Below are 221,822 nucleotides of genomic sequence, written 5' to 3'. Positions count from 1 at the left end.
AAAAAGGAATTATGGAGTCTGGCAGCCAGTGCGTGGTGCCATAAAGTGATCATTGGATAAAAGTTAAAATGTTGGATGAAATCCCATTGCAGGGGTGAAATATGGCCAATTTCTTTCCACACCAGCCTTTTATAAAGTACCAGTTCTAAAAAGCTTCAGACTGCCTGGGTTGTAACAGCTTCACAACAGTATTTATTCATTTGTGTTTACTGTCACATCCTAATAAATATCACAGTCAATAAAATCTTTATGCCAGTTGCCTGTATCCTTTGGTTAACCTTCTTCAAAATTTACCTATTCATCATGACTGTCATCATCAAGCCACAAAGAGCTTGATGATGACAGAAATTATTATTTTGCTAGTGTTGCTTTCTTGGTTTTTTTTTCCTTTGCATTTGAACACAGACATACCTTTGCAAATTTTATGTGTTAATACTTTAATACTTGCTTAGTGGTCTTACAACACTTGCTGTAAAGTTTAGGCAGCCTAATATGACTGTGACAGGATAAAAAGAAATCCCCAAGCATTGGTCACCTCTGTTTAGCAGAGCTTTAATCTAAAATTCCAGTGGCCATCTCCACTGCTGCTTTATACCAGGAAGAAAAGCATGGCTTCTACCTTTTTAAAATTATTCTTTCTAAAAAGACACCCAACATCTGAGCAGCAAGGTCCTCTGGCAAGCTCCGTGAGCCACAGATTTATTTCCTGGCTTTGACTATTTCCCCTCATTCCAGCAATCCCCAGTCTTGCAGAGACTGCCCCGAGGGCATGAGATGTCTCCACATCCCCCACAGAACAGCCAACTTCAAAAAAATCAATAAAAGTGAGTGGAGGTAAAAGAGTTTGTCATTGTCAGTGTGCTCTATCCAAGCCAATGTGCTTCTCTACACACATAAAGCCATAAAACTTACAAGGGATTTTTTTTTTTTCCTCTACAAAGCCAAGGAAAGACAAGGAAATTCTGTCCTCAAAATTCAGCAGTTCAGTGTTACAAGTAGAACCAGAATCATTCAATATAAAAAAAAAAAAACCAACCAAAACCCACAAAAAACCAAAACAAAACAAAACAAAAAAAAAAAAAAAAAAAAAAAAACAAAACAAAACAAACAAAAAAAACCCCAAACAAATGAACAAAAAAAAAATTAAAACAGATAAGAAAAAAAAAATCTTCTCTCTCCACTTTCACTTAGTCCAAACTGCACCAGGGGAGGTTTAGGTGGGACTAGAGGAGGAATTTCTTCACACAAGTGAAGAAATTGATTGATGACTGGTGAAATTAATTGGAAATAGATTGGTGATTGGCGAAATAGATTGGAAATAGATTGGTGATTGGTCATTGGAAGGGACTGCCCAGGGAGGTGATGGAGTCAGTGTCCCTGGAGGGGTTTATGGAATGACTTGGCACTGGCTGACAGGCTGGGCTCAGAGCTCTTTTCCAACCTAATTGATTCTGTGGTTCTGTGTGATTCCACAAAATAAAACTCACTAAAGATCTGCACAAATCAAAGGAAAAGCATCCAAGATCTGTCTTGAGCATTTAGAGGTTTTTTTACAGTGTTAGACCAAATATTTTGTCTCTGCTTTAGCAGTGCCAGCAGTGATTCATCCCTACAAAATACTGTTGAATAATTAAAAGTAGATGATATCTCTGCTCTCTCTTAATAACATTTTTTTCCCTATTCCTAATTTTTTTCCTTTGAAACAAACGTCTACCACTCAGTTAATTAACATTCATTTTTCTAGGATCTCCTCAGCACAGGAATACACTAACTCTTCAGGTGAAAGTAATTTATAGACTACATTATCCAAAGTTATTTGCCATTCCTTTGTCCTTGGCAGAGCAGTGTTGCAATGACAACCAACATCTTAGAGCAGAACACATTAACAAGATTGTTAATTTCCTGATTCTGCTAAAGAAAAAAACAAAAAAAAAAAAAAAAAAAAAAACACCAAAAAAACCCACAACCAAAAACAAAACCAAAAACAACTCACCACTCCATTACATAAAAATGAATGGCAACTATTACCAATTTTATTATTTTTTTATTTTTCCACAAAGAACAGAGGAAGAAATCCTCAGTTCAGCAAGCTGTTAATTACTCCAAAGGATAAATCCCAGATTCATTAAACTTCTTATTCTCTGCATTGTAGGGCTTTTTACAATAATGCTGCTGTGAAAATAAAAAAAAAAAAAAAAAACAAAACTCTATTCTGAGGGAGACTGAGAAGGCACCTCAGCCATTCATCATTATTATCAGGGAGCTCCTTGGCCATGCAACCACAGAGAAAAAACATTTACAGGGGAAAAAGGTTGGGTCCCTCCCATAAAATTCAACATTTTGCTCGTCAGCTGACACAATCTTTTACTCATTTCTGGGGATCAGCACACCCTGTCCAAGCTGTCCAAGCTGATTATCCCACTGCTTTTAGGGCTGCTGAGTGCAATGAGCTGCAGGTGGGACTTCACCACAGCCAGGGGGATTTTCTCCCTGAGCCCTGGACCTCTCTGTGCAGCACAGCCACCCCCACTGCCTTGGTGGAAATTAACATTGTGTTCCAGATAAAGGAGGAGCAGAGAGAGAAAGGCAGTTTTCTCAAGTGGTTTTTTTCAAGTTTTCCCAAATTGAGTGTCATGCTTCACTTTCAGTACTTCTTAAAAGCACTTACAGTTAAAATGTGAGGAAAAAGATGGTGCAAAACTATGACTTTTGGTCACATTGAAGTGATGTTGATGTTTAAGCTATTTTATTTTTTTTTTTTTTTTACAAGGCAGGCTTTTCTGGAAAATTTGGGATATCTGGAGAGCTGGAGACGTGACTGCTGCACCAAGTTTCTAATTAATTTCAATTTTAGAAGACTTTCCTGGAATCACTTTGTGCTAAGTTTTATGAAATCATGAAGCATTTTGGATTTGCATGCCTGTCTGCATGCTCAAAAAGCAGAAAAAGCAGTTAACCTGGGCTATAAATGATCACATATTTTCCTTTTATATCTGATAAGAAGTAATAGGATTTATTCCACCAGTGGTAAGAATTGCATCTTCATGGTCATCTTATTAAGAAGAATTATATATTTTCAAGGAGTTTACTTCCTCCTATTTTAGGAGGCTTTCAATGTGTACAAGGAGTTTAGTGGATTTTAGGGTGTGTTGAGAGTAAAACTGGCTGTGGGTAAAGTCTGGGTATTGTACATACAATCTTAGTATTAGTACTGTAATAGTGAATTTACTATTTTCACAGTATCTTCCAGTATTTCATTCTTAAACCTGTGTCTGGTGTAATCTGCCAAACACAGATTTATAATGTATTTTGCTTTATTTTTTTCTCTTAAAAAAAAAAAAAAATCAAATCTATGTATTCTCTGGAACATTTGAACTGATAGTATAGGTAAGTATTTACTAATTTTCTGCAAGGGCTGAAGTTAACAAAAAAGAATGTTATTTTTAATTTTAGGCTTTAAATTTTTAAGTAATTGCGTCCCTAGGCACCAAATAAGGAAACGGGATACAGGACAACAGAGTTGCTTTCTTCCAAAATTTATCTGGCACCTAATGGGGCCTGGCAGCTTGGTCCTGTCACATTTGTTGGACTGACCCAAGAGTAGCATCAGCCTCATGACACCTGGAAAACAAGTTTTCCACAACTCCACACCGAGGGAAAAACCCCAGATTTTTGTGAAGTTCGTGGACAGGCACAAAGCCCAGCAGCAGACAGAGAGAGGAGCTCATGGTGAGGGAGTTTAGCCAGATGCAAATCCAATATTGCAACACAAGCAGAGCAAAGAAGAAAAGGAACACATCCTGTCCTGCTGACTTCCTCAGCACAGATTCCACCAGCAGCCTTCCATCTACCTCCAGCAACTTTCAGGGGCTCTGATCCAGCACCTAAGATGACCTGAATCCACTGATTTTTAGGAAAAGTTTGCCACTGAATTCAGTAGGGTTCAAGATTTCCTTGATGTTGCATTGGCCATCGTGGTCCTGCTGATTTAAAAGGGGTCCACTTCCATAGGTTCTTGGCAAGATCAAATATTCTGCACGTTTGCTGAACAGGCTTGGAAGCCCAGTTTGCAAAACTGCTAATTAGAAATGCTAACCATTCTAAGAAACAGAATTTGCAGCAATTAAACTCTGCTCCTTTGTGCCAGCTGACAAATTTATTACTGCGTTATTTCTCTCTGATTCTTCACTTGATATTCAGCTGTTTTGTGTCAAATATTTGGGTGGCTAGTTTTAATTTCAGCATCTCAAAACACAAGTCAGGCAGAAATGCCTCATACCAGTCCTGAGGCAGGCAGAGCAGCCTTTCCAACACTTCAGGTGAGGTTACAGGGTGTGAAAATTAAAGTTATGCTGTACCTACACCACAGTTTTTAGCTGCCACAGCACTAGAGCAGGACAGAGATTTCAAGCAAAGAATATTTAGCTTATCATTCATGGATACCAATCCACAATTTAACCTGGGCTACATATGATCACATATTTTCCTTTTATATCTGATGAGGAGTAATAGGATTATTCCACCAGTGGTAAGAATTGCACCTTTAGTGGTCATCTTATTAAGAAGAATTACGTATTTTCAAGGAGTTTACTTGCTCCTGTTTTGGGAGGCTTTCAATGTGTACAGGGAGCTTAGGGTGTGTTGAGAGTGAAACTGGCTGTGAGTAAAATCTGGGCAGCTGCTCTCTGCCCCAAAATTCACCCAGTCTCTCAGGAAGCCACAGGCTCAAGGGACAATATTCCAAGGCTCTGGGAATTAATGTTTTGTTACAGCTTCGTGCACCATCAGAGCAGCAGATGGAAAAGAGGTTTCCACGAGATGCATCACCCTGGCAAGCTCAGAGTGACCCCAGCACAAGGCTGTGGGAGCAGATCTCTGGCTCAGCTGGCCACCCTTCTCCTGCTGAAGTTTTAATCAAGAAAAGCTGGCATGCAGCTCCAGCATATCCAGGTTTGGGTGGGAATTACACCGCAGCTCCAGAACAGCATCAGCATCCACGGGCAGCGTGGTTTTTTGAGCCACAGCTTAGGTAAAAGGCAGAGATGACTTTCAGCTTTTCAGTGCCCCTTTTCTAGGAAGGCTTTTCTTCCAGAATTCAATTCTGCAGAAACAGAAGGGCAGCCAGGTGTGTGAGGGAAAAGAAAGCACCAGGTACTCACAGCCCATTTTGATTATTCCTTGCCCTTATAGGCAGCTTCTCTAAACTCATGGCAGTAAAATCAAAAGATTATTTGTTCAGCCTTTTTTTGACAAAAATCTTGCTGGCTAAACATAGCCAAGCTGCTTGAGAATTCCCTGTGGACAAGGGCTGCCTTCCAAGGGCTGCTGCTCCCACCAGCTGAGTTCCAAGCACTCACACAGAGCTTTTAGTGCTTCAGTCCCACAACATGTGTTTAATTATTTACCAAAACCGAGTACAATGCATTTGTGAGACTTTTATGACCATCCCAAACATATTCAGAAGCACTGAGTTTGTATCCTTAGCTGGTTATTCACACTAACATTGCACAAACACTGACAGTTCATTTGGTTTTCTATAACTTTGAAGACACCCCACATGCCCCCAGTCTTGTTTTCTTGAGATTATAGGGCCAAACAAAGGGTTCTAGTTCTGTCATGAGCACAAATATAACTGTTCACTGTACAAAATTAAAACCTATCTTCTTCTGCATTTTCTCCCATTTTCTTCAAGGATAAAAGCTTCAGGAACCTTTAAAACACAATAATCAGATTATATATTCAAATGTACTTCAGGTTATCCATGCCTGTGATTTGTGTATCTGGTCTTCAACTCTCAGTTTTAAAATTGCATTTCAGATGTTACACTGTTATCAGTAACTGTGATTTCTGCCTTTTAAAGCTACTGTGCTTACTTTCACGTTATTTTGTCACACCTGGCATGAAAACTTCACAAGAAGATTTCAAAGCTTAGCGTGCCTAAAAAAGAACCATTTTCCACTCCCACAAACATATTCCTGTTCTCTCCCACATATCTTAGTAGACTGTGTGAAAGTAATTTTCTTTGATATGAGGAAGTTGTAAAAGAACAAAAATACAAATCCTGTGTACAAATCCCTTCCTCTCACAAACACCAACATCTGAAAACCAACATGTGCAAAGCAAAATGAAGAAGCAGGCTTCACCCTGGATATATTTTCCTTTCTTTCCTTCAAACCCAGAATGACAATTCCTGTGCTCTACTTCCCTGTGCACTTTTGGATGGCACTTCCAAAGCAAACAGAGATTTCCCTGATAACTTGGTTTTTTTTTAAATTTCTCCACACTGCTTTGTAAATTAAGTACTTTAAAAACTTGCAAAAATGTACCCATGAAACCTCTGCAATGCCTGATTTTTCATGTGAACGGTGCATCATCCAAACTCATTCCCACAGGGGTATTCAGCTGGAGGAAAACTAATTAATCGTGAAACGCATCACTCTTCAAAATAACTCAGGATTTTGAAAGAGCTGACTGCTATGTAGCTTTTTTCTACCACTTCTAGCTCACAGATATGTTATCAGCTCAATGGTCAGAAGTGGTTAAAAATGGTCAAAAGCGGTTAAAAATGTGACCATGGAAGGACAGGACTGATAGAGCTGAGCACTTCCATTTCTCCTCATTCTATTTTGTGCTTGCATTAAAAAATAAATAAATCAAATAAGAACCCACACATATGGCAAAAGGAGCACAAGTTCCTTTTATACAGTACAATCTTGTTGTATTTCATTAAATGCTGTAAAATTTTGTGTTCCTTTTCCATCCTCACAGAGTTCTCATCCTTTCAGCAGAGCCACAACCACCTGGGCATGTACAGCTGCCTCCCAGAGTATTCCTGAGGTCCTTCCTTGCACACACAGAGCCCAAACTCCTTCTTAGTCATTAATGCTGAAATGTTTCTTTCAGCTAAAAGGATCAGGCTCCATTAAGAAAACTGCATGGCCAGAAAGTGTGCTATAAAAAGGCCAAAGGCAAATGCAGCACTCTCTGTCCTAGAGAGTAAATGCATCTCTGACAGCACTTTCTGCAGAGGTGGGTTATTCTCCTTCCTGCCAAGAAACAGAATAATGAAAGGAAAAAAAAATAAATTAAAAGTTTAAAAAATAAAGCCCTCCCACCACTGGGTGTTTTGCACATCCCACACCCAAAATATGACACCAGAACTGTGCAGGTCACACCACCCCAACAGAACAGGCCACGCTAGACAGTCCAAGAGAAAATTAAAACTGGTCCTCTCTGCTTTGTCTCACAGTGCTTTTTTATTTTTTCCTGTCCATAATTCACCCCCAAAGCCTCACAGCCTGTGATACCCTCCTGTTTTCCCAGCAGCAAGCAAGGGGATGTCTCATGCCACGTGCATGCCATACAAAGGGCTGCATGTCAGCTCCAAGATAGAAAAATAAAAGAAATTTAATGTAGTTATTTAATTTAACTTCATTAAAATTCATAAGATTAAGTTAAATTAATTTCATTTAGTGAAGTTATTTGGCTCTTTTTAAATTATTATTCTTTTAACTGAGGCCACAGAAGATGCATTCCAGCAAACAGAGAGACTTCCCGGGGCGTGGAGTTCACCTGAACATGCATGACAGCAGAACATCCAGAGAATTATGTTTTTGAACACACAGGACATGATGAATGGTGAGAGGAGTTATGGCAGTCTTAGCAGAAAAACTCACTTTGCCAGGTCACTTAACAAAACAAACCAAAAGAAACCACACAAAACAGTGAGTGGATACTGCTGTGGGACAAAGACCTTTTCCTAATAGTAGGTTTTTAACTTTCATGTTATTTTTAATTTGTAATTTAGACAGAAACTTTTACATGCCACAGTCTGTCTTGAGGACTACAGCAGGTGCAGCACACTTATAAATTTCCTACCCACTGCAAAGAATTGCAAAAGCTACTCATCATCAAGGTAGCAATGGCTTTCTCTGAGATGGCTATTTAATTTTAAAAAATGTTCAGAAGATACATGAACAGGATGTTATACCTTCTTATGAGAAGACTATGCCATAAAGCAAGCTATAATCCTCATCTGTGTCACTCTGTTCATTCCCTTTCTTTAAAAATGAGAGAAAAATCCTAGCTATGAAGCAAAAAAAGGTTTGTAGTTTTATTTTTAAGCATGCCAAGCAGGCACAGCTTTATCTTCCCTGATTTTGACAGACCAGCATCTGGTAAAGGAACTTAAAACCAACCAAAAGTGTTGTCAGCAGTAAAATACTGAAGACTAGCTGGCACTGGGGCTGGTGAATGACTTGTGGACTCACAACCCCTGTTCCAATGTGCTGTAAAATGATCTCAGAGGCAGCTGGAAAAGCCCCTGCTGCCATTCCTATCAGCACCTCCCCTGCTCTTCATTTAACAGTCAAAAAACCTGTGAAAGAATTAAGAATTTCAGGTTTAAAATCTTCTTTGGAAGCATGCAGATCAAATCACTTCTTCCTTGAAACAAGAAAGAGATAAGTAATTTATACTGTGACTCCTGGCTTTTTTTTTGCTTTTTTTTTTTTTAATAATTTTGTTTGAGTTTGCAGTGCCTTCTCCTCAGTAGAATTCATTGTGTTTAATCTTTTCCTTTCAGATATGCACACTTTTTGTTCTCTCCTCTCCCCTCAACTCCTGCATCTCAGCCTTAAGCTTTGTTTCCCTGTGCTAAAACTCTCTTTTTCTGGGTAACTTCTCTTTCCCCTCTTCACCCAGCTGCCCTCTCCTCCCCTACAAGATACACAAAGAAGGCCTGACATCAGTAGCATCTAAAAATTAGGGAGGTCAATGGACAAAATTAATGAGAAAACAGAGATTTGCAAATGTTTGTAAAGCTAAGTCTCTCTCCCACCCTCTGGGAAAAGAGCAGGACACTGGATTTTCACTGTATGCTTTTTTTTTTTTTTAAATTATTCTGTAGAAATCTCTTTCACATAAGTCTCCAGCTAGGAGGAAACATTTCCTAGGGGAAAGAAATTAAACCTCTTTATTCATTCTTGCTGAGTTAATGCCTCGCAGAGGTGCTGGGGGGGAATGAGCTGGGCTCAGAGGCGGCCTGACCTTATCACACAAGGGGAGCTGCCTCTGCAAACACAGAAAGCAAATATTCTGGCAGATATTTGTATGTTGAAAAGTTAAGTTACACACGCAAGCCCTGCCTTCCTGTTTCAAAAGCTGCCTGGGAAAGTCAGGAGATTTTAAACAGCACTGAAAGACTCTGTTCCTCTTCACAGCGATGAGAAATGGTAATTCTCCCAAGGAAAACAAGAGTTTAGGCAAGATTGAAATTACTCAGGCTTAGGGCTGACACACAAGGCTGCCAATACGGATTTTTGCCCATTAAAAAGATCCACAGATGACAGGGAAATGTGTTGGTGCTTTCAGTCTCACTTTTCACATAAAGACCCAGCTTTATCACCCTGAGAGCATTTCTCTCTGCTTTTAGGAATATTAGAGATTTGACTTCTCTGTTTCTGAAGCAGAAGACCTCATCAGACTAAAAAAACCTCTATTTTGACTGTAATATTTTAAAGTAAGAGATGAAACAAGGAAGAGATGAAATATTTAGAACACTGGGTGTGGGTTTGTTAAATCTAACTGGCTTCTAATAAAAAATAAAGGGCACAGAGAGCTCTGTGGAAGACTCTGCTCTGTTCTTGCCAGCAGAGCCTGACCAAACTCTCACTCCAATTTATGTATATTTCAATGAACCCTCAAGTGAGAAGAAAAACCAGAAGAGGAGATTGAAAAGAAATACCACATCTACACCCCAAAGGTTTAGACAAAACATTTCCAGGCAGAGAACTTGAGGAGACACAAAATGCACGGGTTTATTTCTCTTTTAAGCACAGTGTCTCTGTGTAAGGAAAATCCTAATCTATTTTTGGTAGCATGTACTAAAAATCTGCTGCTATCTCCTTCCCAGCTGCTTCCCCCACCCTCCACCCCTACCCCCAGAGAAGGCTGAATGTTTTTTTTTAAATACTCTGAAAATGTGGGGGTTTTTTCATTTTTTTTTTTTTCAATACTCTGAAGACATCCTGTAAATCAGCTTCAAGTATTTTAATGTCTGGCTTAAATATAAATATTTGTGTGTGTACACACACAGAGTTTTTGGTGACATCCTAGAGTACTGGGAGGAAACTGGGCTACTGATTCTTCCCAAACACAAGAAACATGAGCTTTTAAAAGGTGATCAGTTTAAAAAACCAAAAAAAATCTAAAAAATTAAAAAAAAAAAATCAAAGTTTTTGCTTAAAAATGCAGAAAAAACCCCCAAATTAACAGAGTAGATTCCAGCTCAGATCACTAAGTTATGTGTAGCACTAAGTCCCAAGACCCTGCTTTAGGCTTTTCATGACTTTTTATTACTACTATTGTTATTTTTATTTAATAATAAGACACTGAGAAACTCAGCCACTGTTGCAAATGTCAGGGAATGGCTGCTTGCTAAATACTGTAATTTGTGCCTGTAACAAAAATGAACAAACCAACAGCACAGTAGCTGGTTTTTGGCACAGCTTTATTTTGGCTGCTCCTCCTGGATGGAGCCCAGAGTTTAAGGACCTGCCAGGAGCCCTTAAAAAGTGAACCAAGCTATAAAATGTAACACACTGGGGAAGGAAAAAATTATTCTGGCTGGGAAAATGCTGTTGGCAAGAGCACAACATCCTCATGTACACTTTTAAACACCCCCATATTGTTGCACGACACTTTGGAAATCTTTAATGTGGTGCAAAAATGTCTTTCAGGAATAATAGGATTAAACTCCCAGCCAGAGATCCACAACCAGGTGCAATCAGCCACCATCCCATACCTGCTCCTGGTTATCCCAAAGCCCAGGAATTTGTGGATTTTATTCTTGTTCCTGCAAATAACTTGCAGAAATTCAAGAGCGTCCTTACCTCCCTTTTGGTAATCTGCAAAATACTTCAATAATTTTGTGCTGAGTGACTCATAAATCATAAATCCAGAGGAAAGTAGGAGCCAAAAGGCTTCTGGTCACACCTGCTTGGGCAGGAAACTGAGGGCAGAGGATTCTGCCCTCGTGCCCCCTGCTCTGGAGTTATCACCACGACAGTGGCACAAGACAAGGGGCACACAAAGGCTGAAATCCAGGGCTTGGTTCATTGCCTAAAAAGTAATCTTTTTATTGGTCTGTGTCCAAAACGCAGTGAGGAAATTCTGCCCTTGAAAAGGTGCTAGATAATAAACCACTATTTCCACTTGCTGTTTGCAGTGGGGTAATGAATTTAATAGAACCAGCCCACTGCAGGTGGCTGGAGTTTTACACACGGAATAGTGAATTCTCTGCGGATCCAGGACCACATCAAATGGAGCAGACATTGTGTTTACCTTCCCACTGCTCCATCTGGAAAGGTGCACAGACCCATAAGTGGAGTTTATCAGAAGCAGACATCTGCAGAGGACAATTATTTCCCCCAGTGGTTAATGGAACAGATTCTGCTGTTTCTGACAGGATGAGGCACTAGAATGCACTGCAAAAAAGGTTTGGTCAACAGCTTTGAAATGTCCCAGTGGGTGAGGGCCATGTTCACCTGAAAAAGGTCATTGTCAGCATGAAAAATGCAGTGCAAAGGGCCTTTTGTCCCAGAACTTGTGCAGCCAACACGAATTATAACATGAATGACAGGAGTTAGAACCCAGAGGTGCTGGTGGCTCCTGCTGCTGGGAAGCCCTGGGGGTGTGGGTGGGGGAACACCAAGGATGAGAGAGAAGAAGGAGATGAGGGGAAGCAGAAGAGAAAGGTAACAAACCATGGCAGAGGGAAAATGAAGACAGGGAAATGGTAATCAACCAGCACTAACTCATCAATGGCACAGCACGAAACAAAAAACAAACAAACAAACAAAAAAAACCAGAAAAAAAACCCAAACCCCAACAAAACCGAAGCAACCAATAAACAAAAATCAAAGCTTTTCCTGGAAGGGGGAATACATTTGTGCAACTGCAAAAACTGAAGACTGGCAAGTTTTGAAAGCCAAGAAATGCTATTCTGTCCTTTTTAAATGACCTCTTCCAACTCCTTTCTGAAGTGAAGCTTTGATCACAATAATTTCATGCAGAAGGCTGAGCCAACCTTGCAGCAGAATGAACTGTGTAACTTCCTCAGCACAGGGAAGTGAAATGCAAAGCTAAGGAAAGACAAATCACTCTTGCCTTTGGCTATCATTCATTCCCTACCATTAAGGAAAACCCAGTGATTGATGATCACTGCTGAAAGGGGTAATAATCTACCAACAGAAGGAAGACAGCATATCTGGTACTGCCTCAGAAGGTGTCCTGAAGGGTTTGACCATCACAGATAAACAAATTTTCACTTTACTGAACTTCTGGGTAGCATGCAAGGCTACTGCAACCTTTCTAGCCCAGTGGACCCACACTAAAATAGGAAACCATCACTTTCAGGCAATTGTGTTCATTCCACAAATAATAAAACCGAGGTGGAAGGAAGTACTGCCTGGCTTTCTCCCACTTGCAGAGGCAGGAATAGGCTGGCAAATTTCCCTTTTTAGCTTCTAGGCTGAATTTCCTCTCTCCAGAGGCCATGCTGCCGCGGCAGCAATATTCAGTACAAATGAAGCGTAGAAGCTGGTTGGTTTACAGAATAGCAGGGTTCTGTAGGACAATTTCCCACCACTCTTTCAAAGCACCACGTAGCCTGAGATGTGCTCTGAGCAACACAACCGAAAGCGAGCACATTAAGGTCAGCTGTGGAACAAATGTCACACAAACCCAGAGCGCCTCCGGACAGAGCCTTGTTTTCCACCTGAACTTGCACTGAGCACAGTTCATCTTCCCACTCCAGTCTGTCCATCCCTGCTCCCTCAGATTCCTTTCTGGGGATTGGTTTTGCCTGAAAACTGCCAGATTTTGGTTCTGAGAAGGTCTGTGCGACCACACTGACACACAGATTCATTCAGGCATTAGAAAATACCAGAAACCACCCAAAGCTCTTGTCTACAAGGAAGGTGCAGTTTAAGAACTGAGAGAGGAACAGAAAAGGAAAAACACCTCTGTGAAGAAGGAGATTTGCAAAGACTCATTTTCAGTCCTGTTAAATTCATTTGCCACTGAGAGAGGAAGGTAGAGAGGTTGAGAATATTTATATTTACCACAAGTTAGTGGAGAAACACTAAGCTTCTGCTGATTCCCACAAAACATTTATGCAGCCACAAAAAAAATTACCAAAGTGAGCCACAATTTAACCTTTCCTTAAGGAAGACAGCAGTTTGTTCACTGGATCTCTTCCTGTACTAATTTACAGTTTTCTGAAAGACTGTTTCCATTCAGGATTTTGTCTCCTGCTTTAAATCCCCAAGTTTTCTCTGGTGTCAGACTCTGCTGGCTGCTCCAGCATGATGCAGAGAAACTAAAAAACATGAAAAGGGAGGAATTTCAGCTTTTGCTTAATAGACCAACTGGATCACACAACACACAAAACTGCTTTTTTTAAATGAGGTAGGACACGCAGGTCTGTTTGCATTGCAGTTTGTGGCTGCTGTGTCTGTAAATCCAGTGTATCTGTAACTCTGGGCCTACACTGGTCCTTCCACAGATGCAAGGGAGCTGCTAAAAGGGGTTGTGGTTTTTTTTGGGTTTTTTGTGGGTTTTTTTTTTTGTTTTTTTTTTGTTTTTGGGGGGTTTTTTTGGTTTTTTTTTTTTTTTTTTTGTTTTTGTTTTTTTTTTTTTTTGTTTTTTTTTTTTTTGTTGTTGTTTTTTTTGGGTTTTTTTTTGCTTTGGTTTTTTCTTGTTTTGGTTTTTTTTTTTTTTTTTTTGTTTTTGTTTTTTTTTTTTTTTGTTTTTTTTTTTTTTGTTGTTGTTTTTTTTGGGTTTTTTTTTGCTTTGGTTGGTTTTTGGTTTTTTTTTTTTTTTTTCTGAAATTCTTACATATGGCTCCACTGCAAACTGCCCAGGTGAGATGAAAGAGCCCAATTTACCAATGCCCAGAGAACCCTTGAACTCTCCTTGGCAACACTGATTGCACTCTGGTAAAGGTGGAGCTCTAGAAGTTGTCTGGGATTCACTATTTGAACAAAAGCCAAAGGATAATTCAAGTTTTCTTTAGCATTATGCCTGCAACTGAGAAATGTGTTAAATCCTAGCACCACTATTAAGATTTTATTCATAAGGATTCCCTTAAAAAATTAATTTAGTCACAAGCAGCACCAAGACAGAATTGGTTTTAATATTGGTTTAATACTTGTTAATTGGTTTAACACTTGTTAAGTTCAGAAAGGAAGGAAAACAGATTTTTTAAAAAGTTGTCTTCACATATTTACAGATTACTATGCATATTCCACAGAATATGCACAGGATAGAGAATATTCACATTACAACTGATCACCTACAGACACCATGAGTCTGTAAACTCCCTCAGTGAACAAACTTAAAGTATCCCCACCCTTTTGAAGTACAAATATTGAACACAGGCTGCTGGAAGGTCAACAGCACAGCCTTCAAACCTGTATTTCTAAGCACTGTTGTGCTTCCATTGTTGTTCTATGTTGTTTAAACACCTTGAATATCACAGGGATTTATCAGCAGTTCAGATACAGATAAATAATTCCTCTTTTTTTTCAGGTTAAATGAGACCCCACCATTTTTACTATCAAAACCTTCAAGGTAGGACACATACATTTACTATGTCCTCATTACTGCAACAATTTTTCAAATACCCAGAGGGCAAAGAGCAAACCACCCCCTGCAAAAGTGCACAAAAGTTAGCTCTGGAAATCCTCCTGGATTTTGTGAAGGCAGAGTCTCAAAGTGCCCCCGTGGTCTGGGTGGGTGACAGTGCACGTGGAGACCTCCAGCCTCAATTAGGGCTGAAGTTCCATTTTGGCTTTCCAGAGCCTGTCAGCACTTGGACACCACGTGCAGACTTGCAGCATCGCTCCTCTGGAAGGCCACAGCTACGAAGTGATGGTGTCACTGCACCCAAAATTTATTTCCTGCTGATTTCTTAATTGTTGCGTTAATATACGAGGTATTTTCCAAATAGGAATAATAAGTAAACTCCTCAGCCTAGGGCATTTGTAATCCAGGAAGGAAGAAGCAACAGGGTGTAAATTAGAGGGAAATGTGACAGCTTATTTAGGCAAATGGTGCTCACATCTAGATAATTCCCCTTTTACAGTGTTAGAGTAATTAACGATGAGATAGGGCTGGAGCTCAACTAAAATGGACTGCCAGCTGTAATGATACATATCTAATGCTGGAAACTACTGGATGAGGGGTCAAGGACAGCTCTTCCAAGTGGAATCACAGCAAGGCTGAGGCTGGAAGGGGCCTCCAGAAGTCACCTTGTCCACCTGCACTGCACCAGCGAGAACGTTCAGGTGACAACACCGTGAACAGCTTCCCACACAGGGCAGCACAAATGGAAACACAGAGATGGTTACAAGAGACTCAGTCAATAAAGTGAGACAGGTCTGAGATGATTCAGGTGGATACAACACACTGCAGAAGAGAGGTGCCAAGCGGGCAAAGTTGTGTGGGACTTTGAAGAGGATTTTAATCCGGTTCCATGGAGGAATCCAGAGAGAAAGTGACAGATCAGTGTCAAGGACTGCTGTGTCCAGTGGGAAAAGCAAGGTTAGAGCAATCTACAGTTAACTGCCTGTAGGGCAGCGTTCAAATTCACTGCTGGTTATCCATTACCTCACTTAACAGAAACAGGTTTCAGCTTCAGTGGTGGCACTCACAGCAAAGGAAAACAAAGATTTGTTTTGCCACCACATTCCCAGGGTGACCCTCAGCTCTGTGGACAGGATTCAGCAGTTTAATTGGTGAAACATGAAGCTAATCTGGAATAGGGGCTTCAGAGAGAAGCAAAAGGAATGATGGAGATGGCCCCAGTGGAGACTGGCAGCAAACGCATGGTGCCACAACCTGATCACTGGAAAAAAGGGAAAATGTTGGATGAAATCCCATTGCAGGGGTGAAATACGGTACAACTCTTTTTCTGTACTAGCTTTTTACAAGTTACCAAATGCTTCAGGGTGACTGGGTTGTAACAGCTTCACAGCAGTATTTATTTATTCATTTGTGCTTACTGATCCTAATAAATACCACAGTCAATGAAAGCTTTATGCCAGCCGTGGGGCAGGACCCCCAATCCACCTTCCCCTACCCAAGGTTTCGTTGCTGGGCATGACAACATATTCTGTGTAAAACCCTTTGGCCAGCACAGGTCAGCCCCCAAAAACCTCCAACCTACTCCCTGTGGGGGCAGGAGACAGGGGAGGCACAGAGAGCAAAAACCTTGACAATACAGTCCAGCTAAAACCCAAAACCTCAGCAATTTATGGACTTCTACTCAAGGGAATTAGCTCCACCCCAGCCAGACCCAGCACCAACTGATGTGTTTGCAGCAGCCTCTCCCAGGACAAAGCCTGGACAGTCAAACCTCAAACTCCTTCCAACAGTCAGGACACAAATCCATAGCTTGAAAAGGGAGGGAATTCCAGGTTGTGCCTACAGACCTCATGATCAGATCCAAAACACGATGAAGATCATGGATCTGAAACTTTACCAAAACCTTCCATGGCACTGGAAGTCCCCTGAGAAGAAAAATGCCCCCCCTGAATGCTCTTTTCAAAACGGGCTGATTTAAAGCGTATTGCCTGAAGTTAAAAGTGCTCAATCCAGAGAATTTTATGTGAAAATGCGAGCCCAGAAGTTTCCACAGGTTGCTGCAGCAGTCACCTGCATGGTGTACCCTGTGTTTGGGTTATTTCTGCTCAGGACTTCCTGGGGTTATTTAGCTAAAAGTAGGTCTGTACTCTAGTATAAACCTACTTTTAGCTAAATAACCCCAGGCTTCTGGGTATCTATTCAACTACCTAAATTAGCATGAGAAGATGGTTCCTGTCAGTAACCAGAGCCAGTCTCAGTCTGGCACCAGTAAATATACTCCTGCAAGCAGCTGGGATGCAGAAAAGATTTCTGTATAACTCCAAAATTCTGCTTAAATTAATAACAAGTTTATTCCCCCCCCCCCCTTTTTTTTTTTTTAATAAATGACTAAAGGAAAAGTTCTTCCTAGGGTTGTTCCTAAGCAGAGAAATTCATAGTGGAATTCAGATGAGCACCAAAGGACAACAGCAAAGGTCACAAAATGCACTGGTTTGGCTTCTAAAGGCTGTGACATTTCCTGTCCCATGTTACGCCACTAAATCACCTCCTCATTCCATTTTTTTGTGGGATTTTCAAAGCCTAAATATCAGGTATTAAATATGAAAACTGTATTTTTCATCTTTCTAGCCAGAAGCTCACCATGACTAATATCAGCAGAATATAATAAATGAGATACTGGAAGTTCTCCTGTAATTTGCCTTTGCATTACTGAAACTTTGGGGATATAAATTGTGCTCAAGAATCACATTGATTCTTATTTCTTATTGTTTACAGTTTTCTTTTAAGGCATATAATGAATTATTCTTTGCCATTAATAAAAGTTTTATAGGATGGGAGAGGAAAATAACTCTTTAGTGATAAAATTTTTCAACAGCAGGAAAAAAAAACTTTCAAAAAGACAATTTCCTCAACTTATTATTCACGTTTTTACAGTGCCTTAGAAACACAGAAACCAATTAGTTTTAATCTCCATTTAATTTTACGGAATGCCTCCAGAAGAGCTCTTAACACAAAGCTAAGACTCCAGTAAGGACAGTGCAAAGATGATGAGAACTCTGCTAATATTATCCTCACAGAGATAGCAGAATTGCAGTTCTTATGTGTTTCTGATAAAAAGTATTGGGGCATAATGTTCAAAACTCTCTAGAAATTGCTCTTTGAATTTACATTGGCAGTGGCTGCACGGGAGCAAACTTCCTCACACAGACACTGAGGTGCAGACAGCAGAATTCAGTCCAAAAAGGGGCAGAAGTACAAGGAAAAGTCACTTGCAATAATGGAAAGCAAAAGGAAAATATAAAACCTCATTATGAATAATCACTAAGACTAAAATACTGTTAAATGTTAATACTTTTAAACCACAGGTACTCGAATTTAGAAATGTCTCTCTCCTCCCTTTAAATACCTGTTTGAATGAAAATTATCTTTCTGAAGACTGGCTGGAGTTATACTGATTATTTATCTGTTAAAGCCTGTAAATCTGGAAATCTCTGGTGTTTTTTGCTGGCTTTGACCTGTAAGTGACCTGAGAAAGGAAATTCTCTGTGAATTAGTAACAGCTCTGCACCTCCCCTGCCCAAAACCCTCCAGAATGAGGTGAAAGCAGCTTAAAGATATTTCAGAAACTGTTAGGAAATGGCATTTTAAAACTGTTTATGTAATACATTTAATAAGAGAAAACTGATGGAAGTAATCTTTAAAATTTAATTCCTTACAGTGATAGCTTCAGTGCTGGAGACCAAATACTAATTCACAAAAAAAAACCAGAAGAGCATTTCAAATGAGACAAAAGACTAACACATGGTAACATCAGGGACAGACTTGTTCATACCTTCAATTTAATACTGAATTTAAAGACAGGTGATCTGTAGGCTCTTTTGCTATCACTTCTTTCAAGTATGCCTCATTTTCTTCATACTGGCTACAAGCTTTTTGCCCACCATCTGTTTTATAAATAACCCCCTCATCTTTCCTGTGTATTTTCAGATACCAGGGTGTCAAGCCCTGGGTCTCACCAGCAGGAATGAGTGTGATATTGCTAATCTCTGGTATAAGCAAATCAAACTGAGTGACAGCTCCAAGAGGAAGCTGGTTGTCAGGAAAGCAGCGTGCTAATAATCACCATTTCTCAGAACAGAGCACAACAAATGCACTGCTGTTAGATGGGAATTCCTTACAACACCCATGTATCAGAGAAAAATGAGGATGGGAAGGTGCAGCTTTCAGTTCAAGAGCCAGGGAGGGTCCAAAGATGGGGAATTTATGAGGTGATATTCACCAAACCAACTGGGCCGCAGCTGCCCCGTATTAGTCAAATTTCATCAGTGTCACTGCCACGTTCCCTTTAACCCTGGTGCCGATCCTTGTTCCCTCCTTTCCCCTGGTGACTCACAGATTTGGGTGCTGAATTATCCCCCAAACCGGTCCCACTACAAGCAGTTTTCCTCTGAGGCATCATCAAGGAAATGTCACTGTGATCACCACGCTGGTGCCCGAGCAGGGGGGCAAACACAGAAGGAAAATTCTGACTGAGATCCTTGTCCTGAGCTGCCCAGAGTGTCCAGGCTGACACTGAATAGAGAAAAACACAAAAGCAGAGTGAAGATGCTGGCAAATCTACTGGGGTTCTGCCAGCTGCATTTTAGCAGGGGAAGGCTATCGAGGAAAGAAAAATGGAGGTAAATACTGGCAAATTGGGAAAAAAAACCAGGAAACTGCAAGGGGTTAAGGCAGAAAAAAGTTGAAGACAAGGAAGTGTGGAAGGATGGTAAAATGCCAAAGTATGGACACACTCCAGGTCAGAAACAGACACGTCTGAGGCAGATCTAACAGTGGTTTTATTACAACAAAGTGTTGTGGGAATGAAAAAGGCCTCCTAAAACTGTCTGGAATGAATGAGTATCACATAAAATCCAGAGTTCTTCAAGGGTGAAAGCAAGTACCAAGACACCAGCATTTTTAGCACACAAGAATCCCCATTTTGAGGGTTTACCCAGAAGAGCTTGGCCAAGTTGGGTAAGGCTTCAGGAACAAACAACTTCTTCCCTTCTCCCCCACCTCCTCTTCCCTCAAAACCATGGAAAAAACCACAGCAATTTTGACTGCCATCAGGAAAGAGAGAATTTTATATCAAATTGCCCTCGGCTACCCTGGGCCACTCAGCCGAATTAAGTCAAAGGGACTGCTGGCAGGCTTAAAATAGGCATGTGTTTAAGAGCTTTCCTGGCTTTGTTGCTGCAGTGAGGAGGGAAAAAAAAAAAAAAAAAAGAAAAAAAAAAGAAAAAAAAAGGCAAAAAAAAAAAGCTGCAGATGCATAAATTTGAAATTGAAAATATCATCAATATCTCCAAGACACAAAGTATAATTAGAATTAGTAATTAATTCTGGTCCACATTGCCTTGCATGAAGCTTAAATGAGAGCAAAGTGAGAGAGATACCAGATACTCTTCTTCCCTCCCTGTTGCTTTGTATTGCTCGGAAAACAGGTTCAGGAATCACCAGAAAGAAAGATGTGAGATTCTTTGCTGTGTGGAGGGGTGTACCAGAGCAAGGACACTAAAAAATAGCTGTAGCACACCAAGGGGGCTGGCACAGTGAGGATGGCACAGAAGAAGTGCAAGAATTCCTTAGTAATTGCTCATATCATCACTTTGGTGGTTTTCAGCAATTTGATTTTGTGACAAGCCTTCCTGCACTGTGTCACAAATAATTTCCCTCCCTTTCAGACTGTGGGTCTAAGCAGCAGCATTTCTTCCATAAGAAAGCAGGACGCCCTCCTGGCAGCAGAAGTCTGCTGTGATCACATTTGTGAAGCTCTCAGCTACTTTTCATTGGTCTATAATCTGTTTTATTTTAAGGGAAGGATGCCCACAATGGCTCTTCTGGGCCTGATCCAACTAGCTGGAGTCATCTTTAGGGTAATATTTTCATCTGGTTAATGGTGGTCTGAGGGTGAATCCATTCAGAACATCATTCAGAAACAGCCCCCCCTAAAATTTTTATCAAGAGACCCTGCAGGCATGCAAAGAACACGCTAGGTAGATGTGTTTTCAAATGTAGGTGAAGTTTCTGCTACTACAGAAACTCCACACATCTCTTTGCCTCTGCTGCAAAGAACAATATAAACAAACTCAAAGAGAAAGTGGCTCTGCCAACTCCAGTGCCACAACAACCACAGCTACCCTGACGTGTTTTGACAGGCATTATTTGCAAAACCATATATTTTGATAGATCAAAACAGCTCCCAGCCTAATTACAGCCACTTTAAGTGGAAGATATTACTCACCCTTTCAGAGCTGAAGCCCGTGAGCCACCAGGCAGCAGCTCAGACATGCCTGAAGCCCTGCCATGGATGGAGCCTGTCCATAGGGGCAAGTGGAGACCTCACAGAAGCTGTGGGCTTGATGCAGAACTTATTTGTGAAATCCTGCGCAGCCTGTGGTGAGCAAGAGATCAGAAAAGGTGTGAGAAAAAATCCCTTCCGACTGGGAGATCTGTCAGCCAGCTGATCTGTGTGTTCCCAGGCGAGTCTGATGCCTCTGAACCCCAAGCACAAGCACCCCAGCCCTGGAAGTTTCAGACACCGCACACCCCAAGATGCCACCACAATAACAATTACTGCAGAAGGACAGGCTGCACATCAGCCGCACAAACAGCAATTAATCAGCAATTAATTAAAGATCAATGACACGTAAAACCCCCAAGGAAGGCGCGTGCAATTAGCAAATGTATCTAAAGCAAGCCACAAGCCCACAGTTTTTTTTTTGTCTGACACCACTCTGCACCTCATCCCACTCCCTTTACAAGCCGAGGGGGCTGTGGGAGGGTTACCTACGGAGCTCCACTTGGCAAAGCTCATTTCCAAACACCCTGCAGTGGTCCAAAGCCCACGGACATGAGTCACCGAGAGTTTTCCTGTCCATTCCAGTGGACCTTGGATGGCCTGTAAACACCCTTGCCAAAACAAGTAATCTCTAATAGGTGAACGTGCTCTGCCTTCGCTGGTTTGATGACTCGGGGGTGGCTGGGTTGCCCTGGACAGTCCAAAGTTGAGACATCACTTGGTAAACATCCTGCATGCACCACCAGCAGCCCCAGGGGGTTAAATTTAAGTTTAAACTATTGCTTTGCATTGGAAGTTGAACTCCTCTGATATGGAACAGGTACATTACTGAGTAGTTTCATGACCCCTTATATCTGCAAAGAGCCCTGTGATACCCGGCAATTAAAAGGGAAAAGAATTTAAAAATAAAAAGGGCAAAAGGATTTATAATTCCTAGGCTGAATCCCAGAAATGGCTACAGTTTGTCACAGCCTCCGGAACAGACAGAAACTGTATTTTTTCTTTCCTCCCCGGCTCCGAAGTCCCGAGGGTAATTCTGCCAGAAGGAGCCTCCAGCCAGATCGCTCCACGCCGGGCATTACCACTCTTCACACGGTTTTGCTCCGTTTTCTTTAATTGAAAGAGTTAAACCCAAGCCCCAGCTGAACTACTGGAGGACGACGATGACAATAATATTAGGAAGAAGAAGAACAAGAGGAAAGAAGCAGCAATTCGCTCCCGCACAGAAAACGCAAGAACCAGAGGTTTTCACTCCCGTGTTACACTCACCTCCTCCTCAGGACCCTCAGCTGTCCTTCCAAAAACAGGGATGAACGGGAGACAGACAGGAGCAGCAGCCTCGGGCTCGGCTGTGCCACAGGACCTCTCTCCATCAACCCCTCCTTCTTCTCCTTCTCCTCCTCCTCTTCCTCCTCCTCCTCCTCCCCTGTTGGCACCCGCGGAGCAGCAGCGACACAAAGGAGCGCCCGGGTAGCGACAGCTCCCTGCCAGCCCGATTCCCTGCGAGGAATCAAGGAATTCCCTCCTTTTCCTGCCACACGGGAGTTAAAAAAGCCTCACAGGAGCCCGCGGTCCGGGAAGGGGAGAAGCTTTCCCGGAGCTGAGGTCAGGGAAAGCTCCAGAGCTGCTGAGACCCGGCTGAAGCTGCTTCAACAATGACAGCCCCAAGTTGCAAAGATAAACCGCCCCCCCCAGGCTAATATTTTTCCCTTGCCTAACCACAGTTCTGCATTTCACTGCCTCTGTCACGCTTGCTTTGTTGGGAAATAAAAGGACTATTGCAGCATTTCTGTTTCTGTTTCACAGAATTGCTGCGTTCCCTGAATACAGCTGCCCCTTAGAGCAGCAAGATGCACTAAAATCTTGCTAGAAGGCAAATCACAGGGGCAGGGAGGAGCTGCCCTTGGTTTGCTTTCCTGCTAGTGAAGCAAAAAAAAAAAGCCCACCTATATTTGCACCTGCATGTTCACCCCCAGCAACACAGCTGCTCCTCCAGGTGGGGATGGAACAGCACACAGGTGATACCTGTGGGTATTAAAATAAAAAGGGAGAGCCTGGCATGACCTTAGCAGGAGGCAGATAAGGTAAAATAGGTAGAAATTTAGGTTTTTTTTCAAAGCAGTGGGGACATCAGTGAAGTGGCTTGGATCCCAGCCTTGCAAACAGATCTGCAGCTTCAGCTCCTGGCACCTTGGAGATCCTGTGGCAATGGAGAAGAAGCTTGAATTGGTGTCTGGTGTATAAATCAAATCTGTGTGTATCAATCTGGTTTGGTGGTTTGGTTCACCGTGCTTTTCTCCACTGGATGGAGAGACAGGTGCCAACTTTCTAGGAGCAGATCTCTAGGGAATGCCATACTTAAGAAAAAAATCCAACTGAAATCAAAACAACAACAAAACAAAACACACCCAAAAAAACCCACAAAAAACAAACAAACAAACAAACAAACAAAAAAAAAAAACAAAAAAACAAACCCAAAAAACCCCCAAACAAACAAAACAAAAAACCCCCAAACCAAACCAAACAAAACCAAAAAACAAACACCCCCCCCCCAAAAAACCAAAAACTAAAAGAAAAACCACACAACCAGAAAAAGCCCCCAGAAAACCCAAAACCAACCAAACAAATAAAACCAGCCCCAAAACCCTCAAGAAAAAAACCCAGCTGTATCATCTTGTTTTCAGTCCCTGTGTTAAATATTCCTGGGAAGGACTCAGAAAGGGGAGAAAGGAAGGGAAAGGATTGGATTGACTCAGGATTATGTGGTCTGAGCCTCATTTCTTTATGTGGCAGGCTGAAACTACCTGGGCTGTAGCAAGACCCTGAATTTTGCACACCCCGACCTCATGTCTAGGTGCATCCCAGCAATCCACATGGCACTCATCACTCTTCCCCCCAGGAGAAGGGAGTGGATGCAGTTTTGTCTCATTTCAGTGAGATTTGTGTATGACTGGGAGGGATTTAGATTTTATCCTTGTAATCAACCATATGTGCCCCAGAAGGCAGCACTGAGGGAAAACGAGGAAGGTCTGGAGTGCCCTCAGTCCCTGCAGCTCATTCCATGGACAAGACAGACAGCTGGGAATATTTGTCTCCTGCAGGAACTCATTTTACCCTTTGGATAGCCTGGTCATATGTCATTTATCTCTGGAAGATCCAGACCAAGAACCAGAATTTGATCTGAAATGCTACAAGAGGTGAGGATAGAGGACAGAGAATAAATTTTGTTGTTCTTAACATGATTTTTTTTGCCAAAGCAGCTCAGGCTATTATTCAGATGGAGTTCCCTGACTGGAAACTGCTCTGTTCTCACAGCTCCAGTCATGATTTTCCAAAACTCAGTTTGGGTCTACAGGCAAAGCAGTTTAACAAGAATGGGATGGAGCCTTCTTGCCAGCAGGGCATGATGAAAGAGAAGAGAGATGTTATTGGTAGACTATAAAGCAAAACTGCCTGCAAAGTGATATTGCCACTGAAATTAAAAAGAAAAGATAAAAAAAGAAAAAAAATAGAAAAAAAAAAAATAAATAAAAAAGAAAAAAGAAAAAAGGAAAAAAAAACTTGCAAACACTTGCACATTGGGTTTAGTTTACATCCATGTGCAGTTAATCCAGATGGCCATGTGATTACAGCTGAATATGAGATTATGTACCACAGGCCACTTTGGAGAGGAAGACACTGTGCCTGGAGTGCTGTGCCTAAAAGAAATGAGACATTTTCTTCCATGTCTTGTGCACAATTTAAGGACACAAAGAAAGAGTCAGAGAAGCAGAACATAGAAGAAAGTAAGCCCAGTGGGTATCTGTTTTTTATAGTTAGTGGAAGAAGATGGGACATTGTCTATGTGCTTTTTCATGGGCCAGAAATAGGAAATAAATCCATCTTGTATTCATTCTCCTTTTACTTCAGAGATAGTGCATTACAAGGTTTTGCACTCCTGCCAATACTCACTGCCAAAAGAGTAAATTGCCAGTTTTCACAAAGTTGCACATTGCTCCATAAATACATATTCAGCGGGACAAATACCTTCTCCTTTTAATATCTGTGTTATTCTTAAACACATTTGATTAGAGAGATGCACGTGCTGGGAGACAGCTCCATTTCTTACATTCAAGAAAGGAGAAAAACCCCTCCAATTTACATAGGATCCATCCTTTCTTGCTTTTGGAAAATGAAGGTGCCACCAATACTCCATATTATCACATTCCCACCTCCTATCCCTGTGCCCAAGCTGATGAAAAGAGGGTTTCCACTCTCTTAAAAGTGCAGAACAGTGAAGCCACTGGAAGGTTTTTTGGCAGCACAGCCCTAATGGAAAAGCTCAAGCTCACTCATAAAAGCTATGCAATGGACAAAACCTATTATGGAAATCCTGTTATCATCCACTTTACAAAATAAATGGGGGACAAGTATCTGGCAGGGGCTACAGAGGAAACTCTCCACAGTCTGACAGAAAAAGGAACAAGGGATTCATCAGCTCTAAAATGATTAAGAAGTTTGGTTTTAGCTTCCTCTTTTTTTTTTTTTCCTTCCCAAAACAGACCTTTACTAAAATAAAACAAAGGCAAAAACCTCTCTGAGAGCTCTGCCAGTCTCTGTTAGTTATGTATTTTGGGAAATGGAGTGAGTCCACATGACCTCTGTCGTCCCCATCTTTGAGATAATGCTGTTACATTTTAGAAGAGCACTTGAGCTATGGTTGACAAGTGCTCTGTGTAGTTTTGTGATAAGAAAACCTCAGTAAGGAAAAAACCTGGGCCCTCTGAAACCATCTCAAATCACAGAAGAAAGGCAAGTGGCACTTGCTGATACAGAGATAATTCATATCTTTTATTTAACAGTAACCCGTGGAACGTTCAGAACTTTGACTGTAGCATCATGAACTGCAGAAAGTATAGTTTTTTTTCTCTAGAGCCCTGTTCTTCTGCTAATGGTGATGAAAAACTCTGTGGATCCATGATCCGGCTGAACTTACCTCAAGTTCTCTGCCATAAAAATGGCACAGGTCTCCCTCCTGGGAAACCCTGGATAGTCTCAGACCCCAGCCTGAATGGATTGAAGTTGCTAAGCTGGAGGAAAGTTTTAATTTCTTACTCCCTCCTCCCCAGAAATTTTTCATCTTGGGGAATGCATCAAAACTGGATTGCAAATTATTTGTCAAATGCTAAAGACACACAGGATGAGGCCATGAAGGAACAGCCCATTTTCACCACAGCAGATCAGCTGACTTCTTGTTAAAAACCATACTCCAAAACTCAGAGTCTTTCTTGAATCCTGCTGTATTTCAGTTTGCTGCTCCAGCCAGGCATTGCATCTGGATTCTTCCCTCTCTGAAGACCCATCTGTCAAGGGAACCTGCTTAAACTCCTAGTGAGAAGAAAAGACTGAGTATCACCACGATAAGAAGAATGAAAATGCAGCAGGTAGGGATTAGTTTATTTGTTAAAGAATCTATTAAGTACATCAAAAATACCAGCAACTTTCTGCAGTCTGTTACAGATTATTTAACCTAAAATGGTTGTCTTTCCCTGAATCTGTCATTCTCTTCTTCCTGAAAATAATGTTTAACTTGGGCATTCTGTCTCCTTCACTGGCCTGCATTGCCTATGTAACTAATGTAACTGCATCAATCCTTGAAAAAACGGCATTCTTGCCACTTGATAAATGGATTTGCAGCTGTATGGCAGACAGAACTGAAAGGTGAAAAACAAACTATTCACTGTGAGGTGTTAGCAATAACTGTATCAAATTGTGACGATCATTTCACAGATACAATTCCAGTGAGTGTGTGGTCTTTAATCAAGTGTCCTTTTAACTCAACAGTAAATGCCCTATTTTCTATTTGAATTGTCATTTAGATTAGGCTCCTAGACTTCTTCTAGGAATTCTCCTACTCACCTACAGTCTAATATATGTCTACACGTGCTAATCATCTTTTAAACACTGATCCTGGCTGGATGCCACCCACAAAAGTCACCCTATCAGTCTCTTCACCAGCTGGGCAGAGGAGGGAAAATGCAATAAAAACCTCGTGGCTGAGATGAGAACACAGAGATCAGCCACTGGTCACTGATCAGGAAGAAGAGACTTAGGAAAATTCGTTTATTACCAACCAAATCACAGTAGGATAAAGACAAAGGAAACTAAATCTTTAAAACTCCTTTATCCCACCTTTCCCTTCTTCTTCCAAGGCTTAACTTCACTCTCCATCTTCTCTCTTCCTCCTTCCCCTCAGTGGTGCAAGGAGATGGAGAATGGGGCTTGTGTTAATTTTATTAAACATTCTCTCCTTCTTCTTCCTCATCACTGATGGTCTGGGATGTGGCCAGAGGATCCCTCCTGGAGCTGGCTGTCTCAGCTGGACACAGGGGAACCTTCCAGCATCTTCTCAGAGAAACCCCCCCCACCACCCAAACCTGGCCATGCCGACCCCATACAAACAGAGTTTACTTTATCTGCTGTTGTGGAGCAGCAGCTTTTATTCTGTCAGGGAAAACACCAGCCCACGAGAGCAGCAAAGGAACAGCACAGAAAAAGTGGTGCAGCTGGGCTGGGTGATTAATACAAAACAGAACACAAGGCACTCAATTTTTCAGACTCATATGTCCTAAGAAATTTAAAGCCAGATAAGGAATATGTTTTTTTTTCCACAAAGTTCTTTTCACCTTTGTGATCTGCTGCATTTTCTTCACTGGTTTCCCTCACTTTGCATCTCCAGCTTCCTAAGTTGGTCTTCAAATTTCTGAATGTCGACTCGATGCTTCATTAGGAACTTCCCATTTAAGTGAAAAACAGGTATGTCGTGTTTGTATTTATCATACCACGCTGAGTTTTCTGGAAGGGTAATATCCACCTCCTGCAGAATAAACTGCGGCAGAGAAGAAATATGTCAGTTCCTGCTGGACACTGAAAAACAATACCTGCTTGTCTTCTGATCAGTGCTTTCCTCAGAAATGCAAGGCTGTTTTCCTGAAGCTTGTGGCTTTATTCTTTGTGTTGTAGATAAGGGCCTGTTTTTTTGAGTACACAATATATGTAGCCACAACCCTTGGCTGCCTCTCCACAAGGGAATCTCTCCCTAGCCCAGAATATTCTTGTTCCACTGTGCAGAACCACTCTCCTGTGGGCAGCAACCTCAACAAACACACAGCTGGGAACAAAACGGGCAGCAGAGTGCAACAGTTCTTAAGGCTTGTATTGAAAGTTTCATCCTTCAACAGAGAGATCAAAACCTGGCTGAAAAATGGCACAAATTGCAGTCACACAGTTCAAATATTCAAAGCCCCACTTAGTCACATCCTTCCCAAATTACATCCTGGCTCATAAAAGTTACAAACTCCTTCAGACAAGGCAACAGTATTTGCAAAAGGAGTATTTTCAGGAACTCCTGTTACATGGTTTGTATTGGTTTAGTTTGCCAATCCTTATTTGAGTAGCATTATCACAAAACGCTTTTGGATAATGAGTTTTATGTAAATCAGTGCTGAAATTGTCTTGAAGAGGTCATCCATGAAAGAGTAACAGATGCAAATAAATCCAAGTAATTTTCTTTTTACAAAGGAAGAATCCTGATTAACTGTTCTTCTCATATAGAAAACATATACAGAATTTCCATACATTACCCTTCTCTTGTATGGCTCAAGAACTTCTTTTGCTTCATCACACAGAGGGCATGGTTTCTAAATGAAAACATTCAGAGTACCTTAAAGCAGGCAGTAAAACACAAATGTTGTTTGTACAGTGAAATAACACACAGAACATTATATTAATTCCTGTAAATTCAGGTTCCCTTCCCTGCACCAAGCACCCTGTCTTAGGGCTTTCTAAAACTTTACTTATCAGTGCAGTATGGATGAAAAAAAACCAAAAAACCCAACACACTATCCAGCCACTGAATGAAATTATTTTACATTGGCTACTGCATTTCTCATGGGGCAAATTCAACAGTTTTCTAAAAGCAGATCCAAGGGAATGATCTGAAAGCACTGTCATCACCAAATGCAGGTACCATTCCTGCTAAAAGAGGAATGAGAAAGCCACACAAGTAATTTCCAGCCTGTCTCTGATCAAGACACATGGCTCAGTTCAAATGGGAAAAGAAGGTAAAGTTAAGACTGCGTGGCTTTGCCTGGAAGAAATTAAGCAGGATCCTCCAAACTGCAGAGCTGGAAGAGAAGAATAACTCTACTCTTCTTAGAGTTACTCTAAGAGTAACCTCCAGTGAGGAGAACTGGCAAACAGCTTCAGAGTTTTGACCTGTGATGAGGTCAAAAAACCCCTCACATTTTAGAAAACTTCCTCATCTGAGTTCTGCTGACCACCCAGGCTGTAACTGAAGAATTAACTCATATGAAAGCATGCTGCTCCAATGTTTGCAACACCAGAATTTGGCCCATAATTCACATGGCAAATTGTATGGAGATGAACCTGACCACTCTGTCCCTCTGCCCCAAAACACCTCCCACAGCTGGAAAAGACCTTCTTCTCTTTCTCTCACTGAAAAATCTTCCTAGAGCTTGGTTAAATGTGAAGTTAATCTGAAACAGCTACTTTTTTGTTTCCTGTAATGTGAAATTTCCAGTAGTGTGAATTACTTCATATTAAACACTCTACTTTTATTTAGATCTAACCTAAACTGCCTTTCCCACATGGACAAGTCCTTGTGCTCTGAAAACGTAAGCAGGACACTGAAGTGCTGTGTTCTTCTACAGAAGTCCTGGCTGCTTTTGGAGGGACTGGTTTAACAGATACTGGTGACTGAAAGGAACTGACCCAGAACATCAGCTCTGTAGCACATCACTTTTGTAACACACCAGGCTCTTTCCAGTTAAAACAGGACACATTTCATTCCTCTAGGCCTGTGGAGAGCTTCCAAACATACCAGGTACATAAATGCATTTGTTAAAGATGGCTAACTTATAGGAGAAAATACTTTTACTCTCATGGCAAGCTTAAGCACTAGGTGGTACTGGCTTAAAATCAAAAGTGAATTATTTTAACAAACAGTGAAATCCTTTTTAAAAGTACATTTATACAAGCAATTGGTGCACAAATGCTCAGGTGGTCAGAAAAAGGGAAACAAGGGAAACCCATTTGGTAGTTTCTATCATTTTACCTAGAAGTCATAACTCCCTTCTGTTTCTCCTTTTCTCCTTATTAAAAATAAGAAGGAGGCAAACAAGGGGTCAATCAACATAAACAGTGTAGATTAGATTTTTTGTATAGTCTGTGCTTTTCTTTGCAATTGCCAGTGAACTTTTAAAGCTAACAGTAAACATTTACTGTTAAAAAACACCTTCAACAAAAGGCCATTTCAGAGAACTGCTGGAAATCTGCCACTAGAAGATTTGATTTCACACAGTGCCTTCCTAAATCCTAACACTAGTTAGGAACTTTAAGACACAAAGAGCAATTTTTTTGGCAATTATTAACCCAAAGGTAAGAGCATTATTGCCTACCTCACCCCATTTGAATTATGAATGAACTGAGGCTGAGCTGGGCACAGAGAGAGAAAGCTGTTTGCTCTTTAAAATACAGTTCTGATTATTAAATGGATGCTGACCTATTATTTTTAACCTATTCATTTGTCACACATTTTAAACATTCCTGTATGTTCACAGATGGAAAGAAAAAACACTGTGCAGGAGGAGGAAATTATTTTAATCGTATCTAAAACCACCACACTGATGTCAGCACTCTTAGTGCTTTGCATTTGTAGTTATTCTTCTCTTAAAAGCTGCAACAACCACATACATTCAGAAAAAAAAACACCCTGTGCCATCCTTTATAAAACTGCAGAACTATGCAGGTAATAACTGAAAACAATTCATGGTTTGTGACAGTCCACAAATGACTCTTCCTGCTCATCTCATCTGTTTTCTAAATATGCCTAGGAATACTACACCCATTTTATCTGCTGCCAGTAAAGCAAAAAGAGGGTAAAACAAAATCTACTTTTCCCTCACGTGCTCCCAACATTAACTGGATAAATTTTACAGTCTCACAGGTGGTGCTGAAATTTAACACGAGCACTTTGAAGAGCCTGCTTTTGACTGCTGATGCTTGTGGTTGGCAGACTGTGTGCAACATTTCATCTCTGTTCTCCATTTTCCGGGTGAAACACTGGCAGCTGGGCCAAACCTTCAACTAGTAAATGAACCAGAGAGTCACAGAGGCAAAACTGTCCTGAAATATTTGCTGATTGCTAATTCTTACTCGCCACAACGACAGCAGCACTGTGCAGAAAGCCCAGTGTGCAGAAACCCACTAAGTGAAATGCCCAACACTACTTTGAAGGGGGGGAAAAGAAGGCAAGGACAAGCCATTTAATCTGTAACTCCTGTGTTTCAGAGCTGACAAACACACAGTCTCACCCAGCTTTACTGCGTGAACAGCTCTTACCTTGGTGAATAAAGTCAACACTGGTTTATTCGTGCTGGCTGAGCAGAGCTGTCTCCCCAGTGGGCAGGGTGAATGCCTGGCTCGTGGCAGGGCTCTGCTCAGAAAACAGAGCACCATCATCCTGTTCCAGGCAGGAAAAAAAAAAATAAAACTCTTGAGTTGTTCTGCGCCAAGTTATAGCTCATGAAATTTAATGTCAGGATAAACGCGACGCTTCTGTGGCGGCTCTAAATCACACACAGCCAAAACATTCATCCCAGGGTTTTTGTGCCCGTGGTATCAACACATTCATCAGGGAGGTGCTTTACTATGTGGCAGGCCAGAAACATTGTGCAGCTCAGAAACCAGCAGTTCCATTAAAAAAAAAAGAGGAAAGAACAACAAAACACCTACATTTTCCTGTCGAAATGCCTCTTTTAAATTCCCTAACACAAATGCTGACATAAATGTGTTATGCTGCTCCAGCTCCACAGATGCCAGCTGGAATTACATATTTAAAAATGCAAAGTGCTGTGCTTTGAACCTCTGTAATCTTGCTACAGCATTTGACATAGTCTACTTACCCAAATTATTCCATCAAAAAAACTAATCTGTACCTAATCAGAATATTAATACAATGCGTTCTGCAGTGAGTAAAAAGCTGTAGCCAAGATGATTTAACTTGGCAATATTAAAAGCATTCACACTGCCCTAAGTCCTTCCAGCAACAGCAAATTAATTGATGGGTTTGTGATCCCTTTGAGAGAGAGTTTGAATAAGTTAAGTGCTATTGAAGGGTGCCAAGTTGGAGTCGGGAAGTCACCTGTTAATAATGTCATTAATAGCAGCACTGCTTCCTCTAAACTTTTGTCTTAATGTGACCTTCACAAGGCATTTTAGGACATCAGGGACGAAAAAGGAAGGCAAAGGGAGTCTGCATTGTCATTACCAGCAGACATGACACCTGATATCAGAATTTACACTGAGAAAACCAAACTGAATCCCTTTCACCCAAAGCCAAACTGCTTCTGCTCAGCTTCAGGCCTGACTAACCTGCAGCTGTGTTATCTAAAGCTAAACACACAAGGTGATGTCACAATTTCCAGCAGCTAAAGAGTGAGCAGGATCTCACTGCAAGTGCTAGGCACAGTTTAGGATGTTTAGTCAAAAAGAACCCAGTGCCCTTCTGCTTCACTGGATCTCTCAGTACTGATATCACAAAGCTTTTTCCTAAGAGGACAGTTTGTCCAGAATAACCACTAAGGAAGAGCACTGCAGTGGACTCTAAAGCTGTATTTCCAAGCCACAACCACAAGAAAAATCAAATGGGTGACAGGGCACTGCTCCACCAATCTTCCTGCACAGCCAGAAGACAGCAGCTATTAGTAAGAGTCAGCTGCAAGGGGCAGAGCAATAAAATTCCTGCCACTGAGCAGTGACTGGCACAGCACACAATGCCAAAGGTCACACTCCTTGGCAGCCACTGCATTTGTTTCATTTACCAAGGTGGAAATAGAACTGCCTGGGATTTTGCATGTTAAATGTAAAGGACAAGCTTGGAACCTTTTGGTAAAATGCAGATTTGGATGGCAGGAAGAGCCTCAGTCAGATGCAAAAAATTTTTAAACCCAGAACAAATAAAAGTCTAGAATGGATATAGTTTTGGCATGAAGTGTTTACAGCATGTTGGCCTGTTCACGTGCAACATAAACAATGGGGGTAAAAAAAAGGGTCTCCTTTCTGACAAGTTTTTTAAGAACGCTTTTGTTGCCAGCCTAGCAAGCCTTCCAAATGAGGAAGATGCTCTCAAATTGTTTTGTTTTAGCAGAATGAATGAAGCCCAGATTTTCATAGATCCCATTCTGCCTTTCACACATATATGTGCATAAAACAGCTCCAGTTCAGTCCTATACAGCCCTTTTTTGATCCCTCCATGCTCTGCTGTCCTGAGGACAACTCCTACCAAAACATCAACTGACAGGGAATTAACAAAACAATATCAGTACCTAAGCTTTGAGACCTACCAAAAAAAAAAAAAAAAAAAAAAAAAAAAAAAAAAAAAAAAAAAAAAAAAAAAAAAAAAAAAAGAAAAAAATTCGCCAGTAGTGCCTTAACTTCCTCACTAATTTTAGCTGATTACAAGAAATTCCACCTTCAGAATTCAGAAATACTACCTTCAAGAAATTCAGAATACAGCAGCAAATCTTCCCTGACCAGTACTGCCACTGAAGAAAGAATCTGCTGTTTCCAGGGCTAACTGGAGACTGGCTGGCTGTTTTTCTAGATAACCTAAAGAAACAAAGTCCTGTCTATCTACTCACCTAAGCAAAATAATACCAAAGACACTAAAATGCACAAAACTTTCCATACCATTATTCTGGATCTCTCTCTAGACTACCCCCAATTATAAAGATTTGCTTGACGGAAAAAAATGAACACATAAACGCAAAGAAGGATGCTTGCAAACTTGAGAATTTACCTTCCCCTACACCACAATGCTACAGATTTAACAAATTATTCTTTTGAGTCTGAGCTTGGCCCATGCTCTAATTTGCAGAGCCAAGTTGGACTCAATTCCTGTTAATAGAATTCCATCACTCAATAAATCCTCATCTGCAGGAAAAGTAAGTTGTGACACTAAAACCATCCATTATTTAGATGAGGTGAGTATCTGTATAAACTTAATCTGAGCATCAATCAAGGCAAGACAAGCATGGATTTTTTTTTCCTTGAAGTATTTACCTTTTAAGTAACAGCTGAAAGAGAATGGGGGCAGAAAGTAGGTGCAAATAACAGAAAGTATGTTGATGGCATGTAAAACACCTATCTCCTGTTGTCCCTCATTCAAAACCAGCGACGGCCATCAAGGAAACTAAATTTTCTGGCAGTCTGCATTTGATTACCTACCAAGGAAATGCTGAACAGGAAAACAGGTGACACAGACCAGGGAGCCCACGTGAGTGGGGACAGCAAACCCTGCAGCTCTGGAGATCCTCACGCAGCTTTTACCCCACCAGACATTCAGAGGAGACCTGCAAAATACAAGAAAATCTTTTTGCACATGCTCATAACTCTAGAAGTCTTTCAGGGAGAATCAGGCTCTTGCAGCAGCTCCAAATTCAAAGATACCATCAGCAATACCAGCTGTGTCTGTGGGGTGATGTTATGCATCAATCAGTGCAAGCTTCCATGCATCTTCTCCTCTAACCTGGGGAAAATGCCAAAAAGACACTTCATTCCATCCCAGAAAAGATGGAAGTGTCACATTTGTCAACACGTTTTGCTCAGTAATCCCTCCAGGAGCTTGCATCCTAGAATCTGGTCCAGGGCCACACTCCAAATTCCAGATAATTCAAATTACACCCAACAGGTTGCTGTAGTGGCCTTTTCTGAATGCTGTACAGAACTTGCACAAAACAACACACTGCTACCATAATCTAAAGTTTGTAACGGAGCTTAAAAGATAATAGCAATAACAGCACAATAGAGAATAATATATATGCCACATATATTATAGAACACAACACACAGTATTTCATATGTAACCATATATCTCACAAAATTATATTAATATCTTAGATGCTACACATTCTATAATGTTATAATATTAACAAATATAGCAATTATATTAAAATATTAACATATTGCTAACATTAATCCATATTACTCTTTATATGGGTCATATTAAGGTCATATTAATATGTCACTAATATGCAATTAATATTGCTTTGGTGTAGTGTATCAATAATTGTATTAATAATAGTGTATGTTATACAAAATATGTACATAATAATACTGTATATTAATTATATACATAATTATATTGTATATTATGTGATACTTTACATATACACACATATATATACATATCTACGTATTTGTAAATGCATACATATATATACACATATATATTAAAATATAAAAATGTTTATATGTAGGAATGATATGCATTATATATATAACATAAAAAGTTTTAAATATATACACATACTGATATATATACCTACAGATATACATATAAATACATAAAATAGACAACATGAAATATATATTTACATATATGATACGTATTTGTGTGCCTATATGTATAAAAAATAAGTATGAAATATATAATATTAAAATAAATATTAAAAATAGAAAATAAATTTAAAGTAAATATTGCATATACATATACACACATATACATTTTAACATATATATGAATATATATAATATATAAAAATACATAGACATATATAAAATATATATTTATATATATTTTTATAAAAAAGATAAATTATATATAGGTATTATATATTTTTAATCTATTTTATGTATTAAAATGTATAATTTTAAAAAATATATTTTATATGTAAAAATATATAAATATATTTATATGTGTGTATATATGTATATATATAAAAACTCATAAACATATATATATACACATATATAGACATACATATATTCATATATATATATAAACCACATAAATAAATAAATAAATAAATAAATAAAATCGAAATGTTTATATGTAGGAACGACAAGCATCATAGATACAACACAATAACAGTTTTAAACACTTCTGTTTGGAAACTTCTGAGCGACACCCCCCAAGCCCCGCCGGCGAGCCCAGCAGGGTACAGTGTATCCAGAGGCCTCCTCACTCTGCCCCGCAAGGAGCCAGCCCGCCGGGGGATGCCGATGCTGGAAAATTTGTAACGGGACCCTCGGCGGGGACGAGGAGCGGAGCCGCATCCCGGGGGAGCGGAGCCGCATCCCGGGGGAGCGCATCCCGGGGGAGCGCATCCCGGGGGAGCGCATCCCGGGGGGTGCTGCATCCCGAAAAGCCGAATCCCGCGGGAGCAGCATCCCGAGGAAGCGAACCCCGATGAGAAAAGCCCCGAGGGGCAGCAGCAGCCCGCAGCCGGGTCCGGGCGGTCCCGCACCCACCTGCGGGAGCTCCGCCGGAACCGCGCCGGGAGCGCCGGCTGTGACGTGACTCCGCCACGGGAAGGAAGCGACACCGGCTCGGGAAGCGCTCCCGAGGGAAAAGGGGACGGCCGAGGTCCGCAAGAGAAAGTGAAATTGTAGTAGTAATAATAACAGCAATGGTAATGCAATAGTAATGCAAAATAGAAATAATAGTGTAATAGTAATGATGGAAATAGGAAGGGTAACAGTAATAATGGTATCAGGGAGTTTTGTTAGTAAGTTGGAGACTTGGCGTGGAAATTGGCGTGTTAGTCCCTGAGGTACTGCTGTGAGTGCGGGGTTTGGGTAAAAGGAGTAGGGTGAAAGGTAGGGAGAAGAAGAAGGAAATTAAAGAGGGAGGGAGGGAGAAGGAAGGAAGGAAGGAAGGAAGGAAGGAAGGAAGGAAGGAAGGAATTCAGTCCACATGATGACCAGGATCCTGGGGGCTTTGAGGGTCTTCTACAGCCTCATCCCCCATTACAATTCAACCTTTGGCCATCACTTCACACCGACTTCCGTGCTGATGCTGCCTTTTATTTGTTGTGTGCTAGAACAAGGATTTTGTCCCAGAAAAGTGCTGCCTTGCCTCCACATGGCCCCCTTTCCAGTCACATCTTGTTTTTCCTCAGCGTGTTGGCGACAAGAAGCCTTGGCTGGGTCCACAACCATAGGGCTCCCCATGGCCAGCACCAGCACTGCTCCAGGTCTGCCCCCAGGGCACAATCCTGGCTGGCAGCTTCCCCACTTCCCTCACTTCACTCTGCTATGTACCAAAAAGTGGGCAGCAGCCTCTAAATCTTCTCCTCCATCCTCCTGAAACATGGAACTTGGGCACCCACTCAGGTGGATGTACTGCATAATGGAAAAAATCTGAATTAGTGGAGAGTATCACTGGAGTACAAAGGTTCACAACAACGAAAGCACAGAGGGAAAAAGTTGGGCCTGTTTAGCCCAGAGGTGACTCAGGTGGGATCTTATTAGTGCATAAAAATGTCTCCAAGGCAGGTGCTAAGAGGATGCTCTTGATGCTCCATTTGACTAGGTGTTTCTGACATCAGGTGTGTTCATTTTCCTCTCCCCAGAAAAGTTTCAAGTAAAAAACATCAAGTGTCCACTGCTGGGCAAATGAAAGCTGCAGGCTCATGTTTGCATACTGTAAATACATACTGTATTTCTGCCAGGATTTTGGTTTTGCCATAGTAGCTGTCCCTAGGCCGAGAGTGGGAGACAAATCTTTAGGGTAGAGGCTCAAGTCAGCTCCATCTGTGCTTTGAGAAGCACAACAGCACCCAGGGGAAAGGCTCTCCAGGAGTGTAATCCTACCCTGCTGATGTGACACGTGTAATTAACCAGCACTGAAATTAACATGAGGCAGAGTCAGCTCGGGATCTTAGTGACTCCTTTTCAGACACTAACTTAATCCCTGCTGCTGAACAGAGATGTAATGCTGGCAGCTGACACTGCCTGCTCTTTCTTCTTTTCCCAGCATCAGAAAATCCGGTGTAAGGCTTTGGTGTTTGGCACTGGTACAGAACAGACCTGACAAGCGTCACACAAGGGAAATGCTGAACTGGCTCTCACCTGGATTTTACTTTCTCAGAAAGGGTGGGAGGACACCCAGAGAGAGGGCAGAGGCCGGTTGGAAAGCAGATAAATAAAGAGATCAGCATGCTCTTGGCATCTCAGGTCTCAGATTAATTTTATCCCTCTTGCTCCCAAAGCAAGTCTGTCTTTCTCTGGACATGTGTCTAAAATTCCCAGAGGAACCTGGAGGAGAGAGCTCCCAAAACTGGTCAGTTTATTTAAACTGGTTTCACCCTCAGATCAGGTTGTTTTTAATACAAGTATTAAAAAAAAAAAAAAAATGGAAAAAGAAGACAAAAAAATGTTAAAAAAAGGTTTTCTTATGCTACAAACATCTGCTTTGCAATTAACCAGTTTTGTTTTGGCAGGTTTTTGATACACTACTGTAGATATCTCAGCACAAAACTAGCTTTGGTTTTAATCCAGTATTTATGAGCTGAATCTTCTTAATCTTCACAGTGACAGATGCAGAAAGAATTATTACTTAGAGCATGTCTCACTATCACTGTGCTTAGGAATGAGATGGATTTCTGTAAAGTTTGGTATTTAAAAACGTGTTCTGACATCTGAAAGAAGTGCAACACTATTTTTCATTATGGCACAAAGGACATCTTTAGATTTCAAGGGCAGTTAGGACTCAACGGTTACATTTCCTGCACAGGTACCATGCTATGATGCACAAGTCTTCCTTTTTTTTTTTTCTTTATAAATTTATCTCTTAATAAAGTGTGGACATGGTTTCACAGCCCAAACTAAAAAGAAGTCATGCTCTGATGGACCACATGCAATTTGGTTCTCCTCCAGATTTCTATTTTATTTCTCTATATTATTTTGAGATAGAATCACAGATTCAGAGGGTGGTCTGGGTTGGAACGGACTTTAAATCCCATCCAGTGCCAGCCCAGCCATGGCAGGGTCACCTCCCACTGTCCCAGGCTGCTCCAGCCCCAGTGTCCAACCTGGCCTTGGGCACTGCCAGGGATCCAGGGGCAGCCCCAGCTGCTCTGGGCACCCTGTGCCAGGGCCTGCCCACCCTGCCAGGGAACAATTCTTTCTAATAACTGGGTTAAATCTACCCTTTTTCATCTTAAAGCCATTCCACATCTCAAATCCTGGGTCAGTTTTGAGCACGTCACTCCAAGGAGGACATTGAGAGGCTGGAGCGTGGCCAGGGAAGGGAACGGAGCTGGGAAGGGGCTGCAGCCCCAGGAGAGGCTGAGGGAGCTGGGAAGGGCTGAGCCTGGAGAAAAGGAGGCTCAGGGGGCCCTTGTGGCTCTGCACAGCTCCTGCCAGGAGGGGACAGCCGGGGGGTCGGGCTGTGCTCCCAGGAACAGGGACAGGAGGAGAGGGAACGGCCTCAGGCTGGGCCAGGGGAAGTTTAGGATATTAAGTTTAAAAAACTCTTCATTGAAAGGATTATCAAGCATTGGAACAGGATTCCTTCCCTCGGGGGAAGGAATCATTTTGTGAAAAGTGAAAATCTTAATGCTCAAGTGACTGGAGTATGGAAAAGGTGACAAATTGAAAAAATAATCACCAAACATTCAGTAACTGTAATAAGCAGCAGAGGAATGCCAGAAAAATGTATTAGAAAACTTGATTCTAATATGACAAAATTTTTTTTTTGCTGTACAAAGAACAGCTTCTAGAGATCTTAGCCTGAGGAAAAGCACCTTGAGGAATATGCTTTAAAAAAACCCCAAAATGCGTTCCTAAAATGATGAATGCCAGTGGAGGAACATTTTCATTTGTGTAAATGACCTGCAGAAGGGAGGGGACTGCCTGCCCATGAACTTTTCACTGTCTGCCAACCCAAGGATCACCTCAACACTGAACATGGTGACACGTTAATTTGCACGTTGTGTAACAGCAATTTGAGCAGCATTTTGAATCTATTTTTGTATCTCGTGTTTTCTATGGGACCATTGCCATGGTGGCACATGGTATCCAAAAATTAATTTACTGAGCACCAAGAGAGCACTGGGTTCCAGGCTAAGGCAGAGCCTATTGGAAATCAATGCTATTCTTTCACTTCCCAAAAAGGAGCTTTTTGGTCAGGTCCTTCTTTTGCATGCAGCACATGTGGTATGTTTGCTCTGAGTGCCAAAACCGAGTTGTGTTTAGCAGTTTTTTTAATAGTGAAATTTGCTTTCCATAAATTCCAGCTCAGCAGAGAGTATTTGTGGGAGATAGAAGTTTTTATGGGATCTAGGATAAACACTTATTTTCAAACAAATTAAGGCTGCTCTGGTAGGAGACGTCAGCAAATGCCCTACTCCCCTCATCTCTGAGATTATATAGTTGAAAAACAACAGGACATTGAAATAATGTGTATAATTTTGGGCCATGTAAATTATGTGAGGGTTGCAGCACTCCCTTTGCTAACTAAAATTCTCCCATCATATGTTCACTATCTCTTTGATTGCCCCTAAGTGGCACGTGAAAAAACAGCATTTGTTTGGCATTACAAAGTGAGCAGCAGAAATTTCATTTTGCTCCTATATATTCATGCCTTCTTCCTAGAAATATCTTCCTGTGGCTTGCCTCTCAAGGTAAGAGCCTCTGCTTGTAACATCCTGCAAGCCTCAACACTTGAAAAAAACATTTACTCTTTGAAAGAAAATGAGGGAAAAGACTGAGTGTTACGCTTTGCTATGGTCTTCAAATGAAGAACTTTTTCAGGCTAACGATGTGCTGTGCAATGGTGTTAAGTAATGAAGTACTAACTAACATAAAAAGTGGGGTTTTTTTATTTTCTCTCACATAATATGGGTTTTTCAAGGAAATGGATCTTATTCTAATACCTTACACTCGTAACACTTCTTTCAAATTAATGCAAAATATAGTTACTATCATGCAAAAGTTGATTTTTGCTGTTATTCCTAATTGATTACTTTACAGTGACACACGAGTCATATCCTGCCCCTTTGCTAAAAAGTTAAAAAGAACTGTTAAGAGTGTTAAAACTCTCTATTTTGAAGTCCACCTGAATAAAAAAAAAAGGTGTGTCTTTAAATTTGAAATTACAATTGTTTTAAACTTAGCTATCTGATTAAAGTTGCACATTTTTTTCTATTAACATGCACAAAATTTCTATTAATACGATTTTTTTTGGGGGGGGGATATTTTATTTTTTTTCTTTCTGCTGTTTCCCCATTTGCTACCCAGTAAATAATTGACTGACTACCAGCATAATCTATGCCATAACCCATTCCCTTTAATGTCATGAACATTTTTTTGGTGTTTTGTGTTTTGCTAATTATAACAGCAGCAGTTTTGTGCTTTGTGTTGATTTAAAATCAATTATAAAATAGTTTCAAAGTTGAAACTGAGAGGTGCATTTGACTCTGATACAAAAACATGCTCATAGAGGTTCAGCTGCAGAGGATTTTCCAGGCCTAGGGATGTGATGAGAGATTTGTATGATTTTTTTTTTTTTTTTTTGGCCAGTGAGATGAAGTCGAACAAAGGCAAATGGGGGCAGCTTCAAAATTCATACAGAGCCTGTCTCTTGACGAGGACTTTTTCCAAAGCATGGGAATGACTTCTTGGTGGATTTGCTGTTCTTTTCTTAAACAAGAACCTGAACTCATGAAAAAGTATCTTCATTTGCTGCCAGGCCTCTACCTGGGTTGTTTTTCTGCCCAGAGCGTGATATAGCACAACATGATGTTACTATGATTTTTTTTTCCACAGATGAGCTCTGATTTTCTGTGTGAAATCTTTTGTTACAAAAAAAAAAAATGTGTTGAGCTATAGATTATCCTTGCCTAAACATGTCAAGAACTTCATTTGAGAGCAGTAAAAATCAATTGTGGAGTGTTGTGTGGATCTCTCAGTGGGGCTGATCTCAAACCCTGTTCAGAGCTAAGCTTCTAATAACCTTTTTTTTTTGTTTTTATTGCAGAGAGATAAATGATGGGCTAACTCCTGCCTGGGGTGTTGCTGTAATTATGATCCCACAGCAGAAAAGCTGTAAGAGACATTGATATAAAGTGTCTCATCATATTATATCAACTGGTTTGAGATCTACATAAAATAAACAGCCAGAAAGGATGTTAACTTTATTGCAGCAGCATGTCCAATTAAAGCAATCCTGTTGTAACTTGCGCACAGGTGCTATAAAATATGACCTCTTCATTTTATTCCTAATCAAAGAAGCTATATCATCCCCTCTGTTCCTTCTGTCTGATTTCATTTCAGGGTATTTCACTCAGTACTTCACTGAAGATTCAACACTTTCCTGGAGAGGTTACACTGGAGTTCCCACAATTTAAATAAACAGCATGCAGGCATTTTCTTCTTTCTACCCAAAAGTCAATTTTTAATCCAGAAGTAACATTTAACAATACTGTGTAGCCTTCAGTAGGCATATAGCAGAAAGAATTTATTGTTCTGTAATGACTCCTTCATTTCCTGATCAGCTCTCTGTTTGTGCAGGTGTGTGGAATACTGGGTCTAATACAGATAAAAGGAGAGAAGATTCCACAATGTCCACCTCTATTTTTCTCAGCACTTTCTCTGCCAGTGAATGAATCCTGAAACACAGGTTCACCTACTGGTGTCAGCTGAAAATTCTATATTCTAGACATCTCTACTGTCCAAATGAAAATGTAGCCAGTTAAGTACCTTTTTTCCTTCTTCTTTTCTTTGTTCCCTCTTGTTTTATTTTAGTTTCCAGTTCTGCAGGAGACATCATCTGCCTCCCTCTAGGTTCTCCATTGCCATCTTGTTTTATTCTGTCACTGTGGAATATCACCACAGTGTGTCTTGTCAGGCTGACAACTGGGCAAACCCTTAAACTCATCCCCCTCTTTCACTGGTTTCTTTGGTCTACCCAGATCTTGTCATACGGCATCTCTAAACCATTTTCTATGGGTTTTTATCACTTATTTATTTATAAATGAATTTATTGACTATATACTTCTGCACTTAAGATTCTTGTCTGCAATGCTTCAGCTCTTTAGAAAGACTTTCTGCTACTTTGTGTTGGAGACAGCTATTTTCAGTATTTCAGAAATTAATGGGACACAAAACAGGCAGTTGATACCTGTAGCGTTTACTATATATAGTCACCTGATTTTATGTGCTTTTCTTCTACTTTCACTGTTGTTTCATATTCTAGAAAAGAAAAAGGGCCCTGCTGTCTGGCAGCCTGTAGCTTCAAGAGAAGTTCTTGTTCATGAAGCATTATCTGGAATGTGACTGCATGCTGCCCAGGCATCAAAATAATAGATACTCAACAAAACTGATTTTTGGCAACACCTGCAGAGGCTTTTTTGCAGCTACATTTCAACGTTTTGTGTCAGTGTTGTGTGATGCACGTATTTATTTCTTTGGTGAGATAAAGAGACTGAGACAGTTGTTCTGAACAAGGTAAAAAGATACCTAAGTAGAAAAAAATATTCACTGAACTCTGGGCTAGTACTGCCATGCAAAGGACAAGGTAACTTTTATCTGAGAAGTACAAGCAGACAGTTTTAGAAGAAAATGCAGAACTCATACTTTGGCTTCACTGGGGCTGCGTAGAGAGGAATTTGGTGAGTCAGCCAACATGGAAAAAGGAGCTCCATCGTGGCTTCCTTGTAAAAAAATTATTTTCTTTTCCTAATTCTTGTGATTTATTAGTTATCTCAGTCATGCTGCAAAACTTATTCCTTAGGGTGCAATCTTGGGCAAAAGGTGAAGAACTACAATCCTGTTTTTTACTGTCTTCCTTTTATCTAGCAGAAAACTAGTATTTTGAGAAAACAGTGTTAAGAGTTCATGCTGGTTTACACATTTTTAATTCAGAGCTGGGTGCTAAGAAAAGTGCATAAGCACTTTGTTAATTAAATATTACTGTAAACAAGATAACAGATAAGGCAACAAATCTGGATTGATGCTGATGATTATGAAATGCAGTATTAGCAGCAGTTTATTTAACTGGAGAACAAAATTGAACTGACATGACTGAGATACAGCATTTAGGGTCTCTTTTTACAAGTTTTTCCTTTTATTTTCAGGGAAGTCCCGTATGGATGCTGTGATGTCCCTTTGGTTTGAGCTAAGTGGAATCTTGTCAGGAGGCAAAACTGAGGCTCAAAAACTGTGTGTAATTATCTGTTCGAGGACTTGGGGTATGCCAGAACAGAACAATAATTAGGATTTGAAGTTTATATATACATAGATATATGTATATGTATATATAATTAGACTCAGGCCTGATTCTTTCAAAATGAGCCCAGGATTCTTCAGCCAGACAGTATAAATCCATCAAGTAATCACACCTGGCAGTTGTAATATGTAATTTTAATTGGCAGATCTTCAGTCTAATGAGCTTCCAAATGTTCCTTGCATTTGCTTTTCATATAACCATGTGAAGTTTTAAGCACCTTAAATCATAGGTGTAATCACAACCATGGTGAGCTAGCATGGGTACAGAATGACATCAGGCTTGCAGAAATTTTCTTCAGCTGAAATTAACATTGTCTGAAAAACTGGTCAAATAAATAACTGGAAAAACATTTTTCTCATGGTCTTTGTATGTCTGATTACTTTCAGCGGCTGAAATGGTGTGCCCATGGAATCTATAATGGGTTGTTATTGCTACATTCATTATTTCTAGTAGTACTGTTCTAACATTTGCCTAATAGTTTTGGAGGGGTGGGGAAATTTTGCAGAATTTTATTGAATTATACTAGAAATACTGTCTGCTACTGAATACAGACAAAATCTTTCTTAGTGATATTTCTGGTTAATTGTGCAGACAGGTGGAAGTTCATAAAGAAGGTAATTATATAGTTAAATAGGAGTAAGTGCAAGATTAAAGTAATTTTATCTGTTTGTGCTTCAATTCTTATTCTAGTGTTTGCCACCCCTCAAGTTTTGAATCCCAAATACCACATAGATGGCTCTGGTGTATTTTAGCCCAGCTAATCCCAATCTCTTGCACTCAATGACTTTTTCCTAGCAGCTGTTTTGGAAGTAAATATGGCAGTGTTCCACCCATAGTAGTTACGTGAAATGTAATTTTTTAAATTTAAAAATAAAAAAAAAAATGCCATGAGGAGGTGCTGAGGCCTGGTTTCCATTCCCGGTTTACAATCTCAGTAAAAGGTATGGGAGGTAGGTTCCAGTTCTTAGCTGAGAAGTGTGCACACCACAAATTAATAAATCAAAAAAACTTAGGTGAACTGCAGTGAGCTGAGGTAGGACAATCTTCTATCTGTTGTATTTTTACAGCAGGTTATGGAAAAGTAATTACATTCCCCTCAGCAAGGTAGCTATGAAAAAGCAGGAGAAACTGCTATTCTTCAAAATTATCACTGCAAGGCATTACAAAATCAGTATAAAGATGAGGAAGCACTTAATCACTTTGGGGTTACTACAAGAAGCAATTGCAAAGCACCACAATTTCCCTAACAAGGTACTTGTTGCAGCTTTGGTTTTAAAGCAATAGAATAATTAATTTCTGTTGACCAAGAAGAGTCATTATCTGTCACAGTCATTTCAACACAGATTTACTCAGTCAGTGCAGACCCGTTTTTCTTTAAGCAATGCTGTGAAATGTAATACTTGACCTCATCTTTGTCCCAGGTATACAGAAGGACAAGGCTGCCAAGAAAGCAATTGCAGCCCAGGAATTAGGCAGATTTTAAATTAGCAATTCTGTGTGTAAAACACCAGAACAGGTGGAGCTTCCAGATCTTGGGGGGATCAACTTCAAAATGTTAGGAGCCTGTCTAAATACAGCACACACTAATTAAACCACAGACTAAAGCATCTGATCCGAATTTTGCGTGGCGTTAAGAGCAGAAAGGAAGAGTTGTTTGGAGCTTGTCTGGCTCTGCCTCTGCGTTTTACTCCCTTCTGTCGTTCTGCTCATGCCGAATTTCACTCCTCATTTTAATCACTTCACTGATTGCAGTCAAGCAGCCGCACTACACCCCCTAATTACCCAAGGGGAGGCGTCGGGATGCAAAATCACTCCTCAGCTCTTACGAGGTTATCACCGCAACTTTTCCTGCTGCCCCAAATCCACCGGGCAAGTAAAATGCAGGAAATGTTCGTTATTTAGGAAAATAGCGGCACCCTGTGGCTCCTGCTCGACTTTCCTTTGGAATATTTAAAATCTCTCCAACTTCCTCTGGTGCATGCTGGTTGTTATTATAACACAAGCTAGAAGTTATTCTAGCCCATGAAAGGCAGCAGATTTCTTTTAGAGACCTTGATACTCTGCGTATGAGAGAGAGTGCACTGGGGGCAAGAACATGATTCTATCTTCAAAATGCTATTAGAACTAAATTTTGTGTGTATTTATTTTCATTATTCGCAGAATGCCACGAAGCCATCTCTGAGGTATTTACAGGCAATTTATAAACCCTACAGTACGGAATAAAATCAGTCAAACTGGCCTGGACCTCAAGTAGCGCCTTGGATAGGGCTTCGTGAACCTGATCCCCTGATGTTTAGAAACCTAATATGTATTATTATTATTAATTTCTCAAACAAGCTGCTAATTTCCGCAGGCCCTGCGTTCTGCTGGTGCAAAGGACTCTCAAAAATGAGGCAGTGAACTGACCACCTTCCATATTCACACCTCCTGTGACACCTTTGAGTGTCACTGTCCCTCACAGCATCTCCAAAAAATCCTACCACACCTGTCAAAAAAGGTGAGGCAGTGACACAAAGTAAGCCACAAAGTAAGTTTGCACTCTTATTTCTCTATGGTTTAATTTATTCTTTGTTAACCTAATATCACTGCCATTTGTTACACAGCCTATGTGATGGTACTTTTTTAATAATAAACCTCTGCAGAGGTTAGAGCTCTACTTGAAAAGAAGTGAAAATGTTGACATGTTTCTATTTTTTGCTGGCCACCAAATTTTCAGCACTCAGCAGGGCTCAGCAGAAGTCCCAGGTGATGGGTTTTGCTCCAGCAGCACAGACATGTGCCTCAGCTATGCAATAAAAGCAATCATCAGTGTTTCTAGAAGAGCAAACTACAACCAAAACACACAGAGAAGTATAAAGGATTTCTACCGCGTTTTGGGTGGAATTTCAGTTGCGTAAAGGTCGAAACAGGGCTTTACTAAGGTGACACTGCCCAGAACCAGACCAGCCTGTGAATCTCCTCTATCTGCAGGCTGTTATGTAACTTACACGTGCTTATTTCATGTGCCCCATCCCGATTTTGCACCTGTGTGTCAGGGTTATTCTCACACACTGAAGCAGCAGCCCCTGCTAGCTGGCATTTTTTCTCAGATACACTGAAATGAGAATCATAGTTCCAGAACAGCAACTGCCCCTCTGCCTGGGGCTGGGGTGGAGGCAACACTACTAAGGCAAGAAATCCAAAAGCAACCTGACAACAAATGTAAGAAAACAAGGAGGAAAAATGCAGAGAGAGTGGCTGGTGGGTGTACAACTGTGTAAGGGAGAAGAAAGTTCTTTTGTTTGTCTTTTTTGACTCTGATTTTCTTTTTTGAATCTGAAGTAATCAGATTATCTCCTCTATGCAGAAAAATGAGAGAAAACACTGAAGATACCTGACTTGCTTTAAAATTACTGTACTGGATCTGCACCAAGTGAGATACAACACTGCAGAGCTCAGTGGGTAATTTGCCCTAATGACAAGTTAATTGGCATGTTTAAACACTAACAGATGCTCATTTTGTTACCAGTATTTACTCACGGTTCATATTTTCAATAATCAATGATGCCAATAATACCTTTCAGGTTTGAGCTGTGGGATATTCCATCAGAGGTTTAGGAAGCAACTCCACGGCAGGAAATTTACTGAGGAGATCCTGAAAAATAGATTTCATTCTCCTGAATTTTCCAGTGGGGTTGTGAAAGAAAGGCATGATCTTTAAATGAACATCAGGTTCCCTAAGTTCATTTGCAACCATTTATCCATTTAAGGTTCTAATGCAGAACAGAAATAATGATTTTGACACATTAGAAGAAAGCACACTGAAATCTCGAAACTCAAATCTGTATGACATTTCAGTAACTGTGCTCTTTCCTGTCTGTAGATAATGTTGGATGGATCATTAGCAGTTCAAAACTCTCTATATTTAGGCCCTCTGAATGTACACCAAAAGTATGAAAAGGGTGTAGAAAATGATTTTTAGGTCAAATCTGCTTGCATTTAATGTAAATTGTAAAAAGGTAATAATGAAACATCAAAAATAATTCCAAATATTCAAAATACAGTACACAGTATGTGTATGTGTGTATATGTGTGTGTGTATATATATATATATATATATATATAGGTTTTTCTCAAAATTAAAAGTTACAATTCACGCTAAAATAGATTTTACCATTAGCAAGCACGTAAAGTTTCCTGTGCAACATATAAGGGGTAAGTGGTAGACAGGGTGGCTAGGTTATTGCAGAAATTGCTGGAAACTTAAATGAAGATTCTTAAACTGTCTAATACATAAAGCTTCTTTTGGGGGGGGGGGGGGGGGGGGAAGAAAAAAGAAAGAAAAAATTAATTAGAAACTGGTTTTTTTATGTAGAGGTATTTGTATTAATCTCATAAACCTAATAGCTGCTTTGCAACATCAAGTATTTAATAACAGAAAAACCTAACTTTAAATTCACTCTGATTTGTATGTTCTCTCTGAAGATTTCCTGATTAGTAAGACTGAAGAAGTGTTGCTTCACTCTTCCTTCATAATCTGGGGGTTTTTTTGAACATGTTATTCCATGGAAAAAATACTGAGGTATGTGAAGTACCACAACTTCACCAGTGTGGTTGTAAAAATATATACTGCTATTAGGAGTTAGCAGTATATATATGCATTATAACTGGAAGAAGCCTAATTCTAATCTGTGGAAAGCAGCTCACATTCAAGCCAGGACATTCAATTTAAGGAAAGCTAATAATGAGAGACTGAGCTTTCATCAGAAACTCAGGTCAGGTAAAGCACAGAAACTTTTTAGGTAAAATCACTTTTTATTTTTAGAAACTAAAAAAAAAATCCCTTTTTTTCTCCTCCTTTTCTGAAGGAGGAGAAACAAACTCCTTAAATTCTGTTAGCTTGGAAAATTCTTGTCCTAATTTGAAAAATGACTCCTCAGGAATTCTATTCAGTTGAAGTCTACATTTAATAAACAAATAAATAAATAAATGTAAATAGCTGTTTAACATAATGCAACGTTATCTACAGATATCTCTGCTTCACTATAACAGTGGTTATTATACTTAAGTTATTAAAAAAATTACTATCTAATAATATCTAATTAATGTATTTAACAATAGTAATATTCTGTTCATAGACTTTTGCAGAGAACAAAGACTAAAGCTGTAGAAGAATACTTTTGCTGGAGACAAAAAAACACTAAGAAAGGTCTTTAAAAACAAGAATTCTTCCTCTTAAGTATGTTTTTTTTTTCACCTAGACTTCTCCATGAGACAGGAATGTCTGCTTTAGAGTGTATTTTGGAAGCCATACTCCTGCTCTCATCCAGAGTCCTCTGAACTTGCACTGCAAACACAGAGGAGAGCAGTTTCACCCTAAAATCTGGCTGCCAGTGCAGCACCTGGAGCTAAAAATCAACACAGCGGATTACAGGTTGATGTTATTTCCTCTCCTAGATTTGTTTACTGCAGCGTTGGGGAAGAACGGGTATTTTCTACATAACAACCTTGACTCCTTTCACCTGGAGAAACTACCCAAAAGTCTCCCTTGCCTCTAAATGATTTCCATGAATTTTGGTTGCTGTATGTACTTTGATGCATTATAGTACCTGGAGTGGCTGCAATCGTTCCTGAAACAACATGAACAAACAAAAAAGTACCATGCAAGTGTTCCCATACTGTTTTATCTTTTCTGGTTGTGGATCTGTAAGACACCACATCAGCTTCTGCATTCTTCAGATGCTTCAGTGTTAAAAATGATTTGTAATTTCTGCTTTACTATGTGGGAAAAAGCAAAGGTGATAGCCTAGTTTCCAGAGTGATGTGAATGTAATACATAACTGAAAAAAAATACAGCGTGCAATAAATAAACAAACAAACCCCTATGGGTAATAAATAAAGTTATAAATGAATATTGACCTGTTGAGTCCAGACACACACTCTGTGCCTGATTTATTGCCCCCAAGAGCAGAGTGATTTTGTTATCAACAATGCATAGCTGTAAATAGAATTGCCTTATTGATCTTTCTCCCCTTAGGTACCAATATGAACAGCAGCAGAGGACAGCTGTGCTAAGCACAGGCACATCTGGAATGCCTCGAGTTCCAGCAGCATCTCCTCATTTCCTCTGCAATCCTATTTCCATGAGCTCTGAGATAAAGCAAAGCTGTGACAACCAATAACCTGTGGCACCTAATTGAACTTCAGGCTACTGAATTACAGTGGAAAGAACGCGGCAGTATTTCCTACTTCTGCTTTTTTTAGCCTGGCAGGCATTTCTAGTCTTGCAGACTTTCAGCTCTGCCAGAAAACGTAGCTGCTAATACACACCAGTTGTGTTAAATTGGAAGAACATCCCCTTAAGTCTTTAAGCTGAATTCAAAATGCAAAAGAAGTAATCCCAAAGCCCAATTATCTTCTGAAAAAGTAAATAAGAAAGCACTAAGTCCTTGAGGGGGGTTGATTAAATCCTCCACCCTTTTAAATGCAAGGATGTTATATTTGAACTGTGAGCTAAACACATGAGGTATCTCTGATGATTCCCAGTGCACCTGGCAGGGCAGCATTTGGTGCCAGGCAGGTGTAATAGGGAATGGAGTGGTTTTTCTGTGGAAGGCTGGAACACCTTTACATTTCTTTCAACTTGTTATAACTTCTAAGCTCTGTAACTGCTCATGCATTTTGGCCACCATGAGTTCGCTGTCTTCAGGTACCTCTTCAGGGAAGGTAACTGGTGAGGTCCACTTCTGTATTTTTAAGTCTATCAGTTTAATTCCTGCTTTTGTGGCTTATTTATTTTTCAGATGTTTGAAATGGTGCAATTCAGGCTGAGAAAGAACCAGGTAGGATGTGATACATGCAAGCTGTCACAGATGGTCAGAAGGCAGAGACAGTTTTGGCCAGCATGCAGCAACACTGCCCAGGAGGCACAGGAGGGTTTTCCACAATAATTGAGGTGGTAGAGTTTGGCTTTAAGTCTTACCATGAGCCCTGTGCTTTGTAACTTGGTAAGAGTTTGATCTTTGGAAAAACTCTGTGTTTCTCTTTAGTCTGTACAAAACTGCCCATTGTATGGGAACAGCAAAATTCCACAAATATGGACTTTGGTTAGAAAATCAGACTGCAGTCTGCTCCCTGAACTGTGTCAGTTTAGCAAAATGACACTGCTAGGCAGTAAGTGCAAGAACATTTCTCACAATTGCGAAGTTATCCTGTATTTTCCGCCAGCTGTGGAACTGAAGCTAGCGAAAAGCTGCTTGGTTCTGCAATGGTCAATTCTGACTGTAATATTATACACCTAGTTTTTTAGGTTAAGAACTGACAATACTTTCGTACTACTTTCACACATTAGAACTAAGTTTAGATTGGTTTAAAAAGAATGCTTTAGAATCATGTTTTTAGCTGATTGGATGTTTTATGAATAACAACACCCTATACGGAGGTGTTTGTCATGAAGGAAGGAATAAAGAAAGAAGAAGAAAAGAAGAAGGAAGAAGGAAAAAGAAAAGGCTGTAGTTCCTGCTTCTGCTGCTCAGGACATCGGACTCTTTGCCAGGGAACAACTGCTGCTAGTGCTGCTGCTGTTCCTGCACAGAATCTGCGACTCCATGCCAGGGACTCTATGCCAGACAGCAGCTGCAGCTTTTGCTCCATGCCAGACAGTTTTTTTAGCACACATTTTCACGCTTAGAACTCTTTGCCTTCGAAACTGATGTATTCATGCAACAAACAACTTTACAGCAACCCACAACTGCTCTTGCTTTTTAGAAGACCCCAGACCAAAAGACAACATTGACAGAAAGTAACAAAGACATAGCGCTACACAGACATCTCATGCCTGTCTACAGGAGCTGAGAGCACTTTTAGTGTCGTTGCTAATACTTGAAAATTCATAGGAAAAAAGCATATCCCATTCCCTTTCAGATGTCCCTGCTGAGGCATCTATGGCTGCCTTGCCAAGTCCAGCTTGTCAGGGATAGAGCAAGGCCTTAAGGTGATCCTACATGGACACTTACCCAGCTCTACAGAGGGGCTCATGCTACAGGTCACAGCAACCCCATCTTGCAGCAAACGAAGCAGCGCTGGACACGCCACTGCAGCCCCTCAGCAGCACCCTCGGGGCTGCCTGGCCACCCCACGGCTCCACAATGGGCCGGCCACAGGGCACTGCCACAGCACTGCCCCAAACCCGGCTGCTGCCTCTGGCTCCCTCGCAACACAAAGCTGCAGGGAGCCCCACGACAACTCACCAGGCAGGAGGTGTGGACACAGAACTTGTGCCTCAGGCCTGTGCAGCCACTAATATCCACATCCACCTCTGCCCCCAACATATCACACACACCGGGGGCACACAGAAAATAACAGAGCCAAGCGCCACAGCTATGAGCTCCCGTGCAGGGCTGGGCAAGTGTCCATGCAGGATCACCCCAAGACCTTGCTCTGTCCCTGCCAAGCTGGCTCAAGGGCACAGCAAGACAGCCATAGATGCCACAACAGGTGCCCACAGCCCAACCTGACCCCCACTGGACCCATACACGTGGCTCATGGACCCAAGCCTGGCACCCAGAAAGCCGACAGTGCCTGGGGACAGCACTCCCACACTTCATGGACATGGGGACAACTCTGTATGGGAGCTTTATGGGGCCAGGTTTTGCTTGTGTGAGGAACTAGAGAGCTCGTTCCTTTCAGATGCTGCTCCTGGAACTTTCAACCACATGCTCCACAGGTCCACAACACCTGTCGGCCAGGCCCCAAAACCCCAACACACAGGCACATCCGCAATATCCAACAGGCAGGAGCAGCCTCACTACCTCCCCTGGGCACCTCAGGATCAGCACAGCAGCACTTCCCAGGTCAAGCAAAGTAGGCACTGGCTGAGAGCACCAAGTGCCACAAGCAAGACGTGCCTCAGCTGGGTCCTTGTGCTCACACCTCCCTCCCCAAGCCAGCGGGCAAACACACAGGCAAACACAGAGCCTCTGTACAGCCCTAAATTCCTCCTGTGCCATCTCAGCCCTCTCTCTCCATCTGCTCCCTTCTTCCCTGGCACAGGCACGTGCCAGCATTGCCCCGGCCATGCCTCTGACCTCCCAGTGCCCGGCCTTGGCCGCTCTCCTGGCATGGGGCTGTGCTCAACAAACAGGACACAGCCTTCAGCTTCAGCTGCCCCACCAACACCCACTGCCAGGCACTCCTGCTCCTCCGACTGTCCCATTTCCACCTCCTCCATGGAGCACAGGACAACAGCCTCAGCACAGCAGCCACCAGGGCCAGCGCTGGCACTGCCCTTGTGCCTGATGCCAGACTACTTGGAAGGAAAACATCCAAGCTCTTGGAGAGGCGGATCCCCATGATGAGCACTGCCCAAACCAATGCCTCATTCTGCTGCTAACACGGCCCAGAGAACATGCAAGAATGCAGAGCCTGTCTCTGGCTACAGCTCCCATGGAACCAGCCATCACAATCTGCTGGGCACACCATGGTTTGCAAAGAGCTCTCATTGCCCACTATCTCCAGATACATGAGGCAGGTCCTCTTCTGCTCTGGGCAGGCCTGCAGCCACTGCTCAGGCTGCTGCTCCAGACACAACAACCTGCAGGCACACAGAGAGAAAAACAAGTGCCATGTCTTTGGCACTCTGCCCCTGCCATGGCCAAGAGCACACACAGAGTGGTCAGGAACCGCTGCTTGTCCATAGGAGCTTGTATCACTTTCAGTGTCATTGCTAAAATTTGACGGGCTGTGTAAAAAACTCGATATTCCATTCCCTTCTACACCTACACTCCCACTACGGTTGCACCAAATCTTTACTCCCCTTCATTCTCCCTTATCTACACACAGGTCACAGCAACCACATCTTGCAGCAAACGAAGCAGCGCTGGACACACCACTGCAGCCCCTCAGCAGCACCCTCGGGGCTGCCTGGCCACCCCACGGCTCCACAATGGGCCGGCCACGGGGCACTGCCACAGCACTGCCCCAAACCCGCCTGCTGCCTCTGGCTCCCTCGCAACACAAAGCTGCAGGGAGCCCCACGACAACTCACCAGGCAGGAGGTGTGGACACAGAACTTGTGCCTCAGGCCTGTGCAGCCACTAATATCCACATCCACCTCTGCCCCCAACATATCACACACACCGGGGGCACACAGAAAACAACAGAGCCAAGCGCCACAGCTATGAGCTCCCGTGCAGGGCTGGGCAAGTGTCCATGCAGGATCACCCCAAGACCATGCTCTGCCCCTTCTCGCTCTCTCTACAGCACGCTGGTATCTTGAAGCGCTGTCAACCGAGGCGCTTCTGGTGGTTGCTCATGCTCTGGTGGTTTCTGTGGTGGAGAAAACCTTTTTCTCAAAGCACTTCATTAAAATCCTTTCTAAAATGCTGAAAACAAAAAGGAAAACAACAAACACAACCCATAAAATGCTCTTGACAACGCAAGTGACCCATTCCATCAGCCCCTAGTTCTTGAAGATGTTACGCAACCAGTCCTCGGTCTCTTCCTTTACGTCTCACATCACGTCCTGCATCCGCCAAATGCAGGCGTAGATACTTTGCCTCTTGGTAGAGAAGTCGAAACAACACATCCCCTTCAAGTCTTCACACCCGTGGCCATGCACTAGCAAGAAAAAATTGATGGCTGCTTGGATTTATAATGTTGCCTTCCTGGTACTTTCCTCATCTTCAAGGAGGTCACTGAGCACAGCTGACATTAAATTAGCCGGCTTCGCACCCAACACTCTCGGCGGCCCAATCTCTCCTAGAGCTTTTGTCACTGATTCCTAAGGTAAAAACATGGATAGCTCAGCCCTTCTTGGTTGAGACCAACGAATAATTTCAGAATCACAATTTTCATCAAATTCTCTCAGGTTTCATTTTTGGATGGCTGATTTGTTTTGTTTCTTCCAATCTGGAATTTCAGTTAGGTTGGTGCAAACACGGACAGCAGGCCTGTTGTGTCTGGGCCTCCATGAAAGTGACACGAGATTCCTGCACATGCCTGGTCACCACAAATGACAAAACTCCCCTTATCCACCTTCTCTGCTTGGTCTGACGAGGCCAAGTGGGCTATCAGTCCACACCGTTTGGCAGAAATCCACTGCTTCTCTATCCAGAAATATTATGGTTTTTTTCCCACTGCCTCCACAAGATAAGGCAGTTTCGGAGGGAGAGAGTGTGGCACCTGTTTTTTGTACCAGACTAAGGTGGGTGGGCTTTTCAACAAAGTCTGCACGCCTTCAAGGTATTCAGATAATGAAAGGGGAATCACCACCAGGCAGGTGGATGGAGGGTTGCCCACAGCAGCCATTGACAAATACAGATGGTCTTGTTCTACCACATTGACCAGGGTGTCCCACATATTCTTCCAGGCCTCCGAGGACTCGACTACAAGCATTACGACCCACTGGTGTCTTGGCCACATCTCATGGGATGGGAAGAGAAACAAAATGTTAACAGAAAAACCATCTAAAATTCACCGGAAGAACTACTTGGGAACTCAGTGTTGGGATTATCAGGGGACACTGGTTTCCTGGTTCCTTTGCCTTGCCAACTCCAAAAGGAAAGCTACTGTACCAGCCCTCGTTTGATCTGGAGGCTGGGATAATGCCTTAGGTGCTGTCTTCTCCCTCAATGGAATAGAAGGCTTCACCCATCCTTGCAAGAGCCATTTCAACCCAGACAACTTGGATACACAAGCATACCACGCTCCCAGGTCACCAAGTCACACGGTCCTAAGACCTTCCAGGTTTCCGGGTCCCTCACCAGAACTGGCGGACGCTCCCTTAACTCTAGCTACTTCTTGCTCTTTTTGAAGGGCCTTCATCTTTCAGACCACAAGTGACCAACACTTTTAAGGAAAAAGCGGCTGTCAAAAGACCCTTGAAATACACCCTTTTTTCCCCCAAATTCCCTCTGGGCCCTACAGAACTCCTTTTTATTTTGGTAGCACAAGAGCCCCCAGCTGGGCTGCGTTCCCCTACAATTTAACTAACTGGTGCAGCCAGACGAAGGGACTCCTCTTCCGGGTTCTGGTCCCCAGGCCGCTCACATCCAGTTCCCATTGTGCCGGAACCGCAAGGACAGGTGTGGGGACTGGAAGTCGGAAGAGGATAGGCAGAGCCACAAGGGAATGGGAAGGAGACATGAGTGGGATTACAACAGGAAGAGGAGACACAAAACACTGACATCATTACGGGATGGGCTGAAGGAGGAGCCTGCACAAAGGTGAGGGACCTGATGGATTGGAGGGGTCTGGGGACAGGAAAGGCTTGCATGAGTGGGAAGGAGTAGGGAGAAAGAGATTTTGGGAAGCAGAAGCACAAACGCTTGGGGCCATGCCATGTGACCACTGCCATCTTGTGGCCTTCGGGAGCCATCTTGGGCATTGGGGAATAAACCACTTAGGGGAACAGTTTGGGGACTATCAATTGGGAAACAGGGAGCAGACTGCAGCATCAGGCAATGGTCCCTGACAGCTTGGGCACCCTACTGCCAGGGCAAGAGTGCCCAGGAGGCAGAAGAGAGCCAGGGAGTCGGCAGCTGCCCTGTGCCTCTTTGCACTCTGCTCCCCACAGGTCCCCCAGCGTAGGGGATCAGGATCCAGGATGGTGGGATGGGGAAAGAGGGACATGGGGATTAACCAGGGACAACTGTGCTGGCTGTTTCTCCATTTTCCATTGAACTTTCACTGCTAACCAAATTAACATGAACAACACAACAAATTCTGCCCATGTGGAGTCTCCACAAGTCATCAAACCACTTAATTCTCTACTAACAGCAGCCCAAAAGGGGATGGTCTGCACATCCTGAGCAAACGCATCAGAAAATGGAGGAACAGCCAAGGAATAAATCACTTCAACAAATGCCTTCAAAAGTTCTTCCCACCTCCTAGTAGGGAACCCACAACTTGGACATAAACCTCCCTCTGTTGTACTCACAGTCACGCACCCATCCCGTCAGCACAGCAGCAATTCACCCTCCCCTGCAGTAAAATGCAAACACAAAAGAAAATGGCCCAGGGACCAGTCTGTGGTGTCGGGGTGCAAGGCGCAGCTAACTACATAGCCTGGTGTTTCATGGCTCCTATCCCTGGGAGCAGTGTACCTGGACCCCCTCCAAAACATTCACCGCCCTCGGTCCCTGGAACTAAAAGCCACAGGAGAGGTTCTCTGTCCCCAAGTGATGCTGCTGGGCGCCCCGACAGTAGCCGCTTTGCCCCTAGGAGCACCACCAACCAAAAAGTGCTCTGATCACACAGGGAACACAGATGTTCTGAAAGGCTCAACTCCCAATAAATCCAGGGAACAGCCTCTCCCTTCAGGTCCCCAGGGGCCGCATGTTGGCCGCCAGCTGATGTGGTGCTGGAATCTGCCCACCAGCTCACGGCAACGTACCAAGAGTGGCCACTCTCTGACCAAGACTGCTCTGAGCAGCAGAAGAGCACAGCTTGCTCTCTACAGCATGCTGCTATCTTGAAGTGCCGAGGACAGAGGCAATGACCAGAGATGGATTTTAGTTGGAGTTTCAAGGAGATTTATTCTCAGGAAGGGTCAGGGATGGAAAACAAAGAACATGAGCGTGCAGGGGTTTATATACAGAACAGTCTCAGGGGTGGGTACAACTCTTTAAGCAGTAGGCAGAAGATGGAGCAGCAACGCAAGGCAGGGTTTACAGTACTTAAGCCAATGGGGAGTCACAGGCAAGGGAAACAGTTTAAACATACCACCACCACACACAAGCCCAGAGGTGCATCTTCAATATCCAACAGGCAGGAGCAGCCTCACTACCTCCCCTGGGCACCTCAGGATCAGCACAGCAGCACTTCCCAGGTCAAGCAAAGTAGGCACTGGCTGAGAGCACCAAGTGCCACAAGCAAGACGTGCCTCAGCTGGGTCCTTGTGCTCACACCTCCCTCCCCAAGCCAGCGGGCAAACACACAGGCAAACACAGAGCCTCTGTACAGCCCTAAATTCCTCCTGTGCCATCTCAGCCCTCTCTCTCCATCTGCTCCCTTCTTCCCTGGCACAGGCACGTGCCAGCATTGCCCCGGCCATGCCTCTGACCTCCCAGTGCCCGGCCTTGGCCGCTCTCCTGGCATGGGGCTGTGCTCAACAAACAGGACACAGCCTTCAGCTTCAGCTGCCCCACCAACACCCACTGCCAGGCACTCCTGCTCCTCCGACTGTCCCATTTCCACCTCCTCCATGGAGCACAGGACAACAGCCTCAGCACAGCAGCCACCAGGGCCAGCGCTGGCACTGCCCTTGTGCCTGATGCCAGACTACTTGGAAGGAAAACATCCAAGCTCTTGGAGAGGCGGATCCCCATGATGAGCACTGCCCAAACCAATGCCTCATTCTGCTGCTAACACGGCCCAGAGAACATGCAAGAATGCAGAGCCTGTCTCTGGCTACAGCTCCCATGGAACCAGCCATCACAATCTGCTGGGCACACCATGGTTTGCAAAGAGCTCTCATTGCCCACTATCTCCAGATACATGAGGCAGGTCCTCTTCTGCTCTGGGCAGGCCTGCAGCCACTGCTCAGGCTGCTGCTCCAGACACAACAACCTGCAGGCACACAGAGAGAAAAACAAGTGCCATGTCTTTGGCACTCTGCCCCTGCCATGGCCAAGAGCACACACAGAGTGGTCAGGAACCGCTGCTTGTCCATAGGAGCTTGTATCACTTTCAGTGTCATTGCTAAAATTTGACGGGCTGTGTAAAAAACTCGATATTCCATTCCCTTCTACACCTACACTCCCACTACGGTTGCACCAAATCTTTACTCCCCTTCATTCTCCCTTATCTACACACAGGTCACAGCAACCAGGTGACAGACAGGGCGATCAAGGAGAGAGAGAGAACCAGGGCAGAACCATTACAACAGAGGGGTACAAGGAACAAACCAAATTGGCATACAACATAACAAAACACAATACAACATCACCCCAAGATCCTGATCTGTCCCTGCCAAGCGGGCTCAAGGGCACAGCAAGACAGCCATAGAGGTCCCAGCTGGTCCCCACAGCCCAGCCTGACTCCATACAGGAGTCTGTGTCCTCACTTGACCCACTTTACACCTGACACACAGAGAAACACCCACAAACCCCTTACATCTTCCCCAAATGTAGCAGCAGCCAACAGACCAGCAACTTGCCAGCCACCTCCAAACCCATAAAGGCCCGCAAAGCCATCTCTGACATTCAATGACCTCTAAGAACTGCCACATAGATACCCAAACCAGGAATATAAATCCCCAAGCCAACTCCGAAGCAGCAAAAATCTGCTCAGCGCTTTGCTCCAGGCTCGTCTCACGCACTGCTGTGATGCTGAACCCAAAATGGGCCTGTTGAGCACAAAGAAAACAGTACACTCAAATACAGAATAGCTGCCAGCTACAGTGGGGCTGTGGACACAGAAAATGGAGGTGGAGGACCTCAAAGCAAAGGGAGGATCCTTCAAATGCGGGGTGAGGCACACCAGCAACTCTGACTGCCACACAAACCACATTTAATTTAATGAAATCCTTAAAGGCTGATGCGCAAACCAAAGTTATAAAAGGCGGAACAGCCACTTTCTAGACAAGCCTCTGGTGTGGTCAATCACGCCTCCAGCACTGTCCCTTTTGCTTTGCAGAATTTTTGTTAGCTCTCAGTAAAACCTTTATAACTTATTCTCACTTGGCATCTGAGTCATTTGGAACAGTAATGCCATACAAGAGTCAGTTACCTCAGGATAGAAATCCATCAGAAATGGAGCCTGGGGGTGCAGCAGTCATCAGCTGATCTACAAATGTGTACTCAGTGGTCAGATCTCCATCTCATGGCCATTGGGACTCACGATCCCCAGTAACACCTGGCCTCAGAAAATCTCCCCAAACCTTGCAAGAAATCTTAGGGACCCAGAGCCCCTTTACCCCCAGAAAGGACCTACAACCTGTTTCAGAACACCTTCCTCAACATCCCTGTGTCCCTGCAATCCCCTCAAATGCAGGACTTCAGTGCCAACTGAACCCCACAGCCATTCCAAACCCATGCAGTCCCTCTGGCCACTTGGTGTCCCCACATCTCCATGCCACAGCTGCCATGATCTCCCTTGACACCGCACCAGCTTACTCTGCCTCAGATAAACTCCTGAGAACTGCCGCAGGCTCTGCCCGTTGACGCACACCCTGGCACCAGAAAGGAGCACCCAGCACCTCATCCCCAGCACCAGCCATGGATAGTCCAGCTCCTGTCAGGCACCCCCTGCACCCTGTGAGCTCCCGCCACGGTGACCGACTCCCAGTGCCGGAGTCCCCCTTATGCAGGCCCGCCTGGAGCCGCTCAAGTGCCATCTCCGATCCCTGCCTGTGCCTCCTCAGCTGGCAGCGCCGCTGCTTCCCCTCCTGCGCCCCCATGCCGTACGAGCAGTGCCCACCCAGCCTGAAGGGGACGGGGACCGTGAGCGGCAGCAGCGCCCAGGTACCCACACGGAGAACACTCACAGCCCTGCGGCAGCACCCGCGGGCGCGGGCACTCGGTACCCCCACAGCCCGGGCTGCGGCAGGCCCGGTACTCAGGGACCCCACATCGCCCGGGCACACCACCCTCAGCACCCCCACGCCTCATGGGCATGGGGGAAAAGCTGTATGGGGCGGCATGGTCGGGTTTAACAACGTGAAGGACTACGGATATAGCTTTTTTGGGAAGGTGCTGGAATGTTCCTCCCTGCCTCACAGAGCCAATGGCGCTAGCTCCCGGACGGGCCCGCTGCTGGCCAAAACAGAGCTAAGCAGCGACCTTATTAACGCCTCTGCAGCACTATGCTCGAATATGGAAAAAAAAAATAAATTAAGAAGCAATGCTTCTCGCAGAGTAAAAATCTTCAATACACTTGAATATATTTAAGTGCAAAAGTCACCGTGCCCTTCCTCTCCGTAGCAGCTCTGGAGAGGAGCACATGACGTTTCCTTTTCTGTAAAAACGCGCCTCCTGACGGGGCTGAGGATCAACCCCTCACTGCGGGACCTAAGCATTCAGTCGTTTGAAAAGACGATCTCTCTCCTCGGTCATCTGCTGGCTAGGTCCCTATCTTTCACTAGGCCGAATAAAACGACCTCTGAGGTCCCTATGTAGCTCGTACTTGGGCCGCAAGTGAGTGAAGGGCGGCGAGTCTGCTGCTGAGGGAACGCAGCGCCCGCTCGGAACTGCGCCCCGAGCGAGACTGGCGCTGGGAACGCCGGTAAGTGGTTAAAAATGCCTGTGGGTCTGCCCGGGGGCGGTCCGGGGCAGGCGAGGAGGGGCTGATCCCCGCCGGCCCCGCCGCTCACACCGCCCCTCGCTCAACTCCCGGCGGCGGTGGCGGCGGCTCCAGGCGGCGGCTCCCGTCGGCCGGTCGGACGGGGAGGGCGCCCGCGGGACAGGTAGGCACTGACCGGACCCCTCCCGTCCCCGTCCCGTCCCCGTCCCGTCCCGCAGGTGCCGGGTGCGGCAGCCTCGGGGACGAAGCGGGGGTGAGGCGGCATCGCTCCCGGAGCGGGGTTTGCCCTCGGCCGAAGCATCCTCCGGGGAGCGGGTGGGATGCGGGGCTGCCCGCGGCGCCTCCGCCTTTGCAGAGCATCCAGGCGTGTTTGTCCCCGCGTTCGTGAGGGGGGACCGGGATGGTGGGACGGGATGCGGGAGCGCTCCTGCGGTCCCGAGCCTGGATGAGTCTGTTTAGGGTCTCCTCAGAGACTTTTATTTATTTAATTTTTCTCCCTCAAAGTGCCTGTTTTTAAAGGTTATCCTTCATTTTCGTGGAAGGCTTTTGGCAGTTCTGAGCAGAGACTGGAGCAAGTGTATGCACTGGAATAGAGGGATGCTTGTGTATAGATGTAAATTAGCGTGACCCGCACGTGAAAGTGCACATCTGTTTAATACCTTGATTTCGTTCCAGCATATGTTCCTCAGCAGAAGCTGCCTAGAGAAATTCTCAGTTGTGTGGTATCCTGCACAGATTTTCTTTTGGCGACAGTAGCAGTAGCGTAAACGTTTCCTATTTTGTCTCTCAGCCAAGGAGTAGGTGCAGTCTGGAAATGTAGGCACAAATCAATTAGGAAAAATACGCAGCTGCTTTTCCTCGAATGAGCTGGGAATGGACAGCTTTTGGTAATCTTATTAATTACTTAAACGTTGCTGCCAGTCCTTGAGTACTGAAATGTAGTCGAAGTGAACATGCATTTCCTAGAATCGCGTACAGCTCTGAAGTTTTTCCAAAGTACCAGCTTCTCACTATAGAGTGAGTTTAAAACCTCACTTGGAATGTGTCATTGGTATAGAAGATGCTTCATAGCTTGTTTTATCAAGTTGGTAACTGAGCTTTGGCAGCAGCGTTTTAGAAAGCTGATTAACATAATGGTTCTATATAGGAAAAATGTTTTTATCCAACATCTTGGAAGAACAAAGGAAAAAAAACTTAAAAAGACAAGTCTGGAGAGTAGCATTTGTTTCCCAGCAGATAAGCTGCAGACCTTTGCTGAAAAGTCTTAGATTCTTTGATTGAGCAGCATGTCTGATGTGAGACTGAAACTGAAAGCTGGCTTCAGTTGCCTTGTCAACATCCCTAAATGGTATTTGTGCTCAACAGTACAATACTTGGAGGAAAGCATATGTAACTAGGTATGTGTGTTCTTCTTGAAGTGGAAGGAGTGGGGGTGCAACTATCTGAGCTGGAGACAGAATTTAGCCAAATACCTATTTAGGCCAAAAATTATTGCTTGTTAGTTACTGGCCCTGCAAATGAAATAGTATTGGCACGTCTAGTTTGATTTCCCATCTCAAATCAGAAAAACCAGCTCCTCTGGGCAGGTGTGCTCCAGATTTTTAATGAGCTGGACAAACTCTAATTTAGGACCAAGTTTTTACTTGTTTGCATGTGTAACTCCTGTTCCTGTGCAGCATCAATATATGGCACCTTATGTAACAAACTTTATTTAAATTTTCTTATACAGCCAACCATGTGGCCTTGTCATACAATCGAATTTAAACGTGTGTTGCTGCCACAGTGGGTGAATCAGTGGTGTCATATTAGTATTGACAGTATACTGTGGTGGTGCCATGGCTTTGTGCTTGGTTCCTTAGTGTGTGGTTTAAAGTCTGGAGTGTTACAAGTCTCTGACAGAGCAGTTCACAGGACAGGCTATTAAATTTGTGTTCTTGCTCACTGATTTTTTTGCCTTATCGGGCAAAAAAAAAAAAAATTCTAAACTGCAGGCAGCTCAGTGACCTGTGTGAAGTCAGCTGGCTGTGTCTACTTAATTTCCCTGGAAATAGAGTTCCCCTTTTCTGGTGTATCAGGTGGCAAAACAGTCCAGAGGTGGCACAGCTTTCCATGCCTCACAGCTGGCCATGCCAGGTTTCAGTCCCCACAGATGGAAACTCTACTACCTTTGCATTAGGGGAAGATGCTTTTGCCCTTTGTATATAAATTTCACCATTTAGATGTCTACTTAAAACTTGGAAATTTTGAATACAACTGGTAGGGTGGGCGGGGGCACCTGGAGGACCTGTCCAGGGGTTACAGTGTTAAATTAACTGTTCTGAGGTGAGCAGAAGGGTATGACCCAGTGAACAGTCCTTTGCATAACCATGTTTTCCACAATCAGCTGTTCAGCTGTATGGGTACACCCACCCCCCCTAAGGAAGCAAGTGCAGTTAACAAAAGCAATTAATTCATCTATGCAAAGAACACAGGAACTGTGCATTACCATACTTAAGTTTGATTAACATCTAGCAGAGTTTGGAGTGGGCTTTTGACTGCAGCTGGTAAGGATCCCTTGAATTTATATTCAGATTATTTGGCAGGAGTTTTGCATGGTTTCTGTATGTTGCTTTTTCTTATCTAGGCATTTTCATTTCTTTTTAGGGAAAGCAAGTGGCTTTTGAGGAAGGTAAAAATCAGATTCTCTGTGTATGTGCCACAGTTTTAGTCTAATGAAAGATGTGTTGGTTTAAAAAACCCAGAGTAGATAATACTGGAAGATGGATGTGATCCTATTTTTTTAAAAATTTATTTTAATGAAACACAGTGTAGATGAGTAGTGTTTCTTTAGGTAGGGACAGGAATGGTGTAGTGAAAAAGTGACAAAGTTCTTACAGCCTTACTCTTGTTAAGTGGTGTCTTCCTTGATGAATGATGCCAGTAGAGTCAGATTTCAGTATGTAGCAGTTATGTTACTGACTCACTGCCAGGAATTTGGTCCTTGATTTTTAATACTAACAGATTAGTTTGTCAGTAATTAGTACTGACTTCATATGCTCCATTCAGCATAGCATAAACGTAGATACAAGTGCAGTATTTTTTCATCTGTGAGAAAAATCTGTCTTGATATTCCAAATGTTGGTTTTTTTTTTTTACTTGTGAAAAGAGTATGTATCATCTAAAGCCATCTGTCGTAAAACTAGGAGAAATATTCTGGGGTGGGATTTGCTTTACTGGAATAGCTTTATTGATTGTGTCAGCATTCATGTTAATTAACCTATTCAAACTGTCTGGTCTATAATTGATGTTTTGCCTGTGTAAGGATTTGTGGTTCATGCCGTTGGATGTACACATTAAGTTTATATTAAAATGTGGACAGCCGTCTCTTCCAGTTTTATCAGTGTTTTGTATCTGATTGTCAGAGAAATTAGCCTATAGTCAGCAGTGAGATACTGATTCTGAGCTCTATTGATGTGCAAGACAATGAAAACATATAGCAGAAAACATAATTTTAGTTTTGACATTGACTTGCTGTGTGACTTCAGGAAAGAAATTAAATTATTTTTCTGTTGCTGTTAAAGGACACCCTTCTCAGCCTACCAGATCTTTTTCGTTCAACACATAGAGGTGCAAGTGTGTGCAAAATCATTTTTTCACAGAAGTGCAAAGACTTCATATTAGTGTGTCATTTTAGACTTAGGATCACTGGCACAAAGAGCTGCAGCTTGTATGGCTCTAGTGTCCACCACTGAAGCCACAGGAGATGTACAACAGCACAAGAACAATAGCAAAAAATTATCCTGCCTTTTATAATCTATACCCCAAGACAAAAGGCAAGATGAAGAGACAATGAAATAATGAAGACAGGTGTCAAGCTAAAGTCATGTTATTTTTCACCAAAAGTCAGCGGAAATTCAGTCAGCGGAAATTCATACATTTAAAGGAATTAACACTAGCTCTTTTTTTAGATGAGAGTCTTCAAATAGGAGACAGGTGAAGAACTATTTCTCTGTAATACCAGTATATTGCCAATGGTGGCTGGAACCAAGGCCTCACCAAACAAAGGGCCAACATCTTCTAAAGTACTGGGAATGCTGGGCATGGGAAGAGACCATGAAAGGCAAGGGGCATCTCAGAGAAGTCATGACCTTAGGATGATGCAGAGGGTGAATATGTCAGGCTGGACAAGAGGACACCAGCAGGGGTTTGTGGTCTGGGTAGAATTGTCCAGACAAGAGTCAGGGTGGCCCTGGCCCATTGTGGTGGTGTTTCTCTGGGGCAGTGCTCATCTGGAAGGGTCTGCTCAAAGCAGCAGTGGAGGATGTAGAGAAGGAGGAAGGCTGGCTCAGGCTGCTTAATAAAGAAAAATGATCCAGAGGATGGTAATATGTGTTCAGGGCACCTGACACGTTTATGAGCAGTACCAGGGTGGAACACGAAACCAGGGCTCAGGAGAAGTTATATTACTTTGATGGACTGCAGAGGAAAGAAGAATGGACAGAAGATGGTACATGAGCTGGTAGTTTGCTGTTCCATGCACATGCTTCTTTTCAGGAAGGAGCCGCTGCTTCCCAAAGTTTTCTGCACATCACAGCCATTATGTCATGAATTCTTCCCACACAGTGCCTGTTTTTTCAGGGGTAGGTCCTGTAAGTCCTCTTCAGAGGGAGTAGTGCTGTATTTCAAGAGTAGTGCAAGACAAAAGTTTCCAGTACAAAATTATTCAAGAGACAGTATGGGCAGGAGGATGTTTTTCTTAATATGGTTTGGTCTCAGCCCTGTGTGACTACTTTTCATTAACGAAAACAGAGACATCCGTACAGGGTTTCAATGAGTTCAGCATGTTTAAAGCAACTTTTGAAGTTTCTCCTATACAGAAGTCTTCTCTATCTATTTTTCAGAATATTTTTTTGGCAGGGGAAGGGGTTGGGTGTTCTTGGTGAATTAAAAAGATTTACAGTGCAAGTAGTAAAATAACGTTGTCACCTGGCAAGTTACTTGTCTTTGTTCTCTGGAAATGTTTTGATTTTATCTTGCAGACAAATATTCAAGGTGGAGATATCTTGGACTTGTGGGGAGTTCTTTTCCCCATCCCCCACTTTTATTTGGAGCACAATTCTCTGCTGTCATAGGGCTTAGGAAAAGTGATTCAAAGTGATGTAAATAAATGATGGCTATGTTACATTACTTGCCCTGCTCTTCATGTGGCCCATAGAGAAACTTCATAATCGGTTGATTTGGATGAGAGCTTTTGAATCCTGACTTTTAAAGTTTCAGCGTTGCTGGGCCGATGAACTAAAGAGCAGCAAAAGAGTTTCGATCGCAGGGCTCTGCCAAAAGGAGCCCCCAAAGTGAGTGTTTTGTGTGAAAGCATGCCTTGCAGTTTGAGCCTAGAGTGACAATGATTGTAACACAATGCTGCTCATGTGACAGTGAGACAAAGAGGCCATTATGCACGGCTGACTGGCATCAGATCCTCCAAAAGCCAATAGTCAGACCAAGCTTGATCACCCTGAGAATGTGAACACACTGGAAGCACTTGCGTGTTAAAAATATATATATATATATATATAAAGACATGTGTGTTTGTGTGTGTGCACGCCAAGGCCTGGTTAAGTTTTAAGTACAAAATGACATAATTGGTTTATTTGTTTTTTTGGAAGCTGCTGTCAGTAATCAGCAAAAAATATGTAACATAGCATTGAGAGCAGACATAGTGGGAATAAGATGGAGTATGCCAACAGGCCAAGTGGATCTTCCACTTCCTTTGCTTCTTTGCTCCATTGCTTCCTTCTGTGTGCTTTTGAGCATGTGTAGCTGAGTTTTCGTTTCCTCTGAAGTGTTTACAAAATCTTGGACCACATTGGTCTGTCAATACACACATCTCACGATCACTGGAACTTAAGCACAAATAATGGCTATGTGTGTTTGTGGGAAGCATCTGTTTGGTGTCTTATAAACCCTCTTCAAAGGGTTCAAGTGCACTTGATACATGAAGAAATGACCCTGATGAGTTGTGAGCTGTGGCAGTCTTGGTCCCAAAGGCAGCAGGGCTGGAAATCTACTGAGTAAATAGGATACAGCAGCTGGAGTGGAAAGCTCTTCAATTAGAAAGGTATTTGTTTAAAAACAACTGGTTTGCCTTTGTAACCTTGAGGGCTGGATTGATTTCTCCAGCGCATGGGAGGTGGCATCTGATGATGGCCAGAGTTACTGGTGATCACACCCTGCAAAGAGGTTTGGCCTTATTCCCTGACTACTGTTATATGTCACTTTTCCTTTTTACTGTTTTCCTACCAAAAGAAAAATTTCACAATCTGCACAGGCTGCCTGAATCCATCACTCTGTCACCACCAAAAATCAGAGGCTGTCTCTTTCATATCCTCTTCTTGCCTGTGAAAACCCCGCTTAACTCTCTGGTCTCCTTCCCTCCCAACTTCCTCCTGCTTAGGCAGTGAAAGCATGAAAGCAGAATGACGATTTGGGCTCCTTTTTCCAGAGCTGTGTGTGGGCTCTTCCGGATCTGGGGGAGCCCCCTTGGGACGGAGCACTGGACAGGATATTTACCAGCAGCTCCCCCGTTTAACTCGTGGCTCTGCTCGCTCCGTAATGGAGCTTTCCTGCCTTTTTAATCCGCGCCACATGCGGGTGACCCGAGCAAACCCTGTGGGAAGACAGAAGCCCTGTTGTGTGTTTGTAGAGCAGTTGCTCGGAAGCTGATGTACAGCTGTGGCTGGGCTTGTTTGGAAGTGAAGAGTAACTTGATCTTTTAATCTTTTCTTTTTTTTTTTTTTCCTTCGTCTTCTTTTTCTTTTTTTCCCCCTTCCCCAGACTGATATTGCAGATAACAACTGTTTCTGAAGGGTACCTGCCAGTGAGATTGAAATGTGTATTTTAAATTGAGGGGTACGGTTCATGAAGATTTTATCAGCCTGCAAAGAATGTAATTTCTGTATGGTTTTTTTTTCAATAAATTAATTTTAGCTAGTTTAATTTCTTTTAAAATAAAAGGCATAAGTGTACAGAGGCTGAGAGTTCAGTTTTCTTACTTGCATTGAGTAAACCAGGAGTGACTCAAGTGAGATCAGAGTAACTGAGGTGAAGTTCATGATGCCAGACCCACTATTTGTGCCTTTTAGCATCTGGGAAGACACACACATCTGTGTCATCCAAATATACCGAAGCTGCCTCCACCAAAGCCAGAACAACTGGCCTCTTTTAATAGATAATTAAATTTTCTTTTAGAAAAAAGCGGAACTGCCAGCACTGTGATGGACTCTGCTGAGAGTGCATACGGTGCTCTTTGTGCTTTGGGGTTGGTTTGGATTAAAGGCACTACACATTACAGATTCTGCTATGCAGGTATGCACAGGCCTCCATCACTTTAAAAAAGAAGATGGTCCTAAAAAAAAAATTGCTACTTCCAGGGAACTTGTTTAAACTCTGAACCCACAAAAGACTGAGTTTTTAATTATTGAATAAGAAGATAGGGTGAGTAGTTGTTGAAAGAGTAAAACAAAAACACAAGAGAGAAGCTTCCTTGTTTAAAGTATCTCCACTGCTTGTCAGTAGATTTTTCCATCTCCATAACCCATTTCAGAGACCTGTGAGACTTAATCTCATCTCTGGAACAATATTGTTCTTTTGCAACTTTAATGCACTTTTTAGAAATGCTCCATTCTTTCTTGCTGAACACTAGTTCATGCCAATTTGCATTATGTATGAATAATGACAGCCAGGATATGCATTCATGGTAAGTGAACCTCAAAGGAGGCAGTGGTTTGGGGTTCTGGTCTGCACCACTGATATGCAGGAGATTTTTTTTTTGTGCTTTTGCAGATTGCCAAACTTTCTGTGCGTATTTTGACAGTGTATCAACTTCAGAAAAGAGATTTTTGCTTGGCTCATTTGCTGAAGTAGTGCAGTAGGGATGCAGGGAGGAAATGCCCTTTCTCATCTAGCAATGAGACAAGTTGTGCAGAAAGCCTGAATTTGCTGCTGCTGCCTCTTGGTCTGCACAAGGGGGTTTTTTTGAATTAAGTAGAAATCCATTGCAGTCACTCCAAAAACGTCTTGTGCCACTGAGTAATGTTTCTGGAGTCTGCCTTCTAGATACACACTTTAAACTTTTATCTTCTTTTCCTGTGGGAGTCTCTCAATAGACTTTTGAAAATTACCCTGCTTTCTGTTGTACCCTGCCTATTTTCAGGGAAATAGCAAAGCTTTAGTACACTGATGTTTTCTCTTAGGCGTATGTGTGTGTTTTTTCTTCATTGCTGTTTCCAACAAGAACACCAGTGGGAAAAACAAGCAAATAACCAGACTGACAAGAGGGCATTATTGGCCTCTTCAGAGGTGATCCAAATCTGTAAAAAAAAAATTCTCTCAGTCGTGACATTGGGTGTGGTGGTTCCTTTGTAAATGTCTGTATTTTGTGATTTGCTACACCCAGTTGGTACCATAAGCACGATGCTCGTGTCATTGCCATCATGGCAGGATATCAAATTGGAGGCATGGATCCTGGGCGTGGGTTGAAAATGGAGACTAGCAGACCTAAATTCTGTTTTCAGCCCGGCTGTTGACTTGTTTTGTGAAACAAGATTAAACACTTAGACAGACTGGAGCCAAATACTTTCCATGTACAGTGTGGTTATTAAGAGTAGCCTCGAGAATGAAAGGCCTTGCAGTGTTAGAAGAAGCGTTGTGGATCTTGTAGGGAATTATGTCAATTAAAATTCTGTATGTGAGATTATTACATGATGTGTATCTAAAATAAATGTGCTTAAGTGATGCAATCGTTTGCTGTATTCACTAGGTTGAGGGAAAACAGATATTTGCTAAAGAAAAGAGATCTCAAAGTAGAGTGCCATGTGGAAACTTTCTGTACCCTCATGTAGCAGCCTTGAACTCCTGACAGCACAACAAAAACCTTCAAACAGTGACAAAGAGCATCTGCCCTGGCTTGTCTCACCCATTGGGGCAGACTCCTTCCAAAAAACAGTCACTTGCTCTCCTGGAGGGGGAAAATCTGAGTGTCCCAATCTGCCCTCCAGAGAGAAGAAAGATTTATACATGGATTAGTTCAGTGGGCAGCTGACAGATTGGGTCAGGCCGAGTGCCCATCGCTTGCCCAGCCCATGGTGGACAGCTTTGCTGCAGCTTCCAGCACAGAAGCATCCTTCTGCCTTTCAGGAGTGGATGCAATGGGTATTGGTGTAGTTTTTGTTGCTCTTCCACACCTACTTTTACCTTTCTTTGCACTCTCTGGAGCAGCAGAGAAAATTGCTAAGGGAGGTCAAATAATCCCTTGCTCCCTTACTGGATGAAGTGGGTGAAAAGTAGTTTTCAGCAATACTGCAGCTGGCCTGTCTATCTTACTACTTACAATAGCAACATACATTTCTGTGCTCTTGGTGGAAAGCCTGTGTGAAATTGGAAAAAAGAAGTTAGCTGAGGGAGAAAGGACATTTTGCTATGTCAGGACAGTAGATGATAAGAGTTTGGGTTCTAGAGCCAAAAGAAAATCAGCTGGCCATAAAACCAGTTATTGGCCAGCTCAAGATAGCTGGGATTTTTACCAGGTGTCATGATATGTGGATTTCAGAGAAAGGCAGTTCCTGAGCTCAGGTTTCATCCTGCTTCCATGCAGATCTGAGGAGAGTGTCCATTCTGTTTTTGCTCTTCCTTGGACCTCCCTCACTGATTGTCCAGTCCCTCTGCAAATGCTGTGCTGTTTGTCACTGTCCCCTCAGCCCTGTGCTCATCTGCTGGCAAAATAAGGCAGCAGATGCACCACTGAATGTGAAATTTCATGTGGTGCAATTTCCAAATTCTGGGCTGTTCTCATCCATTAATGAGAGATGACACATTCATACATTCAGGTAACCACTGCTGTTCCTTCTGAAAATAGGGACTGCTTTTAATTTATCTTTAAGAAAGGAAAAGAAAAAAAGAAAAAAGGAGGCACAATTTGCAATCCTTACTTTAACTTTTAATGAATGACTGAACCAAGGCCAACGTTCCTGTAGTTTTAACTGAGAGGCAGCAGAAGCTGTAACAGAGATGCTGCTAGTGCCAGTTGGGCTATAAGTTATAAGTCTACTTTACAAAGTTTGCCTGTTTTCTGGCACAGTCCCTGACACATACACTCCAGTCAATCAAAGTAAAGTGCCTAATAACAGATGTGGCAATTAAGCTGAAGAATTCTGTCTCTCGTTTAATTTTTATTACAGAGAATAACAGAGTACCTCATTAAACCCAGCATCAATTTCCCAAGGGAACCTTAAAACTTGGCTTTGATTCATTTTTTTTTTTTTTTTTTAGTTTGGCATACAAATGTCTGCAAAAATTAGATCTCTGAATAGGGTGCCTTGTTATGAAAGGTGCTTTGTCAGACAATGATATGAACATTTTTTGTATGACAAATATGTACTTGTGCTACTTCTGTCCTTTTGCACACTGCAGAGGTACAGCCTTAAGAAGTCAGCATGTGTCCTGAAGGATAATATTTTGTGGGATTTAGGGCCTTGTGTTCAAGTTAGTAAAAAACATAGTCTTGATTCTTCTGGGTTCAAATTACACTGCCCTCAACTGAAATCAGCAGCAGGCACTTAAAAAGATTTCAGATAATCTGTAACACAGGTAAATTAACATATTAAAGTAAGAGAAATTTTCTTGATGAACAGTATTAATTGCAACCTAAAAAAGTTGTCTTCTGATTGTTGGAGCTTCTAAGGCATTTGCCATCATTAGTTTCTTCTACTGATGTATTGGGCACTCTTTTTAAAAAGGCCTCTGATTCATCATTAGACAAAGGTAATTAAAGAATTTAATGAATTGAGGTGCTCTAAAATATATGTTTAGAGAAGACTGAACGGATATAAATCAGAACAGGAAGCTTTGATATGAAATTACTCTGTTAGTATAAAAGGCATAAGATTACAAAGTTGTTTACTTGATCATTCTTAGAAAGAATCTGCTTTTTTACTGCCTGCCACAGGTGTCGGTAGCAGTTTTATTTTTTGGAGGTTTTATTTATTCACTGAAGCACAGCATCTTGTCCTACAGCTGCAGCTGATACTCTAGGGGTATATTGAAGCAACTTGTGGCTGTGTACATTCACCTGCATGTTTATATATCCTCAGCGTGCAGAAAACTTGCAGACACCACTGGCACCTGGCAAAGCTGAATTTCTCCCCAGGAATTATTTTTTCTTCTGCTGGCAGATAGGGAGTACTAGGGTACTTAGTACTAGTACTAAGTACTAGAATTACACAACTGCAAACATGGTTTTAAATTTGTATTAATGTTTACAGAGGATGTAATGTGTTTAAGCCAGTTTACCATGAAAACCACATATTTTGCGTGCTGCTCACTCTATAGGCCTCTTGAGGTTGTGTTGTAATCCCTGTGAAAGTTCTTCAGGCAGAAGTTCTTCAAGACTTAAAGACAGAATTTATCCCTTTAATTGTGGGTTTGTTAAAAAAAATAGAGTTAACCAGTCACTTTTGGTTTTGAATTACGTTCTTCCATTTTCCCCTTTGAGTTCAGGAGTACTACATCCATTCCAACCTCTGCAAATCACCAAAATAAAAGATGGAACCGAGTGAATGAACTGTCAAAGGAAATACTTTTGCATTCCCCATTCTTCTGCTAAAATGTTTTGAATTTTCTTTGTAGGGTGGTGGTGGCGTGTGAGGCTTTGTGCAATGAATCACAGATGCTTTGATTGCTGGAGGTGGAAAAACTGATCGGTAATGCATTGAAATGTTTCAGAAGCTGTTAACAGAAAATGGCATCAGGATTAATTAATTTTGGTTATTTAAACAGATCATTTGAAACGTGAAGTTTTTAAGCTGCGATAAAGATTTACAGAAGTGTAATGCTTGGTGTAAATCATGAAAACAGGAGCTAGCTGGAAAGACAACTTCATTTTCTGCTGGGTGTTACATGCAAAATGGCATTTCATGAGATGATTTACAAGGACAAAGGTACTGAAGCAGAGTTGCCAGCAAATTTTTTCACAAACTATACCATCTTGTTAGCAGCCAGAAGCTGTAAACAAATGCCGGAGTTCATATGTCTGATATTCGTAATGAAAGGGTCCAGTGAAAGGCTGTGACAAGTGCAGGGAGCTGCAGACTGAAGAATTTTGCCAGTGATAACAGAGGCTGTGTCTAGGAAAGGGAAGAATCTAATGTATGGTGAAAATGTATGTGGAAAAAGAGAACATGCATGTGATGGGGGAGGGAAGGAAACAGAGGCTCTCTTTGAAGAGGGCTAAAAAGCAGAAGACTTTTAAAGGAAGGTGGGCACATTTGAAATTGATCCTAAATTGCATAGGAAGCTGAAGTAATTATCTGAGTCCTTTGACTGTGCTCTTTTATATCCTGGCAATAAACTGGAAGTGACACGGTGTCTGGGAGGGTGGTAATAGGAAAAGAGGGGTCACAGAAACTTTGTTCAAGAGAGGGTAAAACCATGAATGATAATTTCCACAGTGGTGGAACCAGGGCATTGGTCTATTTAGGCAACCACAGGATTGTCCTAGGCAACTTGTCAGCAGCCACAAAGTTTTCACGGTTGCATCCATGAGTGCAATTCCTTTTTTTTTTATTTGCATTAGGGAAAAAAAAAAAAAAAAGTCAGAAATCTATATTCTGTATGGCTCAGGGATTATGACAAAAGTTTGATACAGATATCTTTGTCCTGTAACTCCTGTAATAAAGCTTTCATACATGCTAGTAATACCTAATTTCAGAAATAATTCTCCTTAAACACATGCATTTAGCTGTTTTTACTTAATCCTATAGTCTTCTAGCCCTGTACTATTAAAATAGACTTGGGGTTAAAATAAAGAGATGTTTCAGTAAGGAATACATTATTTGAAAAAAGATATTTTAAAATATATTAATTAAAAAAAGAAAGGGTGGGGAAACGGAGGGGGATATGATTTTTGTCTCAAGCCTATACTGTATAGACTACTAAATTATGTTATCTGCCTTTTCTGCTAAGAACTAACAACTCCCAACATCCACCCTGGGAAAGATGCCTAGGGCTGAGAGGGGCCATCTGTGTATGGATCTGACATAGTTTTTTATGTTTCACCTGAAATGTCTTGTGTCAAACAAGCAAATCAGGATTTATGTTCAAAGTGCTGTTTCATCTTCTCAATGTGAGTTTTTCAGAAACTTCGGTTTGGATTCTACACAGTTTTAACAGTCTTTATTTGGTAAATTTTCTTTTGGGTGGAAAAAAAAGGCAGCATATTTAGTCAGAAGATTTTTGTTAACAGCTCATCCTGCTGGGTCCCCGTGGAAATATTCTTTAAACATACAATACCGTGGGCTATAGGTAACATTAATGGTTCAACACCTATACTTGTTATCTGCCTGAAAAAAAAGAAATGCTTTCAAGTGAAAGGCCCCTAATTTATCAGACAATGACAGCTACAGTGAAGTGACCCCATGGTTGTGATGTTTGGCAGCCTTCCTCTGAGGAATAATAATGAGTCCATCTGCAGAGTATCTGGCATGCTGGCATTTGTCTTTACCATGCCTCCTTGCCTTGTGTAGACTTGACTTGGGCTGAGCTGTCTTTTCCTGCCCTTTTAATGCTAATTTGAGGGAGAAGAGGACTGATAAGTGGATATATGGTCCCTGCCAGCTTAGCAGCTTCAGAAACTCACTGAATGGCAGTGAGTAAAGTCAGTGGGCCAAAGACAATCCTGCTTTTCAAGAGGACAATTCCTAGAGGAAACTCTCATGATCTTTTGCAGTAAGAACGGGTCTTGTAAGAGATACAGCTGCAGGGAAGGACAGAGTCCTTGAGGACCTTGTTGCAATATTCCCATGCTTTTGGGTCTGTGCTGCGGCATGATCCATGCTATCCAGACACCCATTGCATCTGGAAACGTGTGGCATTACTAGTGCAAATCCACGTATTTGCTGGGTGATAAAGTTTCCTGTTTCCTCTCATGTTTGCAATTACCTTATTTCATTCTGTGCTTGTAATTACAATACAAAAGGTTGTTTGATGCTTACAAAACCATGTGCAGTGTGACAGCTCCCAACCTCTCCAGGTTTCCACCAGAAAATATTTAAGTAGGAAAAAAAAAAAAGTTTAACTCCAAAAATTACTCCAGTTTACAGTTTTAATATAGTTTGAAGGCTGCTCTCTGTTATTTAAGATCAGTTCATGTATTATTGCATATATATATTTAGTAGGAATGGTAGAGAGATACATTCTGTTAAATTATAGCATTATCATGAAATAAAGGACAGTGATGCTGTAGCTTTCAAAACTGGTAACTCCATCACTTAGGGACAAATAAAGCCTGGTCTCCTCCAGACTTGTACATTATCACTGGATTCTCTGGAACTCCACAATTCAGGACTTCTTTCCCTCTCTTGCTTCCAGTGTAAGTGACTAATAAATTTACAAGTTATTGGGCATGAGGCCAGAACACACAGACAAACACTGGTATTACATAAACCTCATTTTCTTAGAAGCCTCTGATAATTAAAGAGAGACTGAAAAATAAAAATGATCTCATCTAATAACCAAAAAAAAATGGTCATTGATTACTGATTTATTTTTCTTAGCAACGTAACTTGAAAAAGTAGCAGCATATCTGTCTCCGTCAAGGAGCCTTGTTCCAGTTCACTCAGCCTTTGATTTGGTTATTCTTCAGACACCAGTCTAAATGAGTTGTTTTTCCCACATCCATGCTTAGCCCATCTTCAACACCTTTGGGCTCTCCAAATGTGTCATTCTGTTTCACAGTGAGGTTTGAAAGTAAAGCAGCCCCGGTGAAGAGGGTCAGATCTGATTAAGCTGCATCAAGAGGGGCTCTTACCATCTCTGATGATGGAGGGTGTGAAAGTTTAGGGCCCTTCAGTTTAGGGCACTATTGGGTTATCCTTTAGCACACTCTCATGCTGGCTGTACAGATCCCACACATTTTCTGTCAGGCGGTCTCAGCCCTGCCAGCTTGGTCTGTCCTGAGCTCCTCGTGACAGTGACAATCAATGCTGCCTTTGGAGTGATATGTTTGGAGAATTTGGGAAAAGACCAGTCAGTTTCCATTTGCTGTGGCTGTACATCTTCAGCCAGCCTAGGGTCTGTGTGATAATGCTCCTAATTCAGGTAATTTTGTATTTGCTTTATGAGTGAGATTTCATGTGACAAGGTGTCAAACTGATTTACTGATTTCCAAAGGGAAAACGCCTTCTGCTCTTCATCCATTAATTCTCTAATGTAATCGATAAAAGCAATCAGTTGTGGATTTATTTTTTTTTTCATGGAAGCTAACATGGGATTAATCATCATTGACAAGATTAGGTCAGATTCAAATTTTGCTCTGCCTGACATCAGTTGTGAGAGAGATTTGTTTTTATAACAAATTGTGTCCCTGGTAGAGGAGCTGAGCTTCAGGAGTGAAGAGTGTTATGAAAAACACTCTGTAGGAAGTGAAAGACCAAACAAGTCTTCACCCAAAAATGGTTAGAAAAACTCTTTTATCTCACGTGGAGCTGTAATTTCCAGTTGCAGGCTCCAAGTCTGTGTGGGGTGCTCTGGAGAGAGTGAGAGCAAGGACACCTGCAAGGGGCTCTGCATAGATTACTGTGTGGCTTACAATTCAGTCTGAAATTTGAAGAAAACTATGACAGAGAGAGAGAAGATTATTTTTGAATTAGCACTTGCTCTACATGCAGATTGATGCCATGCCAGTGCAAGTATGGGTTTGCAGATCAGAAAACAATTTGATGTCCCTGTGCCCTATCACTGCAGAAAGGCAGGACGGGGTGCTGTAAAACCTTTGAGATGCCACGACAAAGTACAAAAGGTTCTCACTGCTCTGGAGTTTGTCTTCTAACTAAATGGCCTGTTGCTGCTGCATTTTTCATGTTTCAATGGTAAAAATGCTTTTGCAACAGTAATGGGAAAGCTGCATCAGCATTTCCCTTGGTCTTGGGTCCATTATGTCATGTTAGCAACTGTGTCGTTCTATTCTCTGTTGCTCATGCACTTCTAATCCTGGTTAATTCTCTGGCAGCACTTGATTTTGCTGACCAAAAAATGTTTGTTTGCAGCCTTGAGCAACCTTCACTTCTTTTACAGTGTCCATCATAACTTCCCTGCCCTCCTCAGCTCCACCTGTATTTATTTACCTTTTATTACAAGAAATCCAAGGGAAAGCTGTGCAACCACATCTTTGCCTGTGGCTCTGCTCTGGCTGGGTGGAGGGATTAATTTGTAAGCATGTTGTATTTTCACCTCCTAAAGAAAAAGCATTTTTTTGCCTCTTTTCTTTAGTTATCTGCGCTTTCTCTGTTTCAGGTTTTGATCCTGAACTCTCCATGGGGAAAAAAAAAAAACAAAAACCAAACCAAATAAAAACTGTCAACACAGTTACAAGTGGCAGAGAAAGTGTCTAAAAATCTCAGATATTGGGTGTTAATGGTTAGCTGTCTGTGTTTACATAGTGCATGTACAGGACTCTTCCTCAGCTTACTAGTGAGACACATACATTTCGTGTAGTTGCTCAAGTTTAAATGTATTTTAGGGGAGTACCTGTAATTTATGGGAGTATATTTTGTACACTTTTTACACCATTTTAAAATAAGCTTGTTAGTAATGACAATAGACCTTGGGGTGATCGGGTTTATTTTTTAAAATTTCTGTTATTTATTATCTGATTTTTATAACATAAATATATAACGAGTTTAATTTCCTTAATTATCTTACAGAGATTAAAGTAGTACTCTACAGTTGTTTCATGCAGCTGCACTGCTGTCCTGTTAAAATTTTTAAATCATGGGCATGGATTAAAGTTGAGGAAAACAGAGAAGTCTAACCTGAACAGACACTGGTACTGCCTTAAAGCTCCTGCCTGAAGTAGGAACAAAGATACAGCTTTGTCAACGAGAGATTTTGCCTCGAATGCTGTAGAAAAAAATAACAGGCAGTAAGATTTTAGTGTGCTGTTGTGGAAGGAAGTCCTGGTGATGAAACACCAAGGATTATCTTAAATTTGTTGGGGTTTTTTTCTGTCTCATGTATGTACTAATTTGCACAGGGAAGACATTCCTCAAAATGAGCATTTTCAGTACTTAAACTACAGGTTCTGTGTACGTGTAGATAATTGAAATACTCACATGTTATTGGGTGAGATAATTTGAGCAATATATGGTATGAAAAGTGAATCTCTGAACAGTTGTTCTTGGTGCAAACCATAGGCAGCAAGAGTTAAATGAGTCATCTACATCTTTTATTGCTAATATCAACACTTCAGCAATGCTAATCAGCTGTACTGATTTTCTGTTTTGATTTTCCTTAATAATTAAGCAAAAGATCTGGAATGCAATCAAGTTTTACTCTAGGGGGTTCATGCAAATTTTTTTTTTTTTTTAATTTTGTTAAATGTATCCTGCAAAAGGAAAGTTGCTGAAGTCGAGGATAAAAGAAAGAAAAAAGGGAAATACCATTTACAGTCTGCTTAATCAGAGTGAATATTTTCAATGAAATCACAACTTCATTGCAATTATTAGGTGAAAATACAGCTGCTGTTGAAAAAACTGCACATTGACTGCTTTGCTGCATTCAGAGAAATACTTACAGACCATGAACAATATTTCAGCAGCCTGATTTTTCAAGAACAGTTCAGCAAAATAAGATCATCTCTGTATCCTAAAATACCTTAAATATAATAGTTTCATGTTATGACCTTTTTTGTGTTGGCTTCTGAACTAAAAGTTAAGTAAGACCCATGGTCCTGTGGGCTTCTTTCTCATATAATAGTGATTGATATAACTTTCTTTATTCTATTCCATAATATTTAAAGCAAGAAATTGCTATTTCTGGATTAATTTACTGTGTTAAAAATATTTTTACTAAATCTAGCATATTTATTAGACATTATTTTCTCATTATACTACAGATTAGACTCAAGAATCTCATTTTTTGTTATCTCTGTAGCCCATAATGTTAGAATCAGTGTGTAAGTGAGGAAATAAAGTCAAATGTTCACTGAAACAGAAATGTAGCTTAAGTCATTACAAATAAATTACATGTTAATAGCATTCATTCTGGCATTTGTGGATTAATGACCAGTTGGATTAAGAGTGTTTCAGCATGCAAATTAAAATAATTTGCTTAGTGAAAGTGTTAGGATAATCTTTTCAGACCTTCATGTTACTACAACAGCTTTTTTTAATGAATGTTTTTTTTGTGTTTGGAAACGGTACAGCCGGCTGAGGAGGGTGAACTAAATTTTGGGGATTCAAGTTTAAAGAGCAGTGACAGTGCAGGGTGACATGTGGGGCTGTGCTGGCCGTGGGGAGGCATGGGGAGGTCCCCTGTAAATGAGGGACGTGCAGGGCTCCTGGTGCTGTGTCACAGCTGAGCCTCTCCACTCTTGTGGTCTTGAGCAAGCGCCAGCCTTTATTCCAGACCTCAGCTCTGGCTCTTGGAGTGGGCAGAGCCTGGCTGAGCACACCCAGCCTGGGTGGCTGCAGCTGGAGGGGACAGCAGGACCTCTGAGATGCAGTTTGTCCACAGCTGACCTCGTGGGAAAGGGCTCCATTTGGGCTCCTCTTCCAGCACGGGCATGGTGCTGCTGCTGGGCAAGCAGCGTGTGTTTAGATTTGTTATAGATGGGTCAACATTATTAGCTGCTTCATATTCTGTGTGATATCACTAATGTGCTGTATCTTTTTTTTTTCCCTCGCAGTCATCTCTTTGGAAAGATGGTTCTCCATTTCGGCTCCCTTTTTGGCTTCCCTGTCATACTGCTGTACCACTGGATGGGTTCAGCTGTGTCTTTGAATCTGGAAGATCCCAATGTGTGTAGCCACTGGGAAAGGTAATACTTTTTTTGCCTTTTGGGAAAAATAAGTGACATAAATTGTGATGTAATAATTTTTCTTGGCTTTGCTTGGCGTGCTTCAAAATATTGAAGGCTTTTAGCTGAGTTTAAAAAAAAGGGAAAAAAATCACTTTACTGCATGCGCAGGTGAGTTCATAGATAAGTAAAGGCTGTTAAACAGTGGGCTGAAATGCATCTTTGCATTAGGGGTTAGGATGCAAAAAACCACTGCAGTGGTTCTAGCAATGTTACACAACCATCTGGGTACTAGAAGTGAGTAAAAATAGCTCCTTCCAATTTAGGTGAAAAGGAGTTTTACATATGCAAAATATAATTAACCATATTGGAATTTGGCCAAATTTGATTATGCTGATTCCTTCCTATTCAGCACTCACAGGATCTGAATTAAGATTTGTTGTTTAATTATTTTGATGAGGTTCAAAAATTTATAACATGCAAAATGAAATTCATTATCAATGTAGTTGGTCTGTTTGTTCATCCAATTTCATGTGAATTGCAAAAAGCCACAATGAGTTGGAGAGGTTGAGCCTCCAGCATCTGCTGAACTTCTTTCCTTGTGTAAAGGTGAAAACAAGACTTCTGGTCTCATTATAACTGTTGTGCCTGTAATTGATCAGCTGGTCCACGAGGAAGTCTTAATTTTCACAGTTCACTTGAGGACATCAGTATTTCCTGCACTTAATGTAAACTGTGTTGTATGCTTAGTCATGGGGAGTGCTGCTGAGCCACTGTACATTTATTTGTGATTGTTACGGCTGAATCTTTACAAAGAACACTGAAACTTCTATTTACTTTTTTATAAAATCTCTTTATTAAAAAACAAAAACAACTCAATATGTAAGAACATGCCTTGGGAACTTACTTCAGCTCCATGTAAAGGATTTGCCACCTCTGCTTCTACTGCTGTGTACAGTTCATGCAACAATGTGTGTATGAAGTAGTCACCATATTAAATACCTGTTCATAGTAGTCAGGCATTTGTCTACAGTGTTACTGGGCACTGTCCTATGTTGTGTGTGCTTTGTTTACAGTTTTTGTAGGTAGAAGTGGTTTTGGTGAAAGCTACAACGTAGTGAAAGCAAAATGGGAAAGAAATCCTAAATATAACTACTTACACTGCATAATATAATTTAAAACAAGCTAATCAAAGTCTGCAGAAGGAAAAACATACTGAAAGATGCATTTAGCAAGCGTGCCCACTTTGTTGCATGAACTTTTTTCCCTTTTTGTGCTGTCTCAGAAACAGGGCAGAGCTGCAAATAAACAAACTTCGTGTTCACGCTGCTGCCCAAAGCAGGTGACAAAGGGACAGAAGCATGCAAGGGCAAAGCCCCAGACAGAAGCTCTTGACTGCCACTGTCACTGTTGTATGCTTTAAATAAAAAATATACCTCAGTCAGTACTAAAATGGTCTTTACAAACGAACTGTGAGAAGGAATAGAGAGTGCCCTCAGGGTAAGAGCACAGAGCCTCAGGCAAGGTCCAGCATCCCACTGAAATTTGGGACAGCTGGGTGGGTTAGGGCAGCTTGCCTTCATGCAGGAAAACATGGAGTAGGGTGTGTGCATTTAGGGGTGAGTGGCTCTGGATGTGCTTCCCCTTGGCATCGATGGTGACAGCAGGATGAGGAGACTGTGGCTGTCACCCTGCCGTGGGGGCTCAGGGCTCGGAGAGGGTGTGAGTGGAAGAGAGGGAGAGCTGTTCAGGCTGTTTAGTGTTTTGGCTGGTCCTGGGAATCATCCTGCTGCAGGACCTTGCCACGCATTCCTGTATTTTCAAGCTCTCTTGTGCAATCCAGGACTGGCTGCCAGCACAAACAGCCTCTCAAAGAGTTTTCTAGGATGATTCAATATTTTCCCCTTTTGCGACAGGGCTCTGCTTCTCTTGTCCTGCTGACAGCTTTGGAGGCTCTCAGCGTGGGTTTGTTTCTAGGACACTGTATAACTGTGTAATTTGGCAAAAAATAATAGTAGGATTTCGTATAGTATTTCTGGGGGTGTGGTGTGGTCTGGGTGGTTCTCTGTTAAAAACTACCCAGTAAGCAAAAGAAAGTATGGTGTTGGGTATTCATTAATTTCTGATTGCTGAATAGACTGTTTGGTGGTATGCCTGTAGTGTAATTTTTCAGTAATTACTGAAAATTACTGAAAACACAGAAATACTCAGGTGTATTTCTGTGTTAACATTCACTTTGTATCTAAATGCACTTCATGTCTTCCTACACGCTCAGATCAAATTTTTACAAAAAATTTCTCAGAAAGTCCTATTTTTTCTATTTTGAGTGATAATAGAAGAAACCTCATTTTTTGTCTCCTTAGCTAGTTGTTCAGTTATCCAGTTGCATTAATAAAAGTTTCCACAGGAGAACACCTAATATGCACTACTTCCATTTGCTGCCTATTTGAGATACAGGTGTTCTGGTTTTAAAAAAATTTAGGCTGACATTATGTTTCTTTAAATGTCAAATGGAATTTCATCAAATGTGTTACACAGTATAAACATGATGACTCGCTGCATGCTTATTTTTCTTTGCAAGCTTTCTGTCTCATTTTTTTTAGACATGAGTATTTTGTTATATTTATTCCATTCTGTAACAGGATTCTGTAAAAGACCTAATTAAATGTGAATGTACTAAAAGGACTTGCTTGATGATCTCCCTTTTTTCTCTCTGTCTCTCCCCAGTTACTCAGTTACGGTGCAAGAGTCATATCCACATCCTTTTGATCAGATTTACTATACCAGTTGTACTGACATCCTCAACTGGTTCAAGTGCACACGACACAGGTGATGTATACATCCTAATATTGTCAATTTGCTGATATTGTTAAGAATCTTGACTCAAAATCAAGCATGATATGTAGGATTTTTTAGCTGTAGTGCCCAGCCTGTCTAATTGCTGTGATCTGTATCAGCTGGAAAATGCCTGTCCAAGCAATGTCACATAAATTTTATTAGCAGGTTGGGTTGTACCATCCCATGGAGTGCTAAAAGAAAGCAAACGCCTTGGGAAAAACTAAATTCTCCAGACCCTGCAAGGCGTATTTGTTCAAAAATATCACAGGGAACCCTTGTTGCTTGCAGTGTTGTGTTCTGAGGGAAGTAAGTGTGTGCTTCTTGAAAGAAAAGTAAAAGGATTTGTTAAAGGAAACTTCCTGGGCAAGCAGAAAGCAAGCAAGGGTTGAATGATTAAAAACTGGTGACATCTGTAAAGAGCATTTTCCTCAGAGGAATATGGCCATAAGTACAAAACATCACAAGTGAAAAGTCCCCATTCTTTCCCTGCTTTCTGACCACCCATGAACCTAAGGCATGTCAGGAAAGCCCTTCGACTCTTGAAATTGGCAACAGATAAATCAAGACAACTTGGAGCATTTTTTCTTTTCTTATGACACCTGAATGTTTTTTAAAATGTGTATGAATACATCCTGTCTTGCTTCTGAACCAAGGTATGTGACAAACACTCATTCCTCTCTTCAGGATCAGTTACCGTACTGCCTACAGACACGGTGAGAAAACGATGTACAGGCGCAAATCCCAGTGCTGCCCTGGGTTCTATGAAAGCAGGGAAATGTGTGTCCGTAAGTTCAGCCTTTTTTTTTTATCTTTTTTGGCTTTGAAACTCCATACACCCCTCGCTGTGCTGGTGTGACTCCCCCCTGATGGGTGGCTTGTGGAGGCCGAGTTGCAGGAGCCGAGTTGCTCACCAGTGATGCATGGGCAGCTCTTGTTGGAGCCAGCTGGAGCTGAGCACATGCAGGGGAGAGGATGGCTGGATTTCAGATGTCTTAAGTGCCTTCATGTGGTTCTAGCTCATGTGGAAAAAGCACTGTGTGTTTTCACAGCATCAGTGTGTCCTCCAACATAGTAAATAAACACAAGGTTTAAAACGACAAGGGACATGGAAGTGTTTTCTCTTTGGAATGGACCCCAGCAGATCCTCATGCTGGACCTCTCTTGGACACACAGAGGTCTGTAACAACTCTTTGGAGGTCTCAGCACCTTTTCTGGGTGGCACACACCCCTATCTCCTGATCTAACCCAAAATTGGGAAAATTTGTGTCTGGAAGGTCTGGAGGCAACCTTGGCCCAGTTCTTTCTCTCTCATTTGGCCTTGTGCACATCTAGGGAGGTCTTAAAATGGTATTTGATAAGAACATATTTTATATCCTGGAATTTGGAAAAAAAAAAGCTTTGATTCAAAACATTTTCTCCTTGTTCAAAAGCAAGGTCAAAATATTTTTTAGAAAGCTAATAAATCTGATATCAGATTGGCAATGATTTTAGCTTTTTTTTGTAATATATATATATTAGACTGACAAGAACCAATTTCTGACTGCATTTGGTTATTATACAGCATGTGTGAATAATGATATTTAATTTTTTATTAGGTAGAATACTTTTTGAAGTGTGTTACAGTTTGATCATGATGTGATGACAGGTGTGATGGTGATTCTCTTATGTGACAACATCTTTTACATACCTGTAGCATATGTAGTAAATTCATTGTGTTAACACAATGATATTCAGTTCCTGAAAAACTCAAATGCCATTGGACATACTATTTTTTCCTGTTATTACATAAAAATGTGCCTGATAATGATACTCAGAACATACCTGCTCTGACTTCTGAAGTGATTGTGGAATGCCTTAGACTTTATGTTAAAATACAGATCTTTCAGTGTAGCTGAGTTTGCATTTATTTGACCTTGGAAGAAAGAGAGAGACCTTCAGTCTTCATGATCTCCAGCTGCAGCATTTCCATTACTGCAATTTTATTTCCATGCTGTGTGGATTGTTTTGTTTACCTAATGGAAGGATGTAAGATGCCTCTAAAAAGCTAAAATCCTTGTGTTGTTGTTGATATTTTGTTGTTTGTTTGTTCCTTTATGTGACTTCTCAATTTAGAAAAGTAAATTAGAAAAGTCTACTGTTAGATGGTTTTGGTATGATTCGACATTGCATGAATTGAAATTTCATTGCTGCTTCTCAAAAATAATAGGAATCTGTCATTTTGTCTTTAGGTGGGTTGACAAGAAAGTGTATTTTGATTTTAAATCCAACATTATATGGGGCTGGTACTCGGACTGTTTATAGGAGTGTAGATATATTGTTAGTAAATACTAATTCACTTTCACTAAAAAAAGTGCTTTTTGCTGTCCTCATGAAACTCCTGTTTATAGAGGATATAAATAATGTACAAATTTCTCACCTCTGTCTTCGCTATTGCCAGCACCTCTGTAGAACAGTAGGTTAACTGGACCTCAAACTGTTATTTTTATTCTTACGTTTAGACCTGATGCACTTTCTGAGATAATCTAAATGTAGTTTATATGCAGATACAAAGGCAGAACAGTAATTCTGTGAAGCTGTATTAAGGAGCTTACTCCTGGCAGCTCCACCCCAGGCTGAGTGATTGACTAAATTTCATTTATTCCAAAGAATTTCCTGCCACTTGTCTGCTACTATCAGTGGCAATCCCTAGGAGATGTGGCATGTGAATACTAGGCATAGCTACAGAAACTTTTTCCAAAACTTCATTTTTTTTTTTAGCATGTTTCTGAAAAGAAAGATCTTTCAAAGGTTTTAAGACATTTTCTGGTGGCTTTCTTGTAGATGGACACACAAGCAAAGGTTGATTGTTCCTGGCAGCTTGAACATTTACCTCACTTACTTTCTAACATTGTAGTACATTTCTAAGAACTTTAATGGAGAGCCATGCCTGTTGAATTTCCCCGAAACATGAAACAGAAAATGCACCATTCATTTTAAGGTATAACTGGATACCACTCACTTTACTAGCAAATAGCCATCAAGCACAGGAAAAAAGGATCAAACAAGGGGTATGTTCTAGCATACAATGTAAAAGTGAAGGATTTATTTGAAAAAAACCCATGTTTATAATGTAGTTTAAGGGATAATTTATTTTTTCCCATGACAAATGCTTGTTTCAATTAATTTGGAGGAATTTGGTGTTAAACCTTGCAGCCATTTAATTTATGTGCATAATTACAGCCTAACTGTTTCATTTATGTTAACTGGTTTATGGCTGGCTTTTCGAAGTGAAAAAGCAACATATTCTAAAGTGCATGCACAAGCTTACATCAAAGATAAAAATACATTTCTTCAAGTTTTCTTTTAACATCAGATAATGAAGGCAAGAGTGTAGAAAAGATCCTGAAAAAAACAATAAGGCACAAAAGAGAAGGGCAATTGAGATGTAAAAGCAAATGTGCAAGAGTAAAAACAGATTACTTTTCATACAATAATTGAGGTTTCCCTTGCAAAAAAAGAAGACATGACAATTGCTGCCAGGGAGTTTTTGGTGCTTCTTTGCACTGGTCAGTAAAAAAAAGACCATTCATGTTAAGTTTTTCCCCTGCAAATAAGTATTTTTGTTAATACCATGCCAAACAATCCCATAGAAAGCCAAGAGAAAATAGTTTATCTGTTCCTGGTGTCATTCATGTCTTTTCAGCTTCTTCTAGGTGATTATTTTGTCCTCACCTCTTTGTAGCTCTGTGTAGTAAATTTTGGTTCTCTCATCCCCGTGTCCACTGCAGTATTTTTTTTAACATGTGCTGTCTTTTACAGATGTAGGATTCACTTGCCAAGAATCAGTTAGCCCAGAAGGTGTCTGGAGAATAATTTCTTGTGGTTAGAGAATAGATTTTTATGTATATCCAGAATGTGGATCGTGTTCTGAGCGTGGCATGAGGGGCAGTGCAAGGAGATAGGTCTGGTTTCCTGCAACTTCTTTATTTTTCTGTTCTGCTCCAGCTGTCTCACAGAGGAGGTGGTGGAGCATTGCCTTGTTGTATTTAAGGCTCAGTGCTCAGAAATTTGGGCTGAGCATGTTTGCATTCCCTGGGTTATTCCTACAAGTGCTCACTCTGCATATTTACAGTGACCTGCTGTTGCCTCACGCCTTGCTGACAAGGTTTTTCACACATTTGGTTTGTGGAGAGCCTCAGTGCCCAAGGCAGCCCTAACAAGGAAGGAATCTTCAAAGATACAAGTGATTCACGTCAAGTTACAAGACTAATGGAAAACTGTGATGTATTATTTAAACTCAGTCTTTCCATAACACATAAATAGGCAAGAGCGCTCTGTGTTAATGCCTTGCTTCATCAAATGTTGAAAAATTATTATTCTCCCTGTTGATTTCTAATGAAGATATTTTAATGCACATCTGGAAAGTAGCTTGTTAGAAATAGTTGAGAGTGAAAACTAAAGGCTGTAAAAATAAGCATTTAATGGCTGGGATCCCATAGAATCAAAAATTTTTATTTTATTGATCTTTGTGTGGTTTTTCTTGGACACACTAAATGTAAAGGTGTCCAATATGCTTCATCATCTCTAATTGAAAAAAAAAACCCAGAACAGTTTTAAGTATTTTACCTAAATACCTAATTACTCTAGAACATTTTCAGTCATTTAGAACCGGAGTGATTCATATGTAGACCCATTAAACTTCTTTTTAACATCCACTTTGTCTTTTTCCCCTTGGTAACTTTATATTCATTTGTATAGCAATCAGATTTCATTTCTCTGAAAATGTTGGTACAAAGAAAAATCTCATCCTGTGCACATTTTCTAAGTTATATTGTTTAGAGTAGAAGGAAATTATTACATGGTATGTTTTTTGGAAAGTTAGGGGGATTTTGTGATTAATATGCTCCGGTCAGAAATTTTTCCTCTTGGGTGTACATTGATAATGCTGGATATCAAAGCCATTTCAATTTTTTCTTAGATGTTTCCAAAACAGGTCTGTTTCAAAGTAAGACTTAGCTTAGAAACATGTTTGTGAATCATTTAAAAAAAAAATTAAGGCATCCCTGTTTAGCACTTAGAATAAAGGTTGCAGTGATTCATAAGGTTTATATGTCATGCTTTACTTCAATCACTGTCACTGTTTGTTTATTCTTCAACTGAACTGTGGAATCACTTGGAAAAGTTGGTACTAAAATACCGGTGTGTAGCAAATCATATTTTATCCATGCTGTTGCAATTTCTTTGGATGCCTGCTGAAGTTCCCCTCTTTTCCTTGGCATGAGGGTTTGCTGCAGAGAGTCACAGGATGGTTGAGGTTGGAAGGGACCTGTGGAAGTCATCCCATCCAAATTTCAGGCAGGGCCAGCCAGAGCCTCTTGCCCAGGACCATGGTCAGATGGGTTCCCGACCTGGATGATACTTTGACTCTTTTTTCATTAGATTTGGACCATTTCCTCAGAAGTATTTGAGTAATACTAACACATTTTTAGCTGGAGTCATCAAACTTAAGAGAAATAGAAGAGACTGAAGTGAAATATATTTTTAATAGATGCCACCAAATACACTGGTATTTATTTTGCTTTTAAGAGGTACTCGAGACACGAAAGAACGGGGTGAGGACTATTTTAGAGTATTTTAAAGAATATTTTTCCTAACAGTAGGAGTTCTGTAATTGTTTGGGTTTTTTTATTCCCTTCTCTGACAGCTCACTGTGCTGATAAATGTGTCCATGGCCGTTGCATTGCTCCCAACACCTGTCAGTGTGAGCCTGGCTGGGGAGGACCCAACTGCTCCAGTGGTGAGTTTTCACCTGCTTCTGCCTGTCTTGTAATCTTTCCGTGGTGTTGTCCTCTCTTTTAGGCAGATAATCATCAGTTCTGTGCTTGAGCTTCTGCTCTCTGATCAGGGCTTTTTTCTGAGTTATCAGGTTACTCTGTGTAACCTGATTTTTCTTCATTTACTTGCAAACACTGTTCCCACATAGCAGCACTAATGAGCTTTTTTTTTTTTTTTTTTTTGTGCTCAGAAACATGCAGATAGCACAACATCTGAGTAAAGACATAATTTTATTTTACATGTAAGAAAATACCAGTTTTTATTTTACTAATGTGCAAAGTTTGATGGTGCCAGGTCACATTTGAAAGCTATTAGGAAAGCCTTCCTAGCAACTCTGCCCTCCTTTTTCGCTCTGCCACTGACTCAACCATTTTTCCCTTCTCTTCACTGCCTGAACTCTCAATGTCTTTCCATTGTACTCTGGTCAAATTTCTCCCATTTCCTTCTCCTTTCCCTTTGCCATAAGAGCATGTGCAGAAGATGAGGAGAGCAGAACTGTGCAGAACACAAATCATTATCTTTTCTTCCCTTTGGCTAAAATACAGTTTCTCAAAGTAATTTTCCAATTATCTATAATTCTTTATTTATTCCAGCCTCGTGGGTATCTTTTTAAGGTCTTTAAAAATGTATTTTTGAGGCTAACATAAAACCACATATTTTGTTACAATCAAGTTCAAGGTGGGTCTCTGCTAGTGATTGTCCAGTTGAAAGAAATGTATTTTAGCCAGCAATAAAAACAACTGTATTTACAAGTTAAAGCCCATAGATATTGTAAATCTCTAACAAACAAATTGCAATTACACTGCTAATTTACTTAGTACAATATTCCTATAAAATTAAGAACTCTCTTTATCTTTCTTTAAAAAAAAAAGGAAATGTTCTTTTCTTCGATTTTCAAACGTGTTGCTATCATAACTCAGTTCATCTGGAACTGTTCTGTTGTTCCAGCAGCATATTTGTTGGCATGTTTTAAACTGTTTTAAAATTAACTACTACATTTGTTGTGTAGTTTTTGTGTATGCTTACATGGGAGTCATATATAGATCCAAAGAAACGCCCAAGTTTTGCATAAGGCATAAAACTGAAAGAGCCATTGTTCTTTCACAACAGAGTGAAAGAACACTGTAAGACTGGCTGTAAGACTGGTCTTAATCTAATGTACTGAATTGTCAAAATAAATTGTCAAAACATTCTATCTTTCTTTCTGAAAACCTTATGCATTAAGCTCTTCTGTAACTAATCAAACATGCTGAAGGAATGTGAATCATTAGACAGCACAGATTGCAAAAATACTGTTATTTACTGAGATTTTCAAGCCTGAAAGTGTGCTTTAGATGAGAGAGGAACCTCTAAATCTGCCTTTGGAAATAACCCTTCCTCTCACAGGATTTCTGTCTGGTATAATTCACTCTGAGTACACGTGCAGCTCTTTTCCTCTGCTTCTTCCTCAGCTGGTTGCCTTTTGTGTACCTTCAAAGAGTGACCTCTGGAGAGGCTGGTGATCCCCTAAAGGCTCCTGGGTGATGTTAGGGCTACCTGGAACTGCCAGAATTTGCCTGGGATTACTGGAGTAACCATAGGAGAAGGGGGGGTAGGCTGAGGGAGGGGATGTTTCTGTGCATGTGCTACAGGAACATTTGTTCTGGGATTTATCCCCTTCTGCGTGGACAAACCTAAGAAAGTTGCTGACTTCACTCGTTTGTCCTTCAGAGCTTGAGAGCTGACGTTTGCTGCTATCTGTCCATGATTTCCTTATCTGAAGAGCTACAGCACAGGTCAAACTGAATTGAGGAATAGTGGATAGTGTTGGAAATAACACAAAGGGAGAGGGGCTTGGCTTTCTGAGCTTTCTTGTTGTTTGCCCTACGTAAAAGATTCTGATGCTCTGCCTTTAGTTGTATTTTCTGCACGATCCCCAACTTGGTTTTAGCTTTAGTCACAGAAAGGCCCAATGATACAAAATAAAGATCCGTGCTTTTTTTAATAATATTTTTTTATGTAGCAAGTTATTAATTCAATAGGAATATATGGGTATTGCCCTACTGTAATAATGTCCATCAAATAATCATTTTCATTACTTTACTGAATGGTGGAACCATATTTGAAAGACAGGCCATTGTCTTTGTCAGGCATGGGTTCAGGGATTTTATGGCTGCTGATGACCAGATAAAATGCCCTGTCTCAAAAGGAGATATTATCCTCAAAGGGTGAGGTATTAGGCCAACTTCTAGATGTAGTTGTCTGTTCATTGTCATGGATTCACACATATGGGAAGGAACTGTTCTACCTAGGGACCAAACATTTTGTAAAACTGCAAAACTAAACATCTTCTTCCAAACTGCTGTCCTATCTCTATTGGAATTGTTTATTCTCCTTACAAAGGAATTTTATCTGCAAGTATCTGAGAACAGATTTAGTCCTGTTACGGCATCTGTTCATCTGCCAACCCCCCAGACTGATTTTTATCTGTTGTTTCTCAGGAGGGAATAAATTTTTTGGGTGACTCCCATTTCCTTTTGTAGCAAATATTACCTCCTTATTGCTATGACTCCTTGCCAATTCCTGAATGGTTTAGGTTAGTGGCTGCTCTCAGTTTAGGGAGAGGAGGCCTCAGGTTTGACCAGAGTGCTGAGCCTGTCTTTTTTCAGTGCTCAATTCTAACCCAGACTATAACTCTGCTCCTCACCACATCCTCTGCCTTTCTGAGAAAATTACATCCCAGCTGAGTGGGAAAGAGGATTGGATGTATTCTTCAGCAAGGAAAACCTGAGTTGTGGTCTATCAGTTTTGTTAATTAAATAATGTTTCCTTGGGGAACATTTCCTGCACAAGGTGTAATTTTTCTTCGGGTATTTTATTTTTATTTAAAGGAAATAGAGTGTATTAGGCAGAGCTTGCTTGCAGTGAAAGTCACTGTGAGGTGGATGAAGAAGGTGATAATAATGTGGATGTACCTGAGAGGAAACACTGCTTGGATCAAGAGATCATTCCTTTGTAGAACATTGCATTCTGGTGGGAGAGATGACAGTCATGCAAAACAATTTGTTCTGATACAGATTTATTGACTGAACACAATAGTCAGGACAAAGGAGTGGACAGAAGATGTGTTGAGTGAGAGAAGCAAGTGAATGAGCACAATCCATAAGCTGTCAGTTCCCCTTTGAAGAAATACTTGTGAATTCCAGGAATATAAGTTGGATAGTTTTGGGCTAGGGACAAATGCAATATTAACAAAAGTGCACAGAGTGCTAAATAGAGGTTAAACAAACAGATTTTATTGAAGAACAAACAAACTGACACAACTTTTCCCTCCTGGACTAAATTACTGTTTTATCAAAAATTTAACTGGCATGTGTCAGATTGGGTTGTTTTCAAGAATGCTTTTGAGTACAGGTTGAGAATAGAATAGTCTTCTGTAGAAGTTATGCTAATAGGTGCCTGTGTAGATGTGGAGATGATCAAACCCTGTTGCACATTTGTAATTTATATTTTCTTCCTGTTTTTTGCTCACACTCCTGCAACACTGCTTTATATCGATTTATAAATGTTATTTATTTATATTATTTTTATATATTTATATAATATTATTTATGTTTATATTATTATCTGTGTTATAAGGATAATACATGAACCTGGTTGTGAGTGGGTGTGCAGTTCAGATAGGTTTCCTTTATATCTATTTATAAATTTTATTTATTTATTTATATATATATATATATATATATATATATATATAATTATTATCTATATTATAAAGGACATACATAAACGTGATTGTCAGTTCTGAATGGGTGTGCAGTTCAGTGGGTGTCCTGTCCACAACCAGGACATCCACTTTGTTTTTCTTCTCATGCCTAGCAGTCCACAGATAATTCCTTCAAAATCAATAGGACACTTTCTGTATAAGCTGGAGCAGAGGCAAAAATCAATATTACAGTGACTCTTCTGAAATGGTTTTATCCTTGTGATCCCCCCCAGCTGGCATGAGTGGCAAAGCAAAAAAGGGAATGACATGTCTTTGGTTCATGACCAAAGCATGTTTGTGAAAATGGGAGTGGGAATCGTCCATTTTTATTGTGCTGAAGTAATCTTGAGATTTGTTTGAATCACTGGGTTTTAATTTGCAATTTGATTCTGTTGGTGATTAGTAGAGCTTTATTGGGACTATAGTCTGAAGTCATGGGAGTAGAAAAAGTGGCATGAAGGCATAATTTGTCTCCAGGGTTTTGTAAAGCATGAGAAGAAAATTGGATTTTTCCTTAATACATTAAGCTGCAGGTCTAAGGCTTGCACCTCAGAGAAACTTTACCTTTAAATGGGCTTATAAAGGTACCTTTTAAACTACAGTAGCTCTGCTCCTATCAGATTTCCTTCGCAGCCGTGGGTGTTTTGTAAAGTTCGCAAATTCCGTGAAAATCTCGCTGTTTTCTTCATGGGACTTGGCAGATGCAGGCCGTGGCAGAAACTGGATCCCTTGGCACTGCTGTGTGTGAGACACTCACGTGAGCCATGGGCAGTGCCAGCTTCCCAGTGGAGCCCTGGATTTCCTTTAACCCTGCAGAGCTGGATGTGTGACTTCTCCAGTGAGACAGCCCCCACGGAACCTGCCTGGAACCACCTTGCACACTTTGATGGCACAGAGTCCTCCTAAACTGAGCTTTTTCTGGGCCAGGGCATTACTTTCCTTTTTTTCCTTTTTTCTTTTCCCCTTTTTTTTTTTTTTTTTTTTTTGGCTAGTGCAGCTTGCAAGATACGCTTAGGGAGTTAGCTCATTCCCTGAGTTTTCCAGGCCGTCCAGCAGGCTGCAGAAATAAGTTCTGGTTTTAACCACATCCTTGCGTTAGGAAGGCTTGGTTCCCAGAACTGGGGAGCTGGTAAAACACACAGGCAAAACTGCAGAGTGTCCTGGCAGACAGCTATTTTGCTTTTATGGAAAATGTAGAGATTCAAGTAATGCAGAACTGCCCCAGCCCAGCTCCCAAACAAAAGTGACAGCAGGTCATAAACAATCTTAAATTGAAGCTGTTCGTATTTAATGTGCCTTCCCTATGTTCACTGCCCATAATTCTTCTGTAATTATTGCTGCTGTAACTTCCCTGACTGACTTGTCCTCAGTTTTTCCAGCTGAACACTTCATTTTCCCCTCTAACAAGGCTGAATATCTTTGAGTTGAGAAACTAACCCACCAGCAAGTCAGATGAGGTGCAAATAGGAAAAACAGATATTAATGGAAGTTGCCATCACCTTCATTTTTAACAGTCACTGCAGAGTCACTGTGGTAAGGTGGCATCAAAATTTCCAGGGCTACATAGCACCTCTGCTTGTCTGGAGGTTCAGTACAACTATGCATTTGAAATAATAATATTCTTATGTTTAGTATATCTTTGGTGCTATAAACCATTTTGGTTTGGAAGTCTTAAGGAAATTAATAGATTTTATGGCCATGTGTCAGAATTTTGCTTAATTACAGTATCACTCTTTAAGCAAAAGTAGAAACAAAACAAAATTGCTTTCTACAAAACAGAATTATTACATTTACTTATTTGAGATTTACTTAAAGGAAGGCATTCCAGTAAATTGCGATAGTTTTATTGCTTTGTAAATTTTTTCTGGACCAGAGAAACTTTTCATTTCTGCTTTTCACTGTTTTGGAAACCCAGTAATTTGTACTGTTTGCCTAAGCTGATTTTTTGACTAAGGTCTGTGTTGGGTTTTTTTTTCTCCTCCTAACAGTTGCTAAGTATTTTTAGTGCTGATTTTTCAATCTGCCTTATATATTGGCAGGCTGATATATTTTCAGTGGCTCACTTAGTAGGTTTTCAAGGGTATGAGGGATTTGTGGCCAATTAAAAACAATTAAGATGACCTTCCAGTCATTGCAAAAAAAAAAAAAAAAAAGGAGAAAAGCTATCTTACGATATCTGTGCAAAATCAGGATCATGGGAAGGATGTAGTACAAGCAGGGTCTTAAAATTTTTCCTATAATAATAATTATTTTAAACAGGTTTTATCTCAGTAACATGATAAAATGAACACCAACAACCATCTGTGTGTGTTTTCCTTATCAATTATCCATCCTTGTGTTCTGCTGTCCAAAGCACTTTAAAGAGTCTTGGAAATTTATGGCATGTGAAAGGCATATAGTTCAGTCTTTCATAGGATCTGAAAAACACATTTTCATTGTTCTTCCACTTCACGGATCAAAAGGCTTTTATAAAGTAAACAAGAAAAAACCCTGAATTAAGTTTAAGCTTAGCGTTTTGAATAAAAATCCTTTCTTACACACAAAACAAAAAGTAACAATGAAAAATACGCCACAGGGTAAAAGGCCTACAGTATAACAAATACAATCAGAGAGAAACAAAGGACTGAAAGAAAATTCCAGATCCAATAGAAATGTCGTTCTGGAGAAAAAAAAAAATTCCATGCATTTTTGTGTCTGGGATGTAGGTAAAGTAGGTCTTTTACTAAAAGACGTTGGTATTTTATAATTATTATGAGTGATACTCTGAAGGAAAAAGGGTTTTTTATTAATATGCATGTGCCATTTTCATAGCATTTTGAGATTGCTAGAACAGAGCAAAATAAAAAAAAATATGGAGAATAATCCATGGTTTTATGCAATAATACTTTGAAGGTTTTCTACAGGATGTTTTTATTCTAGTTTTCAGAGTAGCTAGCTTTGTGTCCTGGCTTTTTTGACTCATCTGTGAAGTCTCTGTTTGCCATGTTCCACATTTGCTGTCCAGGCTGACAGGCAGGCTGATGTCACTGGGGGCTTAATAAATCTTGTCAAATTTAAAACACACTTTGAGTATTTATAGCTTTCAAAATCAGCAGGAATTCACTTTTACTTGGCTTGGCTTAAATTCCAGTTAGGATAATTACTATCTGTTTCTTACCCTGCAGAAATATCCTAAGGGAAGCAAGTGCAATCCATTTAGATCTGCAGATGGAAATAGCAGAGAGTAGTTTCAAGAACACTCTCTAAACTTTCCAGTAGGTGTGATGTGAGTACAGATCAGTGATAACAGATCCATATTTTGTCATTTTTTTGCTTAGAAAATCAACGGATTTCCCTTCTGTTGACTCCTGGAAGTCACACCTTGGGGCATGCCCAGGGATTAGCAATCTTGTTTGTAGCAACAAGACTGTCAGTGGAGTACTCCTTTGGATAAATCAAAGTTTTCTCAATACTGTCCTTTTTTCACTCACACTGTCTATGGTTGGCTGAAGGGAAGAACAGGGAATGATGTTGAAGCTATGGGCAGCTTCAGTTTGTTTTACGTGCTGAAGCAAAGGAAATCACCTTTCACTTACCAAAGTCTGTAATGGCTTGAAACTTTCTGAAGAAACTGTGTTGGGAGTTTTGAGGACAGAGAGATAGCAATATGTATATGTGCCAGTGTTAGGTTGTTTTAAATTTATACTTCACAATATTGCATTCCAAGGGAGGGAGTATTTACTCCCTGATGTCTGTGGTAGGGAATTTTGTTTTCAGTTTTTTTAAAAGACCATAAAAATACATAAGGCTAATGAAGTGATAAGAATCTCCCCTGTTTTCAAACAGTGGTATGTATTTCCAGGAACACACTGCAATGTGTCTTGCAGAAAGATGGGTAAGATAGACTAAAATCTCATTTAGTTGTCTCGGTGCTACATATGAGACACCTGCAAGAAACTGACAGCAAGGACTGTAAATCCTGGTTTTGCTGTAGATCTTCTCCCTCCCCAATGGCACAAAAATAAGTGATCTTTAAAAATAGCATTGCAATAAACATTGTCTGGCTTGAGTATGAAGTTATAAAGGGAAATTGTGGCGTAGTTAAAAGGTAGTTGCAAGTTAGAGTTTCTAAGGAGGTCTTTCCTGTGAACTGTTCTTTGGCTTGATCTCATAGCCTTATTTGTTTATTATAGGTCAACCTTTAGAGAGGTTCAGAGTTTTAGGTGATCAAGGTGGGTTTATCAGGAATGAAGTAGGAATTGTTTGCATTTTTTTGTTGCCCTTTAATGAAATCAACATTTTTAAAAAGCAGGAAAAAACTTCACAAGCATATGACCACATTCAGTTAAAAGTAATTTTTGTTTATAAAGAACAATGAAGGAGTTGCCAAATTCTACCCCTGTGTTCCATATTTTTAGAAAAAATCATTTAAGAAAATAAGTTAAAATATCAGGGTTCCCACCACCCTGTTCGTAAATCACAAAAACCATTTGCACAAAACCACATTTAGCCCAGCACAATAACAATGTGCATCACAGTCATTTTACAAGGAAACCATATGCTATACAGGAGAACTTTACATCTTCAAAGATCCTACAGAAATTGGATCCTGCCCCAAATTGGCAGCAGTTTCCATCACAGTTTTCAATTTCTTCTCAAAGGTGGTTCTTTTACCATTGAGTCCTTAAGCGTCTCCCTGTTTCTTGAATCACTTGGCCCTCAGTGTCAGCAAGAATTTTTATCATGGTAGACCTGCATAGTCCTGGAGATTCTTACCACAGTGCTCATGTGAAATAGAATTTATGCAGTGCAGTGCTCTATTACAATTCCTGCTTTTGCTGAACAAAGCAGAGAGCTTTGCAGAGAGCAAAGTTCTCCTTCCTGCGTCTGTGGCATTGTGTGATGTGCACAGTGCATACTGTGGTGACAAAAAAAAGATATTTCCAGATGAATAATAAAAGGAAAATATTATAAGAAGATGTGACATTAATAGCACAGTGTTAAAAGTGGTGTTTATGTGTATTTTGTTTTTTCCCCTGCAGCATAAGGTGAAGGCAGAAAGGACCCTGTAATCTGATACTAAAGCTGACAGGGAGGCTAACTAATTCTTTTGTTTAAAACATAAAAAAAACCTGAGGGTGAATATAATGTGTGATAGGCAAAGAGGGCCTTTTGTGAAGCAGGTGTTCTGTGTAAGACAGAGCAACAATAAACCATTTCTCTAGGATCAACACAGAAAATTAATACTGCTTCCTGGCTGGGTTTGGCACCTCTGAGTGGTTCAGACTTGGACTAGGGCTGAGGCACCATCCTAGTGCTGAAACTATTCTGAACATTCTCTCCTCTCTGTGCAGTGCTCCCCTTTCCCCTTGTGCTGAGAGAGATGGTATCACAGCTCAGGATCTGTTCAGAAAATCAGTGTGTGAGGATTTTGCAGGTGCCTGCTTGTGGTGTGTGCCCTGTGCATGTGTGCCTGTGACCTGGGTGCAGCCAGCACAGCTCTGCTCATTAAACTCCTGCAGACACTGTAACGTGGCAGTAGTCATTAGCTCCAAGAATATCCCATTCCACCAAATTAGCAGATGTGTGTGACTTCCAGCCCAGCTTTCTCAGTGTTTGAATCCTAGAAATAGCCTGATGTAATAATTGTATAAAAGTAACCCAAACTCACCATAGGAAATATTTCTACCCTTTGCCTTCTTTTCTAGTAGTAAACTGAGCGTCAGTTTCTGACAAATCTGATTTCCTATGGAGAATTTTATTGATGATCAGTCAGGGGACACAGAGGTAAAATACATTATTTATCCATCTTGTTTGATGTTATTATTTATTCCCCTTAATCCTGCACATTTCTGCACAGTTCTGCCCATAAGTCACAGGTGGATGGAAGGCTGGTGACAGACCTTGTGTGAAAGGTTGTGGAAAACTGCACCGTGCTGGGGCCACCACTGGAATGTAGTGAAAGGTTGCAAAGTCAGTATTTGTTATTCACCTGGTCACTCCTGGGAGAATTGTCCTGAGGCTGGGTGTTTGCCAGCCATAGGATGTGCTTTTATTTTAATGATTTCCTGCAAACGTAATGAGAAGGTCTTGCCTGGAAACTAATTAATAGTTATGCACTGGGCAGTGCATCCTTCCCAAATGAGGCTGGGTGCTGGATGCAGTGGCAAATGCTTGGTAGGAGCAGTTTCTGGGCCCTGTGGATCTCAGACTCCTTGCACTGGGTCTTCAGGAAACTGCAGGAATATTGCTGCCTGCGCCAAATACCCCATCCCTAGCAGCTGGTGAAAGAACACCACCCCTCACTTACCAACCAAGAATAAATCTCTTGCCAGTCCCGTCTTTGTAGCAAGGGCACATTCTGGCCGCTTCCATCCTTGCCTGAGCTCTGCACTGGAACAGCTGCAATGTGGCAATCAGTCTGAAATCTCCTGTTTATCAGACATGTCTGGACATTTTGGTTGGTTTCTTTTGGGGTTTTTTTTTAAATTGTTATTACTTGTTTGATTTATTAATTAATATTTCCATGAGGAATGGCAAAAATTGAAATTTTGTCTGAAACGAAGAGGACTTTCATCTGAATGTAGACTAATATGTTAAAAAATATATATATAAAAATTCAGAGGTTTCTGCTCTGTCATGATAGAACATGTGACTGTCTCAGGCATCTTGACAGCCATACTTGTATTTTTTCTATCCCAAAATAGCTAGTTTCCTGCCTGGTTGAGCAGGAGGATTACACATTCTACTCTGTGCAGACATGTTGAAAATGGTGAAAGTTATCATGGCAAAAGGCAATACCCACACTTCTTTAAAGAGAGAGACCAATAATAAGATGGGCAGTTGTTCTTAACAGCCCAGCAGCACTGCTGGGTGTTTATAACACATAACACTACTTTCTGTTGCTCTCTGTTCTATTGTGTGTAAGTGCTCACAGTATCTCCATTTATGGATGCATGTTCTAGTGACCTATACTGGGAAAAAAAAAAAAAACCAAGCAGCAACCTTAAGGAGTAGATTCTTGAAAAGACCCTAATTCCTTTTTATTAGTGTAGCCTGGGTGAACAGCTCTTACAGCTGAATAATTCCTACCCTGAGGAGCATTCTTGAATTACTTTGCATTAGTCTAGGAAAGTGTGCCTGTTCTCTGCCTGGCTTTTTTGCCCCAGGAGAAGACTGGGAGAACAATGGTTGTCAGTCTCCAAGAGGAGAGCCTGGGCTTACAGTTGCTGCAATTGAAGCTTTCCCATTGTGCTGCTGTTATCAACAGAACATAAAAATAAAATCAGATCATTTGACCATATGATTAACACATTCCTGTTGAACTCCAGGTGACCCTAATCTTCTGGCTCTTTACAAAACTCCTGTGTTTCTTAGAATAAAATTTCTTCCTTAACACTGTGTTCTTCTTTTGATGCTGAAATACCCTCTGAATGGTTTGCTTATAGGGCTTTAATGGGATGCATTGGGGCAGACAAGAAAAGATGGATTTGAATGATTGTAAAGATGCATTGGATAATCAAATTTGTAACATCCAGATTAAGTTTAACCATGTAGTTGTTAATTTCCTATTGCTTGGTGAAGTGCTTCTTGTGTTTTCTTTTGCCCTATCAGTATAATGCAAGATTGCAAAGGAAATATTTGCAATTACGTGAACAAGTAGGAATTCTTTGATTTGCCCAAAATAATAAGTGTACACTGAGCAAGCTTTGCAACATCCTAGTGGGATTAAGATAGTTGTTGGTGGATTCAGACTACATTTTTTTAGTTAGCAAGACTTCTCTCTGTAAAGGGAAGCTCATGGCTTGACGGTGGAGAGTTATAATGAAGAGTATTGTATTTGTGGGGTGCCCAGATGAAGGAAGCAATGATGAATCTGACTCCATGTTCTCAGAAGGCTAATTTATTACTTTGTGATACTATCTAAAGAATACTATACTAAACTGTACTAAAGAATACAGAAGGGGTACTTACAGAATGCTAAAAAGATAATAATGAAACTCGTGACTCTCTTTCCAGAGTCCGACACAGCTTGACCCTGATTGGCCAATAAGTCAAAATAACTCACAGCAGAAACCCAATGAAACAACCACCTGTTGGTAAAAAATGTCCAAACACATTCCAAAGGAGCAAAACACAGGAGAAGCAAATGAGATAATAATTGTTTTCCTTTTTTTCTCTGAGGCTTTTCAGCTTCCCAGGAGAAAAGTCCTGGGCAAAGGTGTCAGTGATGGAGAGAGACGGTGAGACTGACTCAGTGATCAGAATCCAATTTTATTGTGGGATACAAACACTTAATATGCTATTTTAGGGAGACTAGTAATGTGTACAATGATTAGGTTAAAATCATATACACAAACTTATGCTTATAACAACATCTCTTGCTTGCAGAGTTTAATAGGACTTTATTTTTCTGGTAAACCTGTCTGATTAAGTCTTCTTGCTATCTAGATCTAATTTTCAAATTCTGTTTGCTTTTGCCAAGGCATTTTGTCTATCAAATCTCTTATGCTAATAGGGTCCAAAGTTCTCTCTGTCTCATGCACCCCAACACAAAGGGTTTTTTCAGAAAATATGAATGCCACAGAAGAGTTTTGAAAATTAAGAGATTTGAAGTCATGTTTAGTTTTCAGCCTAGTGTCTATAATGTTGTCTTTTCTCGAGAAGAACCAATTGCATAAATCGCATAAGCAAAGTCTGATCTGCCTACCGCAATCCTTAAGGACCAAGAAGGAATAACTATTTCCCTCCCATAACTTCTTTCTTGCTGCCTCAAGGCCGTCTCGCAGCACCTCCAGTGCTGTAACCACAAAAATTCCTCTAAAACTTTTCTCCCTCTGCCCGCCCAGCGTGCGACAGCGACCACTGGGGTCCCCACTGCAGCAGCCGCTGCCAGTGCAAGAACGGGGCCCTGTGCAACCCCATCACGGGGGCCTGCCACTGCTCTGCAGGCTTCAAGGGCTGGCGCTGCGAGGAGCGCTGCGACCCCGGCTCCTACGGCAACGACTGCCACCAGAAATGCCAGTGCCAGAACAGAGCCACCTGCGACCACGTCACCGGAGAGTGCAGGTGTCCCCCCGGATACACCGGCGCCTTGTAAGCAGTGCCTGTCTTGTTCTTTTTTTTTGGGGTGGCGGGGTTTTGAGGAGTTTAGATGGGCTTCTGTTCTGAGCTTGCAGGTTTGGGCAAAGCCATGCTGGAGGGTGCATTCAGGTGTGTGGCCAAGAGGAAAAAAGCCTTGACCCAGATGGGTAAAAACGCACAAAAAGGAGCAGCAGGAGTTTCTTCGTGGCCATCGCAGTTTGGCCACAGGTTTGGGAAATGGCATTGAAACATGGAGTTGTTTGGCCTTGGTCATCCGGAACTGTGTGACCAGCAGGGAATGAGTGCCAAACTGCATGTAAAGAGATGCCTTGGGAAGGAGTAATTCCTGGAATGCCAGGTCTGTTTCCTTAGATCCGTTGTGTGGGTGCCGCACAACACTCGGGGCACATCTCTCTGCGTCACGCTGCTCTGTGCTCCACACTTTTGGCTGATGATGATAGCACTGGAAACAAAGCTGTGGCCTGTGGTAACGGGTGTCTGTGCTGTCCCCACCCTGTGCACAGCTGTGAGGACCTGTGTCCCCCCGGGAAGCACGGCCCGCAGTGCGAGGAGAGGTGCCCGTGCCAGAATGGAGGCGTTTGTCACCACATCACCGGGGAGTGCTCCTGCCCGCCGGGATGGATGGTAAAAAATGCTCTCTGAAACCCCCACAACCCCCCCCAAAATGTCCGTATTTGTACATCTCAACAGGGGAAAAAAAATCTGGGTAGCAAACGAGGATAGCAAATGTGGTCTGCTTGTAGCCAGGAGTAATGAGAAACATATTTTAGCATAAGGGACTGAAATAAAATGCTTGCGAAACCATCTGTTACTGAACATGCTCCAGTTCTGCACTGCCTTTTTAACTGTATCACATTCTGGGAAGCAAAAGACATGAGCTGTGCTGTGACAAGGCAATATCCTTTGGGTCTTGCCTGGGAGTCATTGGTTTCTGTGTGTAGGTTGATATTACAGGGAGATGACACCATTGTGTTTATTTATAGTGGGGCTTGTGCCTGCGTTTGTATGTCCAGTATGCATGGAAAAAAAGCCCAAAAGCTTTGCCTAGTGTGTTCACTGTTAGGGAGGAGATGGGACATCAGGTCTTTGACATTATCTTTAGGCTTCCTTCCCTTTTATCAGAGGGTAGGGAATTAAGACCTGACCTTGGAGCTGCAAATTACCTTCCCTTGCTATCAGGCTGCCTGCTCTGAGTTGGCAGATAATGCAGTTGGAAGGTGATCAAGGCCCAAATAAATATTTTAAGTACATTTGCTGATAATATGGTTCATGAGCATTTGATAATATTTTCTTTTGTGTGAAAATTCACATTTACCAATCATTTTATTAACTTGTGATTATATTATATTATATTATACTGAGAATAACCTGTGGCAGAGGCCAGTTTTTCACCAACTAGAGAGCATGCTATAAAATACAATTTCTGGTTGTGAGATTGTGTAGCACACCTGACTACCTAGCTTGGAATATGGCCATTTTTACTTTCTATTGCATTTTATGCTAGAATAGCAAAATTATTGGTCGTGGAATAAAGATGTTTGCATAAATTCTTGACTCCCTTTATCTGCCTAAACACAGTTACTAGAAATGAGATATAGCACATGAAGCAGTGAGGAAAACTTTATGCTAGTATATGTGTTAAGTAATACATGACTATTTAGACCTTCAAATAATTTTCCATTCCAAGTAATTATTTAAGTATAAGTTCTAATTTTAGAGCTTTCTGTTTCGTGAAACACTATTTTGACAGTGTAACCTTTTTTTTTTCTTTTTTTTTGTAAGGGAGGTTTAAGGTAGCCAGGTGCAAATTCTACAGTGTCTTACATTAAATGAAATACCTGGATGTCTTTTGTGTGATTAAATGCCTGTAAATACCTTTTTCTTAAAAGTCTTAGGTTCTGATGTTTCCCTCACCACCCAGGTGCAATTAATTCCAAGGATGTAAAAGGCAGTGCAGAAATTCAAAACCCATTGAAAGGAGCAATCATGCTACTTAAGCTTTTAGGGTGTGCTGCTTTAAGTGAAATTGCAAACAGCTTTTTCATTCATCAAAAAAAAACCCCAACTTACCATAAAGTAGAATAATTGGGGCATTAGAGCAGCTGCTGATTCTTACACCTCTATTCACTGGAGGGAATTCCTGGGTATATTGATACATAGTACTCCTGGTAAATAAATTGGGAAGAGATTGACATCAGTTAGTCTTTTATGTACAAGTGTTTTCACAGGTGCTTAGAGAGAGTGTTTTTCATGAGTGTTTTACTTCCAGCGTGCAAATCCTAGGAGGTTATTCCTCCAGTGCTGGAACATTTAAAGCTGGAGAAGGGTCTGGCATCTCCCAGATCAGCACTGGGACAGTAATACAGCATGTCCTTGATCTTCCTTCATTTCTTCCTTGTCCATTCAAGCTGCAGTCTCCACTCTAAGATTTCTCTTCTGCCCTCCCAGGGCATGGTCTGTGGTCAGCCTTGTCCTGAGGGTCGATATGGGAAGAACTGCTCCCAGGAGTGCCAGTGCCACAACGGAGGCACCTGCGACTCGGCGACGGGCCACTGCCACTGCAGCCCAGGCTACACAGGGGAACGGTAAGGAAAACCCATTCCTGCCAGGCTGCTCAGCCTGGAGGGCTCTGCTACAGCAGGGGATTTTCAGAAGCTGGTGGAAAGAGCAGTGGAAGCATCTGAGATATGATTGAAAGTGCTGATTTTGGTGATGAAATGTTTGCCGTGTCACTCAGCTGATGCCGGGTTGCCAGCTGAAAATCCATGTGAAAGAGCACTTGCTGTGAAGGAACTGCTGCTGTTTCCCTGCTCTGTGCTCTGGCACTTCTTGTGAGTCTTCCTCCCTTGGGGTGTCCTGCAGAATGGTGCAGCCTGGGCTTTGGTGGAGGGGTGAGGAGGGAGGCTCGTGGGTTTGTGCAGATGTCTGGCGCTCGCAGCAGCGAGGGAGGCTCGTTCAATCCCTCTTCAAAGGCTGCAGGCTGGAGAGTTGTCTCCTAAAAATGCTCTGCTCAGATGAAATGAAACATTTCATTTTGTGATGTCTGTAAGTCAGCTTTGGCAGATTGGATAGATAGTAGAGTGAGACATCACTTTTGAAGGCAGTGGAAAGCGATGAAAGAATGTTTTCCTGCGTGTATTTTAAGCAGCACACAACTCAAATCTTAGGATTCATTTTCAGGATTCAGCAGCAGCCTGATCACTGGGATCAGTCCAGGGGATCCCTGCCAGCAGCTGTGGGTTTTGTAACCATGTGCACTCCCCACACCAGCGTTCACAGGACGTGGGAAGTGCTCTGCCAGACATAATGTGGAAAAAGACCTCAAGAAGAAGAGAAACAATTACCCAGAGCCATTCATGCCAAAGTTATATTTGTGTCTGTGAAGAAACAGTGCAGAAGGTGGTGGATGCATTTAGGCAGACATAGACAGGGGCTCCAGGGAAAATCAAAGGAGTAACCACACAAGTGTCTACACACTGCTCTGCACTGGTGTTTCTAAAAGTAATTAAATTTTTGGTATTGTAATAATTTAAATCTGACTTTCATCTGAAATGCCTTACAGTTTGCAGCATTTTGATCACTTTTGCAGATCATAGATTCCCTCTTTTCCTGCAAAAGAGGCTGTATTTTCAATTCTTTCATTTTTTGAGATGGTTCCAAGGGCAGGAAGGAGTCAGTGGCAAGGTTGTAGACCTGGTCCTTAATTCATGTCAGAGAACTGTGTGTGCACTGTCTGAGGTAACCCATACACACCACCTCCAAAGAGTTGGTTTTTGCAAGTTAAATTACAAAAAAACAACAACAAAAAAAAAAAAAAACCCTGGGTTAAATTTTGTCTACTTTGGCTGAGGTTCCTGGTTGCCATTTGAAGAAAATTCTTCCACAGCTTTATTTTTATAACTTCATCAGGGCACATTGATACAGGGTAATTACCTCTGTTATTATGCTGTTAGCTCTACTATTATGCTACACCTCAGCAAGAAAGAAGATTTTATTGATAAAAAGTTAGGACAGAGTTACAAATACCTTGAAATTTCTGGATATCCTCATCAGATTGAGAAAGATACTGTAGAAGCATGAAACAAATATGTCTACCCATTTTACTTCAGCGGGCTTTGTTAATTTCTGTTACATTTTGCAGTGCCTTGTATCATGTGTCTTTGAAATTCTCATGTAATGAGCCACTAGTGATAACTGAAAACAAACCAAAACAAAAAAGCCAAATCTATAAGGAAAACAGAAGAAGAAGAAAAAAAAAAAAGAGGAAGAACTGAAAAGAAGCAGAACCATTAGTAATGTGTTATATTATCAAGTAGTATTTTTTTAACCCGTAACTTGACTGGCATTCAGAATTTAACAATTTCTTTTTTAGAACAGAGGAAATTCAAAGCTGAAAACATCAAACTCATAAGACATAGACAAATGAAATTGCCATCCAGAAAATCAGGAGTGTATGAGTTGCAAATTTCAGAAGCAGGATACTGAAATTTTATTTTCTAGTAGTCAGGTTAAAGATACAGACTGATCTTCAGGTTAAACAATGTGTTCCATCTATGAAAAATTAAGAAAATTGATCTGTTGGCTAAAGTGTCTATCTTCTCAAAACTCTGTCAATGAGAGAGGAAGAGTTTGGTGAAGTCTCTTTCTTTAGATATATTTTCCTTAAGCAGCAACAAGAAGCATTGCTACTTCCCCATGTGGTTTAAACTCATATCTTTACTGATTTTCATTTTCATCTGTCAGAAAAATGAGACAAAAAGAAGCGGTTTGATCTCCTAAAGGTTTTTCCAAGTCACACAGATTTTTGCTCTTATTTAAATGGTGGTTTTGACCAATAGAAGACCTTCCACATAAACCATATTTTCTTTAAACCTCCAGAAGCTGCCATTTATGGGAAATATAACAATTTGTTTGTTTGTTTATCGGTTGTTTGGTTTGTTTTTTTGCCTCACAGGTGCCAGGATGAGTGCCCAGTGGGGAGCTACGGGCTGCTTTGTGCAGAGACCTGCAAGTGTGTGAATGGTGGGAAGTGCTACCACATCAGTGGTGCCTGCCTCTGTGAGCCAGGCTACACCGGGCAGCACTGTGAAACCAGGCTCTGCCCCGAGGGGATTTATGGCCTCAAGTGTGATAAAAAGTGTCCCTGCCACATGCCCAACACCTGGAGGTAGGCTTTGCACCCTCCACCCTGCTCTGTTTTTTCCTAAACTGAACACAGAAATCCTAATGTGACCTGAAAAAGGGTATTTCCTGATTTTTTTTAATACTTCAATGCAAACTGAAGCAGCTGAAGGCTTGTAAGTATTTGGTATTCTCTGACTACAATGAGAAAAAAAATACCAACCCAAAAGATACTTTGAATTATAACTTCCAAGCACATTTGATCGTAATATTCACTGCTGTGTTTGGTCTCTCACCCATGAAATAAATATTAAGACAAAGCATGACCTTTATCTATGTTTGCCACCTGAATAAATCATTATATTGTTCCCTGTGAATGGATAAAGTCAGTGCACATGGGCTGCCTCTTACACACTGGTTTGCTGTAGATGAGAAATAACTGAATTGAAATCAATGGATGTTTAAATTTTTCTGATCAGGGCATGAGAAGCTTGGACATTTCTCTCAGTCTCTTTATATAAGAATTTCTGTGGGTGACTTATTTCTGTACAAAGTTTCAAAAGCCTTACCTATTGTAAATCTGGGAAAAGTACACTTTTTGTCATTTAAGAGCTTTTTTGAGTGAGCAGGTAAAATCCAATCCCTGGAAATCAAATGACAGTAGTTTTCCCATTAGCTTAACTTTTACACATCTCTCCTCATTCAGGATGTGATGAGCCCTGTTTTTTTGACTTTTTGTGGGTTTTGTCAGCATTTGAGCATATTGTTATGAAAACATAAAAACTAGTTATTTGCAGACAGTTTCACCTGTGAGGGAGGGATGTCAGATGTCAGTTGAGGCGAGCCAGCATATTTATAGAACAGTTGTGGACAGCTTTCTCTTGTTACAAAAACAGTTATTCTGATTAGATTCTATGGTCACTGTGCATTCACTTACACTTAATTGCATTACTAATAACAGTACCTTGGAGAAGGTTTGTGACAACAATCTGAATTTTTTGCTCTTTAAAGTAGCTGTGAGGGGAATTTACAGGAGCTACTGAGTGTCACACAGAATGCTGCTCTATATTAATATAAGAGGCACTTTCTCTCATAGACAAAAGCCTTTAGTCAGTATTTAGCAGTGATGTTAAATCTATGCATGGAAATATCTGCTCTGTTAATTCTCTGTGAAAAATTTTGTGTTTTGTTAGAGTTGTCCATCACACCTTTTGTTGACAAACTGTGTGACAACAAACTGAATAATTTTCCTCTTCCAGTCATATACTTTTACAGTTGTGTACTTGTGCTTCTGCTCATCCCATTTGCCTGAAATACCTTGAAAAAAAATACAGAGTTGTTTTGATGTAATATCAAGCAATTTATTATTTGGGCAGTGTGTTCTGGAATAAATGGCATTATAATGCAGAGCCCTCAGATTAGGCTAGCACACCAAACACTATTGTGTTATGAATTATAGTTAGCTACTTCCCTACAGAAAATCTGTCTGCAGACTGTTGCAGCAGCCTGGTTTGACAGGAATGCATTGCACTGTATAGCATTTCTAATATTACAGGGATTACTTCTGATTCATGTTCCACACAGCTGTTCCTTCATTTATACCACTGGAAGAGACAGCTCGTGGTCAAATCAGATCACAAATGTTCATAAGTAAACAACAGCACTTGGCTGGTCTTTTTTTTTTTTTTTTTTTTGGACATTTCCCCCCTGAATGACAAATCCAAAGGCACTGAAGGTGCTGGAGCATATTTGCCAGAACATCATGATGTGTGAGAAAAACAAATATTTTCGTTGCTTCACAAGTATGTTTTACGTATGTGTAAGTTGGTTCCACTTGGGTCAGGATGTGCCCAAGACCATAAATAACCGGAATCAAGGTAATGCTGTAGAAGACAAAACTCCCTGTGGGCACTTGAGGCTTTTGAGTATGCTTTGAAAATCTTTTTAGAAGAGAGTTGTGTCTGGTTGTCCTCGCTTCTTGATGTCAGTCAGCCACGAGGCAACTCTTTAATCATGTCAGGGAATACCCTCAACCCTCCCTTGCCTGCCACAAGCACTGCACTAATTCATTTAGCAGCAAAGTAATCTCAGGGCATGCGAAAAAAAAAAAAGAAAAAGGGGTGGAATTCCTTCTGCAAATAAACTTTGTGTGTCTGTAGGTCTGGAGTTCTATTTTGGAGGTCCTTGATACCATGACAGCTTTTTCCATCTGGATGTGATCACTTGTTTAGATATCCTCAAAGAGGATCTATTGGTAGGCTTAAAGCTCTAGGTTATTTGTATTAATCAATACAGAAATGAAGAGAAAGGTTAATTTAAAAAAAAAAAAAAAGTTTAACTCCAAAAAATACTGCTCTAAAGAAAGTGTATGTAAGTTCCAGATTAAAACTATGTTTTTTTCACATACTTCTCCACATATACAGTTGAAAAATGCACATCCTTTGTTTTTTATTACTGTTTTATGATTGACAAAAATTGCGTCAAAACAGCTCTGACAATAATTCATTACTTGCATTTTGGGTAGGCTGAGCTGTAGGGATTTTGCTGCTGCTGTTGGTTGATGGCAGCTCCTGGAGATGAAAGGCAAGCCCTTCCTTGTTCTTGGTTGTACCAGCAGCCTTTATTAAATGCTCTGTAGAGCATAAAAATAGCTATACTTGAGAGATTTTAATCTGTTTGAGGGGCCCAGAGGACAGCAAGAGGTAAAAACCTTTCTGTACCAACACCCTTTGCCTGCAATTAAGATTTATTCATGACATGAGCACCAGTGGTTTTTTTTTTTTTCTTGTCTCATGCCCTTTCTGAGATACCTGTGTAGGATTGATTGCAGTTTTATTGGTGGAATTCATGTTTGGTTCATGTAAGTTTGGCTCTGTTTTTAAAGTAAAGATTAGGGCTTTTTAATTTTCAATTTTTCTAATAGGCCTGTATGTACAGCTGCGAGAGCTTTTAATGGAAATTTTGTATTTATTCATATTTATGTTTATATTTAATTTTTAGGGTGCTACACAATTTGGTTGGATACTTTAAAAGCAAAACACGTAAATGAATCATATAAAAATCAATATTTTCACCTAAATCTTTCAAATATATAATATGGACTACCCACAGTAATTTTTTTTTGTCTCTGTACAGAGTAGGGTTGTATTTCCAGCAAGTGTGAATGGACAACCAGGAATAAAAGAGGATATACTGCCAGTATATCTCTCAGCATCTCTTTATATCCCTACCTTAATATTTAAACATTATTGCCAATTAAGATAACTGCGTGAGAACCCATCAAAAACCTCCAGAAGTGCTTTTGCTTCCTACATCTAATTACAAATCACGGAATACTAATTTCGGCATCAATCGATACGTGGGCAAGGGCGCCTCAGTGACACTCACTGGGGGGCACAGAATATCAATGCCTCTGCCTCATACCCAGTGCCTTCTCATGCATGTGGGCTCCCCTCTCCTGGAAAAGGGAAAAAAAAAAAAAAATAAAAGCCCAGCAACAAACCACACTTCCAATCGGAAATTTACAGGATTCCATGAACGCTGAGATCTATGTTGTAAAGTGCCAGTGCTACTGAATTTATGTTATGAATATATTCTGGTTCTTATCCTAACAACTATCTAGTTGTGGATTGATTTTTAATTTTTTTTTAAATTTTCCCTGCTCTGTATTCTTCCACTGATGAGAGCTTGGGGTCCTGCAGGAATTTAGGACAGGAGACAAACCTGATTATCTTGCTGCATCGTGTATCTTCATAATTTTGCCTGTGTTTTATATGACAATAGCTCAATTTCATTCTTGTTTCATGGCTGGTATGCACATAACTAACAAATAACCAGGGCTGTTCAGTATGAGCACCATGAGTTTTGAACCATTTCTGTATGAAAAGGCATTTCCTCTCACTTTTTGTCAATGCTGTCAAAGGTGTTTTCATGTCCTGAAGACCCACAAGTTTTTATGGTGCCACAGCATGCACATTAAACACGCAGAAAGCAGAATACATAGTGCTGTTCCAGTTTTTACAATCCATGCCTTCCCTGATTAGCAATGGTTGTTTTCAGCAATTTTAAACTCTTACTTGGACAAGGGCAGCCCTCAAGTCCAAGAGCAGTTGTAACTAATTTTGTGTTCCCGTGTTGCACTGCAGCTCTTTCAAAGATTGCTGTTGTAATGTTACAGCACCTAAAAGTGCAGCAGGTATTTTTTCAGACTTTCAAATGGTCAGAAAAATACTCAGTTTCCAATACACCCCCACACACAAAGTCAGCAAGTCTTGCAAAACCAGGCTCTTGTCATGGGTCATTTAATTTGTCTGGAGGAAGGCTCTTTTTTTTTTCTCCCTGTCCTTCCAGCACTCTTAAAGGAGCTTCACTTCAATCAGTGGGAGGCAAATATCTCCAAACAGTCTTCCCATTGTAAATATATTGGATTTGGATACTAAGGCTTCCCTTTGGTGAGAATTAAGCAAATGCTTTGTCTGCCAGAGCGCTACAGAGCACCCCATTGTGTCCCCTCTCCCAGCCTATATATCCTTGCACAGCTGATGATGTCCATTTGTTACGAGGCAGCAGCTGCCTGCGTGGCCCTTCAATGAAACTGCTGTTCCAGGTATAGAGGCAGCTGCTCTGCCACCAGGTATGGCCAGCAGAGAGGGGAGATACTCCCCAAAAGGTCACTGCTCTCATGCTATAGCTGGCTTCTGCCCAGTGCTGATGATTTTTTACCATTCTCGGTTGTCCCCTTCCAAACCAATGTAATGAAGAGAACGTTCTTGCTTTGCTGATGGGGTGCTGTGTTTTTATTTCCTGTTGGATGCCAGGCTGTTTTTCTTGATCATGTTTCTCAGACAATGTGCTGCTGAACTTCTGCAGGGTTAGGAAGATGGTCCTGTTAGAGTGGGAATGTAACAACAAAAGTTGGGGAATTTAATGGTTTCATCCTCTTCTGTATCCGTGGATGTCTGTCTTATGGTAAAAACTGTGTTTCAGCAAGGTTTCTGTTAAAATAGAGAAAAATCATACCCCTTCATTTCTTTCCACGTCCTCCCAAAATGTCTGTATGTTGTATAAAATTACATTTCCTATCTTAATTGCAACATATTTTTATATAAAACCACCAAATTGTGGGAAGTAAAATCGTCTCACACAAGTCTCTTCATGCAACTCATCTGCAACAGGGGGGTTGTTTGGGTGGGGTTTTTTTGTTTTGTTTTGTTTGTTTGGCGTTTTGGGAGGGTTTTTTTTTGGTTGTTTGGGTTTTTTTGGTTGGGTTTTTGGGGGGGCTTTTTTGGGTTTTTCTAAGGTTTTGGGGGTTTTTTTTTGGTCCCGTGGAAAGAAAATAATGCTTATGCCATGTTTAGTACTGAGTTAACCTTTCCTCCCCCACCCGTGGCAGCTGTCACCCCATGTCTGGGGAATGCTCCTGCAAGCCAGGCTGGTCTGGGCTGTACTGCAACGAGACGTGTTCCCCAGGCTTCTACGGGGAGTCGTGTCAGCAGATCTGCAGCTGCCAGAACGGGGCTGACTGCGACAGCGTCACTGGGAAGTGCACCTGTGCCCCTGGATTTAAGGTAAAAGAGGTCTCACTTTCACAGTTTCGCGGTTTTCGGCCCCAGTTGTGCAACAGATTCTTCAGGATGCCACCTCGTCCGTGATAGAAAGGAAGTCAGGGTGTTTGGGTAGCACTGCTTGTGCTGTAGGAGGCTGAAAAAACAGCATTTCTGGTGGGTTCTCACTGCTAAAATGAAGGCATTTTTAGAAGGAGAAGTTACTTGCTTTATGAGATGTTGGTAAGAATGAGGGTGTGCTGTTGAGGTGTAAGTAAAGGCAGGAATGATGGGTTTCAGTCATCAACTCCTCGTGCTCCATCCACAGAAACTCCAGCCAAAAGCACTTCTTTTTATACTTCAGGACAGATTATTCTGCAACTTTTACACACATTTGCTGTTACATGTGCTTTGGATGCTAATCTAACATTTCACAGTATGACTGTTCTTGTGAAAGTAATAACTGAAAACGTCAGCCAAATTAGCTCTTAAAAATATTTTACATACCCACATAATTTACCATTAGACTGCTTTCTTACTGTGTTTTGACTTGATAAAGAGCTTCTTTATTACTGTCCCCTGATCCACCTGATCTAACCAGGTGCTATGGGACCTGAGCTCTCAGAGCAAATCATAGAAAACTAATACTTAAAAAGACTTAAAAATATTTCAAAAGCATGAAGGTGTTCCTCTCTCCTAAATTAATTTCGTGACAGCCTAGGACATGCATGGGCTGTATTTTTTCTGGCTTTTGTATCACTTGAGTCAGTTGTGTTGTCTGAGCCTCCTCAGTTGGTTTTTAGACTCTTATTTTTTTATAATTCAGGGTGCATCTTGTGGTACCCCTTGTCTCCCTGGGACATATGGAGTGAACTGCTCCTCCGTGTGCAGCTGCAAAAACGGGGCCAGCTGTTCACCTGTGGATGGCTCTTGTGCCTGCAAAGCAGGTAAGTGTCTCCTCAGATGGATTTTATTTCCCTGTAACCATAGAGTGAAATTGGGTTTTTGAAGCAGAGAAGAGAAAACTTAATGAGAAGCAGGCACTTGATGCTTCTGCTGCTCCAGGAGGTGAAAATAAGGAAAACGTGTTCTCAGGGAAGAAAACTTGTTCTCTGCTCTGTCAGGAGGTCTGTGGGGTGTACCCTTTATCTGATGTCAGCATTCCTAATCAAAATCATACAGAATCCCATAAGGGTTTTGCTGGAATTACATAACTTTTCTATTATTATTTTAATGAATTGTTTTCATTAACTTTTAATAATATGTTTTTAATTAATCATGACCCGTATGTTGGCTATAAGCAGTGTGTTAGTTTTGAATCACTTTTAGCCACAATTTAGCAAAGTTTGTCATAAGCAGCTGTTGTGGGAAAACTTGGGAAAAGTCACTGAAACTTCAAGTTCTTAGCTAATTTTGATATGCTTCAATGAACAAAGCCTGGGGGAGGGGGAGAGAGAGAGATGTGTTGTTTAAAAAGAATACAAGAAGTGCAGAATTTATGGGCTGCAAAGACATTTTGCAGAAACCTGAAGATGAGGAAGACAACAAGGTAACAAAGACTCCATGTATGCATGTTGGAAACTCCCTACCCACAGAAAAGATGATAAAAAGAGTAAAAAATACAGACTAAGTGAGGTATCAATTACCAATAGAGGATTGAATGCTATGTAATGAAGGAGAATTACGTTATTTAGAACCAATGAGTAATAATTTCTTTGTTTGCTAAAAATGGATAAATAAGTGAAAAAGTTTCGTGCCTGCATCTGTGTGGAGGCCAGAATTTTGTCAGCCACACACACACAGAGACCCTGACCAGGAATAAACTAATGCCTGACTTGCTGACACAGAAGAGACAGTGTTAGAGGGGTTTATTTATACCAAGGATTTTGGAGGATTTGGTAACAGTTTGGGTTGGAAGGAACCTGAAAGATCATTTTGTTCCACCCCAGCCATGGCAGGGACACCTCCCACTGTCCCAGGCTGCTCCAGCCCCAGTGTCCAGCCTGGCCTTGGGCACTGCCAGGGATCCAGGGGCAGCCCCAGCTGCTCTGGGCACCCTGTGCCAGGGCCTGCCCACCCTGCCAGGGAACAATTCCCCATTCCCAATATCCCATCTAAACAGAGTTTGCTAGACAAATTGCTGCTAAATTTTTCAGGGAGTGGCACTGTTAAATCAGTTATGCAGCAAATGTGGAACTTCTACTCTTTTCCAGAGGCAGTATGGCTAATTTAACCCTGTTCAGCTTGATACTGCAAAGCAGCTAGGTCGTGGGGATAAACATATTCCTTGGGCACTGCAGAATCCTAGCTTCCTGTACCCCATGCAGTTTTGATCATACTACAGTGAAAGAGGACAGCAAAAAGTAAAATTAAACTGAACCTAGGTACTTGTCATGTAAACAAAGGAAGATAATAAATCCTGGGAAATCAGTTGAGGGAGAGTGTCTCAATTTCCTAGTCAAATTACAAAAAATAATTTTTTTCCTGAAATGACCCCTAAGTGTGAAGTTATCAATGAAGCACGAGGCAGCCTGATTTCTGTGCATGTGTTTTGCATAGCCTATTGATCAGTCTCAGTGCAGAATTATTTTTCCCTCCACTTACTGTAAACAAGGTACAAAATTAGAAACTTGGCCTGTGTCACTGGTGATGGTAATATGTGACTGACTGCCTCACACTGTTCCTCTTGAATCCAATGAATGATCACATTTTAAAAAAATCTATTCACATCCCAGCCTATCCAGTCTGCAAACCATTGCTATCAGGCATGGTCAGTGGTGAATGATGCTGAATTTTAGAGCTATTTTCCATTACATTCCTTTTTGTATTTGGAGAGAAGTACAGAAATCATCTAAAAAGTCTTCTGTGTTTCCTCAGAGAATCCAGTTTATGCAATACTTTCTTTTTTTTTTTTTTTGTTAGATACATGTTAAAACCATGTTACAGGGCTGCCTGAGTTGAATGCTGGTGTGCTGGTGGAACAATTACGAAAGCAGCAGCCTGAGCCTAGGGAAAATATTCCTAATTATTTTCAGGCTACACCTTGACACTCTCACTGTAGTTTAGAGCTTCTCAGTGAAATGTCAGGGTGTCTCTATTTCCATTTCAGATCTTCCATCAGTCTCTTTTGCTCCTTGGCACCCATCTGCAGATGTGTGCTGTGCACAGATGTTACAAGGTGCCCTTGAACACCTTTGTTCCAACCTGGACAGACCCTCAACTGAAGCAGCTGATAAATCCTGCAGTGAATTTTACCCCAGTATTGCCCATCTCAGAGACATGAAACATCCTCTGAGAGGAATGGGGAAAAACTGGTTAATTTCTGACTTTAATCCCTTTTATTTTTGGCAGGTTGGCATGGTGTGGATTGCTCCATAAATTGCCCCAGTGGCACGTGGGGACTGGGCTGTAACCTGACCTGCCAGTGTCTCAATGGAGGGGCTTGCAATGCTCTGGATGGAACCTGTACCTGTGCCCCAGGATGGAGGGGAGAGAAATGTGAACTCCCTTGCCAGGTACTTTAATAATTCCACTAATTATTTTGAGTTTGGGCAGGGAGAGGCATCTGTCATTCTTTGTCTCCATGGGGATGAGTCCCTGTGGAGCACACATGATGGGGTGCAGGGTCAGGGGCAGGCACTAAAAATTCTTCTAACTTTTCTTCATCAAATGCTATCAAACTGTTCAGCTACTTTTAAGTGTAAATAATGAGAGAAAAATACAAAAAATACACCCCAAATGAAATAATGACATTTTAATTTTTTTTTCCTTGTGTCAGTGTTACAATATGAATAAAGAATTTTCATTCCTTCTCAGTCAAAAGTGAGAAGTTACTCTTGCCACCCAGTTCCATGACAGGTCTTTGCTTTTCTGCTGGGGCTTTGGCTTTTACTCTCTCCCAGACTTTGGAAAATCAGAAATCATTGTGAGGACAGTGGAGTGCTCCTTATCAGTTCTGTTCCACCTTGTAATCTGAAGCTTTGGGGAAATAAAATACGTAAATTCAAATACATAATTTCAGAGGTTTTTAAATTGTAACATTTCAAGTGGATTTGTTTTGTAACTGTTTGGTTTCAATTATATTTTATACACTGAAAATAAAAAGAGAAATATTTTATAAAAAGTGGGTTTTTCCAGGGTCCACTGTTTTCAGTGATGGACATCAACTTTCTGGAAAACTTTTAACCAAACTAATAATTACAATAAACTGCTCTCTGCCCTTCTTTTCCCTTCCCCTTCCAATTGTTAACTTTTGCAATATATCTGCAGAGCAGTTTGTTGGTTTGATATAACTGCAAAGGAATCACCTAAAGTAAACACACACCCTGTGAATACCACATTTAAGCTTCTTTCAGTTTGGACAAGCTCTACTGAGCAATGACATGATGGGAGTAGCTGAACTACAGCAGAAAACTGGAAATCACCTCGATTTCAATGAAAATTTTTTCTGCTGAACTGCACTAGGAACACTCAGGAGTGATTTTTTGGCTCTTTGCTTTTGGTTTTAAGTTGAAGCACTCCTGTAGTGAGTAAAGTGGCAAAGAAAATGGAATATATTCTGGAAGGCTGATGGCAGTACCACCTGTGCAGTGTTTCCAGCAATGCATCTCCATCAGAAGACTGATTTTTCTGTTTCCTCAAGCAGCTTTGTTTATCACTTAGTGCCTGATTCTGAAGGGTGATGAGACCTCCCAAGCTGCATTAGCTCTTCCAAAACTGACATTTAAAAAAGACAATTGCATCACTATCCCAAACTTGGTAAAAAAAAGTTTAAAAGCATTTGTTTATCAGATAATTCAGCATGCCCATGTCTTTCTCTTCCTCTCTCCCTCTCAATCAAACAATGTCCATAAGCCTTTACCTATTTCAAATGCAAATTCTGCTTCAAAATTCCAGAGCAGGGGAATAAACAGAAATTGTTTATTCAAATAATAATAAATATAATAATTTATTAAAAAATAGTTCAAATACTTCCAGTTGTCTGAAATGTTTCTCGTGTCTGATCAGAGATTTTATTTAAATCAGTGTATTTCAATTTGTTTCAGTAACTTCAGAACATTATTATCCCTGCTCAGATTGTTGTTCAAGATTTGAACTACAGTTTGGACTTCAGTCCAAGTACATAGCAGGCTAAAAATACTGCTTTTCAACAGCATTTTTGAGGATTTCCTTTCATTCCAAATCTGATTATATGCAAAGGAAATGCTTAATCTTTTCTTTTTCGGTATATAAAAATGTATTGTTGAGGTGAGTGAAAGGCTCCTTACACTGAAGTAATGCAAGATTTTGTTCTACTTTAGGCCTGAAAGACTGGCAGTTGAATAGCTAAATCCTGTGGCACTCGGTTGGAATGTATGCATGAACATCAAAGAACAGCAGATTAATTTTCATATAGGTTTTATTCAGATTTTTAATGTGACTGACAACCAACTGTTAGCTTTGAATGTAAATTATTGGGGTTTAAACCTGACATGTCTTTTTCCTTTTTTGCCTCTGCTGTGGGTAACCCTGAACTATTACTGTAAATTATACCGGCCTTTTTTCCATGCTCTTTTTTTTTAAATTTGGTTCTGCCACTTTTTATTCAAGATCAGTTGACTGTTATATTTTTCATTGTTTGGAGATTGTAAAGAATCTGCTCTTCTCAGTTTCTTGGGTTGATTTTGTGTGAAATTAACCACAAATCTGCTTCTATGGAAGCAGCAGGAAAAGGAAATTTAAATGTTTAGCTGTTTGCCATGAAAATATAAATACACCAACAGGGTGATTCAGCTTGTGACTTCAATCTCTTGAATCTGGTTCAAAAAATGTTGCATAGGTAAAAATAAAAGTTTTGTTCTGTGCACTGTTCCATAGCCAAAGATTATCTCTTTTTGATGGAGTATATGTTGTAGTGCAGAGAGAAATATTTTTAATCAAGAGAAATGTTTCTAATCGAAAGAAAGTGATAGCTTGCTTTATTTATGCAGTGAACCTCACACTGAAAGTATCTTGTAATTTAATGGTTTTCACTCATTTTCTTTAAAATTATGCTGCTGCATGGTACCATTTTGACCCATAAGCAGAGATCTCAAGTTTGATGCAGAAGGGAGACTGAATTGCTTTAGTCTGGAATTTTTCAAGAGGGCATAATTCATTCTTTATCTTCCCCTTTCTAATGAAAGAACGAAAGTGTAGGATGCTGACACGTTCCAAACGCCGCAAGCATTTTACATTAACAACAGCCTGGAGATTCAGGAGAGATCTGTGGCTGCTCTTTGAGGCTGTGCTGACCCTAACCTGTCTCTCCTCCAACTCCCAGCTGCCACCATCTCCAGGCTGTTGTGTTTTTTGTTGCCACAGGATGGTACCTACGGCCTGGACTGCGCCGAGCGCTGCGACTGCAGCCACGCGGACGGCTGCCACCCCACCACGGGCTACTGCCGCTGCCTCCCGGGATGGTCAGGTACAGGAGACACCCTTGGGAACACAAAAACAGAGCTTCCCCCCACGGTGGGACTTGGTTTTGTGGGCAAAGGAAGAGTTGGTGGTGGGGTTGGAAGGGCAAAGGGTCCCGTTCTGTGGCCGCTGTGTCCCTCCTGTGACTCACGGGTGGGGAAGCTTCCCGGTACCATCTGCAGAAAAATGGGAATGGAAATTTTAAAGCTTGGGCACCTCCACTACACAATTCCTTACAAAAGTGGTGATCAGCTGTAAATATCCAAGGTTGTTCTGGCAGCTCTCGGGTAAAGCATCATGTCCAGGAACTCAGGAAGTTTCGTTCAGGCAGCCAAAAGGATAAACCATTGTCCTAACTTGTCAAACCTCCTAACTTGTCTCAAACCAAGACAACTGTGCTGCCATTTCAGTGTCTCAACCTTTTTTAAGTTTCTCTGCAGATATTTTGTCCTGTACAAAAATTCTCTCACAACTTTTTTTTTTTCTTTTTATTTTTTTTTTATAACCTTGTGATTTTAAGGACTATATCAGTTGAATCATTTACCTAAATTTGTGTTGGGCACTGTTGTTGCACCCTCTTGCTAGTGGAGAGCAAGATTTTTTGGAAACTTGGTAGAACTGTGCAGAAAGACAGCTATCATGAAATGTTCCCTTTATCTCTAGGAGGGAGTTTTAGGTCTCACAAGGATTTCTAAGCTTTAAATTTGGAAGAGCTCTTCGATCTTCTGTAAAGTTTAATTAACACTGTAGGTTTGCCCCTCTTGGAGCATTCCAGCTGCCTCTCTGTGATGCTGCAATGTTGCAAGGATCACACAGGTCTCACATCACCTGTCTGTGTGGGCTCCTTCCATTTAATAATGAGGAATCAGCGTGAAAAACAAACCTTAAATGAGCAAAGCATGTTTGTGCTCTGAAAATCAGTGATTTGTATTTTATTTGTGATTTTAGACATACTCCACTCTTCTGTAAACTAATGTTTAGCCTGCCTGACTTGTAGCTTCATTATAGAATTGTTTTCTTTTTTTCTATGGTGTTTTTAGACAAAGTAGGTGGAGGTGAGCTTATAATCTCCTCAGATAGGTACAGTCTTACTATTGGGTTTTTTTTCCCCAAACCTTTATTTTTGTATGCTCTTTCTTCCTAGCTCTGTGGATGGATTGCCAGCATCTTGTTTGAAGTACATAATACTTGGTGTCTAAAATCCAGGTTGATTAACTGCAGCTGATTACAGCTTACCTGCTGTTTTTTCTACTTTCTGTTCGGATGAACATGACTTTAATGATCATTGGGGGTAGGAAGTGGAAATCTTTAGGGGATACAGATACACAGGCACAAAGAGTTCCTGCTTTGCTCTGGAAGACCAAACCTGTCTGTTTACTCATTTTTTCTGTTTATTATCTCTTTGATAAGGCCTGTCTCACCATTTCCTCTTAGTGTGAGTGAGAGGATCTTTTAGAGCCAGCACTCACCTAACTGAGGCAGGACTTTTTGGTTCAATTCTCTTCCCACAAACTGCAGTGTGACTTTGTCATCAGCCACTCAGATGCCTCAGGAGTGCAGAAGATAATAGAAGCTACCTGAGTGAATTATGAAAAAATATTATTAGCCTTATACCAGCTATTGCTGTTTTTCCTGACACTACTTCATGTTTATTTCGGTATGATGCTAATGTTCTTAACTTTCAGGTAGGTAGTTTTCAGGTAATTGTGTGTGTGTTTGGGCAGATTTCCACACACTTATATTTGAATCTGCTCAAAATGTGATCTGATAAATTACTAAATGTATTAATCAAAGAATACCCACCATAAAAACATGCGAAGAGTTGCTGATGTTAATGGTGCAGGTAGGTAGAACTGTTCACAAGTCCAAAAGGCACAGCCTGAAATACATCCTGTGAGTCTTCTAAAATTGAGACAGACAAATCAGGGTCAAAATGTGTTAATGAATGGATCCAGGTTAAAACAGGCAGTTTTGAAAGGCCAGATTAAAAATCTAGCAGCATTTTTTATAACAGGTTGTAAAAATTACATGGCTGGTGTGATATAACTAACCCAGGGTGTGAGAGAGGCTTCAAGTGCAGCACAGACCTTGACTGTGCTTGGATTCAGGTATGGGAAAGGAAAATATATCAGTAATATAGATTGTATAATATGTAATAAGATAAAGACATAATACAATAACTTTGTGAAGTCTTCACCTTTGTTCTTAAAAGGAAAAATACTTCACAAGAAAGAGACTTGAGGCCTAATTATTGATAAAATTGAACCTTTCATCCCTGGATGATGTCACCAGCACAGCATGTGTGTGACAGACTAGTTTTGACATGTTGGTGATGTCTAGACACACTTTACAACATCCACAGCATAGCTCACTTTATACTCAGTGTCTGGAAAAATCCTCCTCCCACACTTCGCATGTCAGAGCAATACCCAGAGAGGAATCCAGGCTTTGTGCAGATGCTTATATTTGGAATGATTAAAAAAAAAAGGAGGGAATACTTCAGGAAAGGGCTCTCAAATAGCTGTGCTGTAACAGTGCATTGCAGGAATAGCAGAAGATTGTGGGATTAAGGAGGGAGGTTGTGCATAGAGTTGTGTGGAGAAGCAGGTGGAGGATGTGTGGAAAATACAGGAGCTTCTAGAATGAAAGAAATTATGTGGCTTAGCTTTTTTTTTTTTTTTTTTTTTTTTTTTTTGGTGTTGGATTTGTGAAAGTAACCATCACATGTACTAGTTTTGGGTGGGTAGTGCTACCTACCTGGTTGAAAAACAAAGAGAATGGAAACCAGATTTTGGATCAGTTTAATGCTTATCTAACCCAAATGAAGGATTTAGTTGTTTAAAACCATTGGTGTTAAACCAGTTTTAAAAATAAATACATTTTGAGGGAGCTTAAAAATGTGAACTTGTGAGTATTTTTTGGTTTTAAGCACAAATAAATCCATGACGCCAAGATGAACTTCCCAAATTGTTTTGATGCCATCAAAACAACACAGACTTTCCAAGAAGGTACTTCAAACACAGCATTTTCCTCAGCCCTGTGAACAGAACAGTTATCTGCACTCTGAAACGGGGAGTTTCATCAGAGGGAATAGTTTATGTAACTTTTCAGAAGCAAGTGAAGGAGTGACACAGTTGTCCCACAAGGCTGGGGAGCAGGAAACTCTGCATGGGGAGGGTGGGTCAGTGACCTCGGGGTGTGAGGGAGCTCTGGGCTGCTGACGTGGGCACGAGGGCTTGGCCTCAGCCTCCAGACAGAGCTGCAGCTCCCCACTGGGTCAACAGCGAGATGCTCTAAGGTTTCGTTTTGTTAATTAGTTTTTAGTTTGTTTTTGAGCAGGGTGTTCTCTTTTCCTTACTAGGTTCTGCTTAGGAGTAAAAGTTCCGTTTTCATTGTTGTGTTATAAGAGTCAAGAAATAGTTATAATTGACTTTCATCAGATCTCTGTTTTTATTTGGGGTTGCTGGTTTTAGTTTGGGCTCTGTTTCAAGCTAATCAAAAGCGACTTAGGTTTACAGGACCTCTGTCAGAAATCCTGTGCTCTTTTATAGTTTGCAAAATGTTTTCCCTCTGCAGCAGCTTAATTCTGTTTAGGGAAGGAGGAGTTAAGAGTGATGTTTTTTTCCTGGCAGTCTGACCATTCCGTCACGTTCCAGGAGCCACATGACAGGATGGCACAAATGAGAAACATCCGCCCACACAGAGGATGATGTCTGCCCCAAACTCCCTCATCCCTTGACATTTTCACTGTGTCTTATAAATAACTTCTTTTTCATTTGGAGGGAAAATTCTTTTTCATTTCTCAGTAGCCAGAGAGTGGAAAAGAGCAAGAACTATTAAAATAGAAAACAGAAGAAACTCACAGAAAATATACTCTCCTGATAGTTAATGGTAATTCTCCTATTAAATTACACCAAAACTTTGGGTTAACTTCCATTATAAAGGTACATCTAACAGTTCTCTCAACAAGCAACAAAGCAAGCACCATGATAGTCTCATCCCTTAATCTTATCTGTTCTGCAAGCAGCTGTCAAAATAAATTTCTCCCAAATTTCCTGAAAGATTAGGGAACTCACATTCTTGCAAACAGAGGTTAAAGCATTAATCAATTAAAATTAAGTAAAGCAATATGATTAATTAATTAGAATGGCAAAAGCTTTTTCCCTCCAGACAGTTTATTAGTGTAATTGCAGTGTTGTGGGTGTTGCTGATCACACATCACTGCTCTGCTGTACCTTTGCATTTGCGAGGAGATGTCACGTCAGGGTGGCGCGACATTTGTTACTCTCAAAATCGATTTAAAGGCTATGTGATGCCAGGGATTATGAAATACCACCAGTCTGCTATCTGTACCAAAACAATGGCAGTGGTTTGTGGAAAAGACAGATGCAGTAATACCAGCCCACATTTCACCAGCGGGCAGAGGCGTTCACCCACAGGCTGCAGCAGGAGGGGTGTCGGTGACTTTTTCTGTGCTGGACACCTGCTGGCATTACTCAGCTCACCCATCACCAGATGTGTTGTTTCTGTGTCCTTCCATGTGTCTCTGACAGTGTCTCAGAGAGGCACATTTGTTGCTGGATTATAAAGGGGAGGTCTGCCATCTGACACCCACCCCGCTGGTGGAAACACCCAGCTATGCTGGGAGGCTGCAGCTCTGCCTTCACCCTCAGCTTTCCATGAGTATGCATTTTTCCCCATCCTACAAAGCAAAAAAACAGAATTGGAAGGGTGCTGTCATGGGTCTTGCTCAGCTCTGGAGCTAAAAATGAGCTGCTGCTGTAACACCAGTGCACCCAAGCCAAGATTCTCTTGTAAAAACATAGTTTTCCCTCCACTCCCACCAGTTCTGTCTGGCCTCCTGAAGGATGAGGCCCCATTGGGAGGAATACTCAGTGAGCTGCAAAATGAAATTATATCTGAGCACTCTCTTACGATAAATGACAAATCTGCTTTTCAAGCTTGGGGAGAGAAGTTCTCCAATAAGAGGTTTGGCTGCACCCTACACCTGGATTTCGCTGTGTCTGTATGTCCTCTCTGTGCTGTGGTGGATCTTAATGTGGAAGAAATACCACTCTTTTATTAAAAAAAAAAAAAAAATAGCTTTAAACCAGTGATTAGGTGTACCTGTTTTCTGCCTAAAAAGAAGTTATAAAAGGGAGAAGTCTTATTTGCTGGTGGCTACCTAGGGATTGATAGATAAAAAGAAAGGCACTTCAGGAGTGGACAGCAGTATGTAGCAAGAGTATGGCCTTCAGAATGGTACTGCAAGTATATCAAAAGGGATTCTACCACTAAAATCTGCAGATAAGGATGTCTGCCTTCAAACTCAGATGTCCTTGTTGACAGTCTTTTCTAGCTAGTTTCCTACCAAAATTTCCAGCCATGGCTCTCCTGTTGCTGCAGGGAAGCAGCTGAAATCTGAACTTCTACAGAAAAATCTCTGATCCTCTTATTAGCTCCTCACTTTAGGAAACTTAATTCCTCTGGCTACCTTCAGCAGTGGAGTAAGGTACCACTCTCCCTCAAAGACAGTGAGGGTACTTAAAAATAGTATCTGTGACATTTTTCACCACCTCCCTTTCTTTGGGCTGCTCGTTATTTGACAGAGAAATTAGGAAAGTAATTCTCACCACTAGAAGTTGCAGTTGCCTTTAACAGAAATGTTAGTTTTTCTCAAATATGAAGGGCAAGCTGTTGGACCATAGTAAGAAAGCATCATTAGCTTCAATGACACCAAGATTCCTCCAGCCTTTAAAGGTCTTCTTCCTTCTTTAGTTTGGGCTGCTACATATCCAGTTTTGCACTGACACATGGGAAGTACACCAGTGTATAAATAGTTTTTAATGCTGAGGGGTTATACTGGAAAGTTCCATGTGTGTTAACATAAATTGCACAGCAAACACATGTTCTTTACAAAAAAAAATATATTCTTCTTAAAGTTTGCCTAACCTTTTATCAGACTAATGGAAACATAATAAGGTGTAAAAGAGCACTTACTCCAAGAGTAAATTTGCCTAGGAAGATAGTAAGAAATATTGGTAAATATTTTTCCCTCCCTTTCAAATGCTAAAACAAATCAGCTCTTTGTTGATCTGACTCGGGTGGATCACTGAGTCTCAACTTAAAAATACAGCATAGGGAGTGTGCAAATACTCTGCTAGCATGGGCAGAAGGAGTGGTACCCCTGAAGAATTCTTCACTTCATTCATGCAATTACGAATGCTGGGGGAATGCTGATTTGGATGTGAGGCCCCCAGCATAAAGCACTGGGCATTAAATGCACGAGCATTTCTTCAGAGCAGCTTAGCTGAAGTTTATCATGACCATTCAGCTATTGCCTAGCAACTTGTGAAGGCCATCAAAGAGCTCTTTGTCCATAGCTCTGGCAAAAACATTTTCTCGCAGATATCCTTATCAGTATCAGAACCAACATGAAAACTCAATAAAAACAATTTTATTGTGTAAGAGATTAATACTTGCATGAAACTGTGGCAATCATCAACCAGTTGGTAACACTGTTGTAAAAGCTGAGTCTGATCTTGCTTTGCAAGTTCTAGTAAAAACGCTTCTTTTTCCTGAATAATTTCTGGCTTCTCTATCAAAGCATGGCTTTCTTTGCTGAGATTTCATAAAAAGCATCACTCTGGAAATTAATTTTTTTTTATTTTTTAAAACCCCTTTGGTATTTCTAAGCTGTTCTTTCTCAAAAATACACATTTGGTTTTTACAACTATAAGATAGGAAACTCAACTTGTTATTTTTAGGTGCTTTGTCAACTTACCAAAGTAAATAAATAGTGAGTGAGACTGAAAACTGTTTTAATAAGTAGAGATGCAGTAAATAACTAAACGATTTGGGCCTTGCTGCATTTGTTCTTTACACTCAGAGGAGTAATGATCAAGAGTGACTATAATAAAATTACAGTGAAACAGAGTCTTGTTCAGCAGTCTTTCAGTGTGTTATGTTGTCATCATTGTTACCCAGTGACATTTAGTGCACAGTGTTTATTTGCTAAGTAGAATGATGCCATTCTTCACCTCCTCATAAGGAATGAGAGTGGGAAATAAAAGGCAGGTTTTTTCAGTTTCCCTAAGGGATGATTTTCCCTGATGTGTACCCACATCAAGGGAAAAAAAGGAGCCTTTTTCCCCCCTTTTTTTCATTTTTAGTGGTAGTTCCTGGCTGTTTTAAGCCCCGTGGCTCTGTGCAGCATGGGACCCATTGTCTTCCCCATCCCAGCGTGCCCGCATCACCCTCGGACACTCTGCTGTCATAAAGCATCCTCTGTGCACAGATCAAGGCAGTATAATTGAGCCTGGTGTTATTGTATGTCACTGGTCTACATAATCTCAGATAATGCACTTTGGTAGCTCTTGGCAACCACTGGCTTGTTAATAGTGACCATTATACACTGAGCACCACTGACACCCATTGAGGCTGTGAAAAATGTCTTTTCTGCAGCAGGGTGCACCGAGTGCAGCTATGTGTGATATGGCAGATAACCCTCTGAGGTGTGCTCTGCCTGTGTTTTCACTGACTTAGAGACACCAAATTCTCAAGTTTGGGAGCACCAGGAAAAGCAGCAGCTGGAAGAAGTGGTCTTGTTTCTGGGAAAAAAAAAAAATAATAATTGAAATGCAGTGATGTCATACTGCTCTTGTACACCAGCATCTCTCAAAATCAAACCTCTCTCTTTAATGTGATTAAATGGATTAATGAAAAGTTTGAACTAGACTGCTGAGAAACAAGTCAGCACTGCCTCTCAAATGTAGATGGGGACAGGAGAACGACACTGTCTAGGCAGGCAGAAAGTAAAAAAGGAGTGATGTAATCAGCCTTTCTTTTTCTGAGAATACGTTTGTTTTAGGTCAGTACTGATGATCATTGTGCAGTTAGGGCTTTGAGGTGGCCTGGGTACTGTCTGTCAGTATCTGGATTTTTAAAGTCAGGTGTTCTTCTGTCGTGCTGGCACAGGTTGGTGCAATCTGTTGAAACACACATTTGATTCTTCAGTCTGTTGATTGTCCTGCAGAGAAAAACAGTTCAAGAGTCTGGAGTTCTACCTTTCCTCTAATTGGAGAGTTGGTTTTTAGATATGGGCAGCTTTTGCAAGGCACATGCTGGGGGTGTTGAGGAGTCACCTCTTAGTCTGATCTATCAGCAAACCATGTAATTATTTCTCAGGATTTTTACAAGCAGTAGGTTCTAGTGTTCAAAGTTAAAAGTTTTGGGTTTTTTTCTTTGTCACATGTAAAATTGTTTTGCTTTTTTTAGGATTCTGGCAGCCATTGAACCTGTGGCATATTTTGCTGGAAATACTTACAAAGAAAGACATGCTTGTGGTTGGATCCAGTCCACTTTTCCCTTAGTGGAGGGTTCATTCAGTAGAGTCATTACAATAAAACTTGATTGTTAATGCAAAGTGCTGCAGACACAATACAGTCTGAGTTCCACGGTGGTGCCTGCTGGCATTTAACATGCACAGTGCTTCTTAAAAAGCAGGGAAATTATATTTAATGCTGCTGCATTGTGAAGAAAAATGACAAGCAAACAAACAAAAGAACCCAGCAAACAAACTGTGATTGGATGATTGTAATGGGTGGTGTGTATTAGGATCTGTGTGTAGAGATTCAGGTTGTGGGCCACTTTACAATCAATTTTATACTGAAACAGGTTAAACAAAGCACTGACTGACCAGCATCCTTAACACTGTGGCAGCTAAGCATTTTGGAATGCTCACATGGTTGTGTTTGGAAACCCTTTGTGTGCACTACATTTTTCCGTTCAGTACAAGGCTGAGCAGTAATCAGCTCACCACTAATTAGAAATCATTCAGTGTCCTGCACCCCATTATTATACACAAGTTATATCAGACACAAAGAATGCTCAGAGGGGAAAGTTCCTGCAGTACCTTCTGTCGTGCATTTCCCAAACATAAAATCTGAAACCAAAAACCTTCTGCTGTTTTGAAACAGCCATTATGGAGGAAGCAAAAGCCATTTATGTGCCTCTCACCAAAACTGGAATATGAGAGAAATTCATTCACTGTTCTGGGGGAGGCAGGAACAGAGATGCAGGTTTATCTTGCTGTACTCTCCTGATGTTAGTGATGTTTTGATAAACAGGTTGTGTGAGCTGTGTTTTAAAGTTCAGCAAAGGTTTGACCTAACTGTGCACAAGAGCTCTTCACAGATGTCTTGTTTCTTTGTGGTTGCAGGTATTCACTGTGACAGTGTGTGTGCTGAGGGACAGTGGGGTCCAAATTGCTCCTTGCCTTGTTACTGCAAAAATGGAGCATCCTGCTCTCCAGATGATGGGATCTGTGAGTGTGCACCAGGATACAGAGGCACCACTTGCCAGAGAAGTAAGGACAACATAAATGCTTTAAAAATCTCTGTTTCTCCCTCAGTTGCTTGGAAAACATCATACAGCATCCTAATGCTTTGCTAATTGTAATCTGAAAGGCTAGAAAGCACTCACTGATTGGGCGTTTTGTCAAAATACAGGAAAAAAAGGGTCACCTGAAAGGAACAAAAGTTTTCACCTAGTAGTGCTCTTCTTGTTAGGGTACAGCTTTCCTTTTCCTTTTATTCACTGTCTGTCCTGTGGCACTGCTATGAGCATGACTTTCCAAGACATGTCATAGGGGATTCCATTCTGAAGCATTTCCATACGTGATTGATGAGTGTTAAGTTTTTTTATACAGGTAAATAAAACATACTTGAGTTTCAGAAAATAAAAGCCTTCCCATTGTCTGCTAAGGACCATTAGCTTAGTTAATATTTCGGGCTATTTGCTAATATTTTTAGCACTTTTTTTGTAAGAATAGTCGGTGGGATCAGGCCCCACAGTAAGCAGACAATGTCAAATGTACCCATGGCTCCTTTTGAAAAGCTTGTCTGGGTAAAATGCAATTTGCATGAAGAGAGATAGAGATGAACTAAAGAAAATCATGGCAGAATCAAGGAGGTAAATAATAAGTCTGCCCTCCCAAGATTTATCACATTTTGCCAGCAGTCCAGCTGTCTTCAGTTTGAATCACTGAAGCTGTGAGGGAAAGATGTTCAGGGACGAGAAATGTGACTTGTCTGGAACTGGAGGGGAGCCCAGTTTCCAGAGTAGGTCTCCCAGAAACAGGATCCAGGAGCAGGTGGGTTAGGGACAAGCAAAGATGCTCCTGGCTCTTCCAAAAGAGGCTTAAAAGGCAGGAGATGACCTGAAATGGTCACTGTCAGGGAGGAGGAGAACCAGAGGAAGGTGAAGTTCTGTCAGTCCAGGAATGGCAACATTTCCAGCTGAAGGCTGTGAGATGGCAGTGCTGACTCCCACATCAGTGTGGCATTAGTATTCCTTGAGCACTTCTGACTGTGAGCACTAATTATTCTCACTATCTAATCTCTAAGGGCCCTGCAGTCAGTCAGTGCATCCAAAGTGTAACACTGCCATGTAAAAAATGTTCCCTGGTGTTTTGGAACTGTGCCTATAACCTGGACAAGAGGCTCCCAGTCCAGTGCCCCTCTGAGGCACGGTCTGCAGGCTGGGAAGACAAAGGTCATAGGAATAATTTGGATCCTGGTCAGAAACTGCCTTTTCAGTAAACAGGAAGACCTTTTGGCACTGTTTCACTTGGAGAAGTTAATCTCTCTGGAGAGATCCTGGCCATATAACTTGTATCAAGTGTGTAATTAAAAGACTGAATCTTGAATGAAATTGAAATATTGAAAAGATTCCAAGGTAGTTTAGTCACTGCTAATTGCAGCTGTTCAGGTATTTCACTTGATCTCTTACCTAATATTCTAATTTATCAGGAAATAAATGTCAAAAGGGATTAGATCAACAAAGAGGGAGAAGCGGCCTTTTTTCCTCCCCTTTTTTCTTTTTCTTCTTGAGAAACTCGTGCTTTTAGCATCACAATTAACTGCACAACTCTGTATTTCTGGTCTCAGGTTCTCTGAAAGTTAAAGTGACTCTTTAAAAGAGTCTTCTCTGTAAAAGAAAGGTTGATTGGAAAACATCTGTGCTTTTTATCCAGTGAGGTTGTGGCTGTTGGAATTCCAAGTTAGAAAACACATCAGGAATCAAGGTCTAAGATGACCTTACTCATCTAGAGATAAAACTATTCTCGCTGTTACTTCAGATGTGCTTCAAAAGATGTCCTTGTTTAGCCAAATAAAAAGTATGCATGCATTCCAAGCATCATCCAAGTTCAGGGTGGCTTGACATGTAATGGAATGTCAACAAGGTCGTGATGAACCAGAACACACCAAATCCTCGAGGAGAGGCAGCAGATCTCCTTTTGGGCCTGCAAATCACTGAGCTGCACAAATAACAACATCCACCTCTGGGGCTGGAAAGCAGGGCCAGTTCCAAGCCAGGAGCAGGGTGGCTGATGGCAGGACAGCAGCAGTGACAATTTGTCCCCTCTGGTTCCAGTCTGCTCGCCGGGGTTCTACGGCCACCGCTGCAGCCAGACCTGCCCCCAGTGCGTGCACAGCAGTGGCCCCTGCCACCACATCACTGGCCTGTGTGACTGCCTGCCTGGATTCACAGGAGCCCTCTGCAATGAAGGTACAGCTGGCCGCAGTGTCCCCCTGGGATGATTCCCATTCCAGCACCTGGGGGCTGTGAAACCAAAGATGCTTTCTGTCGTGGAATGTCCAGTTTATAAATCAGAAGTCTCAGGGTTGTTTCATCCTTCAGTGTGAAACCTTCTGTATTCTCAGTTCTGCATTATTTGTGTAGTGAATATGGATGTTGTGCTCACTGTGGTTTGTAATACCTCACTTTACCCTTATACTAAGCAATACCTCTCTCAATCCAAATGTTGGTTGTTTTCTCCTGAAATGAAGAAAATGAAATCTTGTTCTGATCACTAAGGAGTTCTAACTCTGACATTGTCTTCTCAGTATGTCCCAGTGGCAGATTTGGGAAGAACTGTGCTGGAATATGCACCTGCACCAATAATGGGACTTGTAATCCCATTGACAGATCCTGTCAGTGCTACCCTGGATGGATTGGTAGTGACTGCTCTCAGCGTAAGTACCAGGGGTTTTTTTCACCTTTAATTTTAGAACAAATAATCAGGGTGCAGCTATTTAAAGTAATTTTTTTTGTTGGGTTCTTTTTTTTCTGTTTGTTTTTTGTGTGTGTAAACAAACGTTGTCTTAAGTCAGAAACTAGGACTTCATGGTAAATAATTGAGAGATGCTAAACTTCTCTGGCCAGGCCAAGAACAAAGCTGAAATTTTCTCAGACATAGGTTAGTGCTCTGGCTGCATCCTTGTTCTCACTAAGCATTTGAACATTTTGTTAAGAAATTTTTCACTATGCCTTTTTTTTAAGTGCTTGGATCTCTGTGATGGGTTTTCCTCTTTCTTCCTTTTGTAAGTGTTTTCACAGATACACATTTTTAGTGACATTCTGCCTCAATGAGTATTGTCTTGCTGTGCTGAATTCACTGGACTCTTCATTACTGCCTTAAAAAGGAGAAGGGAAGGTCCTAATTTTACTATTTTTTGTAAAGTTACTTTATTAAAAGGTCACTCCCCATCTGCCTGGATGGGTCTATGAGATTTACTAATTAGAGGAAATAATTGTTTTAAGAAAAGCTCTCACAAGAAGCATATCCAGTCCCATAAAGTGCTAAAATCCACACAGTCTGAAACACACACACATGCCAAAATTCCACTCAGCCCACTTTTGTGACTAAAAGAAGCTGCACCATGTCAGACATTGTGCTGGGGTTTCCAGGGAAGTGCATTTTTTAATAACATGGCTCATTGCTTTACATCATTTACGGTTTGACTGGCCCAGGTGAACAGGCTCTGCACAAGTGCAGGGTAACAGCTGGTCAGTTTGGGAAAAGAACCCAAAAAACAACTTTCCTGGCTAAATTCTGTGAAGTGATTAGCATGCACAGCCCTGTATGATACCAAAATAAATCTTGGGCCCACTCCTATGCAAGCCAGTGGCTACAAAGGTCCCTGTTTTTATGGTAAAATAAGTAGGTAGTTGGAAGAGTAGCAGAATTTAGGAGGAGGAGGGACTTATTGCATCAATATCAAGAAAATGGTGCCAGCAATATGAATGGAAGTGTTTATTGAGGCTGTGCTCACAGACCATAACAGAGGAAGTTTATTTGCTTTGTATAAAGGCCTTTCGTTCACATGGAAAATAATGATTCCATTAATTTCTTTCAGAACCAGCGACCTTTTTTAAACTTCTAACCTTTTGCCTGTATGTGATTTACATTCCTTCCTAGCTGATCACTAATTTCAAACACAAAACAGTAACAAAAAAAAAATAATTACAAGGCACAACTGGAGTGAAAGTAATAAAAAAACAAACTTAGTGGGTTTTTTAAATTCATCACAATATAATTTTTAATGAACTGAAATTTGGGGGAAAAGGTGATACTGTAGAAAAGTACAGCCCACTTATGCATGAATGATTATGCAAGTGTTTAAAGGATTCGAGAGTTTTTTGGTCTCAGGCAACCAGATCAGTACAAAACAATAAAGAGTTACCCTTTTAAATTACCACAGGAATAAAACCAAGGCTTCAGCATCTGACCTCTTGCTTCTCTCCTATGAAACACTGACACTGTACTTCCATAAAACTATTTTTAAAGTACTAAAGAATTATTTCTTTTACTATTTATTTTTAAAATACTAACTACTACTTAAAGTACTGTTTTCTTTACTAAAGGAAAAAAACTCCTCAAGATGAGAATCCTACTCCACAGAAAGGGTCTATTCTTAGAGTACCCTCTTCACATAGTGATATTCTACCATGAAGAAAATCATCTTTTGCTGTCTCTGAATAGTAATTAGTATTTTGGAACCACTTTGCAGTTCTAGTGGCAGCACATAGCATCAGATTCATCCATCATGACATTTCCAAAGCAGCCAGTAAATTCTGTCTCATAACGAGCCTAAATGATTGTGCACAAAATAATCTCCATTCTGTGGATAATTACTTGGTGTTTGGAAATATTATATGGATTATTGGATCCACGGAAGCAACTAAGCTAACCAGATTAAGGTACAGCCCTGATTATCTTCACCACGTTTAGGCAAATACATGAAATTTAACAGTGGAAGCACAAGAAGCAGGCTCAGTATTGGATCTAAAGCTCTAGGGTATATAGGAGTTTCCACCTTCTCTGTTTTCCTTCACTTTTTGAGGTTTAAAAGCTGTATCACCCTGACTGTTTGCAGAGTAAAAAATAAGTGAAGAAAGGAAACCTAATGGCTTTCCCTGTGAGAAAGCTGCTGTGAATGTCCTATTTACTGAGTATCAAATATGCATTTTTCACCCATTTAATATTTTTCAGCACTTTTTACCTGGACTAAAATGATGCTTTAGCTGAAATAAATGAATAAATCTATGGCTGTTTTGCTCAGAACAGAGCAGCCCAAAACATGAACTCGGGAGAAAAACAGCGAGCAGCAAACAAAGCGGTGCTCATGTGTGAATGGAAGCAGCTCTATTCATGTGCATCAAGGAACCTTTGTCATCTGAGGTTAATTAATTGCTCTGGGTTGTTGCAGCTTGCCCACCTTCCCACTGGGGACCAAACTGCATCCACACGTGCAACTGCCACAATGGAGCTTTCTGCAGTGCCTACGATGGGGAGTGCAAGTGCACCCCGGGCTGGACTGGCCTTTACTGCACACAGAGTAAGTGGATTTTGTGCTTCATCCTAAGTCTGAATATCAGTGACACAATTGTTCTCCAGAACAGCTTGAACCTGATAAAGAAGCTGTTTTTATTTAGAACCTTGAAAGATTATTTCACTAGACTGTAACATCATAATTTCCTTTGGAAGTTTCTTCATCTAATAATACATTAACACTGATTTTTTTTCCCTAAGAGCTTCTGTTAAAGTAAAATAGCTGTGCAGTGACTGGGTATAGATATGTGTCATTCATCACGTGCAGGCTAAGAGTTCATACAAAGTTTGAGAAATAAGCATATTTTAGAAATAAATATGGGTAAAGCTGACTTCTTACCTTTTTTGTATTACACTTTCGTCTTGGTTTACCTTCAGTTCAAGTTGCCTCACTGACTGTGATCCTGGCCACAGCCCCTGTATTTGACCTCAAGAAAAATAGGACTTCTGACTGTGTTTTGCATTCAGTGTTCAAATACATGCTTTTCATAAAATCAGAACTTTGCTGTTTCAAATGAGTAATGTCATAGTGGCAGGAAATAACAGATACATTACGGGACCATATGGATGCAGTTCTGGGAGACATTCACTATGCTGGTTCAGCTGTCAGCTATCAGGGGTTTTCTGCTTCCTGCTGGTGAATAATGATCTCTTTGCAGTGGTGTGTCTTCTTCATACTGAAATGGTTTCTTTGTGAGTAGCTCAGGTACAATATGTTGTTGTTTTGGCTTTTTTAATGCTTCAGTACAAACCACAAAGGAAATACGTCCAGAGAGTCACTGACTGATGGGCAGACTCCCAAAGTGCCCTCAAATCTCTTTGGAAGCCCTTTTCTTCAAGGAGCTGTCTTTTCAGAACCTCTGATGCTGCCAGCACCATTTCATTTTTGCCTGACATGTGTTTTAACCCACTCCACATGAGGCAGGTCTCGGTCCCTTGCGCTGACAGAACTCTCCATTTCAGGAGCTGCAGGAGCAACCCTCAGAAACACTGAACCAGAATGTTTTCTCTTCCACTCCCAGAGCAGCTGTTTCACCCCTCTCCCCCCTCCCTCTGCTTGTGTTGCAGGGTGTCCCCTGGGGTTTTTTGGGAAGGACTGTGCCTTGATCTGCCAGTGCCAGAACGGAGCCGACTGCGACCACATCAGCGGGCAGTGCACGTGCCGGACGGGCTTCATGGGGCGGCACTGCGAGCACAGTGAGCACACCCCTCCCTCTGCCTTGGGACACGGCCTCTGGCCTCCAGGGCCACTTCTGATGGGCACAGAGCTGGCCACAGGCTTTTCCAAACAGTTTAGAACCCGACAGAATTAAGCTGTCACAATTGTGGTTTCCGTTTCTTTGCACTGCGTTTTAGTCGCTTTGGGCGTAGCGGTAAAAGGACACACAATTACTCCACCATGTAAAAGCAACAAAATGAATCCAAGGAATTGTCATTAGCATCCAGTGAAAGCAACGAGATGTATCCATTAGTATAAACCACAGTGACAGCTAATGGTTGGAAAACTGGAGATAAGAACTAACACATCAGTGCTGGTGGATGAAATTAACCTTCGCAGTGTGGTTTTACAGCTGGTTTGTAAAAGCGTCGTAGGTGGCGTTTTGTTTTCATGCTCTCACACACTTGTGTGGTTCTCTCCTCAGGAAGATCAGGGATAACACCACTGACATCACTGGTGGTGTAATGTTGTACAGCATTAAAAGAATAATCAGGCTCGTGAGCACAGGACTGTTTGTCCAACCTTTGCTGACTTCACAGGGCTCTGCTCCCAAATTTGTCCATCAAATGACATCTGTGTTTTTCCTCATAACGTCACTAATGTTCAGGAAAAGATAACTTACTAAGATAATCTCTTGATGTCAAAACATCACTTTGAATAATTTGGCAAATCTAACTCTGTTACAGATTTTGTATTTTATCCTACAAGTTGATAATAATGATTTGGCAACATTAATCTACATGTTTTGGTATTCATTCTAATTCAGATCTTGAAAGGCAAAAATATTTTATGACATGATGGGTTCTGCCCACCCATTTACCTCAGTATTTATAATCTTGTTTTATTGAGTGTAATCAAGAGAAGGAGGAGGTACATAAACACAAAGTTTTTCACTTGAGTTGGGATTTGTCAAGACTGCAAGACCATTCTCTGGCACCCACTGTGTTACTTCATTTTTTTAATTATTCCAAATGAGGAATGCATGAAAAATGAGTTAAATTATTTTAAAAAGATAAAAGGAAGTAAATAGAGTTGAAGAACTCTCGAGAAATTTCATAAAAAGTGAAGAAATACAAGAATTGCTAAAACCATCAGATCTACTGTAATGTGCCAGGCCACACAGTACCAAGAGGTGGCAGTATAAAAGAAATTATTTTTATCAGTGTAGGGTAATTCCCTACCAGGATACATACATGAGGTAGGAGACACTTTGATCAGTAATTAGGTATTATATTCAAGTTATTGAGTACAACTTCCCCAGTTACCTTATTCTCCATAATTAGCATTTTTCTCCTGGTAGTTTCTCAGTGTACACAGTAGAGTATCAGAGCATGCAGTGGGCAGCAGTTTTATTTCTCTGTAAAAGTGTGGTGGATTTTAGACTCACGGTTAGGACCCATTCCTTTTTCTGTTTTACCCCAGCACTTCTGTCACACCACAGGACACCATCCAGGTGTCTGGCTCCACCTCTATGGTAATGAGATTTTTCAGGCACTGAGAATCTGAGTCTTCTGACTCTTTATTCACACCTTGCCCATTTCTTCACTGCCTTCTAATGTCTAAAAATTACCTTTTTCTGCTTTTTTTTTTTTTTTTGTCCCCTTGATTCCTCGCTGCACTGCCTTGGTGGCATTGCAGGTGAAGGAGGAGTACACATCTGAGCACAGTTTCTCTCCCGCACTCCGAGAAGGATGCTCCTCTTAGGAGCATTTCCAGGAGAGATCCAATGCTGATGAGACATTGCCACCTGCTGCCCACGGACAGGAATGTGTGGGGCTGGCCTCCTGTGGTGCTGCAGGCCTGTAACTCCAAAGCCTTTAATGAGATTTTGCTTGCTTTTTGTCCTGTGCAGAGTGTCCCCAGGGCACTTACGGGTATGGATGCCGCCAGATCTGTGACTGCCTCAACAACTCCACCTGTGACCACATCACAGGGACCTGCTACTGCAGCCCAGGCTGGAAAGGGGCCAGGTGTGATCAAGGTAAAGCCCACATTTAATGTCATCTTTTCACACAGAAACTGGCTGCACCTATTGAACACCATCTCTGTGTCATTCATTAAATAAATCTGACAGGTGGGGTTTTTTTTAAGTAGCCCATTCTGTTAATTCATGTAAGTTTTGGAGGCCTTAAATTCAATTAGTGATAATTGACTGGAGCAAAGTTAGTGGAGTGTGCATTTGCTTGAAATATGCAGGGCAGTGCTGCTCAAAGGTGCTGATGCAGCATGGGCTTTACCTGCCCCTATTTTTTTACCCAAACAATCTTCTTACTTTTTCAAATTCATGAAAACATCTCTTTTCTGTGAAAATTCTGAGTGTTTTTCCTTTCTATGAAGATTCTAAGTATTCTTCCTTAAACTTAGGATTGGCTTCTGGCAGAGTTCTATTTTAGCCTTACTAAACACAGTTAGATTTAGAAGTGAAATTTTGTCTCCTGCTCTTGACACGTGACCCACCCTGGGTTTATGCTACTTATCTTCATTTCTTCTTCTATTCCAGCTGGTGTAATTATAGTGGGAAACCTGAACAGCCTGAGCCGTACCAGCACTGCCCTCCCTGCTGACTCCTACCAGATAGGAGCCATAGCTGGCATCATCATTCTTGTCCTGGTTGTGCTCTTCCTGCTGGTGCTGTTCATCATTTACAGGCAGAAGCAGAAAGGGAAGGAGACACACATGCCCACCGTGACCTACACCCCTGCTATGAGGGTCATCAATGCAGATTACACCATTTCAGGTACGTGATGTTTAGAATACTTCTTTTTTCTCCCTCCATCTCTTGGCTTTCTGCTCAGATCTGTCCCTAACAGGGCTTGAATTCACATATTTTGCTTCTTGATACCATGAAGGTGGCAAAATGTCTTAAATATAAAGAAAAGTGACCATACTTCACTTTTCCTGTGCAACATTTTGCGTCCTTAAACTTTTTTTCTGCATTAAATGGACATTTCTATCCTCTGTGCCTGCTCTTATAATACTGTCAAGAGTGTGGCAAAATCTGGTTTCTACAAGGGGCTTTAAATTCAATGCCAACAGCTTGAATAGAGGAAGAGTGTAGGAAATGAGGATTTCATATTATCTGTAGCAAGATTCTGCAGAGAAACAGACAGCAAAAGGTTTGAAACTGACTAAGGGAAGGAGCAATGAAACAAACAGGAGTTTTTGACCTATTATAGTGTCTGTGAGTTGGGATTCAATGGGTACATGAAACTTGACACAATTGTGCCTTCTGAACACCACTGTCAAGGAAAGCAGCAGCTGAAGAAGGCACCAGGAAGACTTGTTAAAGAGTTAAGAAAAAGCAAATCAGCAAAGGTCCTGGTGTTCTTGAAGCACCAGAAAATGTTGGTGCAGATTTAATGGTATAAGTGACTGTAATGATGACTAGAAAGGAAAAAACAGAGCAAGTGACCACAGCAGAGAGGGGAGTTAAGGTAGCAGGTTACACTTGAGAATGCTTTTTTGCCAAAAGGTACATGACTTGTCACTTACTGCCCTGTATCTCTCATTTTTTGGAATGAATAAAAGATACTCAGTTTTTTGTTTGTTGGGTGTTTGTTTTTTTTTTTTTAGGAAACTCTAGGTCAGGTTTGGAAATCAGAGCAGCACTCTCAAAAATGTATCCTAAGAAAGAAATTCCGTGTTACTTTCCATTGTTCATTTTCCTTTCTTTTTCTCTCCAGAAACCATCCCTCATACCAATGGTGGAAATGTCAACAGCCACTATTTCTCTAACCCCAGTTACCACACTCTGACTCAGTGCTCCAGCCCACCTCATGTCACCAACATGGAGAGACTGACCTTGGCAAAGGTAAAGCAGAAAAACTTTTCTGACAGTCTTTAGTTTATTTTACATTTTTCCCTAATCTCTCCTATTTGGCTTATTTTTGCTCTTCCTGATTACCACCTGGAAATCCAGCAGCTTCCCTGCAATTTTTCAGTTTTATTACCTCTCTTTCTTTGAAATAGGCAAAAAACAGCCAGCTGTTTGTGAACCTGAAAAATATGGAGCCTGGAAAACGAAGTGCTGTCATGGACTACACAGGAACACTGCCAGCAGACTGGAAACACGGTGGCTACCTCAATGAGCTTGGTAAGGAAAAACAAAAGAAAGAAAGGAGGAGAATGGGAATGTTATTCACTGTATGTGGGATGCATCCCTTAAGGCAGGAAGAGATAAAGAAGTGACCCCTTGTAAGGAATGGTGGAACAGTTTTTGATGCCCAGTGCAGACATGATGTGTAAAATGTCTCATTTTTTTTTAAAAGATTTGCTTATTGATTAGTTTCATAGAACAATGGGGTTTTTACAGTAAGGGTCTGCTTGGACAAAATTACAAATTCTTATCAAATAAATGAAAGGTTGCATATATTATTTTTTTTTAATCACCACAAAATGCAATCAGTGGGTTAAACAGTATTTTTTCATTACCTGAGCCACTTCAGGTGTAAATAGTAGACCTTCCCAGCTATGCCTCCTGTTTGCTAAAAGAGCATTGTCTTTAAGAAGATAAATTCCCAAGAAATGGTGAGAGTTGCTGTATCCTGTTTTATGCTGTCTTTTCTCCCTTTTCCACTCTCATGCATTCCAAAAAGGCTGGATTGCACTGCCCAGTGAAAGCCTTAAAAAGGACTTTCAGTGGCAGTATAATTCAGAAAATTTCCTTCATTTCTGGTACTTACATATACCAGACCCTGGGATTCAGATTCAGTATGCAGCACTGGGGTTTTTTTCCCCCTGCTCTTCCCCAGCCTTGGTCAAACCACAATTCAGGCTCAGATCTGTTGAGTTTGGTTTGGGATTTGTTTTCTTGGTGGTTTGTTTTTGGTTTTTTTTCAGGAAAGTATTTCAGTCATAATGCTCAATATTCAGCTTTACATTTTCTTAGAGCATTTGAACTTGCACTGAATGCTCCTGAGAGACACTTGCTGTGGTTAACCCCAGGCAGGAGATCTTGAGCATCAGGGAGGTTCCAGAGGACTGGATGAATGCTGATATTGTGTCTGTTTGCTAGAAAATAAAAGAGGATTACTTTGCTAACTCGAGGCTGGTGACCTGAGCATTAAACATGAAAACAACAGCACAGCTGACATGAGATCTAATAAATGAAGGTGGGGTAGGAATAAAATTAATTATGTTTAGGTCTCCTTAAAATAATACCACTTCCCTCTTGAAAACTACTCGTTTTGTTTAGATAGTGCATAGATAAAATCATTTTAGGCTTTTATAATGCTTGTAACATAGTAGCACAACACAGCCTAATTAAAAATGAGCTCTCCACAATATCAGTGAAAGCTATTTGAATAGATCAGTAACCAGGAAAGTGCCAGGACTGTGAAGACAGCTGTTGTGCTCTGCTGTTTACTTGTACTGAGAGAAATCAGCGAGTAACAGGTAATTGCAGAGCTGTAGATTCAGGTGCAAGGTGTTCAGGCCACTGGGGCTGGAACAGGGTGACCCTGATTTGGGAGTGATTAAATTTGGAAGCAGAGAAATGAGAATTGGAGCAGGCTCTGCACACCCTGAGATTGGATGGGATGCCTTTCTTGTAGGTAGGGTTTAGTCAGACCAAAAAAAAAAAACAAAAACAAAAACAAAAAAAAAAAAACCCCAAAAACGTTAAAAAAAAAAAAACAAAAAACCCCCACCAAACCACCAAAAAACCCCACCAAAAACAAAAAGAAACAAACAAACAAAAAAAAAACCAACAAAAAAACCCAAAAAAAAAAAAAAAAAAAAACACCACCAAAAAAAAAACCCAAAAAAACCAAGGGGGAAAAAAAAAACCAGAAACAAAAGAAAAAACACCCAAAGCTTTAGTCCAACAGCACTTACTAGGATTATTCAAGAGTAACTGGCATTATGTGAGGTGAAACTTGCTAATTTAGTGGTCCCTTATGACCCACCTCCCCTGTTCCTGTTGGAAAATGTGCAAGCAAATAGTACAAGTGATCTGTACCCCCATCCTGGGCAGTTCCATAGTTCTTGTGAGAGAATTATTCAGCTGGGGCAGAAATTAGTCCCAAGGCTTAAACATTTACAAGCTGTTGTCTAATCACTTGTTTTCTTTGATTTTAAAACTAATCCATTTTTTTTGTATCATTTTCTCCTCAGGTGCTTTTGGACTTGATAGGGGATATGTGGGCAAGTCCCTGAAAGGTGAGGTTGTTTTCTGATGTATTTAGATGAAACTACATAAACATGCCTTTTATTCTTCCAAATTACCTTTTGTTTCCAGGTGAAGAGAATACAAAAAATCATTCCTAGACACTGAATCAATGCATGATTGGTTTGTTTGCTGGTGTGGGTTTTTTATCTTTTTTGAAGGGAGATTGTTGGGGTTTTTTTTTTTAAACCATTAAAACCACAAGCCAAGCCATTTTAAGTCCCCTATGTGTCACAGATCAAATGGTTTTTGTCAGTCTTGAGTCACAACACAGCTCAATTCTAGACTGCAGAACACATGCTGCCTCTTCTGAAAGGCTTTAAAAGGCAATTCCAGCTGCAGCTGGCATGGTCTGCATGACCACAAACCTTCCCCACATCCACTGCAGGCCCTTGGAAAGGATATCAAAATACAGAGACAAAGACAGGAATGAAAGGCTTCCGAAATTCAAGGTAGTGATCTGGTATTTTGATCTTCTGAGTTACCCAGTCTTCTCACAAGACTCTACACTGTGCCACCCTGCCGTGTGTCAGTGTTTGTGGTCTCTGATCAGGGCATGCCAAGGGTGCCTGGATATCCAAGCACTGGAAAAGGTGTAGCAAAGTCCATTAAAATGATGAGTTAAACACACTGACAGAGAGCAGCTGGTTTGTCCCCTGTCAGTACCAGGGCACAATTAAACTGGCACAGTGATTTATCACACCCGGGTTTTCCTGCCCTTGGGGCACACCTGCAGCTCCAGGCTGGAGCAGAGGAGCTGGAAGGCTGGATAAGGCCCTGGGTGTGCTGTGACAGCAGCTGGACAGAGCCCAGGGGTGCCCAGGGGGGCAAGAGGCCAGTGGCCAGTCCCAGCCATGGGGTGGCAGAAGAAGCAGGGCAGTGCCTGTTCCCTGTGCTGAGGCCACACCTCAAATCCTGGGGGCAGCTCTGGGCCCCTCGCAACAAGACAAACATTGAGACATTGCATATCATGAAAAATCCCTTCCTAAAAGGGTTGTCAGGCATTGGCACAGGCTGTCCAGGGCAGTGGTGGAGTCACCATCCCCAGGGGGATTTAAAAGATGTGAAGATGTGGCACTTGGGAACGTGGTTGAGGGATGGATTTGGCAGTGTTACATAAATGGTTGGACTCAGTGACCTCAAAGGTCTTTTATAACCTAAACAATTCTTCACTTCTGTGGTTACAGAAAGCCCAGTTCAAATTAATCACAAAATCATTAGCACACATCCACTGACAGGTCCACCAAGGTCAGTCTCATGATGGGTATGGAGTCAGGAATGGGCTAAGAAAGTCTCATGTTAAATACCACATTATATCACAGAGCAACACAGAGAACAAAGTAACACAACCACCACAAAATCACTTCCCAGCACAAGCAAATACATCTCTGAAACCAGTTATTCATCCTTCAGTTAAATCCTGACATCTCAAGCCACCTGATGTTTCCTTGCCAGTTCTCCTGCATGTGCCTTACAGGAACTTGGAAGAAGCTGGTTATTCTTTTCTGTGTACTCAGATACTCAAACTCTGCACCACCCAAGCCATCCCTAGAAATAAATCATGCTGCCATTTGCCCAGACACTGCTCTTGGGAACAGTCTCAGATCGGTTCTTTTAAGTGTCCTGAGTTCTACACCTGGAGGGGAAGAAAGTGTTCTGAAGTGCTTGTTAGAAAATTATTCTACAGCGTATCTCTGTATAATGCTAGGCACCATTTTAACTAGAATTGAAGATGCTCAGATTTTTCAACAGTAATTTGCTGGTGGCAAGATGAAACCCATTAAAGTGCATAGCAGCTGAGATGCTTTCATTGATTGTTGTAAATAATTTTGAAGTGCTACAAGTAGTTTCCACTTAAATATTCAGTTCTGATTGACTTTTTAGAACTCAGCAGGAAACAAAACCTTTTTATTTTTGGTAGCAGTCTGCATAGCAGGCAGCATGGTCAAGACAGTAAAATGTTTTCTTTTTGTAGATCTGGTGAAGAACTCGGAGTACAATTTAAGTAATTGCTCGCTGAGCAGCTCTGAGAACCCCTATGCTACTATCAAAGACCCACCAGCCCTGGTGCCAAAGAGCTCAGAATGTGGCTACGTGGAAATGAAGTCCCCGGCACGTCGCGACTCCCCCTACGCCGAGATCGCCGGCTCTGCCACAGCCAGCAAGAACGTGTACGAAGTTGGTAGGTGCAAAACCCACCCCTGGATGCTGGGGGTCAGGGACAAAGAGCACAGGGCTTTTTTGTCCTTTCATTCAGTTTCATCAAAACACACGAAAACCACTGGGGAAACAAAATTACGCGTTCAGATTCTGTGTTCTGCTCAAAAGCTGTAACAACAGCGTTTTTACTCTTTTGGTGTAATTCACACAAACCGGGTTTGAAGTACCTTCAGCTTTGTTCTGTCACCTACAGATACCTCTGAACTACCCTGGTGTGAAAGCCTTCCTTTAACCAACAGCATAAGTTTAGCATTTGACTGCAATGTAGTTCAGCTCTAGGTCAGACTGAATGCAGCTGAGTTATGCAGGGGAGGGCTGAAGTTCTGTTTCCTTCTCTTGATGAGAATAAAATGGCATCTTCAACCACATACTATTCCACTAATATGGGCCCTACCTAGTTATCATATTTCTTTAGGGTCCTGTGGAGTGGTGGCTATCCTGATCATCTCTGGGCTGTAATAAATTGTGTCCAGTGTCACAGGATGTATTTTCCTTTTCTGCATGCAGTTAGAGGTCACTGAAATCCATCAACAGACCCATTCTGCATTTAAGGACCGTTACAAAGTCTTAATTAAAACCCTCAAATTCAGGTTGCTGTTTTGATTTAATTTGCTGAAATTAAAGACATGTAAAGAAGAGATGCTGTCTTGTTTCTGTCAGTAAAGACACTCATGGCAGGGCCCTGCTGCAAGTGTGAAGCAAAAACACCAACCTGTGTTTCTACAGCTGCATTTCAGGACTCAGCACAATGAGGAATTTTCCTACTGGAGCAGAAACTGAAATAAAGTACCAGTGTTTTCCCTGGAGCTGAGTGCTTGCTCTCTCTCCTCACAGAGCCCACGGTGAGCGTTGTCCAGGGCGCGTTCGGCGGCAGCGGCGGCGGGCGCCTCGGCCAGGATCCCTACGACCTCCCAAAAAACAGCCACATTCCCTGCCACTACGACCTGCTTCCCGTCAGGGAGAGCCCCACGCCCTCCACAGAGGGGGTCAGCAGCAAATGACCCCGCAAGGAGCTGATGCCTGCAGCCCTGGGACTCTCAAGGGGCAGAGTGGCACGGTCGTGCTCCCTCCTCTCTCGTTTACCATCTCTCCTGGCTCCTGATCTGTCCTGCAGATAATTGCTGTACCTTAAGCAGAATCTCAGCACGAGGTCTGTATTGCATATACAAGTGACAGATGGACAAATGCCACACTCTGGGGATCCTGATTTTTTTTTTTTTTTTTCATGGCAGTAAGTTTTATAGAAACAGGTATGCAACACATTTATACTGTAATATACTGGCTTAAAAAGTAGTAGTTTGCAGATTAGTCTTGATAACATCACATTTTAGCAACTTCAAAATATAGGCTTCATGTCTGTCATGTTCCAGAGTAGTAATACTCCCAGGACAGTGCAATTTACCAAATACCACTTTGTACAGGTGATCTGATTCACCAGTTACTCACTAGTAGAAGGAAAACTGCCTTGCCAAATTTTACCTTCCATTCTTATCTTTAGTCAAGACATATTACAAGAAAAAAGATCTGATGGGGATAAGGAAGCACAGTGTTGCAGTTGTTTGGGAAATCCACCCTCAGGCTTTGCTGTCCATTGCAGGTGGTGGATGTAGTTGGCTTGAATACTTCTGGAGATAAAATAATTGCATACATCAATATTTACATGATGCTTCAAGATCTCTTAGTACTGTAGCACCAGTCTTCAGCAAGTATTTTGCTACAGTTCAGCTTCATACGTTGCAGTTCTGACCACTATTTCTGCCACACACAAACTAATAATCCACAACATATCAGTTATTACTTAAAAAAATACGTAAATTGAATCAGTTTATTTTTGTCACCACGGACTGATTACGTAAGGAGTGGACAAAGGTGATGACTTCTGTAAATCTTAACTGCAAGGAAGGGTTTACATTTTATAAAAAGGTAGTAATAATGACTGTAATATAGGATAGTCAAGTGTTCTGACTTTTTTTTTCTTCGAAATAACTAAGCAGACTCTGTGCATACTTGCTAAAAAGGCACCTTTTCTTTTTTTATAGTTGATGTAGGGAAACACATGCTTAAGCTGGTCTTTTGCATTGCTAATAATGTGACACATGTACCCCCCCTCACCTTCATTAACTTCTCTCTCCATTTTTACGCTGTGTGTCTGTGTTTTTAGTGAACTAGCTTGTAACTGAAGAAATATTCTAGTGTGTGTGTGTCCATTTCTTTTGCATTTTTGCCAACTGGCCTTTTGTTTGTCAGGTTCAAGGGACCTCTGGGCAGAGCAAGAGGATGAAAGTAAGAATTCACAGTGATGTCTATCAGGGGTGATTAAAAAGATACCTAACAGTTCAGATTAATTCATTAATTCAGGGGAAGAAAATCAAGGTGTTTTTTGTTGACAATGACAACAAGAATGCAGAAGTAAAGTAAAAAACAGCTCCTCCTTAAAATGTAGCTTATTCTGTTGATCATGTGGATGCAGACCATCTTCCCAAAACAGCCCCTTTTTCCCAAAAGAGGCTTTCAGTCCTTCCAAAATAGTCTACCACGAGCTGCATGATGCAGTGGAAATTAAATTCAGCAAGGGATCTGTCCATTGGACAGAATTTTCCCCAAACACGTCAACCTGAAGGTAACATGGTTGTTATAGACTAGGTATCCTCTTTCACTGAAAAGATATTTTTGGGAAGCTAAGAGTGAGTTGCCAGCGTTTAACACGACCTGGCAGTGCCTTTGTAGCACCTGGTCCTGAGAGCTGGTGTGTCACTGATGGATGGGGAGGAGGATCCTGGCTGTTTGGCAGTTCCCTGGGCATTTCTAGTACATCCTTGGAATAAAGAATTCCGTTACCTTTGGATTTGGAAGTACAGATATTAGCTGGGAGACTTCTAAGGCTCCTTGCCATTTAATCCCTGTCTAAAATGAAGTATTGACTGGGTTTGTATGCATCTAGATAAAATGTAGAGCTACTGGTATATACAATTTTTTTTGTATTGTGTGAAGCAGACTTTAAAATAAAACCTTTCTTCTCTAAAGCCATGAATAGAAAATGCTGCATTTAACAACTGGATGCTCATTAAAGCTTCTTGCTCTTTTTGAAGACCACTAGGCGAATTATCTTCACCACAAAAACAGTTCTTTTAACATGGAAAAGGGAAGAGCTGAATGAATGTTGGGAGGTTTTTGAAACTTCCAGTATGTCACATATCCTCAAGTGAAATATTCAGTCAAATATTAACAAAAATAGATGAGTTTACTGTCATTTTGCTGATTGTGTGAGTCCAAAATGTGCACATGGCTGAGGTCTGCCTGCCTGCGTGTGTGTGAAACTCCTGTGCAGTCAGCAGCAGCAACATCTGCGTAAATCTGAGCTGCACCTGCAGAACACGCAGGGCAGGCAAGTGGCTTGTGAGTTGACTTCAGAGGATGATTCCTGGTGAGGCGCTCAGCACACTGATTTCCTGGAGTGCACTCTGCTCTCAGCTCAGTCCTGGTGGCTGCCAGACAGCTCTGCCTGCAGATCCCACTGTGGTCTTCACAAGATTCAGATACTTCTGAAGGTGCTTTCTGTAGCAGGAGGAGGCTGAAGGGGCCAGGTGATGGGGAAACTTCAGCAAACACTCAGAGAACCGGCCTCACTTCACCACAGACAGGAATGGAAAGGGATGCCTTGCCTCTCTATATTCACATTACAATAGTGACAAAAAATAGCACTGAAAAGGGAGGTAGCTCTCCCCTGGCAACGTGTCACCATTTTAATCAAAGGCTGCACCGAGTTAATAGCTGACTTTCAAGTAGTGAATATAAACTTCAGGCTTTAAACACTGTAGGCATTATTAATTCAGGCCACTTAGAAGCATAACAAACCTCACAGCTTTCTGCTGTGTCCAAGATTTTAATCACAGCACACTGTTACACAAAAATATGTCCTTGTCTTGATCTACCCAGAGAACTCCCATTAACTTTTAATTGGAGATGCACATGCAGATTACAGGAAGATTTCATTGTGCTCACACTTTCTGCTGAGACAATCTGCAAGTTCATACTGAAGTGAAGTTAGGATAAAATCAAAACCAAGGAATGTGTTACTCTAAATATATTGGATTTTCAAATACACTAACAACAACTTTTTTATCCAATATGTGTTCAAATAGTAATTCTTACACTGAAGCTCCAAAGTCCAGACTGAAGATCACAGAGCTAGTTTTGACAAAAAATGCTTTATATTAAAGATTGTATATACAGTATCTGAAATTACTGAAAGAAATGAGTGTATGTTTATCAATTACTGTAGAGAAAACCTTGTCATTTGATACACTCTTCCTAGTGCTAGACCACTGAACATAGCTTTTCAGTTTTTTAGTCCATAAGACTTCACTTTGATATGATTGAACTGTATTATATTTTTAAAGAAAACCTATCAAGTATGCCTGACTTTTCTTTTTTTTCTTTAGCTGTAACACAAAAGGTGTTTTGTTGTGAAAACATATATATATTTTCCAAAGATGACTGCTGTTCATCATTCTCCCTTTCACTACCATATATTTCACTTCACATCCCTGTAGGTTAATACAATAAAAGTTTCTAATGAAAGATGAGAAGTGCTTTGATTGTTTTTACTTTGTTTTTCATTTGCCTACAGGAGATCTTGATATAGCACAGGAAACGTATGAAATGTCATTTTTGCTCTCATGGTTTAATCCCAGCTGGCAGCTGGGTTCCACGTGGGTAGTTACTCAGTGCTCCAGGGAGGAGTAGAGGAAACAAAACTCTGTGGGTTGAAATAAGAACAGTTTAATATCTGGAAGAAAATAAATTTTAAAATAAATAAATAAAATAAAGTCAATGTACTAGTACTGATTTGAATACTAAAACAGAAAAAATCATCATTGATGTCTAATGTTTGAGATTTAAAAAGCTACAACCCAGTACTGTGAAAGCATAGTTCTGCTTTCCAGGCTTTTCTGTGCAAATCTGAGAAAATCAGTATTCCTTCAATGCTGTTGAAATGGGACTTAATGCTAAGTAACTGACTTATTTTACATTCAGATAGCCATCTTATTAATAAAACAGTAATAAAGACTGATCCAGATTAATTACTCTGGGTAAATGGTCAATGGTTATAAATTAGTGTTCTCATGATTCCACATAAGGAAAAAAAGAGTTGGGACATTTCACAGAATCACAGAATCAGTCAGGGTTGGGAAAGAAAGTCGAGATCACCAAGTCCCAAGCTGTGACCTAACACCATTTTATCAACTAAATTATCCTTAATTGAGGGGCCTGGAACTGGACACAGCACTTGAGGTGCGGCCTCACCAGGGCTGTTTCTGGGGTGGTTTCTGGGGTCCCCAGGACAGAGGAGGAATTGATGAATCTGACTCCATGTTCTTAGAAGGATATTATATTACATTATATTATATTTAGATATTATATGATACGATATTACATTATATCATATCATATCATCATATTATATCATATCATATACCATATACCAGCACAGAGTGCTCCTGTCCCAGCCCCGGGCTGCAGCTTTTCCAGGGAATGCTATGGGAGACAGTGCCAAAGGCCTGGCTGGAGTCCAGGCACACAACATCCACAGCCTCTCCTGCACCCAGCAGGAGGGTCACCTGGTCATGGAAGGAGACCAGGCTGGTCAGAGCTGATTTAGGATGTGAATCCACGCTGGCTGGCTCTGATCCCTCGGCCATCCTGTGTGTGCCCTGGGACGGCTCTCAAGGTGATCTGTTCCATAACCTTGCCCAGCACCCAGGTCAGGCTGACAAGGCCTGGAGCTCCCCAGATCCTCCTTCCAGCCCTTCTTGGGGAGGGGATCACACTGGCACCTCCAGCCCTCTGGGACCTGCCCAGTGAGCCAGGACTGATGGTAAATGATGGAGAGCAGCTTGGGGAGCTCATCCACCAGCTCCCTCATCCCCCTGGGATGGATCCCATCGATCCCGCACACCTGTGAGTACCTAAGTGACTCCACAGGCCTGTGACTGTCTCCTCCTGGATTGCAGGGGGGTTGTTCTGCTCCCTGTCCCCACCCACCAGCCCAGGAGGACACTCGTCCTGAGCATCACCTGTCTTCCTGCTGAAAACTAAGGCAAAGAAGGTGTTTAAGTACCTCCATCTTTTCCCCATCTTTGGTTACCAAATTCCTTCCCACATCCAATAAAGAATGGATGTTGTCCTTACCAATGCTTTTCCCAGTAAATGTATTTATAAATATATTTTTTGTTATCCTTCACAGCAGAGACCAGTACATTCCAATTGGGCTTTTACCTCTCTGGGTTTTTCTAGACACCTTAAACATTTCCTGAGTTACTTGCCTCTCTTTCCAAAGGTAACCCACATTCTTGTTTTCCCTTAGTTCCTTCAAAAGCTCCTAGTTACACAGAGGGAGCCCATCTGCCTCCAGCAGGCCTGGTGCTGCAGAAGTTGCCTCGAATTCCACTGATGGCACCAGCCCTTAAATAATTTATTGATAATGTGGCTTCTCCTGTTCAACACTCTTCCCTCAAACTGAAGGAACCAAGCAGAACACTTCCAGAGCTCCTGCCCTGTTGAGTTATTTTCTGATTTAGAGATGGGGCAACCAAGAGGCATTTTAAAAACTTCCACTCTACTTTCAGTCTGATGTGAAAGGTGAGACAATACAGATGTTATAATTCACACTATTACAATTTTAAGTCAACTATTTCTTAATTACAATACACTATAAGCGTTTCTTGGCCTATCAGCTTTTGCTACACTAGACTACAAAAGATTTAAAGCTAATCATCTAAAATTACTCCTCATGGGTGTTTACATAATGCATCTTTCATAGTTTGTCTCTCTAAAGTATCTAGTCTTTTTTGCAAGGCCATCCTTTGAAACTTGTTTCTATTTCTATTTCTCTTTCAACAATGCCCATCTTATTCCGTAACATTTTTAAATCAGCATTTCTTATCTCAAAATTTACATACAGATGTATACTGTGTGAACCTTATGTAAATTTTTTTTTTTTACAATTTATACAAATCTATTTCCCACACTGCCTCACCAACCAAGTGACTCAGAGCCTTGAAGACCTTTCTAACTACCCTGGTGCTCTTCTTTTCAACTTCACTGCCACCCTGGACAACCAGCAGTGGGTAAAATACAGAGAGCTGAATCAGCCCAGGGAGTCTCCTGGTGATATCCAGACCCATCGGGGATTACCAGGGAGGAGAACAGTTTAAACAAACCAGTGAGGTCTCAGGGGAGGCACAAATGACAGGGAAGGCGCTGGAAACAAAGGCGGGGCCATCCTGAGAGGCAAGGGAGAAGGGCAGGGTTACAATGATGGACAAGGAAAGAGCTGGAATAGAGGGCAGACCTTTGGGAAGATGGACAAGGGAGGTGGGAGGATGTAACTCAGGGGTAAACCACCTGCATAGGGGCACTGGAACAAACCATTAGAAGTTGTAAAGAAAAAACATACCACCAGAAGAAACAACTTTGGGAACAAGGCAGCTCCTCACACAAGTCCTTGTGTCGCAATCAGTGAGTGCGACCCGAGACCAGACCAGCCAGGAGTGACAAAATTAAATAGGGACAGGAACGATGGAGTCACCCAGAAAAGTAAACTTTAATAATGAGCAAACAGAAGGAAATAAGCCGCACACAATACAGGATTTCCTCCAAAGACCCCAAAATGGGGAAAATACAGCAAAATAGACACTCTGATCTGAGGGCAGGGAACCAATCATTAATGAGGACTAAGAACATTGCCTGATATGTAACATGCTACAAACCAATCAAGAACTAGAAACATAACCTTATATGGAACAACATTAACATAACCACTCCCATGATCCCATTCTTCTCACCATAACTTAGATACACAATTTCCCTCTTGGCATCCCATTTCCCACAGCCTTAAGATGAAGCCTGTGGTAATGAAGGCTAGCTCACCACACATCCCAACTAGTTGAAATCCCACATCTCATCCCTTCTCTTTTAAACAAATACGGACTTCAAAGACTTCCTTAAAATCCTAAACAACCAACCTCTTAAACACAGCAATAACATCAATACAACTATAATAACAACAAGAATTAGCATTCCCGTCTTAATTAAAGACAACAATCAGCTTGGTAAACCCAAACTTTTAACCAGTCCATTACACCAGTCCATTTCATTTTCAACTTGAAGTTCCTTGAGTCCATCCTTGAGGACTTGAATGCTCCAAGGTATGAACTCACTGTGGCCCGATAAATTCATACAGCATAGTCCATCAAAGTCTTGGCAGCTATGTCCTTGGGCCAGCAGTAGGAAATCAAAATTGCAGCCGTATTTTGTAGTGTAGCATGCCCAATACTAACACTGTCAACATCTGTTAGCAGTTTACTCAATGCAAGGAATGTAGCACTGGTTTGCTTACTCAGCAAACACTCTAAAACTATCCAACTGTTTTAATGCTTTTGCTGCAGCAACCCAAGGTGCCAATAATGAGATTGCTATTCTTTTTCCTTTATTCCAATGCCTATAAAGTTTTGTTGCTACTACAGGGGTAGTACTTCCCTGAGATACCTTTGGAGAGGTGCTTGTCTGTTAATGCTCTGGACTGAAAAAGCAAATCGAGGAGCACTGTCAGGATGAAGGGGTATGTCAAAGAAACAATCCTTTCAATCAGTAACTATTAATTTTCATTTCCTAGGAATCATGACAAGCGACAGGAGGCCAGGTTGTAATGTGCCTATATCCTCCATTGGTTTAGTGTGCTTTTATAGTTTGTAATAGCTTTGTTTTTTATCTCCTTATTTTCCCCAAATGGTGTACCCTTTTTTGTACCCCCTCCCTCTACCTGTGTAACCATTCTCCTGTGTTGAGATCATCCCCAAATCCCCACCCTGGCTCTCTGCCAGTCACCCAGCATCCCATCCCCTCTATCTAGAACTTTCAGTCCAAGCTGTCGAATGGTTAGTCCAAGGCCAGGAGTCAGACCCCCAAGTATTATTTTATATGCTATCCCAAATGTCCATCCCTGAGGTTGCATCCCTGGCTGGCCTTCATTGGTCAGCAAATGTATCTACCTTTGGTTTCCTCCCCCCCTTTAAATGTAACCTTGAGATTCCTTTTGTTTTACTCTGAGCAAGGCGCACCACTGAGGTGGGGCCCCCTGAGGAGGTCCGAATAAACCTTGGACTGGCCCCTGCTGAGAGTCACCTTTTATCCTCTACCCACGTCTCCAGTGTCTTTTCTGCTGCAAAGGCGACGAGCCCAGCTGCCCTCAGACCCTCGGGGCACCAGAGAGTGTTCCCCCGCTGTCAGCCGACCCGGGGCTGGCCGGGGTTCCTGAGAGGCTCCAGAGAGATGGAGACACTCCATGACCTCACTGTTCTTACGCAGGGCCTGTAAAAGTCGCCACCTGCCCTTGTTTTGTTGTTGGAGGGCAAAGATCAGAGTGTTCCACCCACATGTGGTTGGTGTGATGTGCTCCTTTCGAAGCTGTTCTTGTACCAGAGACTGAGGCACAACCAGTTTTTCCTCAGGGAGGGGCCATTCATCTACCCACACAGGCATGTCTGACTTCCAAGTTAGTTTTAGGGTGCTGTGCTGCTAAATGGCCCCAGTTAAAAATTTGTCTCTAGGTGTACTCCCCACTGAGATAAAACATCTCTTCCCCACAAACATACCGGGGCTCTTACCACAAAGGGTCTGGTGGTGGCCACACAGTGTTTGGATCCTTCAAATTCCATTAGCTCCATGCTCCTGAGGCAGGTGCTGTCACCTCCAATCCTTGACAGAGTTCCCAAAGCAGGAGCAAGAGCCCAGTCAAGGGGCTACTCAGACCACGAGATGATTGACATGTCTACAAGTCCTGAAAGCACAATTATTTTGGTGTTAAAAGTTTTAGTATGAATGTCAGCTGAGGTCTACTGCGGCTGATTACGTGCATCCACATGAGTAAGGACTCTGGTGTGCTGTCATTGGTTGAATGAGGGAGTAAAATCACTTGTGTGATTATAAAACAAGGTGGATCAGGACACATTGCTAACACTGTAATTTCCTGTTGTGATATTAAAGACAGCACCAATGGTAAAACAAAAAAATCCCTCAGTTTCCAACTTAAAATTCCCAAGAATTAACAGCTCACGGGGCTGGTCTTTGGGCCCAGGCTGTCCTGTCGATGCAGTTATCAGTGGAGAAGTCACTCAGTATTACCAGCTTGTCACTTGCCAAGTCCAGCCTGGCACCTGGAAGCAAGGTTGTTGGTAGCTCTGTCATGAGATGCTGAAGTTCTGGGCCACCTGGCCTCGGGTGCTTGCAGTCATGGATGGTTGGGACACTTGTGTCATTGCATGGGGCTGTCCTGTGCTCCAAAGGAGCTTCCCCAGCAGCAGCCTGCTACAACCTTCCCATTTAGGGCAAATGTAGTTAGTGTTGGTAATCCCTTATGCACCCACAGGTCCTAGGAGCGAGTTTCGCTCCTTGCTGGGGGCAGTCCTTTACAAAATGTCCTATATTCCTACCATGGTCTCAGACCCTGCTGTTGCCCTCGAGGGTTGACTCGCTTTGCAGCTAAAGCCTCTGCAATCCCTTCTCCTACTGCCTGTGCTTGTAAAGTAGCTGAGTGTTCCCGTGTTCCAAGGTGATTACAAGCCTCAATCATTTGCATCAATGCTGGCTCAGGCTCTGGTGGAAGAGCACAAAACACCTTTTTGCATTCAGGGTTGGTGTTTGAAATTTGCAGTGTTCTCAGTAAGTTGTCTTTTGCCCTTTCATCTTTAACTTGTTTTCCAAGGGCTTGCTTAAGGCAGTCAATGAATTGCACTCAGTGGTTATTGACCCTTGTCTTACACCCACAAAATCAAGTGCCAGTCTGTTGCCATCAAACACCTGCATGAGTGCTTTTCTGGCTGCATGTTTGGTATCATCTAATACAGGTCGCAGGAGATGTGCAGCCTGATCAACAGGTTGGCTTTGCACCCCTTCATGCTCAAAGTGGTTGATTTTTAGTGCTGTCTGGGCTCGATAACCAGCGTGCGGTCACTCAGGGTCCAGCACGGATGGACAGACCCCTAGAGACTGGTAAGAGATCCCCAAATTCTACACTGACAGATGAGGAACAGGCACAAATTGGTGACCCAAAAATGGTTGATTAATGCAAAAACAACAAACTGATCAAAGGCGAACATGGTACAAAGGCGTGCACCAAAAGGGCCAAGGGCCAGAGTAAATACAATTTACATAAGGTAGGGTAGCAGGGGAGTCAGAGAGTGAGGGTCCAATACAAAACAGGGATTAGGAATATGTAAAACTTTGCAACATTTTTTAACTAATAATCTAACAAAGAACAAGGAATTTTCTGGAGACAACATACATATACAGGGGACACTGGGAGTGGACTACTTTCCTCACTCTAACTAGGGTGGATTTTCCCACTCCCTTTTGTTCTACCCTGGTATCTTTATTCAACCCCAACATCAGCATCTTCCACAATCAACTAATTTAATAATCTTTTCCACCCCCCTTCCCACAGGCTGTATTTTGTGGGGGATAACAACATACTCATCATGTACTTCAAATAATGTGGCATCAAAACCTGAGTGGTGAGGACAGCCTGAGCTAAGTGCTAAATTCTTAAAATAAGGTGATTCCCTCCCGTAGTCCTTTGCTGCTTTATACGCTTCCTTTACTTCCCCATAAGACAATGACTCTGATCTTGGATTCATATCCCCCCCCCCTTCTGTACCATACCAGAGCTACTATAAACTTCAATGCCATTTCCCACTCCCCTTCCTTGACTGCCGCTGTCCGGATCCTCTCCCAAGAGTCTCTGGAGTCACCACATCTAGAAGGACTTAAGTCTTCTTCTTGAAAAGGAATGACTTGAGACAAATACAACTTTATTATTAACAGGGTATTAATGATGGTGTTTGGCCTCTGCCATTGCAATTGGTATGGTCTGCATGGGCACCACCACGTTGTCGCCGGCGCTGCGACAATCATTGCACTAGCCAGGGTGGCAAAGAATGAAATATACAGGGGCGGGATCAACGAGGTAGCCCGGACAACAACTTTAATAAAGAAGCAAAAAAAATGTAAGCCGCACACAGTATAGAATGTCCTCTGAAGATCCCAAAAATGGGTGAACGCTACAATTGATACGGAACTGCCAGAGGGCAGTGAACCAATGAACAATAATGTAACCATATCTAAAACCTAACGAACCAATCATTACCAGAAACTCAGAACATAACCTTATTTGGCTTAAACACAACATAACTCTGCCTATAATTGCATCTTCCTCTCTGTAACTTAAACAGATGTTTCTCACTGCCTTAGATTTATGTTTTCTTTGTTGTCAACCAGGGTCAGCCTGCTGTCCAACTCTGGCTGCCCAACTCCCACACCAGTTGGAGGGCGGAAGTTCTGGGACCATGGTGGGCATGGTTCCAGCTTCCCCCAGAAAGGGTGTGGCCCAAAGAAGAAGGGGTGGAGCTGAGGGAGCAGCCTTGGAGTAAAATGGCAGCATAGGATGATGGCATGACAAAATGGCAGCTGGTGGAGGAAGGAGGTTGAGGAGAAAGCACCGGGACCCACACAGCAGAGCGGGAAGGATCCAAGATGTCGTGGCCATCACTGCTTTGGGCCCAGGTGGAGGAGGCAGAGGAGCACACAGGATAGCAGAGTCCTCATAACTCATCCACGTCTCTTTACAGGTTTATCCCATGTCCTACACACAGGGCAGGCCAAGGGAGAAGCAGGAGAAAGAGGCTGGGTAAAAGTGGTAGCAGATCTAGGACCATGATGCTTTTCCTCTGATTCCAGTGCTTCTAGAACACCACAGAAATGGGGAGTGATGCGGTGCCAGAGCCTGCCCACTAGCTCCTGGCACCGGGCCAAGAGAGGGCTGTTCCTCAAAACTCATGGGAGTACAGCTTAGAGGGATTCCTCTGAGGCACTGATCAAGAAACATCGAGGGCAGAGGCAAAGATGAGGGAGGAGTCTTTTGTGTAGGTTCCAAAGAGGTTTGTTCTCTGGAGGACCTAGGAACACAAGACACTGAACAAAGCTGTACATGAACTTATACATGGGAGACATCTCAGGGGGAGGGTACAATTCTTAACCAATAGGGAGATGGATTGGGAAGAGCAACAGGCAGGGTTTACAATACTTATGCCAATGGGGAGTCACAACGGGAGGGAAGCAATTCAAATAAACAAATGCAGCCTCCTCAAAGATTAGGGGATTTCCAAAGGTGTGGTCCAAACAGGGGGTTGGCACAAGGAGGTACTGACAGCTGGGTAGGTGGAGTGACAGGGAACATTTGAGAACAGGGGGCAGGATTGGGACAAGACTGACAATTGAAGGGGAGGATACAACTTAGGAATAAACTAACAATATAAAATGAAAGGAACAAAGCATTAAAGAAAAAACATGCTGCAACAGGGAGCATGCAGGGCACCACAGATTCTCTTTTAATAGTCAGATTGTAAATCTTTACACCCACCAAGTTCCCAGAAATCCGTTGTAAAGATGTGTGTCTGTGGCATTGGGGAAATGATCAAAAATCCACTTTAAGATAGTTTTAAATTCCTGCTTCTGGACTTCTTTCCTGTGATTAACTAAAAGTACTTCAAACTGTCCAAGTATGTCCCTCTACAGTTGGAAACATCCTCAAAGCCATTTTTGCTCCTGCTAATTAATGAGCTTTGCTATTGGAGCGGCAAATCAAATCGTAGCTTCACTTTTTGGGTACTCCGATAAACCCATAAACTGTAAACTTAAAATGTAAACTTGTGCCACCCTTTTATAAAACTCAGTAATGATGGGTCAATGTCCCCACCTTCTTTTTACCTGCAGTCTGTCACACATGCTTTTCCTCATCAAATTATCCCCTTTTGGTCAAGGTATGCCATCATTGCCAGGCCTGGCTTCCAAAACTCCAACTTTGGAAAGGGATGGTCTACTGGTCAGCACTTCCCGCTGATCCGATCCCAACACTACCCTGAATATCAGCATCCCTGTTCAGGCGCCACTTGCCTCAAACGGCAAGTGCAACCCAAGACCAGATCAGCCAGGAGTGGCAAAATTAAATAGGGACGAGAACAATGGAGTAGCCCAGAAAAATAAACTTTAGTAACAAGCAAACAAAAGGAAATAAGCCGCACACAATACAAGGTTTCCTCCAAAGACCCCAAAATATGGGAAACACAGCAATATATACACTCTGATCTGAGGGCAGGGAAGGTGTAGTGATAGTTTTGACAGGTTGGTGGGATTGGAACACCCACTCTATTATAAGGACTTGCTCTTTCTGAGTGGGGTCCCACTGAAAGGTAAGTCCATGAAACTTGGGTAACTTACCTAAGACAGCAAACTGAAAAGGTAGTGTCAGGCCAGCACGGTGGGCCTGCCTCGTGGACGATACTTCTAAAACCCTTTCAATAGCCTCCACCATGATGGCTTGCGGCAAATTGAGATCCTCGGAGCCTCACAGAAGGTTCAAGAGCGGTGCAAGGTTCTCAGTTTTGACTTCCACCAGTGGAGGGACCCAGCTGATGCTTCCACATAATCAGTGAAGATCCCTGAGGGTCTTCAGGTCATCTCTGACGGTGAGCTGCTGGGGCACAATGGTTCGCTTGCCAATCTGGAGTCCAAGGTAGGTCCATGGGCAGGTTTGCTGGATCTTTTCAGTTGTTACTTCAAATCCTGCTTCTTCAGTGGCTTGGATGGTGTTCTCAAACATGGTTTCTAATATGAATCAAAGTACATATTACAATATCATCTGTATAATGGAGTATTACACTGTCAGGAAATTCTCTCCAAATGGGTTAAAGAATGTGGGAGACAAATAACTGGCCAACAGATGGACACTTCTTCATCTGTTCAGGAGAACATGCCAGTGGTACCACTTAAGAGGGACAGGCCTGCTCAGGGATGGGACTGAAAATGAGAACCTTGGGGCATCTCTGGGATGGAGAGAAATGTTAAAAAATCAGTCTTTAATATCAATCACCACCAATCTCCAGTGTCTGAGGAGCATGGAGGGTGAGGGCAGCCTGGGCTGCAGGGCAGCCATGTCCTCACAGTGACCTCATTGATCTTATGGAGGTTGTGCAGGAACCACCACTTGTCTCTGCTGGGTTTTATTATGACAAAGACAGGGGTGTTCCAAGGGCTATTAGATGGTTAAATGTGGCCCTTGGACACCGAGCACCCTTAACTTCACTTCTCGAAGGGGCCACTGACCCACCCAGACTGGCTCATTGGTCTTCCATGTGAGTGGGAGGGTGGTATGCTAAGGTAGCTCCAGACCCACGACATTAAAAGTGATTTCATCCCTCGTTCCTACAGTCTGGACTTCTGGGAGTACATGTCAATTGTCCAGTCCATTGAGAGAATCCAGTGATTAAAATGTCTCTCAGCCCATCAGAAGATCCAAATTTCCATGTTGGTATTTGATACACAAACTCGTCATCAAATTGGACAGTTGGCACTTGCTGCAGTTCATGTTTTATGCTTATTTTATTAAGTTTATTGTTAAATGGTCCATTTTGCTATGCCAAATATTTTCCCCAAATTGGCTTCTTCCTTAGTTGTGCCCTCCCTTCCAGCTGTCCCTCAAGGTGTCCCCTCCCCTTGCTCCAGACCCTTCCCTGCCTACCAAGGCAACCCTGCCCCGTTTTCCTTACCTATCAAGGGATCCCTGCCCCTTGTTCTTGAACATTCCCTGCCATTCATTCCCTGAATGTTGGGGTGCGTTCTTAATCAGTTATAGTGAAATAGATTTAAGTTATGTATGTCCCCTCCTCCCGTTTATGTTAAAAGTAGTTCTGCCCAGGTTGTCTCCTTCCCTGAACCCCTGTCTATGGTTCTGCCCAGGTTGTCTCCTTCCCTGAACCCCTGTCTGTTCTCTTGTCACCTCCCCTGTTGTCCCAGCAACGAATGTATCCCTTGTACTATCCCTCCCTGGCGCCCTGCCTGTCACTCGGCAACCCATCCCTTTCCTCGAGAACCTTCTCTCCAGGGGGTCCAGTGATTGGTTCAGGGGCCAGGGCTCCTCCCCAGGATACCCCAGGTTGGTTAAGCCAAGCTGTCAATTCCCTCTTGCCTGTTAACCCCTGGTCCTCTATTGGTTGGAGGCCAGGCCCCTCCTTTGTACCCACCTCTCTTTAAAAAGTGACTGCAGCCTTGTGAATTTCGTCTCTGCCTTCTGGACCTCCTCGCTCCTCCAACTCCCTATCCCTCAATAAACCCAGTTCCTCCAGGAGTCAGAGTCCGCCTTTTTATCTCTTCTGCCAGAGCTAGCCAAGGCCTTCTAAGGCACACGATCTCTGTCACAGCAGATCAGAGAGCGTGTGCTTTCAGCACTGCAGCTCGGGTGCCATCGGGCTCGGTTGGGCCACCCTGAAGAGGGACACATGCGGCTGCAGGTTTGGCGCCCAACGTGGGGCGTGAGAACATCGCCGTGCCTCGCGGAGAACGGACTTTGGGCTTCTACGCACCTTTGGGACTGCGACTGGAGTGACCTCGTAAGCTCGTTTGGCCGTCAAACCGCCTCTGGTTGAAGCAGGCCCGTCCTAGGGTAGCGCTCCCAGAGGACCAGAGAAAGTAGCTCCAGCACCCCCGGAGTCTTCTCCAGGCAGAAGCCACCCCCTTGGACTTTTCGTTTCTCCCGCTGCCAGACTGACCTGGGAGAGAGGACCCGTGTCCAGGCACAATTCGACCCTGCCACCGACTGTAAGTGATCCTTTCTCTCCTTCTTTTCCTTATTCTTTTAATACCCCTGTCTCCTGCCTGGCACCTTCTTTTAATAGAGGCGTTCGGGCGTCCTGGGTTAGCAGTTAAGAACCAGGTCTTTTTAATACTTTTATATAATCTTTTAGGGGTGGTCTTGCGCAACCACCCAGTCTGACAGGGGCCGGCGCGGGTCTCATTTGTCTTTTACTTTCCATTTTTCTAAGGGTGGTGGGTGTTGAGCTCCTCTTTTAACATCGAGAGTGATGGGTGCTTCACTCTCAGGAGTTCAGAAAAAGGCTTTTTTCCAAGTTGTGGGTATCCTTGTTGGGGGGGAAATTTAAATTAGAAAAAAGGATTTAAAAAAGTTGATTCATTGGCTGTTTTCCCAGTTCCCTGAGGTTTCCCCTGATGAGCTCAATGAGGTCCAGTTTTGGGACACTGTTATTGCAAAGTTAGCCGAGCTAAGCCGTTCAGGGGATTCCTCCCTTTCCAAAGTTATTTTCTGGGCTCACCAAGTCAGAGCCATTTTGAACTCAAGGAGGGAACGGAGAAAGCAGCCAAATCCGTGTTCAATCGCCAGTTCTTGCAGTTCTCCCTGTCCTAACCCTCGTTCCTCCCCTGATTTCCCTAAAAGGGGAGTCCTGGAGGGGGTCACTCCTCATGGCACAATTAGGGGTTCCAACGTCCCCAACCCCTTCCAGGACTCCTACTCCCCTTCCCTGACGAATCCTGGCCAGATTTCTCGGGGTCCCTACTCTTCCCTGGTTTCCCCAGTTCTTAGGTCCCCATCCAGTGTTCACTTTGCTCCCTCTTACCCTGACCCTCAAAATGGCTCCTTTGAGTTTCAAGATGGCGGAGGCCACGTGGCCTTTCCCGCCAAACCCATTTCTTGTTCCCGAAACCCCTTTCGGTCCAAGCACAACCCTTTTGTTAGCCCCAGCCCCTCCCATTGCTCCTCCCCTGCAGTTGTCCCTCCTTCGATCCCACCTCCTGTCCCTCCCCGATCCCAGGCTCCTCCTTCAGTTCAGGCTCCTCCCTCGGCCCCTCGGTTTCCAACTGCCCCGCCCCCTGGTTACACCCCCCAGGCGGAGACTTACCACCTTTCTCCGCTCAGCCACTCCCCTTCGTCTCCCTCTTCCGGTTCCCACGCCCCGCCTTCCGGTTCCCACGATTCGGTTCCCGGGGGGCGGGGGGTTGGGGGCCCGAAGCCGGAGCGCAAGCCCACACTATTGGCGGCTCCGGTCACATACCAACCCGGGAGGGAGGGCAGCCTTCAAGCGCAATGGTCCCCTTTTCCCCACAATTCTATTAAAGAGCTGTGTAAGGCCCAAAAAGATTTTGGCCGAGACAGCAAATATTTTCGGGGAATTTTAAAATCCACTCTCACAGAATCGGATGTGGCTCCGGCCGATTTAAAGTGTTTGTTTTCCTGCCTCCTCAATCCCACGGAATATTCTATGTGGGAAGAGGCATGGACGAGTTCGGCACGTGAAGTCCTTCCGACTCTGTGGGAAAACACCCGAACGGGTGTTGATGCGGATGGGGAACCAATTTTTATCGATCACCTCTGTGGCACGGGGAACTGGGCGGAAGGGCCAGTTCAGGCCCGAGTAATGCCTCAGGAGGTTTTAAGGGAGACTGCCCGTCTGGCGCAGGAGGCCTTTTTAGCTCTGAGGGTTGAAGCTCCATTGACCACTTACTCCAGAATATATCAATCCCCATCTGAGCCTTTTGCGGCGTTCGTGGAGCGCCTTCGGAAGGCGGTTGAGCTGCAAGTGAGAGGCGAGGAGGCTCGCCGTGAAATCTTAATTGAGATGGCTGCGACCAATGCCAACCCTAGGTGTAAGGCGGCCATCCTCAGCCTTCCACTAGAGCCTCTCCCCACTTTGCAGCAAATGTTAAAGGTGTGTTCTAGGAAGGTTTCTGCCCTTCCGGAGGAGTCCGCTCCACGAGATCCAACGCCGAAGAACCCTCGGAGAGTGGCCTTCGCCGAGGCTTCGTCTGATGCATATCCAGCCTCGGCCTCGTCAGCTCCATCCTTGCCTCCTGCAATGCCAAGATCTGCTCGCCCCCTGCCACCTGCAGAACGCCCGTGTCACCTCTGTGGCAAGCTGGGCCACTGGGCCCCTGCCTGTCCACTCCGGCAGGATTGGTTGCAGTTTGAAAAGAGGCAGTCCCTTGTTGAGGGAGGGCAGCAAAAAAACTAGGACATAAGCGCAGTCCCTCCCTGCGCAAAGATATAAATGGGGTGGGAAAGCTAACATCCAAAAGAGAGGGCAGGGAAGGAAATTGTACCCAACACACACCACCTAAGTTTGACATTGCACCTGACTCGACAATCGTACCGGACTTGACTTGTAAAATTCCAGCTAATGTTTTATCTATTTATTCTGACCAACGACCCATTCTAACGTCCTTATCTGAAATGTCTCCCTTCAGGCTCCAGCTGACTGAACCATTACATCTGAAGGATTCCAACTTCTGTGCGGTAAAGGTTTCACCAGAGTGCCCAGGTAATTGGCACCGGATCCGCTGCAAGTATGTCGTCGTTGGAGATTCTAAATTTACTCCTCCAGAAATTAATGTGCTACCAGGGCTCTTGTCATCCGATCTGGAAGAGTTCTCCCTATGGTTGTTTTGTGTCCACCCCCTCTCCTTCCTGCAAAAAGGGCAAATAGTGGCCCAGGCCATTCCGGTCCCAGAGCTCACCTGGGACCCGGAAAAACCATCTGAATTTAATCCAGACTATCCGGTGACAGTTGCCTGGGCCCAGCTGATTAATAAAGATAAACCCAGGCTGACTTGTAGCCTCAGGAAGGGTGGGGACAGAACATCTCTCCATGGAATGGAGACAGGGTGTTGGGTACAATGGTGGACACAGGGGCGGATGTGACGATCATTCCCACACGGGAATGGCCATCACATTGGGAGTTGCAACCCGTGTCTGGGCAGGTCCAGGGTATAGGGGGCGTACAATTGGCTAAGCAATCACGGAGCGTCATCGAAATTATGGGGCCAGACGGATAATTGGCTTCGATTCATCCGTTTGTTTTAGATTATACTGAGCCCCTGTGGGGTAGAGACCTGTTGGCCCAGTGGGGGGCCAAAATTGACCTACCTAAGGCCCCCCAGGTTTTTCGGGCAGCGGCCACTGACCAGCGCCTTATCCATAAGCTGAATTGGCTATCAGATAAACCAGTATGGGTAGAGCAGTGGCCGCTCAACAAACAAAAATTAAAGGCGCTGCAAGAGCTCGTTGAGGAGCAGCTGCAAAAAGGGAACATCGTGGAGTCCACATCCCCGTGGAACTCCCCTGTCTTTGTGATTAAAAAACCAAACAAAGACAAGTGGCGGCTCCTACACAACCTCCGTCAAATTAACAACATTATTGAAGATATGGGGTCTCTCCAACCAGGGATGCCATCCCCCTCGATGCTCCCCCAAAATTGGAATTTGGCTGTAATTGATATTAAAGATTGTTTTTCCAAATTCCCTTACACCCAGACGATACCCCACGGTTTGCCTTCTCGGTTCCCACCATCAACCGGGAAGCCCCAAGGAAGCGATACCACTGGCGAGTTCTTCCACAAGGAATGAAAAATAGTCCAGCGATCTGCCAGCGGTACGTCGCTTCCTTGCTCGCCCCGATTAGACAAACCATAGGGGAGACCATTTTATATCATTATATGGATGACATTTTAATTTGCGCCCCCAACGATGACATACTGGCCCATGCGCTTGACCTGGTAACATCTTCGTTAACTGCTGCAGGGTTCGAGCTGCAAAGTGAAAAGATTCAGCGGGTGCCACCTTGGAAGTATCTCGGCTTGGAGATCTCCAAAAGGAGCATCATTCCACAGAAACTGGAGATAAAGAATTCTGTGAGTACCTTGGCGGATGTTCATCAACTGTGTGGCTCTTTAAATTGGGTGAGGCCTTGGCTGGGAATTCCCACCGATGTCCTAGCCCCCCTTTTCAATTTGTTGAAAGGGGGAGAGGAGCTTAGTTCTCCCAGGTCACTCACCCCAGAGGCACAGAAGGCCCTAGAAAAGGTACAATTTTTTATGTCTAGTAGGCAGGCCCACCGTTATCAGCAGGGCCTGCCCTTCAAATTCATCATCTTGGGGAGTCTGCCACACCTTCATAGTCTCATTTTTCAATGGGACGAGGCTTCTAAGGGGAAAGTGAAGGATCAAGGCTCAAGAGATCCTCTCTTGACAATAGAGTGGGTTTTCCTGAGCCACCAGAGATCCAAAAGAATGACAAGGCCACAGGAGTTAATGGCCGAACTGATTCGCAAGGCAAGATTGCGAATCAGGGAGCTGGCAGGGTGTGATTTGGACTGCATCCATTTACCTATTAAACTGAACTCGGGCCAAATCACCAAAGCAATGTTGGAACATCTCCTCCAAGAGAACGAGGCCCTGCAGTTTGCATTGGACAACTACACCGGACAAATTTCCATTCATAGACCGGCCCACAAAATTTTTAATTCGGAAGTCCAATTTAAATTAGCATTAAAAAATATTCAAAGCCGGAAGCCCTTGAAGGCTTTAACAGTATTTACTGACGCGTCCGGAGAATCCCACAAGTCAGTTATGACTTGGCGGGATCCTCGAACTCGGCGGTGGGAGGCTGACGTTGTTAAGGTTGAGGGTTCACCTCAGATAGTCGAGTTGGCCGCTGTCGTTAGAGCCTTTGAGATGTTCACCGAGCCTTTTAATTTGGTCACCGATTCTTTGTATGTAGCCGGTGTAGTGTCCAGAGCAGAGAATGCGGTACTGCAGGACGTTCCCAACACCGTTTTGTTTGACTTGCTCTCCAAACTAGTAAAGTTAGTCTCCCACCGAGAGCAACCATATTACGTGATGCACGTCCGATCTCACACAGACCTGCCGGGGTTCATTGCCAAGGGGAACAGGAGGGCAGATGCCCTTGCCGCCCCGGTGGAAATGGCCCCGCTCGCAGATGTGTTCGGTCAGGCTAAGATCAGCCACCAGATTTTTCACCAGAATGCGCCTGACCTGGTTCGCCAGTTCCAACTTACTCGGGAACAGGCCAAGGCGATTGTGGCCACATGCCCCCACTGCCAACGAGACCAACTGCCAGCGATCAGTGCCGGGGTCAACCCTAGAGGCCTTAACAGCTGTGAGGTGTGGCAGACCGATGTCACACATGTACCTTCCTTTGGGAAATTGAGTTATGTACATGTTTCCATTGATACCTTTTCTGGTGCCATCTATGCCTCCGCCCACACAGGGGAGAAGGCAAAAGACATTCAAAAACATTTTCTTCTGGCCTTCTCCTACATGGGCGTCCCCAAGGAGCTTAAAACAGATAACGGGCCGGGGTACCGCTCCAAGGAATTTGCAGCTTTCCTGCAACAGTGGGGAGTAAGACACAAGACCGGCATCCCTTACTCCCCGACAATAACTACACCGGACAAATTTCCATTCATAGACCGGCCCACAAAATTTTTAATTCGGAAGTCCAATTTAAATTAGCATTAAAAAATATTCAAAGCCGGAAGCCCTTGAAGGCTTTAACAGTATTTACTGACGCGTCCGGAGAATCCCACAAGTCAGTTATGACTTGGTGGGATCCTCGAACTCGGCAGTGGGAGCCTGACGTTGTTAAGGTTGAGGGTTCACCTCAGATAGCCGAGTTGGCCGCTGTCGTTAGAGCCTTTGAGAGGTTCACCGAGCCTTTTAATTTGGTCACTGATTCTTTATATGTAGCCGGTGTAGTGTCCAGAGCAGAAAATGCGGTACTGCAGGACGTTTCCAACACTGCTTTGTTTGACTTGCTCTCCAAACTAGTAAAGTTGGTCTCCCACCGAGAGCAACCATATTACGTGATGCACGTCCGATCGCACACAGACCTGCCGGGGTTCATTGCCAAGGGGAACAGGAGGGCAGATGCCCTTGCCGCCCCGGTGGAAATGGCCCCGCTCGCAGATGTGTTCGGTCAGGCTAAGATCAGCCACCAGATTTTTCACCAGAATGCGCCTGACCTGGTTCGCCAGTTCCAACTTACCCGGGAACAGGCCAAGGCGATTGTGGCCACATGCCCCCACTGCCAACGAGACCAACTGCCAGCGATCAGTGCCGGGGTCAACCCTAGAGGCCTTAACAGCTGTGGGGTGTGGCAGACCGATGTCACACATGTACCTTCCTTTGGGAAATTGAGTTATGTACATGTTTCCATTGATACCTTTTCTGGTGCCATCTATGCCTCCGCCCACACAGGGGAGAAGGCAAAAGACATTCAAAAACATTTTCTTCTGGCCTTCTCCTACATGGGCGTCCCCAAGGAGCTTAAAACAGATAACGGGCCGGGGTACCGCTCCAAGGAATTTGCAGCTTTCCTGCAACAGTGGGGAGTAAGACACAAGACCGGCATCCCTTACAGGCATCCCACAGGCCAAGCCATGGTGGAGAGGGCTCACCAGAGTCTCAAGCGCACGCTTGAACATCAGCGCGAGACTATGAAGGTGGACCCTCCCCAGATCCGGTTAGCCAAGGCCCTGTTTACTTTGAACTTCCTAAATTGCCGCTTTGATAACCTTAATCCACCCATGTCAAGGCACTTCCGCACGAATCTGCAGCTGGAGCTGAAGGACAGGCCCCGGGTCATGGTAAAAGACCCGGAGACCTGGAAAAGTTGAGGGCCCCTTTGATTTGGTTACCTGGGGGAGGGGATACGCTTGCGTGTCCACTCCCTCAGGGCCAAAGTGGGTGCCCTCCAAATGGGTCAAACCATTTGTACCACGCAAACAACGCGTGGCCGGTCAAGTCCATCAGGTGCGGGATGTGTGTTGGTGGAGGAGAAAGAAGGCCTTTTCCTCTTAGACCTCCTGGGACTGAACCACTCCCCTTTCTAAGTTTAACCTTACGTGTTTTATTTGCCCTTTTATAGCGAACCTGACCCTGATGACCCTCACACGACTTTGGAACATCTTCATCCTTGGATCCATTTGGCTCACCACACCACCGGCGGCCTCATGGATCATCCCCCAGCCAAGAGAGAACGTGTGGAGAATCCTCACTAGAGTCCTTGGCCAAGACCATCTATGTTTAACAACCGCTTCAGCAGCAGATCCCTTGTCGACCTGCCTTGTGGGAATCCCTTTTAGCTCAGAGAACCTCCCTTCTCCCTTTAATGACTCCTTAAAACTTTTTACCCCTCAAAAGGTGACCCGTTCCCCTGGAATCGACCCTAAACCCATATGGAGAAACCTTCTCCCCAAACTGCCTATACCTGCCACCGAACCCTTTGAATTTAGCCTGCTCGGTTCAGCGCGTGCCCCTGTATGTGTCCAATTTATATATTCCCCTAAATCTGAAGAGGAATCCTACCTTCCTGTCCTACAGTTTAATCATGAATACACCGCCGGCAACTGGTGCAACACGGTGGCACATATTGAAATGCCCTCAACCTTTGATTTTAGACCCCGGTCCCCTCCCCGTGGCATATTTATGATTTGCGGCGACCGAGCATGGGCTGGCATTCCCTCTCGACTGATCGGAGGCCCATGTTCCTTTGGGAAGCTGACTATGTTTGCACCCAACGACACCCAAATTGCAAATTGGAGGTTCAGAAACGTCACACATAATTTGGCTCGTCCCAGAAGGGATTTCCAAAATTTAGATCCTCAATGTGACTCCGAAATTATTCATTGGTCTAAACCCAAAGGTGTCACGGTCATCATGCTTTTACCCTGGGTGGCCTTGGCAAAATCTCTAGGTGAACTGGCCCACCTAGAGTGTTGGGTGGCCAAACAAGCCAACCTTACCTCAGCTATCCTCAGTGACCTCCTATCAGACGAGCAAACAACAAGGCAGGCGACCCTCCAAAATAGGGCAGCTATCGATTTTCTGCTCCTTCTACACGACCATCAATGCGAAGAATTTGAAGGGCTCTGCTGCTTGAATCTTTCTTCCAAGGCCGAGGATGCTCGCAAATCTATCGTGCACCTGAAAGACATGGTCCATCAGATCAAGAAGGAGAGCGCGGACTGGCTGGGGGACATCTTCTCTGGGTGGGGTCTGACGGGTTGGGCGAGCTCCGTCCTTAAGACCATTTTATTACTCTGTTTTGTTATTATAATTATTGTTATTGCTGTTAGTATAGTTTGGAGATTAGTGATCAAATTTATTTCAAAGCCAACATCCCTCCCGAATGTCAGCAGAGTTCAGGTTTCGGCTCCCACACAGGTCAGCAAATCCCAGGACCCACCTGTTCAGCTGTGGTTCCAAGACCTTCCTCCGAATCTGGACTCCCATGCTGACTCCCCTTGTTAAAATCGGGTTTTTATTTCATTTTGTTGTTTTAAACAAAAAAGGGGGAGATGTTGGGGTGCGTTCTTAATATCAGCACTGCAGCTCGGGTGCCATCGGGCTCGGTTGGGCCGCCCTGAAGAGGGACACACGCGGCTGCACCTGAACCAACCCCAACTGAACCTTCTCTCCTCCCCCATCCTGGTTGCTTGTTACCCCAAAACTCCACCTCGAGTGTCACCCTATTTGTTATCCCTTTGTATCCACCCCGTTTTGCTATGCTTTAAAACGCTGTGCACTGAGGTGCTGGGGGCTCTCCTCATCCTGGCCCCTCCGACCTCATTAGAGTTTCAGCTTGAAGACCAAAGAGTTTCCTCTTGCTTCTTTATCCAAGCCCTGTTTTGCCACATCTAAGGAACAGGCCAGGAAACCAGCTCCTCTGTACACGCCTTTATTAAAGACAGCTCTGGGCGGGGAGCCCGAGGGGTCGCGCACACCTCTGCTGCTACCGCTGGAGGACGCTGAGGAGGAGGTGCACAGCTTTGTCTCCCGGCAGAGCTGGGGCTTCCATCCTTGTGAGGATCCCTAAGAAGGCGTTTGCTGGCTCATGGTGTAGGGGTGTCATTTAGACCGAGGGCTGTCGAAGTTATGGTGACAGGATAGTACCTGGCTCTAGTTGATGATACATCATTTTCTGTGGTTCTGCTGGGCTATAGTTATGGTTTTTACTCTTTTGTTATATGCTGGTTTGTTGTTTTGGGGTTCTGAATTTTACCCAAGGCCCTTCATTTGCATGTGGTTCGTGTGCAAGTTCTTTTGGGAGCAGCGGAAGTGGTCCCTGACAGAAATGGAAATGGACACGGGGTAAGTGATGGGAAGGAATACAAATACAGGATTGGCAGAACACAGCTTATCAAGGAATATTAACACTTAACAATGACAACAAAAGGCAAATTTAGCATTTTAACATTTAACATTCACTAGCAAACTAACATTTTAATTAAGAGCTTATATACATTTAATATTCAATAGTAAACCAACACCTTAATCAAAAGTTTGCGTCTTTGCGGTTTTATTCTTTACACCACATAGGAGCACTGTGGGAGGACAGAGAAGCGTGGGAAGATAGGGACAGGTGATCGGAAGATCTGACACTGGACGGAAAGATAGGGACCTCCCCTTTCTCCCGGTTCGTTGTGTAAGCAGACGAAGGTTATATAAGGCTGTATAACCAGGGAATAAATGCCATTTACCATCCTCCATATTGGTGTCTGTGAGTGATTGGCCCGAGCAGCCTGAGGTGGCTGCCGTACCGTTCTCGCACCAGGTCACCCTGCCTCAGCAGAGGCAACAGAGCACTGCTTCTCTGATTAGAGCTTTGCTAGCTCGAAGGTTCTCCCTGTGGCTTCACACCAGCCAGGGCAGTTCTCCACTCTCGTCACTGCTCCGGAATAATAAGAGAGTTAGCCCAGCCTCTGGTAAGCAGTGTCAGCTGGCGCCCAACGTGAGGTCTCCCTCAAGGTCCGAGACCCCCAGAAGGACTGCCGACTTCCTCTGAGGGAGCCAGCCGAAGCCGTTGGACGGTGGCTACCCTGGTTGCAGCAGGCCACATTTTAGCTGGCAGCGCTCCCAGGGACGGAGACAGGAACCCCTGCAGCACTAGGGATCGTCTCCAAGACTGGGACCACATTCATAGCACATTTGTCCTTCAAGCAGACGACTATCCCTCTGAGTGGGGGGACAGTGTGTCTGCGACTGGAGGGACCCTGTGTGAAAGTGGTGTTCTTCCAGACTGCTCCTTAGACCCTTCTTTTGATTTCTTTAAGTTTTCCTTTTGGTGTGGGTGGGGGTGAAGGGTTGTGTGGCAGAAAATGGGTGCTCGCCTGTCCACACAACAAAAGGGGATCTATTTCCCGGTTAGGGAAATACTGAAGGGTGGAGGGAAACATTTTTCTAAGGGGGTGTTGAAGAAGTTGATTAGGTGGCTGTTTCTTTGCTTCCATCAGGTGTCTCCTTTGGATGCTCTGTCCCCTTCTGGGACAGAGTGGGAGCAAAGGCTTCATGTCTCTTAAACCACGGAGACACCTCAGTGTCAAAATTTCATCCTTTAATTTGGCTAATCAGGAGTGCCTTAGTTGAGAAGGAGAAAGTAGGGAAATAGCCACAACCCAGTTCTATCCCAGTTACCACTTCCCTGTCTCCCCAAACGCCTTCCCTTACACTGAGGGGTTTGCGCAGAGCAGCCCATGACACGCAGAGCAGCCAGGTTCACCTTAGCCTCTCTGGCTCCCCGCAACCATCTCAGCTCCCTAGCCCTGGCAGCAAGGGCCTTGCTGTCAGGGACCTTTCCCTCAAGCCCATTACCCCATTTTCAACTGCCGAAGTTGTTAGGTTTGAAGTTCCAGTCCACTCCCCTTCCCTGCCCCATCCTCATGTCCCAAGGTGTCCTGTAGTCTGCAGCACCTTTTCCTCCTGCCCTGACAGTCCACAAAATTGCCCCCAAAGGGCACAAGATGGAGGGTGGCCACATGGCACCCCAGTTGACCTCCTTCTTCCCAGAATCCCTTTCTTCCCATATTTTCCAATACTTTACTCCCTTCAGACCCTCCCCCATTTCCTTTCCCTCTGGGCTCCTCCTTCTCTGCCCTGGCTCCACCCCTTGGCAAACCCAGGAAAGGCACCCACCCCCTCAAGCTGCTCCGCCCCCAACCCCTCCTCCAGGGCATTCCATCCAGTTCCCACGCCCCTCCTTCTGGTTCCCGCACTATGGGGACCGGAGGTGCGGGGAGCCGGGAAACCAGAACCCGGAACCAGATGCCCTCCCTCACACATCACCCCGGTTACATTCCAGGGTAGGGGAGGTGCAGTCCCGAAATGGGAGCCCTTCTCTTATCAGAATGAGTTATGCAAAAATAATTCATGAGGAAAAGTGAGTATTTTGAGACTGATCAAAGCCTGGTGTGTGAACAGCGCAGTGTCCACTTGGTGTGAAGAGCTCACTTGGGCTGGCACAGTGCAGAAAAGGGCTCGGCTTGAAATGAAGGCACTTGGAAGAATCCCAGCAACGCAAGACTGCAAAGGATCTGAGTATTCTATCGGAGCAGGAGCGAAGGCAAGCTGTCTTAAACCACACACCAGGAGTGTGGCTGCAACTGTGCCAGCTTGCCCTGCCTGTGGGAACTGCACAGAACATGGTTCTGGGGCCGGGGTAGGGGGAACAGGGGCTTGGTCCTCCCAGTGTGGCAGAAGCCCAGAATAGCCCTGGGGACATTTGCAGGTGCCCCAGGTTCCTGCTCCCTGCCAGACAGATGTGCTCAGTCCCCTTTATCCCACTAGGCCGTGTCTCCAACATTGGCCTTCATCCTGGCCCTGTTAGCCAATCACACTGGGCTGAAGGTGTGTCATAGTTTTACTTCAACTTGACAAAGATAAAGTCGAGCAAATGCAGGAGTGCCAGAAATATCTCCATGCAGTAGTTTGCCAATGTGCCTATGGTCAGCGCAGGCATCACCTGGTGTGCAAGCAGCGCAGTGTGTCTTCACTTGGTGTGAAGAGCTCAGAGGGTGCCTCACTTGGGCTGGCACAGTGCAGAAAAGGGCTCGGCTTGGAATGAAGGCAGTAGCAAGAATCCCAGCAACGCAAGACTGCAAAGGATCTGAGTATTCTGTCGGAGCAAGGCAAGCTGTCTTAAACCACACACCAGGAGTGTGGCTGCAACTGTGCCAGCTTGCCCTGCCTGTGGGAACTGCACAGAACATGGTTCTCAGGGCTAGGGGAATGCGGGGGGCTCAGTCCTCCCAGTGTGGCAGAAGCCCAGAGCAGCCCTGGGGACAATTCCAGGTGCCCCAGGTTCCTGCTCCCTCGTGAACGATGTGTGCAGCCCCCTTTCTCCCACCAGGCCATGTCTCCAATACTGGCCTTCATCCTGGCCCTGTTAGCCACTAATACTGGGCTGAAAATGTGTCATGGTTTTACTTCAACTTGACAAGGATGCAGTTAAGCAGATGCAGGAGGGCCCAGAATATCTCCATGTAGAAGTTCTGGTTAGGATTTCCCAGCCAATGTACCGATGGTCAGCACAGGCATCACCTGGTGTGTGAGCAGCGCAGTGTCCACTTGGTGCGAAGAGCTCAGAGGGTGCCTCAGTTGGGCTGTCACAGTGCAGAAAAGGGCTCGGCTTGAAATGAAGGCACTTGGAAGAATCCCAGCAACGCAAGACTGCAAAGGATCTGAGTATTCTGTCTGAGCAGGAGCGAAAGCAAACTGTCTTAAACCACACACACCAGGCTGCAACCATGCCAGCTTGCTCTGCCTGTGGGAACTGCTCAGAACATGGTTCTGGGGCTGGGGGAACGGGGGTTCGGTGCTCCCAGTGTGGCATGCGACCAGAGAGGCTTTGAGGACATTTCCAGGTGCTCCAGGTTCCTGCTCCCTCCCAGCCAGATGTACTGAGCCCCTTTTTCTATGGGTTCTCACGTACTCTGCTGTTTTCTAAGCAACACAGAAAGTGCCATCAAGGCTGAGGATGTTTTTTGTCACTGGAGTAACACAGCTTTGGGAAAGCCAGAGGTCACAGAAGAACTTGAGGTTTTGCTCCTCACTTACATTCCCTCTTAATACTCATTTCTCCAACCTTACATTTTTGTTAATTATTGCTGCATGTTTTCTTCTCACACATTCCTTAACAAACCATATAATTAAATCATTGGCCACAATAAAACAGCTCATCATTCTCATTGGTATAAAGCAAAGTGCATCTACATATTTGGCAAGCATTTACAAAAAATCTGAAGGCACGTATTCCTTCTGCTTCTCGAAGTGCAAATATGCTCTGTTTATCTCTGTTCTCTCCGTTCATGACCTTGTCTTCTTTCTTTCAGGGGTAAACACTCATCTCACCTACTTCTTCTTTAACTCAGTCTTTTAGCTCACAGACCAGCCATCAGCCCCCTCCACCCTGGCTCCTGCAGGAGATTGGGGGAGCAATGGCACCAGGGAACACTGCTCTCTTCTGCACTGCATCAGCCATGCCCTTCTTTGGATCACTGCAGCAGCCCTGGTTCTGGTTCTGCTCACTATGGGCTGGTCAGGAGAAGGAAGCATGGCTCTGCTAACTGCAGGGAGCAGCAAATAGTGTAACAACTACTCCGCAATACAATGGATGCTTCCATTTAGTTTACCACAGTCTAGAGGAACAAAAGACAGTTGTTTGTTCCAGCCAACGTTTCCAGGCACACACAACGTGAGAGTTCATTTACTCTAGAGGCACTTCACTCACAGCATCCCTCTAACAAGGAATTCTAAATTAATAACTACATCTGGGAACGCATTGAAGAGCTACACACTTAAATTTGTAAACCAATTGGATTTGAGTATCGCAAAGAATTCTGGCAGTATTTTGGTATGTGTTTCTCTCAGAGTGTATGTAGTGAGAGTAGAAATTTAATCTTCATCAGGGTACAGTTTCAAGAGTGTATTACAGGCTCTGGATTCTCACATACTCTGCTGCTTTCCAAGCAAGATCTAAAATGCCATCAAGGTTGAGGATGTTTTTTTGTCACTGAAGTAACACAATTTGGTAAAGTCAGAGGTCGTAGAAAAGTTTCAGCTTCTGTTCCTCACATTCCCTCTTAACTGATCTTTCTCTAACCTTGTATTTTACTGCAAAATGCAAATACTACAAAGAAAACCACCTCATGAAGAATAATCTTGAAGTTTGTCTAATTCAAAGGTACTTCGTTTTGCTGAGTTTACCTTAATATCACACATAGACTCAAGTGGGAGTGTATGTCTCAGGTCTAATTTTCAGGCCTCAACTGAGATACACCCCAAAGTCTTGTATCAGCTGGAATGGGTGCCTAATAGAGTGTCAAGCCAGCATGGCTTAATTAACGAGATAGCTTTTTCTTTTCTTGTAGGCAGAGAAAGACATCAGAGGGGCTACTCATGCCCATGGTGGTGCTGGTGCCCAGGCAGCTGAGAAGGCTGATGGCCCCTGGGCTGTGCCAGCCGTGGGCGGCAGCAGGAGCGGGGCAGTGCCCGTCCCTGTGCCGGCCCTGCTGAGGCCGCACTCGAGTGCTGTGTCACCTCTGGGCCCTCACACGGGGAATGGAGGGGCTGGAGCGTGGCCAGGGAAGGGAACGGAGCTGGGAAGGGGCTGCAGCCCCAGGAGAGGCTGCGGGAGCTGGTCACAGGTTGGACTCCACAACCTCAGAGGCCTTTCCCAACCTAATTCACTCTGTGAGACGTACTTCAAATCTCCACAAAGATCTACCAGAGTGCCCGATGGTGTCTTAAAGCTGTCGTTTTAAGGCTGAGATTTAAAGGCACTACGTAATTCAGACCCACAATTTTCCCCGCCGCCCTCTCACACCGCCAACGTGGCGCTGCTGAGATCCCGCCTGCGCCGCCGTTATTATATGCGTGCGGAGCGAACCAAGCTGAGGGAGCAATACGGGGGTGCGACCCCCCCCGCCAGGGGCCGTTGGACCCGGCCGTGAGAGACGTGGCATGGCGCGGCGGCGGCGGCGCGGAGGATGCTGGGAGTTGAAGTCCGAGGCGGCGCCGACCGTGGCCTTCTTTCGTGTATCCCTGGGACGGGAAAGGCCGGGAAGAGACAGCACGGGACGGGGGGACTGGTCACGGTGAGGGCGCTTTTGGCGGTGGGAGGAAGCGCCGCGTTGTGACCCGTCGTTCCCGGCGGCGGGGAGGAGCGGCCGGAGGGCTGGGCCGGGCGGTGCCGGGGCCCGGAGCGGCTGCGGGACGTGCGGGGCTCGCTCCTCGTGTTCTGACCCGGCGCGTCCTTGCAGGGCTGCAGCGGCTCCTGCGCTCCGAGGGCTGCCGGGCTCCGAGGCTCGCTGTGAGGTGAGGGTCGGGGAGCAGCACTGCGTAGAATTCCCGGTGGGATTTATTCCGGCGCTCCGCTGGGTTCGCCGGTGCCGTCCTGCTGCTGCCTCAGGCCGGGTTTCCTGCGTGGAGAATCTGGGTGCCGGGTTGTTGGGAGCCTCGGGGCACCGAATTCCAGCCCTGCAGCGAGAAATGGGAGTGCTGGTCCTGGTAAAATGCCTGCGGGTTCATTCTTCACCCTCGGGAATCTGTTAATGCCGGGTGGAAATGGTGGTTCACTTATGGCTTTATTGTGGTGTTTCCCTAGGCATAATTTGCTCTTTGTATGACTGACTTGGTTTTATTATCGTACGGGAAAAACCACATCACTTCTTTTGGGAGAATACCTGTGAAAGTGCTGGAGCTGTTGGCACCGCATCCCGGGATATCCATACCCTGGAAAAACGCTGGGTGCGGGTTGTCGGAATGGGCTGGGTCTGGCTGTTTCTTTGGTGCTGTCATTCCATGGTGTTACATGGTAGTTCCCAGTGGTTCTCTTGCTGCAGCCTTCACCGCTGTGTGGAGTTTCGAGAGGGTTTTGTGACACCGAAGTATTTGATAGCAAAGGCAGGAGACACAGGGGGGTGTCGTCTGCTGCAAATCCTGAGGGCTGGCAGTGGCGTGGAAATGGGTGAAATTAAATAAGTGGAATTCTGATGATTCTGGTAAGGGCAGGCAGCCTTTGGAAAAATGGAGCCAGCTGGGTTTATGGTGTCTGTGGACTCTGTCTGCTCTAGTGACAAGGGAAGGCCGGCAGCCCTTGCTGTCATTCCTGGTGTTTCCAGCTGTCCTGGTGTGTGTTAGCTCTCATGCACACTGGTGAAAAGACTTCTCTGGTGTTGTTCTTGGGGTTTCTTTTAAGGTGAAAAAGTTGTGCAGGTGTTGTGGTTAACATAACTTCAGTGATGAATGCAGGGTCACCGAAGGGGCCTTGAAGATCATTTTATTCCACCACATGCCATGGGCAGGGACAATTTCCACTATCCCAGGTTACTCCAAGCCCTGTCCATCCTGGCCTTGGACACTTACAGGGATCCACAGCTTCTCTGGGCACCCTGTGCCAGGGCCTGCCCACCCTCACAGTCAAGGATTCCTTCCTAATACCTGGCCTAAACCTACTCTCTTTTAGTTTGAGTGTTTTTCACTACCTGCTCATAGTTCAGCGCATCAGATTCTGCATTAAGCTATACCTCAAAACATGTAAACTAGCACACTGCACAGTTATTTCATTTGTGGGTTTTCTAGCTTATTTCACATCTTTGAAGTGCCCACGTTCACTTGGAGGAAGCACAACTTAAACAGAGCCCCAAAATAACAAGTGCACAGGAGTGTTTACCTGGTGCAATCAGCTTCATTCCGAATTGGGAGGAAAGTTGACTTAGCTTTAGTCAACTCCTCCTCTAGGGCCTTAATCATGAAAAATTATCTGCCACCTCAGTTTCAAGTCAAGGGATCACCTCACACACAGGTGCATTGTTCGAGGTATGACATCAGTAAAGGGCCCAAAGTCTCAGAAATCAGGTACAGGAGAGTTCTGGGGGGGTTGGTTTGTTGGGGTTTTTTGTGTTGTTTATCCCCTCTCCTAATTGCCTATCTTTAAGACTTTGGACTTTGGAACAAGTCGTTCACACGAGGGGATTAAACTGATGGCCTCTCTGTGCACTTTCTTTGCACAGAGAAAAGTGATCTCCTTAGTGCTCTCCCTTTTTAAAGTGATGGGGAAAAAAAAAAAAACCAAAACACGAGGAACTTTTCAGATGAAAGTTTTAAACGTACTCAGGGTCCAGTTCTGGTTTTTGAAGAGTGTTGTCATTTTCTTGGTGTTAGCTGCACCTTATTCTGGACAGTTGTCAGTGTGTGCTTAGCCACGAGCAGTGTCTGCAGCATGTGAAAACTTAATTAAGTTATGCCTACTTTGATTAAAATCAAAACGTTTAGTGGCATTTCAATTCAGTGTTCCTGCTTAGTGGTTATGTTTCATTTTAGGCTCTATCTAGAAAGCAGTTTCCTCTCTTAGTGTGATTAAATATATTGTGGTTTGTTTTTGTGGATTTTTTGGCGGGGGTGGGGGTGTTTGTTTTTTATTTTGCTTTTTTGTTTGTTTGGGGTTTTTGCTTTTTTATTAGCAGGAGCACCTATTGAAACAGAAGATGGGATCAATTAAAGATGAGTGAAAATATACCTCATTGCAACCTCTGAAGTATAGCTGATTCTGGATAATGTGTTTTTATCCACATGAAATTTGCTAATCTCCATTTGTAGGTAATCTTATCATTAGCTGTGCATGTCTGTATTTTAGAGTAATAACCTGAAGAACGCTTTTGAAATGTGGTTAAGTCGTTAAGATTATTGCAAAATATTAGCACAGATGTAATTATTTTCTATTAAACTAAAGTGAAACGATGAATAATTTGCCATTCTACTCTCCAAATCAAATTATTTACTTCCTGCTTTTAGCACAAGCCCTGTTAAAAATTTCAGTCAGAGTTTTAGCCTGGTTTTCCATTCAGTATGCACAGCCTAATTCTCTAGTTGGGAATTAGGTTAATGGCTGAGATTTGGTTTTAGGTTAATGGCTGAGGTTCAGCTAGTGGGAATCAGTTCTAGAGACAGACTTTGTGGGTGTACTGTATTTCCTTTGTGTAATATGAGAGTTTAAGCATCATCCCTATAGTGTCTTCATTGTACTGAAAAGGATTTTTTTTAAAAGAAAATAATTGATCAAACAAAATTCATGCTTCTACTTCCTAAAAGGTTTGTTTTAAGGATAGCTGGTCACTGGAAATACATTTTTCCTCTATTTCTCATCACCATATCTACTTCTAATTGTCATATAGAAACGAACCAGGATTTCCTTCTAGGAAGACGTGGCATTATGGAATTTGCAGTTTCTGGTCACGAATCACTAGATGGCAGTACTAATACTGTTTTCACCTAAATTCCATGTGCTTCACTTTCCCTGTCTCTGGGTTTCTCCTTTGCCCCTTCAGTTTAGTAAACCAAAACGTTCTGGTTTGCAAGAATGCACAGAAGTCACTTCCTTCAGAAGTTAGGTTGAGTTTCCAGGTGCTCCCTGTTGCAAATTGTGTGTTTGTGGCATGGATTATGAAGAGTTATAATAATAACTTACAGGTTTTTTCTCAAGTCACCAGTTCTGCACCCAGCAGTCATTAAGGAATTGTAGGCTGATCCTACTGGGAAACTTTTGTCCTGCATCTCCTCTGAGGGAAGTTGGGAACCCCCTCTGGGATTTTTGTTGAGGGCTGAATACTGCTAATTGGTTTCTTGGGTCCTTTTTTCCATGGTTTTCTCCTTCCATCTATTGCTCACACGCCAGTGGGTTTGTGTATGCCAGTTATGTTCATAAATATTCTGTAGGATCATTTCAATAATCTGTGGTGCTGAGTTATTTCAACGCTGTGAGCTATTAGCTTTAAGTTCCCCTTTGTGCTTTCTGCTTTCCTTTGCCTATTCCTGTGCCTGGTCTTTACCCTAAATTTTTTTCTTTAAATTATTTGCTTTCTTCATAATGCAGTGCCTGCAAACCACAACTGGATCAAGTTGAAAAATCAGTGTACAGAAAGCTGTTTTTTATGCAGGCTCCATTGTAGTCAAGACATCACTGAAGTCAGTTCCATATGGGATTTTTATCATATTTCAGCAATTGATTTTTTTTTCACATTTGGGATTACTGTTTCTGTTCTGCATCTTTTTTATTGTGAAGTTAATAGCAAAAACCAGGTACAGAGTTATTTATATTTCTACGAATTCCTGACTTTTCAGATGTCAGGTGGCTTTTTGGGGAGTTGCCCTTTCTCCCACCCCCAGCACTACCACTGTAGTAAGTTTCTGAAAATTTGAAAAATCCTTGCACGTACTTTTTGGAAAGCTGCTCTGTGGAACTTTACCAGTCATTCTGCATGGCCACAGAATTTATTTTAAGTAGCAAGCACCTCTCAGCAGCTTTTAATCATGGCATTGGGTGAAATCAAGCAGCAGATTGCAAGAGCCTCAAAAAACGTTTCTAGGTTTTGGTCAGCAATTACTTTAATTGCACCATGGAAAATTCTTTCATGCTTTGCAGAGTATAACTGGAAGAATAACTTTAAAAATACTCCTGTGCAGAGGAATGTAAACTCCTGTAGACTGATTAAAATACAAAAAATTTTAAATTGCAAATTACTTTCCTTAGTAAAGTTTAATGGAAGAGTTTGCATTTCTTTGTTACGGGATGATGAGATGGACTTTGCAAGGACAGTCTGTTCCCCACCAGGCAGTTCTGACCCTTTCATCCCATCTGAAGAGAAGCCTTTAAGTAAATTAGAGATGCTCACAACCCAAAATCCATCTGTCATAAGAATTTGTTGAAGAGTGCTGCACATAAGCCATGTTGACTTTCTTTCCATGGCTGGACTGAAGCATTTAATCCTGAATTACTTAATGCAGATCACACTAATTTGTCAGAGGATCTGTGGCTTCTACTGTGTGATTTTGATGCTTTCATTTGTTTTGGAAACTCTTAGTGCTTGTCAAGACTGACTTTGATGTCCTGCTGTCTGGATTTTTCAGTTTGTTAATAGTAGTAATTTTTCCTTCACATTAAACTAAGAGTTGTATATACCTTTGAAACAGTGATGAGAGAATGTGGAATTTTTACTTTTGTTTTTTAAACAGAGGAAAGCTCCTGTGTTTTTGTAAGTGGAGCTCTTTTATATATATATGTGAGTATTTTTATTCAACATAGTATCTAAGCCTTTTCCTCTGTGAATTCTGAAAGGGAGTAAGCTGGCAGTCACCGATGTAATGGATATGGTGGAAAATGTTTTGAGCCTATTTTTTATATATATAATTACTTTATAAAAGACTTTTATTTTAGTAGAAGTTCCTTAAGGACTGCTGCCTGAGGGAGTGGTGCAGGTAGATTACCAGACTTGTGAAGAAGCAGGACTTTTTGTAAGATGCTGCTGCACTGAAGCATGGAAAATCTCCTGGTGTTCATGAAAATCTTAATTTTTCCACTTTTCTAAGACCTTTTACATTAATATTGTTAAATAAGCATATAGGTTAATTTTTTTAGAAGTAGTACATCTTAAATGTTTATTCAGATATGTCAAAAGATTCTTCTGGCCTTCAAAATAAAAACGAAAGCCTTTAATTACTGCCACTTCTGTTAACATCACCAGAGAAGTGTGGTGTAAAGATTTTACAGGAATTGACTATACTGGAAAACTTGGTGTCAGTATAATTTTAATCATGCTGGAAGTAACAGGTCCTGGATTGCATTATTACAGCTCAACAATGCAGCAGAACTGTACCCTGTAGTTAAGCTTTTCTTGCAATGGGGTATGGGTTTTATGATGTGTAATTACTTCTCTATTATTACTACTCCAAGTACCATCAGTATATTTTGGAAGCAGTAGCTGGGTAGGCACAGTAAGGCTTTTAGAAAGAGTCTGGGAGTTTGAGGTATTATCACAATGCTAAAAATAAAAGATACAGGAGAAGGGGAACAAACTGGGTAATTTTGTACTTGAGATAAGTCAGTAGTTTTCTTTTTTTTTCCTAGAGTTGGTATTTGAATTACCTGCCCTGTTCAGGAATGCAAATAACTGTGTTGTCGCCTTTGCATTCAAATTTAAAATCTTTTGCCTTGTTTCTCAAGATGCACTTATATTTTTTTTTCCCTCACAGCTTTTTGTAGCTGAAGGAAGATGATGGAAGAGCACTTTATATATATATATTTTTTCCCCTCACAGCTTTTTGTAGCTGAAGGAAGATGATGGAAGAGAGTGGGATAGAGACGACTCCGCCTGGCACACCCCCTCCAAGCACAGCAGGGGAGGCTGCTGCTGCTGCTACACCTGTCACTTTAGGTACAGAAACCTTTATTCAGTATTCTGAAGCACTACAAAGCCAGTTGCAATCAGCATAATTGCAGTTCTCTTCTCCAGGCTAATTGGAAGGATTTAAATTGTTTCTTAATCTGGAAGTGGGCACTTTATCTGTAATGCATCTGATATCACACAGAATATTTTTAGCAGGTTTTTTTTAATTCTTGAAATTGTTGTAGGAAGTGATGTGGATGCACTTGTATTTTTTAAGGATGCAGAGCCAGGGAAATAATACCTTCCACTACAGTCCACAGTTAGATGAGCAGCATAGAAGAGAGTTCAAACAGATTTACAGTCCTTTAGGGGTTAGTGATAAACCTGAGTAATCACTTGTGTTTTAATACTGATAGAATCCCAGAATGGTTTGGGTGGAAAAGGACTTGAAGACCATTTTGTTCCACCCCTGCCAGGGCAGGGACATCTTCCATTGTCCCAGGCTGCTGCAAGCCCCACCCTCACAGGGAAGAATTCTTCCTAATAATTTAAATCTGCCCTCATCCAGTTTAAAACCATTCCCCCTGTCCTGTCACTCCACCTCTTTGTAAAAAGTCCCTGCAGCTCTCTTGTAGCCCCTTTGGGCACTGGAAGGTGCTCTGAGGTCTCACTTGTGGAGGGTAATCAGGGTGCTTTTTTCAGACTTTTGCAAGATTCTGAGCACCATATTTGAATACCAGATACTGAATTTTTTGGCAGATGTGGTATTGTTGAGTCAGACTTGTGCAGTCTCTCTTGTCATATGCTAAAGGAGGAGTATACTGAGAAGATCTCAACCCACAACATTACATGAGTTATATAATAAAAGCAATTTTTTAAAATTAAAACTGTGGAAATGTAACCTATGCTGAGCAGTTGTTTTAGCTAGGATGAAAATGGATTCTGGAGTAGGCTTGCAGAGATGTTACCACATACAAAATGTACTTACTGCCTCATTCATATACAAGCAAAGAAACCAGAGCCAGAAGTGCATAAAGTGCTACAGGATGTCATCAATAAAGTTAATTCTATAAAAATGGTCTTTAAATACCATGGTTTTGGCAGTATTTTCTACTTACATAGGGAGTGGCCATGAAAGATTTAATATTTTTTTTCTGTGGCTCAGAGGTTTGCTGGCAACCAGTTAAAAGAGTTGTTGAAATTAACACAGACATTAACTTTTTTTAACAAAAAGTCTCAGATTTGCTGATGTTTTCTGGGTGATAAGAGGCTGTCAGCAGTGTACTACCTAGCTGATATTTTCAAAAAAATATGCACTCATAATTTGTCCCATCCAGGTAAAGGTGACATTTCAACAAGGAGTCATACAGGAAGTACTTACGAAAGTCATGTTTTTGAGAAACCATTTCCAAAACTGATATTTGGAAATAACTTCCATCATTCATTATTCATTCCTGCAGCCAAAACCAATGCAAGTGTTACATAAAAACTGTCAGATCTGTAGGCATCAACCTGCAAAGAGAATTTCCTGACCTGTGTGAACATCTTCCAGACTGTTTTCTATGGAATTTGAACACACTTACTAAAAGTATAAAAATTCAGCATGTTCATCTTGCAAGGGCAATTGATGGATATCAGGGAAGATGAAAATTTGCCAGCTAAATTCCAAGGAAATGCATGGTTTATGGGTGGAAGTGGGAAACAAATAGTATGGTAGAGCAAGCACAGCCAACGAGGCAATTCCTCCATGTGGATCTCTGTGAGGTATTTTCTTCAGCCCTTAAACCCAAGCATCAGAATTGTCTGAATGTAGGACCAGATCTTTAAATTCCTGCACCATGAGGTGTTAAATCAAGATGTAAAAATCACTGAAGTTTCTTCAGTTGCACTGCTCACCCTAAAAAAGTTACTATCAATGATTGTGTTATATAGTATGTTAGCCATTATTAGTTGATTATATTATTATATTGATAGTATATTATCAAAACAATTCCCAGTGTAAACAGAAGATGTTTTGTACTCTTAGGAATTTTTTTTTCATTTCTTTTTATCTCATAATTTTAACATTTTTGTTGTGAATGTGTTGTAATATACATGACATACTGGTACAGTGGTGCATGTAAACAATATATAAATAGACTTTACCTGGGGGAATGGATGCTTAAATTTTTTTTTTTACTGATGGGTGTGTGTGAGCAAGTTTCGAGACCATGGCATTAGTGTGATTTGCATATCATTTGAATGTTTAGGCTGAGGCCAGTGGGATGCTTAAGCTGGTTTAGCACGTTACTGCCATCAAAAAAGCCAATTTCTGTTTTTCTGACTTAATTTCCTGGCTTAATTTGGTTGTAGACGGGACAATTGGCTTATCCAAGAATCACCTGAAACAGGGAAAGCAGAGGGATCAGGGAGATGAGTGCCAGGGAAGAGAGAGCTGCCTTAGGTTCAGCCCATTTTCCAGTGCCACACCTCTAAAACAACTCCCACCCTCCCAGATATTAGAAATGTGTGTTTCATTCCTGAAGATGAGCACTTCCTGCACCCTCAGTTGATGGAGCAGTCACTCGGGAGTAACAGAGCTAGCCAGAAATTTCTGAGGCAGGTTTCAGCTGCTGTAAACTCAGTAGTCAAATGCTGACTTGTCTTTTTAAGCTAATGACAAGTAGGGTCATTCAGGAAGAGATGTTCCTACAAGATACTGTCACCAAGGATTAAGTGCCATTGGTGCTGTGTGAAAACTCAAGCAGAAGTTTCAAATTCACTTTGAATGAAAAAAAAAAAAAACCCTGACTGGTTAAAAATTTGTGAAATGTCTGAACAATTATATAACTGAATCTCTGAGATTAAGGCTTCTAAAATTCTTTTTTCTCTCTTTTTTTCCCCCCTTATTTTTGTAGCTTTTTCCAGCCCCCTTGCCACACCAAGCATGCCATCTTCTCCTGCCTACTCACCACCCTTGCCAGCTGGAGTGTCCCCAGTTCCTCCTCCCATGATGACCTCGGCCTCTCTTCCACTTGTGCCTTCTGCAACCGTTTCTACAATTGCACCACCCCAAAGCCCTGTCCCACCTCCTGCTGCCCCTGCAGCTTTCAGCACCCCCGTGTCCCAGTTCTCTGCTCCTCCTCCTCCTCTGAGCTCTGCTGCTGGTCCCGGCCTTCCTGCACCTCCCACTGGTCCCCCCATTTCAGGGTTTTCCATGTCTTCCACCTATGATATCACCAGAGGTCACGCTGGCCGAGCGCCTCAGAGCCCACTGATGCCTTCATTTTCTGCACCTCCTGTCACAGGTAACTCTGTTTATGTGCTGTGCTGTTTGTGGCTGTTTGATGGCTTATTATTATTCTTTTGGGTATTCTTAATTAATTAGTTGTACTTAGAAGAAGGGATAATACTCTTCATTAATGTAGCTCTACTCAGAAGAAATAGCCTTTAAAATACGCTCATGGTCCAGAACAGAGTCCACTTTAAGTTCTGGTGGCATTCAGGGTCTTTTGTTTGAGAACTTTTATTTTTGTTACCTTACACACCAAAGCCCAGCTTTTCTTCAGCTCAGAAAGCCACCTTCAACCATTATGTTTCCCCAGAATGACAATCACAGGCTGTAAACTCATAATTTTCAGGACTTTGTTCTGAAAATCTGTCTCTTAACAAGCTGTCTGTCACATGACACCAGCTTCTATTTTCTTGTTTGCAGCCACGAAATTGCATTGGGATAGCTAAAAATACATAATAACACATACCCTCCATGCAGGCAGTTGCTGTGGTTGCTGAACTGATGTCATTTTCAGCTTGTGGAATGGAAACTTCTCTCCTCAATGCAGTTGGGCCAAGCTTTTATTATTACTGGTGATATCTCTTTCAAGTAGTCTGTATTAAGAAGATGTCTAAAAAGAGCTATCAGTTGTGCAGCATGAAACAAAAATAACTTTCATTTAAGGCTAGTGTTGGAAAATCTGTTAAAATAAGCTTGAGTAATGGGGCAAAGGGTCTCACTTTATTTTTCCACTGTTTTAGTTTCTTTTGTTTTCCTTCAAAATATGTAAAGCTTCCTCTTTTTTCTACTACTATGGATTTCCAGTACTTTGTGTTGGAAAATTTACTTTTCCTATTGTATGAGAACATTCCTATGCCGTTGTTCAGAGACTAGCACTTGTCCCTCTCTTTACTGAGAGTTTATTATGAAAATTTGAATACAATAAAAAGCTTTTAAATTAATGTGATAAGAAAAAGAATAATTGTTTAACTTTGTACATAATGTGCAAGCAGTCTCAATTTTCTTAGCAGATATGATTGCATTCATTAGATCTGCTAGCCTTTAACAAACAGAATTGTTCTTGTGCCTCCAAGAAGTGAGGTGAATTTGCCTGGAATTGTTTTATTCTTCCTGCTATTTTCCTGTTAAACAATTACATGTTGCTTCAATATAACAAATTAAACCTTTGTGTTTTATATTTCTCCCTTACAGGTGTTTTGGCAGACCCCATTACTCAACAGGCAACTTTCTCTTCATCTTTGTCTCCTGGGACTGGTTCTGCAATCACTTTTCCTGAGGAGCATGAAGATCCCAGAGTATCTACTGCCCAGAGTGGAGCCCCTGCTGGAGGACTCTGGGGGTTTATAAAGGTAGAGGGTTTGTCTGCTACCTTCATGAGGAATTACCAGATCTGAGGGCTGAAAGATCCAAAGATCTGAGGGGTGTACATCAACACTGAGCTGTCTTCAAGAGCTGCACCACATTCTGTGCCATCTCACACTCAGTGTGAACGAAGAATAAAGAAGATTATTGTCCCAGTGCACTTGAAGAATTTTGGGTTTTGATCCCTTTTAAGCATGAAAACCTGGCAGAAGAAGCTGTGTGTGACATGGCAGACTGAACCCTCTGTTTCTCCAGTGACACAGTGTTAAAGAGGAGGACTAAATCTCCATCAGTGCACTGCTGAGAGCAGAGTGGTCATGCTGCCATTTTCAGGGAGAAATGTCTTCTCATGATCATAAAAACACATTTTCTTTCTTCCTTTAAGTAACAATGTTTTCCTTTCCATCCTTGCATTCCTCCTAATATTTGCAGTAGGTGGCAGTGTTCTAGAAGAGAACATTTTATTTGTAACATGATTCTTTAGCCCTTCTTAGAGTACCAGAGCTTTCAATTGCAAATTAATTGAAAAGCCAATCTCATCCACATTTTAGTGCTGTCACTAGAATCTAGAAGGGTCCTGTTTCTATTTATGGAGCATTAATAGTCTGTATTACTGACTCCAGTAATAAAGACTTTGGTTGAAGTATCAAGCATTCCATGTGCTTGGTGTGTTCAGTAACTACTTCTTGAGAATTTCTTAAATGAAATAATGAGGAATCATTAATTATACTGACACCATCAAGTTTTTGATGTATGTAAACCCACATCAGAGTCTGTGCTTTATAAAGGTGAGCTAGACTCTGGGAGATGTGGTGGGAATTTTTACAGAAATGCATCCTGAATTTCCTGTTGAGGAGCTCACGCAGTAGTTGCCACACTTATCTTTATTTCTGTTGTTGAAGTAATTTGATATACCCTTTTTCCTCTGGTGTTGTAAAAAATCATACACCTTCCTTTCAGATTTCCTTCAAGCTCAGTAATACTGAAAACTATGACAATCTAAAATGGACAAATTAATAGTCTGGAATCAGATGGGACTGTTTCACTTTCTTCAGGCATTCAAAGATGCCTGAGTAGTCCCATTGCAGTTCCAAGACTGATTTCCACATAATTGTTGGAATAACTTAATGTTTGGGATTGGTATAAAAACGTGGATTATTTCACCCTCTTTGTGCTAGGCAGATGAACACATAAGGGCATCTTCCACAGGTAGAAGCAGCCTGAGTGTTCAGGAACCATCTGTATAATGACTTTATGTTAGTTAGGCAGCCAGGATGCTGGAGAAGCATTGCCTGACTGTTCCTGCATTAATGAGGAAGGTAATATTTAAACCTGAGGTAGTAACAGAAAAGCCATGCGCTGGTAGTTATATCCTGCAGTGTTTGTGCTGAGTAATGCACAGCAGATGTTACAGAGCAGCTTAATTTTTTGTTGTTTTTTTAACTGTAACATTTTGAATTTCTTGAGAAGAAAAAAAAAAAAAACAACCCAGAAAATAATATGGAAATGTATTTGCTTAAATTTAGGGTGTAGCTGAGAATCCCATGGTGAAGTCTGTTCTTGATAAAACCAAGCATTCAGTGGAGACCATGATCACAACGCTGGATCCTGGCATGGTTCCATATATCCGTGAGTGTTTATGATAAACCATCAAGTATTGCTTGCAAATCCTGGAAATAGCCACTACTTCTGCACTTGAAGTGTAAAACCATTTCAGTTACAGGTTGAAAATTAACAAGAAAGAAAAGCTTTGTATTACTCACCATTTCTTATTTTACTGGAGGACAATGTGTTGTCACTGACCTGAGAGTAAAATAAGCAAGCAAAAGGCACCAGTTGTCCAGGGTGGTGGTTTGATTTTGGTTTTTTTGGCATGGTTTTTTTTTTTAACCAGCAGCCTGATCAGCTGCTCTCCATCCTAGGTGTGCCAGTACTGACCTTGTTCTGCCTATGAAAAAAGCTGGTCAGGAAACAGCTAAGACTGAGAAGAAACCATTAAAATTATTTTTTTATTATTTTGTTTTCCTGAGATTTTTTTTTTTCCAACTGAACCTATTAGCTGACCCAGCTCACTACTGCTGTACTAGTGCACAGGACAGGGGAAGATGACCTAATTATTGAGTAGTAGTTAATTGTCTTACATTTAAGGGAAAATTTCCCAGCAGCTGTCTATTGAGGAGGGAATGGGAATAAAACCAGTGAGGCCAGCCAGCAATGCCTTCTAAAGGTATTTGAGAAGAGTAGCAGGATTCAGGGCAAAGCTACAGTAAATGTTGACTTATGCACAATTTGACAAAGTGTATTTAAGGTTTCTATTGCAGTCATCACTGTCCCTTTTTAGAAACAGGATCTGTTGGTATCCTGGATAGTTTGACCCAGTGTTTATTGACAGAACATCTTTATCTGGAGGAGGAAGTAATACTAATACAATGCTTGGTTTGTAGGATTTAGGTTGAGTAAACTAAGTCAATGGTTACCTCTAAACTCTCTATAAAGTCCTGTTAGAAGGGGAGCATCTGTATTCCTCTTGGCCATTTATATACTGCATTGGTTTTGTAGTTTCAGGTTGTGAAAATGGGGCAGAGGTTTGTAAACTTAGCCTGTACTTCCTTGTAGAAATGTATTCCACAAAAACTGTGTCCTCAACAATCGCCCCACTTCTGTCTGCTCTCCCTCCATTACTACAATGCCAAAGGAATTTCATGTTCCTCTTGCCAAAACCTGTAATTAGAAAGCTTCTGGATGAGATGGTTAAAATATTTTTTTTTTTTTCCTCTTCTGAGCAAATAGTATTTCTGTAATCTCTTTCTTGAAAAGAGCTGAACTGTTTTCATTGGCACATGGTGAAAGTGTTATCTGAGCTGCAGTCCTGGAATAGACAATTTCTATCTAGACAGGAAATGGTCACCTCATAAGCATAAACAGTACTTTTACAACAAAAGACAGCAGGGAATCTTAAATATGGAACTGTCATTTCAGTTTATAATGCACAAGGTACAATGAAATTTCACATTCAGGTGTCAGAGCTTAACTTGATGTAAGAGTTCTGCCCTGAGTTTACCAGTTTATCTAGTTCTTACATTTTAGGTTTCCATTTTACTAGATTCTGTCACAAATGGTTTTTTTTAACCCATGTAATATCTTTGTTTAAGTTCTGTAGTATCTCTGATGAAAATATACATGCTTTTGATATTTGATGATCCATAATACAAAAGAACATATTCTGTATTTTGCAACCAGACATGAGTCACAGTTGCCATTCTTAAAACTGTTAGGCAGTAATTTACTAGATATGTCATGGATTAGTTTTTAACTTCATTAAAAGCTGTTGAACAGTATTTCTGTTCCTGAGCAGTCAGGCAAGGCTAACTTCAGTAAAAGCCTGCAATCAATTTTAAGCACTTGTTTAATTATGTTAAATTGATTTATATCAGGAAGGAATTAATGAAAAAGATAACTCTCAATTATTTTTAGTCCAGTAGTTGCACAGCATTTAAAACAATTGCTCCAAGTTCAGTGATCTGTACATCTAATTCCATTCAGCAAAGCAATTGGTAAATAAAATTATAAAAAATTACCCCAAACCCCCAAAATAGTAGGTTTTACTACTGTTGTAGCCTATCTGGTGTTTATTCGTAAAAATAAGGTTATTCCTGTAACTGAGGTCTTCTGAGTAATATGAGCCAAAAAGTTAATTGGTTTTTTTAATTAAAATTTAAGCTTTGGGTTTACCCTTATCAGTGGGGGAACTTCTCTTGAATCAGGATAAATACTGCAAATTCTGTAAGCTCCTGTGGTTGATGCAGTTTACTTCAGCAGCTTTCTCTGATGTCATATTCCACTTTTGAGGAAAGATGCAGCTGCTTGTGAGAAAGCTTCTCATAGCAGGGATGAGTTTTATTATGTGATTCTACACAATAAAAGTGATCAGCTGTGACAGACAGACGTGAGGTGTGATTAAGTCTTACATAGTCGTTTTAGATTTAATTAATGAATTGTTTTGTTTCATTCTGAAAAGGTTCAGTGAAAGCTCATGCTTCTTTATGGAGATACAACCCTATGGAAAATGTTTAGAAGTGTATACAAGCTTTTTGGTTCCATAGGTATTTAATATCTAAATAGAGCAATAAAATGACACTGAAGTTCACATTCCAAGGACAGCTAAAAAGTAATGGGAGTCTTTCTTTTAAATATTGTGTAATTTGGCTGCTGTTCACTGGATTTTATGACCTGCATTAGTGTTCTTTATCCCATTCATAAGAGTTTGCAGTATTCCTTGATGCTTCACAGAACACCAAAACATCCTTTGAAATGGATGTTTCTGAGTTATTTTCCTAAAGCTCTGTGAATTGTCATCTTGAATGACTGGTATGATTTTTTTTTGGGTGCTGAACCTGAAAATAGGTCAGTTCCTGCTGCCTGTCTTTCACCCTTGTATCCCTTAGTTATTCATCTGAATTTCAATTCCTAACTTAAATGACTTCTGCTTCATGGAAGAATTATTGTCCAGTGCATGAGAAAGAAAAAAAAAAGCAGCTGAAGAAGGTGTAGAAGTGTGTTTGAACTATCCAGCAGTGGGAAGGAGGAATATTCCATGTGTGGATGGTTTTTTTACAGATTACTTTACAAAATTATTTTGCAGGAACTGGGGGAGAGCTGGACATAGTGGTCACTTCTAATAAAGAGGTGAAAGTTGCAGCAATTCGGGATGCTTTTCAAGAAGTCTTTGGGATGGCTGTTGTGACTGGAGAGGCTGCACAGTCCAACATTGCACCACAGCCTGTGGGCTATGCTGCAGGCTTAAAGGTAAGTGGATATATAGCAGTAGCAAAGAGAAATTCACCTGGAGGATCTCATTTTCTGTAAAATGAAGTTCAGTTTCTGGGATAAGTAAACATTTTCTTGGGGGATTTTTTTGGTGTTCAGGTTTTTTGTTGCTGTTTGTTGGTGTATTTTTTGTTTGGGTTTTTGTGGGGTTTTTTATTGTTTTGTTTGTGTATTTTTTGTTTTATATTGTTCAGGGTTGGGGTTTTTTTTGGTGGTTGGTTGGTTAGTTTTGTTATTTTGGGGGTTAAGGAGTTTAGGGGTTTTCTTCTCTTTTTTCCCTCAATTTGGATCATTAGATCCAAAGTTTCCTCTTTGAAATATTTTCAAGGTTTCTTGCAAACACATTTGCAGCAAGTGCAGAGTACCTTTGTCTGTGTATTAATGCCATTTTATGTCAATTTTCTTGTACTGTCATTGATTGCCATCACGTCTTGCATACATTGTGCTATTTCTGTGGTTTCGAAGTATATTAGGCATTTTTTGAATAGTCTGTTACCAGCACATCACGTTGGAAATGTTAGAAATTAAAAGTCTCCAAGAGTGATTTTCCTCCACACAGATTCTGTAGATCAAAGACAGTTTGATCAACAGTTGATCTTCCTGAACAGATCTGTGTTCTCTTTGAAAAATAAGAATTCCCTGTGCAGCCTTGCCAACTGCTGTGCCACTCCAGAGGAAGGGTTAGCGAAGGTTGTTTCACCAGTTCTGACCAATAAGTGAAAATCCTAAGAACAGCTGTTTCATACTCTCTTTACTAAATATAACCAAATTAGTGAAAAAGGAAGCCTTTCCCCCTAACTGTTGTGGCAGTGTTTGCAGAGTAAAGCCTGTGCTCATAGCAGTGTATTATCTGATGCAATTTTATATTGAGATAAAGCAGAATAATATGTTCCTTTATTTGTTTATCTCCTGCAGGGTATTGTATATTTCTGTTACAACTTCAGAGCGATAACAGTTTTGAGGAGAATAATTCCTTTGTGTTAGTTTGAAATGTAACACAACAAATGGATTCTTTCCCTTGCTCTTACAAAGCTGGTCCAAAGCTCTTAAAGTCTCTAAACCCAAGAAGTTTTATGTTGTAGAAATGTCAAAAACCACAAATACAAACTGATGCTTTAACTGAGAGTTAAAACCATCACAGGTTAGGAATTCTTGTCACAGATTAGGAATTCTTTGCATGCTACGCTGGGTATTTTTCTTGGAATGTAAAAAACCCTTTAAAAAATTGAATTGGCTTTATCATAGGTTTTGTTACTGTTTGGGATTCCTGGCCTTTCACTAGTTTGGGTTGTTGGTTTTTTTCCTATTGAGTCATTTTGAAAAGTGTTTTTGGGATTGATCTGCAAGCACAGCACCAAGCTGTGGTTCAGAGTTTTGTCTAAGAGCTTGTGTTGCCACCCAGGGAGCCCAGGAGAGGATAGACAGCCTGCGCCGGACCGGAGTCATCCACGAGAAGCAGCCTGCTGTGTCAGTGGAAAACTTCATTGAGGAGCTGCTTCCTGACAAGTGAGAGCCTTGAATTTATTCCAGGAGGGTGGGAACACATTGGGAATATTCCTTGTTGACTCAAAGCCTGTAAGGAGCTGGTGGCAGTTTGTGAGGGAGAGGGAGAAGGAGAATGAGGAGAAGGAAGAAGGAGAAGGAAGGATAAAGAAGAAGGAGAAGACTTGTCTGAAGTATTTTGGCAGGCTTGGTTTTGGTGATGATGTTCAGCTTTTTGTCAGGCATCTTGAGACCTTAATATAAAGAAATCCTTGTCAGCTTTTGTAGATTGACAATGTAAAAACACGGTGAAGCGAGCTGAAAAAAATTAAGGAGCTGTAAAATTTGGAATCTGGCTAATAATTTCTGCATTGTTGTGTGCATCCTGCCTTCTCCCTCTGAAATTGTATCAGAAGAGCTATTGGGAGATATTCCAGCATTTAGAACAATATGATTTTATCAAATAATGTATTTTCGGTTTTCCTTTCACTGAGAATGTATTATTGCATCTAACTTGCACTGCACAGACATAAAAATGCTGTTTCAAAATGCATTGTATCTTGATTTTGTAACATGTTGTTTGACAGACAGATCTTGAAGCACCTTTATAATTAAATTCCAAAATATTAGGGACAATGCTGTGTTCTTCTTAATACAAACTTAAATAGTTTTCTACCACTGTTTACCGTGTTTGTACATGTCCAAAGGTGAGGAGTTTCAAGTAATCACCCACACTACTAATGATGTATGTCATACTTAATCCTCTTTGAAAAGACAATAAAATGTCTAAATCAGACCAGACAGAAATAAATGCTGAACAAAAATTAAAACGTCTTCCTACTTCTATTTACTTTATAAAATTCCTCATTCATATTGCACTAAAAATAGTAAATGAAAAAATAGAGCAAAAGGAGAGTGTCTGTCAAAAAAATAAAGCCCATCACATGGATAAAAATGCAAACATTAGAAGACAAAAAATACCAATAGCTTTGTTATTAATTGGAAACAAGTTATATTTAACCATGAGGCTTTCTCAGCAGTCTTTAATAGTTGCCAGTCAAAGCATTCCAGTGCTCTATTCCCTGCTACAAAGATGATGGAACTGCTTCTTCCTGTCTGGCTCCACTAAACTCTTACCATGAGGCTTATGTGGCCCAGACAGGCAGAAATGTTGCCCTGAATAAATAATTTAAATTATTGCTATAGCATTCGACTTTCCAAAAAATCTTCCATATGCAGAACATGAATGATAAATAGACAATTTTCTTAAAAATTGTTAGGGAAGGTTATTTTAATGAGAAATGTTTCTTGAAAGATTGAATGAAAACTGTAGCAGAATACCTGTGGCCAAGGGGTTATGTCTGCCCACACACCCACCCCTCCAGTTTTTGGGTTTTTTTAATTTTGATTTGTAAGTTTCAGGTAGTTTGTATTTCTGTGTATTATGCATTTTACATGTATACACATGCACTGTTATGATAGATAGATAGATAGATAGATAGATAGATAGATAGATAGATAGATAGATAGAAGGATGGATGGATGGAAAGTGACACATGCAAATTTCACTTGCAAAATACCACAACTGTTTTATGAGTTTCATTATTAAATTATTACTACACCTGCAATAGAGCTTGTAAAATGTTCATAATTCAACTTTTAGCATGTTGGTTTTCAACAGAGTGTTACTCAGTACTCAGAAATAAAACAATTTGCACATCACTGCAGGTGGTTTGACATTGGATGTCTGATTATTGAGGATCCAATTCATGGAATTCACCTGGAAGCATTCACCCAAGCAACACCAGTGCCTTTGCAATATGTTCAGCAGGTGAGAATATACTCCTTTTACAGTTTTCTTACCAATTAACAGCTGAGACATAAGACTGAAGTTTTAATTTTAGTTATGCTGTTAGTTCTTTCTGGAAGTTATTACACTTAAATATTTTCATTTATGAAATGAGGATACAAAATATTTTTGCACCATGTTTACAAATTAATCTTTAGGCAAAGAAGAAAAGCTTTATAGTAACGCTTTTCTTAGTCAAGAGTCTCATTCTGCAATATCTGTCACTTTGGAGCACAAGTTTTACTCTCCTGTTTAAGAACAAGAAATACTAATCAAGCAGGCAGCATGCTGTACTCTCTGAAAACTCTTTCCTAAAAACAAAACATTCCCATTTTCCAGATCAATAGTTGGACTTAAGTCCCCGATGAACACAGAGTCCCACCTAAAAGACAAGACTGATTTCAAATGTGCTATTTTGACACACGGCAAGGATGTACAATTCTGAAATCAAAATACTTAAATATTGGAAATACCTTGGTTCGTTTGAGTGGAAATAATGGGATGAACTGCAGTAGGGTGCAGTTCTGAAATACCACCAAAAGAAGTTTTTCTGGAGGTGGTTTATTTTTCTTTGGGCACAGACTGGGAATGCCTCCAGTCACTGCATGTTGCCTGACAGCAGATATGAGTCATTCTTTAGTTAACTCTGGCCTGAAAATTCTTTTAAAATAAATGTTTCCATGAAGAATTTATAACCAGAACTGTTTGGGGTTTGATATTCAGATTTTGTTTTGGGAGAGCAAATAGTAACTTAGGGGCTTTTTTCAGTAGCACCAATTTCTGAATAGCTGAAATTTGATTCTCACACCCTTTAATTTGCCAGCTCTGTTGATACAAGAATGATTCCTTGTAAAAGTCGGTTAAATCAGACGTCAGACGCAAATCTACTAATTCCAGACTGTTTCAGTAATCACTTCCCAAACTTTTACACGCAGGCCAAGAGTCTCACCCCTCAGGACTACAGCCTGAGGTGGTCGGGGCTGCTGGTGACGGTGGGCGAGGTGCTGGAGAAGAGCGTGCTGAACGTGAGCAGGACGGACTGGCACGCGGTGTTCACGGGCATGTCCCGCCGGCAGATGATCTACAGCGCGGCCAAGGCCCTGGCAGGGATGTACAAACAGCAGCTGCCACCCAGGACCGTGTGACAGCGGGGACACCCTCACACCAGGAATGCTGGGTTTGATTCTAGGATCGAAGTGAAAGCCCTGTGTTCCCATCCTCAGCAACGCAGATTTGTGATTTTTACTCTAAGCCGTCTCTGCTTCTTGAGAAGTGAAGGTGATTTCCAGGAGTGGAAGTGAGCAATTGCAGTTTTTAGCTAGTGTGTGATTTCCAGTATGATTCATAAAACAAACATGTATTTATGACTGCTACAGGCAGCATTGCAGTTTTTTAACTGGAATGTGCTGTGGTGTGACACCTTACCAGCCATTTGCTGAGACAGTTAGTTAGTATTCTTTCTAAAGGGGATATTTGTTTAGCTATTTCTATTATATTAGTAATATAAACATGTTGACAGCATAACATGTATGTTATATATGGATTTCAGTCCAGAGAGACTACCTTCTGTATTACATGTGGTTTTTGGGGCATGTGTTTAGGGGATACTTATCACCTCCTTGGGTTGGTGTCTGTATGTAGTTCTCAGGAGTGATGCCCAGTAGTCTCTACAGCACCTAAGAGTGAGCTGCTGAAGAAGAGCACAAATCCATGCCCTGTTAGTTGAAGTCGTTGCTAAATAATTCTGATTTCTCATTTTCTATGCTGCATCTTTCTGCTTTTTATGTAACAGTAATTGAATTCGTGGCCAGCTGAAGAACCACAGACAAAATTTCAAGTTGCTTCAGTGGGTTTTAGATCAGGTACTGCACTCCCCACATGAAATCATCTCAGCAGTTTCAATGACATGATTTACTCCAGTGCTTCCAGACGTCATCTGTTATATGTAATTATGTAATTTTTTCTATGTATTTACAGTTGTCAGTAATTTGATTATGGAAAACGGTCATGTGTGTATCACTTGCTTTGCTATTCTGGGTTTTCTAAACACTTTTAAGTCTGAAAGCTTTCATGATGTCATGAGTTCACTGTTTTTCATATAAGTTTTCAGTGGTGTCTGATTTTTTGGTGGCTATAAATACCTTCCATCTATGCTCACACAATCTTAAATCTTTACTTAGAAATATGGAAGTAATTGTGAAGAAAATATTTTGGTAATAATACTTTTTTAAGAAACAAAGAAACAAATACTTTTTGTTTGCCTTAAAGAAGCAGTTTTTCAGCTTGTATTGCTCAGCCTTTACCTTTCTTAGATGCTTTCAAAAAACATTTTGTACACAATATACTGTTAAGCCAGCTCATATTTGTACCCAGTGAAAGCCTGTCTATTTCCAAGTAATATATTTGGCCTTAATTGGCTTACTCTGTAAAGCAGTTGAATAAATGTTTTCCCTAGAGAATTGCATCTATTGTAAAGGCTTGGTTTTTTTTACAGATGATGAACATCTTTATTGAAGTTGTATTTGCATGGTCAGTTTGCAGATTTGTCACATACTAAACAAGCAAACATGATCCAGCTCTCAGTCTTGAGGTCCCTCACTGAGACTGCTTCTTTCCATGTTAAACCAAAAAGGTGACAGAGAGTTTTCTTTGTCATTATGCAGCAAAAGTATCTTTGCATTTACTGTCAGTTCAATTTGCGGCATATAATAAATTGATTGCTGCTGTTTTACCCCCTGCTGGCAGCATCTGTGATGCAAAGGAGGAGGACATGAAGTCATCAGTAGGTTTAGGTGCCCTGGCATGGCTTAAAATTAAAACTGAAGAGGAACAACCCTTTCTCCCTTTCCTGCCCCTGGCCTTTGCTTTTTAAGAGGTGGGAGGAGTAGAGAAAGATGATGTGGTGAAGTGAAATGGTTTTTATCTGCCTCATGAAGATCTTGTGATTTATTTTTGACAGCTCCCAAAAGAATTTAAATGGTGTAGCTTTGCAACTACCTATTAGTTCTTTCCCTTTGGGGAGCATTATTTGCTTGTGTATTGAAAAGCAACATCCTCACAGGAACACCACAAGCTCAGCTTCTTCCCTGAGAGGCCAAGGGAAAGAAAAATGTCTGGACTGTGGTCTGGGAGGCTAAAAAGTTGGAAATTGCTTCCTGCATTTTTCTAGAGGCCTTGCTCTGGGTCTGAGTTACATGGATAAATTCTGAACCATGTTATGGAGACTTCAGCTTTTTACCACCCCCAGGGTTGTGCTGTGGGCAATAATAAGAGAGAAAGCTCAACAGGGGTGTTAAATTTATACACTGATCAATGTAGAAAAGCAGAGACACTTTGGACACGTAACTTTTGTTGCAATTCTCAACTGCCACATCGTGGCAGGGGGTGACTTGTAAGTGCAGCTGCAGAAGACATTTCTGCTGAGTTTGCTCCGATGTGTCAGAATAAATCATAAAAACTAGTAAATGTATTACTATTATACTACCATTTTTAAACTGTGTTTCACATTAAAAAAACCAGCCGTGCTCTTTGAGTTTGCATTACATTAAGAAGATCTATGAGGTCCTTAAACTGAGATTCTATAAAATGCTGGAAAAAGTTCTGCACTTGTTGCTGCTTTTGTTGAGAAGTTACTGCTCTGTTCCTGGCCTCAGTTTTTCATCACAGCAGTGCTCAGAACAGCATGGCTCTGTCAGAAAAACCATGGATATAAAATTCCCCACACATTTCTGTTGGAATTAGTCTGATAGCTTTCACCCAGCTGCCTCTCTCAAGATTGGCCCTAAATGTCTGTGAAGGGATGGGGCGTGTGGGGTCTGATGGAACAGCAATTACAGCTTGGTGGAACATCTTGGACCAAAATCAGGAACAAAACAGCCTCAATAACTGCTCATACACTTTCCATGGTGTTCTCCTTCATCAAAAGGCTTTTAGAAATAATAATACCAGTTACCTTTTTTAGACTCCTGCTCAATTTAGGCAAGACAGTAAGGAGTGGCAGAAGAGGACAAAGAAAAGAACAGTGTGTGGAAGGATGTGAAAGCAATCAGGAGAGTGCCAGAGAAATAGGAATGTCTGGTGAATCCTGAATGCAGGAGGTGATAGAGGGTAGTTGATAAATCAGGAATATGGAATAACTCCTGCTGCCAATTTTGGCCATCTTTAGAAGAGCACAAACAGAAACATGCAAATCTTGCAGCAGAGACATTTAGCACAGATGTGATTCTCCATCTTTGTCTAATGAAGTTTACAAGTGGCTTTTGATGTTTACCCCTCCACGCAGCATAGGGGAGGTTTTTCAGAGGTGTTTTTCAAGTGGAAGATTTCTGAAGGATTTCTGTAAGTATAAACCTGTGAAAATGAGAATTTTTGTAACAGTTCTTGAGGATATTAGTAAAAGTACTCCCATTTTTATCATAATAGTAAACTTTGCAGGTGAAAGTAAGGCATCACTGAGTAGTGTTCATTCTTCACCACAGAACTCTTTGTGTTCAGTTTGCAATTACCTTTAATAATTTTGACTGAGCAAATTTTAAAAAAAAAAAGGTTTTGTTAATTTCCTACTGTTAGCAGACACAGGAACAATGTAAATGAGAACATTCTGTATCCCATGAAAAGTTGTTAACAGAGTTGTTAAAAGTTGTTAAAAGCAAGAGTAAAATAGCTTCAAACTTGATTAATTTTCTGATGCAGATTTTAACTTCAACATTTCTGTTTGTAACCTATCAAGAATCATATTTTGAAATCCTGAATCTTGCAGTCATTTGCCTTTGACTTTATGGCTTTGTTCCATCCATAGTTACATAACTCAGGAAAAAAAGTTATAAAACTAATGGTGAATGGATTTCAAGTTCCTAAAAGAAAAAGGGGCCAATTGGTTTGATTTATCATCTCATTGTGCAGAATTCTGTCAAAGCTTTGGATACTCCAGCCAGCTGATTCTGCAAAGTGGCCAGACTATGGCCTGTCAGCTAAACTGGGAATGCACAGAGGAATAACAGGTCCAAAAACACTCAACAGCTGCTTCTGAGCTAACACAGTTTTTTTGTTGTTGTTGTTGTTGGTTTTTTTGGTTTTTTTTTTTTTTTTTTCATTTACTGGATTGAAAGAAGATGTAGCTTTAAGATTACAGGAAAAAATATTTAATGTTGAGAAAATGATTTCCAACTGTCTTGGTATTCTACACGTGTGAGCAAATATAGCTGTGGCCTCCTCTGTAAAATAGGGAAGTACCTCATAGAAGTAAAAGAGAAAGCAGGTAAGATGGTTTTCCAAGATTATGTTGGCTGTTTTAAGACAAAGTCACATGGAGTTCTGTGTTATGCCTGGTGTTGACCACAAAAACATGCTTCCTGTTAAAGGATGCTCCATGGCACAAGTGAATGTGAATTTTTTTTTTTTTTTTTAATAAAAAATCTGGTATTGGAAATTACACATCAAACATTTCAAACTTGTGTTAATCTCTGTTGTCAGGTCAGTGCAAACAGTGCCTGCCTTTGATAAAGATCAAACTAAAGATTAGCTGCTGCTGTAGTTTTGTTGTGAATAATGCATTGAACCACTCAGTCAAGTACCTCTCTCAGTGCTGTATTCCATCAAGAGTTCTCTGAATTTTGATAGTTTTCACTTGCCTTAGCCTGAATATTTGTGTATTCATGCCTTGCAGTTGAGTTCACCGCTGTGAGAAGGACCCTAATTTATTTTTTCCTCAAGTATCATCTGCTTTCTCTGCTTTTACAGTAACACATTGAATGCACAGCACCCAGGGGCAATTTTCATCATGTAATCCTTACTTTTGCAGGAGCAGCCATTGCAAAGTGCTAAATGTTCTGCAGGTTCTTGGAAAAGTGCAGTTTTGTGTGGCTGTTTTGACCAGTAGTGGGTTTCTGAATAGCTGTGCCATCCAGCAAGAGGTGAAAAACAGTGTCTGGCACAGCAGCACGCTTAGAAAGAATTCCCAGGCAGATCAATTATAAAATAACACTAATAATATATAATATGCAACATGTAGTATATTATACATCACATATATTTTTACTAATATAATTATTACTATTATTAATTATACTATTAATTGTGGTGGATCTGAGATGTTGATCTTGGATACTAATGCTCTTTTAATAATCTGGTATGAATAAAACAGAAAATAATGACTTTTCAGTGCATACATGTTTTCAAGTTTGTACAGTAGGAGGGAAATGTTTCTTGGTAAACGCAATTACACATGCAAGGCAGATACTGAAATTAGTTATTTTGATAAAACACATTAAAAATCAAAAGACCTGTGTCTGAAAAGGAAAGGGCAGGAGAATATTTTTAACATAATGGGAGTTGCTGTAATCAGTAATTGCACTGTCACCTTGTTCTTTTTGTCTGTGGTTCTCAGAGTATTTGCAGAACTGAACATCCCAATATTTAGAAAGTTGTAATTGTGATAAAATAAGCATTGTAAGATTTGTCCTATTATCTGATGCACATGAAGCAGCATTGGCAAAATCCACACATTATTTGGATAAAGTCATGGGTTTGAATGCACACTTTTAGAAAAAGTAAACAGGAGTGCTGCCTCTTAGATTCATTTCTAGTAGTGAAGTTTCTCCTGCTATGAAAGAGAAAGTTTTATCTTTTTGCCCACAGAAGACCTCTGTTGCATTTTTGTACCTGTTTAATTTACTCTGCTAATCTTAGTTTCCTCTCACTGCAGGCTGTTTATATTCCACATATACAATCTGCTCTCTGTTTTCTTCCTAAGGAAGCCTACATTTCACTTTTTTGTTGAATGAAACATGACAGGTTCTAGTCAAAGTCCTGGTTCTTTGCTAGTTTAAATCAGTGTTTTAACAGCAGTTCATGTGGGGTGATAAGGTAGCTCCACGTTTTCATTTTTTTATGTCATTTAAAGACAGCAGAGGTCATGAGAGATTTTTTTCCCAAGACCTGGAGAACTGTCTAACACCAAAGCATTGCTCCCATTCCCTTAATTGAATAGGGAGAAAAAAGGGTTTTCTTCACAGTTTGTTTTGACTTCTGAGTCATGGCAAAACAAACAAATTGGGTTTGAATCCACATCTAAAAAAAAAGTTTAATGAAGCCCACAGAAACGTAAGATTGCAGATTTTTCTTAGTTTTGAGAACTGAGAGTTCAGATTTCCCCAGAAATTTATCTGCCTGCTCATTGGCTGTGACCAAACCCACCCTTCTTGGTGCTGGACGAACTCATCTGGAAGTGAAAGAAGGGCTGAGTAAACACTATTCTGTGAGAGAGATTCTTCCAGTCAGTGTTGACACACATTTTCAGGATGGACTTGAGCAGAATGTCCTGCCTCTGCCGCATCCTTCCAACTGTGGAGTTGCCTAATAACCTTTAAATTTAATTTTTTAATGAAAGGCGTGTTGTTGCTCAGAGTTTTTTGAAACCATTCAAAGTACCTACTCAGAAAATTCCTGCTTGTACAGGGAAATTCTAGAAAATCTTAATAATCTGGTGTGAATAAAACCAATAAAATAATGACAATTCAGTGCCTATCTTTTTCTGAAGTTTGTATAGTAGGAGGGAAATGTTTCTTGGCAAAGGATGTAACTGTGTCTTCTACACATCTTTCTTCTGTGCTTTCAGTTAGCACTATTCATAATCAGCTTTAGTGCTGTAATTCTGTATTAATTTTATGGGTTGCATATGCCATGTATTGGGCCGAAATCATTCGGCATTTTACATTCTGGATGTGTAATCCTTGAGTGTGTATTTTCTTCTGTGTGCTTCTCTGAAAGGGAGATGAGCTACCCTGAAAACCATCCTGTAATTACCCACTTGAGGGATACGGAGGCCAAAAAACAAGAAAGGGGAATCACAAGAGGTGCCAGACTCCGGTGTGAGGGGTTGCAGATAGAACAGCTGTGTGTGTCTGCTCTGTCTCTCTCTGCTGAGCACAAACACCTGCATAAATCTGCTGCGTCCTCCTTCAGCCGAAGCCAAGGACATTTCTTTTGCTATTGCACAATCAGAACTGTTAAAAATCTAAAAATAAAAAAACCCACAAGGCATGTGATAGGTGTAGATAATAGGTGAACGTGGTGACTTAAAACTTCCTTGCACTGGGGGTGGTGGATCCAAGACTTCCTCAGGAAGCCTGTTCCACGGCCTGACAACCCTTTGGGTGAAGAAATTGCCTCTAATTATCTAATCTAAACCTGCCCTGGCCCAGCCTGAGGCCGTTCCCTCTCCTCCTGTCCCTGTCCCTGGGAGCACAGCCCGACCCCCCGGCTGTCCCCTCCTGGCAGGAGCTGTGCAGAGCCACAAGGGCCCCCTGAGCCTCCTTTTCTCCAGGCTCAGCCCTTCCCAGCTCCCTCAGCCTCTCCTGGGGCTGCAGCCCCTTCCCAGCTCCGTTCCCTTCCCTGGCCACGCTCCAGCCCCTCCATTCCCCGTGTGAGGGCCCAGAGGTGACACAGCACTCGAGTGTGGCCTCAGCAGGGCCGGCACAGGGACGGGCACTGCCCCGCTCCTGCTGCCGCCCACGGCTGGCACAGCCCAGGGGCCATCGGCTCTTGGCCACCTGGGCCCCCTGGGCTCTGTCCAGCTGCTGTCACAGCCCCCCAGGGCCTGTCCCAGCCCCTTTCCCCCATCCTGGAGCTGCAGGGGTTGTTGTGACCTGAAGGCAGGATCCAACACTTCATGGTGCTGTCCCTCACTCCAGTGGCTTTTATCTGCTTCCCCAAATCCTTCTTCCGGGCCTCTAGGAGGTGGGTAAGTTGTTCACCAACTTCCAGTCACCTGGGGCCTTCCTGGGTTGCCAGGACTGCTGGTAAAGGGATGAAGGTGGCTCAGCGAGGCCTTCCTCCAGCTCCCTCGGGATCCTCGGGTGGATCCCACCCAGCCCCACACGTCTGTGGTTGCCACAAGTGAAACACAAGTCACGCAGCACATTACTGACCCCTTCTCCTTGGATTATTTCATCCTTCATTCCATTTCATGAATGGGAGTACCCTACCTCAGCCTTTTCCTGCTCCTGTGTCACTGCTTTCCCCTGCATCTAATCAAGATTCTCCTTGGCCCTCCTTTGGATGCTGAGCTATTTGTAAAAATATTTTTGTTGTCTGTTGCAGCAGTAGGCAGATTAATTTCTGGTTTCTACCTTGGCCCCTCTGAATCATGAGACAGAGCACAGGATGGCATAAACCAGTGACACCTCTGAGTATGCTGTGCTTGAGCCTCTTCCTCAATTCTGCTTGTTTTCTGATTTGAGTGCTGCCCAGACACTAGTTTACTGATGCTTCTTTAACAAAGAATCTTCCTGGTTTATTCACCATGGACACAATCCTGAGGACCTGGTAATTACTGGCCTGGTTTAAACTGGCCCTGCTTAAACTGGCCCACCAAATGAAGAGGCTATAGTTGCCCTACCTATAAAAGCTTAGGCAAAACAGGGCAGAAATTGTACTCTCATTAAGAAGTCCGGCTGATTTTTTACATTGGTCACATGCATATATGTATATGAACTTATATATGCATGATTATTAAAATATATAATGTATTTTCTGTAGTATATTAACAAGTGTATGTTGAAAGAAAGCAAATCAGCCTCCTCATTTGAATATTTTGCCTTTTTTTTTTCCTTCTAAAGTATAAGAGCTGTGGAAAAGGGACTGTATTTCAAGAACAGTTCTAAGCTATAACATACAACCATTCATGGTGCCATGGGCTTCAAGAAGAAAAGTTTCTGCAAAAGGGAAAGAAAGCTGGCTTTGTTGTGATTTTCTTTTGCTAATCCAGATTAGTAAAAGGATTTTTGGCGCAGCAAGTCTTTAAAAGTGTCACAGTGGTTTGATTTGGACTTTGCTGTATGGGATGATAACCTGTTTGCTTCAGACCTGAGAGATGCTGTCAGTGCTTCCATGCCTGAGGCAAAGACAAATACAGAATTCCTGCTTCTCTGCTTGTTTTTGTGCATGTTTTTCATCGTGATTTGTAGACATTTGGGGAAAAATTTCAGAGTTTCATTTCAGATTTCATTTCTCCCAACATACAGACCTGATCCCAATTCATTGCCTGTTTAATTAAAGTGCTCCTGCCAAAGTCAAACAGCTAATTGTGGTTACTTTCCAGACTCTTAAGGCTTAAGGTGAAACAGGACCACTTGTTTCCTTTGGTTTATTATCTCCACACTGGATGTTTGGGCTGGGGCAGTGAGACAGACCACAGGGCATCATTTTGGATAAAGTTAATGTGCTGTGGCTGTCCTCAGTAATGATTCTGATAAGCATCGTGGACCTGCTTTGAAGAAGCACTGATACCCTGATTGTTTGAAGACCATTTTGACCTCCCTAGAACACTTGCTGTGCCAAAGCTAAATGTGTTTGCTCTCTGGCAGGAAGCACATGGAGCAAAAGGAATCAGTGCATTGCAGCACCTGACATTTGCTAATAGGACACTCACCTGTCACATGTATTTTCTGTCCAGATGTACAGCTTCTGACAATTTGGAAGTGAGCAAAAACTGTTTTACTGTTTTATTTCTGCTTCTTCACATGGATTTGTCTTCAGGCCACCATCCAGTCTGAAACCTGCCAGGGTGGAGCTCCTGTCCAGGAGCTCCTGTCCAGGAGTTTTCACTGTCTCAGGGCAGTGAAAACATCTGGTGACCACAAGAAGACCATCATCTCCCCCATATTCTATCTCAAGGTTAAATATTTTTATGGTTTGTTGTGTATGTGTGCATATGAAAGTGTGTGTGTGTGTGTATATTTGTATAAGAATGGAAGATAAAACTTATTTCTTTTTTCTTCTCAAGGAAGGAATCTGCCACTTTGTCGTTGAGGAAAGACAGTGAAAATTTTAGTACCAAAAAATAAACTCCAGTGAATGATGCTTTCATGCCATTTTAGAAGATTAGAGCAAAAGAGATTCTGTCTGTGTTTTAGAAAAGGCTTTTTTACTTTAATACAGGAAGAAGTCATGGCAGCTAGCAATACAGATCTGAGGCATTAAGGAGGTTCTTAATAGCCAAGGAAATTTTCACTGCCAAACACCTTATTAATGTGATATTTTCCCAAAAAAATTTGTTTCATTATTGCAAATACAAGATTTTAAGTGAGTGTAATTGTTTGTCCCTAGAAAAAGCTCCTCTCAGGCATCCAGAGAGTAACAATTTGTCTCCACATGATGGCACTGGATGTCAGGGAGAGTGGACTGGACTGGAGTCCAGCCCTGTGAAGAAAAAATTACTTTAATTAGCCAGCAGAAGGGAGATAATCTGCGTGCCATGTGACACATAAATGCTAGGCATGGTTTGAAAACCTGAGCTCTCCTGGTCAGTCATGAATCTGAATGGAAGAGCTCAGTAATTGTGCATTTTGCTGCTTTCAATGTTAGCAGTGCAGTAACTTCTGCCTAAAAGATTTTGGTGTGTTCCAAAAATTGTTTCCCACTGGAAGTGTTGCCCTTAACACAATACCTCAGAGATAACTCAGGTGTCTGCTTCCAATAGTTTGGTCAACTCCTTGTAAAAAGTACTGTTGTGCAGTTTGATGGGACTGTTGTAAAATCCTATTGAATGTTTCTCTTAAATTTACAGGAAATGTTAAAAAAGTATGTTTTGGACAAAAGAGATATGAAAATACTAAAAGTATTTGGGCAGATAATTTTAATCTGACTGTGGAGGTATTATAATTAAAATTGGCTTAGTCAGTTTTGCTTTATAAATAAACAAGCCAAAAAAGTCTAATAAAAAACCCCAAAATAATCATTACCCTGAGATGATGTACCTTCCCATCTGCAGGAAACATCTCAACTTCTTATCCTTCCTGTTGTTTCTGAAGATATTTCTTTAATTGAAACATTAATTTCTTTTTTTTTTTTTTTTTTTTCCCCCTTGGATTTTTTAGCATGTAGTGCCAAAGAAAGGAAAACTCACAGGATCAACAGTGGTAGACAGGTATTTTTAAACAGAAGAAAGTAATTAAAACCAACTATTTTTAACAGTCCTCTGTGTTTCACATGTAACCCACTCCTTGGAGATCCTTGGGTAGTTTAAACACATATGAAAATTGGGAAGCATAATTAATTCCAGCAGTCATTAGCCAATTGTTTCAGGCTTCTGGAGAAAATGCTGGAAATAATGCTTGCTTAATAAAAGGTCTTCAATAGAAGCTGTGGCAGATAAAATTCATGACCATAACTTCCACTAGCCATATTTATAAGTATCATCTCTCTCTGTTCCAACTGTGACTCCCAACTACATCAATGTCAGCCTTGCTGCATTGATAGTGCTTCTTCTCCTGTAAGTTAAATAATTTGCAGAAATCTTCTTCCCCTTATACAGCAGAGACCTCCTATTCCTGGATTTTCAGCTAAATGGAAATGAGAATACCACTTTTCAGCATTTTAAAAAAATAAATATACATGAGAAAATACAAGCCTGTTAAGTATCTCAGTGTTGTGGATCTTTGCAAGGACATTTATATAATAGTGTGCATTTGGCCTGAATGTTTCACTTGATTAGATGTAGGTGGTGATGTTTTTCAGAGCTCCACCATCAGCCCTGGCTAGTTATTTCTCTGCTAATAAAAAAGCAAATGTCAGGTTTCTTTCTGTCCCTATTAACCCCATGCATATTCCTGTTCAGGAATGCATGCCTGGATACAAAACCTCCAGTCCCTCCAGAGTGGGCAGGCTCTCTTGGGAAACAAGACAAAAACAAACAAAACAAAACAAAAAAACACCAAACAACAAACAAACAAACAAACAAACAAAAAACCAAAAAAAAACCCCCAAGAACTAAAAAAACACCGGAACACACACACACACACACACACACAAAAAAAAAAAAAAAAAAAATTCAGACACTCCTCTGTGTGCCATTTAACTCCCATCCTGTTACTCCTGTGGAAATACAAGTTATGGTTCACAAACCACAGTGCAGCCACTGAAACAAGAGGAAGCACCTGGGTCCCAGCACAGCCAGCAAGGAAACGTGTGCCTCATGTCCACTCCAGTGAATGCTGAGAGGCTGCCTGACCTCAGGTTGAGGAAACCCTGTTCCTACCACCATCCTTATAGGAAAAATGACAGTGATCACCCACTTGGGAACAAATTTCCCCAGAGGGAGCACCCGTGCCCACCAATCCAGCATGTTCACAGTGCCAGATTTTCATCTCTTCTTCTGCTGACTGCTTTAAGGAGTTACAAAGTTAGAATAATGCACTATCCTGCACCTTGAATTTTATGTTGTCTTACTTTTTGCATATTACTATAAACCATATGAATTTCAACCATATTTGTAGGTAAAAGCTGGGAAGATCAGACTAAGTAGTTTATTAAGCAGAGGCAGCTAGGATAGACTGTGGGAACCAGAGAGGATGGGTCTCTTCTAATGTTAAAGTTGTGCTTGCACTTCTTTATTAAATCAGAGCCATGTAGAGCCATGTTTACACTCAGTCATCCTGTGTTTTCCCAGGGCTGCCTGGACATTCTGCCGAAGTAGAAAATAATGAAAAATCAGCGTAGCATCTGACAAGACTTAGTAGTGCACAGCTTTTTCTGGTCGCTTGTTTAAAGTCTTTTTCCCCCACAGAAATTAGTAAGGATTTAATTGGTTAATGTTATTGTTCACATAAATATCCGAACTGTCTTTTGTTGCTGGGCCCACCCATGACCAACAAGGGCTTATGAGACTCAGAGTTTCCTCTGTGGTCTCTGGAGATGGATAGCCATATGAAGGCACATCAAATTAATCTAATTTAAGTGTTCCAAATCATTATCTGGAGTGCTTGTTCTCATCTCGTGGTCAGGCGCATACTTTCAGGTCTTCCCCTTCACTTTTTAGTCAATTCTCAGCTTGGAAACAGAAGTTTTCCATTTGACCCTGTGTGCATAGCAGGGGTCTCTATTCTAAAATTAAATCAGGTTTCAGTTATTTGTGCCCTCCAGTTTACTCGTTTCTTATTTGACAAGGTGTTCTCTTTTCACAAGTATTTGTGAAAAGAGAACATCTTGTGCTTTACCTCTCCTATTTCATTTTGTATGTATTCAAACTTTTGTGTCTTCACTGTTTCTCTTCTATATACAGACTGGAGAAAAAAGTACCAGAATGCTCAAGTTATTCCTAGGGCTAATGTCCAGATTTGTTCTTTACCAAACACTACGACAGCAGTACTTGCTCTTGTCTTTACTAAGGGCATAAACTGAAAACAAAAAATCACTTCAGATTTTTTTCTGGGTTCTTCCAGATCTTTCAGCTAAGTTTAAGAGACTTAAGGTGTCACACAGTTCACCCATTGAGAAGGAAAAACTTACCACCAGCCACAACTCATTCTGTTGTGCTTCTTTCAGCTCTTTTTCCTCCAGGGAGAAAATTCTGTGCCTTGGAGATAATCTTCTTTGTCAGTCCTCCACAACACACTTAGAATTAGAATTCTAACAACACTTAGAATTTGCTACACAAATTCCGCTGTAGCAGTAGGACTTTAAAGTCCTCTTTTAAAAGACCATTTTGTGCTGTGGTCCATCTTAAACCTTTTCCTACTCAGTTCCTCTTTTCTTGATCTCTGTTTTGTCAAAATCATAGGATCACGGAGTTGAAGGATCATGGAATGGTCTGGTTTGGGAGGGGCCTTAAATCCCATCCAGTGCCACCCCAGCCATGGCAGGGACACCTTCCACTGTCCCAGGCTGCTCCCAGCCCCAGTGTCCAGCCTGGCCTTGGGCACTGCCAGGGATCCAGGGGCAGCCCCAGCTGTGCCGGGGCCTGCCCACCCTGCTAGGGAACAATTCCTAATTCCCAAGATCCCATCTAACCCAGCCCTCTGGCAGTGGAAGCCATTCCCCCTTGTGCTGTTACTACATCTTCTTATAAAAAAATTCCCCTCCCACTCTCCTGAAGCCCATTTAGGCCCTGGAAGGGGCTCTGAGCTCTCTCTGGAGCCTTCTCCTCTCCAGGCCAACACCCCCAGCTCTCCCAGCCTGGCTCCAGCCCTCAGAGCATCTTTGTGCCCTCCTCTGGACCCACTCCAGGAGCTCCACATCTTTCTTGCACTGAGGATCCCAGACCTGGATACCTGGATGCAGTTGAGTTTTATGATTTTCTCCATCAGACCTTCAAGCCCTTATCTTGTTTGCTGCTGACTCCAGTTGTATTTGTGGTCACACCTGAGCCTCTGATAGTATTTTAGCTTATTCAATATGCTTATGTGGACAATCAGTTTTTTCAGGTAGCTCTTTGCCTTGTGCTGCCCCTTCCTTACTAGGGCTTTTATGCCCTAATTCCCAAGAATTTATGGCATTTTCTTTAAGGATGATACATTTTCAAAATCATAGTTATTTTCTTTTACAATTGTTACTTTTTTTCATCACTGGGAGAACAGAGAACCTATCCACAAATGTCTGGCAGATATTTTAGCAGGGAAAACACGGCCTTTTTCATCACAGCATTACAACTGCACCTTAAAGTCAGTCAGCCAGTCACAGATTCAGTGATTTGTGGTCAGTTGTGCACAGTTCTTGTTTAAACATTTCTGTGAAGTTTTTATTTGTACTATGAGGGGCATTTGATGTGGAGTTCAAAGCATTTCCAAACAAACCTGTGCCAGGAGTGTAAGAAAGTCCCACAACATGGTGCCTGTTTTTCTTGGTAGCTAAGGACAGAAATGACAGTGATTTATGACACTTCTGAAAACCAGTTGAGCCCCAGGACTGCCAAATTAGAATAATGTGCACAGAGAAGCTCTCAAAACAATGTCGTGTGTTTTCCCTCTGTGTGAGTCAGAGCTCCACTTGAGAGCCTACAGCTACTCAAAAACTTGCCTGCTTTTCTCTCTCAGCAAGTTCAGGGGGTGCTGCCAGCTCCAGAAATTCAATTACGGCCATTAGATGTTTTACTTAAAACCCAGTTCCTACTGGCTTGTGACCACGTGAGAACTTCAGTTTCCATTTAGAGAAAAAAAATGAAGATTCTGGCCATCAAAAGGCAGGAATTAAGGGCAAATGGGACCTAAACACACACAACCATCTCACAAAGTAAGGAGGAGGAGAAACATTCTTTGTTGGATGTCAGACAAACATCTACCAGAGTAATTCTGCTGTAATTGGTTTTGCCCTGGGAAAAACTCATGTTGGCTCCAAACAGTGCACTGAAAAAACATTGATTTCAAGTTTTTGTTTGTAATGACAAGAATAGGCTGTGAATGGGACAATGAGATTTTCATCACTATTTTTATCTTTTAAAGAAGACGTCACTTTGGTATTTTTAGTCGTTTAATATGTAACTTTTTGGAGAATTTTCAGAGAAATGCCTTTCATTGGAAAATGCAGTATCTGCAGGATCAAAATCCTCTGCAGGGGACAACATTTTTCTGAAATGAAAGCAAACTCAGAGAATTTTTTACACAATTAAGAGTTTATTATAAGTATCTATCAAAAGAGAGTGTCTTTTCTTTCTCAGTGAAGAAGTCCTCTATGCTTAACAATTTGTTAATGTTGTGCAGCAAAATGAAATCATTCCAGTGTACCAGGACAGCAGGTTCTTCTGAACTGAAACTGGAAAAAATCAAAGAGAGTGTGATATTGTGCCCCCTCAATTGTGATGAAGAACTAGGTGGATGCTGAAGACAGAAAATTTAAGCTGAAATATTAATGTGATCATTTAGAATTCTCTGCAATGAAATATACTTAGACAAGCAGCATATGAAGGGGAGAAAAACCTGATTTTGCAACTGTTCCTAATATTATTGCAGCAGTGACAAAGCAAGGCTGTGCCTTGTGGTGTGAGGCATTGCCTTGCTGAAAGTCCAGCACCTTTGCAAACCAGGCACCCTCAGTGCCCCGCAGGTGTGGATGCAGTGCTGACAAGCAGGGACTGATCAATCATTTCTGGATAGCTTGGCTGCTCTCTGTGAAGCCAGGGTGACTTGGAGAAGTGACTCAAGTGCAGCTCTTTGGCACAGCTCCTTGGTAGGTGCCCAGACAAGAGGATGCTGAGGTGTCTCTGCTGACAGCAGGTACAGTTGGAAGTGGTGAAAGCCTGCAGAGGGTGACAGCCTCTGATGGGACCTGTGCCAGGCAGGGCTTCTGAGGTGGCAGGAGAGGTGGGACAGCAGGGTGAGACAGGGAGGGCTGTGCATCCAGATTGTCAGAAGGGCTGGGCATGGAGAGAAAGTAGAGAGTGAGGTTAATATGTGTGTTTTGAATGAGCAATTGCCAGCTCCTTGGAGGGCTGATGACAGGGCAAGTTGACTGAGGAGGGGGAAGCTCTGCCCCATCACATGCTGGGACCACAGGAGAAGAGGCTGTGGCACATCCACAGGCACTGCTGGGCTGTGAGTTTTTATTGCTCACCCCTTCAAAAGGAAGTATTTCAAATAATGTCTGTCAGTAGGAAAAAGGTAAACTGGATTTGTTAAATAAACTCTCTGACCAGCGCTAACAGCCCTATTGGCTTGCTGTGTATTTCCCTGCAGTATACACCCCAATTTTTTTTTTTAATTAAAAAGCCTGAGGCCTCTATTTGAAGTCAAGTGAGGATTTTGAAGAATATCTCTTTTGTCTTACAGTTGACTGGCAATAAAGTAGTGAATTAGAGTTAATGAATCAATATTAGCTCCCACCAAACCAGAGCAGTTACCTAGGCAGGCAACAGGGAGAAGATCTGTCATACCACTGAGAAGCCTGAGAAACACAAATGAAAAGTCTCCAGTTCTGACAAGCCATCTTCTCTCTTAAATTTCACAAGTGTTTCAGTATTCTTTTATATCTTAGTTTTACATGCATTTCATGTGAAATGTGGTTTAATAATGTGGAAAGCCTTAAGGGCTACTAAGATGCAACACCATCAGGAAGCTTTATTGATAAATAACCTTGTGCTGGTGAAAGCAATGACACCCTCATTTGGTAACATTTTCAGCGTTCAGTGCTGCAACCTTTAGTTAGAAATCATCCCTGTTCCTTTCCTGAACCTGCCTTCAACAAGGCTGAATGTCGAGATACTGGAAGGAGATTTGAAAATCAGTGGTTGAGATTAATCAGAACAATTTAAGAGTAATGAAAACATTTTTTTATCTTTATGATGTTTAACAAGATCTCCCAGAGCAATGCTTATTGCTCCTCTCTTTTTAAATTTTGACAGATCAGATATATCAAACGAGTCATAGAATCACAGGATAGGCCAGGTTGGAAATCCCTTTTGTGGGAAAGCAACACCAAGGAGATTATCCAGCACCTTGTCCAATCCCATCTTAAAAACCTCCAGAGATGGAGACCCCACCATGTGTGTAGGGAGTTTGTTCCAGTGTTTTATTGTTCTCTCTGTGAAAAAATTATGTCTTATTTCAAGATGAAATGGTTGCTGTTTCTTATTAAAATAATTTAAGAGCGATAGATAACACAAGGAAGATGTTTAAATAGTCCTTTTATTTTCTTAAAGTGCTTAAGCCATTAAAGTGGTTGACCATTTAAACCTTTAGCTTTATCACATTAAATTTAAAAGCACCCTTTTAAATTTACATACACTGCAATCACACTTTTCAGACTGCAACTCCCCAGAATTTGGGCCCTGTAGTTTTCCCTTGTTTTGTCTCATGGTCTCATAACAAGAACATAAGAAAGGTGACTGCTGGTGGTGTCAGGGGGTGTGAAGTGAGTGTAAAAATGTATGGGTATGGATGGCTGAGACTCTTGCAGTTTGCCATTAATAATCTGCTCCTTTACCAGGTATGCCTTTGGTTTATGGCATGATTACAATCTTAACACCTTAATATGTGTCTCCAAGTTTGCACACATCCTCTGAACTGGTATTTTCTTGTGCTTTCTTCCAGGTGTTTTGATATGCAGGAAACTTCTGCCCCTTCCTTTCAGTCATTACACTTTTCTCCTGTTCTCACGCGCACTTAAATGAAACCATGATTTTGCAATTCTCTGTCCCCAGTCTACCTTGCCTTCAGCCTTTTTTCCTACATCTTCTCCCTATCCCCTCCCACAGCTGATTTTTCCCCTCTCTCCATGCTCAGAGACTGCTGAAGTCAGTGTCTGTCTGCTCCCCTTTACCCTGGCTCTGCTCCTGTCCTGCTGCAGGTGTGGTTCCCACACCTGGGTCCTCCCCTCTGTCACACCCATGGGTCCTCCCCTGTGTTCTAACCTTTTGTTTCTAAGAAGAGATGACTGCACAGTCATTTTCATCCCCAGCTCTGCACCAAGGCTTAGGGTGCACTTTCAATCTGCAGCCTAAAGCCAATTTAATAATATCAGCTGCTCTGCTGGAAGAGGCAGCCCTGCTCCTCTGTCTTCAGTTTCCTCCCTCTGTGCCCATCTCTCGAGGTGTTAGCTAGTCTGATGACAATGTCTTTGTTTTGCTTCATTTTTAATTCCTCAGGTGAATTTTCCACACCTGACTGATGCTGCAGTGGCACAACAGCTGTGTCTGATGCAAAGGGAGTGGTGGCAGCCTTTGGGGCTGGAAGGTGGCGTGGGGCTGAGTTCTCCTGTTTCTGTCTCACACACCGACTTTGCTGGACTGTGAAAAGCCTCTCTCGAAGCAAGAAGCAGGGAGGTGAATGGCTGGCTGCAGATTTTTCCAGCAGAAAATGTCCTCAGTTCCTGGGTGGAAGCACCAAGATAGGGACAACCCAGTGGAGATTGGAGGAGGGAGTGGAAACGGCGTGGAACTTCTCACTGCTTCCTCTCCAAAAGCATTCCACAGTAGCTTAGGTTCTATTTATTCATTTGGAGGTTGTTCATTAATGCTTCAAAGCAAAGGAAAAAGGCAGAAAAAATTGTGTTATTTGAGACCATTGCTGATTTTTGAAATATCAGGCTAAAGAAAGTGAGAGCTGTATTAACAAATTGCTTTTCAGAATGGGAATGTAGATGAACTTTATTGACCTATAATATGATTCAAGTTAATAGCTATAATTTTTTTTGTGTATTTCTATTAGTAAATAAAAGATTTTTTTGACATGGAAAAATGTAGTAATACACAGTGAAGCTTTGCTGGTTTTGAAATATCTTTTTCAATGTACCATACTTTTCCCTTGTTTGCCACAGTTCAAGAGTATGCTCCATTTAGTACAGAATCCTTCAGATTCATTTTAATTAATGTGTTGTGGGCCTTTAAAATAAAACCCATTACATTTGTTATTACCTTTTAAAACAGAATTAAGTCATTTGCCTCAGTCATGGAAAATGTGAGCTTATCTTGAATGTAAATTAACTGCAGTAGTAAATAGCTCTGTCTGTGTGTGTTTCCTTATGTGGGTTCACATGCTTTTAGCTTTAATTAAGGACACTAATTTTACTTTTGGAGAATTATAAATTCCATGCGTCAGAACTTTAAGTGGTTAGCATTAAGATATGCTGGTTACTATTCTATTTGAAAAAGAGAATTGAATAGCTGATCTTTTGTCATGTAAAATCTATATGCTCACAGCTGAAATGTTTGCAGCCTTTGTTCAGGTAGTATTCTTTACACTGAATAACCGCTTTTATGACCATTTTCTTAAATTACTGTACATTATATTCAGTTATTTCTTTGCTCCAAATGCAGTGTGTGACATTAGATCAGTGACAACAGCAAACTGTGGGGGGAGATGTCCCAATTTGGCTGTGTCAGTGTGAGCTGTTGCATTGCTGAGTGTGTAAAATATTCAACATGGAATTTCTGTGGGTTTCAGTGAGAAAGCAACACCACCTTTGGTGTCTCTGGGTTAGCCAGAAGGATGACTTTAATTTCTTTAAAGCCCCAATTTAACCAAAACAGTGAGTAACAATCACTTGGGCGTTACCAGCTTCCTCATCTGGGACTCTGCAGCACATTGTGTAGAAATTTTAGCTGTATGGGTTTACTTAAGGGAGCTACCTCTTCCTTTCATGACACACTCTCAAAGGATGACATCATTGTGAGAAGGGGCACTTTTTTGGTAAAGGAAGCAGGATTCTTGAAAGGGAAAAAAACTGCTCATCATTCCAAATTGCTCTGAAGGTCAGCAATTGTGTCGCTGCTACAGCCAACCTTTCTGCTGAGACAATCCTGCCTCACTTCTCAGCAGCAGCTCTCAGCTCTGCAAAGTTATTGAAAATCAGGGCAAAATCAAGCTGCAGGAAAGCCAGCAGCCTGCTCATTAAGCTTTCACATGTCTCTTCATCCTCGTTATTCCAAAGGCCTTTATGTTATTTTGAGATGACTTTTAAGGCAAGCTAACTAATGTGGGTTAGGTAGTGGTTATAATTTCTTACTAAAATCTGTTCAGTGATGTTATTCTGGGGTTATTTTAATGAGAGCTGGACATAAAACGTGTCTTGGCTGACATTACTGAACTGCATCACACCAAATCACAATTCCTGCATAATGCCTTTTGGAAGGCATCCTTCTTCAACCTTTAGAATTATAGCAATAAAATTGCACATTACTTGTTTAATTACCAGTAAGCCTATGGATTAAAGATAGATCTATCTGCCCACTCTTATTCTGCTGTGTCCATGCAAAGTATAAGTCTAAATCTGTTTTTCTAAGGCTGCCAGCCACCAGCTATCTAGTAAGAGATTACTAGATAAACTGCATAAACCAGCTGAAGGAAGAGAAGCAGAATCTTTTACAAACCTTTATATTTTTGGCAACAGAATTGCTGTCATGTTGTGCTAGATTTCACATCTAGGCTGTATTGAGGCAAAATTGGGAAGTAGAGGAAAATATGGAGAAAGTAAATTAACTCTGAAATCTTGGCTTTATGATGAGTTATGTAAATGATGTTAGGGATGTTTTTGTTGTCGTCACAGTGCACACTAAAGAATACAAATGAAGGAAAAATAAATCAGTATGAGTGCAATATAATTTGCAAACTCTACTTCTGCATCCAGTGCCACCTGTAGGTTAAGATGATTTAAAGCTGCCTGTATCATATTGATGGTTTGAGGAGATGCTGTCACCCTAAAACTTATCCTTATTTCTTTTTCTCCCTTCCTTCTGCAGACAGACAAAACAGCCTTCTGTGCCCCAACATTTGCTGTTTCCACCTTGTTCTTAGGCAGATTTTAGGAGTCTCCTTAGACTGAGGTCATATAAACACATGTCAGTGTTGATCATCAGATAATTAATTATATTTACACTCAGTGCAAAACCAAATCTTTCACGTCTTCCTCTGGCCAAGCCAGGATTCCAGGCTCTCTGCTTTGTGCACAGGCTGAGGCAAAGTTACAGCAGTGGATGCAAAAGTGAGATAATCACTTATGTTAGGACAGGAGAGAAGGGTAGCTACAGTTTCCAAAGTAAACCATATTTATGGTGTGACTGTTCCTTCAGATTTCTGAACATTTTTAACCTCCCCAATACTTTATCCTTCTCACTTTGCCCTGGCAGAGGTACATATTTCCTGTCCAAGCTGAGCCATCCTTTAAAAATGCTCCATTTTTTAAAATGTTCACAGTTTTACACAGTCCCACAAAAAAAAGAAAAAAAAATTAATTGGCAAACTGAACATAAGCGTGAGAGCACAAGCAATTGTTGTGGAAAATGCTGCTGGCTGATATCTGGATCACAGGGATGAAATTCCAATGTAGAAGTGTGCTGAATAGACAAGGCAGAGAAACAGGTTGTGCCATTTCAAGGTTTTCTTCTGAGGTTGCCACAGAGGAGCCAGGTATGATCCCGATAGTGCTACAAATGAGAAGTTAGGAGTCCTACTGCTTGCTTACTACCCTCAGATAATGTCTAAATTACATTTTGAATGGTTTGTATTAAGGGAGATATTTCATGCACCTTCACACACCTGCCAAAGGAAACATTCCCAAAACAGGAAAAGCATCAGTGAGAGGAACCTCTGCAGGAAAAATCAGGTTTCCATGGTCGTTTCCCCTCTGAGTGGGGTGGCAGAGGACCTGCAAGAGGGACACCTGGTACAGAGTGTGTGGCACACTGCTGCATGTTCTTGTGGGAGCAGCAATTCAGGGCCCCCACCTCCAGCACCCAAATGTAAGTAACAGATTCTGTGGGCAGACAAAAATAGAAGCACACTAACAAGCTGGCAGGAGCATCTCTTGAGTTGCAATGAATATCTAGAATTGCAGTTATGGCTTTTAATCAAAATTAGTTGTTGTTTTTGGTTGGGGGTTTTTGTTTAGTTTCATTGGTTTTTTTCCTGAAAGGCTGCCTTTATTTACACTGTTTGAAATGGATGTAGAGTTTGGAACTGAAGCACACGTAAGTATTAAACATAATTATCATCAAGTCTCCATTTTCAAAAATGTAAGATGCAGCTTCACAGCAAAGCAAGTCAAGGCTATGGAAAATATTTTAATTATATTGGCTCAGAAAAAAGCTTTTTTGAAGGGCACTAAAGGAACTTTTCTGTTTAATACCTGGAGATGCAAATTCACCCCATTACCAGTGCTGCAGGAAATTACTTGAAATACCGATGTTTTATGGTATTTATTGAAGAATTTTACATTATTTTCTTACAAAGGCATTTGTGAATCATAATATTTTCAAATCCAATAAGAGTATTGGAATTTGCCATGTCTGGGGGTGGAAGCCAGGATATGATGCACTCATTGCAAGCCCTACTAGAACTGACCCTATAGCATCTGTGAAACCCAAAAGTCACACCCAAAAACTTTATATGCCCAAAGCAACGTTAAGGGGACTATATGAATGTAACCCTGAAATCCCAAACCCTCCCTGGCTAATGACTGGTGGAATTCACAGGGCTGTTTTCCTGATTCCCAGCTTGGTCAGAGGCACCTCAGGGTTCTTCCTTCTTATTTCCTGGCTCCTGCTTTGACCTTCCTGGAACCAGCTCCTAGCAGAAACACTGCTGCCTCTGAGGTCCAGCTCACTGTGTGGCAGCAGCATCCAGCTTTTACATGTTCATAAAATGTCTCCTGGGATTACTTCTGGTTCATTTTTTTAAAATCCAATATTTACTTAACATAAAATGCATATAAAGTGATAGGAGCCAACCTCCCTTTCCTTAGTAGTTCCTTAATTTATAGGATTTATGGATTTATAGATTCTCACTCTTATAGGATAGTTTTTCCTCTAAGAGATTAATCATTCATTTTGTTTTTGCAGACTGGCTGGGTTTCATAGAGCTGAGTGGATAACAATTTTTTTTCACAATGAGGATCGTTTAAAGGGAAGTGTGTGATGACGAGTTTCTTCCTGACAAAAAGGTACTCCCAGGAAGAACACCAGATTGCCTGGATCACAGAGCAGCAGCGCTGCAGAAATTTGTTACTGAGTCTGTAACACCTTGTGTGATCTGAGAGTACTTAAAGTCAAAATATAAAGCTTCTGTCCAATATTATGAAACCTATGTCAGAGATCTTCTGGGAATGCAGTTCAGCGTCTTTTGTAAAGTCTCATCATGAATCTTCCAGACAAGGAGGGGTTTCCAAACCTTGTGAATTATCCTTCCAGAGATTGCTTCCTGTAGCAAAGGGGCCCTGGGACACCCTTTGTGAAGCTCATCTAGAGAAACAGATCCCAAGGGAGAAGAACAAGGAGCTGGAAAATCCTTCCTGAAACATTTTCCTGGAGAGGCATATACCATGATGTGAGATTAATGGATTCATAGAGCAGACAGCTTTGTGATTTTACTGAGGTGTGTTCTCTTGTAACACACTCTGCCAAGAGATGTGCAGGCAGCTGAAATAATGGTCACATTCCCTCAGAAAGTGTGCCATACCTGTGTCCCTGGATTGCTCTGGCTACCTGCAAAGGACAAGGTTCCGAGGAAGGCATGAATGGAGGTTTTTATGTGACAGCAAATATTGTTTATATTTGTGCATGATGCATTGGAGTGGTTGCCTAGAGCAGAGGCTAGACAGAGTTAAGAGAATAAAGTGGGTATTTATTAAAGGCCTTAACAGATGCACCTTAGGCAGTGAAAAAGCCTTGCAGAGGCTACACCTAAGATGGATGGCGGTCAGGAGTTTTTCACACAATTATCAGTTTTGTCCATTTGCATATCTGGGTTAATTCTCCAATTACAGCTTCAGGTAATGAAGTCACATTCCCCCAGTTTGCTCCTCTCCAATTCACTTTTGTTTATAATTTTTGGGGCCTGAGGCAGAGGGTGGCCTTGGTTCTCAGGCCTGGAAGGATTGATATGTCTGTCCAAAATGTGAAGAGAGCCTACTAACACTCTACATGGTGTTCAGAGCTATACACTGATGCAGCACAGCACCTGAAAAATATAAAAGCTAAAATCTTAGAGCATCACATAAACCGTGAGAAGCCAGGTGGTGAATGGCCCCAAGCCAGACCACCCAGAGGGTGCACAGGGGTGTCCACAGAATGACAGTCTCTGCACTGTGGTGACCTGGGTGGCAGCTCTGCATCATCTCTGCAAGCACAGTTTGTCCTGTTACGTGCACAAAACCGCAGTCCCACGCTCCGAGAGGTTGACCCTGACAACCACAACGCAGCTGACACAGTTGATGGTTAAAAATAAAAGATGCCTCCACGGGAAAATCCTCATGGGTCAGAAAAAGGAAGATAGTTCTGGTGAGCTTCAAATCTATTGTCCATAGGAGAAGTCTGAAAGAAATATGAGAGAAGAATAATATCCCCTATTCTTTCTCTGGTCCATGAAAATATGGAATATCTGAAAACTGAACTTCCCTGTAAGAGGACAAAGTAAATTACTAACCTAAAATAGTTTGGGGTCTCTGTGTGAGAATATACCTATTTGACTGCTTTTAAGTTGAAACTCTCAGTTAAAAAAAACCAACCCTCATATTTTTTTATCACTCAGACTGACATTCTAAAACTGACTTCATTTTTCTCATGGGAAAGGGAAACAGGGACCTTTTTACTTTAGTCATGTATTTTCCCCTCAAAATAAAAAGCAGCTAGATCAAGGGCAGCTTTAGGACACAGAAACAAGTAAAGCTCCCAGGGCAAAAACACCTAGAGAGAAGTTCAGGAGTTAAACAGCAAATGTTACTGACTATACCTCTCCCATTGCATGGTCAGATAATTTTCTAAATAAAGTACACCACTGGCATCCTATCATCCATTCTATTTTAAGGTAAGGGATTGGGGAATTTGTCTGAAAACCATAAATTGCCATCAGTATTCAGAATGAGTGATACAAGTTTTGTTAATTGCAGTTAAACAGAGTACTGGTAACAATCAATAGAGTAGAAGAGAGAAGGATATTTTTTGTTCTGATTTTTCAGAGATATGGGAATACCCTGTGGGTTTTTACTCTTTGTTTTTGTTGGTGGGTTTTGGGGTTTATTTTTTTTGGTACACCTTTTGATTGCTAATATTCTGCTGAAGAATGTTTCAGACAGGGTGGCTGCTGTACTCAGCCAAACAGGATCCTCTGCAAAGCTTCAGGTCTGAAATTATAGCCTTGCTTTAAGAAAACGACAGCACTGTGAGCTAATTGCTTCTTACACAGAAAGAGGATTTTCAATTGAGTTTGTGGGGCTTTTTTTGTGCAAAATTCTAAGCCTTAAAAATGCAGATTTTTAACTTATGCATTCACCATTCCTTTGACAGTCCCTGATCATTTATGCTTAGAAATAGAAGTGCAGAAGAATGGAAACTGAAGATTATTGTAACTGCCTCTAACTGCTGTGGGAGATGGTTCAAGTTCCTTCAAAATTAGATGAAGGTATCCCCTTTCAGTGAAATTGTCTAATTTTCTTCATTTATTTAATAAATCTATAACTGTCTATTATGTCCTATATAAGAGGGCAAAATACTGACATCAGGCTTAAAAATAGCAATAATTAAATTAATGTGTACTGACTATCTTGTTGTGTATTCCCTGTTTCTGTTGTGGAAAGTATATTACAGTTCATCTTTCACTGATACCAAAAAGCTCAGTATAAAACCCATTTATTGAAATTTTCTGCTGCAAATATTGTTTTGGTGTGGATTTATGCCTGGTAAGATAACAAGTTTTCAGCTTGCTGATTCATCTGGATGTCAGCCATATTGGTGCCTCTAAAAGATTTAGCAATTTTGGTTTTGTTATTACAAGTACACATTTAAGGTATTTGCTGTGGAGAAGGGTTGCAGGGCTGGTGTCTGTTGTACCTGCAAATGCAGTGAGTAATTCAAGCTTTTAGAATAACTTTGACTCTTTTTTATGTACAAATCATCCTCACACACCTTACGTAGATGAATTAAAAATAATTTGTGTGCACATTTACGCATTAAAGGGGAGTTTGCATTTTAAACATTCCATAGTGCATTCAGTTAAATGGCATTGGGGAGGGTCTGCAGAAAAAAATAACAGATCCATTTCTAGCACTGTTTTATTATTGACATTAAATCCATCAACTTCCTTTAACAATGCCAACAGCTGAATAGTGCACCAAGAGGCTCTTTTTGCACAGAGATCTGTCTTTAAAAGCTGTTCAAAGAAGGGGAATATGTGCCTGCAGGAGGAGGGCAATTTCAGCCTGATATCAAATTTCCAAGAAGAAAAGGATGAAGCACAGGTGAAAAGGGCAGTGCTGGTGTACCCATTTAGACTGTGCAGCAAAGTACAGTACAGGATACCTTTTGGAGGGATGTAATTTAATTTGTTAGCCTGGTGTTTTCTGTAATCAAGTCTTGTTTGGTGAAGGTAGGTTTAAAATGTTAGTCACAGCAACGGAGGTGTGAGTGAATGGAAACATCTTTGCCCAAATAGTTTGTGTACAGATGTTTGAGCCTGAAGAAACTTGCCATGTGTTTTTGTAGCTAAGGAAGTGAGTAATCAGTGAAACTAGTATGGGTGGTATAGGAAAATCATGCACATGGTCTTGGCACAGCTGTGTGCTTGCTACATTCCACGAGATATTTCATAATGGAAAACCAATTGCTCCACTAATATAGGATACCTGCATATCAGGATTGTGTTGTGGAGCACCCAGGGATGTCACGGGACTGGTCAGATCCCTCCAGTCCTCAGGTGGAAGAGAAGGGCAAAAGAAGTCCCCAGGCCTTAACTTAAAAGAGAGAGAAGAAGATCTTCTTGGGTGTGTTTATTCCTTAATTGCAATTTTTATCCACCAAATTTTGAAAGGCCAAAAAGTATAAGTGGTTAAGTCAGCAGAGCTATACAAATACCTGCACTGGTAGAATATTTCAGTCTGCTTAGCAAGACTGCAGGCCCCAGTGCCTCACATAGTTTTCTCCTGATCACATTCCTCCTTTGAACTTGCTTTTTTCGAGGTTTATCTATTTCTTAATTTAATATAATTAACATATAATTTACACAGCCCATTGTGCAGTGAATGCCCTATCAAGAAATAGCAATAAATGGGTGCTGCGAGTCCACTGTTAATATCTCTAGTTAAAATATTTGCTTTGAATTCATGCACACATACATTGTGTGTGCCACATTTCAGCCTGGATGCCTTCAACAGTTTCTGGAGTT

General features: G+C 41.9%; 3 protein-coding genes and 1 long non-coding RNA gene across 8 annotated transcripts in view; 3 read left to right on the top strand and 1 right to left on the bottom strand.

The window, feature by feature from the left end:
• Window positions 1-27,451: 27,451 nt before the first annotated feature.
• On the bottom strand, window positions 27,452-36,343 carry CUNH5orf63 (chromosome unknown C5orf63 homolog). 2 transcript variants are annotated; one of them, XM_041464272.1, is made up of 5 exons: window positions 36,305-36,343; window positions 34,280-34,404; window positions 31,394-31,514; window positions 28,615-28,671; window positions 27,452-27,860 (listed from the first exon to the last, which is right to left on the bottom strand). In XM_041464272.1, exons 3-5 carry the CDS (start codon window positions 31,511-31,513, stop codon window positions 27,681-27,683), a joined length of 357 nt encoding a protein of 118 aa, XP_041320206.1. In that variant the 5' UTR covers window position 31,514; window positions 34,280-34,404; window positions 36,305-36,343; the 3' UTR covers window positions 27,452-27,680. The 2 variants fall into 2 exon arrangements, with proteins under 2 accessions (XP_041320206.1, XP_041320207.1); XM_041464273.1 differs by having other exon boundaries at window positions 34,280-34,399; window positions 36,303-36,320.
• Window positions 36,344-61,396: 25,053 nt separating this feature from the next.
• On the top strand, window positions 61,397-147,563 carry MEGF10 (multiple EGF like domains 10). Its single transcript, XM_041464271.1, has 25 exons — window positions 61,397-61,449; window positions 79,999-80,130; window positions 82,837-82,938; window positions 83,632-83,732; window positions 88,631-88,723; window positions 101,335-101,581; window positions 102,094-102,214; window positions 104,039-104,175; window positions 106,545-106,757; window positions 112,104-112,278; window positions 113,081-113,201; window positions 115,606-115,769; window positions 118,597-118,699; window positions 127,913-128,059; window positions 130,129-130,263; window positions 130,602-130,730; window positions 133,248-133,376; window positions 134,438-134,566; window positions 136,441-136,569; window positions 137,089-137,325; window positions 138,272-138,399; window positions 138,558-138,681; window positions 140,703-140,747; window positions 142,730-142,936; window positions 143,809-147,563. The coding sequence occupies exons 2-25, from the start codon at window positions 80,015-80,017 to the stop codon at window positions 143,973-143,975; spliced, it is 3,399 nt and encodes a 1,132-aa protein (XP_041320205.1). The 5' UTR covers window positions 61,397-61,449; window positions 79,999-80,014; the 3' UTR covers window positions 143,976-147,563.
• A 26,925-nt stretch (window positions 147,564-174,488) lies between these two features.
• Window positions 174,489-195,931, top strand: PRRC1 (proline rich coiled-coil 1). 3 transcript variants are annotated; one of them, XM_041464267.1, is made up of 10 exons: window positions 174,502-174,607; window positions 174,773-174,827; window positions 180,605-180,721; window positions 183,571-183,960; window positions 185,139-185,296; window positions 186,836-186,938; window positions 189,952-190,115; window positions 191,539-191,642; window positions 193,347-193,449; window positions 194,403-195,931. In XM_041464267.1, the coding sequence occupies exons 3-10, from the start codon at window positions 180,625-180,627 to the stop codon at window positions 194,610-194,612; spliced, it is 1,329 nt and encodes a 442-aa protein (XP_041320201.1). In that variant the 5' UTR covers window positions 174,502-174,607; window positions 174,773-174,827; window positions 180,605-180,624; the 3' UTR covers window positions 194,613-195,931. The 3 variants fall into 3 exon arrangements, with proteins under 3 accessions (XP_041320200.1, XP_041320201.1, XP_041320199.1); XM_041464266.1 differs by lacking the exon at window positions 174,773-174,827 and having other exon boundaries at window positions 174,489-174,607; XM_041464265.1 differs by lacking the exon at window positions 174,502-174,607 and having other exon boundaries at window positions 174,614-174,827.
• A 23,394-nt stretch (window positions 195,932-219,325) lies between these two features.
• The window catches only part of LOC121351862, a 10,353-nt gene continuing 7,856 nt past the window's right edge, over window positions 219,326-221,822 (top strand). For both annotated transcript variants that reach the window (XR_005954852.1, XR_005954851.1), the window contains exons 1-2: window positions 219,326-219,470; window positions 219,950-220,064. This is a non-coding gene — a long non-coding RNA (uncharacterized LOC121351862). The remainder of the gene's footprint in view (window positions 219,471-219,949; window positions 220,065-221,822) is intronic.

Source organism: Pyrgilauda ruficollis, unplaced genomic scaffold, assembly GCF_017590135.1.
Source record: "Pyrgilauda ruficollis isolate IOZ18807 unplaced genomic scaffold, ASM1759013v1 scaffold177, whole genome shotgun sequence".
NCBI classification, from domain to species: Eukaryota; Metazoa; Chordata; class Aves; order Passeriformes; family Passeridae; genus Pyrgilauda; species Pyrgilauda ruficollis.
This window is presented reverse-complemented; position numbering and strand designations above follow the sequence as displayed.

Excerpts from the sequence above, each read along its gene's own strand:
- CUNH5orf63 (XM_041464272.1), bottom strand. The coding sequence starts at position 31,513 with ATGATGGTGCTCTGTTTTCTGAGCAGAGCCCTGCCACGAGCCAGGCAT. Across the intron at positions 28,672-31,393 it reads TGTTGACTTTATTCACCAAG|AAACCATGCCCTCTGTGTGA; the intron begins GTAAGAGCTGTT and ends GTTTTCATTTAG. Across the intron at positions 27,861-28,614 it reads TTGAGCCATACAAGAGAAGG|TTTATTCTGCAGGAGGTGGA; the intron begins GTAATGTATGGA and ends TCTCTGCCGCAG.
- MEGF10 (XM_041464271.1), top strand. The coding sequence starts at position 80,015 with ATGGTTCTCCATTTCGGCTCCCTTTTTGGCTTCCCTGTCATACTGCTG. Across the intron at positions 80,131-82,836 it reads GTGTGTAGCCACTGGGAAAG|TTACTCAGTTACGGTGCAAG; the intron begins GTAATACTTTTT and ends GTCTCTCCCCAG. Across the intron at positions 104,176-106,544 it reads CCAGGCTACACAGGGGAACG|GTGCCAGGATGAGTGCCCAG; the intron begins GTAAGGAAAACC and ends TTTGCCTCACAG.
- PRRC1 (XM_041464266.1), top strand. The coding sequence starts at position 180,625 with ATGATGGAAGAGAGTGGGATAGAGACGACTCCGCCTGGCACACCCCCT. Across the intron at positions 190,116-191,538 it reads GCTATGCTGCAGGCTTAAAG|GGAGCCCAGGAGAGGATAGA; the intron begins GTAAGTGGATAT and ends GTTGCCACCCAG. Across the intron at positions 191,643-193,346 it reads GAGGAGCTGCTTCCTGACAA|GTGGTTTGACATTGGATGTC; the intron begins GTGAGAGCCTTG and ends ACATCACTGCAG.